Here is a 243,793-nt window from a genome sequence, read left to right on the forward strand (position 1 = left end):
ATGCAGGAGAGTTTGGCCTCACACAGTGTAACCGGCTAGAGGTAAATTGAAAAGGACAAGTAATAAAGCAGAAGTGCATTAAAGGGCTTCCTTCAAGTGTATGAGCCAGGGAAAGATCCTGCACTGGCAAAAAAGTGCACGTTAAAGGACTGTATAAGCTGTTTGGATACAGCAGGGCTGCACGGCAGAGCATTTCCCAAGATTGGGGGCGGCAGCACTGGAGCGACCCAGAGCATGGCACTGACTGCCCAGGAGCCCCGTGTGCCGCTGCGAGGGCCGGAGGCACCATGGCTGCACTCCAGCTACTGCTAACTCCGGAGTAGTAATGCCAGGGTAAGCCACAGGCTTCAATTACATCTATCAGGCAATTAGAGTTGCAGCAGCCCTGTTAGCACCAAACGAGCACTGGGGACCCATGTGCTGGAGAACAGAGAGCTCAGCTTGGCGTGTGTAACGAGGGGCATGGCTGGTGATGGTGAGGGGGAAAGGATGCGTATATGGTTTAAAAGAAGAAAAAAAAAACGAAAGACAGTTGAGTCTGACTGTATGGACCTTGTGCTAACCCGCGCAGAACAGGGCAGCAGGGATGTGATGCCCCAAGATGCGCCTCTACCCTCAGAATACAGGCTGCTCAGCCGAGTGCTGCAGCTCCTGGTTATGTTACAGCAGCCAACAGCTCCTCTGTGAGGCGTAAACTGGCCCTTCTCTGCCTTAACCCATGGGATAATTTGCAAGGTGCAGCTTGCTCAGTGCCTTGGAGCACTGCCAGCATCCCTCGCTGCTTGTATTCCACGTTGTTGATAACCACAGAAAGACAGGTTGCACCGCAGCAGGAGTGGCGAGCCACCTTCCCAGCCCCGTGCCCAGCCTGAGCCTTCTTCTCAGCCTCACACACACTCCTCCTCCTCGGCTGTCTCAGGTTCATGGCTGGGCCTCCAGAAGCAGCTCCTGGTTGTGGGCAGCCCTTGCCTGCTTTCCCTCTGCTCCAAGCAATTTGGGAGGGCAGGGCTCCTTGCCCCATTTCCTCCTGCTTCTATGTGGGTGTCAGGCTCCTGTGGGTCCTGCAATCCCCTTGTTAATATTCCGGGTGTGAGAGGGTTCAACGTCACTCCAACAGGAGCCAGAGGTTAAAAAGTACAAATATAATTCTGGTGATAATGCTCCTGTGCAGCCAGCTGGAATGGCAGGGGAGGTGGAGGCTGGAGAGGGCTTTGCCATCAGCATCCACTCTGCCCCAGCTTCCTCTGACCAGGTATTTTTCTTCTCTGCTTGGGGTAATGTATCCTTGGTACCAAGATCGTAGGCCACACAGTGGCTGAGGGCTTCAACTCAATAATTTTTGGAGACGTAGCTCATGAGCACATTTGTTCCCCCACACTCCATGCCAACTCCTGTCCCCCCTCCATCGTTCACAGGTCCTTCAGGAGCAATGGAGCTGAGTGTTGGCTTTAAAGCATCCAGTTTTGTGTTTGCAATGTGGTCCTCATGCTAACCATATTCATTTAATAGTAGCCAAGGCCCCGTGTATTCCCTGGCAAGCTTGACCTAAATTCGGCAGCAAGGTTTACTCTGCAGCTTGCAGTGCAGCGTGTGGGAGAATCCGCAGCAGCTGGGGGGAAAAAACAGACCTTGAAAGAGAGAAGCTTGGGTTGAATTAAATCTGAATCAAATCACAGACATCTCCTCTATGTTTCTTTAATTGGAAGTTCAAACTCAGCTTATTGTTCCCAGCTCCATCATTTTTAGTTTCCAATATACTGCAGGATTTGTGATCTCAAACGGCTGTGATTGTTGCACAGGGAAACTTTGACTGTTGTGGTTGCTAGAAATTGGGCAAGGGCTGTGGTGTAGTTTGGATGATGGTTTAATGAGGTTTCAGAGTTAGCCCTGAGCAGAAGGTTCCCACCTCTGTGGGGCATTACTGGATTATTCTTTCATCACTTGTGGAAGGTATTCACTGGCCTGATTTATTTTGTGTTATTACAGTGACACTCCGGCATAAAGGGCATAAAGAGGTGGCCTCAGCAAACTCCGTTCTTGGGTAACAAGAAAATAGCCAGGGCTTGATAATGAAAGCTAAACAGGTCTCACGTGTGCCTTTAACCACCACAACCTTAGGAGGGTTAGAGCAATGATACGCTTAATCCTGGCTGTTTGGCCAACTCTTAACTTTGTTAGTCAGCTCCCTGGAGGAGGAACAAAGCTGCTCAGGTATGTACAGCTCTAAGGCGTTGGCTACGCTCCAGAAAACGGTCCGTTCTGCTGCTGGAGAAGGATCCTTACCAAAGCTTTGCTTGCGCTCATTCAGGCACATCCCCTGAAGGAATTCATGCTCAGCTGATGCCACCTGAAACATGCAGAGAAAGGGAAATGCCACTTTTCCCTGGAGAATGACAATGGGTACATTGTTGGCTTCAGGTGTGGGCAGGAGCCAATGCTGGGAGCCCTCTGGTACTGCCTTGTGCTCCTGGGCAAGCCCAGGCTCTGGTGTCCTCCTCAGCAAGGTCTAAGACCCACCTCCACTGTCTGCCTGAGCAGGCACCTCAGCAATGCTGTAAGGGACCAGGAACAGAGCTGAATGGAGGAGGATGAGGAGGATGGCTGGTCTCATATTGCCTGATCAGACCTTTGCCCCAGCCTCGGCGTAGGTGTCTCATCAGTATCTTGTCACAACCCTCCTGCTCAGCCTTTGGGAAATGCCTCTTCCCTGCCAGAGAGACTACCCCTGCTTCACCATCCCTGCCTCCCCACGCTGCCCTGGCCCCTGGCAGCAGCACTTGCACACTGTTGGCTTAAGAAACCCAAACATCGACCTCCTTAGGCAGCTCCCAGCTCTGCCACCCAGCACCTCACACCAGCCAAATTCTGAAGAGTTGAGCCCCACCACACAACAAGCGCCCAGGACCTGTCACCTCGGGCTGCTGGGACACCCCACTTTGGCATGCGTGGGGCTGGCCTGTGCCCCCAGCTGCCCCAAGGATGGCTCCAAACATCCTCCCCTCTTCCTGGGCATCTCTTGGGGTGCTTTGGAAGAAGGGGTTTTTTTTGTTTGGTATTGATTTTGCTCGCATTGCTGAGGGAGGAGGAGAGGGGAGGAAATGCAGCTCTTCTGCTCTTCTCTGAGCCCAGATGAGTTAGCCTCCTTGCCTCCCGTTATCTCCCCAAGGGGCAGGGGATAACGCCCTGCCTCTCAGAGGGACCAAGGTGGGTTCTACAGAGGCTTTGAACACTTCATCTTCATCAGGAGGGAGGCGAGACAGCACTGGGGCCTTTGCACCCCACCAGTGCAGCCCAGATGTGCCCTGGGCCTTTCCAGGCTATAGGAAATGGCTCTTCTGGCAGGGAAAATCAGATGCTGCTCCAGAAGTAACCTGCGTTTCATCTGGAGAGGCAGAAAGGGCAGAACAGCCTGGCATGATGCTGTGAGGGGGGCAGTGGGTCCTGGATGGAGGGGTCCTGCTGTGGTGGCAAACCTGTCCCAGGGGAGGTGGCTGTTCCTGCGCTCGTAGGCCAGAGCAGGGAGGGAGGGTGCTGACAGGGTGTTCCACTGAGATGCCCTGGTTGGCCCTCCCAAAAACTCATCAGAGCAAACCAAGCACCTGGGGGTTCAGAGCCCTGTTTGGGGTGGACACTCTGCCCACGTGGCCAGTAAGGCAGGGGGAAATCCCTGCCACACCATACCCATCTCTTGCCTGAAAAGCCAACTACAGCCCAACTGCAGAGAATGACAACAGAACAAAGCAAAAGCAGAGTCACCCTTTGGTTTCTCCACCTGACCCAGCCTTAAAAACCCAATTTGAAGGCAGCATTAGGGAAGTAAGATATCATTTATCAGGAGTGACAGATCCAATCTATAAATTAACATGCTCAGCCTGGGAGTCAGGAGGCAGATATATCTATCAATTCCTCCCCAGCAGGCTGACACAGGCACACAAATTTGGCCAGTTCCCCAGACCAGCATCCAGTTTCCAAAAGGTCTGAGGACCCAGAAGTGCTGGAGGGGCAGAGACAGTGATGGGGAAATTATACGGGAGAGCCCCGGAGAAGAACCGAGCTCCCACCTCAACTCCATCTTGTCCTCTGTGACACGGGGACAAGAGAGCCCCCAACAAAACGGGGTTCATGTCTCAGTCCAAAGGCATAGCATATTTTTAAACACACCGTCAAGGCATTCAAAATAGGATGAGTTGTAAAACGGATGCAGCCTTTTAGGGAAAAGCTGGCAGTTTTAAGGTACCTCTACAGTTTGCTTCCACCCTCCAAAAAGAAAGGAGAAACCATGGAAATAATATTTGCTTTTTACATAGGACCTACACAAAGATAACTTTACATATATAGAAACTCTGTGCTCAGTAAATCTGGGGTTTTAAAACCCAGCCTTGGGAGGTGCTGGGTGATTTTTGGTGATGCCTGGCATGACTCTGCTGTAAAGGACAAGCAAACGAGGACATTCGCAACCCTGTCACGAGGCGCTTGTCTCACTGAATCCCTTTTCTACATAAAACCAGAGAGGCTGGGCCAAATGATGGAAATGGGTTCCATCAGGACCCCTGGCACGGCTTCGCTCCCACCCCAGGCAGCCAGGTCTCTGCATCAGCTCCCTGTGGGGAGAAACGGCCGGTGAGGCGGCCGAGGGGGATGGCTCCCACCAAGGGACACAGAAACAAAATGATCAGGGGGCTCAGATGGTGCAGCCAGGAAGCCTGTTAAAGGCCTCGTAAATAAGGGCTCATGTAGACAGCAGGTACTGCGGGGCTTTATAGGCCTATAAAACACCCTGAGCTGCCACCAAGGCTGGAAGGGATGGGTAGGGAATCTAATTTCACAGGATTTAAAGCAAGTGAGAGAGATATAAATGTGTGTTTTTAATAGTAATTAATGCTGCCATTCAGAAGCACTTAGGCGCTGGGTTTGGAGAATTTCCAAGGGCTTGCCTCATAAATCACAGCCCACTACCTGCCCACCCTGCTCCTGGGGAGCTGGGCTGCTGCTCCCTCGCCTGACCCGGCCACAGCAGCGGGGCCATTTCCAGCCCCAAGCAGAGAGCTCAGCATTGCTGCAGCCAGGCTGCTCCTGAGCCGTGGCAAGTGGAGCCATTCCTAGCCATCCCCCTGAACTGGGGGCCACCCAGGAACACCTTCCCCCAAGGTTATCCCCTTTTCCACAGAGCCAGAGGGACAAAGCAGCAGATTCCTCACACCTAGATCACTGCTCACCTCTCTGCCGCGGCTGCCAGTTTTCACCCTGCCTCGCTGAGCCATTTCTGTGCAGGTGGTCAGGTTCCAGCCACCTCCCTCTGCCTGGGGTGTGTGGGGAGCAGAGGCTACTGCAGCCCACAGGGATGAGATGGAGAATCAGGAGCTGCACGGAAAACATGCGGGAAGCAGGCAGCGTATACAACCCGTGCTGTTTTGTGTGGTGCTGTGATTTCTAAGTTGATGCCAGAGACCCTTGGGGTCTGATTTCACACCGGTCCTGGATGGGGACAGAGGCCAAGTGCTTAGCAGAGAAGCCCAGCGTGGGCAGCTGGAAGTGCACCCCTGCCTTAACATCCCCACGCACCCCAGAAAGCAGTTGCAGAGCCCACAGCCTTGGCTGCGTGGTGCGCACCCGCTCCTGCCTCCCACGGCTGCAAGCGGCCAGGCGAAGCGGGACAGCAAGGCCAGGGCTCCCCTCCACCCCAGCCCCAGTCCTGCCTCAGCTTCGCCCCAGTCCTGTCCAGCTGCGCCCCAGTCCCTCCCAGTCCAGCCCCAGGCTTGTCCCAGCCGCGCCTGGGAAGGCTCCAAGCGTGTGCCAGCCCTGCCCTCTAGTGTCCCCTCTGCCACAAGCACACGTTGTAACGCAGACCGTTCCCCCAGCACCTCTGGTGCCGATGTGCAGTCCGAGGTGTGATGTTTCAGGCAGAGCTTGGCTTTCACACCGGGGGAGCAAGGGCAGGGGAAGGATCCAGGCTCAGAGATTTGCCAGCCAGTGATGCTGTAATTTGGGAGTGGAAGGAACTTGCTGCGGCCTTCACCACCGCTCTCTGGCCATGGACAAAGCAGGTCCCTGCCACTTCCCCAGTCAAGGCAGGAGCCCTGAGGAAACCAGGAAAGAAGAAGACAGCTAGGAGAAACCTTCATTAGCTATTTCTTATGCACTATTCTTCCACTTAGTGCAGTCAGATTATCCAGGTTGGGGATTAAGCATGCCCCAGACGCAGAGACAGTCTAAGATGCAGCCAAGTTTATTAGCTGATGGGGCACCTTGCACTGCTTCCAGAAACAGCTTGGGTCTGCAAAGCCCAGGGCTGCTTTGCTGTGGCACAGGGCCCTCGCAGACGTCCTGTTAGACCCCACTGCCTTTATGCAGAGCTGAGTCAGCATGACTGCTCCAGGCCCTGGCACCAGACGTGCAGAAGCTGAAGAGCCCAGGCAGTGCTGGTTTTGATCCAGTTACAGAGCTGATTTGGATCCAGCTGAGAGTTAGCACCTTCTAGGCTGAGCTCCAGCAGACTCTGCATGAGCCCCCCATGTCCTGGGGTCCAGGAAGGTGCCTGAGGTGGATGTAGCTGGATCCAAGCACTCTCCAGCTGGTGCCACCAAGCTGCTGGAGGATGGCATGTGAGGCAGGCACGGAAGCATCTTTGCAGCAGCTGCCTTGGCCAACAAGGCTGGCACAGAACCACAGCCAATAAATCCACCTGGACCAAATCTGTTCCCATTTTGTAGCGACACCAGGGCACCTCTGCACTGGACTCCCCAGGTGCTCCATGTTTTTCTGCAATGCAACTGCAGAGACATCTATTATCTTGCACAACAGAGAGCTACAGCAGCACCATCCTGCCAGGGCCATTTCTCTGACGAACCAGGGAGAGTCTGGAAAGACGCTGTATCACAATGGGAAATGGTGGTGCTAGAAAAGAGTGTTGTTCAGGGACAATACTAAGAGATTTTCTATTCTCTAGCCCTGATTCATGTTTACTACCTAGCAGAGAGAGATCTGATACAGCTGTTCTGACCTCATCAGTCAGGCTTGGATTTTGCATTGGCCTCCTTCTGTATTAATTATCAGCAAATATGAAATAACAGTGTGACAGCTGAGACCTGTTGTTACCAGGCAATGTCTGCAGTTCAAACTTGAAACCTGGAAGGCTCAAGCTAATTTTCCTGAGGTACAGAGGAAACCACAGGAATCACCAGTAGGTCTAGTAAAGTGATACTGCTGCCACAGGTGAACCCTCCTGGGTCCTTGGTCCCGGCTTGGATGCCACTGGGGGATCACACAGACCATATACAGGCTGAGCATACACACATATATGCATATATACAGATATACATATACTTACATATATGTTTGTATATACATGTGTACATGTGTTAATACATATAACAAGCAAGACTGATGCCTTGACTGGCTAGCCCCACACTTTATAAACATCTGTATCAGCACTGGAAAACAGATGCCCTTACACACAAGGAACAAGACCTCCTTAAATACACTGGAATGACCTCACTGCTGAGCTGGTTTCTTCCCATTTTCCATTCCAGGTAGTGGAATGAGCCCTATTTCTGAACCCAAAGGGGTCTTTCTGAAGACCCAGAAGTACTGAAAGCTGGTGGTGTTCTCTGCTGCTTTGTTTGCTATTCTACATGACTTACAAAGGGCCTATTCCCACACTAACACACTGGTCAGTACATCCAGGTCTCCTGTATGGCCAGGAAATGCAATCTGCTGTTTCACCACTGGGTTTTACCTACACCCCAAAGCCTATTGCTATTTTATCAGCCAGGCTGATTTGTTTGCTTTCAAGTAGGTCGCATAATTTAAGGGGGAAGAGGAGCTCTCTCCCCTCAGAGGAGCACCACCTGTTGTATTTTAAAAGGTTTTCTGTTCACATACAAAATAATTAAGTAAGATGCGGGAGCGCACACGTGTGTGTGCACGCCAGCAGGCAGGCAGGCGTGCCAGCTGCCGGCAGCACCGCAGGCACCTTCCAGGACATGGGAACAAGGGCACTACTGAGGCAGCTAGATATCCCAACACAAGGAAACCGTCAAAGCTGCTTATTTTCCAGCCTCAGACCTCCACTAGCGATAATTGTTTATTCTGAAAGCACTCAGGGAACATGAAGCAGCACACTCCTAAGCCAGAAATAATCCTGCGCTGGCCTTTCATGGTATGTGTGCTATCGCGTTAATACACAACCAGGCAGCAGGGCAGGAAAATATCTAGGTCTCGTCCGCATCAGGAAGTGAATTGCTGCTGCTATAGTATAATAAACATGTTCTATAAGGACATTAAATATATTTATCTTCTCAAAAACTAGGTTAAAAGGTAACTTAATCTGCCTGTAAGCGCTTGCTTGTAAAAAAAAAATCAGCAAAGCTGTAACAAGATCCAGAGTCTGAAATCTTGAACCAGGCAACTCCGCACATGAAGAAGAATGTACATTATTTAGTGGGAACTAACCAGCTGTTGGAATAATATTGCTAGTGTCCTACTGAATTCAGTATCCCTGGAAGTATTTTTAATCAAGATTGATTTTTTTTTTTCCAAAAAGATCAGCTTTAATTCAAGTATGAATTAATCCAGGGAAGCCCAGGGCTGGTGCTATGCAGGAGGCCAGGCTACACTGTCACAATGGCTGCAATTAGCATTAAAACCTGTTCATTACCACCTTTACTCTAAAAATTCTAAATCACCTACAACTTTAAATCACCTTCGCCCAAAGCAGAGCATTCCCGTGAGGCAGGCAGGCAAGCACGGCTATGGCAGGGTAACTCTGTCGGTCAGTTTTTGCAACTAGAGAAGGCTTTATTCAAAGCACTTGTCAAAACTATTGCCATGCTGTGGACAAGCTCTGCCTAGGGAGATTGACCAGCACAACTATCACAGAACTACCTGATTACTTGAGAATAAATCACTTTGATTTTGGAATACACTGTCAACACCGGGGAGTTACATTGGCAGAGCTGAGAGTGCTATTCTGGTCAATTCTCCCATGCAAACGTGCCACACATGTGTGATAAGGCTGGAGAATGATCCCTCAGGAGAAGCAATGAACATTTTATTGATTGGGATATTTCAAACTTGTGCTTTGACAAAGCAATCTTCTATCTGCTGAATGAGTGGACAAGGTGGAATTGAGGGTTGTTTTTTTTTCCATCTCTAATTTCTGTGTTTAGTTTAGAGAAGACATTTTGAACAACACTAGCAAGTGGCGGGGCGGGGAAAAGAAAAAGATCTATATCTGGCTCTGATTCTGCCAGAGGCACTGTCATACTTGCAACATCAGTGGTAAGAGAGGTCATTTCCTTGAAACTCAAGACAAACGTGTGAAGCTGAAGCTACAGGTACATGTAACAGGCCACAGCCACAGGGACCTCTAGAACCAATCCAGCGCTGCACACCCAGGCTGTTCGCTTTCTTTTTCTTACCGAACCAATGCTGTTTGCCGAAGCGCTGGGCCAGGAGCTGGAAGGAGGTGGATGGGAAAGGATGCAGGACAGGAAGCTTGCCATGAGTAAGTGCTAGCTGCCCCTCTAGCAGCAGGATCAAAGCATGGCTGAGCTAGAGTCATTTCCAGCACCCTGACAGCAGCTTTCCCTGTCTTGATGCCACCTCTTCTGCAGAGTCATCATCTCTGCTGTTTCCACGGCAGGACCTGCAAGCCTGCATCCGCCTGCTTTCATGCCCTGTCTGCGCTCAGGCAAACACCACACACTGCTGTGGCTCTCCTGGCTGCCTGCACAGGCAGGCAAAGCAGAGAAGTCAGTGAGGAGAGGGGGCAAAACTCAGTTGGGACTTCAAGGGCTCTGCCAAGCTGGAAAGGTACCTGATAAGAGGATCACAAGCCACGTGGATGAGACCTTGCACTCAGCACATATCTAGAGCTCTCCATCACTCTGTGGGGCGCTTGGGCAGTCCAGAGCAAACAGCCAGGCACCAACTTACTCTGTCCAGAGAGAACATGATTCCCACCAGCATCCAGGTGCTATTTACAAGGGAAGGACTATGAGGAAAGATGACATCTTTTACTAAACCAACTGATGCAGCCAGGGGAAAAAAATCAAGTGCTATTTCAGAGATTTGAGAAAAGCACATTATGCCTGAAACATTTTCCAGCCATATCAACTGGTCTAATGAAATGCATCGTTTCTCTCCCCACAGCCCCTGCCACGCTTCTGTCCTTCACAACTACAAGAGCATAGCCGCTATGAGGGCAATTAACACCACTGACCTTGCCACCAAAATTCCCTTAATTGTGCTCTCTGCGAATTGTTGGGCCCCAGGACATTGCAGACCAGACATTTTGCTGCAGTCTCAGCTAAAATAAGGAGTGGAGGATCATAGTGACCAATGTTTGACACCGAGCTCACTGCTGCCTCCCTCGCCTCATGGAATCTGGTATTAATTTTAATTTATTTCATCCTGTCCAGCAGTTTGAATTCACAACATGCTAGAGTTCGGTATTGAACAGGCTCCTTTGTAATAAAGCACCATTTAGAGAAGGTGGGACCTTCTGGCATGTGAGTATGGGCAGATGGGTCTTTTATACCTGGAGCGATGATTTGGGACTGCGGGATAACCGCTTGAGCAGGAGATAGCGTGTGCGCAGCTTAGCCCAATACCCAGGCTACCCTGAAAGCAGTTCATTCCTCTGTCACTGGCAACGTAGCAGGGTGGTGCGGAGTTCAGCACATCTGTACCGGGGTAGTTAATGGCATTGGCAGGGACATTCTGCTGATTAGATTTCAAAGTTAACAGGAAGGGGAATGAGGCAGCCCGTGCTTCCCTGTACTGTCCTTACGAGCTGTTTGCAGATCTCACCCTGTCTAGCTCACTCAGGTTGTTATCGGGAAGGTTTTATTTACCTCCACAAAAATGAGAGCTTTATTTCTGTAAACAAGGCTTAGCCAGCAGACCACAGACCTGTACTTTCTGGCAGGTTGTGGGCAAAATCTGCATCACAAAACCACTGACTGTGCGAGACCCATATCCCACTTGCTCCAAGCAGGGCAGAAAGGACACCGATCCGAGCTAGCGGAGCAGGTGCTTCCCCACACAGGGGCTGCTACCGGTCACCTCCTTCACACCCCGGCCCTGCCGCCCGCTGCCCCAGCGCCCCTGGACAAACACGGCGCCCATCACCTCGTCCGGCCGCTATTAACTGCCAGCACCGCCTGCCATGTCGCAGCGCTTCCCCAGGGGCCCCTGCCCCAGCCCCTTCACGTCCGGCTGCACGGCCAAGCGTGCTGGTTAAAATCGCCCATGGCAGCTGTTCGGACCCCGCTCCCTCTCCCGCCGCAGCCTGGCCCGGGGCGGGGCGGCCGGGCCGAGCCCTCCCCCGACATGGCGGCGCGGGCGGCAGGGGAGGAGGCGAGCGGCGCCCGCAGGGCGTGAATAAAGGGCGGCGGGCGGGGCCGCGGCCCTCCGGGAAGCGCGGGGCCGGCGGCGGCGGCAGCGGCGGGTGAGCGGGGCCGGCGGCGGGAGGAGGGGAGGCCGGGGCGGAGCGGGGCCGGGCGGGGACCGTCGGCTGACGGCCCGCGCCCGCCATGAGCAGGGCGCAGCTGACGCGGACGGGGATCCTGCGGATGGCGCTGGGCGGCGGCGCCGCCGACCCGCTGCTGCCGGCGGAGGGCGGCGGGGGCCGGCGAGCGCCCTTCCTGCTGCGGGCCCTGCGCATCGCCGTGGTGGTCTGCCTCTACTGGTTCACCTCCATCGCCATGGTCTTCCTCAACAAGTACCTGCTGGACAGCCCCTCGCTGCGCCTCGACGCCCCTCTCTTCGTCACCTTCTTCCAGTGCGCCCTTACGGCCGCCCTCTGCCTGGGCCTCAGCCTGGGGGCGGCCTGCGGGCCACCCTGTTCCGGCCTGCCCACCCTCCGCCTCGACCCCAAGGTGTCCCGCAGCGTCCTGCCCCTCTCCATCGTCTTCATTGGCATGGTCACCTCCAACAACCTCTGCCTCAAGCACGTCGGTGTGGCCTTCTACAATGTGGGGCGCTCCCTCACCACTGTCTTCAACGTGCTGCTCTCCTACCTGCTCCTCAAGCAGACCACCTCCATCTACGCCCTCCTGGCCTGCGGAGTCATCATAGGTGAGGGGGAACAGGAAGGGGCTGCGCTCACCCCATTGGCCGGACCCGTGACCTCAGAGAGCTGGAGGTGGGGTGTCTTCCCCTTGGAGGGGGATCCCTGGTGTGGTGGGGTAGCTCAGGGCTCATGGCTTTGGCAACCCGCTTTGCATGTCTGGAGCCTGTAAGGAGCTCATTGAGAAAGGAAATTATTCTTACTTGACCATGGCTTCCTTTTTCCTTTGGCCGCTAAAACTCTCTACTCTGTAATGAAGTTTAACTTGCCTTACCTTTTTTTTTTCCACACAAAGGTCGTAGAACAGCAGGTGGCTTTCTCCATGTTCTGAAGTGCTTGTTGATTATTAACATTGTTAACAATAACAGCATTTATGCCAGAACTATTGGGACCATACAATGAGGCCAGCCAATTCAGACAGACCGAATGCATGTGACGAAGAGTTAGCTGGTCAACCCAAGTGTAAACCACTAGAAGATCTGGTTCTGTGGTTAGGATGTCGGGCAGGGCATTGACTGGCCTTATGGGAATTGCTTAGAAGTCTTTCATTCCAAAGGCATCGATATTGACATAAGCTACCTTCCGCTCGAGGGCCATTTAGATGCCAAGGGTGGTCAGATGTTGACTTCAGTCTGGTTCCAGGTGGACATATGTTCACTTTGGTGCTTAGACAAGTAGATAGACTTGAGTGAAAACAAGACAAGAGAATCTCCTCTCCATAGAAGACGTGGACAGGAACAGAATTACTGGTTTTTCCATCCAAGCAATGCAAGCAATTGCCTTCAGCTAGTCTTGTGTTGGGATGTTGCTCAGGACTATGGCATCTACCAGCCTTGCAGGATTTCTCTAATAAGACCCTGTCCCCCTGGCGCCATCCCCTTTTGCTGTGGGAGCATTGCCTGTGTGCCTATAGCAGCGTAGCCGAGCATCCTCTGTGGCCTAATGCAAAGCCCTCCCTTGTCTGAACATTGAACCTTTTTGTATTTGGGATCAGTTTAAAAGCAGGTTAGGCACTTTGCATGTAACTTCCCAAACGGCCTCCAGCATGAAGCAGCTAATGGAGAGGATGCAGGGCTCCTTCAGTAGCTCTTCTCCCCTTTTATGTTTTGCTAATGAGCTGGATGGGGAGAGGTCTCCCTCTCTGCCCTGGAGACACAAAGCCTGTAGCTCCTGTTCTGAAGGCCGTTGAAGAGTGCATTACCCATCAAAGAAGTTTAATGTGGTGAAGACACTGCACTCAGTTTTGCTTTGTGATCCTTTTTTGATCAAGCTTCTTAATATTACATCCATATGTTTACTATCTTTCCACCTTCTTTTCTGACCTGTCTTTCCCTTCCTGTTAGCAGCGCAGCAAAGCCTGTGAAGCTTTTTTGTTTGTTTTTGTTAATCCTTGAGGAATATTTCTTGCTACCTGTGTGTCAGTTTGCTGCCTTTTCAATTAAAAAAATCATATGATCTCCTTCTGAAAATAACCTATCAACAATGAGTAGCTTTAGCTTTAGTTCATGACTCTTTGGAATAAAAGTTTCTAAACTCAAGCTGCCTGCTCAGTGTGGGAATCAGTCCTCTGAGATTGAATGATAGCACAGTAAATTACCCACGTTCCCAAAATAAGTCCTCCCAGGGCACTAGTCATGACACTTTGTGGGTTCGCTTAATAGAAAGGGGAAGCCCTTAAGCCTGTCTCTGCTTGCGGTTGTGGTTGTTCGGTGTAAGGTAGATGATGAATTGCTGACTGTATGTTTTGAGTCCTTCAGCAGTTGTTCAGATTATGCTTATTTGTTTGGTTGCAGGTGGCTTCTGGCTGGGTGTTGACCAGGAAGGAGCAGAGGGTACTCTGTCGTGGACGGGTATCTTCTTTGGGATCTTAGCAAGCCTGTGTGTCTCACTCAATGCCATCTACACCAAGAAGGTGCTGCCTGTGGTGGATGGTAGCATCTGGCGCCTGACCTTCTACAACAATGTCAATGCCTGTGTCCTGTTCTTCCCCCTCATGATGCTGCTGGGCGAGTTCCGCACCCTCTACCACTTTGACAAGTTGGGGAGCCCCAGTTTTTGGGGCATGATGACCCTGGGGGGAGTGTTTGGCTTTGCCATTGGGTATGTGACCGGACTTCAGATTAAGTTCACTAGCCCACTTACCCACAACGTGTCTGGGACAGCCAAGGCCTGTGCCCAAACAGTGCTGGCTGTTATCTACTTTGAGGAAACAAAGAGCTTCTTGTGGTGGACGAGTAACTTGATGGTTTTGGGGGGCTCCTTTGCCTACACGTGGGTGAAAGGGCTGGAGATGAGACAGGTACAAGAGGATCCTAATGTGAAAAGCGGCGAAAGAAGTGAGACTGGTGTGTAGGCAGAGCCTGCACCTCCATTTCTGTGCCCAGGGGATTAACCTTTGGTGCTCCTTTCCTCCTGAGAAGAAAAGGAAGGAGCAGGAAAAAAAATCACCTGCAAAGTGTATGGGGAACTGTGTCAGGAACCAGAAACAAAGACCTGACTGGATCATGTTTTGTTGATGGGACCTCACCTCTATCGGAGTTGGGAACAGCATGTGTTGTAGAGAGCAATCAGTTTTTTGTGATCGTTTTTTAGAATGGATGTTGCTGTTGACCTAATCTAGACAATTTGCATCTCTAGGGGGGTGGGCTCATAGTGGACAAAGACTGGGATGGGAGCTTTGTGTGGTTGGGGATCTGGAATTAACTGAATTAACACAGTTTGAAGTTACAAAATCCTGAACCTCTGTGTAAGGATGAGGCAGGAAGCCAGACTGTTGGGGATAGACTCCAGTAAACTGTTCTGTGGTAGAAGGTTTGGCAAAAGCTGTTCTTCGTGTTGCCCCAATCAGTGCAAAGGATGGGAAATTCCCTCCCTTCTCCTTCTGTACAAGCCCAAGCAGCAGCAGAGCCTCCAAATCTCCTTTCCAAAGAGTCAGTATCGCATCCTGCTGAGGTGTCTTCTGTGTTTCTCTCCACCTGGTTTCTTAGTTCAGGAAATCATCCTAAGAATCAGGAATGAAACTTATCATTCTCTCTGCACCATGTCCCGCGAGGAAGAGCATGGTCTCTCAAGTGTCCTTTCTCTGGGAGAAGCGAGCTTGACCTCTGCCTCTCTGTGATAGGCAGGAGGGAAAAAGTTACACTGAAACAATTGCTTCTGTAGGGTGGAGATCCCCATTCATGGAGTTTGCAGCATTTGTCCTCTTTATCCTCTGTGTAGGGAGTGGGTTTGTGCTTGAAAACAGTGTTGTTACTAATTAGGCTTGTTTGGGGGGGCTTACTCCATACCTACTTTGAATCTCCTCCGGTGTTTGCAGTTTGCCTTTTGGCTTATGCCTTTTAACCCCCCCCCCCCCCCCCCCAATGGCCAGCTCAGTGAATCCTTCAACCCAGAAAATTAATGGGAACGGACCATTTTTAATGTTGCACGTACTGACTTTGTAACGGCCAAACCTGCTGAATAAAGTCGGGGGTCGCTCTCTGGGTCTGATGAGGAGGGGGGAGCGGCGTTCTCAGCCTGTATTGCCATGGCGGGGGCGGGGGGGAAGGGGGGGCGGGGAACTCCGGGTGCGGCCGCTAGGGGGCGGTAAAGCGCCTGTAGAGGCTCGCCGCCCGCTCCCGCCCCACCCCGCCGCGCTGATTGGCTGCCGCCGCGTACGCGGCGGCAGCCAATCAGCGCGGCGGGGTGGGGCGGGAGCGGGCGGCGCGCGGGGGCCACAGCGGCAGTCGGTGGCGGCGATGGCGGCGGCCGCACCGGGCCCGGCCCCGGTCCTTTGCCGCTCGGTGCATTGGTTTCGCCGTGGGCTGCGTCTCCACGATAACCCGGCGCTGCAGGAAGCGCTGCGGGACGCCGCGTCCCTCCGTTGCATCTATATCCTGGACCCTTGGTTCGCCGCTTCCTCCGCCGTGGGCATCAACCGTTGGCGGTGAGTAGGCTGAGGAGGGGCCGGGCCCACAGGCCGCGGGTGTGCCCGGGGTGGGAGCGGGGACCGGGCAGACTTCGGGAGGCGACGGGTTTGGGCGAGAGTGGCGGTGGGAAGGGCTTCCGCGGCAGCCGGAGAGCGATTTTAGGCAGCAGACGCTGCCTTGTCCTGTCCTGTCCGGCCCACGCATTGCTCCCCGTGGTTCTTTCTCTGCAGGAGAGAGGTTTCCGTCCCCGGTTGGCCTCGCCACGGTTTCCACAGCAGTGTAGCCTGGCTGTGTGGGAGGGTGCCTTCAACTTTATGTAATGTCATTAGACTTTCTCTTTACAAGCTGGGCGAATGTATGAGAGCAGCAACCGATGGACGTTTTGCTTTGGATAACACTTTTCCGTGAATTCAGAGATAAGCGCAAAGAACCCTCGGAGCTGCGTGACCGTACCATACCTTCCCTCTGCCCTTCGGCTGCCAGGTGTGCGTAGGCATGTGCGCATGCCTGCCTCCCTCCCATCCCCCAGATTTTCACAGAAATACACTTTGGCTGCTGCTAGGAAGGTAGAAATGAAGCTGTTTGGGCTTTTGCCCTCTGTATAAATGGGAAAATATGTAGAGTGAGTCATTACTGTGCAGAAAGCAGGACCTTATGGACTGGTAGCCAGTAATGTTACATAATGCTATTGTATTAGGTCTCAGCTGCCTAAACATTTGGAAACTAAATCCAGGTAGGGATTCTCCTGTGCAAGGCTCCCATGCGTACAAGTGAAGCACATCTCCCCCTGCATTACCCCATCAAGGGGGTTCTGGACAGGACAGCCACCTGGCTAAGAATCCTTTAAATGCTCTCTGAAATGTCACGTGGCTGTGCGCTAGGGAAAACAATTGTAGCTAATTGCCTCTGCTGTGCACCTTAGCTTCATCTTAGAGGAATGGAATAGAGTAGATGATATCTAAGCATTTCTAGAACCCACATCAGAGAATGGCTTAAACATTTTAAATGTGCAGAAATGACCACAATGTAGATGTTCAAATAACAGAAAATGGTGAATTCTGCTACTCCTTAATATCCTAGTAGCCTGAAGTGATCTTTCCATAGACCAGACTTCCTACAGGCAGCAGCAGACAGAAATGCCTTTCACGTGCTGCTGTTGTTGCTAACTGTCCTCATTTGGAAGAACCAAAGCAGTGCCCCCAGAAGATTAATTCCTGATCCATTTAATCCTTGTTTGTTTCCACCAACATTACTGAGGGAGGGAAGCAGGTAGTGGTTTTATTTCTCTTGTAGTCATGGAATAGGTGAGCAGGTAAAGTTTTTTAAAATCATATTTTCTTGGAGGTACGCACCTACTGCAGATGTCAAAATTTAGCACTGCTGGCTGTTAGACAAAAATGTATTAGCAAGTTACTTACATTTACTGGAGTTCTGTTGGTTCCCATTTGGAACCTTGGCTTTGTTTTGCTATTTTTTTTATGCAGTTACTGGTATTTAGAGTTCCGTTCTCCAAAAGAAAATGGTTGTATTTTACCTAGCTCCCAGAAATTTATCATATTGAAATTCCCGTATTATTTAACTGCACAACATGTGTGAGGCATATAGGACCAACCCTTGTTTAATTTTTAGAACACGTTGGAAAGTCAATGTTCCTATTTAATAGACAGAAAGTGGGCTGGGGATAGGGGAGTGGTTTCTTTTGGTTGCCCAGACCTGGTTCTCAGTCTTTTGTACTGTGATACTGGGCCCTTCTTTCCATGAACCCCATGTCCCTTTCTCCCTGAGGAAGCGCAGAGGGAGCTTGTTCTGTCTCAAAGCTTGCAGTTCACGTTGTGGGCGGTGCAGTTGAGGAGACAGGAAGTACCCAGTGTGCAGAGCAATTGTAGCTCAGCTTTCCTATTAGTTGTGTGTGGTCTGAAGCGAGCTGATGCAGATACTCATGTCCTGCAGGTCACGCTGCAGGGTAGGCATGTAGGAATGAGGTAGAGGTTGGCAGGCTCACTTGCAAAGGGTTGCGGGTTTGCCAGCAGTGCCACGTGTTGTCGCAGAGATTAAAGTTTTAAATCTGGTGTCTTTTGCAGAGTTAGACAAAATGAAGTGAAGTTACAATGTAGACAGGGTGACGTGTGGCTGTGAAAGCCATGATGATACATTTGATATTTCATAGCATAGTGCAGGATCAGTAAGACACACCATTAAATGCAAAAAGCACTTAAATGCTTTTTTACAGTTTTGAGGTGGGAGGGAATAGATGAACATCTTGGCACGCTCTCATCTCTCTGTCTTCGTGGAGGAAGACAAATTGCAGCTCTGTTTGCAGCTGTTCCAATGACAGATAATTCTTGCCTTGGGAGATCTTGCTGCTCAGTCTTTTGCTACTGATGAGCTAGGAGTGTACATTTCTCTGCTGTGACATTGCCTGTTTGTAGACAGAACTGTAAAACTTGCACAGTTCTTGTAATAATTCATTACTTTCCTTGGAGTAGTGTGTCGACATCTTTCTACTTGATACGCAAAATCCTCCTGCCACAGAATTCTCTCTATAAGAGAATATACTGTAGGGAATTATATGGTTTATGATTTTCTCCATGTCGTAATGTGGCGAGAGCAGCTGGCAGGGGGGTGCTGCCAGCTCTGAAAGAGAACATGGGGCGGGGGTTGCAGGAAGAAGAAAATCCTGGAAACCTCTTGCATCTGGACAAGCAGAATGTGGATGTGAATGGCTGGGAGCTAGCTGGTGCTGTAGTCTCATAGCAGTTGGTAGACAGACCAGAGATGAATATGAATTATTGTTTTCTGTTTCTTGTCCTAACTTTCAGTTTGATTTGGTGATGCAAGTTTGCTGGAGTTCCATGCAAATTCTCTTTGTTTGTCTTTTAGTGTAACTGGACTGACTGACACTAACTGCTGTTGTTTCTTCTCTGCAGATTCCTGCTTCAGTCCCTGGAGGATCTGGACAACAGTTTAAGGAAACTGAACTCTCGCTTGTTTGTTGTACGAGGACAGCCAACAGATGTCTTCCCAAGACTCTTCAAAGTAAGAGAATAAAATAGTTTTCTGGAGCATAGTGAAGAAAAACTGATGTCCTGGCGCTATCCTTGTTTTCACTCACTAATGATTTGCTAGTTATTGGAGATCCCCTTGGTTTCTCTTTAACTAATTCTTCACTATAACAAACTCTTCTTTTTAGTTAATTTTAACTACTATCCATAAGGGCCAGCTTGGGAGCCAGGTACAATCTTGAACTCAGACTTGCAAAGAAATTTAGTAATAGGGTGTAAACTAGCACCAGGGTGCCTGAGCTTCTCTTTTGGGATGATGGTCTTTGCCTTTGTTTCTGTAATTCAGGTCTCACAGGGTTGCACTGTAACGTGCTGTTCCTTTTGTGTTGAGAGCGTCTGGCTATTTTCTTCCTGTAGCTTTTACCTGCGAAGACTGGTATGTCCATACACTCTTACAGACAACTGAAAAAGCACGTTGATCTGTATGTGAATTGCAAAGAGGGCTTTGTTTTAAAACTGCAGATCCAGAAGCTTTTTTATTAGCTGATCTTCCTTTTCTTCTGTTCAAGACTGCAGTTCAGTCACCTCAGTAGCAGAATACACCTTGGCTCCAAGCTTCCTGCTGATGTACCATTTAGGTGGAATATGCAGTGGCCTCAGTGGTCAATGATGGATTAGTGGATACAGTTCTAAAGTGATATGTCAGTGCTGCAGATTGTGAGAGAGAGAGGGCTGGGAAGAGCATCTCCTTGAATATCAGGGTTCCTCAAGCAGTATCATTCTTCTCTGTCCTGCTCTAAGATTGTATTTCCCGTTGCCTTTGAAGCTTTTTGATAGTGTCTTTGCTAGAGTGGCAAAGCTAAAGGAAAAAACCATAGTTCGCAATAGTCTTACGAGTTGGGTTTGTCATGTGGACTCCACATTACATATGAGTGACAGAACTAGTGTCCGCTAAGCCTTCTGTAAATCAGCTGCTGAGAAGGAGAGGTAAACTTGAATCTATACCCTCCTGCTGTAAATGGTGAATATTTTCTGGAGGAGGTCAGTAGTGGAATCAGACTATGCATGTCAGAAGGGGCACTGATGTTTATTTTGGCTTCTGCACCTTAACACATGACACAAACTATGTGCCGCTTTTAGCCTTTTCAAAGTCTAGGTTATTTTTATCTTTTGATCTGCAAATAAGTTCTGGCTAGTAGTAGTCCATGCCCTCCTTATTTTAGTTCAAGATATTCACAGAATAATTAAAACTTTGTTGGAGAAAAATGCCCACTTTGGTCAAAGAACAAAAAATAGTTGGCAGAGTCTGAGGTTTGGAGAGATGGTTGTGAAATCAGCCAGACGTGCTTTTTGCTGCAATCTGTTTTGCCTGGGCAGGTGAGTTTATGAATATCTTAGATGTACTGTAACAGAGCTGGAAAGAAGGGGAGGGGGATTATGCTATTATGTGGTAAATATATGGCTTTCATGGGAAATATTCAGGCCTCTCCAGAGCTGCTGCACTGAACAGTGAATTAGCAGCAACTCATGCCTTCTTGTCAGCTGTTGTGCAGAGGAGAGTTATGTCACATATGGTATGCAACACTCAAACCTAATATAATTTCTATTCTTGCTGCCAGTAGCTGAGCTATGTTGTGAATAACAGTCGCTGGAAAGGCACTACTATGCGTTGATATTGTGAGGAGAAGGGTACTTGTTAGCTCTGTGTTAACCTTTGTGAAGTTTTTTTTTTGTCTCACCTCCTCTGAACAAACATCTGTAATTTTACCTCTTCTGTCAAAGAAAAGCATGCTATTTGTTCACTGGAGTTTGCTCACAATCCCTTTGGTGTGATTGTTTTCCCCTACAGTTTTTCATTGCTGTAGGCTAGATACTAAAATCCAAGTCAGTCATTACTTTTCTTTCTATATCTGCAGCAATTTATTGTCATACAATTTACTGTTTTCTGGTTGGTTGTACTCTGCTTCCTATGTACCACTGTAGCACATAGACGGTGTGCTTCTGAAAACTGTAGGAAGTACCTGAATTTGAAGTTTTATATTCTTACTTAAAATCTCTGTTTAAATGTTGTGGGTTGTTTGGGGGTTTTTTTGTTCCTTTCAAGGCAGTAATGTATGTTTCTTCAAGACCAAGGCCATCTTTTCCAACCCTTCCTGATACTGTCTTTCTTAAAAAAGAAATATAGGTTTAAGAGGAAGCTATTGAATCCCATAGGAGCAGAGCAGGTCCTGCAGCATATCTGTTTGACTCTTGGTCTGAGTTATGGATGCTGTCATGTTTTTATTTTGAAAAAGGAGTGGAGGACCTCTCTGAGATGTGTATTCAGTGGTACATAACTCTTTCAGTTCTCTGCCCTTCTAATATTAATTTTAGAATTTAATCTGAAAGTTTAGAAAATAATGGAGCTTGTACACTTGATTTCTGCTTCTAAATTCTCTTCCCCGTCTTAACGTTATTTTTTAATGGTCTTTAGTGAACTGATCACATCTGTTCTCTATGCTTTGGTTCTGGTTCTGTGATTGAAAAGATTGTCCTGTGTATACAGAGATGACTTAGACTGTCTCACTGGGAGATCACATCTTAGTAGTGTGAGGAGTTTTTTTAAGCATATCTCTGGATTTCTGACTGTGTTTGACTAAAGTGTCTGCTAAACAAACCTGTGTGCTGCTCCTCTGCTTGATGGATGTCTTGGGAGGGTCGCTGTGGAAACCACTAAACCTCTTCTCATAGGAGTCTTTTTCTGAAGAAAACTAGGCCATAGTCTTTGAGAGCAAACTGTGCTCTAGAAAAGCCCAGAAGCGGCTGAATGCTATTTCATAAGGCCTATTCCATGTAATCTGCGAGGGATCTGTTAAAGATATGAAGATACAGAATAGGTGCATGGCTCAACTAAGGTGAAATAACTGCCCAAAGACAGGACTTCAATTTAAATCTGAACTCTGCAGTAACATAGTCTAGTGTGCTGACCAGAAAGGTTCACTCAGTTGCCATCCTTAGTCCTGCATTACCAACTACCCTGGTTTTTGCTATTTGGGTTGGGCATTGGTCCTCTATTATGTGATGGCTTTAAAGAGACATTGGAAAAAAATTAGAGTGTATTGTTTTTACTTAATTATAGTGTCCACGTAAAAATACGGGTTTCGAAGTGGAACTTGTATTGAAGGGGTTCTCTGAAATGCTTTCTCTGCAAATGCTGGAACAGGATGGTAGGGTTACTTTTGGACAGCACGTACAACGAAACAAGGTGGTGTTAGGCTTGGGGACTGAGCTGTAACCTAAGAACATTAATAGAGAATAACTCAAACCTCCTCTTATGTGTTTTAAACTCAACATTTAGGATTTTGCGTAGCAGATGTGATATTTGCTGGAGTTGATAAAATTGGTGATTTTTTGGTTATCGTGACTCCAGACTGCTGTTTCTCACAGGAACCCTCTCTGAGTTTCCAGGACTTAACACTGGCCAGGAATTCTGACATCCTCATTAGTGATTTTGCTGGTTAGAAAGAGTCTTCTGTTTGACAGCTGTGTGTATTGTGTTTCTTGCAGGAATGGGGAGTCACTCGCCTCACCTTCGAATACGACTCAGAGCCGTTTGGTAAGGAGAGAGATGCAGCTATCGTCAAACTGGCCAAGGAGGCTGGTGTGGAAGTGGTGATAGAAAACTCCCACACTCTCTATGACCTGGACAGGTACGGGGAAAGCAGGAGCAGAGGTGCTGCCTGGGCTAGGCTGGGATTGTCGCGTCTGGGAAGGCTTCAGTCTCCTCTATTATGCTGATTGCTGTACCTTGGTCGCTGTCATCCTGTGTGAGCCTAGAAGGTGTCAATAGGATTATTCTGCGCACTCGCACTTTTGATTAGAGCACGTCAAAGTGCTGACAGTGACGTGAATGTACAGAAAGGTGTTGCCTCAAGCTCATTAAACTCTGTACTTGACAGTCATTTAAGTTGCTCAGCTGTGTCCGATTGATTGCTCTCCTTGAGCATGTCCGCACTGTGTGAACTGCTTTTTTTGCTTCATTGCAATAAGGATACTTGAGCTGTTGTCTCAAAAAGGTTATGAAGGCAGGGCTTTTAACTGATGGATGTGCCAGGACAGCTGGAAGGAGTAGAACAAGGTAGACTGGGACAAACTTACCTTATTCTAAAACCTGAATGCCTTATCTGTGTTATGTATGTGCTATGGGGTAGCCTTGCCTTTATGTTGAGATTTATATACCTACTTCGTATATGTAATCTCCGTATATATATTATCTCCTTAGACAGTGGAGACAGTCTTTCAGGTAGGACTCTAAGGTATGCTTTGACTTCAGCCAATGTTTCAGTCCTATATGTACAGGTTGCTTGCTTTTTTGCCTTTTTTTTTTTTTTTTTTTTTTCATTTGGATGACGTGCGGCGGTAATGCTGAATGTAGATTTCCTCCTGTGAGTCTTTAGCATCCATGATTTCCTATGGGAATGAGCTTTACGGTTTATCATATGCTGTGTGGAAATGTTTGTATTTGGAGTGAGGAGGATTCTTCTTGTACTTGTCTCATGAGCAGACACTGCTTTCTAATTTTTGCATTAGGAGAGACCGTGAACGGTTATTACATCCTCACCCCTTCAAAGTTATTGCCCCTCACGTCCTTCCTCATGTCATCTTTGTCTTTTCCAAGGTGGAGAGTCCTAGTTTACTTAAATTTTCAGATGGAATCTGTTCCATGTCTCTTCTAAGTTTTGTCACCTTTCTTTATACTTCTGGGTATTTCTAGAGATGGAGAGCAGTGATGAAAACCATAGCTAGTGTTCAAAATGTATGAGCGACATTTGAATAGTGCTGTAGTGCTTCCTGTCTTCTCCTGATAGTTGCTAGCATTCTTTTTGCTTTTTCTGAGTACTGCTAAACACTAAACTGATGTCTTGGGGCTTCCTTCCAGAATGATCATAGCTATTTGAGAGGCTGCTACTATATAAGTAAGCTTAAGATTGCATAGCCATGCATACGGAGAAGCAACGTGACCAATACTGCATTTCATCTGACATTTTTGTCAGCTGTTGATGTGGTGTATCAGGAAATTTTTAAGTTGCCTTTCATTTTTAGCTATCCCAGATACCTTCTTACGTCAGTAAACTTTATCATCATGCTCTTTTTTACGCCTTCCATGCTAATTTATGAATAATGTTGAGCAGCACAAGCCCTAGCTCAGCTCTGTGTAGGATTTCTCCTGCTGTTGGAAAAATTTATTCCTACTGTATCCTGTATCGCAAAGAATTTTCTGTCTGCAGGGACCTTTTCCTTTATCCCAGTTTATCTTGGTTTCTTTAAAAAAATTCAGTGAGGAATCTAGTCAGATGGCTTCTGAAAGTCCAGGTAGAGTATACAAACTCAATCTCCCTTGCCCTGGGCTCAAATGTCACTAGTAGATTTTGAGGCACAACTTCCCTTTACCAAGGCCAAATTAACCCTCCAGCATATTGCATATTACCCACGCATTCACTGATTCCATCTGCCTAATGCATGTAACAGACTTTCTATTCTGTAGTCCCTGTGATGCCCTTGAAATGCTTTTTAAATCTAGAGTTGTATTTGCTTATAGAATTCATACCGTTTTAAGGCAAGTTTTAAGGCATGCAGTGGCTATTAGTTTGGGTATTGATGTCCTTCCTGACTCCTGGGTGAATGCTTGCTGGTCCTGGGAAGCTGTGGCTGTTCAAGCATAGCTTTGTTTTGTGTTATTTCTTCCTGACCTCCCAGTCTGCAATAAATTTCCTTAAAGACATTCAGAGTAGCAACCTTCCTGAATACCTCCGTAGTGAACACACATGCAAAAATAAATGCAGGTGTTTTTGCTAAGATGTCTCTGCTTTTTTTTATTATTTGATCACCTCTTGACCCTATAAATATACTGGAGTGTCTGTAAAAGGTTTGTTGGTTTGGTTTTGTGTTGTTTTTTTTTTTTTTACTACTTATGCTTTTTTTAAAAGGTTTCTCAAACTTTCATTTGGGTTGGGAAGGGCAAGGAGGTTTCTTTTGTGGCTTTTTATTTAACCTACCAAAGTTTGAAGGTTTTCTATTTTTAGATGGCCTTCTGGATTTTACCTTCTGTTATCTTTGATGATGCTCTTTTTTAATTGTTTTGACTCTTGTGATCTTTCTGAAATCTTTTTTGATGGTTTGTGTGCAATTGTTGATATATTTTTTTTTTTCCCCAATGTCATCTTCAAGTCATCTCTGTCTTGCCTGTCAGTGTTTTGCATCTCAGCTTGTTCTTTTTCCTTAGCACACTTACTTATTTTTATGCAGTTCTCTTCTTGAAAGAAAAGCCGTTATGGTATTGTTGCTCCTGGAAGAATGTTAAATTGATGCATGTTAAAGTCACAGTTAGAGCAGACAAGTGATAACTAACATTTTCAGTTATACCTTGGCGCTGCCGAAGACCAAATAATGAATTGCCTTTCCGTGTGGGTTCTTGAGAAATTATTTCATGGAGCAGTCATTTATGGCAACTAGAAAATTGGTTTTTGGCAGGTGGCGGGGTGTAACAGCTACTCAGTCTGTGTGGAGGCAGTAGAAGTCTCCAGTTACTCTGACATTTCCTGGTTCCTGGCATCTCTGAGACTTCTCAGCAGGTGGTAATAGAGTTCTAATATTGTATTTCTTCTGGAAGCCTGTCTCAGAGTATATTGCCCTCCAGTTGTGGTACCTCGTCTTTTAACTCATGGTATGTGTTGTCCCTCTGCTCAGCCGACTGTTTTTCCTGCATATTTAGTGACTTGGTGGTAGTGTCCTATTTCTCATTTTCTTTAATCGAGTTTCTGACAAAATTGTCAGACTTGGTTTTAAACAATTTAGACTAATCTTTCCCTTGTACATAAATGATTCCAGCAGTCTTTCTCTTGTCCCCTGCAGTGTATGCCCAGTGCCACCACCACTGGTTCCTTTTAAACATTTACAAAGAGCCTGTTCAGTTAACTTGTAAATTTGATCAGTTCTACCCAGTAGGAAGCTTACAGTATGCTCCTGGTTGGCACTGCCAGCATAGCTGTGTGATTATCAGAGTGTCGTTCCCCTCCCCCAAAACAAGGAGAGGGCTATAGAAAATCAGCATCAGTGTTGGAAAGTACTCCTAAGAAAATCTATGAATTCCCGGTCAAGATTAGTGATGTTCAGATTGTAGAAGTCAGACAGAAAAGATAATCTCTCAGGTATCAGCTTAGCCTGCTCAAAGCCTTTACTTGACAATTATTCTGTCTGACAACTTTGAGCTGACAGGTTGTTTTGTCCTTTCTCTGGATTTGCCTGTTTTCTTCTCCTTAAAATCTAAAACCTCTGTAGTCTGCTTGCTGCCAGTCAGCATTGTGGTTTCTGTAATCCTGGGGAGCCCTGGGTTATTCAGAGGGAGTTGTTTAGGCCAGAAAGGAGCATTGTGAGCTTGTATGTTTGTAGCATGCATCAGGAGCAGCTTTTCCTCAAATATTCTAGCCTACAGCTGAAATGATAGTTAAATATCTTTTAACAGGAGCGTGTACTAACTTAAAGGAACCAAGCACTGGGGAAGCGTGCATACCTTGGTGCCTCTGCAATTCATGTTTGCCCTATGCTAAAAAAGTGATTTATTTCCATCTAAGAAGGTTAAGTCAAACTTCTCCCTGACAGATCTTGTTATCCTTGTCTGTCTTGCATGGTGCTCTGGTGTCGGGTGTTTTGCCCCTGTGCTGATACTTAGCCTGTCATCAGGTCACTTCTTCATCTTTCATCTGCTCGTGTGCGTAACTCTGCAGAAGTTGAATTGTCGTCCTTTGCCCAGCATCTGTTGTATGGAAAATCTGTTGGTTCTCTATCTCCTCTTTGAATTCTTAGAAATGCTCCTTGTCTTAAGCATGCGTAGCCCTACACGAGCTCTCTGGAGTGAGGATTTAGATCAGAGCAATTGCATAAGCTGGTGAGCCTAAACTAAATAGTCTGCATGAATCAGTAGTGGGGCGTGTTGCTGTGCGGCCTGCTTGCCGAGTGCTGGCAGCCAGTTCTTCCTCACACGAGGAAGCACGGGGGAGCATGTTCAGTCCTTTGCCAGAATGGGGCCCTGTCATTTACAAGCAAGCCGAGGTGTCAGGTTTTTGGGGAGAGCAGCTTTCCCTAGCCTGGTTGCCATCCCGCTGGGGCACTGCGAGGAAGATGTGAGTCAGAAGCTGACACTTGCGGGGGTGTGCGTTCAAAATCTGCAGACACTCTGCTGTCACAGATGACTGACTGTAGGATACCTTATAATCCTCGCAGCACTAGAACTATGTTTGGTCAGGTTTTGGTTGTGTGCTTTCTTGAGGTAAAATGTGACTGTGTGACAGTCAAAAATACATAACTTCTGGCATTTCGGTGCTACTGTCAGGTAGCACTGGGCAGTATCTTGCTAGTGCAGTAGCACAGCCATTTTTCTATGTGCTCACTAATACCAGAAAGACTAGGTTTTGTGTGACATATACAGGAATTCTGCTCTTCTGTGTTCCACTCCAAGAAAAGTAGAAGACAAACCGCCACATGTGTAGTCTGTGAGTTGCACTGGGGGAGATAGATGAAGTGGGAGTATTAAATCTTGGGGAGGGTCCTCCCTTCTTCTGTCATCAGGGCAGGTCCTGTGAGATTGTATTGCCTGGGTTAGGACAGTAGGAGGAAGGAAAGGACTCCTTCTTGGGGAGCTTCCTGTACAAATCTTTGTAGGGAAGGCTGAACAGCACTACGATACCCGGTATGTATCATAAAATATCCAATATTGCACAATACCAAATATTTGATACTTTTTTCATGGCAGTATTGTGAAAGGTTCGCATTTTGTTGCGTAACGCCAGTGTCAGGTGCTGTGAAATTCGCAAATTGTCCTAGTCCTGTATTTTAAAATTTTTGTCTCAGATTCAATAACCACCTGTTTAGGAATTTAGGAACTGTACTAGGTAGCTTCGCTCATATTCATGTTCTTGAGGATGTCAAATACAGACATAAGCATCCACCTGCAAGTCACAGCAATTTGCTCCCAGTAGCTGTCTGCTCACAGAAGTTTTAGCTGTGGATCTGGGAGGTGGTATAATAGTGTGGGTCTCAGATGGAGCTGCAGCCTCAGCTGATCTGTGGAAGAGGACTGAGAAAAGAGGCAGTGTTAAAGACCTGGCTTCCCCGCCCCCGTCCCAGGCACCTCAGGGCAAACACGGTGCAGCTTTGTCACGTTTTCGCTTCCAAGTGCTGAACTCCTCTGGAAACAGCTCTCTCTAGAGTGCTGAACTAGAAAGGCCTCGCTTCTCTTCCAGCTACAGTGCTGGTTTTCTGGGATCTGTCTATGAACTGATGGGCTTTTTTGTGGGCCTCAGTGCTCAGAGAAAGCTGCAGAGAAGATTGTGGTAGTATTCATGAGAGAGTGTGATCTCATACTGTCTCTGGGGTGGTACACAGACAGCCAGCCAAGAGCATGTCCATGAAAGCAGGGGAGATGCTCTCTGGGATGAAGGTGCAGGACGGAATATGTTGCCTGTCAGACTCCCTTGAATGCACTTGCTTGGAGGGGTGGCAGAGTGTGCTGTGCCCACACTGTGATCGTGTTTATAGTCTCACACTAAAAATGTACAGCATTTTGCACTCAGTGCACATCCCAATTGCCCTCCCTCCCCTGTCCTGAAGACACTAATGTGTCTTTTTCTTCCAGTGTTTACAACTTAGAAGCAGAAAAACGGCAGGAAACTGCAGGAGGCTTCATTTTTAATTTTTGCAGCTGTGCTGCCTGTTTTAGATGCTGGCAGTGTGTAGGAGGCCGGGGCTCCTGGTCGGTGCCTGGCCTAGATGGAGGCGGCCGCATCGGGAGGTGCGGCGCGAGGCCGGCTGCCCACGTTGCAGCCTGGGGAAGCTGGGTCACAGCGGAGCACACGTGAGGAAGGGCTCAGGGCTGGGGAAGGCCCTGGGCTGACACGTTGCTCCTCCTCACTACACGTGCGGCTTCTTGGGGAAGGGAAGGCACATGGCATCCGCTGAAACACTCGGCTTTAAGCCCAGCCCCTTGCATAAGCTGTTGACTGTAATGGGTGGGGAAGGCTGCTCTGCTGCAGCTCCTGTGTGAGCTGTGGGTTTGGCTGTCTCAACTTTATGTAATGCTGTCGATCCTTGTGCTGTCTGCTTTGCTGTTAACTCCTTCCTCTCCCTGCAGGAGAGGGGGTTGAAAATGGCATCTTTCACCCCGGGGAAGCTTACCTTGCCTGGGAGGTTTTTCAGAGCTCTGCCCCAGGAAAAATTAGCAGGCTGTGGATGTTTAGTGAAGTAGAGGAATGGGGAACTGTGGCCATCTTTTTGCGTAGCATGATCTGACACAAGTGAATAGCATGAGACACGTCTGCTCGTGACCTTATGGCATGGGGGAGGACGGTGATTTCTCTAATCATGAGTAGAGAGGAATGACGCAAGCTGGGATTTGTCTCATCTGAGATAGATGGAGGAGGGGTCACTAATAGGCTGGGACTTTTTGTGTCAGACAGGGAGGAAGTAAGGTCAGAATCAGGTTAGGATATCGCAACGTGTCAGGGGAATAGATGCAGGTCTGGGATTTGCCATCTTGGGGAGACAGAAAGGCAGTAATCAGACTGAGATTTCATACAGGGAGAAGCTCTGGGAAAGAGAAGTGATGCGAAGCCTGGTGCAGCTGGAGCTGGTTTGGTTTTTTCCAATGGAGATAAATTGGGGGGGGGGGGGGGTGTTTGTTTGTTTTCAATATCCCTTTGATGGATGAATCAAGTGGAAGGTAGGTCTATAAGGGTTTCTGTATCCAAGGTGAAAGGTGAGCAGAGATAGCAGGATGCAACTTGGCTGTAATTTCCTCCTATTTTCTGTGGTAGCGAGGCTGTGTTGTTTCACCTTGCTTATTTTGTCTCCAGAATAATTGAGCTGAATGGCCACAAGCCACCCCTCACCTACAAGCGCTTCCAGGCCATCATTAGCCGTATGGAGCTCCCAAAGAAGCCGGTGAGCACCGTAACGAGCCAGCAGATGGAGACGTGTAAAGTGGACATCCAGGAGAACCATGATGATGTGTATGGGGTCCCATCCCTGGAAGAGCTGGGTATGTGTTGAGGGTGGAGGCAAGGGTTAACTGCCAGCTGAAACGGCATCTAGTGAAGCTGTTTCTGATGGCTGGCAGGTGCCCAGGACAACTTCAGTGTTCTAATCTGACCTGGGCTGCCTCTGGCCCTAGGAGCAGCCTAATGTTTTCAGCCAGTGCTGGACCTCGTGAAAATAGACTGCTGTCGATGCACAACGTCCCCTTTAGCATTGCTCTGAAATGCCTTGCATCTGTCCTTCTGTTCTCTGCTATACTGAGCATGTAACCACTGTATCAGCATCTCATGTCCTCGCCAGCTGCCTTCCTCCCGCTGCCATCTCTGACACGTTGTGTAACAGACCTGAAGAGGTAAACTAACTGTGTACCAGATCATTTCATTCAGTTATTGCCAAGCAGCACCAGTTCGGGAGCTTAGGAAGACACAAGATATTACAGAAATTTCTTTCACTCATCTTGCTATGCCTTACGGTCCTGTATTTTCTTGGAGAATGAGGATGAATAGAGAGCTGAGCCACAAGGATTGCAAGGCATACATCAGGGAAGCGAATCTAAATGCAGAGCAAGAAAGGCTTATTGTCTGCATGTGTGTGACTGGAGGCTCCATACCAGCTTTATAGGAGTATCACCTTGTGCCTTAAGGCACAGTTTCAGCAGTCATGTAAAAGTAGGGGGCTTCACAACAGGAGTGTCCTAAGGGTTGTAGTCCTGGTTAGATCTGCTTCCTTCATTGTCTGGCCTAAAGTGAGACTGCCTGCAACCTTACACTGCTCTGCTTCCTGCCAGGGGAGGCTCATCTGTCAGCCCAGAGCCCTGCAGGGCAACTGCATTATTGCTTCCCCTTTTCCATCGGTTCTTCGCTAATCCAGTGCCTTCCACAGCACCAGCTTTCAGCAGAATAGGAGCCTCACCAGGACCAGCCAGGCTGTCTGCTGGGCTGCTGGTGTCCATGGCAAAGTATTTTGTAAGGCAGAGCTCTGGAGCAGATGTTCCTTTGCCTCCTGCTTTGGTCTTTGGAGCAGAGTCCTGTGGGTAGTGCTGACACACGAAAGAGAGTGCTGGCATGTAAGCAATCCAGAAAATCTCCAGAAGGCTCCCCAAAGCATTGCAGGGAAAGACTCTTGTGCAGTGTTATGAGCAGGCTCTCCCCGTGTTCCACATGATTTGCCTCTCTAGAAGGACTAGAGCAGCAAGCAAGCCTTGCTAGGCAACTGCAATATGTAGTGTCTTGCTGTTATTAATTCTTAATCCTATCTATACCCTTTGTCTAGGTGTGACTTGAAATCTTACAAAGTTATTTCCCTCTAGGCTTTCCTACAGATGGTCTTGCCCCTGCAGTTTGGCAAGGAGGGGAGACAGAAGCCTTAGCACGATTGGATAAGCACTTGGAAAGAAAGGTAACCCCTTTTGTTTAAGTAGCAATTCTTGCAGCCTGTGCCTCCAAACAAAAAATGTTGAGCATTGGCCATTGCCCTGTTTCCTTGCTCTTCCTAGCAGTGCTTGCAGTGTTCAACTCTGGCAGGCGTGTCTGGTATTGTACTGCTGTGGTTGTGTGTGGAGCAGGGACCTCCTGGGCTTCCTCGAACCCAAAGTAGTACAGCTGTGTATTAATTATGCTGCTGTTTGAAGCACATAGGATTCTTTTCCGTGTTTTTACCCCTCAGTTTCCTTTAGAGTGCAAACTTGGAAACTTTCCTGTAAGTTGCTCAGTCCCTTGTCCACACTGCACACCATCTCTTTTGTCTTTACCTGAGGTATTAGTGCGAGTACATGCTTGTAAAAGAATGCCTTCCCCTTGTACATCAGCCTGTTAATGTGTGATCTCACCAGCTGGCTCAGTTATCTCACTTTAGCCCCTTGCTGAAACACCTATATTTCTTCTATGAGGCACATGTTCTTTATTACAGTGCATGAAGCAAATAACTTCAAAGTAGTGAAAGGTGACCCAGCTGCAGAGATGTGACTCTATTTTAAACAGTTTGTCTCTTTTCAATGCTGGAGAGTTTGGTGGCAATTGTAGGGATCAAAGAATAAATTCTTGTGCTGAAGAGGGAATAAACTGTCAACATAATACTCCACAAAAAGGTCTGAATTTCCCCAGATTTTCTTATTCAGTGTGTGAAATGAGGTAGATATATCTGGACATAAACAGTGATGTTAGTCTATGTTCCTAGGAGCTCTCGGGATTATTAGCTCCTGCATGCAAAGCAAATTTAGTCCTTTTCTTGGCCAAAATGACTAAGTGAATCCTGGAGCAAAGGTTTTGCATTTACTGGATGGAGTGTGAGCGTTGGGATTGCTCACTTGAGGCACTGGTGGCTGGGAGTGAATAGAAGAGACTCTACTGTCAGACCTGAGTGGCCTCACCACCTGCACAGAGGCCTGTCCTTAGCAGCATCCCACAAATTTGGAGGTTTTTTGGCTCATTTCTCTTGAATATGTCTAGGCATGGGTTGCAAATTACGAAAGACCAAGAATGAACGCCAATTCATTGCTGGCCAGCCCTACAGGACTCAGTCCCTACCTGCGTTTTGGCTGCTTGTCCTGCCGCTTGTTTTACTATCGTCTCTGGGAGCTGTATAAGAAGGTAAGATGAAAGGTTCATCTGGTTTTGAGCACAGATAGCGTGGTGCTGGTTCCCAGACAGCGTGCCAGAAGAGCTGCAAAAGTTACTGTTGCCTCCCTTGTGTATGGCTGTTGGGCTAAGCTTGTTGTTACTACAGAAGGGGCTCTTGGGTGAGGAAAAGTGATCCTCCTGTTTATAGTTGAGCAGACCTTAAATCTGCTGGTACCTTGTTCTTCAGTCTGGACTTACGTGTCATGAGCCACGTAGAGCTTTTTACTGTTCGTTTTGCGTTGTTCAAGTCACTTGTCGGTGTACTGAGTGAGCTAAAAGCAGTGCTCTGACTTTACCACTTGGGGTTTCTGGTAAAGGATGATCTGGACTTGAACTCCTTTATGGCAATTGTCAGTAACTGACTTGGGAATTATGTATAAATGCATGGGTAGCCTACAGCTTAGCTTAATGAAGCCAGTCCTCCTCTGCTTGTGAATACCCTTGCTCCCTCCTCCACAGGTGAAGCGGAACAGCACACCCCCCCTCTCTCTGTACGGACAGCTTCTGTGGCGGGAGTTTTTCTACACAGCAGCCACGAACAACCCGAAGTTTGATCGCATGGAGGGGAACCCTATCTGCATCCAAATCCCCTGGGACAGGAACCCTGAGGCCTTGGCAAAGTGGGCAGAGGGCAAGACGGGCTTCCCTTGGATTGATGCAATCATGACCCAACTGAGACAGGAAGGGTGGATCCACCATCTGGCCAGGCACGCCGTGGCCTGCTTCCTGACCAGGGGCGACCTCTGGATCAGCTGGGAGTCAGGAGTCAGGGTGAGTCTGGCATTTCCAGAGACTTGCAGGAGGCCATAAGGAAAACAAAGTCTCCCTGGCACTCACTGCAAGGATGGGCACACAGGTATGGCTTTTGCTTCGCATGTAAGAGTTACATGGAAGAGAGGATTTGCTAGCAGGCTTTTGGCCTGCCAACACCCTAACTTCTTGCTGCCTTCTATCGTGAGGCTCTGGCAGTATCAAGAGACTCCAGTAACCATAACTAAATGTTAGTGGGGTTTTGGGGACTTTAATTTTTTTTGTAAAAGTTATTTCAGTCCATCTGTTTTCTTTGCAAGTTCCATGTCATTTTATAACTGGACCTTTTTCCTCATTGTGTAACCCATCACTGTGCCGGTCAGGGAACGCTCCATGACTGTGAAATCTGAGTCTAGAGTCTCTCAAGGAAAGAGGTAAAAGACCCTTCTCTTGGGCCATCTGAAGGGAAAGACAGCTTGAATCTCTTTGGTGTACATACCGCTCTATACAAAAAGTGGAGGCAGGGGCATCTTGTCGCAAAGCTGACAGAGCAGAGCATAGCTGAAAGTGCGTCATAGGGTCAGATGCTAAAAGCGTAGTGTCTGTGCATGGATGTGAGCAAGATACCGCTGAAATCTGTCTGCCTCTCACTGGCAGTGTGCTGTGGGACCTTCACGGGGGTTCTTCCGTCTTGCTTTGGTGCTTGTTCTTCTGTGCAGCATCTGCCTGCTTCCTACGGTTGGTGCTTTGCATTTTTTTATGCCTCCCAGGTTGGGATCAATACCCAAGGCTTGCTGCAACACTAGGTAGTGATTTAGTCCGTTGCTGCATGAGAGATAAGCCCATACTTTATCAGTGTGAGCAGACAGTGCCTCCCTATGTGAAAGCATCAGGAAGTGAGATCTATTGACCAGCCAACTGGCTACAGCCAGCAGATAGCTCCTTTGCTGCTGCTCTGGTTCCTAGGAGCTGTTCTCACAGCTCAGTGCCTGCCATTTGAAGTAGCATCTTCGGTCCTCCTGCCTCAAAGTCCTGCCTGGGGAGACTCTCACTGCCTTTTCCTCCAATTGCTGCAGGTATTTGATGAACTGTTGCTGGATGCCGATTTCAGCGTAAATGCAGGCAGCTGGATGTGGCTTTCGTGCAGTGCATTCTTCCAGCAGTTCTTCCACTGTTACTGCCCTGTGGGCTTTGGACGTCGCACAGACCCCAGTGGTGACTACGTTAAGTAAGTGTTGTGACTTCACCTTCAGGACATGGTTTAGTGAACATGGTGGTATTAGGTTGATGGTTGCACTTGATGATCTTAAATATACTATGATTCTATGACTGGAGCTTCTTTGTTGCTTAATCTGTGACCCTAAGTCATTCACTGGCTGACAGGTGCATGCCATTTTCTGTGCATTGTGAATGCTGCATTGCTGCACTTTAAGTGGTGCTTGTGCATCTTTTTACTTGTGTTGCAGGAGGTATCTGCCCAAACTAAAAGGTTTCCCTTCACGCTACATCTACGAACCATGGAATGCTCCAGAGTCTGTGCAGAAGGCAGCCAAGTGCATCATTGGGGTGGATTACCCCAAACCCATGGTGAACCACGCGGAGACCAGCCGACTGAACATCGAACGCATGAAGCAGATCTACCAGCAACTGTCACGCTACAGGGGGCTCTGTAAGTACCAACCATTGCAAAAGATGTTGTCTTTAATAGGAGATAAAATGCTCAGAGGATAGGTCATGGTTTAAAATAGATAGCACTTGTCTCTCTGGCTAGTCCCTGCAAGAGGAAGCAGTCCCTGCCAGATCTGCTCATTTGGTTTCCAGGGAGAGTTCCATTGAGCTCTTGAACAGGTGAGAGTGGAGTTCAGTTAGTTTTGAGAGCTGGTGATGGCACGGCACCATCCGTATGCCACCAATGGTCCATTATTCACTTTGGAAAAAAAACTAGGCAGAGCATCCTAAATAAATACACTGCTGGATCACAATGTTTGTCTGTGGGCAGTGCTGGGTGAGCGCAGCTCTGAACTCATCCTGCTTTGGGATATGGGTTGGTGATCACTAAGGTGTTTCCATGTGAAAGGCTTCTCCCACCCAAGTGTGTTTTGTTTCTTGACTATGATCCTCTTGCCTTGCTCTAGGTTTACTGGCGTCAGTCCCTTCATGTGTGGAAGATCTCAGTGGCCCAGTCACAGACTCAGCTTCAGGGCAGGGCTGCAGCACCAGTACAGGTGAGTTGGAGCTATTTGTGTGCTTCTGAGATCGTTTCATGTCAACTTAAAGGCTGTGGGCAAGAGAGAGATCCTTTTCTAATAAGAGGATGTGTAGCTAGCAAAACACAGATCACATTCACCTTCCTTGAGGCTTTCTTCAGAAGTCTCCAGTGAGCCTTCATTCCTAAAGGGCTGAAGAATAGGAGTTCATTAAAGTGTATCTTTTATTGCTTGTATTGGGATCATATGCAGCCACCTAAGGGAGAAGTGCAAATCACTGTAGGGCTGATCAGGTGTAACTAAGTTGTGGTCCATCAAAGGAGGATCCTTTTATGTTTGTTCTGGGGGACTTAATTATTCTGCTTTTAACAAAGTTTTTTCAGAATTTTTCAAGGAGGCTGCAGCAACATGTCTCTGTGCTTGTGCACTGCATGTTCTTTCTCCCAGCTCTGTGGCAGATCAGGCTAGGGTGTACTTGTGAGGAGATTTGAAGGCAGGGAAACCATTGCAATAACTCTTCTTCCTCTACAGCAGTGAGGCTGTCACAAGCAGACCAGGCTTCTCCAAAGCGCAAACATGAGGGAGCAGAAGAGCTGTGCGCTGAAGAACTGTACAAACGAGCCAAAGTGACAGGTCTCCCCGTTCCAGAGATGCCTGGCAAGAGTTTATGATTGTGAGTAGTCCCTGGTGTGATCTGGCTTAAACTGCTTTGTCCTGGCAACTAGTGAGGCTCAATCTTATTTTCTCCCTGCATTTCAATGAACAAAATGGACTTGCTTGTGGAGGGTGGTGGCTCCTAATTGCAATTCCATAGCCCTGTAATTTGGCAGTGGTCTGCTCTCTGGTTTTGCCTTTGCTTGACAACCTGTTAACCCAGTTGACCAGCAGAGAGCAGTACCCTGTTGCTAGAACAGGCACAGAGCGTAGTTGTTCGTGGGTTTGTTCTGGTGAGGCTGCTTCTCCTTTCACAGAGGGAGTTTGCAGGCAGGTTTGCCCATGTGGTGAGGGCACTAGAGGAGGGAAGCAAGCAGGTCCCGTCGTCTGCCCGAAGTGTTCCAGATCCCAGAAGGGAAGGAGCTGGTTGCATGTTCTGCCAGCATTTCAGTATGAGAGGGGAGGTCGAGGCAAATTCTCTCTTTTGCTTTCTCCTACAGCCAGTGACAAGCACCTTGCAAGTGAAGAGTGAGAGTGCTGAAGAGGTGACCAGATGAGTAGGGACTGCTGCCACGAAGGACTGGAACTTGTGATCCGCAACAGAAAATCTGGGGTCTCATATAAATGTGTAATTCCAATAGCTGCCACAAAGGGGTACTGCGCTACTCATGCTTGGGAATACTTGGCTTTCTGATCTCTAAAGAGCCAAATATGTCTCTTTTTAGCCATGCCCAAAATCTACCCACATTTAAGGGGACAAGAGCCTTCTATCAACTTGTTCACTCCCAGGTGTATCTTTCTTTTCCAACAGTGGCTCAGTGTGTGTGACTTGATGCACTGATGTAGGGAGCAGCATCTGTGCATCTCAGAAACAGTGAATGTCCTTTCTCATCACTAGTACTAGGTAATGAATTGTAGTAGGAGTTGAGAAGGAAGCTGCTCCAGTGTCAAAAATAGAGTATCCATCCTACAGGAGAACAGGAAGAACTCAGTAATTCTTTCATTAGGCTAGACTGATAGGGTTGTAAATACTTTTTTGAGTAAATCAAGGTGGTACTCATGTGGGATGGAAACAAAATGAAGGACAACTGTAGCACAAAATAAAGAGATACAAACTATCTGTGCACTTGAAAGGCACTTAAAACTTCCCCTGCAGAAGAACCTCACTGCTGCAAGGTGAAGCGTGGCGCTGTTGCCTGGAACAGGCAGCTTCAGAGCAGCTCAACATCTGTGAGGGAGGGATTCTTCAGAGAATAACATCTGGCTCGATGTGAGTAAGTCTCCCAGAGCTTGCTGGTCCAAAAAGTAAGGGAACTACACCGGGGCTCTACACTGTACAGCATTTCCTTCCCTGAGTGAGAGCTCTCTCAAATTGAGTGACCGCTGTTTGGTGTGTAGCCTGTGGAGTGCCTCATACTGATAGGGGATGCATTACACATCAGCTCCTTGAAGTGAGTCTTCCTCAGGCTCAGTCTTGTCCATTCTGTGTGGATGTTTGCTCTTTCCTGTATTGGCATCTGTGTTTCTACACAGTATACTCTTGTTGCTCGTACCCTGCACACTGCTCCTCCTTGCCCACTTGCATTCACGCTGGTGCTTTGTAGTCTAGCAGGACGATTGTGTAGCTTTCCTGGCTCTTAACCGTACACTCCTTGGCCTGGTCCTGTTACATGTCATTTCAACGCGGTGCTGGCAGAGCAACTCTGCTTGCCTTCACACCTAAGAGGGCAGGAGAGGGTAGTGCTGCAGAAGAACCTCTCTTTTGGCAGTTTTCAAGAGGGATTAGATCGAGTAGCTAATGGGCTACTGTTGGCACTGTTTTCATTTGCTGTCCAAAACCTTTCATCCGTGCCTGGCACAGATAGTGTGAGGCTGTATGTGAGCTTATGCAACTAACAGCTTGGGGAGCAGAGGAGTTGTGTCCCACTCTGACTGGGATATTCAGATTCCGTTTTGGAGCCCGTATTTGAATGCAGAGCAATGGGGCTGCGAATAGAAACTGACTGAAATATATCTGGGAAACCTGGAATGATTGAATTGAGTCTGTGAGTTAATTTATTGAATAGCTGAATAACCTTTCGTTCCCACTCGTCTCCCTGGGGCATTTGACGATAGATCCCTTTTCCCAAGGGAATCCATTGGGCAGACCAACCAAGTAAATGAGTCACTTTTCCTGCCCTTACTTTCTTCTAAATTGCTATTCATAGATCCTGCCTGGTGGATAACCCAGTAATCGACAGGTTTTGTCTCCTTCAGTCTGACCCAAACTTTACTCCCACTGTCGTGAGGAGTCTTCTGCTGCAGAGAAAAGAAAGGGGAAAGACATGCACTTTGTACACATAGGTTACAGAAATTGTGACTTATGTCATTTGGAGAGTTTCATGCTTAGGTAATGGTCTGTAAATATTACTTTTTTTTTTTTTATAAATGTCTTTAACCCTCTCTTTGCTGTCATGCAAATTATTTCATTTGGTAAGTGGCGTTTTTGGGGCTGGATCCAGGGGGATAAGGAGCCAAAGGGAGGGGAGGCAAAATCTAAGTGATTTTTTAAAAAGTTTTGTGGGTGAGGTGGAAATCACGTTTGCAAGGTTTCTCTCAGCACCTGTGATGTCGATGGTGGCACCTGGAGGAGCTGCAGTTCAGGTAGTAGAACTGGGAGGGACGGACACAGAAATACAAGGCCAGCCAAAGACAAGGGAGGAACTTCCTGCGAGGAACCTCTTAAGTCAGCTGGGATTCATCCACTCTGGTACCTTTTCCCAGTGGAAATTATAAAGGTGTGTGAAACTGTGCGACAGAGGTGTGTGGGATGATTGTTTGCTGTTTTCGGTGCCATTTAGGATTGGGCGTGCTGGATTAAACTACAAGATGGCAGATTGGAAAAGGCTGCGCCTTCCTTGCATAGATGTTTCTGTGGCAAGCTTTTCCTAATTTGTGGGTGCTAACAGTTTGAGTTCAAAAGGGCTTGTCCAGTTCTTGGGGAAGGAAAAAGCCATCAATAACCTTTAGAGAAGATACCATCTTCAGGAAGGAGCAGAGGGTTGCGGGAGGCTAAGATAATGAAGCACCATGACATGGGTGCCAGTTTAGGGATTTCCATTTCCTAGGATAACAGCTTTTCTGGGGCTGAGTGGCCATACCTGACAAGATACAGGCACCCCCAAAGCAGGCACGGGGTGAGCGCTGCCTGGAAGAGAGAGCAATTGGGGTTTGATGCTGTGAGAGCAGTGGCTTTCAGGATGGTCCCCAGGACCTGAAGAGGCTCCTCTTGGCTGAGAAGGTGCAAAGAAGTGCTGCAGAGTTCTGAACAGTGGTGAACACTGTTCAACATGGCTCTCCTGTCAGCGATAGAGCCTTTTCTCTTGCGGTTCTTCAGCTAAGTCATGAACTGATACTAAAAACACCGCGACTTAGCAGTCTAGTAACTAGCTAGGATGCAGTTGGAGTAAAGTTCTGCTGTGCACTGTGCCATCCTCCTCAGTGCTCCTGTGTAGACCCAGTTACTGGAACCCCTTTTTTTTTTTTTTTATCTTTGGAGAATTACGAGAGGTACATTATTTTCTTAGTAACCAGCAGGACTTTAGGAACCGCATGTAGCCGTGACATTTCTCATCCAGGTTTCGTGATGGGGCTCATCTAGAACAGAAGTTAGAGCCTTAGCCTCAGCTGGGTATGTTGAGATAACACCAGTTAAGCAATTATTACAAACAACCCAACAAAGCTAAGACACAATTTTAAAACATTTTGCTTATGTAAGCATTTAAAATTTGGAGCCTAATTTGTTTGGTAAGTTTGAGGCACAAAAGGCAGTTTTTGAAGATGCAGAGTAGAGTGTTTCAAAGAGGTGCTGGAGATAAAAGGGCATGTCTGGTCTATAGAGAGCAAATGTGTACGGAGCGTTGGTTAACTGAGTGAGGTGCAGTCAAGGTTCACACTGTTGCTCAGTTGATCTCTTGTCTCCAGCAAGGACCTCGTGGGCTTGAGGAAGTCATACTTCGGTGCTTGAAGTGGCTTGTACATGACAAAACCTTTTTGAAGTATCAGCCTGTGCCCTAGAAGATGAAGAGCTGGGATGACAGCAAATTCAGTCCAGCTTTCTCTACGCAGAGCATTGTAATGTAAATTGAACCTGGAGAGGTCGGGTTTGAGGCTCCTTCTCTGTGCTGGCCAGAACATCTGTTCTCCCTGTCAAAGGAGTGACGGTGGTGTGGCTAAGGATGGAAACTGGCTAGCCTTGGATTTCTAGCAGAGAATGATTGCCTGCTCCCTGTGCTGGTGGTTGGGGAAATTCCCTTCCCCTGTATCTCTTCTGTCTGCACAAAGCAGGAGCTGGAAGCAGCTTCAGGAGGGGCTGGCTGAAAGGTTTGAACGCAGAAAGCGCACCTGGATGTGAAGAGATGGGAGCCAGAGCCGTGGCCATTGAGGCAGAGGGGAAGCGGGAGCAGTGAGAAGGATGGCTGATGGAGAGCAGAGTGCTAGTCTGGCATCACAACTGCATCTAGGGGGAGATCAGGTGGTTCACCCCAGGGGAGAGAAGCAAGAAAACCTCTCAGCACAACCTTTCCTCAGGTTTAACTTAAGGCTGAGAACAGCTGCTCTGAAGTGAACCTGATGATCAACTGGACAATTTGAAAGACAAAAAAAAGACAGCAGATGCCTTGTGAGCAGAGACACAGGCTAGGACAGAAGCTTAGCCTCTATTTTGAATGAGAAGTACATGCACTCTCCCAGAGGCCATGGGCTGTACCCTACAAATAAGGCGATAGATGTGACCAGCAGTAGCACAGCCGGAAAGGCCAAAGTGGGTCTCCTGCCAGGCTGGAGGAGAGGCAGCAACCTTACCTTCTGCCCCAGGTCAGATGCCAAACACAGCCATGCTGCAGAGGAATTGTGTTTTGGTAGCTGGGGTTTATGCTTTGAGATGGAATTGTGTCAAAGGTCTCCCAGTGCCTGAATGGACGCTGGTGAGTCTTGTGGGTCCTGCATGTAAGACACTTCAGACCGTGCATCCAAACTGTCAAAGGGATAGCTACCTCACCTCAGGAGGCTGCCGCAGGGGTACCTGTGTGTGGTGACCCTGTGGGTGTGTGCTTGTTTCCACGCTGGCCCGGGAGTAACATCTCTTTTGAGTTTATCTGGCAGGAGACCGAGATTCCCAAGAGAGAGCAGGGCTGTGTGCCTTGGAGGGCTCTGCTTGCTCTTCTCTGGAGGAGCAGCTGACGCCCTGGCCCTCGGCCAAGAGCTAATACCGTTGCCTCAATGACTGTCAGCTCTGCGATTTGAGAGATGCTGAAGGGACCTGATGTATCTTCAAAGTTTGGACAGCTAAAGCAGTGCCACCCACCCCATCCAGAACTGTCACAGGCAGAAATTGGGAGCACGGTGTGCGTGCAGGGGATATGAAAAGTTCTTCTCTTCAGGTACAGAAGCCGCCTTGGGATGTAACAATACTGATGTTGTCCACTTCTGTGCACAGCACAACCTGCACGGTTTTCAGAGAGAAAAGCACGGGGAGGAGAGGTGGGGGGAGAGAAACCTGCCGCTCGGGCTGGTGGGGAAGGGCAGCAGCAAAGAGCGATCACCCAAGAGAAGATGCTCCCTGGGATGCAGCTGGATGCAAGAGGGGGTCTGCCTGTTCTGCAACCTCAAGATGTGGGCTTTTTCCCCCTTTGCACCTGTGGACCGTGTGTACAAGCTGCTTTTTGAGTTCCCCTTGCTGTGCTCGCAACCCTGTCCCCCTTCAGCCGGGCCGGGGTCTGTGCTGGGGCTGCCAGACCTGTTGCCAGGCAGGCGCTGCGAACCCGCCGCGGGTGGGGAAGCGCGGCCTGGCTGCAGCTGACGCTCCCGCTGCCTGCAGGCTCGTCCCCGCTGCGGGGGAGATCCCGGCAAGGGGCCCCTGCGTCCCCAGCCCCCTGCCCAGGGGCTCTGCCTGCCCCCTCTGCCAGCCGGTAACGCCTGGGCCTGGGGGGCACCCCGGTCATGTCGCCACCCGCGGCACATCTGCCCGGGGGCGGGGCGCTGCCTCCAGCTGCGGACACAGCTGTGAGGAAGGGGGTCGGTCCGGCTGTGGGCACATCTGCCCCACTGGGGCCGGCGTTTCCCCCAGGACCCCTGCGCTGCGACTGGGGATGGGGTGCGGGGTTGGGGGGGCGCCTCCAGCTGCGGCTGCATCTGTCCTGCAGCTGCCGCCGAGGGGCCGCGGGAAGGAGCCCCCGGGCTGCCCCCCCCCACCCCCCACACCTCCTCCCCGCCCCGGCGGCAGGTATGTCCCTCCCCGCCAGCACCGCCAGCATCCCCCTCCCTCCATCCTTCCTTCCCTGCCTCCCTCCCCCTCGCCCGCCCTCCGCCTGCATGGAGAGAGCCACGGAATGGCGGAGCGAGAGAAAGGAGCCGCATCCCCGCCCGCCTCCTCCCCCTTCCTGGGCCTGCACCTCGCCTCGCCCCCCAATTTCAGGTACTGGCCGCCCCCCACCCCTCGGGAGCCCCGCGGGGCTGCCCCTGCCCCCCGCCCCGGGAAACGCTCCCCGTCTGCTGCAACCCCCCCGCCCCCTCCCCCTCCCCTCCAGCGCTTCTGCCTCCTCCCCGAGCACCCCTTCGGCCCCCCACCCCAGCCCCCCCACCTATCCCTTCAGCCCCCCCACCCCTGGCACCACTGAACCCCCACCGCGTACGTCAGTCCAGCCCCCACATCACTGCTCAGCCCGCCCACCCCGTATGTTGCTTCAGGCTTCCCCCCAGTGTTGACCCGCACCCCACATACCATTGCAGCTTCCACCAGCCCCCTGCTTGGCCCCATGTTCCCCTCCAACCCCCCCACCTCCTTACCTTTTTCCTCTTCAAACACCTCTCTCTCATGGAAAAAAAACAGCTTCATCTCCTTCCCCATCCCCAGGAAAGCCTTTTTCTAGCCCTTTCCTAGAAATCCCAGGTGCTCCCACTCCCTTCCCAACCCTGTGAAACAGGAATCCCAGGTGAGACGGTGGGAGGGTGCCAGAATTGATCCTCTCGGCAACCACCAAGTGCTCCCATCGATTTGGGACGCGGGGGGCTGTCTCTCCTCGGAAACCCAACAAAGCTGCTCACGATGGCACGGGCCAGGCCAGGGATGGCTGAAGGTGCTGACCTGTGGGAGCTGGGGGGGTTCGGAGCCTCCGGTGCCTACTATGAGCAGCTCTGGGGTGGGGATGCGCTGGGTGGGCAAGGGAGCTGTGCCGCTGCCGAGGGGTGCAGCGCCCAGTGTTGTTCCCCTGCCGTCCGAGGAAGGCTCCTGCTTCTGGCGGCCGTGCCATTGTCAGCCATTGCTCTCTGATCACCGCTGGCACCCGGGGGTGCTGCAGGGAGCCGTCTGAGGAAGGGGGATCAGGACCAATTGCTTTGTGTGGCAAAATTTTGAGGAGGGAGAGGAAGGGCTGGTCCACGCTTTGGGCTGCGGCTGAGCTCACACCTGCCTCTGGCAGGCCCCAGCCCCTGATGCTCGGGGGCCAGAGGGTCCCTGTGAGGAAGCAGGCAGGTGCAGCGGAGCCGTGGCAGAGTTCAGGCGATGTACCCCCTCGAAGGGCTCTGCTCCCAAAGCCCCTTTGCCAGTCAGCTCCGAGGGCTTCAGCAGCTCCTCTTATTGCAGCACTGCCTGCGAGAGCTGCTGGGAGCTGTTGCAACATGGCTGGGTAAACCCTGCAAATTGAGTGATTAAATGCTGCCTCTGGAAACGTCCACCACGGAGAAGGGGCTTTGCCACCGAGCTGGGGGCCAGAGGTTGAGCTGCCGAGCACCTCTGGGCCCGTGAGATGATCAGGCTCGCCAGCCAGCGCTGTCCTGGATGCAGCAAGTGTCCCCCAGGCATCCTGCTGGTCCCCAGCAAACAGCGAGGCTCCCGGAGGGAGAATGAGGTGCTGCTTCTTGCTGTGCCTCAGACCTTCGGAAAGGGAGCCCAGCATGCTGGCAGCGTGTCCCGGGGCTGAACCGACCTCCGTGGGGGAGGCCCTGCAGCCGGGCAGAAAGCTGGGGAGTTGAGGCAGGGGTGCAAGATCTTGCCCAGGCACTGAGCTTGGGGTGTGAGCCTTGAAGTGGAAGGAGATGCCAGTGATGCCCCTGAGCCTGGGTCAGGGTCTGGCAGACCAGAGGTGATGTGGTGGCAGGGAGCATTGTGTGAGGAGGGAGCCCTGCTTGTGAAACATCTACGAGCTGCGCTACGTGGCATAGCTTGGGTTGTGCCTGTCCCAGGTCTTGCGTTCCTGCCATGGGGCACTCAGTGAGGCCCTCGCGACCGAATTGGAGCTGGCAATGGTGAGCATGGCTCAGTGTGAGGGCTCAGCCCGCAGCTGGTGGTGATCTCCTGGGTGAGCCCTGCCCTCTGCCCAGGCTTGCTGCTTGCAGGACGAGGTATTCCAGCTTTTCTGCTGTCTGGTACGTGCCCCCACTCTTCCAGCTCCCTGAGGAGCAATGGGCCAGCCCAAGCTTTAGGTGATCAAATGGTTTGAATTGAGGCAGACTTGGTCCTGGCCAGCAAGTGGCCTGCTGGGCTGGGATCTGAAGCTGCGGTGGCCAGAGATGGTAGTCCAGCAGGTCCTCATTGCTGGTGATGGATTGGTATTGTCTGAGCGGAGGCGGGAGGAGAAGGATGGTGAGGTGAGCCCTCCTTTAGCCAGGAGGACCTCCAGAGGTAGCTGCTCACTGTGAGAAGAACAACAGCATTTTAAAAGACAGCTGCCCCCAGGAGCATGGCTCTGATGTAACTGGGACCTGGGGGTCAGTGACCGATCTCCCCAGTCTCCTTCTGGTTTCCCTGATAAAAGCAAAGAGCATCAACCTAGCTGCTGGGGCAGGAAAGCTCCTGGAGGAGGAAAAGCTTAGGGAGTTATTTGCATGCGTCAGGAGAGAGGGGGAAAGTACCCCGCTCCTCGGGGAGCCCTGTGGGAAGCCACAGCCATCCTGTGCTGTTGCTGGGGCCTTGGGAGGGGGTGAGATCTCTGGGAGGAGGACACTCCTCCGTCTCCTTGGGAAGTTCAAGGAAGCACCTTCAGGCTGAGGCAAAAATCAATCCCAGCGCTATGGGTTGTTTTCTGTGTCTGCCACGGCCATCTGGAGCCATCAGAAGAGCCTGTTTGGAGGCAACGAGCTGGGTGTCAGAGTGGGGCTACCTATCTTCTTGTGAGGGGAGGTGAAAGGTCTGTCTTATCCTGATGGAGAGAGAGAGGCACCTTCTCCTTGGTTTGTACAAAAGAGTCTCTGTGGCTCTTATGATGGAAATAAAAACCCTGGCCCAGCCAAATGTGGGATAGTACTGTTTTTCCCACTGATGCTGGTTACAGGACTTCCAGAGAGCACTGCCTGGGAGTGGAGCATCAGGGTACGGCCTGGGCAGCCGGGCTTGTTGGAGCCCCTGGCTCCGTCGTGGTGTGGTGCCCTGGCCAAGGCCTCACGTGGGAAATCCTGCGCAGAGGCAGTGGGGAGGCGATGCTGGAAACCCCCTTTTCCCTGGCAGGGGATGGAGTCGAGGCAGGTGCAGCAGCCAAGGCCGTTATTAGGATGGCAATCAAGCTGCCCCTGCTAAGGGCAGGTAACGTCTGCCTCCACTCACGCACCCGCCTGTGCTCCCTCACTTGCAGTTCCCGGGTGTCCTGAGTTTATCAGTTCTCATGCATTCAGCAGGGCTGCCAGCCCTCTCAGCACGTACTTCAGGAAAGCACCCGTAACCTCTGCAGACCCTCATGGCCGGGGGCAACCTCCCACGTACCTGCGAGCCGTGATGCCCACCTGCAGCTACATGCAGGTGGCACCCACGCCTCCGCTGCTGCCACCAGAGAGGGAAATTGGCCAAAATACATGTGTAGGTCCTGCTTGGACTTCTGCTGCCAATGATGGAGCTGAGGGGAGTCAGAACTCTTCCATTTTGTTGGCATTTTAAGCCTCTTTGAGAAGCAAGACAGAAAGGCAGGGGTGTTTCCGGCACAGGGAGCGGGGGCGATAACGGAGAGCCTTCCGTCTCCTAGGAAGTCCTGGAGCACCCAGGTGCGAGGAGAAAAGGACGGGAGTAATACAGAGACAGAGATTTCTTTATTCATGGCATTAAGCGAGGAGGTTTCAAGCAGACAAGGTGCCTCCAGGCAGAGCTAGTGATAGGGAAGATGGAGCCCTGGATACCATGATCGGGGATCTGAGAGACAATGAACGCAGTACCACGAGTGTCATTCGCCGGTGGCACAGCACTGATGGGACAAGAGCCAGCAACAGGTTAACTCAGCGGAGCGATCCGGGCCACACAGGGAGCTGGATTCCTGTGAACATCACCCGCTACAATCTGGCTGGGGGCGAAGCTGGGTCCTGAGCAGCTGGCAGTGCTGGTTGGGCTCGTGGGAGATGCACCTGTCACCTGGGCTGGGGGGGACAAGGAGAGCTCTTGGGGTGGGTGCCAGCACGGGGCAGGAGGGCAGTGCTGCGACGGGCAGCAGTGGTGTGCAGCTCCAATGGGTGCCAGAGCAGTGCCTGTGGGCATGGGGATACCCTGTCCACATCTCAAAATCATGGTGGGTGCCTCGGAGAGGCTCACGGTCTGCAGCCTGCCAGCCGCTGGTGAGTGGGTCCCCACTCAACCTGGTGAGATGCCAGATGGATGCTCTCGTCTCCTGCAGTGAGGCAGAGAGCCCCTCATCCTTGGCTCGGCTGACGATGCTGCAAGGGCAAGAGGAGGAGGAGGCTGGGTAGCGTGGGCGTCCGTGCCGGGGTAACCAGATGCCCGTGCCCGCTGCGGGTGCTGGGGAGCGGGCACTGGAGCAGGACCAGAAGCTGGGCTGGCTGGCTGGCAGGCAGAGGCAGTCAGCATCCCCGGCAGAGTGCAGGGACTTGGCACTGGCTCAGCTGGGGAGGTTTGGTTGGGTTGTTTTTTTTTTTTTTTCCCCCCTCTAGGACAGCTGATTCCATCTATTTTTAATGAGCTTCCCTAGGTTGCGCAGTGAGGAGACAGAGCAGCACTGGCAGTCACAGACTGCGCCGGGGCAGGCGAAGGGGCAGCAGGCGCCCGGGGCTTGGCTGTCATCTTCCTCACTCCGGGGCCTGGGGGTCTTCCTTGGGGTGGGAGCGTGTCCCCCAGCGAAAGGGGGTCCTCCTCAATGCAGCTGCCCTTGAAAATGGAGTCAAGCACCGAGGAGGAGAGCTGGCTGGAAGATCAGTGGGAGAAATGGTAGGGGACCGGCTGGGCCTTGGGGAGGGGGGGTTGCTGTCCCCATGGGCGTGCAGGGGGGCAAGGGGCAGCCCCTCACCCCTGGGCACATCGCCCTTCTCTGCGAGCAATGGCTGCAGGACAGGAGCAAACTTGGCACCCAATCGAGCCCAAAGTTTTCCTGGCTGCACAGGGAGCTGCGCGGCAGCCGGGCGCCAGAGCGGCAAAGGCAGCCGGACGCATCCTGCCACACACCTGCATCTGCAGGCAGGGCTGGTGCTGGAGAGCTGCACCTCGTCTCCCCGGCCCTGAGAGCGTGAGCAGGGCTGCCCGAACCCATCTCGGAGCAGGGAGCACTGCCGCCCACCCCAGCTGCTCCTGCAGAGCCCAGGAGCCCCCACCAGCCCCTCGACGACGTGGTGCCCCTCACCGTGACCCCGCAGCTCCCACTGCGCTGCTGCGCCATGGCGGCTGGAGGCCCTGAGCATTAGCGGCTGATGGCATCCCACCACCCTGGCGACCAGCGTAACCGGAGAAGAAATCAATTTGTGCCTTGAAGGCTCATCACGAGCCTCCTGCTCAGCAGCAGGAGATGGGGGAGCAGTCCGTGCCCCCTCCCTGATTCATCTTGCAGGGGCTGCCCCCATGGGCGCAGCTGTTCCCAGCCTTCTTCACCCCAGAGAGCCCAGTGCTGGTGGGGTCCTCAGAAATATGGAGGGGAGATGCTGCTTCTCCTGCTCCATCCCCCCGCTGGGGTCTGGGACAAGGGAGATGTTGCCCCTCCATAGCACTGGCTTGGTGTCGTTGCGGGTGGGGGAGCCCCAAGGTGTGTGAGCGATGCTTAAAGCAAGGGTGGGAGCTCTGCAGGTCACAAAATACCCTCCTCCTTCCTTCCCCACTGGTGAGGGCCAAGCCGGATAGGGGTGCCGAGCTCGGCATCGCGCTTCCACCTGAGCACCTCCCAGTCCAAGGAGCTGGGAGCAAATGGAAACAGCAGCACGCAAAGCAGTACCTGTGGGCATTTTAGACAAAACTCGAGGGGCTGAGCTGGTTGGCAGAGGACTTTCGAGCTAGGCTCTTTTATTTACCCCCGTGGTAATGAATAAGCGAGAGGAGCGTTGCGGTACCGGCACGGATAAATGCTTTAATGCGTAGAGGCTGGGAGCGCCTCGCTGTCTCCCTGGGGACGCAAGCAAGCAGGCGAGGAGCCCACTCATCAGCACGTTTCCAGCCGCTGAAAGGGGATCTCTGTAAACTTTTTAAAGGGGTGTAATGAGCCTGTGGGGCTGACAGCCAAAAAGGACCTGTGAGGCCACGCAGGTGCACTTGGCAGGGCGGGTTCAGCAGCACCGATGGCCGCAGGGATGTCCGCAGTCACCCTGGGGACTGATTTTGGTGCAAAGGGAAATCACTGCCCTCTCTTACTGCAGGCACCTGGGCCGGGACATCCCTCCCAGCTGCGGCTCAGGGGCTGGGTGTGGAATGGCCAGTGGGTTTGCAGTGTCTGCATGTCTGTGGGTCTTGGTGTGGCCACTGGTCCCAGCAGGTCCATCCTCCAACTGTGCGTGCCAGGACTTCCAGCCCTTCCCCTCCCTTTTAATCCTGGACTTTGCCCCTCTGAGTGTCTGTGCCCAGCTGTGACAACCCCAGAGCCTCCCTGGGATGGCAGGACCCGAACCTCCTGGGACAGGGCTGGCTGTGCTGTCTGTCCCATGCTCTCCCAACTTGCACCTCCCTGCTGCCTTCAGTCAGGCAGGGGCTGGTTTGGGGCACACTCCTCCTCCCTCCCCACAGCCACAGACCATGCCAAGCCTGGCGATTTGGTGGAGACAGATCCATCCCCTCTGGAAGGAGCCCCTTTCCCAGTCTTTCTTCCCAGTAAAGACCAGGAGAGCCTCTCCCGGGGGGGGCAGTGCTGCTCCCTGACCACAGGCAGCACATTGCCCTGCACCCTCCTGCCAGCCGCCTGCGCAGCGGGTGACCACCCCGTCTCCACTCCCTCCAGGCTCACCCATGACATCAGCCTCGAGGAGTTTGAGGATGAAGACCTCTCCGAGATCACCGACGAGTGTGGAATCAGCCTGCACTGCAAGGAGAGCCTGGCCACCCGGGTGAGTGCAATGGGGATGGGGATGGGGACAGGTAGAGCATGCTGGTGGGGTAGGCAGGGCTATCAGGTCTTATGCTGGACCACCAGATCCCCAAGCCAGCAATGATTCCTCAAGGTGCCCCATTGCCACGACCCCAATCCCCTCCACCCCAGAGTGCCCTCTCCTCACCGCAGCACAGACCCTTTCTGAGACAGGCAAAGCCAGGGGACAAAAAAAATCATCTCAAAGCCAGTGCCTTTTGGTTCCCACTGTGTTGGAGAGGTTTCAGTTTGTTCCTCAGGGATGAGCCTAAGCATTCGGGTGCAACCAGCAGCATACCCCCCATTTGAGCAGGATGGCCAGTGAGCCTCTGGCACCCACTGAGCATCCTTGGGAAGCGAGGACGCATGTGACGTGGCGCCAAAGGGCTGGTGTGGGCTGTGCCTCCTGTTCCCTAGGCCTGGAGGTGCGGCTGGGCTGGCACGACGATAGCTCTCCTCTGCTCGCCCGAGGTATTCCTTCTGGCTTGCTAGCTGCCTTTAGCAAGAGCTGTCCTCGGGCGTTTAGGAGGTGGGAGACTTGGAGGCTGGTGACACATGGATGGAGGAGGTGGCTCCGACCTCAGCAGGTGAAATAAAAATGGGAGCTCTGAAGCCTGGGCAGATGCTGCAGGTGAGTCTCCCATCCATGTTCAGCACCCTGGGGCACACTGTGGACACCCTGACAGGATTCACCCCGCTATTTGAACTGCCCGAGAAGGCCATGGGAGATAAACTGAGGCTATGGAGATAAACTGAGGATTTGGAAATGTGCAGGGATTCTGCATTTTGCCAGCTTGTTTCATGCCAAAGGGATGCAAATGCTGGAGTAGCAAGCAAATGGCTTGAGAATCATTTTGTTCCTCAGGAGAAATATTTCCTCTGCAAAACTGATGAAGACCCAGCGAGGAGGGGAAAGGCAGGAGAATTTGTCGCAGATTTAAAATTAGAAAGTTTAAAATTAAAATTTGTGGTGTTAGGAATCCCTTGTTGCAGGCAGGAGGGTACAGGCAGACCTCATCCGTGGGAGGTGAAGGTGTCCTGCTGTGCTCCCTGGTCTAATTTGGGACCTTCCCGGCAGAAGCTTGGCTGCTCCCAGTGACGGAGCTGCTGCTCCACATCTCTGCTCCAGCCACAGCCTCCCCCTGCTCCTGTCCCTGCGCTGCGATGCTGTGACCTGACCCTCAGTAGAGCGTTTGCTCCGGCTCCGGCAGCAAGCCCCGTGCCTTCCCTGGGGACAGCTCGGAGCTGCTGTGCACAAATGCCCGGCTGCACTGAGAGTCTGCTGGGGTGGCAGGGGGATGCGAGGCTGCCCCCGGGGAAGCAGTGAGCTGTTCATAAACACAGCAAAGGAAGAAGCCTACCAGGCTCAGAAAAAAATGCCTGCTAGAAATATGTCCAAATGGTTTGTATGAGACACAGAGGATTGCCCGAGGAGCAGAACCAAAAGTGGTGACAGCAAAGGTGGCGAGAGGGGCTTTTCAACCTTAGCTGTTGAAGGCGTGAGCCAGGGAGCCTTCCAACCCCGTCACCGTCCAGAGCAAGCTCGGGGCTGCAGGATCTGCCTGATGGAAGCAGCCAGGCCCAGAGGGAGCGGCTTGGCCAGGTCTGCGTGCGGCATGGGGGCCAGCAAATCAGTAATGACCCGCAGCCAGCATCAGCCAGCTAATTGCATCACGTGGAAACGGCTGGCTTGGCCAGTCAGCCCAACGCCGAGGGCAGGGGGGCCCCGCGCTGATGCCCTGCCTGCATCGAGCTCCTGGTGCCGCAGAGTGGCCGAGGTGTGCGGGATGGAAGGTTGGCTCCAGTCACCTCTGCCACAGCGGGTGGTTGGAAGAAGCCCGGTGCCAGCTCACCAGATCACACTGGAGCCGAGAGCAACGGGGAAGGGGGACACAGAGGCTCTGGGGAGTGCAGTGAGCCGTGGGGCTGGGGGCACCCAGCCACTTTCAGCTTCCTGACCTGGCGGCGAGTCTCCAGAGCCCCTCAGCAGCAAAACCCCATGGCAGGAACAGGCGGCTGGTGTGGAGTCCAACACCCAAACAGAGGTGAGGTTTGGGTTGTTTTTTTTTTTTCAGTCCTGGAAAAACAGAGATGACTTCATTGTTGGCTGTTTTAGCAGCTTGCCAGAAATAGTGGCTGAGACACACAGGAACTGCAAGGAGGCGTAGACTGATGTTTGTGCAAGAGGGAACTCTGTATGACCACGAGGACTGCACCTCATGGGTGGGAGGCCACATCCTAAGGATGAGGAATATTCCCAAATGTGGGTGAAAGACCCCTTAACTTCAACAAGAAGTCCCGGGTGAAGGAAAACAGAAGGCGAAGCACGGGGCGGGCTGGGGAGAGCGCTCAGCAGGGAAGCAGAGCGGGAGGTCAGCTGGGGAGGAGCGGGAGCTGCTGGAACGAGGGACGTCACTCCTGCCTCCCAAATGGCAGCTGGCTCCAGTGGGGCCCTCGGGCGCGTTGAGAGGGACAGTTGCAACAGAAGCACCAGGGCTTGGTCTTGGTTTGGTGGCTTGGAAATCTGAGGTGACTGTCGCTGACTTCAGCAAGATGGATCCCAGCAAACAACCATACTGTGGTTAATAAAAGCTTGGCACCTCATCCTTATTCCAGGAGCTGCGGAAAATGGTTAATACAGGAATGAAAAAAAAAAAAAGAAGAAATACCCTTCTTGGAAATACCTGTGAGCACGAGAACAAGTGCCCAAAGGAAAAGAGCCGATACAGGGCTGTGCTGATCCTTCGTGGCCTGCATGAAAATGCCTGAACCAGCCATGAAGATACAGATACGTGGAGAAAGAAAACAAAACACTTTGGTTTTCCAGCATGATGACACTGCTAGAAACGCCACGCTTCCTCCTTGATGTTCACCGTCACTGATCCTGCTGGCAGTCGGAAGGCCAGCGGGACCCACTGCAAAGGGGGAAACAGCCGCCACGAGCCAGCCAACCTGCTGATCCAGGGACAGCAGGGAGCCGGCTGTACCGGCCAGGAGCAACCGATACACAGGAAGGCGACTGCTCGCTCCGGGCAGCTTTTCGGAGGCTGAACCAGGCTGTGGGCAAAGAGTCTTCTCCTGGGGCTTTGAAGCCGGGAGCAAAGCAGTGACAGCTGGGTGGCAAGGAGAGGGGACTCAGTTGTCCCCTCTGCTTGGCAGGTCCCCCTTGCTTCCCCACCCTCATAAATGCTTTTCCCAGCTGAAGGTTTTGTCACTCCTCCTCTGACAGGGAAGGCTGCAGGGGTGGGGGAGCAGGGAAGAGCCTTTCGCCTGCTTGACCATAGCGGGTAGGGACCAAGGTCACCAAAGCAACATCTTGCGTATCACCCCTTCCTCTTGCAAGAGCCTTTCATTCCTAGGGAAGCGAGCAGCATCCATCCCTTCCTGGGGTCAGCAGCAGCCCTCAGGCAGGCAGGTCCCTTGGCTAGACCAGTGCTCCCAGGGGTGCTCCCAGTACCTCCCAACTGCAGCAGGCCTCGAGCTGCTCCAGCTCTCCTGGGGCCCGTGGACTACAGCATCAGGATCATCAGAGACCACCAGTTGCTGGATGCTGGGACTTCTTGACATTGGGATGGTACTGTGTGGGTGGGAGGTAGCCGCAGGAGGAGCGCGCCAGCATCGTGGCCATTCACGGGCAGGCTGAAGGGACTTTGGGAAGTCACCTTGCCATCATGTCTGCACTGAGGCATGAGCATCCCCAGGCTGGCCTTAGGTTACACGAACTTGTTGCCAGATGGCTCCCGAGGCAGCTTGTGCTGGTGGGGCAGTGTCCTTCCAGTTAGAAAGGCTTCCCAACATCTAGTCCCTACCCTTGCTTTGCAGATGACCGCAGGTCCCGCTCAGACGGCACAGTGATGTATTGCTATTTGGTTTCAAATCCACTTTGTTGTGGCACAGTCCGTTAATAAGTACCTGCGGTGGCTGTAGCTTCCTCCTCGCTATTGAACCTTGAATCCTGCCTAGGGCTTCCTTTTCTTCAAAGCGGGTACTGTTTTGCTTTTCTGCATCCTTTTGGGACTTTCCATCCTCTGTGAGTTTTCTGAGTGATCGCTACAGCTACAGGATTGCTCAAGCAGCATCATTAGCAGCCTAGGTTGAGCGTCACTAGCTGACTAGAGCACGCTGACCTTAGCTAGGTACGATCTATTTAGCCGGCATTTCCTCCTCATTCTTTTCCTTCGCTTCTGCTTCCTTGTTAAAATCCATGTGATTTGCCACAAGCAACTGGTGGGATCTGCCACGGAAACACAAAACTTGTTGCACGAAGGCTAACGTTAAAAACAAGGGAGTTAAATGTTTAAAGCCTTGAGAGGATGGGTTTTGGTGGCAGCGCTCACCCGGTGCCTGCCAGGAGTGCAGCCAGGACTCTGGGGTGCAATGGTCCCCATGAGAGAGGTCGTACTGTGCCTGCAGCAGGCAGAGCCTAAAGGCAGCCTGTGCTGGAGATGTGTCAGCCTGTGCTGACTTTAGTCCAACAGTTTAGGAGCTGGTAGCAGTGAGAGCGCTTGGAGGGGCTGCCAGAGCTGCTGGGGCTTTCTTCTCCCACGGCTCAAAGGGCATCCTTCGTGCAGCCAGAGACACAGATGGCATCAGCTGCAAAAAATGCCCTTCACCACCCCTGCCTGCTGACGAGCTTTCCAGTCACCACAAACAGCTGATGACACGGGGAATTCAGCTCGCTAGTGCCAAGTTGCAGCCTTTCTTGCTGGCTGCAGCAACCTGTGCATGTACAAGCTCCATTTACTGCAAGGAAGATGGCTTGGGAGGGAAAGCGCTGACCTTTAAACACCTGCACACGTGGGGGGACATTGGTGCTTCTTTGCCCAGCAACGCAGTCACAAGGGCATCTGCTCCTCGCAGTGGGTGATTGCAGGCCATGGTGGCCACCTTGCTCCAAGGGTGCAAGGGAAAGGAGTGGGGCTGCTCCTGGCCACAGCACAGCCACTGCCAGCAGGTGACTGGAAAGCCAGTGCCAGGCTGCCAGCTTGTCACACTCTGCCCCACTCTGGCGAGACCTCACCTGGAGTACTGTGTCCAGCTCTGGAGTCCCCGACATAAGGAGGACGTGGGCCTGTTGGAGAGAATCCAGAGGAGGCCACAAAGATGATCAGAGGGCTGGAGCAGCTCTCCTATGGGGACAGGCTGAGAGAGTTGGGGCTGTTCAGCCTGGAGAAGAGAAGGCTCTGGGGAGACCTTATTGTGGTCTTCCAGTATCTAAAGGGTACCTACAGGAAAGAAGGAGAGGGAAACTTTTTAGCAGGGCCTGTTGTGATAGGACAAGGGGTAATGGTTTTGAAATAGAAGGATGTAGATTCAGACTGGATTAGGAATAATTTTTTTATTAGGAAGAGTTTTTTTTACACTGAGGGTGGTGGAACAGGTTGCCCAGAGAGGTGGTGGATGCCCCATCCCTGGAAACATCCAAGGCCAGGTTGAATGGGGCTCTGAGCAACATGATCTGGTTGGAGATGTCCCCTTCCTTGCAGGGGGGTTGGGCTAGATGACCTTTAAAGGTCCCTTCCAACCCAAACTATTCTATGATTCTCTCTACCCTTTCTGCATGGCTGCACATCCCAATATGGGCAAATGCAGGATCTATGAGAAGAGACTTGTTGGAGATGAGGAGGCCAAGGGGGGTGTAACTGCTGTGCTCGGCTGCCTAATGGGAGTTACAGGGAAGAAGGAGCCTGACTCCTCTCAGAGGTGCATGGTGAAATTGTCAACCCCGTGGTGAGAAAAAGCAGTAGTAGTGCAGCACTGGCACCAGTGCCCAACGCGCTGCTGGGTTCTCTGTCCGTGATGTGATTCCTGTGTGATGGGCAAGGCCCTGAGGGACCTGCCGCAGGCAGGGGTTGGACCAAACCTCCAACCAAAAGGATTGTGTGCTTGTAGGAGTCCCAGTTGCCAGGCCAGGAACCAAGACAGGGTTCTGCCTTGGGGGGAAGAATTGTAGGGCAGCCCAGGCTGAAAGGGACTTTGGAAGATCACCGAATCCAACCTTTGATGGGAAAGGCAGCCTGGATGAGACTGTCTGGCGCTTCATCCACTCTTGTCTCGGACTCCACCACCTCCTCCCTGGGGAGGTTGTTTCAGTGGGTGATTGCTCTCACTGTTAAAAAACGCCCCTGTTGTCTCGAGACAAAACATGGGTGCGCGCATTCGTGCCCGTTGTGCCGCAGGTGATAACGGGGGCATCCCCTCCCCGGGGGGCAGCGAGCAAGGACGGGGCCTGGGGAGGCGGGGAGGGGGCGCGGGGCCTCGGGAATAACACGGGAATAACATCCCTGCCCCTTTAAAAGGAAGAGGCCGCCGGGTGCTGATGCGGCTGCACCGGCCCCCGCCTTCCCCCGTTTTCCCCGGCCCCGGCGGGAGGCGCGGCGGCTGCCGCCCCCCCCCCCCACCCCCCTCCCCGTTCCCTCCCTCCCCCCGTTCCCTCCCCCGCTGCCGGTGGCCTGATCGCGGTCGCTAATCCCGGCAGAGCCATGTGAGCCGGGCGGGCGGCGGGGCCCGGGCGGCGGGCGGCGGCGGGGAGGCCGGGCGGCTGCAGGCGGAGATGCTCCAGCTCGACCTCATCGACGCGGCGGGGGACGGGCCGGCCGAGGAGCAGACGGCGCCCGAGCCGCTGCAGAAGGAGCCCCCGGCCGGGACCACCGATGTCTACCGGCCGAAGAGACCCACAACTCTCAACCTCTTCCCGCAGGTGCCTCGCAGCCAGGTGAGGCCGGGCCGGGGGGTGGGGAGCGGTCCGGGGATGAGGAGGAAGGGGCCGGATGCTCCTGCCGGCGGGGACTTTTGTCTAGGAGGGATGGAGGGAGGGATGGCGGCCTCGGGGGTCTCCGCCCTCGGTGGGGGGGACGGACCCCGCGCCCACCCCGGGAGTCTCCACCCGCCGCCAACCGCATCCCCGGGCCGGTCGCGGCGTGGGCTGGGTCCCTGCTGCAAAGCCAGGGGGAGCGGCCTGCAGGCCCGGGGGGCACGGTCCGGGGGGGGCTTAGGGGCCGGGTGGGTCCTTCTTGCATCCCCGAGGTGGGGAGGGAAGGGGCATCGCTGTGGCGGGACAGAGCCGTGTCCCCCGCAGTGGCCGTGGGGCCTGGCGGAGCGCCGTGGGGCAGGGGCAAAGTGGGAGCGGGGAAAGGACCCCGTGGGGATGGAGCAAGCGCGGCATGGTGTGGTGTGGGGTCCCACCCGAGCGCGTGAATGATCCGCCGTGGCGGGGCCGGGCAGCGCGCACCGCTGGCCAACGGCTGGCGGGGCTGCGGCCCCGGGGCGGGATGGTGACACCGGGCACCCCGGTGCCCGGCGGTGGGAACGCGGTGAAAGGCGTTCATGTCAGCACCCCGTGCAAAATTTGAGAGGCAGAACGGCAACGCCCAAAATGGTGGCCAGGAGGACGGGGGGGGTTCTGTTGTGTGGCTCGTGCTCAGATTTTGGATGAGGTTTTGGATGGTTTACCCCGGGACGGCCCACTCCACACAGCTGTGGGGCTGCTGGCATCCCTGGGGCAGGCAGCGTTTGGGTGCCCCGCACACTGACCCTCTGCGCAGCAGCTGGCATCCCTTTGCCCCATCTCTCCTGCAAACTTCAGGAACCCATGCGTGATGTGCGGGGCTGTTTTTTGCCACCCCCCTGCGTGGGGCCATGCCTGCTGCCAAGTAGGAGGATTTTCATCGCAGTGACGTTTGGCTGAGGGGCGTGAAGCGAGAGGCAGGTGTCCCTGTGGGTGACAGATGGGGAGTAGTCAGAGCTGGGTGTCACCAGCCCGGCAACCGCAGCTGGTGCCAGCTCTCTGCCTGAGGCCACGGGTGGGAGGTGGAGGAGGAGGAGGAGGAAGGCACAGAGCCAGGATGGGCGCCCGCGGGGGCAGCTGGCACCGCGGACAAAGGCGGCAGGGATGGGAGGCAAGGGGGGGAGCCCCAGTGAGCATAATGGACAAGGGGACAGTGGCAGCCTTGTCCCATGCTGCATGGGGAGCAAGTAGCACATGGCAGCCACATCCAGCTGGGATGATGGGGGACAGTAGGGCTCCCTTCCTGGGCAGCCAGCCCCAACCAGTGTCCAGGGGTGGCAGCAGGTCTGCGGAGAGGGATTTGGGGTGGAGAGGTGATAGTCCCCTCACAGGGGGATGCTGGAGGCTGTGGGGCCACAGGTGTGGCCGGAGCTGAGGACGTGGGGAACGGGAGGTGGGGGCTTTGCTGCAGCTGGCAGCAAGAGCATGGAGCCAGTGGGGATGGGGGCACGGGGCTGGGGCATGGCTTGCAGGTATTGGGAAGAGGGACAGTAGCCACACATCCTGTCTTGAATGCCCAGCCGGGGCACTGGGCTGCCCTCCCGTGCCTCCAGCCTCCTTGTGCCGGGCAGGGTGCGCGCAGGCAAGGCACCGTTTCACCCTCTGCTCCAGCTTCTCCTCATGGGGCCACAGGTTGGCTTGGTGATGTCTCGGTTGCTGCTGGGCTCTCTGTGATCATCATCCCAGGCAGGTGGCCTGGAGACAGTGAGGGGAACATCCCTCAGCTTCCCAGAGGGGAAGAAATAGCTGCTGGGACCAGTAGGTTCATCCTTATTAAGACCTTGTGAATGCCTCTCCCCCTTGGCTGGACATTACAGACTCAGAGTGCCCTAGCTCTCTAGGATGGGTGGGCTCAGTGGGCTCTGCCTCCTGTCCTGGTCTGGGCAGCCGGGCTGGCTCGTGTGCTGGCCCCGTGGTACTCTGCACGCAGAGGCCATCGCTGCGGCAGCTCGCCTGGCCCATGTCCCGGCCCGTCGTGTCCCTGGGAAAGGCAAGCGAGGACGTGCTGTTATTTGCCTTGGCACAGAAGGGGCTTGCGGAGACCGTGCTGGGAGGTCGCCGAAGCCCCATGGCAGGGGTCTCTCCCCTCCCTGTGCAGAGGCAGGGATCTGGCAGCCATGGTTCAGCAGCGTGTGACTTGGTGGACTTTCAGGGGAAAGGCTTGTTTCACGTGGGTGGGGAAGCACAGTAAGGACGCGGCAGCCCCTGCGCTGCTGGTAGTAGCTGCAGGCTGGTGATAAGGCCGTGAGAAAATCTAGGGAGCCCCAGCGGGGCTTCGTACTTGAGCAAAAACTAACGATGTGGAAAATGCTGCTACTGCAACTGGGAGAAGAACACCCTTGTGGAGGTGGGCAGGGAGGACTTGTCCCCCATCTGCAGATGGGGGACCTTGTTAGAGGCGGACCAGTGGCCTTCGGGACCCAGGAGGGCTCCTCTCCCAGCCCTGCAAGAAGACCGCTGCTATTCCCTGTCCCCGGCTCTTGCAGTCAGCCTGAGCACGTGTGCCCCTGCGCGTGCACACGCATGGCTGGCCACCCAGGGCAAAGCACCCACAGAAGCTCGCACGAGCATGGGCAGCACGGGAGGCCCGATCCTGCCTCACCTCCCTGGCTGATGAGGATTGACGTCTGCTAGTGGACTATATGTATATGTGTGTGTGTGCACATATAGATACGTAGCCATACATGTGTGTGTGTGTATGCATATGTGTACCCCTGTATGCACACAGTATGGATGACTCTAGTCGCAGGTGTCAGTCTGTCCAGTAGCTGGGCAGCAGAACAACCCCTGGGACTTCCCCCATTTAATAACGTTGGGTGGTCTGAAGGTAGGCAGGACCTGAAGGATGGGAGCAAAGAATGCGTGCCCAGCCCAGGCAGGCTCCAGGTCTTGAATTTTTGGCTTGGGACCATCCAGCTCCTGCATCTGAATCTCCCTGGGGGGAAGGACGAGTACATCCATCCAGGCCATCTGCCTGCCAACTGGCTCCTTGTCCACCCTGCTTCAGCTGCCACACAGGCTCTCACAGCAGCAGCGTGGTGAGATGTGGGGCTGGCAGGGGGTTCCCCCTAAACACCGCATGCCCAGGCTGGGGGGGAGCCGAGCGGGGTGCTATGGACCTGGGGAGGGATGGGTGTCGCCGCTGCGCCACGCGCTGTTTACTGTTTGGGCTACAAGGCGGCTTTGTCTTCTCCTCAGGACACTCTGAATAACAACTCTCTGGGGAAAAAGCACAGTTGGCAGGAGCGGGTGTCCCGGTCATCGTCCCCTCTGAAAACGGGTGAGTTCTTGGGCTGTTGGCCAGGGGCAGCTCCTTGCAGCCTTTTGTGGCTCTGAGGAGCTTGGGGCAAGTGGTGCCAGAGTGGGAGACTGAGGAAAACATCCCACATGAGTGCAGGGTGATGTCCGTCTTGTGTCTAGATGGCATCTGTGGCTACCTTCCCTGGCAGGGAGCATCACTCTCTGCAGGGCTGTCAATGCTGCTGTCCTCCCTCTCCAGGTGAGCAGACCCCTCCCCATGACCATGTTTGCCTGAGTGATGAGGTCAATCACCAAAACAGCACAACCTCCACCAAAGACCGAGGCACGTCCACGGAGAGCCCATGCCGGCGCACGGCAGCTACTCAGATGGCACCTGCCTGCGTCGCCTCGTCCCGGCCACCCGAGAAACACCAGGCCACCAGCCGGCCCCCACCGCATGGCGCCAGCGTGGTGGTGGTGACGACGAGGGGCCCTGAGGCCCACCGGGACCGCATCCGCTACCAGACGGACGTGAGGCTGGAGGCCACAGAGGAGATCTACCTGACTCCTGTGCAGAAGAACTCGGACCCCCTGGAGACCGACAAGCCATTCCTGTCTCAGTCCAGCGAGAACCGCATGTCCATCAGCTCTGATGTTGACACCTCTGGGTATTCGGCCCTGGCAGGGAAAACCAACCCGTCCATCAGCGAGGAGGACGAGGTGCTGGACTACATGTCCTCCCCTGACAAGACGAACCTGTCCAGGGCCTCCTGCGGTGGCGGGAGCAGTGGCTCCCGGCCAAGGCACAACCTTCAGAGGGCCTCGGTGAGTTCAGACACCAGCGCCCTCTCCTACGACTCAGTCAAGTACACACTGGTGGTGGATGAGAATGTGCAGCTGGAGCTGGTCAGCCTCAAGCAGTGCTACTCGGGCTACAGCGACGAGAGCGACTCAGCCACCGTCTACGACAACTGTGTCTCCTCGCCCTACGAGTCAGCCATCGGCGAGGAGTATGAGGAAGATGCACTGAAGCGCGACTCGGTCTGCCTCTCCGAGGACTCCACCCCCGAGGCAGACATCCACTTCTCTAAGAAGTTCCTCAATGTTTTCATGAGCGGCCGGGCACGCTCCTCCAGTGAGTGCTGGGCCTTGGGGGGGAAAGCGGGCTGGTGGCTGCCTGACTGGGCAGCCCCGCCTGTCCCTGGTACAGGGTTGAGGGCACGCTGCAGAGATGGAAAGCCACCAGCAGACGCGAGCCCCAGCTTTGCTTGCTGCAGCCTGTGGCTTTGTCTCTGGTGGCCGGGGAGGCTTGGGGGGGAACTTGGAAAAGCCTTGCGAGTTGCAGGCAGGGTAGGCCAGAGGTGTTCCAGGCTGCTTTTTTGGCTAGCCTGAGGTATGGCCATGTTGAGGGGGAGGCTGGGCGGTCTCACAGGGGGACAGCATCCCTCCTGGAGTGCCGCTCTCTTCCCCAAGCCCAGAGGAGCACCGGAGCTGGTGGCATGCCCCAGCAGGCAGGGCTTCCCATGGTGCCACTGTTCCCACAGTGCTGGTGACACCAGCTGTGTGGGTTGGTGCGGGGAGGTCGTGGTCCCAGCAGGGACTGCTGGGCACCAGTGTGGTGGCTCCAGCCAGGCCTTCCTTTCCTGTGGCACCTCATGGCACTGACCCCTCAACCCCTGCCTTCGTCCCCAGGTGCTGAGTCCTTCGGGTTGTTCTCCTGCATGATCAACGGGGAGGAGCAGGAGCAGACCCACCGCGCCGTCTTTAGGTGAGCTTGCAGGCGCGAGTGGTGCCCTAAGCCTCTTGCAAGGGAAAGCTGATGCTGCCCTCCCACCATGGTGGGGCTAGCCCAAACCCCAGTGTTTCCAGCTTTTGCGAATCCCTGGGGACCAAACCGCTCCCTGTAGCTCATCCCCTGCCCATGACCAAATCTTCCCAGGCTGCTGCAGGGGCGAGACCTCTGAGAGCAGCCGGGACCTCTGGGGAGCAGCATGGGTGGTGCAATAGGGATACCCTTGCCGTGGGTGCCAGGGCACTGCCGCCTTTTGAGCCTGAACCTGCTCGGATGCTCTATTTGACATCTCAGGTCCCATGGCTAGTTACACCCGCCAGGGTGCCGCCTGCCTGGGCCGGCAGCAGGTTTTGTGTTGTCCCCTGCCCCAGCAGTGTGCTGGTGAGAAGGCCATCAGCGTTGCTGGTTGGCCAGGTGCTAGTGCCTCCCTGCCCAGGTTTGTGCCTCGCCATGCGGATGAGCTGGAACTGGAGGTGGACGATCCTTTGCTGGTGGAGGTGCAGGCAGAAGATTATTGGTACGAAGCATACAACATGCGGACGGGCGACCGGGGCATTTTTCCTGCCTACTACGCTATCGAAGTCACCAAGGACCCAGACCATCTAACAGGTACCAAGCCTCTGTGCGCAGCCTGCTGATGTCCCCCATCTTGTGTCCACATCCTCTCTGCAGTGCAGAGCCTGGTGCTGAGCAGGGAGATGGAGGGAGGACTAAGCTGGGCTCCTGGCAGGGAGTGATGGGCAGCTTCTGGTGGGATGCTGGGAGCTGGTACCTAGTGCTGCTGGAAGCCTTCTCTGGGCATGGAAACATGCAGGGGTGGGAGTATGGAGAGGGGAGGTGGATCTCAGCCCATGTTCCTGCTCATCAAAGATGATCCCCACCACATGCTCTCTCTTCCAGCTCTGGCTAAGAGCAGCGACTGGGTGGACCAGTTTCGGGTGAAATTCCTTGGGTCGGTGCAGGTTCCCTATCACAAGGGCAACGACGTGCTGTGCGCGGCCATGCAGAAGGTAGTGTCCCACCCCATCCCTGGGAGCAGGAGTGCCTGCTTCTCCTGGCAGCAGAGCAGAACATCAGTGGGGAAGGGAAGGGAAAGGGTGAGCCACCATCACTGCTCATGAGTACAGGGCTTTGTTTCTCTGTCTTCACCCCCCCAGATTGCCACCACACGCCGCCTCACTGTGCACTTTAACCCACCCTCCAGCTGCGTCCTGGAGATCAGCGTGCGTGGGGTCAAGATTGCCGTGAAAGCTGATGACTCCAAGGAGCACAGCAAGGTAACACCCCGCTCTCTGCTTGTCTCATCCCTTCCCCAGCTGCTGGCTTTTGCCCCCTGTACCACAGGTCATGTTTGCATGTGAAAGTGGAGGATCTCCACCCACCTAAGGGTGTGAGAAACACCATCAGTGGAGTTGTAGGCCCACCATCAGGGTCCCTCATGCCTCACAGGATCCCAGCTTTGGGTCGTACTGCTGGCTGATGCCCTCACAGCTGCCAAGTGCATTGCTGCATGGGGATGCTGCGAGTTGAGCCACCCTGGTAATCTGTCGGCTGCTCCTAAACCCTTCTGCTGCTATTTTGAGTGGTGTCCTCCAGATCTGCCCTGTAATCTCTTTAGCTGGCTCGGGCAGGCTGCTGATTAGCCTTCTGCTTAAGTAGCCTAGCAAAGCACAGTGTGATGCTGGGCAGAGGCAAATGAGGGCTTTGCAGCAAAGCTGTTGGGGAACCTCCCCTACAGCTGGGGCACAGGAGTGGCTCTGAGTGCCATGGCAGAGAGCGGGGCTGGGGTTTCTCCAAGTCTTGCCTGTATCTAAAGAATGCCATCAACTTAGTTGCTCTTTAAACTCATGTAAGTTCTTATTTCTGGCTGGGACCCTTTGAACACCCAGGCTTGAATGATTTATTTAGTTCTAAGTTAGCCATTCACCTTCTATCTGCTGCTATTTCTGAGAGCCTTTTTAGTGAGGGAGAAGGGCTGGGTGAACAGTAGCACTGACTGTAGCCTGAGTACAGCCTAACCCAGGGCCTCCAGGCAAATCCCACTGGACGTAAAGGCAGGCAGGGTGGGAGGCAGCAGGGCTGGCTGGAAGAGCACCCTGTGTGCAGGTGCTTGGGGCCATCCTGAAGCTGCTGAGGGTAGCAGCCCAGGATCAGGCTCCCATTCCTTTCACCGCTCAGTCCAAGTGCATATTTCCAGGGGCCGGAGACTGGCTGCCCCGCAGGATGTGGGGAGGAAAGCTTTGACAGTTTGTGTCTCTCTCTCTCTCCCTCCCCCAGGTAAACAAGTGTAGCCATTTTTTCCAGCTGAAGAACATTTCCTTTTGTGGGTACCATCCAAAGAACAACAAGTGAGTAGTAAGGAGGTGCAGGGTGGCTCCCAACGCCAGCAGCTCGCCACGGAGGCTTTGCTGCCTTCCTGCTCCCTGTGGGCAGCACGACTGGGGCTGGGAAGGGAAGGGGAGGCTTCCCAGCACCCCGGTCCTGAGGGCTCCCCTTCCTCTGTGATCCCAGCACTGCAGCTTCATGCAAAAGCAGCCTTTGGATGGTAATTACATCCTAGCTCTGGGCATGGGCCATGGCAGCTGCTGGCCACCAGGGTTTGGAGGGGTTGTAGGTCCCAAACCCCTATATTCAATGGTGGGTACGCCTTGGGGATGCTGAGGTACCAGTGCCTGCTTGTCTACTGGTCCAGTCACACCCATTCTCTCTGCCCTCAGATATTTTGGGTTCATCACCAAGCACCCTGCTGACCACAGATTTGCCTGTCATGTCTTTGTCTCGGAGGAGTCCACGAAGCCACTGGCAGAGTCCGTAGGGTGAGTCCTGGCTGGGCAGGGAAGGCTTGCTCCTGAAAGGCAGGAGGAACAAGGCAGCCAGGCTGAATCCTGCTGTCTCCCCGTACATGTGGGTACATGGGCCCCAGGCTGGCACCTCTTCCCTCAAGTGAGAGGCTTGGGGCAGGAGCCAGGGCTGACAGGGCTACAGGCAGTGTATTCCTGGCAGCACTGGAACGAGTCCCAGTGCAAGGCTTTGCGGGCAGATGGCTGGAAGTCATGTGCTGCGCAGGGGATCAGAGCAAAGATGGAGACCCTGCCCCTCTGATGGCAGCCCTGCGTGCTAACGCAGGAGGGGCCAGGGGCTGGAGGATCAAACTGGCCACAGCGTAGGGAGCGAGAGTGAGAAAGGAAGCAGGGCTCTGTAAATGCCTCATGGGGAGAACAGTGCTCAGCTTTGCCCGGTGCTGTGTTGCAGGAGGGCTTTTCAGCAATTCTACAAGGAGTATGTGGAGTACACGTGCCCCACGGAGGACATCTACCTGGAGTAGGGGCTGGCACAGGTACCTCCTGCACAGCCAGGGCTGCGGTCTCGCCCCTTCCCCGTGTCGTGCATGGACAAGAGCTGCTTTGAGCCTGGAGGAGGAGCGGGCCCGGGGCAGGGCTCCCCAGGGCACGGAGTGCCGCCTCTTTTTGTGACTCCCCTTCCTCGGGCTATGGGGGGACGGGAGGGGGGAGGGCTGGACAAAGTCTGTTTATTGTACAAAATACTCTTAGTTTATTCTATTGGAGAAGCACTGGCTGGGTGCCCTGCCTGTGAGCGGTGGAGGGGTGGGCAGCAGCAGCATGCTCAGGCCCTTTCCTGCTGCAGGCTGGGGTGACAGCATCTCCTCCTTATGACCATGGCCCAGCTTCCTGTCACATCCCTCTGGGGTGACTTTTAATGCAGTGGCAGAATCGGAATCTCTCAGTATGAAGACACAGCAGCTACAACAAATAAGACCCAGGTGCTGGCTCCTGCCTGGGAGATGGGCTTGCCTTGGGCAGGCATCGCTGCCCTGCCAGGCCTTGGGGACAAGGCTCGGGGGCAGGGATGACAGAGGGAGCCCCAGTACCTCCTCTGACAGAGCCAGCACCAGGATGAGCTGAGACAGCTCACCCCTGCCTCTGCCCCCGTTCCCATCCCTTCCCTCTTGTGTCTGTGCCCTGGGGAGAGAGAAAAATCCCCCCGCCCCGCCCCGCCATACCTCCCTGCAGTAACTATACCCTCGGGAGGGGAACCTTTCTCTGCCCCTTTCCCCCTCTTCCCTCAGCTGCAGGTGGCAGAGGCAGTGGCAGGGCTAGGCCACCCCAGGGCGGTGGGGCTCAGCCCCTGTGCAGAGCTGGGTGCCCGCCAGAAGCGGGGCAGGGAAGGGCTAAAGCAGGGAGCCGCGCGAAGTGCCGGGGAGGTAGAAGAGCTCTCCCGGTCCCTGCAGCCAGCGGTCTCTGTGCTTCAGCTGGATCTGCTGTGATGGCAACAACTATTAAATATGATGGTTCATGGAGCAGGGCTGCTGTGCTGTTTGTGTCCCACTGCTGTGGGTTTGGGCCCTGGCTCCTTCCTTCCCTTGAGACCCCAAGAGGAGCTAGAGCCTCTCAGATTTGGTCCAGGAGTCCCGGTTGCAATCCCTGGAGGCGAGAGATCATCATCATATGATGATCAGAGGGGACTTCTAGAGGTCATCCGCTCCACTCAAAGCAGGGCTTACCTTTGCCCTCCCTCCTCCATTCCTGCAGCCCACACCTACCCTGTCCTGCAGCAGTGGAGGGCAGGCAGGAGAGTCCCAGAGGCTGGGCAGGGGTGAACAGAGGGGCACACTGGCTCACAGGCGGGCGTCATCGTAGTACTCCAGCAACTCAAGCTCATCGCGCTTGCTTTTGCCAGCTCTGTGCAGCCCCTCCAGCTGCTGCTGGGCTGGCTGGGTCCTGAAGCGAGGCTGCTTGGGTTTGATGCCGTAATCTGCGGGTAGAGCAGAGAGGCTCAGCCCTGGGGCTGGTGACAACTGCCTGCCTGGAAGGGTGAGTGCATAGAAAGGGGGTTTAGAGGGGCCAGGAGAGCACTGTACCGTCCACTAGGCCAAAGTGCTGCTGTGGAAGCTCCAGGGGAGCAGAGAAGTCCTCAGGGACGGAGTAACTGACCCTGTCGGGGAAAATCACAGGCAGGAGTGAGCCAAGACCCTACTGCACTCACCCATGGTGGCACAAGAGATCCCACACCCCACTTGTCTTCACCTAGCCCGGCCAGCTCTCGACGGCTTGGTGCCACGAGTGCCAGCCTACATCCAGGCCAGGAGCCATGGGGTACCTCTGCAGGTACCAGGGTAGGAATGAGGAGGAGGAGGAGAGGGAAAGTGCCATCACCTCTGGGATAGGGGCCGTGTGAAGGCAGCCCCCAGCAGCAGGGTGATGAGCAGCAGCCAGCACCCCATGGCATGTGCTGACACCAGCTCTGGAGTGAGGTCACAGAGGAGACACCAGGGCCACTGACTTGGTGGGGCAGGAGGCAGGGCCCCACCCAGTCGCTGCTGCCTGTTCTGTCCCTGTACGGAAGCTTCTCGTCCTGGGCTGCCCAGGCCACATCAGCTGCTCGCAGCGCTCCCACTGCTAGTGCACATCCCTCCATGCAGGCACAGCTGCAGGGCTGTTTCCCTGTCCCTCACCACCACCCTTTGCCTCCATCTCAACCCTTCCAAAAGCAAACCCCTTCATCTCAGTACCTCACTGTCCCCAGGAGTGAATGCTGCCAACACCTTCCAGATTATGCAGTCTTAAATCATAGAATGGTTTGGGTTGGAAGGGACCTTTAAAGGTCATCTAGTCCAACCCCCCCGCAAGAAGCAGGGACATCTTTGACCAGATCAGGTTGCTCAGAGCCTCATCCAACCTGGCCTTGAATGTTTCCAGGGATGGGGCATCCACCACCTCTCTGGGCAACCACTTCCAGTGTTCCACCACCTTCAGTGTAAAAAATTTCTTATATCCAGTCTGAATCCACTTCTTTCTATTTTAAAACCATTATCCCTTGTCCTATCACAACAGGATCTGCTGAAGAGTTTCTCTTTATGTTTCTTATAAGCCCCCTTAGGCAGGGCTGCTATAAGGTCTCCCTGGAGCCTTCTCTTCTCTAGGCTGAACAGCCCCAACTCTCTAAGCCTGTCCTCATAGGAGAGGTGCTCCAGCCCTCTGATCATCTTCGTGGCCCTCCTCTGGACCCTATCCAACAGGTCCATGTCCTTCTTATGTACTGGGGGGCTCCAGAGCTGGACACAGTACTGCAGGTGGGATCTCACCTCTCAGCCTGCTGGTCACACTTCTTCTGATGCAGCCCTGGATGCAGTTGGCTGTCTGGGCTGTAAGCGCGCATTGTTGGCTCATGTTGAGCTTCTCGTCCACCAGCACTCCCAAGTCCTTCTCCTCACGGCTGCTCATAATCCATTCTCTGCCCAGTCTGTATTTGTGCTTGGGATTGCCCCAACCCACGTGCAGGACCTTGCACTTGGCCTTGTTAAACTTCATGAGGTTTGCATGGGCCCATCTCTCCAGCCTGTCAAGGTCCCTCTGGATGGCATCCCTTCCCTCCAGCGTGTTGACTGCACCACACAGCTTGGTGTCAACAGTGAACTTGCTGAGGGTGCACTCTATTCCACCGTCCATGTCACTGACAAAGATGTTAAATAGGGCTGGTCCCAGTACCGACCTCTGAGGAATGCCACTCATCACCAATCTCCACCTGGACATTGAGCCATTGACCACCACTCTGAGTGCGGCCATCCAGTTAATTCCTTATCCACCAAGTGGTCCCCTCCATCAAATCCATCTCCAGTTTAGAGACAAGAATGTTGTGCGGGACAATGACAAATGCTTTGCACAAGTCCAGGCAGATGATATCCGTTGCTCATCCCTTGTCCACCAATGCTGTAACCCTGTCATAGAAGGCCACCAAATTGGTCAGGCATGATTTGCCCTTAGTGAAGCCATGTTGGCTGTCATCAATGACATCCTTATTTTCCATGTGCCTTAGCATGGTTTCCAGAATCTGCTCCATAACCTTGCCAGGCACAGAGGTGAGACTGACTGGCCTGTAGTTCCCTGGGTCTTGTTTCCCTGTTTAAAAATGGAGGTTATGTTTCCCATTTTCCACTTGATGGGAACCTCACTATATTGCCACAGTTTCTCAAATACGATGGACAGCAGCTTGGCAACTTCATCCACCAGTTCCCTCAGGACCCACAAATGCATCTCATCAGGTCCTATGGACTTGTGCACCTTCAGGTTCCTTCGATGGTCCTGAACCCACTCTTCTGCTACAGTGGGCAGTTCTTCATTCTTCCAGTCCCTGCTTTTGCCTTCAGAAAGTTGCCTTCTTCAGCATCTTCCTCTGCTAAAAGCCCAAATGCAGCAAACAGTCCCTCGCTCATGGCTTTTCCATGCTGTTGCCGCATTACAGGGAATCGCTACCGGCTGAGGTGGCAACGCAGACCCCATGCACTGCCAAAGCACTGGGGCCCCCTCACTTCAGTGGCCCAGTAGGGGTCTGGGGAGGTACATTCTCTATTTCAGGTGCTGAGGCAAGGTGGCTGTGACCCCTGCAGCCCCAGAGTCCCCCAAGGATGGTTCAGGTAGGAACGCTCCTGTCACCCACTTGAGGCCAACGCATCTGGCAGTTTCCAGCTCCGCTCTGCACAGGGCTGGCAGATGCCTGTGGAGCAATCCAGTGCCACCAGCTGGCCACCCCTTGGTCCTGGCCAAGGGAGCCTCCACAGCAGCTCACGGAGCAGACTGCTGCCTCAACTGCCCACCAGTTAGCAGAGCAGATACAAGATGGCTGTCCAGGCCTCTCCTGGGCCCTTCATTAAGCGTGGCACAGCAGTATTTGCTGAATTAGTCTCTTCATTTCTCCTTTTCTCTGCCCTTGGCCAAGCCCCCGAGCACTGGCTGGCAGCCATTCTGCAAACCCTTTTAGCACACATTAGGTGCTAGAAAAGCAGCCTGCAAACCGCAGCTCTTTGTACCCCCAGGGGAACCCAAGGAAACTGGGGAGTGAACCAGGCACCTAGAGTTACAGAGTCATCAGCTGAGCAAAGCGTGGGGCTCTGCCTCACACAGGCCAGAGCAAAAGGCTTCTAAAGGACAGGGTATCCCAGGGCAGACAACTGCAAAAACAGGGGAAGAGAGGTCCTTCAGCACAGTTCTTTCCCTTCAGTCAGTTTATTTGACAGACAAGCCCGCTCCAAGCAGATCGGCCAAGCACGGCCAACACAAGCAGGCTGCAGGTCAATGTCAGCGCCAAGAGGTGGGAGACAATGCTCTCCAAAAAAACACTGTGCTGCCTGGCTTTATTATAGTGCAGCCATACAAAAGGGGAAGAGTCAAGTGCTTAAAAAAAACTAGAGGTTGTCCCATCACCATCGCTGCAGCCACAGAAGGTCCAGAGAAAGAGGTGGCCAGGGTCTCTCTACCCATGTAGTGTCCATCATTCACAGCGACATCTGTTAAAAAAATTACATTCACCCCCCTCCCCACCCTGCAGAACGGGAGCTTCTCACTGGTCGTTTAACTGAAAATTAGACAGTATCAACATCCCTCCCCCAGCCTGCTTGCCCTCCTTAGAAATGTCCAGTCATGATCTTAGCGGAGAATAATCATCATCTTCTCATCATCTTCTCATCAGCCCCAGTTATAGAAATAGATTTTCTGCCAAGCAGGCAAGTAATCCATCAGTGGCCCTGAAATAAGAGAACAGAAGGATCACACACATAGCAAGGCAAGAACTTGAAGCTGTATGTATATGGGGCAGATTCCCCACTTCTCGTTAGGATACCCAGCAATCCCAAATCTCCAGTTACGCAACTCAGATGAACCCAAGAATACCACGGTTACTTTTGCCAAGATGGGAAGCAACTTTGCGATCTGGTGCCAGAGACAGAGCGGGACCAAGTGGGGTGCGACACGTGGTCAGCACAGCCACGGCGTGGGACACTACTCCCTCAGAGCTGACATGTCCACGCTCCAGTGGGAAGCGGGGTCTACAATTTCCAAGGGGAAATCCTGCATGCAGCAAGTCAGGAGGACACACCGCGGCACAGAGAAGAGGGAGATAACTCAGCAATAACAAGCAGGTGCAGAGAAGCAACTGCTGTAGAGTGAGAATGCTTATGCAGCACATGGCTTAATGCAGGCTCCAAAGCCTCTCCAAAATCACTAACTGGAGGAAGTGGTTCCTGAGCTGGCCAGCTTTGTGACCTCCCAAAGGACAGTCCCATGATGCCAGGCTTATCTAAGACCATATCACTGCCATGAACCAATCCAGGAAAGGCTTCACAAAAGCAGGGAAGAGGAGAAAGTGAAGTTCTGGCCCATAATAAAGAGATTCTCCAGTGAAGTACTAGAAGACAGACCTGGTTCAGCCCTCTGATTTACAATTGGTTCCTGGCTGGATCAATACCTCTAGGCAACTGTTTACCCCTCATGTCTGCATCACAGGCGAGAGGACGAGATCAAGGATCCCTGTTCAGAAACAGGGGCTGCAAAGCAGGGCTCTGCTGCATCAGCTGAGGTGCAGAAGGGGAGCCCAGGAGAACAGGCCAAGGTGGCAGAGACAGAGCTCTGCAGCCTGGGAGGGCACAGGGAGGTTTACCACAGGTCCCTAACAGCCAGGAAGCAATTCATCCTCTCCTGTTCCAGTTTAAAACAACACAAGCATCAATGCAGGCTGCACCAGTGCTAACCATTCTAGGGACTTCCCAATCCCTTCCTCAGGTTGGAAACCAATTGGCAAACATTCTGCCCGACTCCCCCGATTTTTCTCCACCCAACAGAAATGGGGATATAGCAGCGGGGCCCACTTACGTGTGACAAAGCCGACTCCAGGCACGTAATCAGCCAACAAGCGCAGGAGGAGAAGGATCCTGCCCCTAGGAAGGGAGAGAGTATGAATGAGTCCAGTAGGACATCTCCTGCCCCAGCTGTTGAACGCAGGAACAGCAATGGCAGCTGTGACAAAAGGGCTCAGATCAGCCTGGTCACAGGCACCCAGACCTCTTCAGATCTACTCACCCAGTCCCCTGAGGCTATTTCTGTTAAAAGGGCAATATTCAGCAAAAGCCCAGCAGGGGCCCCTTACTCTGAATATCGGTCATAGAAAGGAGATCTCAGCAGGTAGTACAGCAGCAGGATGGTTCGTCGCCTCAGCTCCGCTCGCTCTCGCCTGTTCAGGTCTTTCAGATCACTCAGCAAGCTCAGACTGGAAGGAGAAGGGCAGAGAGCTAACTTACAGCAACAGCAGCCAGCAGGGAAAAGAAAGTGGGTTTCTAAATGCCCTCTGCTCTCAGCTCCACGCAGAGCAGCCTGCACTAGCTCAGAACAGAGAGCACTTTAAGTGTTGCAGAAGACACCTAAATGTGCCAAATCTCCCAGCTAAAGACCAGGCCTAGCCCCTCTGCGTATTTCTCTCAGTAGGGCCTGCCCTGGACTGGGGACCAAGGGGAAGCGTGATGCTCAACCACCATCAACCTCAAGCACCCACAAAGACTTCCTCAGACTGACCTTGAGATGTCCAGGACTGCTGAGAGGAGCCAGGGCTTCCACGATCTCTGGCCCCACACTCCTAAACTCAGTACTGGGAACACACACAGTCAAGGAATGGAAAGGACCAGAGATGCCTGACTAGAGGCACGCAGACAAGCGATCCACTGGGTACCAGCAAAGCTCTGCTGAGCCCAGAAGAATACACTCTAAGGCAGCATTGCAGGGATTCTGGGGAAGGGGCTGGAGGACTTACACCCGTAACTCCAGCAGCTGAGGCCTGCTGTTAAGGCATAAGAGAAAGGAGGAGTGCCGAGGCCCCTGCCCAAGCAGAGCAGTGTCAGGGAGAGAGAAGCCTGGTGTGGCACTGCCCTGCACAGGGCTGAGCCCACAGCACCCTCTGCCAACACCTACGGCGTGTGGTGGGGCACGTGCCGGCATGGAGCCAGGGCAGGATACAGTGGAGCAGAGGGCGGGTAATGTAAATGGATTCTGCAACGGTTTCTTGGAGACCCAGAGGGGTGGGAAGCTGGTTCATCTCCTCCGCTCTTCGGCTCTGCGACTCTTCCCTCTGCTGGGGGGACCCCCAGTGCCGGGACTGCAGGGACGGGGCTGCAACAAGCAGATCAGGTCACTAACACAACTAAAACCTTCCTACCACGCTTCCCCACACCACCACCGCACTGCTTTCTGCACTGTGAAGGTGTGAAACAGGAAAGCTTGAAGAGCTGCACACACAGCAACTGCTGTGGCTGACCAGCACCCTTAGAGCTTGCCTCCAGATGGGACAGAGCAGGGAGAGAGGTACTCTTAAGGGTCGTGCTCCTCAAAGCAGAACCACACTGAGGGGTTGTCTCTGTCGCATAGCTCACTTGGGAAAATACAATTAAAGTGCTAGCCTTGCAGCACATGCCTCAATCCCCGTTGCTTTGATATCCCCCCACCCACGGGGCCCAGTGAGTGGCAGGATATGCCCCAATACAAGGTTCTGCTCTGTACTGCCCACAGCCATGTCATAGATAAAGGGCACAGAGCAGAAACACTTCAGGCGAGGACAGAAAATGGGCTCAGCTACTTACTGCTCTGGAGAGAGCGCATAACACGGCTGGAACGCTTGCCAACATAGGTCTGATCCTTCCCTGAGGAGTTGTCTTCGTCTGCAGGAGAAAACAGCCACAGGGGTCAGGCTCTGAAAGACTATGCCTCGCCTCAGAGCTGGCAGGACCCTTCCCTACATTGCCATCAGGAAGACCAGACTGAAAGTTTGTTCTAGCTTAAACCAGACCATCCTGAAGGGGCTAACACTGCGCAGAGCTGTCAGAGGATGAAAAGGTAAATCTGTCTGACATTGCCCAGGCCTAGGATATCTTTCCTCACCATCAGACCAGGGCACATGCAGCTCGACTCACAGTTCAGCCAGCGAGTTCAGGCTTAGACTCCTCCATCCCCTTCCTTACAGACTGTAGGGCAACTCTGCCACTAAGCTAACCCACGTTCTGCAGAGGGTAGAATGTGCAACAGTTGGCTTTGTGTACTGAAGGCTTACAGTTCCCTGTGCCACCCCAGCCGCTGCCCTGATGAATAATTCCTAGCAGAACAAGACATGTGGCCCAGCAAGGCACCAAGCCAATGATGACAGCACTGTGGGCTCACCTTGGGGGTGGAGAGGCTGCTGCTGCTCCCTGTTCAGTGGCACGATGGGAGGAGACGTCTGGATGCCAGCTTTGTACCACAGCAGGAGCAGGAGACGAAGGATGGCTCTGTGGGAAGACACATGGAAGCCTTCAATACTAGGCTACAGAGCTGGGTCCCTGTTGTGTTGGACAGGTGGCTTCCACAGAACAGGGAAACACTCAGGTCTGCTCAGGGCAACTGGCAAAGCGAGAGGGGCAAGTGTCCCCTCCTGTGGCACAGCACCCAGCACACCGTGGGCCTCCTAATTCCCCCAGCCTCAGAGATCGGCAGCTCAGTCCTGCTTCGGCTTTTTCTTGGGGTACTGCCAAGCCCCCTCCAGATCCCCTTTTCCAAGCACAGGCAGCCCCTTCCCCTCCACCCGCAGCACTTACTTAGCCAGCTGGATGAGGACAATGATGGTCCACCGGCCCATCTCCCCCCACACCCTGGCTGTCCCCATCTCTGCAAAGACCTCCACGCATTCTAGCACGCTCAGCCAGGTCAGCAGCTTCTGCTGGGGCAGCGACTGCAAAATACAGAGGGGAGGAGGGGAACAGGATGCAGGTTCTGCTTGGGAGTTAAATGGGGCAGAAGTACAGCACAGCCCACCCCAGTCTGGCAGGACTCCCAAAAATAAGCACCGGACGGCCCTTGAAGTCACAGCCTCAGAAACAAAAAGTGGTGCCCCCACTGCAGCCAGGGTCTACACACAAACCCACTTCTCTGCCTCCAAACAGGGGCAGATCGAGACATCAGAGTATCACACAGAGCTGCTACCCTAGAAACAGTGAGGATATCACAGCTGGATCCTGGATTGCCTTCTACCCTAACGGACACAGCAGGAGTCTCCTGCGTTGTGGCACTGCGCCTGAACTCCAAGGCAAAACTCTCTCCTCCTCCCTGTCCTAGAGCTGAGCTACACAAGAAATCTCCTCCCTCGTTAGAGCTGACGAGGGGGTATGTTTGGAGCAGAGGGAAGGGGATCCAGAGTTCACAATTACACAATTGAACAGCTCGCAGCAAGAGCAAGCGCTTGCTGAATACAGCATCAGTCTAGATCCCCAGCATGAACCCCAAGACAGCAGGTGCTCTTCCAGCCTGGGTCCCTGCTCCCCACGCAGGAGCTTGCTGGTGCTGTCAACCACAGGATTTAACCCACTGAAAAGCATCAATGGAAACAATACAGCTGAAATTCACTTTAGCCTTTAACAACCAGGGAAGCAAGTCTTCTGCATTTCTGTCTGCTACACACCTGACACTCCAGACAGAGAGCTGCCAACACCCAAACCCACACAGCGGGCAGGCTTGCAACAGAAGAGACCTGTCTGGAAAAAAACACCCTCCTTCTCATTCCCCAAAGGGTCTAACAAGTGCTAGGAATTAGCACGGGGCTCTTGCAAGAGAGACATAGAAGCAAGGAACTTATGTTTGTTTTGCTCAATAGCATATGCAAAGGAAGAGTCTAAGGGACAGAACTGGAACTTCAGTGCTCCAGAGCCACTGCTCTGGAAACAGCGATGGTTATTCAGCAACACCTTTGCCTACCTCAAGTTCTGAGCTTCTCAAAAAACCACTGGGGCTCCAGGTGCAAGTCAGGGCCTGACTTCTGTGGTTCAGGGAGTGCTCTGGCCACTCCTCCAAGCCAGGAGCTATGGGGCAGGGCCGCCATTTACCTGCATTCAGACGTTGCCTCTGGCCTCTACATACCCAATAGCAAAGAAAGGCCACAGCAAAGACCTGTTTGCTTCTAGACATTCCCTGAAAGCTTCTGCAAGGAAGAGAGCACATGTCCCAGATCCTCTTCCCGCGCACTCCGGCCTTACCACAGGCAGACTCCGCTGTAGCTCCTTTCGGAGAATCCAGTCGTTTAATAGCACTAGGAGATTGGAGGCAGAGTATACTAGAAAAGGAAGAGAATAAGAACACAATAGTTACAGGATGCATGGAAAGCAAATCGGGACTACTACCTCTTCCCCCGGGAGGGGATGAGGGCAGAAGGGCAGCAAGACGTGCAGATTCCTCCCACAGGATGCCGGACGATGCAGCCAGGCGTCACGTAAACAAGGGGTCCGGGGAACGGCCCCGCATGCACCCGCGCAAAGGCACAGGGCCAGCCCCGCGGCCGGCGGGTGCCGAGTGCCCCGGCCCCGGCTCCCCGTGCCCACCTACCCAGCTCCGACAGCGCGTGGGAGTCCGAGAAGCGACCTGCGAAGGGAGGAGAGCGGCTACCAGCCAGCGCCCAGCGCGGGGGCAGGCCCCCGCTCTCCGCTGGGCCCCAGCCCCCCGCAACCCCCCGGGCAGGCGCCGGAGCGGGGCCCGGCCCAGGCCCAAGCCCCAGTGGGAGGGACGAGGGCCCGGCCACCCCGCTCCCGCACCTGGCAGCAGGTAGGAGAGGCCGCGCACAGTGCCCTCCAGCTGGGCCGTGGCGGCCGGGTGCCGCCTCACGTACTCCTGGTAGCGCTGGCACAGCAGGCGCAGCCGCGCCACCGGACCTCCGCCGCGGGCAAGCACCGGGGCCGCCGCCGCCGCCATGGCTCCCGCGGCCTCGCGCTTCCGGGCGCCGCCACTGCGCCTGCGCGCCCCGCCCCGCCCAGCCCAACCCAGCTGAGCGGAGCGGGGAAGGCAGGCGCGGCGGCACGAGCGCCGAGCGGCCGATGGGCGGTGGGGCAGGGGTTGAAAGGACCGGCAGCGGCGGCCGCGGCGGACAGGCAGGTACGGGGCGAGCGGGGGGGGGGGCGGCGGCGGCGGCGGCTCACCCTCAGCGGCTGCTGTGAGGGCTGAGGGGACCTTGCGTGGGGTCGGGGTTACCTGCGTGGGGCCGGAGTTCCGGCCTGTGAGGGGCTGGGGATGCCTCGAGTGGGGACGTGGTTGCCGCAGGGTGAGCAGCTGCGGTACGGGTCGGTTTTGGGGGGGCCCCGGGAGGAAGGCGTTCCTCGGGCGGGACCGGCCCACGCGTGGATCTGTCGCTCCGTGGGCAGGGGAGCCGGGCAGCGCTGTGCCCCGGGGGGAGGCTGCGGCCGCGGGCAGCGGTGTGGCGAGCGCTGGCCGCCCGCCGGCGAGCTGGCGTGGGGGGGTTGCTCGGGGGAGCTACCGGCTCTGGTGGAAAAAGTTCCCGGGGAACGAGCGTGGGCGTCCAGAGCGGCGTGTCCCATGGCTGCAGCTGGCGGGGACCGGCGTGCGGAGCCCCTGTCCCAGCCGGGGCCTGTACCCCCCGCGGGGGGGGGGGGGGGGGGAGCGGGCAGAGGCGTGGGACCCTCCTGGCCGCAGCCCGTTGCAGAACGGGGCCCAAACCCGCGTTCCGCCCCGCAGACCCCGGCCGGGCCGCACAGACCGTGCCCCAGCTCGGCTGCCCGCTCAGCCGGACGGGGCCGCCCCAGGCGGGGGCCGTCGCCTCCCCGCTCCCCCCGACCCGATCTGGGGCTGGGGCTGGGCCCGGGCCTGGGCCCGGGCCTGGGCTGCACCTTGCGGTGCAAAGGTCACAAACAGCTGCGCGGCCTCCCTGCTGAGCCTCTCGGGGCGCACGGGGGCGGGAGGGGGGTGAGCAGGGCGTTTCGTGGCCTCTGGCAGGTCTCCTGAGGGCAAACAAAGCTGCCCCTCCTGCCTCCTGTCCGGTTACCTCCGCACAATGGGTGCAGTGTGCGCCTGCCGCTTTCTCTGCAGGAATTACAGTTGCATGGGCAGGCACTTTATCCTTTCTGATCTCTCCTCTTCTGCCCTCTTCCCCTGAGGGTTTGTTTTCGAGCAGGCTGAGCTCAAAAAGAGCACGAGATACTGCTGGCAAACAGTCTGGCGCTAAGCAAACTGTTTTAGTCAGGATCGCGTGGATTAGACCCAACTTTCCATCCACATGCTGTGCTACCTGTGAGCTCCTCTGAATTTCATGGTGGCCGAGCTGCTAGCATACGTACCGAGGCGGGTGAGCTAGCACCTGAAGCCGGTGACGGAGGTCTGGAGAACAGCTTGCTGGAGGTGGGTGTGCACTGCGGGTGACTCTAGGGGCATATCCAGTGCAGACTGACGGAGCTGCTCTCCTTCAAGGAGAAACTCTGGCTCTGCCAGACGGCAATCTGAGAGCCGGCTGCCTAGGAGACTGCTAAAGACACCTTGTCTTCAGGCAGAGGTGAAGCTTGACGCACAAAGTCCTTGGGCTACTCCGAACAGCATAGCTACATAGTGCAGTTCTGTCCCTGAGCGAGAAGCTTTTGGCAGACACTTCCTCTTCATCTCTTGCCCCTGGCCTCCCTCCCACCCGCTGTCTGTCCCGTCTCCCTCTCTGTTCATCTCCCTCCTGCAGTGAGTGAGTTTGGAGGACAGTTTGAGTAGTATCATGCTGCCTTTTTATGGTAAATACGCTACAAGGGAGCATTGCAGGAGGGATGGCTTCTCAGAGCAGCAGCAAAGCCATGGGCTTAGGCAAGACATAAATTGCCTTGGCTTATGTTGCCCACAGCAGCAGCAGCAGGGGTGGGTAGGAGGTGAAAGGCTGGGTTGGAGGGCTCGTTTCTATCTCAGCTGTACCCGAAAAGATCTCTGAGCAGCTCCTTTCTTAGCACTTACTGTCAGTCTGGGTGTTGAGGGCTTGTGCTTACTGGAAATCCACTGGCTGTAACTGAGGCCAAATAATTCCTATGCTCTGATGATGAGGGGTGCAGGCTCAGCACTAATGGCAGGAAAAGAAGCAAACCAAAAAAAGCAAACACTCTGCCAGCCCATCAGTGGGTACAGTGCTGAAGTCCAGCTTGCTTGACTGCCAGCATCTCACTCTTTGGTCAGATGCACGAGAGCGTGCCATTTCTGGAGAGCCTGACCCCAGGCAGAGCACTGCCATGGGTCTGAGGCAGCTCATCCGAAGTAAGCCTTCCTGAAAACATATCTTGCAGGGTGCTGGGGTGGGTGAGGACATGTTCTTAGTGCGCTTGCCAGTGTTAGAGCTGAGGAGCAGGATGTGGGAGAATAGACACAATTTATCGAAGCGTGGCTGTGTCTTGGGTGGTTGGTAGTTGTAGGGGAAGTGGATGTTCTCCCCAGCCATATTTTTCTACTGTCCATTAACCGCCAGGAGGGAAGGAGCTTGTCAGTTTGAGGTCTGGGATGTGAATCTTTCCATCTGTGGTTGGAATGGAGCAGTCCTGGTGTGGGATGAGATGGACTTTCTGGCCCTGTCTCCTTGGGGCATCCCTTCCTGCCCGCACTGTGGTGTGACTGCCTACTTTTTTCACTTCTGGATGAGCTCAGCCAGTCCTTTGGGATAGCTAGGGATAAATTGTGACTTGCTCCAAATAACCTGTAGACAGAAGCATGTCCAGGGAGTATTTTAGTCCCTGACACATGAGCCCTGCCTAGAATGGAAGGCCTGATTCACTCACGGTATCTTACTGGAGGCCAACACCTTTCAGGAGAGCTCCAAGTCCCAGTCCAAATGAGGACACAAGCATGCTGAGCTCCAAGCATGGCATTGCTGGTGGTGATAGCTCACACCTCCGATCTCGGACTGCTCTCCTTGGATCTGGAAAGGCAGCAGCTGGCAGGGGATGTTGGTGGTGTAGTCCTTGAGTTCCTGAAGTGTTGCTGACAGGTCTATTGCTTGAAGCGGTAGTCTGAGGGGAAGGGAAATCCAGGTCAAACAAGCTGAAGGGGCCTTTTAATGAGTGTTTTGACTTGAAGGCATTTTGTTGCTGTTCTCTGTCAGGGTGCCCCTGCCCTTCCCAGCTTTGCTGAGACTTGGCATCTCAGGAAGGAGACTCTTTTTTGGCTTCCCACGAGGAACAACACATCTGGCAATGTGTGCAGAGCCCTGCTGTGAGATACTGACTGCCTCCTGCCTCCAGATTCCCTTTCCAGAAAGCCATTTAGAGACCCGGGCTGTTACTTGGATAACTCCCTTCTCTGATTCATTAGCAACCTATCCCAAATCTGCTTGTGCTAAAGGCTGAGAGGGAGAGGCAATATCTTTTAATAACCATGTGATGCAGCTGGAAAAAACTTCTGGACATGCAGTTCTTTGGTGGCCTGGGTTAATGGAAACACTCCAAGGGAGAGATGCAGCTGAGTCCTGCGGGAGAGAGTGCTGCAACTCCTTTGTGGGTGAGCAGGGCAACTGTTTGTAGTTTCTTTCTCCCAGCCTCACCCAAGCTCCCCTGACCCCACCTGGAGAAGGCAGCAGACCTGGAGCTCGGTCCCGCCAATGCTGCAGGTCTTGCCAGCCCCGTGTGCGGTGCTGTGTAAGTAACTGCTGGTGGCTGGGTTGTAGCCGTTGGATGAGGGCTCCACCCTGGAGATTAAGCTCTTGCCATGTATGCACGGGAAGTTTACTTTCCCAGTGACGCTGGTGGCTGTGCTGTGGCGAATCCCACTGGGCAGCGCTGCCGTGTGTGGCAGGCATGTTCCTGGCTCTCCCCACTCAAGATTATCTCTGCTCAAGGTGCCTTTAGTTTTCCAGCTCTTTGCTATTGAAGCTACTTGATCTTCTGCTTCCTGTTCCAGGTGGGTATCAGGGACTTGCCTCTTACCTGTAAATGCAGGACTCTGGTAGCATCAGAGGGAGGATTGTGACTGCAAAGGTGATGTGCACCAGGTGGATTTGGCATCGTGGTCTGTATCCTGTTCCCCCTGCTCGAGAAGTATCTGTCTTCAAGGTTCCCGTCTTAGACTCCTGCACTCTGAGGAGGGAGCTGACAGATCAAGATGAGCAGAGTGGGGATGATGGAGGGGATAGAGGTCTGTTTACTGATGTGTGCCGTAGTGTTCCCTCCTGTCCATACGTGTCCTGTCTCAAAGCAGCCAGATACTTTGTAAGAGTTGCAAAGCAGAAGTAGTGTCAGGCTTTGTTGCTGGAGGAGGGTTTTGCTGAGCAGTTGTGTGCTGTACTTCTTCGCTGGAGTTGGTGGGTTTCACTGTTCAGGTGAACAGCTGTTGTAAAGTATTCCTTATCTCCAGCCCTTGCTGGGATTGGTGTTGCCTCCCTTGTTCCGTATTGTGCTGTGCCAGGCTGACCTGGGGTTTGCTGTGGGTAGAGGGGTGCAACGGGTGCTGTGACAGGGCTGGTGCCCACGCTTACTTCTCAGTTTGGGGTTTTAAAACAGGTGAGACAGACCAGAAAGATGGTTTTGGTAGGTTTTACCTGCTTTGAAGGGCCTCTTGTATCTCAGAGCAATGATGTGCAGCTAGAGAGGCTTTGAACCAAAACTCCCGATTCCTATCTGATTCCTTTGCTCCAACTTACTTGCACACCTCCATGCTTCTGGTTTGGACTTGCTGCTGACAAGGATGTGATAATCCCTGTAGCCTCCTGGGAGAAGGGCTCATCCATTCCAGCCTGCAGTTGTGGGTGTGGGTGCCCAGCTCCATAGGAGCTGAAGGAAGGGGGTGCTCTGGCAAGACCCCAGCAAAGCAGGAGAATCTCCTCTTCCTCTGAGGGGGAGTGACATGTGCAGGCTGCTCCGCTCTCTGCAGCGCAAGTTGTGTGGTGGTTTTTGCCTGCCTTCTCTCTCCTCTGCCTTTATCCCTTCTCTCTCCCTCTTGTGCATCTATTTGGATAGACTCTGGACTCCCCTCCTGGGACTGCCCAGAGTATGTCGCAGGGGCTCAGGTTACTGGACATGATAGTTAATCCCTTCATTGCCTCACAAGCTAAACACTTGCTGCTGCTGTCATGTTTGGGAGGGGGCCAGGGAACTTGCATCCCTCCCCCAGCTCCTCATCCTGCTGAAGAGTCGGTGTGAGGACTCACGTGTGTTGCGATGGAGCACGGTGGCTGTGCACTTCTGGGGACACGTGTACAGTCCTCCTTGCGTGGGTGGGGAACGTGCTACAGGACAGTGCAGCCGTCTGAGACTGGGACCATGCAGTACGTAGATACTCTCTCCTGGGCTGTCTGGGTAGCCCTGGGTGACACTGAGCTGTGCTTTGTAACAGGCTGGAGGGAAATGACAGGACCAAGGTGTTGGGTGCTGCTGATCTATGACACTCTTGGCTGTGCAGGGGCCTGTCTCCAGAGCTCTCTTATGCAGTAGTTCTTCATGTGACTGTTTGTCTTTTGGGTTTCAGGTGACAGCAAGCTCCAAAACCCTCATGTACAGCTGAGATGTGTTATCTGCCCTTCCAGTTGAGAATCCACGGTTAAAGGGTGGTTCTCACAGTCACCACCAGGCCCTGTCAGCTTCTTCGTCTGTTCCCAGGTACCCCTGCAACATTGGCAGCCTCCAAAGGTCAGTTATCTCACTTGTTAAGTATATGGTTTACATGTGCTCACTCCCTTCCTGTTTAGTGCTTCTGTACCTGAATTGGTAAACTGCAGATAGTTGCATGGCAGAAGATCTTGGCTCTGTGGGTTTCCTCTCTACTGGGTATGTGGGTATTTGAGACACATGGGCAGGTTCTGAAGACAACACTGGCACTTGTAAGCCCCCGTGGCCCAGTTCTCTGGAGGGAAAGACCAGATTCCCTGCTTGAATCCTTGGAGCAAAGTGTGGTCCCATGATTGTTTCAGTTGACCTTCTCTTGAATGTGTGTGTCTGGATCCTTCTCCCCAAACACTGCTATGGTCTATTGCTTGTTTCTAGTGTAGTGGGCAGTAGGTGACTGGAACCTGAGCTGAGAAGCTGGAACAAGCTCCCTGGGCCAGGGGAAGTGGGAAGACCCCCTTCTGAAGGCTGGGAGCTTGTGCTGACGTTGTTGTGCCTTAGCAGCTTCTTTTCCTTCTGTCCCTTACACCAAGTGTTTCTGTGGGCCCACTGTTCTCAGCGGCTGCCTCTCTCTCCTCTACCCCTCATTAGTGCAGGGCTTGGCATGCCAGCAGGAGGGAGCCTCAGCGTGTCTGCGCCTTGATCGGATTTGTCAAGGCTCCTTCCCTTTTCTTCCTGTTCATTGAGGACTGGAACAAAGCATACAGAAGAGAGGAATTCCAAAGAATAGGAGTGAGGGAAGAGAGGGACGCTGGAGTGACAGGCGGCCCCTGCATACACGCACCCCCCCGCCTCAGCCTGGTGAGGCAGAACATTTTGGGAGGTGAGGCCCTTCCCCAGCACTCCTGTTCCCAGCTATGCCACCAGCTGCCTTGCTCCCTGTGCTGTGGGGCCGTGGCATGCTGCAGCCCAGAGGGCTCCTGTCCCCACTGCCTAGGTAGCTTCCCCGGTGAGGCTGTCCCTGCTGCATGCTGAAGTGCCAGCAGCAAAGAATGGAGGTGCAGGCTTGCTGCCTCCTCTCGGCACAAGCGCGTGGGCCTGAACACAGCTTGAGGGAAACGAGCCATTATTTGAACTGCTTTGTTTGTCATGGGCTGCTGTAAAAGGTTTCCCTCTTTACCTGTGCCAGGAAAGTTTCCCCTGCCAGGCAGCCCTGAACGAGCCTGGCACAGAGCTAAACGTCCTGCCTGGGTGCCAGGGCAGTGAGGCACCAGCCCCTCCCCAGCCGGGAGCCAGATAAGCGCTTGAACAGGGCCCTTCTATGCAGACAGGTCTGGGAAGTGGAGACAAGCGCAGCCTGGCTCTGGTATGGTTTCCCAGGAGGCCAGGGACGCGGGAGGGGAGCCGTGGCCAGGCAGGTGAGGCTGCCACAGGTAAAGCTTTGTCCTGTCTGATGGAGCTCCCTGCTCCCTCCTCTGCTGTCCCCAGGCCATCGCACAGGTTCCTCTTCATCCTGCCCTCAGCCCTGCTATGGATTGGATCAGGGGAGGCAACAGGATGCTCAAGAGCCCTGGCATAAAGCACTCGAGCTGAAATGTGTCCCTGCTGATGGCACCCTTGCATTTAAGCCACGATGAACAGCCTTTAAGCCGCAGCCTCTGTTTCCTTTCCTTCTTCCTCCTTGTTCTCCCCCTTCTGGCAATCTCTGCACTCTGTGGTTTAATTAGAGAGCGGAGTAAAGTGCTTAGACTCCAAAATGTGCAGATTAGGGGGTTACTAATCCTCTTCCTCAACGGGTGCTCACATCCTGCCTGGTCTGTTATCGAGCTTCTGTCCCTGGAGTGGAAACTCAGCCAAACTGGAGACCTCTACCTCTCCTCTCACTTGCTGCGCAGAGGAGGAAGGGCGAGGCGGGGACAGGAGAGCCATGGGGGAGGAGGGAAGGGAGCTGTGGGCTTCCAAAATTCTCAAGGTGAGTTTGTAGTCAGCAATGGCACTCTTTGCTTCTTTTGTCCTGGCTGGTTTTGGTGCTCCAGGAGCAATAAAGCGAGGTTTTTGTGTTTTGGTTTTGGATTTTTTTGAGTGCTATCATCCTGTTCTAACAAAAAAATACTTTCTGTCAGAGGAAGAAACTGCTTCCTGGTATGTGTGTGTGCGTGTGTGTTTATATGCTGGGTGATTCAGTTCAGGTCCTGTGCCTTCCCTGTGCGTGCGCACCTCTCCCCATGTTCCCAACTGTCCATCCTGTGCTCTGGTTCCCAGCGTACGCCCAAGTGAGCCATGCTGCAGCGTTGCTGAAAGCGCAGGGCTCCCCACTGAGAGCGAGAGGCTGGTGCCTGGCAGTGTTGCGGGAAGCCGGTCGTATCCTCATCTGTGGAGGCTGAGATCCCTTTATAGGACATATGCTGCCAGTGTGAAGGGGAAGGCGGAGTATTTGCTGTTCCAGATGGAAGCACCAGCAGGGAAGATGGAGTAGGGAGGACGGGTGTGGTGGGAAGGATAAGACTCTTCCTGGATGTAAGAGGGGAACTTGACCCTGATGGTCACAGGATGGGCTGAGCTCTTATACCTCTGTCCTACTGCTGGTGCAGGCTGGGTGCCGCACAAAGGTTGCTGTGGGTTGTAGAAGACAGGAGCTTTTGTCTTGAGCCACTCATCTGCTGCTTGGTTGAGTCGAGGTATGCTGTTTCTTCCCTGCCTTTGTCCTTTGGTGTGTGAGTTCAGAGTTTAGCTCAGCAGTGTGAGAAGCCCCAGGGATGGAAACACAAGGAGCAGCAGGAGGGAGGGAGTGAGTGCTGGGAACGGTCAGTAAGGAGTCTGGGTGTTGGGAGCATTCTCCTTTTGACTGCCTGGTTTTGGGGACCACCTCTCCTCTGGGATCCACTTCCCCTCCTTTTTTGCCCCCATCAGTCGCTACCTCATTTCCAGTTTGCAAAATGCCCCATATGCTTTTTTTTTCAGATAAGTTTGTGGTCTTTTAGCTCAGCCAGCAGCTCTTCCTCCACAGGAAGGAGCCTCTGTGCAATGTGTAAGCCTCTCTGTAGCCCAGGTATCACTTCAGGTCTTACAAAATGCCCAGGGCACCCTGAGTGGACGGCGCTATTGCTGCTTGTGTGTTTTAGGGCCTGCCCTGAGCCATCCTGGTTTGCTATTTATAGTGCAGTTGTTCCATTCCTCTGTGGATGAGCTCTGCTTTCAGCCTTGCTTGGGCACTGAGGGCACCAGTGCCAGGAATAGCTCTGGGCAAGGAAGACACGGGAATGGCTGCTTGAGCACAGCTCCCACTTTGAGTCAGTCGCTGGTGGGAGAGGCACCAGGCTGCATCTGTGAGCTCTGGCTCTCAGTGAGTGTCAGCCTCCTGCGGTACAGCTGCTTTTCACGCAGGGGAGGTGAAGGGATTACCTTTCCTTGTCAGGTGCTCTGTGTGCCTGTCTGGCTCCCCTGTGCTGCCAAGGACGCTGGAGCAGGGTTCGGTACTGTGAGAGATGGCGTCTGGAAGAGCTGCTCCAGTGCCAGGTACTAGCGGGACTAGTGAGGGACCGTGGTGTGATGTGCTTGCACTGTGGAGGGCAATTTGCACAGGAGGCCCTGCACCTACCATGTCCTTCAAGCAGCGGCTGTGACCTCTTGGTTGTGCATCCTGAGCCGCTGCCCACTCAGGTGGGTGGATGCCTTTTCAGTGGGCACCTGCCATCCCTCGCACAGGGCCCTGCTCTCCTTCCCCCAGGAGAGTGCCTGCTGGCCTTGAGGGAGCTGGAGCCGAGGTCTGAAAGGAGCCTGCAGCACAGAAAACACCAGCACCCTCCTCAGCACTGCTGCTCGGGCAGAGCTGTTCCGACCCTTTGGCTCGTGATGCTCGCAGCTTGTCTGGAGAGCGGAGCTGAACAAATAATTAATTGCTTGATTTAGTGCCCAAAGTGAAAAGCTGGGGGAAAAAAAAACCCAACACAGCTGAGTTTGAGAGACCCTTTATCTTTTCTTTTAAATGTAACACAGCTCAATTTCAAACAAAACAATGCAAAATGAGTCTTTTTTTTTTTCTTGGAAAACAAAGTATTTTATTCTTGTCCGAAACTTGTTGTGAAGTAGCAAATAGCTTTGAGCTGTCTGGAAACTGCGGTTTTCAATCAATAACTATTCAGCCGAAAGCGCTTACCCAGCTCTGCCGGTGACAATGCACGGCGGGCACCTGGGGGCCTGGCTCACAGCCATGCCCCTGGAACCTTCCCAGAGGTGGCGGAGAGGATGGTGTCATGCCTTTTGTGGACTTTTCCAGGCAGAGTGCCGATTTGGGGTTGCTGGAGTCCCTTTGCCTCCTTTTTTTTTTTTTTTTTTCTGTAATTAACCTAATTAATTGTGCATGAGATGGTGCAGACTCCGCAAGCATGTGTAGGGGTTAGGTCTGGTCAGATGGGCTGGGATATGGTCTCCCTTGTCCCACTGGGGACCAACTCCTGGTGCAGGTTGTTCAAGAGCATTTTAGGGGAGCACAGAGATTTTGGTGGGAGGGAGTCTCATGTCCGTCCCTACCTGTGAGCACTGCTGGCTGGAAACTTAAGGCATCGCTAGTTCACAGGGTGGAATTCCTGTCGCTTTGCTGTTTGGGATGTGACTCCAGCTGCACTGGTGGCAGCGCTGGAGCTGGCAGAGGGCTTGCTGCAAACTGGCTTGGACAGAGGTGGGAGCTCACGGCTGCTGACCCTGCTGTTGCCTCTCAGCTCTGACTCCAGGAACTGCCGCCTGCCGCAAGCCCGCGGCAGTGGAAGCGTCAGGAAATGGCAGGGGTGAAGAGGTATTGATGCCCGGAGCACATCCGGAGAGCAGGATGCAGTGAACCTAATGGATTCAGAGCTGGCCATTAGCTGCAGCACAGACGTCAGCAAAAATGCAGATATTAGAAACCTAATCCCGGCAGAGGGAAGGGAGCTGGAGATCAGCCCAAATGCTGCTCCTCTTCTGTTTCAAGAGGCAGACAGGGTCCTCTTGCACGTTGTAGTGATCCTGCACAGTGCCCAGGCTTGCTCCCCCCCTGTGCCTAGCTGTGCTGGTATGGGGGGCACATGAAAGACTTGATCCAGGACTCTGTAGCTTCTGTGTTGGTGTCAGAGCAGTTGTCCTGAGTCAGGCTTACATTCCGTCAGTCCCAGAAGAGGGCCAGTCAGTGGCAATACTTCACCTGCCAAGTATCTTCCAGGCTTCAACTTGTGGTCCGGGGAGGTAAAGCTGGACAAAAGTGTATCTCCTCTGTCAGGTTGTTGGGGGTCTTAGCAGCACGTGGCAGGGTTTCATGGGGGGCAGGAGGCACTGGAGACACCTCCAGGTGCCAGGTTGGAGCAGAGCTGGTGTACCCCATCAGGCTATGCAAGAAACAGGAGCTCGGTGGGAAAACCATGACTGGCATGGACATGTGGGGTGCTCTGTTGCTCTGATCCTGGCGCTGTGGGCACAGGGCTGGCTGAGCACTGGGGGAAGGTGGTCTGCTCCAGAGCCATACTGGGGGGTTGTACAGCCCTTGGGTGAGAGGCTTCCTGCTGGCAGGGAGAGACTTGGTCCTGGAGAGGTGATTCTTACTTCTAGCCTGGAGTGAGACCCAGCCAGTGGTGGTGGCGCATCTGAGTGGGTGTCCTGGGCAGCGTGCTCACCATGCTGCAGCTCTGCTCATACACACAAGCTTTCAGGGTCTACCTTGCTGGTCCTTTGCTGCAGTGAGGGGCAAATCCAGCACGCACAGAGGAGTGCAAGCCAGCACCCTGCTTTCTGCTGCCCTGGTGTCCCCACAGATATGGCTGAAGGCTACAGCCAGCTGGATCCTTCCAGCTTCTTCTCGGGCCTCACAGGAGTGAGAGCACTTAGGGACCGTGTGGCTAGCTGGGTGGCCCCCTTTTGCCTTGCCTGAGAGTTGTGGAAAAATGCAGCTGCCCAACTTTAAGCGTTGCAGGATGTCTGGTAGACTTAAGCCTCCTACACCACACTTGCGTGCTCTGCTGTGGCACTGGACTCCCCACGCGTGCCCTGCACAGCCTTCTCTCCAGCTGGGGCTCTGCTGGGCAGCTGAATCCAGTGCCCAACTGGGGACAGGGAGACTGGCTGCAGCGCCGCTCCACAGACGCAGACTGTGTCTAGCAGGGCCTCGTGATCAGAGTCCCGGCCAAGAGGAGTTGCTCCCTGACGCATTCCTGGGGTTTCAGACATGGATAGGTAAGCAGTGAGGCATGTTCCCCTGTCAGATCCAGTCTGAACTTGCTTGTTTCCTCTGGAAACGAGGAAACAGTCTGGTGATGAAAGTCCCTGCTTCAGCCAAGCTCGATGCTTCAACTAACACCCTTCAGAGACTGTTAGCTCCTCTTCCCCAAGTGCTATGCTTCTGTCAGAGAAGAGAAGGTGGCTTTTCAGCATGACCTTTGCTGAATAAAAAGCTGAACTCTTACAGCAGCAGAATTGTGTCTGGTGATAATCTTACAGGTGTGAGGAGAGTTTTGATGCACAGGAGTGAGTCATAACTGAGGCACAGGTGACTGCTGTTCCAGGAAGGTCTTCACTTTTCTGGGACTTTCTCTGCAGCTTGGTGGTGTTGTGGGCACTGGGGAGATGAGGACACTTCCTTCTTTTACAGCTCGTGTGCTGGTATCTAACTCTGTGGCTGCTGCTCGATCCTCTCTCTAGAATATGGTGGCTGTTTCGCCACAGGTTGTTCTTTCCAGGGAAATACGAATCTGAATTTTTTGCTTAAGTTTTGCTTGTCATAAGACTAGGGAGGGAGGAATGGCATGGTAATCTGGAGCATGGGGTTTTAATCCTGCTCTCCTGGCCAAATTCCATTCTGCCTCTGTAAATTCCTGCAGCTGCCCTGCTCTGCACTGCCTGTGTGGTATCCACCAGCTGGTGCAGCCCCCTTCAAATTGCAGCGTTTCAGCCATGGGGAGGGGGACAGGGAGGTGACCCCAAATCATAAGGCACTTTGTCAGATAGGTGCTGCAGTACATGCTTTAAAGGTGACCTGCTGAATGAGGAACCAGACTGTCCCCTCCCATCTCTTTGTAAGAGAAAAAAAGATCATCCCCAATCGCCTCTCTTCAAAGCGTGGAGCCTTTTCTCAGTTGCCAGTCTTGCTGCGCAGCTCTCGCCACGGCTGTTGGGCCCTTTCTCGCCTCCTGTGAGCCCAGGAATCTGCTGTGCTCTGCTCCTGCTGAGGCAGTCTTAGCAGGTCAGCTAAACTGTTGCTGCTCTCCCAGCTCCAGAAGTGAGACCTAGGAGAAGGATTTGCAGTTTCTGTTGCCTACAGCTAGGAAAGGCAACAGGCAGGGCAGCTTTACAAAATCACACCTCCCCTGGCTGCCCTGCGGCTCTTTTCTAGGAGCAGCCAGGCCACCGCTCCACTTGTAATGCTGGGGGGGATGTGGTAGGGTGGCAGCAAGCCTGGGGCTGTCCCTGTGGCCCTCAGGGCTGCTGTCCTGTGACCTGCAGACAGGCTTGCTGTGCCCCAGCAGGTGCACGTTAGCCTCGATAGCAACAACAGGCTAAGATGCCCACTCTGCTGTGGGCTTTGCTGCCAGCTGCGGTGCTGTGGTAAGACAGAGCTGCTCCCCCTGTGCTTGCAGGGCTGGGGGAAGGGGAGCATGCTGGTGCAATGGGAAAGCTTCCTGTCCTGGTTTCGGCAGGGGTGGAGTTAATTTTCCTCTCAGTAGCTGGTGTGTGTTGGATTTCAGATGTGAAGAATGTTGATAAACACCCCAATGATACCAGTTGTTGCTAATGAGACCACGGACACTGCCTGGCTTTCCAGGTCTCGCTAATGTGCAGATGCAGGAAGCTGGGAGAGAGACAAACAGAATAATTGACCCAAACGGGCCAAAGAGAGTATTCCATGCCATAAACATCATGCTCAGTATGTAAGTGGGGGTTGGCTGGGGGGGCCATCTCACTCACTGGTATTGCTCTCTCTCCCTTGCTGGCTCCCTCTCACTCTTTTGCTTGCTGCTCGGTTCTATTTCCGTGATCGCTGCTTGGTTCAGGCTGTATCAGTCATTGGGACATCGGGTGGTGAAAAACTGTGCATTGTTCATTTTGTATATTTTAGTATCCCTATATTTTGTTATTAGTAATTTTCCTTTGCTATTCTAGTAAACTGTCTTCATCTCAACCTCTGAGTTTTCATTTCTTCCCAATTCTCTCCCCCATCCTGCTGAGGAGGAGGAGGAGGGTGAGTGAGAAACTGGTGACCAGGGCTAAACCACACCACTTCCACTGCCAGCTCTCCCTAAACATTAACTGCTCACATGATACTCACCGAACCAGGGAGAGCGAAGGCCAGTCAGGCTGAACACAGGTTCCTACAAAAAGAGGGGATTTTGGAGGAGCAGGGCGCCAGCAGGCGCGCAGCTCTAGAGGGGGCCTGGGGCAAGCAAGGTGGGTGCACCGTCCTGGGAGCGACGGCTGCTCATGTATGGAGGGGCGGCCGGCAGCCAGCCAGCCTTGGGCTGCCGCCCGCGCCTCAGAGGTTGGTGTGAGCGTGCACCCGTTGTTTGTGCAGCTGCCCAGCTCTGCTGGCTTGACGCTCCCTGTGCCCTGGCTGTGGCCCTGCCCTCGCTGGAGGAGAGACTGGGGTCCTGCCTGCCCCTTCCCTGGGGTCAGCTATCAGCCTCTCCCAACGAGAGGGGGGACCTGGGGGCCTCTTTCTGTCCTGTTTGCCACGTCCCCAATCCCTGCCAAAGCACGAGCCGCCCTGCTCCTGGGGAGAGCATGGGGGAGGGAGGACAACCTGCTGCGAACAGCACTTCTGCCCCGCACCCGTGCGCTGGGGCTGGAACTGGCAGTATTGGGAAACCTCTCAGCTTACTGCTGGCTGCGCTTGTCTGGCGCGAGCAAGGAGACTGAGGAGCAAGGGCGGAGGGGCCGAGTGCCAGGGCTGCGGGGACGTGCAGAGCCAGGACGCTTTGCAAGCTGTGCCCTGGCCACTGGTACCCGCTGTGCCCCTTGTCTGGGAGCCGCTTTCAGCCTTGCCCTCTGCTTGTTGTGCCTTTTGCCATTCACGGGGGAGGAGAGGCTGCGTAGCCGCCTTCCTGCTTGCCATCTCCTCCCCACCGCCATAAACATCCTAAAACGCCTCCGCCTCGCCTGTGCTTCCCCTGCAGCCTACCTGCTCCTGCCCTGGCTGGTGAGAGCCTGGCTGGGTCTCACTGCACTGGGCCTGGTGCTGTGCACTTCATCGTGGGAGCAGGCAAGATGGGAAAAGTGTGGAGAGGTGGTGGTGGTGGTCACCCAGAGTGGGAGGTGGGTTTCCTCCCCTAGAGCAGTGGTGTTGGCGGGAGGCTGTGGGAGGTCTGGGCTACTCCCAGGAGCGTGGGTAAGTGGTGTGCAGCTGCTGCCTGCCGTGCCGCAGCTGTAGGACTTGTTAGGTGATGGATACCATGGGGCAGGCACTGGACAGTCCCGAGCCCCATATGCCCCTGGGCCAGGCAGGGGAGCAGGGCAAGGGAGCCACAGCGGGGCAGCCCGGGGGCTTCCTCTCCCGGGCAGGGCTGGGCTGGGCTGGGCGGAAAGGTGCTGTTGGGGAGCCAGCTGCCTGTTTTAGCGGGGCTCTGCAGGGGCAAGCATGAGCTGCCTGAGCCGGAGGTAAACGCATCTCCCCAGGCTGTGATTTCAGCGCTGGCTGGGTGGAGGCCCAGCCTGCCCCTGCCCTGGGCCTCAGGGGCTGCCTTTGCAGGGCCCACTCCCTCTTTGGGATGCAGGCTGGGGCTTGCTGCCGAGCTCGCCCCTGGGCTACGGGGTGGGGGGCAATTTATGTTTCATCTACATTGCTATGCAGTTTGCATCCTAATCCCTCTGCCTGCTGCCGGTGGTGGCCTCGTCCCACCACACCTTGCAGGCTCCCTCTGAGGTGGAGGAGGGCAAGGGTCTCCTTCTTCGCCCCTGGCCCCAGGCAGGAGCCTGCTGCCTTTCCCCAGCCCTGGGGCCAGGTGCGGGAGGAGCTCCAGGTAGAGCCCCTCTCCACATTGTTAGCATTCCCGGCCTCCCACTCTTCCTGCTGCCATCCTGCTCTCTCCTGGTGTGCCGGGCAGGTCTGGGGTGATGTTGTGCTCTTCAGGGAGCCCTGCTCTCCTGGGCTGGTGGGGCTGGAGCAAGCCTGGGCAACCGTGGGGGGCAGCTTTTCCCTCTTCACGCCTATGAGTGGCATTTGTGTCCTGTCCTGGTGAGGGGCCATTGCTTGGACCCCGGCTGATAGCTCCTCTCTCAGGGTAGCAAGGACTGCACCCCACCTTTGCCATACTTCCAAAATTCCCCGAGTATCCGTATGGACAAAGGCTCCTGCACCTGACCCGGGAAAGTAGAAGGCAGGTGCTGGGTAGGGAGGCAAATAATCCCGATGCTTCCCTTGCCTCAGGAAAGGATATTTGAGGCCCGGGAGCGAGAAAGGGGCCGGAGGGAGGGCAGATTCCTCCCAACTTACTTTGGGCAACTCTGCGTCCCTGGCGCTGGGGGCTCTTGAGTAGAAAGCGAATTTAATCTCGTTTTGTTTGTTCTTTCTTCTTCCGAAAGGGGGGCCAGCACGGGGCACGCGGGGGGAGCTTGGGTTTGGGAGCGGGGAGGAGAGGAGGGGGAAGTGTCAGATCTGAAAGGGAGGAGTAAAGGGAGGATGGGAACGGCAGACCCGGGAGGGAGCAGCGGCAGTGGGCTGCCAGCCGGCTGGGGAGGTGGCCGGGCCAGAGGAGAAGGGGGAAGGCAGGTAAGGAAATCACCTCCTGGGGTTCGGAGGGGGAGAAGGGACGGCGGGAGGGGTGGGAGTGCTGCGGCGTGGATGGATGGAGTCCTCGGGTGCCTCCGCGAGGGTCTTTGCCAGCTGGCCTGCTGCTGGTCCCATGCTGTCCCCCAGAATTGCCGTCCCGGCAGCGTGCTCGCGTGCAGGCTGGGGACGGAGTGCTGTTCCCCGCAGTGAGCTCCCCTTCCCCAGAGGGGCCACGGGGGTGAGTGGGAGCAGGAGGGGTGCAGTTGTGAGCCCCCACCTTCTCTCTCCTTCCTTCGTGCTGAAGTCCCTTACTGTCCCTTGGCTTCTCAGACTGCTTGGTGCTGGCTGACCTCCCTCATCTTGCCTTGCCCCCGCCTCTCCTGCTGCAAGCTCAACACAAAGTTTGGGGGATGCCCAGGCCGGGCAGGAGGGGTGGAGATGGGCTTGTGGAAAGGGAGATGGGCTGGCAGCAGTGTGCAGAGAGCTGGCCGGGTCCAGCATGGCTCATGGCTGTCTGTGGCAGAGAGGAGGGGTGCCCGGCCACGGTGCGCTCCATGCATTGGCTCCCTCTTTGCTGCCATGCCTGTGCTTGGCCCGCTCTATGGAGCGGAAAAGTGGGGTGATGCCAGGCCCCCCTTGCAGGGAGCTGTGGTGCGGGCAGGACGCTACTTTTGCCAGGAAAAGGGGTGCAGTCCTCAGGTGCCGTGCCTGCTGCTGTAGGGGCTTGGCTGCATCCCCCAGTGGGTTAGGCTGGACGTGCCCCCTCGGGCTGGCCTTGCCCTGGCCCTTGCAGAGCCTGAGCCTGTTGCTGTGGATCCCTTGCTCTTGGCGAGCTTGCCACCCACCTTCACCGGGCAATTCCTGTGGCGGGAGGGCGTTTGCACCCTGGCCCCATGGGCTGCTGGGGTGGTGTGTCCTCCTAGGCTGCCTGATTCAGCCCCCAAGCGCTGGTGGCCCCATGGGCATCTGCACATCAATGGGCTCCAGCGGGGTGTGTGCAGGGGGGAGCAGACCCTAATCCGGCTCATTCATCCCTACGGCAGCTTTTGTTGAGCCTCCAGATGTTGTGCCGAGGGCAGGGGCTCAGTCTCAGGCCGGAGCGCAGAGCAAGGCTGGCTTGCTGGGGAGAGGTTGGTGTTCCCTTGCGTTGTGGGGTCTTTGTCTGCCCTGGGCACCTGGTTCTTTGGGATCTCGGGCAGGGCCCTCTGCAGACGGGCTTTCTGTCCCCGCGTTGGGGCTGGGTGCAAGAGCAAAGCGGGGAGTGTGGTAATGTAGAGGAGTGGAAGCAGTGTAGTACGCATGGCTGGAGCAGGGGGGTGAGGGGGATCCCTCCATGTGCCCCCATTGAGCCAGCAGTGCTGGGAAGTGAGTTCCACTGAAGCGTTTGGGATTTTTCCACCAAACTTTGTCGGAGCAGGTAGCAGTGAGCGGAGGGGGAGGCGTTTGGCCCACGGCAGAGCTGAGTATGGGAGCTCCCCCGGAGCCAGCCGGCGGGAGGGCTGGGAAGGAGCCAGCGTGGCTCCTCGCCTGGCTCCGCGTGGGCTGCGCTCCCACCCAGCCCGCCGTCCTTGAGGCCTTGTCTCAAGAGCAGTCCCGGCCCCTTCGGCCTGCGGTGGGGGAGGGACCCGCGCTCCCTCTCAAGGGCAGGCTCCATTAACCACCCCGTGACCGGCCACCCAGCTCGGCGAGACCTCTCCAGCACAGCCTCTCTCCTCCCCTGCCAGCCCTTCGTTCTTTCCCCTTGGCCTGTGGGCTGCCAAGGAGCAAGGAACAAAAGTCTGTGGCTGTGGCAGGGAGGCCACACGGTGGTCCAGATGCCCCAGCACGGGCAGGAGGGTGCCAACTGGGAAAGGCTGTCGCTGGAGAGGTAAAGGGTGTCTGTCTCGCCGCTGTGCTCACCCAGGCGGGGTCCTGGACGGAACAGGAGACGGAGGATGTCCTCTTGGGGGATGTGGAGGCACCGGGTGTGGGCTATGGGGCTGCTGGTGACACCACTCTCTCTGCTCCCCACCCCTCGCAGGCTCTAGGATGCCGGGGCCAGCCGGGCTTGGGCTGCCCACCTGATCCTCACCGCCCTCATCCCGCCAGCACAACATGTTGTGCTCCTGGCGCGTGAAGCTGAAGTTGCTGCTCGCCACGGTGACTCTGGCCGTCCTCCTTTCCTGGCTCTACCTCTTCGTGGGCAGCCTCGAATGTGAGTATATTCTCCTCAAATCGAGGGACAGCTGGGCAAGGGAGGCCAAGGCCTTGGGGTGGTTGCTCTGTGGCCGTGCAAGTAGCTGCAGGTGTATCTGAGCTCTGGGTTTCCCAGGGCATCCCTGGGAATCAGAGGAGCAGAGCTGTGACATCGGCTGGGCGCGTGTGGGGTGTAGCAGGACCTCTCAGTTGGGGCTCTGCCCCACCATCTACACCCGGTCCCTCCCAGCTGAGCTCTGCCTTGCCCTGCCCATTGCATGCTCTCCACGTGTCTCCTCCGCAGATGGCCGCTTCCTCCTGCTGCCGCCTTGCCTGGGCGAGCAGCCGAGCCGGGATGTGGAGCGGGAGGCGCTGGCCTCGCGGGTGCGCAGGGTGGAGGAGGAGAACCAGCAGCTCCGCCTGCAGCTTGGCCAGGCCCAGGCAGAGGGCAGCGACGGCAGCCCGCAGTGGGGGGCCTCTGCCGAGGATGGGGACGCCCCCGGGGGCGAGAGGAGCAACCGAACGGCCTGTCCCAAGCAGCGGATGGTGCACAAGTGTGAGGTGGGTGATGGCAGCGGCACAGTGGCGTGTGGATAGGGGATGTGCAATGGGGAGGCTGGGACCCTGGCTGAGCATGGACGCAACTCACCTGGCACTGCTCACTCTGTGCTCTGGCCGTGCTGGGGCCTCATCCTGGCTCTCCGTGGCGCTCAGTGGGCCACAGCCAGTGGGTGAGGGTGTCTTACTTCTCCAGAGAAGGAGGCCAGACAGGAGAAGTGGCAGGCAGATTCCTGGTCCCCACTTCTGAGCCAGGGGACTCCCACCTGTCTCTGGGCTTCCTTCCCCAGGGGAGGGGCTGGGTTATGGAGTCTCTCCCCATAGCACGGCCCCAGGGAGGAGCTGACAGGGCCCTGCAGGGAGGGTCCAGTCTCAAAAAGGTGCCGTTTGTCTCTGGGCAGCTCCTGCACGTTGCGATTGTGTGCGCCGGGCACAACGCGAGCCGGGATGTGGTCACCCTGGTGAAATCCATCCTCTTCCACAGGTAATGGGGAGGTGCTGTGCCAGAGGTCCACTCATTTGGGGTTCCCAGATGAGCTGCTGCAGAGGGGGCAATGCTGCAGGAGAGGGGCTCTGGGGCCTTCCTCTACCCCCTGTGCCACTGCTGAGGCTTAGAGGGCCAGAGGGGGGATTTGTTTCCCCCAGGCAGCTGGTTTGTCTCCATCTGCCCCCTCAGCTGGTGTCTGTCTCCTGGCAGGGGTGGGAGGGATGGGGACTGTGTTCTCTTCCTCCTACTGTGGTGCTGAGTGCTGCTGCACTTGCCCTTGGCAGGAAAAACCCCCTCCATTTTCACTTCATCACGGACTCAGTGGCCCACCAGATTCTCCAGACGCTCTTCCAGTCTTGGATGGTGCCCTCCGTCCACGTCAGCTTCTACAACGCCGATGACTTGAAGGCAGGCACTTGCTCCCCCCTTGCCCTGTCCCATCCCAGTGCTTGGAGGGCTGAGGGGAGCAGCAGAGAGGGGCGAGTGGGAAGGGGTTTATTAACTTTTCCTGTTGATCCCTTGCTCACATGCTCCCCTTTCTGGACGGGTTGCTGGTCCAGCTGAGAAGGGGGGCACAGGGCTGGTCCTGGAGGGGTGGGGAGGCCCCTTGGGGTAGCCCTGTCTCTGCAGTGGAGCTGGGTGCCCCACTGAGCACTGAAACTCTGGGGTTCAGGCAGGGGTTCTGGTGACTGGAGGAAGAGCCAGGCCAGGGTGAAAGCAATGGAGAAGAAAACGCAGCCAGCGCGCTCCTGACAGGCCAGGGTGGAGAGGTGTGGGCTGCCGGTGGTACAGCTGGAGGAGATGCTCTGGGTTCGGCTGCCTCCACAGCTCTGTTGTGCCCCTCTGCTGGCCTCTGCGCAGGGTGCTGGGCACACACGGCCGTCCTGCCCGGGCAGGGGAAGGGCACAGCCATGCCCAGCCCTGAGGCCGTGTCGTCTTGCAGCCAGAGGTGTCGTGGATCCCCAACAAGCACTACTCCGGCATCTACGGGCTGATGAAGCTTACGCTTACCAAGGCACTGCCCTCCAACCTCTCCAAGGTCATCGTCTTGGACACTGACATCACCTTCGCCACCGACATCGCTGAGCTCTGGGCTGTCTTTGGGAAGTTTTCTGGTGAGGACAGGGTGCCTCTGGGACCCGCTGGGGCCCTGGCAGGGCCCTGAGTGCTGGGCTCAGGGTGGCAGTCCCCGTCTGCCACAGCACCAGTGCAGTGAGTTTGCTTGGGCTCTCTGAACGTACAGCAAGATGGGCTGCATCCACATCCCTCTGTTTCCTCAGACAAGCAGGTGATTGGGCTCGTGGAGAACCAAAGCGACTGGTATTTGGGCAACCTCTGGAAAAACCACAAACCATGGCCGGCCCTGGGACGTGGCTTCAATACGGGTGAGCGCGGGCTGCTGGAGCGGACCCTGCAGCCTGGTGGTGCATCCAGCTGAGGCTGCACTTGGTATGGGGAGACTGGAGAAGGCTGAGGTGAGGCAGGAGAGTCTGGTGGGCACGAGGGGGCTGCTACAGCATCCTGAGGTCCTCTGGGTGGGTGCAGAGAAATGGCGTGTCCCAGGGCCCAAAGGCATGCAGGCTGCTGTGCTTCAGCTCTGTAACGGCTGTGCGTCCCCTCGGTGACCCGGTGCCCTCCTCCCTGGCATCCAGGGGTGATCCTGCTCCTGCTGGACCGCCTGCGTCGCCTGGGCTGGGAGCAGATGTGGCGGCTGACGGCAGAGCGAGAGCTCATGAGCATGCTCTCCACCTCACTGGCCGATCAGGTAATGGTCCCTCCTCCGGGGTGGTCGGCTCTGCTGCGTTTCCGTAGCACTTGCTGGCCCAGGGGGCCCATGCTGTCTTCCTCATCCAGCTGCGCACTCACCTTTCTCCTAGGACATCTTTAACGCGGTGATCAAGCAGGACCCAGCCCTGGTGTACCGGCTCCCCTGCTTCTGGAACGTGCAGCTCTCTGATCACACTCGCTCGGAGCAGTGCTACACCGAGGTCTCAGATCTCAAGGTGGGTGGGTTTGCTGCCTTGGAGACTGGGGAGGGCCCGAAGGACCGTGCATGCACTGGAGGTCCAGGGGAGTCAGCATGGTGTCTAGGGGCTTGGGGAATGCTGGGTGCTGCTGACTTCCCCTCCACGAGGTGACACACCACTGCCCTCAGGTGATCCACTGGAACTCGCCCAAGAAGCTGCGGGTGAAGAACAAGCACGTGGAGTTCTTCCGCAACCTCTATCTGACCTTCCTGGAGTACGACGGGAACCTGCTGCGCAGGGAGCTCTTTGGCTGTGCCAGTCTCCCCAGCCCGCCCAGCGACAAGGTGAGGGCGATTGCGACTCGAGCCCCCCACCCCAGAGCATGGGGCAGGAAGAGTCCCCAAGCAGCCACCCCAGCTCATCCTGGGGCTTCTGCTCTCCCTGACCTTTGCGGCGTTGCAGCTGCAGCAGGCACTGGAAGAGTTGGATGAGGATGATCCCTGCTATGATTTCCGCCGGCAGCACCTCACTCAGCACCGCGTCCACCTGTTCTTCCTGCAGTACGAGTTCGTGGCCCTTCCCAACCCCACTGATGTCACCCTTGTGGCCCAGCTCTCCATGGACAGGTACTTGCTGGTGGGAGGTTGGATCCCACCGCCACTGCTCTGGCGAGGTTCCACAGTTGGGGAGCTACCAGAGACCTCGAAACATGGGTTACTCACCCTCACACCAGCACTTTGCGGTGAGGAGCAACACCCCAAGCTGGGAGCAGCAATCCCTCCCGCTCCCCCCTGAACTGGGCTCAGCTGGCATGTGGCTCTCTGGCAGGCACCCAGTTCTGGGTTTGGCCGAGCCACCGCAGGGCAGGTCTCCTGCTCATGCAGTGCCCTCTGCTTCACAGGTTGCAGATGTTGGAGGCCATCTGCAAACACTGGGCGGGCCCCATCAGCCTGGCGCTGTACATGTCGGATGCAGAGGCTCAGCAGTTCCTGCGCTATGCCCAGGCCTCGGAGGTGCTGAGTGCCCGCCGCAACGTCGCCTACCACATCGTCTACAAGGAGGGGCAGTTCTATCCCATCAACCTCCTGCGCAACGTGGCCTTGGCCAACACACAGACGCCATACGTCTTTCTGACAGACATTGATTTCCTTCCTATGTATGGCCTCTACGATTACCTCAGGTGAGGCTCTCTCCAGCCGCCTCTTGCTCAGCCTGCCAGGCTTCCCAGGCACCAGGGTTTGCAGGAAGTGCCCTAGGCAGTGGTTCTCAACACGCAGAAACTTTCCTTTGTGTTCAACCTTGGGATCCCACCCTTGCTTTTGTCAGACACCAGCAGATGAGGAAGGAGTTGTGGCTGTGAGGGGTGCCCCGTTCCTCCTGCTGCTGCCTGGCACCACTACAAAGTGTCCAAACACGTTAATACCCTTCCGGAGCGGTGGGCAGCATGGAGGGGCTGAGGAAAGGGGCTGTGGCCATGGCTCAGCCAGGGAGACCTCACACCCTTCCTACCACCATAGGAACTCCATCCAGCAGCTGGAGCTGCCCCAGAGGAAGGCAGCTCTCATCGTGCCGGCATTTGAGACCCTGCACTACCGCCTGACCTTCCCCAAATCCAAAGCAGAGCTGCTCTCCATGCTGGACATGGGCTCTCTCTACACCTTCAGGTAGGAGCTTGAGCTGCCCTGCCATCCCACAGGGCTGTCACACCCAGCAGAAGCCAGTTCCGTACCCTTGTGCCTTGGGGCTGTTGGGGCAGCCGGCTCAGAGGACACCCTGCGTCCTCTGCCTATCTCGGGGAGCTGCCGGCTTTTGCTGGTCTCTCACTTCCATCTCTCCCCCCAGGTACCACGTGTGGCCAAAAGGCCATGCCCCAACTGACTATGCCAAGTGGCGGACGGCCACCGTGCCATACCGCGTGGCGTGGCAGCCAGACTTCGAGCCTTACGTTGTAGTGAGGCGAGACTGCCCCAAGTACGACCAGAGGTTTGTGGGCTTCGGCTGGAACAAGGTGTCCCACATCATGGAGCTGGATGCGCAGGTGGGTGAGGGGCTGCTCCTGGCACCGTGGAGGTGCTGGGTATTGGGGGGTCTTGGTCGGGCGGCAATGTCTTGGTAACCACCAAGCTGATGCTGACAGTAAGGGCTGCTGCTCTGCCCTCAGGAGTATGAGCTGCTGGTCCTGCCCAACGCCTTCATGATCCACATGCCCCATGCCCCGAGCTTCGACATCTCCAAGTTTCGCCTGAGCGCAGGGTACCGGGGCTGCCTCCAGACGCTGCGGGAGGAGTTCCACCAGGACCTGTCGCGGCGATACGGGGCTGCCGCCCTCAAATACCTCACCGCCGAGAGGAGCCTTTGATGCCCAGGGACAGTGGGTGCGGGGTGCTAGCAGCACGCTGGAGAAGGGAGGGTGCAGGCCCTCCCTCCTGCCCCGGCCCACCGCTGCAGCCTGGCCTGAGGGAACTAAGCTGGCAGCACAGCCTCTCCAGCCCAGCAAAGGGATGCCTGTAGAGAAGATGGAATATACCAGCTGTGAAAACAGGCAGTGCCTACACATCAAGCTGCTGCAAGTGTGGCCCACGTTTTTTTTCGGAGCAACAGCTTTCCTGTGTTACAGGGGCACTTCCTTGTGCCAGGGGCTAGAGGGATGGGTCTCCTCACTCCCCTGCTTTAGCAGATGTGGATTCTCAGCCTTTGTTAGCTCACCTCACCTTGAGGCTTGGCTTCTCGAGAGGCCTGGGAGCAGTACCTTACCCTGCTCTGCCTGTGCTCTGTGGTCCCAGGTCCCAATCCTCTGCACAAGCCTTCGGGGCTTTGGTGACTGGGAGACAAGGAGGCAGAGCAGCCTTTTGCATCCTTTGTGGAGCAGGCGCAGAGAAAGCTTCCCAGCACCCTGGGAGGTGGGGGCCAGGGAGTACCAGGAGTTGTGGAGACCTGGTTCAAGCCTGGATGGAGGTTGGCTTGTTAACAAGGTGAAATACTGCTACTCTCCCATCCGTAGGGATGCCAGGTCTCCAGTGGGGTTGGCCCAGTATGGGTGTTGTGGGAATCACCCAGAGTAGGATGAGCTCCCAGGGCTGGATGGGCTGCCTGCTGTCCCCAGCGGTGAGCTCCAGGAACAGGCCTGCGCTTCCCGGCTGGAAGCAGCCACACTGGTGACAGGTGCTGTTCTGGGGCTGGCAGTGCCCCGCAGGGCATGGCTGCAAACCATCGCCATGGACGAAACAGCAGCTTCACGGCCCAGCACACGCTTGGAGGGATTCCTGGCAGGGGACCACCCTGCTCCTCCCCAGCTCTTGGCAGCGCAGACGTTGCCGTCGACAATCAGGGATGTGGCTGACACTGGACAAGAGCGTAGCTGAGCACTGTGGCGGGATCCCTGTGCCAGGAGCAGCTTGAGTGGGCACTGTTCCACCGCTATCACACACTGGAGCACAGAGGATGCGTTGCTTTCCTCACGCTATTTAAATTATTTAATACTTTTCTCATAAGAATCAAATGATTAGGGTGCCTGGGTTTTGTGGTTTTTTTTGGGGGGGGTTTGGTTTTTTTTTGTTTTTGTTTTTTTTTGTTTTTTTTTTTTTAAATCCTTTCTTCCTCCAGGATGATTTTGCTGGTGGCCCTGGAGGCTCTCCAGGCCAGTTGCTGCTGCAGTCTCTGCTGTTCTCTCCTTAGCGTTACTCTGGGCTGCAAGAGCCAGCTGTGCAGGTGTGAGGATTTCCGTCCATGGTGGCTAGGAGGAGCCATAAAAAGTGCGGGATATGGAAAGGGCACAAGCGCCTCTTGCTTATTCTCTCTTTTAAATTTAATTTTTAAATTAAAGCTTTTTTTATTCTTTTTCATATCCTTGTTAGAACTGCCTCGTTATTAATTTTCTTCTGCTGTGAGCCCATCCGTGTCTTGTGGAGGGGAGGCAGCGGGAGGAGAGCAGTGCAGGTGTCGCCTGAGCCTCAGCTGGGGAAAAGCATCCCTGGGCTCGCTCTGCCTGGTGCATTTGAAGCCCTTTCCCTTTTTTGCTGGCACGGTGGGAGGCTTGGGGAGCAGAGAGCAACGGCAGGCAAAAGAAATGCCCGTGTCACCCAGTGGCTGGCACGCCAATCCTCTGCCAGCTCTGAAACAGCTGGTGGTCGCTGATGGCAGTGGGATCAAGTCTCCTGGCTCCCAGTGGTGCAGCGGGGCTGGCAGCCTGGCTGGTGGCACAGCCAGCACCCCTTAAATGGAGTCTGGGGCTTCATGGTTTAGGCACGTAGTCAGTTCACACCCACGTAGAAGAGATGTGGTTCCTTCTTCTGGCAGTGCTGCGGCTCGTTCCGGACACCAGCATGCAGAGCTGGCCGCAGCACAGTCACCTGCAGGACCTCCCCCTCGCCCGCCAAGGGGGACAGGCACCCTGGCCACACGCAGGCAGTGGGACCCCCCTGGGGCTCCCCTTGGCTTTACAAGACTGTTGGGAATAAAAACTGGCTCTTAGGCCATAGGAGCTGCCAGTGTCACATCTCCAGGTTGGGGAGGATGAGGGTGGTACACCAGGAGCAAGTTGTTGAGGCTTTATTTGGGAAAGGGCTGGGAAGGCATTGCTAAGCACCGTGAAGCCAGGCACAGCTGCACCCACCCAGCCCCTGGCAGACAGCTTGTGTTTTATACAGCCAAAGCTCGCCGATACTGCTCTGCTGCTGCGCTAAGCAACAAGACGGGTTTAGATCAGCTCTAGGCAGTGGTTGGCCTGCTCTCTGCTACAGACACAGTGGTGCAGCAGTGCCGGGATGGAGCAGGCCTCTTCTGGGTGTTTCTTTGATGGCAAGGTAGCTACAGAAATGCTGGCTCTGCAGTTTTTGGAAGGTGTACTGCTATGGCCGTAGCAGGTGGACCGTGTGCCATCATTTTCAGATAATCCTTCTCAGCCTAGACAGTCCTTAGCCTAAAATGTGCCGACAAGGGTTCAGGTACCTGGAGTAAACCCAGCTCAGTTTTGTTCTCCATGTGCCCTCTGCCGGGCTGGAGGAAACCACTGCGTCAGAGCCCATGGAGATTTTTCTGAAGCAAGTACAGCCCCTTTTAGAGCTAAAGTTCATTTCTATGAACACAGCACCCTTCTCTCTGCCAAGAAAGCAAGCCTTGAGCCAGAGCACACGGCAGCTGTCACACAGAGCCACGCTCAGAAACCCCTTCCAGGGCTGGGGACTTTCTAAGGGCACCACGCCATCCCCTGTGCCTGTGGGACCCTCTGTCCCCACCTGGTACATACAGCTAGGGAGACAAGAGATTTCATTGTGTTTTATTTAGTAAAATGTTAAAATAAATAAATACAAATTGATCAGATGCTCTGTACCTTCCCTCCCACCCCAACTTTAATTTGCTAAAATCTAAACACAGTTGTACCAAAACTGAAACCACAAGGGACTTGAAGGCAGCAAAGAGACTGCAGATCATTATGAGCATCAGGCTAAAAAAAATAGAGATATTTAAAAAAAAAAACAAACCAGCTTAAGAGTTGGTGTTCTCGTGATGTGATTCTGTGACAACAGAGAGGTACTGGTCAGAAAGGGCGTTTTACACCAGGGCCTGCATGGATAGGAGACTGGTGGGGAGGGGGCGACACCGCTGGCATTGGCTTATGGAGGGCAGAACCGTGGCTTCACCGTGTGGAAACCCAGCTGGGAGAGAAGGACCTGCGCTGCCAGAACTGGGGGCTGTTCACCAAAAGCATCTGGAGAAGTTGGGCAGGCTGGGGAGGGACCAGGGCTCAGACACGGTGCCCTTGAATGTCAGCTCCTGGTCTGACCCCAAGCCCGGACTCCTGCTTTACAGCTTGAGCTCGGGTGAAACGCTGGGTCGTGGCGCGACGGGATGAAGCACAGCACAGGGTGGCGGGATCAACAAGTCTACAGAGATGGTGTCAGTGCGATTGGAGGAAAGTGAAGCCGTGATCAAGGCCTGAGTATTTTCTCTACACAAGCAGCGCTGCTTTCACAACCTGCCTGCCCTTGGCTGCAGATGACACGGTGGGCGTTTGCAGATCAGAGCCAGTCAGCCCAAAAGACAAAACACTGCATGGGAAGCCACCCCCCTGCTGCACCAGCCCTCCCACGCGAGCAGCAGCTCACCACTGTTTCTCTGCCCCACAGGCTGTACTGCTGTTGATGCAGCAAAGCTGCTTCCTTCCGCTGCAGGAGCCTGAGCAGGTTGGTGCTAGCATTCTCCTCCGCCGCGGTTACCTTGGTTAATCTGCTTAATGGAGTTTGCAACCCGTGCTTTCCTTCTGTGGGACTACAAGAAGCGGCCAAGACACTTCTGCCAGTGCAAGAGGGTGTTTGGGGAGGCCCTGCAGCTGCAACTGGAGTGGAGCAACTCACGGGACCGGGCTGCCTGTTGGCTCTGGTTGCTGGGGCTGCCAGGAAGCCGCCCGAGCCTCAGGGGCTTGTGTGGTCGCAAAACCCCTCCTTAAGGAGGGTCCTGGCTGCCTGTCACATGTGGCAGCAGGGCCGACTCAGCAACAACGTACCTTCTGGGAGGGAGAGCTGACGCGTAAGACGGTACTCCTGGCTCTAGAGTCAAGCACTGTTCTGATGCCGGTGATAATTAAGGAAACATTTGAGACTATGATTAGAAATTACACGTTAGCCCAGAACAAGCGGAAACACGCAGCCTCCTGCCGCACCCAGCCCGGAGTGCAACTGTACCTCTTCTTTCAACAGCACCAGATCCCAGTGCCCGTAGCCCATGAAAAACAGCTCTCGCAGTGTCGGAACAGCCAGTACCTGCTTTTTGGAGGGGAATGCGAGGCACAGAGGGCTTTCTTTCTTTCTTTCTCTCTTTTTTAAATAAGTGCCCTCCCCCTCTCAGTTTTGGCATGCCCCACCTAAGAGGCCAAGATCTGGATAACACGCAAGGGGAGCCCCTGCCCTTGCTTGCACACGCACAGCGACTTCCCAGTGCTGCTGCAGTGCCAGCCCTCAGTGTTGCCGATCCAAAACCAAGTGTGGCCACTGAACACAGCCCTGGGAGCCGGCTGTGCCAGCGCTGGACCTGCATAAGCCACTGCCTCCCTTCCCCGCCTGAGCTAAACCCCCAAGGCCATGCTGGTTGCTCACTAAGCAAAGGGCTTTCTTGAAGCTCAGAGGCAACAATGCTTCACTTCTTTTCCAACACACAGATAAAAGGAGGCAGGCGACAAAGGGGAAGGAATTGCTTGAGGTCTACATTTGCCAGTGTAAATTTACGAAAAAGACACAAGATGCAAATTCCCCCAGTGGTGAAAATGCTGCTAAGCGTCAACAGACCAACATTGCTCACTGCTCGTTGCTGCTGCCTTTCCGTGCCACCTCTCCACAGGAGAGAGCCAAGCTTACAAGGCTTTTGAGTTCCCCAGGCACTCCTGATAGTAAACACGCCCTTACACACTGCTTCCTTCCTAGATGGGCACTGGGCTGAGTTTCTCTGAAGCATTTCACACCTGCTTGGATACTACAGAGTGAAGAACAGACACAGAGCTTACTCCCTGCTAACACATCAGAGCTGGGACAGCCGTTCTCCCAGGAAGGTGCCGCATGGGCTGCTGCTTCATGTAGCCTTGATGCGGGTCCGCTGTTCCTGTTAGGCTTAGCACGTGTCCCTGTCTTGCTGCACGGGCGAAGTGCCCCTTTGCACATGTCCCCAAAGAAACCAGATCCTAAGAAAACAGGAAGGCATTGATGCACAGAGGGGTTTTGGCACAGAACTGCCAGATGTGACAGCCTAGAGGGCAGGAATCTTGCACAGATACTTCAAGAGACAGCTGAGAAGTACCCGAGTCACAGGTCCTGCCTGGTATCATGTCCTCCGCTTACTCAGGACCCAGGAGGTCTGGAGGCTGGCACTGCTTTCAACTAGGCTGATCGTGACACTCCAGCTAGGAAGGTGCACCCACACTGACAGAGCTGAACCTTTAGCTAGTCTCAGGAATATTTCTGGCCAAGAAAATTTTTAATTAATGGGGTCCAGATTAGAGCAGGCTCTGGCTGCCCCAAGGTCTGCTTGATCTGCCTTCTCCCACATTGTAGCATAGAAATCAAATAAGGCTCGCACCAGGATGGGATCACTCTGCAGCAGAAGCAGAGCTAGGGATGACTTTGTGCCCGTTTCTTTCCCCATCTGCAGCTGAGCAGCCCTTTTCTCCCACCACACTTGGTCCGTCTGGACTACAGATGAACCTAAGTCAGAAATCGAGGTAGGATAAAGAGCCTTTTTGTTCTAGTCTTTCCACTGAACTTTCAAACCCTGTAACTGCAGGAATACCTGTCTCCTCACAATGGAGCCCTATTTCACTCCTGGATTTTTCCTACCCTCACTTTCCCTCCTTCTCATCTAATTTTCTTCTTTTTGCTCTGCTTTACCCCACGTAACTTTCATTCCCTTTGCTCCTCCTGCTTCCTCTCTTCCTTTCCCGTCTCCAATCCTGTCCCCCTTCTCACTGCCCTTGCTTCTCAAAAGAGGCTTCTGTCCTTTCCTTTGTCCCTGCAGCACCCACCTCTGGCTCGGGGAGACGAGAAGCCCCAGCCTGGCTGTTCTCCTGTGACAGACTCCAGGGACTTGCACAGCACAGCACTTTGCACAGCACCGATGCTCTCGGCAAGCCTGTTTTCCGTTCGCTACTCAGGCAGTTTAGTAATACTGATGGGGGACAGAGACAGACCCTCACACAGGTAAGGTCTTGGTTTTCTGAAACAAGCCCACATCTTAAATTAACCTCTAGGAGAGGTGTTTGTCTTTTCATGGGTCTGTAATTACCAAGCTTACCAGTGCATGGTATAAATAATTTTCTTTATTGGCAAGTTTCAACTATGTGCTCAGCCTATACAAGACACAACGATGCAGAAAGTTCTTGTCCCAGATAAAAGATAAACATGGGGGGAATGGGAGCTAAAGGTAACGGATAAAGAGAGTCATATTTTTCAAGTATTACATTCCATTCTGTAGGTGTTACAAACAGGACTGAGGTTTAAAGAGGATCTGAGTAAGATGGCAATAACCTGGAGACAAGAGGTCTGCAGCTCTTGTGTTCTCCTGGTCCAGGTCTGACCACTGCAAACAGGGATCCAACAGTGTGTCACTGCGAGGCTTGCTCGCATGCCCTCAGAGACCACTACCTAGCTGGCTGTTGGAAGGGTTCTCCGGAGACCTTTTGCCTTCTGAATGCCAGAAACTACAGAATCCACATAGTGTCTGGGAATAGCCTTTGCTGAGGTAGTTTGTTGGCCAGGCAAGCCTAAGCGCCAGATGAATTTGTTGCACAACAAAACATCTTCCTCTTTCTCCAGGTTCCTGACTCTTCTTCTACATACTTGTCAGAAACTCTCTGCAGTAACCCAGCAAGGTTGAACTTGCCCTGGATCTTCAGAATCCCAAGGGAGGACAAATGGAGGTGAAGATGGGTCAAAACAGTTCTGAAAAGACACAATAAATTCTGCCCAAAGGGGCACGGTCCAGATGGAAGTGTAATATCAGTATGTCAGTGGTTATCTGAGCAGCTCACTGAGAGAGGCCCTCAGTAAAAGAGTGAATTTTGGTTTGACATCTGAATATGATATTTTAAAAACATGTTTCATGAAAAAACATGTATTCATCATTAGTGCTTCAGAAGCAAAGAGGGCAGGGGTGCAACCCAGCTGGGGAAAAAAAAGAAAGAGAAACATGTGCACTGCAAATTCACAAATATTTTCCACTGTATCTACACAGAAAGGAAATTTCACAGTTTACTCCCTGTATTGTGAGCTGCCACGGTTTGGGGGGGCTAAGAGGGAGATTTCACTCTGGGTCCTCCTGAATGCTGATCATGCTGCTTTTCAGTGCTGTCTCTGTAACAGTACAGGGAAGAAGACGATTTGAAGCCAAGGAGATCAGAATTAGGGTTCACATTTCTAGACAGCTGGAATACAGATTTACTTTCTTAAGCCTTGTCAGCTAGGAAGTGTAAAATACAATACTGTTTTGCCTACCAACAACAAAACCAACAGACCTGCCCACAAAATTATCATCTCTTTAATTTCTAGGTTAGCAGCTTTTAATTCATATCCCCAACGACAGAAACTTGCTTGCAACGAAGAACAAAGTCCTTGTTTCGCTCATGCGAACCATTAGTTCATCCTACCAACACGGTAACTCCTGGCTAATGATGTCCTCCAAGAATCATCCACGCTACTCACCCAACCTGGTGAAGTATTGCCTTCACCATGTTTGGCAGAGCACTAAAACTACTGCTGGCTCTAAACAAAGATAATAAGAATAGTAATGATAATATTAATTCTTCTAGCCAGCTCACACACTCACTTTCCCACTCTGAACACAACTTTTCCAGTTGTTTAAAGAACAGATTGCAAGGAGAAGGGAAAAAACTACTTCTGCAATGCTTACTCTATTTCTGAGCAAAGAAGCAGGGTGACTTCTTAAAGCCCTCAGCACTGGGCTGAGAGCCAGCACCATCTCTGATATGAGCTTCCTCTGTGGTCTCATCTCCTCCTTTATAACAGAGATTTAAATGCCACTTATTTCCCACCAATGACAAGCAATGACATAAGAATTAGTTAATGTCTTGATGGTGGTTTGGAAATACAAAATGCCAGTCATTATGACAGCTTCCCAAAGAGCAGAAGTTTTAGTACAAACTCACTCGCTATCTCAAATATTACACGAGAAAAAAAACCCGAACCAATCCAAATCCAGAATACAAGCTTGAGCTTTAAGCAGTCAAAAAGTTTAAATTTCTCCCTTGATTGGAACCTCTTAGAGCACCTAGGGAAAAACCACTGACCTCATATTTAGCCAATGCCAATTCCCCTTCCACCCTATTGTTGCTAACAGGGCAAAGATAACCCCAGTTTACTTGTGTCTATGTAGCAGCATCATTGGAGTGTCAGGGCAGCCCTGGGAATGTTCCTTGCCTATTGACTGATACGGCTGCAGAACCAGGAGGGAAAGCATCTCTCTCAGCCGGAGAGAGAGAAAACTACCTAGCAGCATCAAAAAGTCTAGGTTAAGATCATTTCTCTGTCAGGCAATGAAAGGCATCCTTTTACAGTCTGGAACACAAATGCTGTAACAAAAGGGACATAAAAGTCTGTACTTATCTGCTCAGATTCTGGAGACAAGCAGATGCCTCAGAAAAGCAGTAATGGCTGTTTTAACATCTCCTGGCTGGTAAACTGCACTCAAATTTAAATATGGCTACCAGTAAATTTCACTTCCATCCCCTCCTGAACCGGCAAAGAAAACAGAAGGACTGTCATGTCTTTGGGCACAGCTTGCTGCCCCCAAATAGTGCAGTGCTTCCAAGAGAGCTCAGAAGATAACACCAGAAATAAGAACATGAGAACCATGAAGACTCAGCGCACCTATCCCTAGAGACTGTCTCTTACCAGTAACATACTCGATGCTTCAGAAGATGATGCTGAGAATTACCCCAGTGCCCAATTAGAGAATCACCTGGCCAAAAGGGCAGTTTCTCCCACGTATCTGACACTTAGATGCTGGCTCATATTCTAAAGAAAGAAGGGTCACGTTCAGTTTGTTTTTTCTCTTCTTCCCTTGAAATGCAAAGTCCTTTGTTTAAATGCTATGGGTTGCTGGCCTAGTGCTGCCTGTGGTAACGGCCCCCACTGGTAACTGGGTTGATGCAAGGACATTTTGAGTTTGATCAGTTTTGACGTCATCTGCACAGCTGCCTCCCTGCCACTTGTGCTAACTTATCCTTCCAGCTCTGCTAGTTCCAGAACAGAACTCGAACATCAAAAGGCAGAGTCGAGGTTATCATGGGTTCAGCTGAGAAGTGCACGTAAGAGTCTCTTTCCCAACTACAGGCAAATGCGAGAACTCAGGATATCAGTTCTGAGCTCAGAGCTGAAAATAGTACAGACTCCTACAGAAGGAATAAGTCCTTAAAGGGTAGAAGGGCAACCTAAAGGAGACAGAGGAAAACAGCTCCAAGAATCCCACAGAAGCATACTTGGCTGTGGCAGCAAAGAGACTCTCTCAGTCCAAAAGCTTTTCCATCTCCCACTAGAAACAGCTGAGCAGGTCTGCCATGCCACCCAAGGCACGCTCTCAAGGGCATCACACCAGGGACTGCCTCACATTTTTGTGTGTAGTGGCTCAACTCTGCTCCCGCTGGAAGCAAAGGGAGTTTTTCCAGTACTTCCAGTGGAAACGGGGTTTGCTTAAATGTTTATTTGCAGTAGTAAATTTGGGACACAACCCTAAGTGACCAGAATCAGCACTCTAAACTGAGACAGACCCCACAGTCATAGGAAGCACAAGGCAAGCTTTGCTATCTAGAGTGAAAAGATGACACATAAGAGATGAACTTCTCAAACAAGAGGATGTAACAGAAGGCAATTTCTGTCCAACCAACTCACTGTCTTTCATTCTCAAGCTCTAATCAGTCCGTAGCACAACGCTAGAAAAGCCTTAAACGAGCACACGGCCAGTTGCTTTTCTTAGGGTTACAAACACATGAAAGAATGGGGGAGATACAGTAACAGCAGAGACAAGGCTGGCAGATTCTCCAGGTGGGGTGAGATCCAGCACTGTAGGATTTGATTCTCCTTAAGAGTTTAGCTAGTAGCATGTATGGTATAATCTATGGAAACTGTCCCATTGGATTTTAAAGCACAAACACAGCAGAATATCATCATAAGTAAGCAAAGTCTGTGTTAAAAAATTCTAAGTACACAGCATTTTCTCCAGTTCTGACACCTTTTTAATAGAAATCACTTGTTTAGGAAACAAATAGCACTTTTGTAATTTTTTTTTTACAACGTTTCTTACCTTCATCTTATTTTAAGTAACACTAGGAAGACCTCAATATCTTTTATTTTCCTTTTTAATTTAAAAAAGTTGGTTTTTTTTTTTCCCCCAGATACAAAGATTTTGCCCTTGCATAAAAAAACAGTGCCCAAAACGATGACACAAGGACTCACAAAGACTCACTGTATCTCACTGACACTATTACTTCTAATCTATACCATGCAAGGTCCCATCTACCTCTTTAATTAGACTGTCAGCCTGAAAAACAGCTTTTCTATTCCTTATTTAGTTCTTGTTACCAAAAGAAGAGAAAGGAAGTGAAAGAAAAGGACATTTCTCTGTTCAGTTCACACATCTGGGTCATGTGCTACTTTGTTCAGGATACCTTTGTTGTTTATAAATATAGAAAAGGGTTGGAATCTCATTTTCAAGTAATTGATGCACATTTTCTCTCAGGACACCTCTGTCCAATGCTCCAAGCTGACCCTGGATTCTGGCCCGCTATTTCCCCATTCCCAACGTAAGCTTTCTGGATGACTGTGAGGACCCAAGCCAATTCTGCAAAGTATGTCTGTTGTTGAATGTGAAGAAACAGGATTAACCCAAAGCTGTTGGGACAGTAGATCCTCAGCCTGTACATGTGCTGGTTACTCAGTGAAAAGTCCATCTCCTTTCTTTTTGTAAATCTCCTGTCTAAACAATAGTAAATACTGCTTATTTGATAGACTTGTCCCTTCTGGGCACTGGGATTTGATAATTTATATTTCTGTTTTTTTTTGGTTTAATAGTACTGAGAGTTTAGAAACAGGAAAAGCCCACAGGCTCTTTGGACTTGTTTTTGTTTTCCCCTAGCTAAACAAACTGTTCTGCAAATAAGGATTTGAAACCTGCTCTCCTCCCTCATCCCCGCTCCTCACCCCAAACAAAAATAAAACAAACCTATAGTGGCTGTGGAGGCTGCTGCAGGCACACACTGGTGTAAAATATAGAGAGAGTAAATATATTATTTCACTTGGCATGGTGCTGGCAAAGAACCCCCAGCTGGCACTATTCATGTAACATGATCCAAACTTTGCATGTACACACAGAATAAGAAGGATCAATTGGCAAACTCCGGTGCCGCCTGGCACAAGCATCTTCACGCTCTCTCTGGAACCAAAGAACTAAAGAATTCTGCACTTTCCAGAAGAAATCCGGTTTTGCTTTTCTAGAGTTTCATTATTTTGCTCTTCCTCCTCGCCGCCACCTCCCTTGGCCCCTTCTTAACTTCACTGTGTTATTTAGTCTCATCGCCCTTGTTACAGTTCACCATGCAGCTCTGGGAAGGGGAGGGGGCTAAGGTGGAGGTGGCAGCATTAGTATTGTTAGTGGAGTCCATGCCGTTGGAGATGGCTACTGAATTGACGTCAGAGTTTATGGGTTTTGAAAGGTCGATGCCTTGGATGAGGCGGATCAGCTGTTTTACCTTCTCCAAGGAGCTGTGCATCTCCTTCTGTTTTGCAAGGATGGTATTCTTCATTTCCATGCATTTCTGCAGCGAAACAGAAAAACAGTAATAAGTTCAAGCTTATGAATGAAAGAAGGTAAGAGAAGGAATATGATGTTCACAGATCCAAATGTAAGTATGCAGAAAAGACTGCAGCTACAATTTCACTTTCCCAGCCTAGAAGAAAAAGAATCTCAGGACTGTGTTCACAGGAGAATTCCTATTTGCAGGCTGAGGAATTAAATTGCCAGTAGGTAGCTGTCACCCAGTACGGCCTCCTTTCATCCCAAGGTGTTTTGCAAATGAACGCAGACAATTCCATCCTTTTGTGTTCCTTTTGAAAGGAAGCTTCCAAGTATATGTTCTTATTACTTTTTCTATTAGTATTGCATTGCTGAAATTTCTTTAGCTCAGATCTGCAAACTCAGGCATCCTACTGCAGCTGACTGCTGACAGTGTATGTGCACGCCACTAATGGGATACAGCCTTTGCTTTCACGTACATTTTAGCAGGAACATCACTTCCTCCTCTCAATAAATAAAGGAGCACTTGAAAAGAAAAACAAACCCTTCTTCACTTGAAAATCTTGTTTTGTGGCCACTTCTTTCACTTAGAAGTGGCAGTAACCTAGCTAGCTCATCAGTTAAGAGTCTGGGTAAGAGAACTTTAAAAAAAGTCTATAAATGATGTTTCAAGGGTGAAATATCTATATTTGAAACTCTCAAAAAGGAGGAGATGGTAGCTATGCCTGTAACATCAGGTTCTTACATGAGGATGGCAGCCTTCCTACATTTTTAGGTGCTGATCTCCAGACACTGTTGCTTTCAGCTTTACTATTTTCACACGCAGCTTGTGGCATCATACAAACACCACAAAATTTAGACCTAATGTGTCTTTTTTGGACAGTTCCAGTGAAAGTATAAACAATGACTTGACCATAGAAAATAAACCATTCTCCTTACCTACTGTCAATCCCTCATGTTAAGGGTTAGCATCTGCCTGGGTACCTCACTGAGAAACAGTGCTAGTGCTCTAGTGCTGCTCAGGTTATGCTCAGCTACTGCTAACCACAAGACGACAGTCTCCAGAACTGCTAACCAGCACCTCTCAGCACTTTTTTGTTCACAATAGTTTTATTTGTATCATCAGCATTTAGGGGTCTATAAACATGCAACACTTAATTTTATTCTAATAGGTAAAGACAGGCAGACTGGAAAGTGCATCTGTATTTAAAAATAAATGTTTGTACTTATGTATCCAGCCTTACAGTTGCTACCACATAAGAGAGTTCAGCATTTTTCATTCTATGATACTGATTAGGGCTACACTAAATGAGGGGCTCAAACCTTACACTGGCAACTCAAGAGCCTGATTTGCATGCTAAGGTGAGGAGAGAGAGCAAATTAACATGTATGGTCCAACTACTGTGATAAACTAAGGTGGAAACTACAGCTTCTGGTTCAAAGTATGACATTGTCTAATTAATATTATGCAAAGGCAGGCACAGTGTCCAGCTGCTGACTGCCAAGGCAACATCTCAAGAGCCTGAGAGTCAACCATGAGGAAACAAGTCACTTTTGTATTAGGAAGGTATGGAAAGTGCACCAGGACCGTAACTCTTATTACACACAGAGGCCCAACCATTCTTATTTAAGTGAGCCACTGGAGAATTTGACTTAATCTACTGCCCAGAGACAATAAAGCTGTGGGTCATATTTGTCACTTGCTGATATAATAGGTCACTGTATGTCTACAACATATGGTCAGCATGGATTGTGTATTAGCGACTCAATGTAAATATATGTTGCCCGTAGTTCATTCCTGCTCCCCAAAGTCCTAAAAAGCAAAGGAAAGTGCTCACTCAATTCTCAGTAAATCCAGTGTAAGACAGGTCTAGTACATGGACTCACTATAGTTTTCTCTCTGCATTCTGGCACCAGAACAGAGGTACAGAGTTATTTGGCAGGGCAATACTCACCGTTATAGAATTGCTGAGCTGTTTGACCTTCTGCTCTAGTTGTTCTCTTTCTTGTTTTAAATCTGAACTCCATTTAAGTAGTTTCTGTTTCTCCTCTTCTTTTGCTGCAAAACAGAATATTAATCAGAATATTTAAAATGTTCCTGTTACAACAGTGGATAGAGGGTCTAAACTGCTTCATGTAAAGAGGGTAATTGTGTTTAAGGTCAATCCAACAACTTTTGCACTAAATCACCCCCAAAATTTCATCTACGTACACAAGCATCACGAAAGACTTAACAAATATTTAGACTGCTTTTTTCGCTTCGCTAGTGATTAGGGTTCTTCCCCTTTAATTTCCTTTTGTAAAGGAAGTACCACTCTATCCCATTCCTGAAATAACTTCTTCCATTATTAAAAGTGAAACAAAAGTGTTGTTCTCTATTTTCCTACCTGCTTTATATGCAATATATGAATGAACAATTGCTAAAGTTCCTGGCCATGGGATTGCTTCTTCCTTCTTTAGCATCTGAAAAACAAGTGTTTAGATAATTAGCTGGTACACATTCTACCTCTAAGAAAGCAAAAAGGAGAGAGAGAAAGAGGGAAAGGCTGAGGACTTTATTTTATGGCTATCATTAGCCTCAGCTCTGTTAACATGAAGCTTCAGAGACCTGTTTGGAGATTTAACAGAGGGAATTATTCACAACTGCATTGTGGCTCCCACAAAGCAAGCCTGTTTCTTACAAATGTCAGCATTTTCTCAAATTCCCTCCGTAGCGACAGATAAAGTCTACTAATGAAACCGAACAACTTAAAAGAGGAATGAAAGGATAATATATCTGAACTCAAAGCCAGGAAACATAAACATTATTTCATGGTTCAGACAAATTGCTGATCTTAAGTTGTTCTGGGAGAAAAGTTTTCATGGCACAGAACAGTATCCACACCATGCATTCAAACATCACACTTCCTGGCTAGTGAAACATGAAACTGTCCTACCTCCACTTCTTAGCAGAATCATCTTAATAGTTGTCAAACCCTCTTTATAAGGGTAAGCATCATCTACGTCTTTCAGATCCTTCCTATGTATTCCTTCCCAACAAACTTTATTTTGAGAGGAAAGACACGTATTTTTAATAAGTGAACCGGAGGTGTGTCTCAGAAGACAGAGGACTCGGTCACTTTACAGCTAAATTACTCAGATTCCACCCCGCCAAATTTTGTGGGAATCTATCACAGAAATATGATAAGGAGGGATAAGGTGAGAGTAGGCAAGAGCAGGAAAAGGGAAGTGGTAACACTCCCTCCTCTCTTGTGACTACTGACCAAGTCACTTGAGTTTTGGATTTTCATTCTTCTGAACAGCATATTGTACGTCAGGCTGATTTCTTATGTTACCATCTGGCTAACCGAAGGTCAGGTGGGCGACCAAGCAATATGCTACGTTAGACAGAACGCTAACAGCTCCAGGTTGCTGATTATCAGCAATCCTTTGCAACTTCTGGAGTTCCATGTAAGGGTTATGAACACAATAGTTTACTTCTTTGTCTTGTAATCTCAATGCAATTATAAACAAAATATTAAAATATAATCTGTTCACTTCAATTGTGTACTTTCAAAGAGGGATCCGGAAGGAAGAACCACCAAACTGTTCACCTACCCTCATTATACTGATGCTGGATGGTATTATTAAACAGACCACTGAAGACAACCTCTCCCGATATTTGATTTATATGAGCAAATAGGGGCTTACATTTGCTCTATCAAGGTAGGCTTGTGAAAATGTTTTATGTATTTGTCCAGAAGAATGTACTAATATCTTTTGAAGAAACGATTAGCTTAAGATGAACAGCAAAACTTCTATGGGTCATAGAGAACCTTTCCCGAAAGTTTGCGTGCTTTGGCCCAGAAAAAGAGTAAAAACACAAGGGTAACAAATAAAGACCCCAAATCTGGGAGCAAGACCTAACAGTTTTAAATTTGCACACATTCCAACAGAGGTAATTTGATCAAATTCGCACAAGCCTTATTACAGATCAAATAGATTTGTTCAGTGTGAGGCTGTCTTGATCTAAGTAAGCCAAGTGTTCTGGTTATTTTAAGAGTGAAAAATCTTTATAGTGCACTGTATGTAACTCTCCCTGTCTGTCAAACAATACCTGGTCTTGACATTTGGGACAGATCCACATGCCCTTGGGAATGGTTTTCAGAGGCGGGTCCAGACAGTCCAGGTGATAAACACGTGAACATGTGTCACACATCAGCAACTGCCCACTTTTTCTGCAAACACTGCAAAAATCCTCATGGATATCACCCTATAAAATTGAGGGGAAGGGGTGTGGGTGAGAGAAAGAGAGAGAGAGAGAGAGAAGGCAAAAAGTGAACTTTGACTTTTGACATCTCCATACTAGTTGAATGCAAAGTTTACAGCACAAACTATTTCTAAGGGGATTCTAAATGGTCAAGCCCTTTTTAGGGTATGAAACAGGAAAACCAGGTAGGATGTCAGAAACACTGATACCTGTCTTCCCAAACACTCCCTCTGACTTCCCAAGGCAAAATGTTACAGCAAACACTTATTACCATAGCTTCTCTTAACAACTGTTACCCCATAGCCTTTCTTCTTTAAGATTTCCCCTTTACTCTGCTTTTTTTTTTGCTTAAAGTGATGAGCTACCCACTTTCTTAACTGTTCTCATTTCTGGATGTAAGCACAACTCCACTTCAGGAATGCTGATGAGGCTGTCTCTTGCCAGTAATAGAATGTAAGAAACCCCAATTGAGTGACTTAAAAGAACACTTGTCAAATATTTAGGTCACCTTTAAAAATGAAACTAGAAGGAAAATGTGTTGTGCTTGTGAATGAAAAAGAACAGAATGAATTATGTTCTGAGACAAATCTTTTTACTTCACTTAGGTTACCTCCAGTTGCACCAAAAAAGCTGTGACTCAAAATTTTCTCATTCTCTACAGAGAGTGGTTTATGTTTCATCATTAACACAGGCCGAGAGCCAGGATGAAGGAATACTAAGAGAGATTTTCTAGCTAAGGATTTTTTTTAAAAGAAAGAATTTAAAACATTACTGGCAGTGTCTCTTAAAAAAAACCTAGGTTTAGTTACTATTGCATCATCGTCAGAGAGAATTTTTTTTCTACAGCCATCAATTTCCCAGAAAGGTAGGTCTGATTTTTGCCACTTTTTCTTCTCTCTCTCTCTCTCCTCCTGTTACTCTCATCTCATGCTTGGAGTGGTGGTGGTGTTTGTTTTTCAGGTATTTGAACAGAGAGGCATGAAAGAAAGATGGCTCAGCATCCACAGAGGAAGAGAGGGGCACCCCAGCCCCACTGCCTGTGGGCTGTCCTGGCAACATGACATCTTCAAGGCCCCACTTGGAGTCTGAAATATGCACTGCTTACCAACTTGAGTTAAAAGTTTCACATACATGCAACAGATCTGCAAGATCACAATCTTAAGATGTCCGTGTTGAGTCAAACTGCACGTATACACTCTCCTTGTATGAAACACCAACATGTGCAAGGTTTCATTTTGACCCATACTGTCTTTTCGTTGCGGGAGTAAGTTCTATCAGTTTGGAGGCAGAGTAGATCTGGCCATGCGCTTACACATTAAGTTGCCAGGCAAGAAAAATGACACTGATCTCTACTATGGATAAAATATTAAATATATTAGAAGAATGACACACAAGCAATCTGCTCAGCTTCCCAGCTCTGTTGCTGATGAGGCCTTTCTTTGAAGAGAAGGCTGTTCTTCTCTTAATTGCCAATGTTAGCACTGATGTCATGTTTTGTAAAGGATCAATCTTTAGTGAATTTTCAGTGCCATGTTTTGGTTCCTTAACTTGCAGGGATCACTGAGAGCTGGGTTATGGTATTACTTCATCCTTTAACACCAAAGAGTTCCTCAGTATTAAATGAAGAATGAAATGACTGACATTTCATGCCTCTTGCGAAGTGATCTGCGTAACCAGGCTGGGAAGAACTTATTTTCTTCTATCATGCATTCCATGAGTATGAAGAAAAGAGGGCAGGCAGTGGATGTCACAAAAGCTAAAAGAAAATCCTGTGCAACCTAAGGAAAATTTTAAGAGGAAAATTCTCACATTTTAGAAAAAAAATTCTCATTCTAGAGAATTACATTGTTAAGATGCTTTGGTTGCCACAGACTACAAATTGCACTTGGTAACTGGCTCAGGTGCAAAATTATTGGTGTATTGAAAACCAGACTTGTTTTACCTAATACTCTGCAGAAAGAGACCTACACAAGAGACACATGCAGTTGTTTCTTGAGGGGGAGACATTTAGAAATTCAGACCCAGAACCTTCTAAATTCAACTGGATGCTGCAAAACACAGTGTGCAGTGTGGCTGAACGTGCTAAAACAACACCACACATGCACAAAATCCACAGTCCTGTTTTTGGTAACGCAAAATTCAGGGTGTTTCCTCAGAATTAATAACCAGCCTTATCAAAATCCCAGCCACTGTTTGATTCCAAAGAAATGCCTCAGGTTTTATGGGCAGTTTATAAATACATGCATAAAAGGGGGCTGGATGTGAGGTTGTGACATGCACTCCATTAATCTCAGCTTCTGGATCAGCTCTGTGAAGGCTACAGGCAGCCAACATAGGCTAGAGCAGAGCTCACAGACTGCTCTAACACATGGTAAAGGCTGAAGAGACTGAAGAATAATTTCAGAACAGAGACCATAAAAGGTGATTTAACATCACTTTTTGCTCTACTTCCTCTGCACCAAGAGACCAGGAAAATAAATGAAAGCTTTTTGGACAGTTAACAGTTTTCTTCATTTTTATAAAGTGTCTAGAGCAACAGGACTTGGCTTTAGGCAACAGAACTGAATAATACAGTATCAAATCAGAAGTATATGTAGCTTGTGTGTTTGAATATATAAAATCTATACTTATATGCACATTTCACTGGAACAACATGGGAAAACTAAATATTTTGCAATATTTGGAATTATTCATGACCATATAAAAATAATCATAACATATGATGTAAGTGAATTAAATTATGAGAAGCAATAATAATTTTAGTATTTCCTAACTTTTATGGGCTTGACTTGGCAATCGGAATGTTCTCTAATTTAAACTTTTTTTGATATAAAAAGTTTACTAATGAAAAAGTATTTTGTGACCACAGACTTGAACCATCACTAGCATTGAGATTTTTGCAGTATTCTTACTGCTGAGTAAATGACCTTCAAAGGCAATATGCCAGGTGAATATGCCACTATCACTTGTGGGAGAATCACACATAACCACGTGGTTCACAGCCAATAGCCAAATAGAAGAAATTTTTTTTATTTTTAAATTTTTTTTTTTTTAAAAAAAAGAGACGTTTTGATCAATCCTGCCTACTGCATTACTTCCTTCCTTTTCCCGGTTCTATTCCTACTTTCTACCCCTCCATCCTTATCACCAAATCCCATCCAAAGTTCCTGCTTCATCCTCCCTTCAAAATCTACCCCTGTCATTCATAGAATGACAATTCAGGAGAAAGGCAAGAAGGCTGTTCTGGGACATAGTACCTGGTGCCAAGTGCCCGATTTGATTTGTAATTTTCATAGGCTGGCTAAAGACAAAGATTACTCAAGTGCTAAATATCAATTTTCCATTCTAAAGCTTGTTGGACTTAGACCTTCTAAACAAATTAATGCAAAAATATTTTAAAGATAGGCAAAACTACAGTTTTGTTCTATAATTGTCTGAGGAACTGCTCAATCCTTTTAACTAAGACTCCTGAAACAGCCTTTTATTTAGGCATGCACTTGTGTTTTCATTTTTAAATCCCCAAAAGCTGAAGGCTGTAACTACAGACAACATTTTCTGTTGTATCTAGAATAAAGAGACCTTTCTGTATTCACATCATCGCCTAACAGTGTAGACCTTCTTCAATATGACATGGACCGGCCTCACTGCCAAAAGAAGTGATCCTGCCTCCTCTATATGCCCAGACACTAATTTCTGAACCTGCATGGAGCTGGCACAAGAACCTGTGCGTCTATAAAAATTAACTGGATTAGGGCATGATCTTGGCTAAGACTAACAATTTTTAGCCATGTCAGTTCCCTTATGCAGATCACAATGTGGCCTCAGATATATCTGTGCCAGAACAACATTTAAGGGATGACAAAAGACTGGTGGGGACAGGCAGGATGGTTCTTCTCAGTGGTAGCACCGATCATCAACTGTGGCATGAGTACTTCAGTGTACACTGCATGCTACATGTAATTAAGCTGCAAGCTCCTTAAATGCCAAACCCCTAATTCTCCTCTTTGTCTTCACCTCCAGCACCACTCATACTATTGGTGTTTAAATGTACAGCACTTTTCCACCATCATATAGCACTTTTCCAGCCAAGGATGCTAAAGTTTTTACAAGTATTGCTAAGTCCTTGAAACTCAGATGGGAAAACGAAGCATCATGCCAAATGTATAAATGGGGAAAACCGAATCACAAAAAAGGGATGTGAGTGCACAAGCTTATACAGCAATTTTATGGGAATGTATTAACAGAAGACTACCTTCCAGCTCAAAAAGGCAATGGGAAACCATTCCTCTCTTCAGGATTAGCCAATAATAACACATAATGACAGAAGAACAGATCTCATATTTACTTCCTTTCTAATACTTTGCTGTCTCTGAAGGTTCAAATTTTGTTTAATAGTCTATTTGGAAATAAAATATATCTTTATGAGCACTTTGAAATCTATTTACTACTTTTACACGTATTTTGCTTTATATGGAATTCAATACAAAATATTTCTGAAAAGTCTAGCAAAGTAGCCCAATTGATAGTGAATATGCATTGAATAGGACTTTGGGATAAAATTATTTAAAAAAATTAAATCCTCAAAAATGTTGGAGCTGTTGCATATGTATAAACCAAATGACTTGTCCGGAAACACGTTAAAGGATGATTATATATGATGCTAAAGGGGAAAGAGTGCTACTGTGCTATATTATAATACACTGAGGTGCTGTGCAATATTCCACTGTCTCCTTTAAAATACTTCTATTTTCATTAATGAATGAACATTAAAAGAATCCAGAACCTAGGCCTAAACACTACCCAAATTCAGAAAATTCAGGGCATTCAGAACTAGATTTGAATGCTATAGAAATTCACTATTCTTGACTTCACTTGCTGGCACCAGGCACTGCAGAAAACAGGGCAATAAATCATTACACTGTTTTGAAAGCTCTTACATAGTGGGAAAAGACTTAGCAGTATACACATACAAGTCAGAGATGGAAAAGACCTCCGCCACATTATCCAGTCCTCTTCTGGGGGCCAACGTAAAAACTCTGCTCTCCAGTACGTTTGCTAGCTGTTTGTACCGCTTACTTTTAAAAGTCCCCCAGAGATGGAGCCGCCCCACCTTCTCCCTGAGGGGCTGTTCCACAGTCCATTCATTTGACTATCAGGAAAGGGTTTTTACAGTCAAGTGCTATTCTGATCTCAAAAATTACTGTATAAAAAAGAGTCTTTTCATTTTGCATACATATTCCCTGGGTATCAGAGTTGCATCTATTTATTTCAGTGACTCAGACACACTTGCACTATTTCTATTCCTCTTATCTCTGCAGAACAAATACCGTTCAGAGGAAAGAAGCTGCTTTCTATTCCCTGTTCTATGTGGCCCATAGAGTTGGTCTCTCAGTCTATGTTCTTACAGATGTGCAACTGCACAGATGAAAAGAAAGTGGCCCAACACTTCCTTAAAGCCCATTTCAAATGGCTGGGCCTTAATCATATGTGATAATATATTTAAAAAAAAAAAGAGGGGGAAAAAAAAAAGACACTACTCTGACTCAGACTGCAGAAGGAGTTTGCTGCACTGGTATGAAGAAACAAGTGAGTACCTTTTTATTTTTAAACTGTGCCCCGTAAGTACTACTCATTAAAATGCAAGGACTTTACTGGAAGTACACTACAACTCCTGAGAATATTTGTGCAATGAATTGTTTCACCCATACTGAACAGTCACCGTACACTTTCAGACAAACCAGTGTACAGTGTCTTCATTATGTCATTTTGGACCTACACAACAACTCAGTCCAATACTTCCCACACTCTGTTATCTTATAAAGTTTATGCATGACCTTTAATTTTTCTCATCATGTTTTTGCAAGAAATAGGAACAATTAAATAACTGGATAGTTCTCAACAACTTAAAAAAAGGTTGTGCTTTGAGTAGCAAATCCTATCTTTGAATTAACTTAAAATAAGGCCACTCACTTCTTTACAAATTATGACAATATGACCTGATTTCACTCAATATAGATTTTGCAATCTGACCACAGAGGCGATGTACACCAGTACACCACAACTGCCAAACCAGTGCTGCAAACACTGCTCCTGGCTGTTCTGCGTGACCCAAGCAGTTTCCCTCCTCTCATTACAGAAACAGCACAACTTCTTGTTATCATTGTCTGTAAGTAATACTTTTCATTCTCCCCTTCCCCTTTTTCATGGGTGACAGATTCAATTCAGTCAGACAAGATCTCAGACACTGCACAAAGGAAATGAGCTCATCTGGCATGCCTGGTGCCTCCCAATGTTTCAATCCACTGGAGGAGTTACAAATAAAATCTCTACGGGACAAGAACATAGGTGCAGGAGGAAAAAGGCAGGGTGTTAAAAGAAGACTGGGCTGTTTCACTACACTGAATCAAGACAAATGATGAGTGTGACTGAAGAAACAAAATCTGTGCCTGTTTCTGCTTATCTTTCTAAAAGTAATCCCCTCCCCAAGAGTTACTTACGTCTGCGGAGCTGGGGCTAGGCAGGGACACAGGCTGAACAGCTGCGGGAAAAGTAAATGTGGTCTCTGTCTTTTCATTTTCGGGGGAGTCAGGATAACTGGACAGAGGGGACGTGGGGGTCAAAGCCCCAAACCCCAGCACCGTGTTGTATTTAGGTGGACGACCTACATATTAACAACAGGGAACACAAAAAAAAAAAAAAAGAAAGGAAAAATGATCTTACATACCTTTGGCCAGTGGTCCTCATTGGCTAGCGTGAAAAAGGAAATGATGTAGCACAGAGAGGAAGTTAATATAAAAGTTACAAGTGGAAGGACAGAAGCAAAGATTTAAACATTTTTTAGAAATCTTTAAGTAGAATTTTGCAAGGAAAGAACATTTAAAAGATGTATTTCAGAAAGAAATAGAAGCAAGCTCTGTAGAGAGTCAAAGGATCACTCCCACAAAAGCAGCGTGGGGACACTTGCCACTCCTAGAAATGAGGCTATTTGATTTTCAGGGAAAACATGCTGGCATCAAAGCTAGAGAAGAGCTACAGTAACTACTATTAAATCCTTTCTACTGTTATCCTTCATCTCCCTATCTTTCTAGTGCCAGCATAAACCTATACAAAGTTTAAGTCCTTTATCAGAGGCCAACGCTCACCAACCCCCTCCTTCTTTTAAACCCACTCACCCACACATCAGCACTTTCTACCCTACTGGTACATTTTTTAATGTACCTCAAGATCAGGTCCTATTGTCTGACCCATAACACCAGCACTACCAGTTGCAACCTACCACTGGTCTTCCACTGTAACCGTCCCCAAATTCTCTATTCTTAAACTTTCTGAGACAAGTATGTTTGATTATGCACAACTCCTATACGCTCCTTTAGACTAGCAGAAGTGCAAAATGTGTTTGTAACAATTTTCATAAAATTATGTATGCAAAGTAAGACAGCAAAAAACCAGTATGTAACCATCATTTCTACCTCCCTCCTCCAGGGTAATTTATGGATATGTAAACATAAAGGAGTTAAGATCTAGGAATAATTCCCCAGATCTTATGTTTACAGATTGTCAGTCTATATCTATTAACATGCTAAACCTTGCATTTAAGGCCTGGATATGTTCCAGAACTAAGTATGTCCTTGGAAAAGGATTCTGATAGTGATGTCCACGGCTGAAATTTCTCACATGCTCAGCACCATCTAGAATTAAACTAAAGCTCTCAAGGGCACATGCTTGCATAAGCTTTTCACCTAATATATTGCTATAGTAAATCACAAAACAAATGTATACATCCAAATCTTCTGTCAATTGAAAATGCGTGCTACTAATTTGGTGCTGATGCAAGGTACAGTCTTATAACAGGGTGTAAGAAAAAAAAAAGAAAGTATAATAGCAGTCAGTGTGTAAAAACAGGATAAGAGAGTATCAAATACAAAAGCATGTAATCATTTTCATTGATACAGTAATTGTTCACAATGAGTTTTAAAACAGAATTAATAAATAATTACTAGAAGAAGGAACATTTACTGATCTACAGAGTAAATGTAAAACTCTCTCTCTATAAAATCTACATAATATTTTTTTTTCAAATGCATTTAATGTTATTAGAGGATAACAGTAGAGACTGATGTCTTTTATTTAGAAACAGCATAGCTGCAGAAGTGTCAGCTTTGCCTGCTGGACTGAAGAGGTATATCAAGGAGAGCACACGTCAAATGAATTTTTGACCTTTGCAGCCAAAAATCAAACATAATGGAACTGGTCAGTGCTGGGTAGGACTGCAGTTTTTTTAATCTGATTGATTAATTTTTTTTCAGACAGCAAACTCAGGAGTAGAGAAGCGAATTCTGAGTCTTTAAGGACTGCAGAAAATTATCAAAACAAAGGGAAAGATTGTCATATATGTGTGGTTGATGCCACACACAAAAAATGGCATCACATTCTCTCCTATGCTGTTCTTACTTGTCTTTACTTCTGAATACTCCTCCATACCTGTAAGAAAGATCATCTCTCATTTTAGGATAGGTGGTACTCTGGTTGCAGAGAAGTGCTCAGTACGAGCAGGACAGCCTTTCTCGCTCAAGATAAATTCTTTTGAAGGACCCATCTCTACTCCCACTGGGGAACAAGGCTTTTGTCACACTAAGTTTCTTCCCTATTCACAGCACAGGCACTTTTTCCATAACCACCTTATTCTTGACAGTAACAATACAATTTAGTTATTAACAAGAGGATCTTGACAGCAGCTTTATAGCACTAAATGGTGTTCAAACATATCACCTTTCATTTTGCTCTATCTACTGTATTTTTTTTTTTTTTGGAGAGTGAAACTGAAATGAAACATCGAGCTGCTTAATAAAACCTGCTATGCTAATCCCTAGAAGTCATGATCTTTGTCTACCATGGAAGTTTACTGGACAAATAAAGTCCTGTAGAGTCCTCCTGTTTTTCTCTTTAAATCAACAATAGGGCTGCAAGTACAAGATGGAGGAAGAGGCATACAGCAGGGAGACAGGTCTAAGTATACCTTACCTCTTTTACGTGTCCCGGGATGCATTGTGCTGTTCAGGTACGTGACTGCACTCTTCTTGCGCTGCAGGAAAGAACATAACAATTTTTGTTGGCTAACATTTTTGGCAACAACTATATGCAGCAGCTGAGGAACAGCACAGTAGTACTAAGTGAGATTACTGGCTGTTCTGTTCTCTGAAGAACAGCTTCAGAGAAATTGGCTTTTTTACACTACTTCTGACATCTGGACTGCTTACGCAAGCTGACCTAATGGTAAGACTAACACACACTGCCATTTAACGGCAGCTTTACATAGGAGAAGGCAGAAAAACATGTAAGTATTAGAATATCCCAATGTACCATTTTACTATTTAAAAATCTGAGGGTCATATCATTGCAATGGCCCTTTGAATTATAAATGATAGCTTGCCCATCTAGTTAGGACTGACATGCTTAGGAGGTAGCAAGATGGCAGAAAGACACACAAGCTCAGAATGAAAACATCAGCTTCCCCAAGCAAAAAATTAATACCTCAGGCTCAAAAACGGCTCCACTGTATACTGGATTTGCTGTTGTTCTTCTTTTCCTCTCTTGTCGCTTACTTTGGATTTCTTGTAAAACAAAGCATTTGGGTTAGAAAACAATGGGTCTCAGAAATTATAGAAAGTCCTCAAAATTCAGTTTGCATGTGAGGAGAGCTGTGAAGTTTTCTACAGAACACCAAACATGCTGAACATAGGCAAATTTGTTATACTTCTAATTTCTGAAGGTTTGAAAACTAAGAGCTGACAAGAAATACAAACACAGTGCTCAACTAACTAATGAAATGATTGCCATCTTCTCACCAAGTACTTCATGACTAAGACATTTTAAACTCATGGTCAGTATAATCGGGATCTAGAATGAAAAGCCTCTAGTAACATTGTTCACACTTAAATACCGTACAGAAACGTGCAAGCCATTGAAATGTTAGGCTATATTCCACCGTACAGGACTCAGGAGTTTAAATTATAAAACCAACTATAATCTATTAACTCATTCACTGCAGATTACAGTACCATGAAAACATTAAATAAAAGAAAAATCCAGATGTGGGTTACAGTAATTATCTATAGTGTAAATTTGCAGACACAAGGGTTGTCCCGAAAGCAATGGGATTGTCACAAATTTCTTTCCTACCATCAGAGCATAAACATTCTTCCCAACCACTGATCTCCGCTGCATAAGCAACTGCTTTGTTTCAGTGTAGTAAGAGGAATAAAAAAAAGTATGCACAACAAACTAAGTTAGATCAAGAGTACAGACATCCTAAATTTAGTTTTGTGCAAGAAAATACTGCATTTAATACAGAAATATTTTGGACCCATACTTCCAAATCACAATGGCCATGAAACAGAGTGCTCAAGAAGCAACTTAAGGCTTTTTTCCTACCTTCCAGATGGTCATGAGTAACTAGTCCCAGAGACACCATGAAGGCCAGTTTCTGTGAGGGGTGAGAAAAAACAATCATGACAAGTTCAACCATTAGGATGAGCTATGTCACTTAGGTCCTTTAAAGTCAGTTGACAGGTAACTAAGCAATAAAAATGTTATTAGTAATACTTTGGCTCTATAAATCACTCTTCATTCATAGATGTCAAACTGCTTTATGGAGGATAGACAATAGTGCTATTTTCTAGATGGGAACCTAGGCTGAGATACAGGGAAATGCCAATTGCTCATGATCACAGAGTTGGCAGCGCTGGGAACAAGAAAGCAGTTTCTTTACTCCCAGTCCAGCACTGAACCAACTACGTGATTAGCTCTTAGTAAATATCAACACAGTTCAATTGCCAGCAAAATACTGCTAGTGGAAGATCATGCTCTGAATACTCCATGCTCCATGACGAGCAACTCTGGTTCACATTTGCTGTTTGGTAAGGGCCATGAGCTTTTAAAGGATTCTAATTTTAATGCAGGAAGTACACAGACATGTAAAAATCAGAATCTGTACTGACAATAGTTAATGCTCACACAGTAGTCAGTTTGAATGCATCTACAAAAACAAATGTAGTAGAGCATTTAGCTGTAATCAGTTCCAAAGTCCTGCATGGCAGAAAGGCTTTAAGAAACAGCCATTCTGGCCACTCTTTCCCTCCAAAACCAACTGGACCTAAATTGGAATAAAACCCAGGCAGAATGTGAACACACATGACTCTTTCCATCCTGCTCACAGGAGCAGAAATATTTTATAAAGCAAAATAAAGATGTATCTCCAGCTTTAAAAATAACTCCAGAAGTCTAAAACCTCAAGGAATGAAAATCAACACTGTAATCTAAGCCCCCTCGTTAAAGAAAGTTTCAGAGGGAAATCATGATCTTCTAACTTACAAAAGACTCAAAAGTCAAATGCATTTCAGGACGGAAAAATGCAATGCAGGATATTTATTTAGATTTCTTACTCTGTAACCTTATCAGCTGTGCAACCGGAATGTATGGAATGTTAAAGTTAAGGAGTCTTGAGGGAACAGAGGAGGAAAAATGTTTTCTGAAGGACAGAGTGTGTCCTTTCTTTCTTAAAAGAAATCTCTGAGTGTGTTCTGATACCTGTGGATTTTCTTCTCGTTTTGGCTTCGGTGCAGCAGGTGGAGTAACTGTACGGCTTTCTGTTTGCTTCTCTTCTGCTTCCACGTGTGGTTTAATAGTCTGAAAAGAAACAGTGTTTCTCTCATTCAGTGATAAGAATTACTTTTTTTACTTTGACTAATAAAGCAAAACAAATACTTTCTAAGACACCTGAGAAAAACAGTTTAAAGCTGGCAGTGTACTAACAAAGACTTAATTGAGGAATCTGACATGAGAGGAATGTTAAATAAAGTGTTTTCCTTTAACAAAGGATGAAACAGCCTTACCACCATTCCATTAACCCACGCAGCCATGTGAGCAATAAAAGTCATCTTAAGAGTTAACTCCATTACAGAAATCACTATACAGTATAGGAAAACTAACAGACACTTTAAGAAAAAGCATCCCCACGGAAGACGTCCAGGTAGAAACCATTCTGCATGGCACAAGCATTTTGTACTTCTCACTCCTCAGTCTTCATATTTCATAGAATTATGAATGGTGCAAAACTGTCTCTCCAACTCCTACGATCTCAGATATTTCTGGAGCTTTTTTCTTTTCAGAAGTCATAACCTTCTGCAACAGTATCACAAACCTGCATGACAACCCCCAGCCCATGGCATAACTGTTGAGGCTACAAACTGAATGATGTAAGCTACAGAGAGACAAATTTTTCCCCTTTATGATATGAAGAAAATATACAGAAAAAATTAATGTATTATTAAAGCACCACCATTCTCCTGTATGTTTTTCAACAGTTGAATTGCCAGTAATTTTTTGAAGAGCAAATGAATATTGCTGGTATCAAAAGGAATAGGCATCAAAAGTACAGTATTATAGAAGTACAACTTCAAGTCACACAAAAAGGGCACACATTGCTGAGTAGCTTGTGGAACTGCCTTGAAGTATGCAAGAACCTACTCATGAGAATTCATAAGCAGAACTGAGCAATAGCATATCTTTCACACACATGATTTTCACAGTCTCTATAGGTGACTTCAAAAGCAGAAGGTAAGTTCAAGGCACATTAGTCTATGACAGAGTTAGAATTGAAATGTATACTACTATTATTTATATAAATTACATAAATATTATATGTTACAGATAATGTATTATATAGTATAGAATACTATATTATTACTAACAGATACAGCCACTAAAAATTTCTCCATGGTTGTCATCCTCTCCAAATCGGCACAGTAAAGCAATAAACCCAGTACCTTGCGTTAGTAGACACTTTCTTATCTGTACCTGTTTTTCAATGTTTGGTTTGCTGATCTGTACAGTCTGAGGTCCAGCGAGCCTGGTACCCGGTGCTGCTATCACGATGCTGGTGAGCTGTGCCATAGGGAAAGTTTTGGCTATGGTTGCTGTCTGCCCGTTAACTACACGAACTGGATGTATGGAGTTCTGAGAATTGGGTAAAGAGGTGGGTGTGAATTTTGTTGTCAACATCACAGGCCTCTGAATAAGCTGAGGAGCTGCAAGCATTGGAGGAGGTGCTGGGGCAATCGGAATGTTATTTTGGGCAACTGGTTTAGGTCGAACCTACAAAAAAAAAAAAAAGACAAAAGAGAGAGAGATTTGTATATCAGTATTTCAGATGAACTTTTTTACTAAGTCTTTCAATTCAGCCTGTATAATCTGCAGAAGTTTGCTTGATTTTTCATAGAATGTAATTTTTAGCGTAGTGTCCTAAGTATGCTATTCCTAAGAAGAAAAAGCACAATTTCAAAGCTACTTGCATAAAACCCATCCATAACATTTGCATATGCAGTCATTGCCCCTGAAATGGTGTTTGGATGCACAAACACTTATATTGCACGTTTATTGCCAAGTGCCTTATCTGTATCTAAATCAATAGATAGGTTTTGCAAGCCAAAAAATTCATGTAGCATTTGCAGGCACAACCCAGGCTATGTTTAAAGTGTGTCTCAGGGCTTTATACTGAGCTTCTAAGAAATCATGAACAGTTGATTGTGCCCTGAAATAAATAATTAAATTTTTCAGCAAATAACTGTTACCTTTGTCAACTCTATATATTATTTAGACATCTCCACAACCAATATTGCTAAGCAAAAAAATTGCCAATATTATACTAATCCTTCACTGAAAGTGCAAAAGGGTCAGGTCAATGCAGTCATTACTCTTTTCTTATTTCACAAGAAAGAAAAGAGCCACAAGAATCTTTCATACTATGCTTATTCACACTTGATTATTTCTTGACCATCGTTAGGTTTGTACTTATCATATTATTACACAGCACAGAAGTAGAATTCCAATTTATGATCATTGTCTATAATTCTCCTGTCAAGCACCTGTGTCTCCATCTTCTTATTAATTTTCTTGTGGATACTGGAAATAAGGCTTCTGTTAGGGTACCCCCCAAACCTCTTCTCCAGAATGAACAGCCCAGATCCTTCAGCCTCCCCTTGCAGGTCATATATTCCTGCTCCCCAGCTATTTTAGTGGCCTTCCTCCCCTGGATTCATTCAAATTTATCATCCAGGGGATCCAAAACTGCATGCTGTCTATCAGATACAGTTTTATGATTGCTGAGGAAAGTAGATAATCTGTTCCCTTAATCTACTGGCTGTGGTCCTGTTGGTACAGCTCAATATGCTGCTGGGCTTCTTTGCTGCCAGGGCACATTGCTAGTTTAGCTACTGTCAACCAAAACCTTTTAAGCAGCGTGGCTCCCCAGGCAGACAGTTCCCAGCCCGTACCTATGCAGCGGGTTAGTTCATTCCAGGTGCAAGACTTTGCCTTCTTCTGTGCCTTCTTCTTTGCCTTCTTCTGTGCCTTCTTCTGAGCTTAAGAGATTTCTGGGGCCCATCCCTCTGTCCTGTCTAGGGCCCTCTGAATGTCAGCACTGCCATCAAGAATATTGACTGCACCCTCAAATTTGGCATCACCCACAAACCTGTTGAGGATGAATTGTCTCCTTCACCAAGCCACCAATAAAGACTGACAAAAATTATGTTCATAGAAAGTATCTCCCATCTATGTTATAATTAAGTTCCTTCTTCTAGTGCTTGCTCTCTGTTCACTCACCTGTGGAAGAAAATTTGGACGAGGAGTAAGTCTAGGAGGAGGGATGAACTGCGGCACTTTTATGGGCTGAGGCGTAGCCTGAACCTGCTATAAGAATATAAGACAGTTCAGGAAGAGGAAAATAGCTTTGAAATTGTTCACCAAAATCAACATCCTGAATGTATTTTCAGACCTGATGTCCCCGGTTTTCCACTCTATAAATAATTTTTCACAGTAACAAGTTCCTTGTTAGAAATGTATTAAAGACAGAGCTAATCTTACTTTCCAGTTCCTACACAACTTGCTCCATAAAGTGAAGGTATCTTTCCTTTTAGTTCAACTGTACTAACTACTGTGCTCTGCAATCTAAAACCATTTCATTTGAAGATAATGAAAACTTCTACTTGTTTTAAAAGTTAAAAATTGGCTTTACAACAGATAGAAAATAATAACAGACTTTGATGTCCAGCTACGTGAATCATTGTCCTTTCATACTGTATGGCATACAGAGGAACAAAAGAGCATTTCACGCAAACAGAAAAGATATGAAAGTTACAACTCTTTTAGCAATATTAATGACATTCTGAGGGGCTCTAAATGTACAACTTGAAACTTTCAGAAGCAGGGCCATTCATTTGAAACAATTAAGATCTGATTTCAAGGCATCCTAACTACTTCCCTGTCTAACTGAAATGAGTTGCATGGAGCTACCACATGATTAACCTCTGAACAGCACTACTAGCTACCCCAAGTTGAGTACTTGGTGAGATTCTCTGAAATCAATGTCCATGTTAGTTTTCACTCTTCTGTACTTCCGTCCACTCACGTAAGATTGCAATTTACTTCAAAAAGGTCTTGTACTGATTAATTAATGCTTGGAAAAATAATTTGAGATTTTTGATGAAATTTGCTACAGAAACACAAATCATGGACTACTATTAAAACAGAACGACCTCCCCAAACCTAAGTAAGTAATTCAGCAAAGAAATGAAGCACAGACACAAAGGACAGATGAGAGTGATGCAAGGGATGACATGGCAAAAGAGAAGATGACATGGCAGTAGAAAAAACTCCACTCAAATAGTCTTCTCTATTCTGATTGCAAACATGTGCCTCATTAGGAAGCAAAATATCTTCAGTTTCCATTATTAAACTGTATTTTTTAATAAAGATAAACTGGATTTATGTTTAGTGAAGCCTCAGCCTTTACTCCAGGAGTAAAATTTTCCTGTCATGATGCTATACAATGCCTGATTTCCAGACCAAGAAGCCTATATAGAAGAATTATAAACCATTGCTTCATTTATTTCTAGGTGGCTAACTATTCTGAAAAAGCGTGTGTGATGTAATCAAAGCACTTTCCAAAACATATGTCTAAAGAAACAGGATACGCACAGGTATACGAAAAAGTGGTGAGTGAAGACATAGTAGTGGGCAGAGTTAAGTTATGTGTCTATCTCCAGAGACTTTATCAGACAAAGGGAACGAGAGAGATTGACTTAAAAAAATCTAAGATGAAAATCCAAACTGATCAAACAAAGTTTGACATCTCCTTTACCAAAGAAAAGAGCAGAAATTCTGCAGAACACAGTCACATAGGTAGGGGCAAAACAATCATTACTTCCCCGTGACTAACAGTTACTAACAGGGGAAACTGTACACAGAGGTGATGATAGCACTGATTTAATTCTATAAAGGAAAACAGTAAAAACAACCCATGTAGACAGTAAATGCTGTTCTCTTAGACGATCATTTTAACAACGTCAACTAGTGAAGATTCTTTACATGTCCCTACTCTTCATCTTTCTGTGTAAAGATCTAACTTTTTACTTATTTTTTTCTCCAATAGCCCTCTTGTAAACCAAATTCACACATATCTCCAGGGCAAACACATGAAACGCTTACCAAAGTTACTGTGTTTTTTGCCACTATTTGGACTGCCTCAGCTCCTGGACCAGTGACCTTATTTGTTGTCTGGAGGTTGACTGGTGCATTCTGCGCATCAGTGCTGAGGACTGCTTTCTGATTGTTGTTGATAGCAGTAACCATCGCAATGGTAGGTCTCTGACCCACAACAGAGGCAGGCATGGTCGCAGTTGCTGCTTTCAAGACGAGAGGTAGTGTCTTAGTGGTGATCATAGAAGCTGTAGTTACAGTTTTCTAAGGGAAACAGAAAATACACTGTAAGAGACAGAGACACTTCGTATCAGACAGGACGTGGGCTGGTTAGTCAGAAACAATAGACAGTAAGAGAAAGAAAAGGCAGCAGTGAGTCTATCTACCTACTGTGCAGACAAGCACATTATCTTAAGGCTCTGAAAACTGGATAGCTAGAAAGGATTCTCATTTGAGGCACATGCTGGGTCTACTTTCGTAATCCGCAGCATTACAGATTGCTTCAAAACAAATTCCCGAGCAAATTACAATCAAGTGTTAGTAGTGGCATATGCATTTTTGGATCTTTTAGTTTCATATTACTTCCAAGCATACAGTGAATATCAAACCTGTAAGGTGGAGGTTTATGAAACATACCAGCAAACTAGCTTCTCGCCAATTAAAATTTTCACATGGAAACTTTATTTACAGATCCTCACAATCAGAGGAAGGGGGGAAAAACATTAATAAATTGGTTTCTTTAGGAACAAAAACGTATTTTGATTTTGGGTATTCCAAATTTCAGTTTTAGGCATACATACAGTTATTTAGCCCTTAACTTTCTTTCATAAGAGTATCAGTTAGGGATATCCTGAAGTTGCAAGAGCTGCCTGTTAGTCTGTTCAGCTGCAGGCAATTAAGTTTAACTTCTGTGGAATGGTTGGTTCTGGAAAATATATGTGATGTCATGATTGCGCCTGGCCCATTTTAACGAGAGTGGTTTTGAATCACTTAATGCCAGCACTTATCTGAAATGCCTGAATACACTATGCCCACAAATTTTGAAGTCAAAGCAACTATGATTTCATAGTTTTGTTTTAAAATGTCCTGTCTTCTAAGATGTTAAGAGAAATGGACAATTAGGAGCCTCATTCAAAAAGCAACAAGGCAATAGAGTCTCCATATAAAAACAGAACACAATGTGCACAGAAAACTCACGGCAAGTGACACTCAACAGAATGGCAAGTGAGCTTATTTCTTTCCTGTTTGATGTAAAAAATCCATTGTGCCAATGGCACTGCATCTTTAAAACAGTTACTGGCATGATCAAATGCTCTTAGTATAAAACAACCACCATTCCCTCCTGACGTCAGTGCTAGGCTCTACAACAGGAAAAAATGGAGAACCAGGGATCAGGCAGTCTTTCTCATGTTCTGAACATGCCTGATTTAGACAGCTTGATTTTAATCACACAAGGCCTTTCTCTTCTTTCTCATAAAATAATATAAATTTATTTCCAGTTGGATTCTTTAATATTTTCACCAATATTACTTCCTTAAACAAAACCGCAATTTACCTTCACACCTCTGATTTCATAATGCTTAATGTATATCCCCTAAATGTTAATTACGCACAAGTGCAAAAAAATCAAACACTGTATAATGCCAAATCAAAGGCTAATTCATGCTTCAATTTTATACAGTTATAAATAATCCAGACATAACTAACTCTTCCTTGTTGCAACAGAAACAATTCCCTTAACTTTTTATCTGAGATTCAAGAGCTTATTGACCTCTGCTGCCCCTTCTCCAAAGCAAAAGGCTCCATTCCCCTAACGCAGTAACATTGCTCAAGCTTTTCCAGTGAGCTGTAACATGGAATCATTTTCACAAGCATTACATTCATCCATACACATTTTAAAGAAAAGTGTAATCAATCATGTAACACAAGACTGTGACTCTTTCAAGGGGTTCTACTAAGCCTGTAAGTACTAAGAGTATAGTTTCAGTCAGCAGATGACAGAGCTTGAATATCCTGTTACTTTGCTGAGTATTAATTACTTTGGTTATTCTAAAAAGTTTTCAATGCATGAATTCATGCTGAAGTGACATTCATAGTAAGTCTGCACTATTTCACAGAGTAACATTGCAATAATATGCCCTTTTAGCAGGCTTGGTGTTTTACGAAAATTTAAAAAGCCGTTATTACTGGACTATACCAAGTATATTAAAATGTCACTCTTAAGGCAGCATATGTACCTTGATTCCTAAATTGAATTACTCTGAAAATAACCATTGAAAACATTCTCTTTACTGAGATACAGAAAGATGTATTATTTACAAAAGTAGGCACAAAAACTCTTCCTAGAGAAATAAAATATTTGATTTTTCTTTGCTGAAAGAGACTGAGGGGCAACAGGACAGAGGCACAACCTTAGATGCAAAATGTGTATAGAAGCAAGTGAGGTTACTTCAGAATTATACCACCATAAATAAAAATAGACAAGTGTTAAGGATAAAAGCTGGCTTATTTATTCAAATGAGAGGATGACCTGCCTTTCCGTTTGTAATGACTTTCCAAGTACACCTGTATCAATGATGGTCAGAAGAGTGTAGCAGTTTTTTGACTGTTTCACTAGAGGGCTCTTTAACTTTGAACAAACCCTCAATTTTTACAACCCAGGAGATGACCTGGAAGTTAATGCATGAATGCAAAGTGTGGAATACAGAGAAACACATAAAACTGCTTTTGCAGTTGTGTCTCCTAACTGGAAAACAAGAGATCAGTGAGACAGCAAAGAGTGATCCATTGTTTGCCTATAAACATTTTAGGACACAGTAATATTTACATATTTCTTCTGTTTTAGCTTTGATATTGATGTTGCTGCTCAGAAATAACTTTTCCTTGCTTCATTTCTTTGTTCTTTTCTCAAAAATTCAATTACCTAAGCCTCACAAATACATTTTTAGAGTGCACCCAAAACAACTCACTGAGTTGATGACAGAGCTAACAGCCCAACCATTTCTGCCTCCTCTGCTTCGAGGAAAAGGGAAGATAAGAATCACCATCAGTCAAAGCCATGTTTGTGATTCACTGCAATATGCATAAAGTAAACTTCGCGGGTGAATTCTGCCATCTGACTGTCCAGGTGAACAAGAGTTGCTGAGATTGCATCAACAGGAAAAAAGACCTCATACACACTTCTTTTTACAAAACGCCTTGCGTTTTCTAGCTGTTTTATTAGCACACTATTGGGATTTGAAGTATTTGAACAGGAGAAACTAGGAATTCCTCTCTCAATAGAAGCAGACCACTTTCCCTGGTGAGTTCTGGGCTTATGTCTCTAATCCTATACCGTACCAAAATTCAGTGCACCTTCCCAATAAAGGTACTACTTTCTAAAACTTGAACTTTGCAATTAACATTGTACATTTTTAGACAAATCCTTGCAAAGTCAGGTAAGTACTATTTTATACGAGTTACATCTGTTTAAAAAGAACCAAGCAGAAACAAGAGGGAACTGTTTTCTTACAATTTTTTTCACTGATACGGTGGGCACTCTGTTACTCTTAAAAAAAAAAAAAGTATTTAAATCATACACCTGATACAGTGTGTATAAGTCTTTACTATTTCTTGAGACCTTCTGGGTATGGACAGAGAATCATTCATGCACCTATGGAAAAGATAGGTTCATTTGCTAACCTTCCATTTATTTTTAAGAAAAATGGTTATGATTTGACTTATAAAAACTACAATTTTTTTTTGACTCACATAGGAAGTTATTGCCAAAAACTCCACAAGACTCCACAAGACCCATATGTGCATATGCATAGAAGGAGAAGTTAATATTGGTACGCAAATGGGCATAAGTGAAAGCTTGCGATTTTATCTCTGCACTTATCTTTTTTTTTTTTGTAAACTTCATCTTTGGCAAGCAAAAGAATTATTTTAAAGATTTCTACCTGTGATCCAATCACGTTTGGAGAGGGTGCAGTAGACTGCTGCTGCTGTTGATGGTGATGCTGCTGTAGCTGCTGTAGTGGTTGCGGCTGTGGTGTCTGTAGCTTGTTTTCTGACTGTGCCAACGGCTGTATTTGAAACTTACTGTCTGGCTGTTCCTGCTTGACTATCAAATTCTTTCGAAGCTGTTCCACCACTCTTTTCTACCAGATAAACAAAAACATAAACAGAAATGACAGTTATTTATCTGCACATATTAGAGAAGATAACAAGACCTAAAGTTACATTTATTTAATGTAAATAAAGAACTGCTCAGAAGCTTAGTGGGATTTCTCTTTTTGGAATTTTAAATATCAGTGTTATCTAATAGGCACAGTGTCAAAACCGGCCACAGAGGAGTACTGCTGCCCAAGCAGGGTGACCTTGTTGTCCTTGCAGGAACCCACCCATCAAAAGTCTGCCTATTCACAAACTACTGCAAGGCCTCATTAACCTATACTCACTTGAGACATGTTAGCATTCAGATTCCAAAGTTTCTGACTCCTTCAAACAAGCACCATTCCTAAACAGCTACAAAAAAGGACTTCAGGTTGAAGCCTCAGGGTTGACTTCAAGGCAATGGGGATGCCATTTTGTACCAGATATCAAAACTGAATGGAGAGACAGCCAGTTTGAGTGCAAAGTAGGAAATAGGAAGGCCACGAATGTGTGGTCATTCTGTGCAATATTATTGTCATCCAAAAGAAAATCAGCTACGGCTACCTATATGGGAAGGAAATGGCATAGATTTCTTTCTCCCAGCTTGAAGTTTTCCTATTACATTATAGCTTCCATGAAAGTTTGAAAGTACTTAAAAAAAGAAGCTTCTTCTCCTGGTAGCCATTGTGTATCTTTAGACAGTAACTCAATCGATTTAAGAGCAGAGCAGGATAAGATACCATGCCACCACATGGGTAATAAGGGCTCACAGTTTATGTTCATACTTTAGTGTGGACAAGGGTGAAAACACTATGAGACTTTTTTTACCTTCTGCAGGCATGATAGAAAACAGACATTTTTTCCTACACGCCAACCACCTCTAAATCAGGACAGCTTTAAAGAGGTTCAGATATATACTTAAGCTCCCTCAATCAAGAGCAAACGCACATTCCAAAACAGTTATGTGACAAGGTTGCCTTCCAAAGAGTGCAATGAAGTCAACAAATGTGGTAGGGGCTCAACTGAGAAAGCTCCAGTGGAAACAGAAATGGTCAGGACACCTCTACCATAGCCAGGTGCTGACAGTAGGCTACCCCAAGCAGTTCCACCCACACAGAAAGGAAAAGAAAAAAAAACCCCACTTTGACAACATAAAATGTTTTGATTTTTGTTTTGAAGTGTTAGTACTAAGACACAGTACAAAACAGAGAGCTGGAAGGGGAAAAAAAATCCAGCTATTTACAACCAATTGAAACAATTTTTACCTCAGATTTCTTTCACACAGGATTATGAAATTCTGAACTAACAAAATATCTGTTGTCTGTATAGTTCTTGTGGACATACTGTAGACTTTTGATTCCAAGTATCTTGCTCATGAGGAGTTAAAACTGCACAGTGCCTCACACACTAAATGCGTACCTCTAGCCCAGAAGAAGACAACAAAAGGTGCAAGGTGCCAAACTGGCAGATTTGAGAACTAGAACTTTCAAAAGCCAAATAAAACACATCAGTAACAAAAACCCCACCCCAATTTCATAAACTTCAAATGTGTGAGCTCACATGACTGACTGTTTTGCAAAAGACTGCATTCAGCGACTCAAGAGGTGTACAGAAGGAGGATTGTGTGACTTCTACAAAACCCACGGCCCTGGCTGGGGGATGTGTGCTCAGCTCTGACAAGAGAAACACAGGCCCACCCTCACTGAAAACTCAAGGAGCTGGTAATGGACAGCAGTGTGAAGGAACTATTTTACACGGCATCCAGAAAAACGCTAAAAGCTGTCAAATCCTAAAAGCTGTAAATTGTTCCCTTCTACAACAAGGAGAAAATAATAGGAGTGTAGAAAGCATTTTTCTAATTCTGATATTTTACATAGCTTTAAATGGCCTATGTCTACCTGTTCACTCCTATACATAATAACTGAACAATCATTTAAAATTGCTTTCTGAAAAGATCAGCTGCGTTAACATGCAAACCAAAGTGCTGTGTCAGCAAGCAGATACAAGAGCTGAAAAAACATTTCCAGAGAGTAACCCAAGAGGAAGGAGAGGAGAACAGAGTAAAGTAAGAGAGGAAATAATGCAACATCCCTATGGAATATACCTGCCAAAAAATGGACTGCACACACACTGCACAGGAAGTTAAAGAATTACTGCACCCAGCACAAACAGGAAGGGAGTTTCTCTCTTCCAGAGCTGCCTGTATGAAATTCAGTGATAAAGGTGCTCTTCTACTGGTTCTCAAACTGGAGGAAATCAGCAGCAATGGCCCAAGAACTCATTTCCATCTTGTTCTTTAAAATGGGAGGAATATTAGTAAAATGACTTTTAAAAAAATTTTCAAAGAGAGAGAGAGGAGAGGGGGAGGCAGGCTGGAGGACTCCTCTGCCACACTGCTATGGCAGGGCGAAGGCCAGCGGAGGCGGGAGTGAGGTGAGGCACATTGTGTTCACACGCTGCCCGTTCCACCTCTGGGCCCGAACGACAGCGTGCAGGGTTGGGGAAAAACGGGATCGAAGCACAACTTTTATTAGTGCCTTGTGCAAAAAATGAGGCTCAGCATATTTGGCACAAGATGGATAACGTGAGTGGAAAACCGCCGTTGCTTTGGAAGTCTACGCAAGCCTGTTAGACGCTGCTGAGAGCTGCCTGGCAGCAGCATATCCTGCCATCTATATCCATTATGCAGATATTAAATTGGAAGAAACATCTAATGCTTTTAAGATTCAGAGAGTAAAACTGAAGTTTGCAGTGCATGCCAATTGCTTACGCAGTTTATTAAGCTGCTTCTACCAACTGTCAGTAAAAATACCATACTGAAACTATGGAAGTCATTTTACTATTTGCAGGGCTGTTGGGATTATCTGTTTGTTAGTAGTTATCAAGAGGGAGACTCTGAACAACATATTCAAAAGTTCCCCAGCTTAATTAGACAAACCAGATGAGACTCTTAGGGTTGCACCTACACAGGAATTAAGAGCAGATCCCTACCCATTTTCAGCACCATCCTCCACTGTGTCCTCCTCTGCATGGCTCAACACACACCCTGGCCCGACACCATAGGGCTCCTGCACGGCGTCCTGCTGGAACCGCTGCTCCGCAGCTGCACAGGAGCCCGGCACGTGCCTGTCTGCAGCGGCATCAGCAGAGCCTCTTTTGTACGGGATGAAACACAACGGCAGCATGAAAGGTACTCTTGCCCTCTGTCAGACTTGATACTTCATTAAAACTGTGTTTTAAAATTGTTCTTAAGTTGACTGTTCTTAATCAATTTTGAAGGCGGTTTGTGCTGCAGAAATTAGAATGCGTATGACTGAAATTTGCCAAGGCAAAAAGTCCCAGCTACGTGCCTTAGAGATTGAGTGCCAGTGAGACTGAGGTTATCTAAAAGTACAGAAAAAAGTACAGAACTCTTAAGAAATATTTCTTTAAATGTAATCACTGCCATTTTCCCTGCACACTCTTATTTAAGAATATTTAATTAAATACTTAGACAACTTCAAAATTTTAAATAGAGATTAACTCAGTCATAAACTCATCATCATAAACAAAACATAACAGTTTTCTGCATGTCAGAAAGCTCTAAATCTCCCCATATTCCTAAAATTGTTTCTTTTCCTGTAACACTACAAATGTATGGAAAGCATGTGTCTTTCATGTTCACTGAATTTTCCTCAAATGCCAATCCTCTCTTTACATCCAGAATGTGAAAGAAATTAATAATCACATCCTTTCTTCTAAACTGTATTCTACCCAAAAGGTACCTGCTAGCCCTCTGCAATGGTTACCATCAGACTACTTCAAAACCCATTTGTGGAACAGTGCCCTGTAAGCATACTACAGAATAGTACAGCTCTTGCTGTCTTGACATCTTTATCACTGATCTCATCAAGAACTGTTCACACCACTGAGTTCACAGAGCCCTCGACATCTTATATTACCCTTTCTTAAAGGTAATAATTGTAATCAATATTGTGACATTTAGCGATACCACTTTTTCATTCATGCCACAGGCCAGATCCTAACGCAGCATTAGAGGATGATTTTGGTTTGATTAAGCAGAAAAACTGCCTCTACGTCTTGTTGGCCATATATCTGTGCCAAAAGGTGTCTTCTCTGTGCTCATATAAAAAACTATCACGAATATGTTGCTATAAGATAAGGAAAGTCCTTGGAGCAAATTTAAAGCTTAGTAAGGTTTAAGTATAACATTATTAGCTAAGCATTATTTCAATTTTAATCAATCAATTCATAACAAAGTAGTTCTCTGACTACAGCAATTTTAAAAATACTAGATCCCTTGTTACATTTGGTGACACATTTTCTTCTTCATCGAGGAAACAGTCAGAAAAGCATACATATCTAAAGGAGGGCCTGTTTTTAAACTTCAAAAATCTATTTAAAAAAGCCAAAATCTTCCAAAAAGATGAGTAAAGTACTGAACAGCCTTGCAATGCCTATGCTTTACATCACAAAACCAAAGCTGATGTGGTTTGAATTGCTCATCTGCCTGCTAGCGTCCCGCCTTCCTGCTCCACCAGTTCCATGAAGTCACGCGTTACAGATCCTCTGTTACCTGTTCCCTCTAATGACCAAAACTTGGTCTCTCTGATATAAAAGTTGCCAACTGCTGCAAATGAAATGGTAAGAGAAAGTACTGATTTGAAATAAGCTCCAAGTTGGGAGTGGGGAGGATGGAGGGAACTTCACAGCTCTGCAACCTTCCTTCCTTTCCAGCCTCTCTCCCCTCTCCTTGCCGGTCCCGTTCCCTGCTGCTACCTAAAAAGAACTGAAATCCCTCTGCTTTTTGACAAAACAGAAAGACACTAAAACCTATGTGGCAGAAAGAAGCGAAAAGATTTGGGAGCCCTGACATGGTTAGTCTTTAACCTGCAAAGAGGGTGCATTTTGGGAGTGGAATCTGGGAGTGGAAAGATCACAAGCAAGGAGAATAACTGTACACTCATCTACTGCTTTAAGATAGTATCTAACATTTAAAATACTGAAATGCAATTATAGAAATTGATGATGCAAAATCTACACCAGTGAGGAGAAAAAACTGTTGTACAAAACAACACGAATTAAATTCCATGGAAAGAATGATCAAAGGACTATAGAAATATTTTCAGCTATTTCTGCAGTTATCCTGTAGTTTTACAGAATTTTGCGCTTCTGGTTGTGCTTCACTCATGCCCAGATCTTTTCATCAACAAAAGAATCTAAACCAACTAAATTAAACAGGATCTTGTTCCAAGGAAAAAAGTGTGGTACAATTTCCTGCTTCTTAAAGGTGATCAGACTGGCACCTGTATCCTTCAGCCAGAAACGACTCTCTCGGTGCTTGTGTGCTGAATGGGAACGTAGCAGTGGGACTGGGAGACCACCTCCACCTCACGCTTGACTGTCTTATTGGGTGTAACTACTGAAACGTGCGCTGTTTCTTTTTATGTTTAAAAATCTAATTTTTTAAAGCTTTTGTTAAATACACAGGTATCTTAACCATACCCAGTCAATGGGTGCACTGCCAACAACCCAGTAACTGTCCCAAAGAGCACGTGCCACATTCAGCCCACAGAAGACATCGCTAACAGCCGCACAAAAACACACCCACTTCTTCGGCATGTCCAAAAGGAGTTGCGGAGCATGTTAGGGGGGAACCGAATGCTTCTCCTCCCTCTGCCCGAGGGTCCTATGGGATAAACTGAGCAATACATTCATGATACCAGTGAGCACTAGAGGTGGACTAAGACAGTACAGTTAAATTTGGTACGCCCTAAATTCAGAAGCTTGCTTTGCAGTCTTAATATCTTTAATATAATTACTGAATATGGCATAGGGTACATTGTGTAAAATGAAATGTAAATAAATCTTCATTCTGTAAAAATCTACTTTGACATTTTGTCAGACATATATTGTTATATAGCATTGATTTGATGTGAAAAGTATTTTTTGTCATTAAAAATGTGAGTAAACCTATTACACTTCATTATATTTTAGACTATTTAAAATAATTACTACAGGTGTGATTCTGAAACAAATACACAGTTCACAAATGAGCATACGTACTTCAAAAAAGAACGTGGGATTTTTTTCTTTATGATAGAGAAACACTACTTGAAATTGCTAGAAATCATTCAGAAGTGAATTACTTAAGTTCTGAAAATAATGTTCATTCCTTCATTCTTAACAGGAGTGAATGCTTATAATTTTTTATTTTATTTTAAAACATAGCTAGAATTATAAATGAAAATAACAAAAAATATAGCTGCTGTGCCATTCTGCTTTATCTGACTTCTTGATTGCTTTATCTTCAGTATTGTGTCTTTTACCATTTGCAGCACCACAAGACCAATTAATTTTTGGAAGGGAACGCTGTACCATGAAATGCCTTATGCATCACTGTCTTCTCATTTTAGAATTTTTACTGTTGCACAAAGCAGGGAATAGAGACTGAACTAGTAGGAGCAGCACATGTACAACTTTTTCCGACAGCTTATATATTAAATAAATGTAATATCCAACTTCTTACTCCACTACTTATGTTAACGTAAAGAAACTTGCAAGAACAGCTACAATAATTAAACAATAAAGCAATTAATGAATGGAGAATTAAGTGTATGACAAGAGGCAAAACAGAACAGGAAAAATAGTTAAGTGCAGTACTTTGAATGTAATTAAAGAAGAATGGAATGAAAGGCACAATTTTTTTTTTTTTAATTTGACAAGGTTTCCCAAGGTTTGTTTTCCTGTAGGTTTTTCTGCTTCCCTGAAATACTTCCAAGTACAAATACAAACTGGTAAAAGGATGTGGGGATCACCTGGACATGAAAAGGCTGAATCAATTAAAACATTAAACTGCTGACTACCATGGAAAAGGTGCTCGTTTTGATTTTTATCTTGCCCATCTCTGTATTGTTCCACCCTTATTTGTCTGTTTCAGGGGGAAAAAAAATCTCCTTAGGTAAAAAAAAAAGCCACCTAGATTGTGCAGAAACGAAACAAGGGCTCTTTTGTACTTCAATATAAAGTATGTTTCTATGATCTCTGACTAAACTTAGTTTTCCAGAAGTGTATAATGTGATCTTGTAAAATGTGTCATGGACTGAAGCTTAGGATATAAAATCTCAGCACAAAAAGTACTGTGGATTATTATTCCTATGTAGGAGAACACACAGGAACAACCACCCCCATGGAAAGTCATTCGCATCTACAGACGGTAGCCAGTTCCCTCCGCCTGGGAAGTCCTGCTGCTTCTCTTCTCCTGCCTCTGGTTTGCCTCCTGAGGCGATATCATTTAAACTGAATTTGTCCAAATTAAGCAAGCACAGTAGAGCAATTTAAATTAGTAAACTTATTCCATGTTTTAGAACGATCAACCTAAGTAGAAGTCTAGTTTCTAATCCAGAAACTCCTCATTTTTTTTAATAACCCAAGTGGAAAGGATAGTCATCAAGTAATTTTACAGCGCACTACTGCACAGTAACACAGTCCCTTGACTAAAAATGAATTAGCTTCATCAGGATTCTTGTGCATCCTGCTGCTATTCTCATGACTGAATCACACCTCCTCTCCTCCTCACGAAAGGAAACACACACAGTTCATGCTCATGAGCTTCACGCATGATCAGAAGTATCAAGTAAGATGACTAGTTTCATTTCACCACAGAATGCAAACTTGTTCTTCTATTAACAGAAAAATCCGTACGGTCAAACTATATTGTATGACCACCTGTTGATTACTCTGATGTTGTTAACAGCATCTAATACTTAATTTCCACAGAACTAACAGCAGCAGACAGGCTTTTTCCCTGTGTCTTCAACCAAATACTGCTTAGCGCAAATTCAGTTAAAAGCCATCACTAACAACGTCACGTCACAATTCACTGTTGATCTCCACTTCATAGGCAGAATGAGTTATCAGAGCAAAAAGTCACAGTTTCACCTCACTCAAATGAGCCTTTTCCTCTTCTTCCTGGTCACTTGAACAGTGTATCAAATACAGATACACTGTCCAGCTAAATATACCTGCTGTACTAGTCTCTTTAGTGAGCCAAGTATGATCCAAACAACGAAAAATGCTTGCTTCACAGAGAAGACATCGAATTATATTGCTGCAGAAGACACAAATTGCTGGTCTTCAGTTGTAAAAAGCAATGGTTCTTCCTTAGCTTCCCGATTTAAATGGCATGGGGAGGGGGACTTTGTCCCTCTGTTTATTTATCTCAACGCAAAAAGCGCCTCACTAAGTAAAGCTAAAACTACTCAACAACTGAAGATTTGGTAAAACAAAAAACAGCCAAGAACAGGCATTCTGACAAGAGAATGGAAAGCTACCTTATTCAGGAGGGATGCAGATCTACTGGACACAGTTCAAAGGAAAACCACTAACATAACCAAGGACCAAGCAAACAACGCTCTGTAATGTGAGGCTTACTGGGGCTCAGCATATCCAGTTTATTGAGAGGTGACTTCTCACTGAGTATAGATATTTATACATGGAAAAGAAATCTGATGATGAGAGGGTTTTTAGTTTCTCTGAGAAATGTAAAATGATTCTGTGGCTGCAAGCTGAAGGTAGACAAATTCAACCTTGAAACAGGATGCAGAGATGTTTAAATGCTGGAAATATGAGCGGTAAGGGCCTACTATGGTTTGAAGTCTTTAGGACAAGGTTATACAGCTTTCTAAAGGAAATGCTTAATCTAAGTTGTTTTTTCCCTTCCACTGCAATGCAGGATGTGGATTGCCTGCTAGGAATAGCTGGGCAAATTTCCCCCGATCAACCTGCTGACATTGCAAGGGCCTTCAGAATAACTGGCAGCCCAATCCACCACCTGTTTTCTGGAACACAAAGACGCAGAAGACAAAAACTTAGTACCCTGATAACCAAACTGTCCTAGTCTCCTTGAAGTCAGAATATGTCACACAGGAGTACCGGAGTACTGGGGTGGAATATAATGGCCTCTAATAGGCAGGCAGTTAAACTGGTTAATCATAGAATCATAGAGTCATAGAATGGTTTGTTGTTGGAAGGGACCTTCAAAGGTCATCTAGTCCAACCCCCCTGCAAGGAGCAGGGACATCTCCAACCAGATCAGGTTGCTCAGAGCCTCATCCAACCTGGCCTTGAATGTTTCCAGGGATAGGGTATCTACCACCTTTCTGGGCAACCTGTGCCAGTGTTCCACCACCCTCATTGTAAATAATTTCTTCCTTACATCTAATTTAAATCTACCCTGTTTCAGTTTAAAACCACTACCCTTTGTCCTATCACAACAGGCCCTGCTAAAGAGTTTCTCCCCATCTTTCCTGTAGGCCCTCTTTAGGTACTGGAAGGCCCCTATAAAGTCTCCCCAGAGCCTTTTCTTCTCCAGGCTGAACAGCCCCAACTCTCTCAGCCTGTCCTCATACAAGTGGTACTCCAGCCCTCTGCTCACTTTTCTGGCCCTCCTCTGTACTCGCTCCAACAGGTCCACGTCCTTATGTTGGGGGCTCGGGAGCTGGATGCAGTACTGCAGTACTGCAGGTGGGGTCTCCCCAGAGCAGAGTAGAGGGGCAGAATCACCTCCCTCAACCTGCTGGCCACGCTTCTTTTGATGCAGCCCAGGCTACAATTTGCCTTCTGGGCTGTGAGCACACATTGACAGCTCACGTCCAGCTTTTCATCCACGAGTACACTCAAGTCTTTCTGGGCAGGGCTGCACTCAATCCCTTCATCCCCCAGCCTGTATTGATACCAGGGTTGCCCTGACCCAGGTGCAGGACCTTGCACTTGGCCTTGTTGAACCTCATGTGGTTCACGTGGGCCCACTTCTCGAACTTGTCCAGGTCCCTCTGGATGGGACCTGTCCTTGTCCTTTTTGGATTTGACCTGTGGTGTCTTCCCTCTACTTCCTAGATACAGTTTCACAACTAAAGTTCGTCAGTATTCTTTTAAAAGAAAAAAAAGCAATCTGCATGCTAGATGAAAGAATAAAAACCAAACATTTTATGAACATGATAGTGTTCAACAGATTTACATAGTACCTAAGTTAATTAATAGGATCAGGCATTAATATCTAATCTCAAATTACGTATGTAATCTCAAATTCTGGTTAGTTCCTGGAACGTAAACCCCACTACCTATTCTTGCTCCTGCCAGAACTCTTCTCTGTGAAAGCTTAATTTCTTGGTATTAAAATGCCTTAAGATGGTGCCATCACTTAATCCTGAAAAGTAACAGTTACACGAGGTGCAGACATGAAGAAGCCATGCTTGGAACACAAAGATCTTTCTGGCTTTGACGGACACCTCACAGGAAAATGCATTTGGGACCTATTCTACCAATATAGACAATATCCAGCATGAAAAAAGGACTAACAGAGACCACATAAGGGAATGTAAACATTCCTACCCATAAGTTCATACTACTTCTTCACAGTGTACTTGCTTGTTTGACAGTTATACTGTCATAATTTTAGGCCGTTAAACCTCTGCTCTAGGGTTTATAAAAGATCAGAGCACTTGTCACTCTCGGTGCAGGTAGAGTGAGATAGAGTGGTTGAGCAGTTAATTTTTCTTTCTAATTACACTCCATTAACCTTCCACATGAGAGCTCCCCCGTGCTTTCATACCAGCAGCACCAACTGGCTGTGTTTGATAAGGCTCAGCAGAGACTGCAAGACCAGCACGTGTAACTGAAGGAACACTTCAGCACTGCAAGCTTAGCAGAAGCTGGGCTGAGGCTCTGTTACTGAGCCACAGTCACATTCAGCTAAATTATACACAGATGGACACCAGCCTCACCTTACCCACTTCCCTCACAGCTCTACTCCTTGAACTTCATAGATACATGATCTGGCACTTGAAAGCCAAATGCAGAACTAGGGAATTATTCACTACAGGGAACTGAATAGTTACCATGCTTTCACCTCACTGCAGAGACCTGCCAAGAAAAATGCATTTAGAGCATTAAGGCATGCAGGGCAATAGAAAAGAAGTTGTCGTTACATTATAATTAGATCATGTTAGTGTATGCAACCAGAGTACAGAGAAGAAAAATTACTTTTGAAATTTAAATCTTTTTTAAACGCACTTTCAGTATCTGGGGTTGTTTGTTGTACGTTCTGAAGACCACACTGTTAACAAACAGCATTATATTTATCTATAAGCTTCTCAACAGTGACCACATAAATGATTGGCTTTTCTAAAAAGAGAGACTTCTTCGATTAATAATGTATTCTATGGGAGTTTTAAACTCAGTGCCAGGAAAGCTATTTTCCATGTGCATGAAGGTAGATTAGCATTTGTGTATATTGAGTAACAGTGTCAGCACATGCTTACACAGATAAAAGGGAAACAAATTTGGAAGGAGGGATTGTAAACAATCTGGAACAGAATCCAAATTATTTAAAAAATAAATGAAACAGTATAAAATCTGCACTTTCAAATGACTTTTTATACTATCCGTTGGAATTTTTAACTGTTTCAAATGATTCACAACATAAAGTTGTACACAGAACTGGCCTATTTGAGTGAGTGATGCTGATATTCTTTTTGCTATTATCTCCATTTTCTTTTCCCATCTCTTTCCTGTTGTTTAATGTATTGTGATACTCACATGTGCCTGCATCTCCACAAATAAATATAACTTCTCTTCTACCATAAGTTTCCCAACCTTCAGCTAATATTTTGAAATTATTTGTTGTTCTAAGTCTTGGTATCTTTGAAGTGTCTGAAACAAAATCTTTTTGTGCTACAAGACAAGCTATCCAGCACTGTCCTTGTTCAGAATGGTACAGGAATTTTATTTCAGAGCTCGGGTGAATGTTGTCAAAGATCCCCTCCAGTACAAAGGAAATGGAGGCGGCCCTTCTTGTGTAACAGAAAGCTAGACACTGCTACTGAAACCACCTGAAGAGAATTGGTTTTCGGAGTAATCATTAAAGACCCTTACCATAAGACCCACTTTCTACATCTAAGTAATTTTCTAATAGATTTTGGACCTCCTTTCCCAATTTTTCTTAAATTTAATCTAAATATGCCAATACAGTCTTTAATGCAATTTAACTTGTGCCATCTAAGCCTATAATATATGACATAAATTGAGAATTATGGATGTGACCGAATGCAGTGATTCCAAACCTGTCAAGCTCCTGAGGTTGTCTTAGGAAAGCTGAATAGTCAGAGGACAGTTAGTTCTTTCCTCCAAGCCAGGCTTGCTCAAAGTGCAAACACAAATACCTTTGTAACAATAATTTCTTGGATGAACAATGAATGCTGTGGTTTGGATGCATTTGATATCAACTAAGATGCAAGATGAATTTTGTCAGATATAATTTCTCTACTAAAGATTATGTTCACTCTCAAACCTAATAAATTTGAAACAAACATGATTAAGACATTGAATAAAATTACCGAAAGCATCCATATCTCTTGTTTTGTAAAAATGTATCTATAGTGCTTCAATGCCATAATACAATGAAATCTTGTTTGAGCAGGGATTAAAATTTGTCAGGACAGTCAGGATAGCACTGTGAAGGAAGGCAGAACCATATTTTTGTGCCGCACTTAGCTCTTACTTCTGTAACAAAGAATTTTGAATTTATGTACACATGAATTGTACCTAATGTCTCTACAACTTGCTCTCTCATCTTTTTTGGAGTATGTACTAGAACCATGACTCAAAGCTCAAAAATTCCTGGCTGTAAGCATTGAGTATTGAAACTGCTTTCAGAATAAAGCACTGCAGAGGTGCCTCCACTTCCCTGAGCAGTCAGCCACCGCTGCTAACACCATTTGGCATACTGTTTTCTGACAAGTGGGCCAAGCTCACCTCTGAAGAATGCAACATTGCAATTGAAGAGACCTTTTTTGTAACTAATCACCTGAGAAATGTGCCTCTTCAGAACTTTTTGGTAATGTTTGTTCATTTCCCAACACCTCTGAGAAAATATTTCAGAAGGAAATATTTTGCTCTACACTGGCTCATCATTCTCTTTTTACAGAAGACCTGTCAAAAATAATGCAAGTACCTTCCCTTTTTATTATGTCAGTAAAGATCTCTTGAGGGTTTTGGGGGGCCATGAGGTGGGTGAACAGATCTTTTAACCTAGCACATACAGAAATATGCAGTCTGGTGAAGGACTCCTGGAACAGAATTGTTGATATCATAAATACAAAAATGAGAATCCCATTTTAAATGGTGGCGGAAAAGTTCTAGTGTTAACTGGCTAAAATTCCCTGTATTTTGGTTTTTTTTGTTAACACTTTTAAAGGTAGGCTGTAAATGCTTCAGATGTAAAATGAACTCTGAAGAAGCCTTTGATGAATTTCTATAACTCTCCAAGGAGTTCTCTGTCAAAGAGAGGTAAGAAATAGAAAGTAAGCTCTCCTGTAATTTCTCGTTATGCAATACTACACAACATAAATATGTTTTCAGGGGAGACCAAGAATTCTTTGCCTCTGTAGGCCCATATTAGACTTAAAAGGAAAATTAGCTTTTTTTTTTTTAAACAAAAAGGATTAGACAAAAACTACTGTATATTTTCATTACATAATGAAGTGTAAGTTCTAGACCATATGCTTCACTTGCTATTTATTGCAAAGAACACACAATATATTGTCAGATGAATACATTTCATGCCACAAACCGGTCTGACCAGCTAAACTTGCATACAGAGGTATCAGTCAGTCTTAGTGGAACTCAGAAGTATTATTTCATTGACCCTGTTGTGTGACAATTCAGCTGCGAATATGTTTGGAAGCATTAGCTCAGAACGCACGGACTTCTAAAAACAGCATCGGCGGCTCTCTCTCTGGTATCTCTGAGTACATCTCTCACACCTGCCTCTATGAGCTGGAAATCACAAAACAGTAGTTTTCCTCCCCGTGGTTTTGCACTTGATGGATTTTTTTTTTTTTTAAGGAAACACATGTTGCGCTGTTGAGAAAGGCTGAAAGATTACAGAAACCTAGCAACTGAAACACAGGCAGTTACAGTAAGCCATCTTGCTTTGCGTCCTCAGGTCTGGTAACTTCACTCATACTGGGATCTCAAGCTCTATTACTAACCTAGAGAGCTACCTTAAAGCTGCCCTGTCTTTGCAACCAGAGTCTAATTAAAGTTTCATACACATAGTGCATACCCTTTTGAATTCCAGTCCATACAAAGAAGCCCTCGCATAACTGTCTTTCTCAGATAACCTCCACAAAATGAGAAGCAGAAGAGGAGCTTCACCATAAGGAAGCCGGTTCTGGGGCTCTGAGGCTGGGGGGACATTGGAGGAAAAAAGCAGCTGAGGTAACATTTTCCTTCATATTACCTCTGAATAAACCAAACTGATGCTGAAATGCAGGTGCACTTTGGAGAAAAAAGCTTCAGGGTTTATTTCTGTTTTCTAACAAATATGCCAGGGCACATATTCAAGAAAATAAGGCATATTTGTTTGTTTGTTTTGATAAAACTATCATTTATTGTATTTCATCTGGAATTGGGGCAGGATGCAAAGAGAGGAAAGAGGCTTTTAAAAGATCTATACAACACACACACACTTATATCAGTAAATACATGAAATGTCATGTAAGCAACTAGTAATCTAACTTTACTTTAAAAAAAGAAACACTATGACCAAAGGCAGAGAAAATATGAACCAATTGTAATAAAAATGTCAACGTGTGATAGGTGTTGCAGAAATAAAAAAAAAACAAACAACAGTGTAAAGATTTTAATGTGCAAACAGGAAGACTTGACTACACACTGTACAGGCAGCACTTATTATGAGCAGAGCAGGATTTTTATGGTAATTGTTTGGAGGAGCATATAAATATGTTCGTATCAAAACCACACTTAATCCAAAACACACTTGTCAGTTTGCATAGGAAGACAGTCAAGCTGTCATTGATTGCAAGGAAGCTCAGAAGAAAATAAAAAACAAGCTCAAAAAAAAAAAACCAAACCAGGAAACATAGAAAGGAGGGAGAATATACAGGTTTGCACAGACTACGTAAAGCTGAACTGAAAAGTAGTGAGTCTGACAAGGAAATATTAGTCATTTCTGACTGGCAAGCAGGACTGCAGGAGAAAGCTTTACATTTTATCAGATCGGCTTGGAAAAAAGGGCACACTTCTGGTCACACAAGCCCCTTTTAAAGTCCCTTCTCACTGACACATCAGGCCTATGCCCACAGGGACATCCAGGGTGACACAAGTAGTGCAGGGCATACTTTGAGATTTTTTTTCCAACGTACTAGAAATAACGAGGTCATTGAAAAAAGTAAGTAAGTCCATACCTCATTTACACATATGCAAAAACTGACCAGTAAGCCCTGCTCAATTTAACCCCACGGACCCACATTCTTAATTGCTTTTCTTCCTTCACTTCCCTGCAGGTAGGTTGCACAATTAAGCTCTGCAGGCCAAAAACCTAGTTTGCCAAAATTTTCTGAAATATTTAACACATACTAGTACTATGTAAACAGTAATAATAATTCAGTGGCCTTCTCCTGATCTGCGTTTCGAATGTATTCATTACGAGCTAGACAAATAATGCAGGATTGTAGCATTCTGCCTCCATGTTCCTCATCTTCCTCTTCCAGTTTACCAGAGCAATGACAAAAGATGAGTTTTTGCTCCAAGCCTTTAACACTTTCAGCAGATTCTCACAACGCGTAGCTCTCTGAACTGGAGGATCCCTCTACACATGGGCAGGAACTGATTTCCCAAATCAATCTGAAGAAGATCAGAAGCCTTCCCAGTGACCCACATTGCTCGAGGAACTGCACCGGCAGTGGGGGCTATAGAGGCAGCTGCTTTTAGGCCAGCAACAGCATGCTCAGCATGAACAGACTGTACTAAGATTTTTCTCCCACACACAAAACCAAACTGTTCCTCTGCCTGCTTTGTGCTGACGGAGCCTGTCTCTCGGTTGATGAGCAAGTCGCTATTTAGAAAATAATTTCTCAAACTATTTTGAAAAGCCACAGTCATGTACAACTGGCTGTGTTGGTTAGCATTCAGCGGTGATTTCAAAGGTTCTTTGTCCTGGGGAGGAGATGCGACCATTTACCAGCACGCCGGCAGAACTGCTGAGTACACAGCTGGAGCGTACGTGGGGGAAGGGAAACGGTGTATGATTTTGCAATTATATCTCTTAAATCCATACAGTTTTGAAGAATGATCACTGGGCATTTCTGCTATTTTGCAAGTCAAAACTTTTAACATGTTTGCCAGAATTATGCGGCTGTTTTTTCTTTTAAGAGGAGAGAGGATCAGTGCAGAGAAACATCAAGCCACATGTACGTGCTGCATAATTGGTTCTTTCAGCCACTTGCAGTGCAAATGATTTGCAGTGGTGTGCTCAGCACCTCCTTACTAGTTAGCAGCCCAATCCAAGACAAATACATCAAGAAAAGATAGAGAGGAAAAAGCTGTGGACAAGATTAACCACGCAAGCCTGGCTTTTTCATGATGCTCACATTTTTTTCTATTACCCAGCTGCCAGATATTCCAAGAGAAAACAGGGCATACTATAACAACTGCTACAATAGGCCACAAGAGCATAAAACCAATAAGAAACCTTTCTGTTTGGCTCTTCACGGGGTTCTCACTTGTACTAGAAAAACGTCACTTTGATGCCCTGTTTGCATTCCATTTCCAACAACAAGGAGGAGGATGGAGGTCTCCGGTTTCTATGGCAACCCAGATGGGCCACAATACAAGATACTTACAAATGTTCAACTGCAAGGATGCCAGATCAAATTAAGCTAGAGTTTACACTACTTCATAGAAACTAAAATGAAAGAAAAAACCCAAACAAAACACAAATGTCAAAGGAAGGATGACATTTCCTCAGCACATTCGAAAAGATTTCTGAAAGTAGATGATAAAGAAAGGAGGGATTTTTCTCTACAAAAATAAATAATAATGTCAACACAAACAAATGGAAACCCTAATTTACATGAGTAAATGTTTTCATTAAAACTAGACTACTGGAAAATTACCATCAGACATTAAAAGCAAAGAACAGGTCTCAAAAATAACATGATTTTATTAATTTACTTAACTCATTATAAGCTGGCAAATTTGTCATCCCACTGCTTTGTATGGCTTGTTTAACGCCGTGAGTTACATTTTGCAATATGGTTTGATTTTCTATTGTTTATCCCTGACCTGGCCTTCTATGACATTTTGCAAGACAGTCGCATGTAGAAAATACTCCACATTCTACTTGAAGAAGTGAAATTAGTAATAGAGAGGTATTTTAGTAACACTAGAAAAACTGCAAAAACATTTAATGTGTATTCTTAGTAACTTAACCAGTCAGTTGTTAAAAAAGTGAGGAGAGCTTACTTCTCCAAGGCACTGACTCAGCGTGCTGGGAAGGCAGGTAACTACCACGCAAGCCAGTTTAGGCAACATGAGTAAAATGCCTTCTGAAGAAACACTGGTAAAAGCTTTTTGTAAGCTTTTCAGGTGTGACATACGTAGATGTGGTTCCCAAAACATATCAAGTTAAATAATTTCTTAATAAATGTGTATTTTAAGGCACATTATTTTGAAAATGTGCTTTTAAAATCTTCTGATATATGCTAGGTATTGTCTTTCTTTTTAGTCACTGTTCTATTTCAAGTTACTCTCCTTTCTTTCCTTCAACTTAATCCAAGGTAGTTAAACAGCCTTCATTAAACATGTGACAGCCGGCAAGGCTCACAGTAAGACAGATAACCGCGGACTTCCAGAGGCTTATGTTCTTTGGGGAGAGGAGAGGCAGAAGAGGAGAGAAAGGCTTAACAGCTGTGCCTAGTCAAAATAATCCAAAATTAGAGGGACTGTAACATTTAAAATTGGAACAGAGAGCTTTAAAATCTGTGTCTGCGCAGATATCTTTAAACATTTTATTAAAAACTGCAGTCAGTCACTCTTCATAAATCATTCCCCTTTGCAGCACCGCTAACCAGTACTATTTACAGCCTGGCCTGGAAGTGCCACCTCATCACCCAGGAGCACTCAGCGCTGCCAGCTGAGAAACAACCACCCGCTGCACTGGTCGGCTGTGTCTCCTGCTGGTGCCTGGGCCTCTCCTCCTGTGTAACGTAGGAGCTAGGACCTGGGGATGATGGATTTGGAGAATGTGCCCAGGGTGCGCGGACAGCGACACTGGGACACCCAGATTAGCACCTGCCTGCCACCCACTTCCCAGAACTCCCTTTCCTTCCTCTTTCACCCCTGGCCCTCTCGTTCAAAGCCGTCTCCCCTGTGAACCTCACAGCCTGATGCTGTGAGGGCTCTCGCCATTGCTGACAGGAGCACAGCTGGCATGCGGCATGGCAGGCCCAGGCTGGACAAGAGCAGCCTGCTCTGCCAAGTTCCCTTGCCCCATGCCAATGGTGAGCAATGGTGAGCAGAGCCGAGCAGACATGCTGCAGTGATGGTATCAGCACCTCAGGCAGAGCACTCCGAAGATTTGCAAGGAGCTCCTGGAGAATAGCCAGAGTGCCTCAGTACTGAGGGGTGCAGAGCTGAGGGCTGAAATTACGCATCTGTAATTCAACTTCACTCAGCTATTGGGAATTAACTGAAAGTGATGAATTAGGATGGAGAACTGTGACTATGGACACAGTGGGGCACGATTAGCTTTAACGTTGGACTACACCGCTTGAACTTCAGCTGTGGCTGCGCGGTCACATCATGTAACTGCTACCTGTGTTTCACATACAAAGCAGAAGACAAGGAATGGTGTCATGAATAAGAGAACTTGCAAAGTGCTAATGCTTACTAGAATTTTAACAGTTTAATGGAAAGAACAGAATGAACTGGAAATAACAGCAGGAAGGAGCTGTAAGTTGCAAGGGATGGTAGTGTGACAATGAAGAAGCTGCTTGATGTCACACTGCTGAAGTTACTCTAATAATAATTTTGTGCAAGTATCAAGAGACTGGGACAAAAACCCAGGCCAGTGGATTCCTCTCACAGACCCTACTGCCAATCACATACCCTAGACATTTTACAGCATGAACTTCCACTCTGCAGTGATACGGCACAGAGCAAAGCTGTACTTGCAAATTGTACATCATCTGCTATTCCACTGGGATGTTCAACTACCAGTTTCATGCAACCACAACAGGGTAACTACTAACTGACTCCTATAAGGAATTCCTTCTTAATCAAAAAAAAAACCAAAAAAACCCCAGGAAAACAAAAACAAAAACATGGACAAACACCAAAGTTTTAAGGAAATTCAGCAATAAAAATCTTAATTAACAAGGCATTATAGCTGCCTGGTGCTCTTGCCAACTCTCAAACTCAGTGAAACCCAAGTATCTGAAACTACAAAAGTGTTCAGGGTACACATCCATACATACTTATTTTGTCATCTTAGGATCCTCCTGCTCTGGATATCATCAACGCTAAATACATGGCACATTTCTTTTTTTTTAGAAGTAGCAGGGAATGTACTCCAGTACCTTAGCTGACCACAGCACAGATATTTTCAGAAAAGCCATCTACACTGCACACCTATGATGGTATTCAACTCTTCTAATACTGTCATTAAAAAATAAATCATTCTTTGCCTCCATGTACAGTCAACAGAAACAGACAGATGGATGGCTGAATAAGTAATGCTCAGCATGTGCCTTGTCTTCACAAATTCCAGATAGTTTAGACTACTTTTCACACAGCTGGAATTAGAAACTCTGAACTGACTCCCTAGATAGAACATCTCTTCCTCAACTCCCAGACCCCTCTTTTACTGCCCCGTTACTTATATGCATATACTGCTATTTGATATTATTACTTAATCTGTCCATCATTAAAAACAGCAACCACACTCATCCTCCACTTTGTTGTTGACAGTGGCAATCACTTAGAGATGCATATCCTGATGCTAACACAGGCAACACAATGCAGCACCTCTGCCCTTGCTGACATTCACTCTGCTTCACAAATACCACCCGGTGCTGGTTTCAGCTGAGGCAGAGTTAATTTTCTTCATGGTAGCTAGTATGGGGCCATATTTTGGATTTGTGCTGAAACAGTGTCGATAATAAGGGATGTTTTAGTTCCTGCTGAGCAGTGCTCACACAGAGTCAAAGCTTTTTCTGCTCCTCATAGAACCCCAGCAGCAAGTAGGTTGGGGATGCACAAAAGGTTGGGAGGGGATAGCTGACCCCAACTGACCAAAGGGGTATCCCATACCTTACAACATAATGCTCAGCAATAAGACTACGGGGAAGGTTGGCCAGGGGAGTTGCTGCTTAGGGACTAGCTGGGCATTGGTTGGTTGGTGGTGAGCAATCTAGGAAATCCTCTTAAAACAACTCTGCCATATGATCCAGCTAAATATTTTTGACTGACTTCAGGTTAATACTAAAGTATTTGCAAATAATTCCTACAGATTAGCTCCAGCATCAAAGGAGCCCTAACCCTGAGTTTTGCTGCTTAACTTTCTGCAAGGGCCTGAGATACGACTGGGAAACCTGCACTAAAATTTCTAACACTGTGTATATTTTCAATATATGTATCATAACATATTGAGTCAGCCAGAATTTACACACTTGGTCGGGAGGATGGAGGGAGACAGACACAAAAAAGTAGATCATCTCTCCTGGATTATTAAAGCCCATGAGACTAGAGGACTACCAAGGATCGCTAGACTTACAGCTGTTCCATCGTCTTGGCTTTATGACTATACTGAAATACAGTAAATCACCTGCACAAGAAACTAAAGCAGCATGGTTTTTAGCAGCTGGTAAATGATAATTTTAGAACTGAACTAGTATTATCAGTCTTGATGATGCACGAACAACAAAGTAAATAGGAATATCTCTGTTAAATTCACATTCAACAAAAATGCATGAAATATATCAAAGTTTGCTGAACAGAATAGGATGAAGCAAATAAAAAGCAGATAACTTACCCACTTCTAACAGGCTTTTTACAAACAGATTAAAACCAAAACATATTAACACTTATAAACCCAAAATTAGGTAAAAGTAAGCTTTTACACGCCCAAACATTTAAGTGGTCACATCTGTAAAACGCATCCTTCTTTTGGACTTGACATCTTTCAGAGGTATCAAATTGAAGTTCATGTTTTCAGTTACGTGAATCATTGATACCAAATAGGTGTTCTTGTTTTCAGTTATGCAAAGCCTTGACAACATTAAGCGAGTAAGTACTGTGGTAAGACAGCTAAATAAGTTTCCCTGCTGTACTTTGTTTTAAACTCAATCACAGTAACAAACACTTCTGCCTGTTGGTTTCTGCTTTTGTACTTTTTTTCCAAATCTACTCAATTATACCATGTATGTGCCCACGGGAAAAACATATGTTCTCAAAAACTTTCCTTCGCCAATGTTTCTGTATTAATTTTCAATTAATTATGGTCAGAATGGTCTTTAAAAGTGAGAAAGCTGAACGCTAACAATCTGTCAGTGTAAAACAAGCACTAAGGATCAGCAGCTCACGCTGTTCGAAGCACGGGCTGTTCCGCGCATCCTGAGGAGTTTGCACTCATCCAGCGTGATAGCACCATCAGACTAAAAATGACTTTAACAGAACATGGAAGTTGTTTTGGTAGCCGGAACCCTGACATCCTCAAGAACTGGTCTTCCACAAAATGACCTCACTAATGCACATAAACAGGTATTTCACTTTAACCTCCACCCTCTCAAAAAAGTGTGTGAAGTTTTGCATTCTTTAAAATGAGCTGAAATTGCTACAAAATACCACTAGACAAAATCCCACAAATTTCTCTCTCTTACATGGATTTAAAAATAATGGACAGTGACAAAAAAAAAAAGTAAGAAGCATCTCTTCCACTTCCCTTTTCCCGAGCAGCGCGGGGCCCGGAGCAGGGAGCGCGGGCGGCCCGGCCGCGGCGGGAGGGAAGGGCCGGGCCGCCACCTAGCGGGGCTGGCGGGGCGGCCCGGCGGCAGGGACCGCGGCTCCTCCCGCCCCGGGCTCTCGTTAGGCAGCAGCGGGGATGGGAATTTGCCGCGATATAAAAAATACCTCCACACCGCTGTTCAACGTAAATTCCTGAGAGATCGCTCAGATCCCAAATCTGTTTGTACTGAAACCAAAGCATTACAATTGTGCTGTAAAGTTTTTATTCACATTAATGTCCTAAAATAGTTGTGCTAGGCTCAACTCCACAGTCAGCACCAAACCTTTCTTCCGTGACGTTATTTACTCCTAACGCACACTGCAGTATTTGCAAAGGCTCTAGCTGGAGAGCAAACAAGACTTCAGAGACTCCCACCCCCTGTGTGCTGGTCCAGCGGCTCAGGGTGGCTGGAAAAGCAGCGGGAACAGCAGCCCAGGCACTCCACCAAGGCAGGGGTCCCTCCCCAGATATGGCACAGCTGGCACGCGAGCTCAGGCACGACTCGCTGCCAGGCACAATTGAACCAGAACTTTACAGCCACTCTCAGACTTCACTGTTTTGGTGGCCCATGGAGCTACAGCCTGGCAGATGCCTGGCAAAAGGCTTTTGGGCTTCTCTAGCTCACAGCAAAGACAAGTCTAGTTTCACTTGTCCTCAGACAAGTGACGATCAAGACACACAAACACATACGTATCTCTAAGGAATGTGAGTAAGCTAATATTATAAGAAATCAGGTTCTGCATTTCTGTGAGTTACGGCAGAGTAAGATTTAAATGTGCTCTGCATTACATACAAAGACCAAGATGCCTGAAAACAAACAGCGACTTCCGTGTGCCCGTAACAGCAACCTGTCTGGCCACGGCCACATCCATGAAAAGGTTATCGTGTTCAAGGCCAGCAGACACCTCTGGCCTCTAACAAGCACTGTCTGGAGACATGTACCAGTATCAGTTGTCCGACAGGCGCTCCAGATCTCTCAAGCATCGCAGATTTCAATGTTTCAGAGCTTGAGTCAATCTCCTCGCCACGCACTTCTGCTAAGCAGAAGTTGAGAAAAAGGGTGTTCTACAAAATATATGGCGCTAAGGCAGATGCAGTGAACTGTAAGGTAAAGAACAGTCATCGCTATTCATGTTTTTGTTCACTTCTAACATTTTATTATTGAACCTGGCCACAAACCATTCAACCTGTAAGCGCGACAAATTATTTCTTTTGCCTTATAAATGAATTAACGTAGACTACACAAGGATATTTCTGCAATATCAGACATGAAACACAGTCCTAATACAAAAGAAAAAGACTCACCCAGTCCAGCCTTTCAGACGTTTCAGTTCCATACATTTGACTATCCTGCATAAACCCACCGGTCTAATCAGGTGCCTCTTCTCAAAATAGGAAGAGATTCCACGAAATCCAATGCACATTCAAACGCTACTTTAAAAAAAAGCTGCAGTTTTGGCAAAAACACCAACAAATTGCTTTTGTTGTTTCTCCCACTATCCCATTAACTCAGTCAAGAGAGAGCCATGCTGAGAGCTAAAAAAAAATTCTTGTTTCAAACTTTCTTATAACCCACTTGCATGGAGACAAAGTAGCATATTTATTATGGTAGCCAATAGCAAACTTTGGGGTTTTTTTCCCTAGTTTTCTTTCATAAATAACTGTCTGATTTAATTCACATGAATATTTTCTTCAAAAAGTCATCACTGACAAAAATACCACAACTGAAATTACAAGGACATACAACAGAAGACAGGTGTTGGAAATTTCAGTTGCTTTTCATGTATTTTGATGATGTCCCACACACCGTATGTCACAGCGTGCGGAGGCTGAGCCACGCCGCCCTCCACTGTCCCAGCAGTTCTCTGGGAGCAGAAGCCCAAGCGGCTGGTGGGTCAGCAGAAACGCCAGTGTTGTAGAGAATGAGAACTGATTTTTCTGAACTTCCTAGTTCTGAGATTAATCTGCTGCTCCCAAACTTTATAAAAAAAAACAGTTACGTGTATCCACATACTTTGAAAAAACTCCTCCTTTTCTCAATCCTGACATTTTTGCACTGTTTTCAGGGGGAAAAGAAAAAAACCAAGGGTCAGTAGAATTGTTTAAAATACTAAGACTTTATTCTTGACTAGGTCTTCTGGCTGTTTACATTAATAAGCAAAAGTAAGTCTTTAACAGTTGGAAGAGCTGAGCTAAACTGATATTGGTGAATGCAAGAAGATTGAAAACATTAAACTTTTTTCCTTCAATTTGGGTCCAAACACTTAAGGAGGAATATGCTACAAAAATTCTCGATATAATTAGAATCACATGAAAAGGAAGTTTAAATAAGGAAAGTGCAAGGATGAACTTGGCTAAAAATAACATCTTAGTAATTAAAAAAGTGTATCAGAACGTGGAATCAAACAGAAATGTAATAATTTTTATGTCTCATCTCCAGTCAAGAACATCTCTCTGCCTAAAACAGAAGGACTTTTTTAAGAAAGCACAGAAACAGAAAGAACAGAAGTTTTTAAAATGAGAACGCCAGATGTTGGACATAACACTCTGCTAAATTGTTTTTCTGGATACTGCTGGAAATCACTGATTGAAGAACCTTACTCCAGAACCTTACTCGTTTCAGGAAGCTACCGTTTTTGTTCCAGTGCATTACTGACTTTCTGAGGTGTTATTAATAATTAAACTTTTCTTTTAAAATTATTCATTAATATTAACTTTGTCTGAAATCTTCCTGGAAGCTAATACTTTTAAAGGAAATAAAACAGTAAAAAGACACTAACCACAACAGTTAAATAAAAGAAAGCATTTAATTTGAGAAAGGAAGTTACTTCTTGTAAATTCACTTTCCACAATTCATACTCGGTAATACAGGAATAGTGCGGTACAAAAGACATTTTCAGCCTTCACTTTTTACACCTATGAGAAACTGAAAAGCGATGGCAAGTTACCAATCCAATCTCCTTCTTTGCTTTTGATTCCTTTAAACTAATAGAAGGTAAAGTAAGACAAGAAAGTAAAATAACGTAAGTAAAACCATTGTATGCAAGCCTTGGAAGCCTGGTGGGCTAGCGAAGTCTGTTTGACACCACTTGCATTGTGAAATGTGAGGAATAACTGTTAGTACTGAATTAGATCCAAAAAAAGTTGTCTTAAAAGAAAAGCCACTTCTCTAGCTCCCAGAGCTAGTAACTTCCAAGTTATTTCATTCTAACTTTTTTAACCCGGCCAGTGCAGCACAGATCCTCATTGTGGATAAAATACATCATCCTGGCTACATACAGGCAGACTCAGCTGACCATTCTGGGCCACCTCGGTACCTTACGCAGTGCTTAGGGAGAGTTAACACAAAAGAAAGATTTGCAACACCTAGAGCCTAGTCCAATTCTGCCTGAAGGAAACCCTGAAGAGAAAGAATACCTGAAATCCCATCTCTTCTGCCCAGTTAGGCATCTACCCATATTACTCCGGCAGTGCTTGGCTGCACATGTCCTTGTGGTTGGAGTACTTGCCCAAAAAGTGACAGATGACATTCATTTTCCCTTTCAGCTTGAGATAATACAAAAGTACCTCTCTTCTTCCCAAGAGCTTTCTAAGCACCTGGCAGCATGTGAAGTTGGGCCAGGGACACTTCTTATCTCCCCTTCTTTGCCACAATGTAGAAAAGAACCCAGGATTCCCAGGGATGAAGTGAGAAGGGAGGAGGGAGAATAAAGAGGAAGGATTTCCCCTGAGAGAGAACGCTGGTCCCTGCACCAGCATCTGTTTACTTTAATTTTGCATTTGAAACCACCAGATACCATACATATGAAGTACTCCCATACAGTCTGCCTTATCGGGATCCCCCTCTCTTCTGCTCCACTGCACATGAACTATAAAATTCCATCTTCTGTAATCATTCAATCACTGCCACATCTCTTCCCCTAGAGCGAACAAAGCTCTGCAAGACATCCCCGGGGCATGCTGCTACCCAGATTCCACCGAGAATCACACGCAAGGGCTTCTGCAGGTTTCGATTTAGTGGGAGGATTGCATCTTGAGCCTCTACCTGGAAAAGCGACGTTATGTACAGGTTCTATCTGCTCCATTAGAAGAATCAATTAAGTCAATATTATTGCTAGGTCTTGTTTGGATTAATTTATCAACTTCTGTACCAAATATTTCTGGCGTGTTTATTTTACTTTCCTCTTGAAACACTGTATACAAAGTAATGAAAAAAAAAAATGCGTACAGAGCATACTGAGGAGATCTGGGTTCTCCTCTAAGTTGACAACTCAGAAATTCTGGTTTGCAAAACCCACTCTCTACAGACTACAAGCAGAAGACGACTGTGTTGCAATATGCACAGCACTAAATTGTTTAAAGCTGTTCAAGTAAGTCTCACAGCCTTTTTCCTTAAAAACATTTTCTACTCTCAGTTGCATCAGAAAAAACAAAAATGAGGTTGTTATTTGGGTGTAGCTGTACCCTAATTCTACAAATAGTTTCCTCCTGTTTCTTAAGGAGAGGAAAAAAAATGCTACAAAAGATGACAGCTTCCAGCAAATAAGTGCTGTCAGGTGAGTCCAACAGGCTTTGTTATTTGCATTTTGCCTGTAACAGAGTCACTGAGCTCTGTCACCTAACACACGCCGCTAACTGCTTCCCCCCCCCCCCGCCCTCTCCCCCTCCGAAACCTTCTTTCCAAACGTAAAAACCCTTAAAGCAGTAGCTTTAAGGAGAAGCTACTGATGAAATTATGAGGCCAGTCTGTAGAGGGTGGCTGACTAGCAGGTCACAATTATTCTCTCTGCTGTTCAAGCTGAGGAGCAGCAGCTGCTGTCCCTTCTCAATCCATACAAAACTTCTGAAATGTCTATCATATGTTGATTAATATTTTTAAACCTCTTCTAAAAGTAGCTTGTCGAGATTATTTTCACATCAAAGTGATCTCCAGTATCAGGTCCATACAGCACACCATACAGAATCCATTTAAATCAGATACAAAACTCCCAAAGACTGACATGGACTAAGAAAAATCCAAATGCTGCCTTTTGTTAGTTTACAATACATTTATTGCACATTTTGGATTCTGAAACACACTGTAATGCCACACAAAACTGTAACATCAAGGATTCAACTCTACGGTCAACTAGGCCAATGTTGTCACCAAAGTGAACAGCTTTACCTGAGTTTAACTGCTGCCAGCTGATGCTAGAAAGAGCAAAAACTGTATCATTAGCTGCAGTTACAGCAGAAATTACTACAGTTCCCCAAATAATGATAATGAATGTTTGCATACCTACATAGATGCTCTGTGTAACTTCAGGTAAACAATGTGAAAGCAACAGGAACAGTAACCAAATACGTGATGGCAGGATAACGTAACACTTTCCTTTTCTTCATCTCTAATACCCTGCAGGTGTCCAAGCCTGCTTCTAGCAGAGATAACAAATGACAGTAACACAGCTCAGTGCAGGGCACTGGCAAAAGTCACAAGACTTGTCGTGATAACTGCAAAACTAACGTATATTACATGTGTCTGTAGCAAAAGTACATCTTCACTATGATAGGATCTCAGTTAAATCTACAAAAAAAAAAAACCAGGGAGACTAAGCAGTAATTCAAAACTGGACTTTTAGAAATATACAGAGGCCAGTATTACCTATTTGAAAGCCAGCTCCTAGAGGGAAATAATGATGTTTTGAAAGTCTAGGCCTGTCAGTGGGTATTAAGACATTTTCTGAAGCTTGACCTGGGATACATTAACACAATATTATTTTTTTAAATACCTGTTTTCAAAGTTCTTCTCACAGTATCAGCTATGTCTTTGATGATTAAAAATTAATTTAGTTTCTTCATGTGCACACTATGAGATACACATTATATTGTCTGAGGGCCTGCAGTTTCTCATTTTAAATAGTTGGCTTTTGCTTTAACTTCTTGAATATACAGAGAAAAGCTACTTCTCATGTTTTTTAAAGCCTTCTAAAGCATTTCTGGAGTGTCAGCATTCTCATTTGCCACTAGAAGCTCTTTCTGATGAGCTCAGGATTTCAGCTTCAAATCAAGTTACATCAAAATGACATCAGCTGAATATTAATCAGGGTAGCATGCACAAACAGGTGTGACAAAATCATGCTGTGACTAAAATGTAAAATTCTAATTCACATCAAGCACTGAAAAGAGTCTTCATTTAAGTCCATCCATTAAAAAAGGCACAAAAACCTATCAAACATATCAAAATGACAGAATCATTCACTAAAAAAGTTGTGCCCTGTAGAATCATCCTCTTGAAAAATCAAGCAGCAAAATGTAAACTATGAGGTTAGTGTAATTCAAATACAGAGAGTTACACATTCACTTCTGGATGCTGATGGCAAGGCTGTGGTTACCTGCTACCATTATACATACTGCATTCCTGATAAATTCAGCCTTTCTGGAGGCTACTCATTTCTTCAGCCCTGCTGGTTCAGCTGTGGCTGGAATAAAACACACATGTGGTGCAGGGAAGGAAAGGAACTAATCTAACAACCAACAGAATAGTAACAAGAAACTGCTACCTACAACGTTGCAGCAAAAGCACGATGCTGTTGACCTTTGCTTCTAACATACCTCTCTCGCCAGGTATTCGGATAAAGAAGCGGGCATCCACTAGTGACATTATAAACAAAACAGATCATACGGATACAAAGAGAAAGACCCAGACAATGCTGTCGCCCTCCGTGACTTCTAGACACAAAGATCTCACCTACATTATCAGGTGAGTAAAATCAATTAAAATCTAAGGGTACATTTTAGCCAGTAGGGCACATAGGGAAGTTAGTGAGCTTTGATTTTGATTTCTCCTTTGAACAGGAAAATATTCATTTAAGCAGCTAGGTTTTCATCTTTTCTGAATTTCTATTTAACTTCTTAGAAAAAAGCTGGTTCTCACCAGCAGTGAATCTGTAAAACAATGTTACAAAAACAGTCTCTAAAAGTTTCACCTATTTTTGCTAACCAGAAAGTAGCTCAGATCAATATAAAGTCTAAACAAAGCCAAACATACATTCATTCAAATTATTCACATACAGATTACTATGTTCAAAAATGATTATGTCATGTTACTAGATTTTTATTCTTTTAATGTCTTTACTATAATTTGTGGCAAAAAGAATATCAATATTCTACCAGAACACTATACATTTTAAATAAGATCAGTACAAATATATTGGATGTGTTGTGTATCTGAGGGGAATGGAAGTTTATGAAGGCATGATTTGCATTTAAAACAGATGTATTAAACAGAGAAGGGCCATCCGACAAGGCAAAACTGAACTGTTTTTAGTGAACATGTCCTTCAAGATTTTAAAATTAGTAGATCTTGCCCTTCTTCAGGGCTTTTTACTTACGGATAAAGATAGAAAAAGTTTCTCCATCATCATTTTTCAGCTCTTTATGAAGTAATTATAAAACTAAATTAACTGAATATGCATAAAGTAGGAAATACCCTCTTTACCTGCAGATGGGACTACTACTGTCATAATTCAATTTAACAGATACACACCAATTTCAGCAGCGTACCAAGTGATTTCCATGAGGTGGTTCATTTGAGTTCTTTAAGACGTCAGAAACAACCTTGTATTGTTTAATATTATCTTTATTAAAATCAGATTTATTCGAATTGAAACAGGGCATGACATTGATTTGCAATAATTTTAAGTAGGCATATTTTAAAATAAAAGGAAGGATTTAAATTAACAATCTTTTTTTTTCCTTCTTTTTAAAACTATTAACTGCTAACTACTTACCATTGAACATTACATGTTTAGCTACAGGATGAACCTTGGAAATACCTAATAAAGCACAGTAATACTGCTGGCAACATTCAGGCCTTTATATAATGTTTACAAGCATAATTAATCTTCACAATAACCTTGTAATGTTGGTACGGAATAAAGTATTCATTATTCCTTAACTTCACATATGGGAAAACTGAAACAGAGATGTTAATTTAAAAACAAAAATGCAAGTGTAGGTCCCCCAAATGTAAAGTCAAGGCCTAAGCAAAAAAAAAAGACTAATTTTAAAGGCACTAAATCAATAAAAGCAGATGGGACTCTGAGCTTGTGCAAACAAGTTTTCTCCAGGAGTATAACATCAGACATTTGACAGTTTCGGCTAACATTTTTATTATAGTTTATTTTTAAAATTTTGTTACATTATTTACCATAATTAATGAAATGGGTGTTCAGTTCTGAAGCAAGATTAGCCAGGTCCTGTTAGAGCTTCTAGCCCATGATCTTACCTACCTTTTTATAATAAATAATTTAAACTAAAAATGCCTTTTAGTTCTTCTATATACAAACACAGAGAGGCTTTTATTTAGTACTGTGAAGAATGAAGAATCATACATTGAGTCAATGCCACCTTCATCAGAATTAGAGCACCTACGCAGCAGCCTGGGCCCACTTTTGCTTCGGTTTTGACATGAAGCAGGAAAAAGGCGGCTCCAAACTTACACAGAGAGGACACCTTTCTGCGTGGATTGCTCTTGTACAGAAGTAGAACGACTGTGATTGTTTCCTTTGGCTATTCTGATTATTCACACCAGGAAAATGGATTGTATATACTGAGCCGTATCAGTCCAAGGTAAATAACTTCCTAGCAGGACATTGTTGCTCTTAATTTGGCTTCCCCTGATAGCATGGCAGTAATTCTTAACCAGTGAACAAACTTTCTCTCACTTGACATCTTATGCACGCATTTTGATTTTTCAGAACAAAACCTGATACTGCTTTGGATCAGCACTTTCACCAAGACTTTTGCTTATTCCCCCCCCACAGCAAAAAAAAAAGTTTGTGAAAATAATTACAACAGAATCACTTCTCCATGGCTGCTGACTGGAGAGCAGCGAAAGGAAATATATTCCAACATGCAGCTGACACGGGTGAGCACAGACAAATGAAAAATACGTGTACTTGCCCAGAGCTGTTCTGGTCCTTTGTTCCTGGGCTGGAACAGATTCCTGACAGGGACATAAAATCCAACAGGAAAAGACGGTGCAGTAGCAGAAAGACGACACAAGGTGGTGGTCACTGAAGCAGGGAGGAATAACAAGGAGTGGGAAGCCTGACTGGGGAAGGCCATGAAATGGGGGTGTTGGCTCCAACCCTGGTACCTGAGTGTTGGGCAGGCGATGCTCTAATGGAAAGCACTCCCTTTGAATCGAAGCCAAAAACTTAAAAGCCTCGCCACAGCTGCCTGCATTGTGTTGCTTTAGGTTTTAAAAGGGGAGGAAAAAACCCCCACAACTACCCCCTGGCTCAGTTCACAAGCTCCACCAGTTTCTCTGACTACGCTTGGAAGCTCCTATAGACACACAACAGAGCTGACTGGACACACACCCACCAACGTGTGACAATACTGCCTAGAGAGCATCCCTTTGGGAAAAGGGAAGCTGTCATACACCTGGAATTCCAAATACTAACAACCAACTTAAAACTTCAGAAAAACATGGGTCAAAAGGCTTTACAAATAAAAGCAGGGAAACTAAACCCCCTATACTTACCAGAAAGCCTTTTACCAAGTGAAAAAGACTCATAGAAAGCATAAAGCAAGCAAAGAAAAACCCATACAGAAGAGGAAGAAAAAAAGTGAGAAAAAACCCAATTTCATCAATGATGTGATTGAGGAGGTTATTAGAGGCAAACATGTATCCTTCAAAAGAGGAAAATTCACCCCCAGCAAACCAATAGCAGGAAGTATCAGTTGTGACAGGTGAAATAAAAGATGGAAATAAGGAGACAGGAGAGGAAACGTGAACAGCAAATAACACAGCTGTAACAGCAACACCAAGGCGTTCCCAAAATGCCGTAAGATAGCATGGTGAAGATCTTACACTCACATTTATTTAGGCAACGACATCATTATGTAAAGAAAAGACTCCTCCTATGCCTTTATTTCTCATTTTCTCCCCTCCCCAAAAAAACAGAAAATCTAATTTTTCTCAAGGTTTAAGGTACTGGATTAATTATAATCTCATAGCACATTTTGATAGATTATCTCAATATGTAAAAATATTTTACCTATCTCCTTGTCAGGAATATTCCAAACAGCAGATCAGGTCAAGATGTAATGCAACACTCTACATTACTTAGTTGTGCATCAGCCTGGTTACAATAATCTTACCATAAAACAATTCCCAATGTAAAAAATTAAGATTTTTTTAAAAGATTTCTGAAGCTTGACAGAGTTACAAAGTAAAGGAGCTGGGAGTACTGGGGAAGGTGAGAGGCCAGAGGAAACTGATCTTTACATGAAATCAAATCAATTGGTAAAACTCCTGCATCTGAGTCATGAAACAAGTCACTACGGCTCCCGCGTGTTATGCAGACATCTAGCCAGAAATCACCTTCAAGTGGAATGAATGTCTGTCTTTGTAGTTCCCCCATGTGACTTACGAATGGAATTGCCCTAATATTTAAAAAGGTAATTTTAAGATAATAACACTGCATGTGTTTAAAATGTCAATTAAAAAAAAGAAGGGAAAAAAAAGCAAAATGTGAAATAAGCTACTAATTGTTACAGACAAGTAAAGATTTGTGTGACATTCAATCTCACCTGACATAATTTCAGATGGCATTCAGGACATGTAAACAAGCCCTACTAGCTTAGCATGTTTGATTCATGCAAAAATATCAGTAACAAACTGTTAAATAGTTTTCCAATACAAAAGTACTACAGCATTCAAAACTATTTAAAATACTGAAAATTCAGTTTGGTCCATTTATTTAATTTCTTTAGAATGTGAAAAATAAGCATTGCTTTAAAAAAAAAAATGTTCAGCGCATATATACAAACAATCATCACTGGTATCTGATGTGTTACAGCCAAGCACAGTAATCTCGCTGCCAGCCTGCCCAATTATAAATAGGCTGCCAATCCGGGCAGCAGTGGCAGCAGCAGCTGTCTCTCCTCATTCTGCCTTCTCCCTCCGTTTCTATCAGATTTCTATCATGATATAGTGATTTCTGCATATTTTCTCCACGCTCTGTAATAGGTGTGACAGGCACAAGCACAAATACATTTGTTTTTAACATTATTCACAATGAACACAGTTCTATCGTAACCTGTACTGTTTACCCAATTTATATGTGTACAGACTAACTGGCCTGCACACTTGAATTGTCTGTTATATTTTAAACATTTAGTACTATAATTTAGCTGTCTTTAGAAAAACAAATAAACTGCTGTCCTACTAGACACTAGGAAACAATACATGCACCTGAACACTGAAGCCTGCAGCAATGACCCCAAGACACAGTCCATTCTGTGCCTCTATCACAGAAGCAACACAAACTATCCAACTCATTGTGGTACTTAATCAAATACTAACATAATGAAGAGGATGCTCAGAAGTCTGCCAGCTCATTTTTTCACCTACATAAAAAACTAAAATTCAAAATTATGATTAAAACCAACTTACTTGTCATGTTATGCATAGAAATACCATAAAATAGTTTATCATAATTCATATTCTGGAATGATTATATAAAGGATGACTCTCAGAGTACAATTCTTATTACAAAAGTTATAATAAGTGATCTCTGGTTTTGTATTTGCAACACATTGCTCCCACCTGAACACTTTTACTTTCTGTTATTAAGTATTTTTTTCTTCACTATTGGAAAATTACTTTGTTAGATAAATAGTAGTTTTATCTCATCCTGTTGGCAGAACTGTATGTTCAGATACCACTGTATCAGACTATATCCTTACAAGCAGCAGTGGTATTTTTAATACAAAGTACACAAGTGAAAATGTTCTTGAAGGGCTGTTAATGGTTGTTATGCTCCAAGTAATTAAGAATGCATTCACAATTCTTCTCCACACTCCTTGGCTGAAAAGTTCCAAGCCCAGTTAGTTTAGTGGCTATTTCCAGCAAAGGCGGATCATTTCATTTCAATACACATATAACTTATTACACAGCTTGTGTGTGAGAATTTTCAGTGGGATCAATTAAAGTCTACCTTTCCTACCGCATACTTCCTCTAAAGTACTGAAATCAACACGTACAATACACCTACTGGTGCTCCAGCTGAAGTTCAAGAAAGCTGGAAGCGAATGCTCTCAGCAAAAGACATCAAGTGACAGAACACTGACATTGATCAGGGTTAATCTTATGTCTTCCTTCTTTTAGAGCAACACAAGAAAGATCTGTTTGCTTCAGATTTTTTTTCAGACAGGATCCTACACCTAGAGCCAAAACAGTGTTGTACCGATAAAAAAACAAAACAAAACAAAACAAACTTCCCACGCCCAAACCCAAGACCAAACTACCTGCACTCTTACTACAGTGCTAGCAAGATCACACTGAGCCATAGTTTTCAGTAGACACCTACATTTTACCATGACTGCAGTATCAATAAAGGAGACACAGACACATAAAAAAATAAAATGCAGAGCTTTTCACTTGCCCTTCAAATTTCATCCATATTAGCATGTACAGATTCCTGCTCCTCCCCAGGTACTTACTGATACCACGCATCATACAGAAATTCATTAGTAATCCTTGCAAACATAATGCAAGTTCTGAAGTTATACCTGTTTAAACCCATTGTACGATACTGATACAAACAACATACTAGTTGCACTCCAGGCAGCTTGGGCTCCAGATATAATCATAGAATCATAGAATCATAGAATGGTTAGGGTTGGAAGGGACCTTCAAAGGTCATCTAGTCCAACCCCCTGCAAGGAGCAGGGACATCCCTGACTAGGTCAGGTTGCTCAGAGCCTCATCCAGCCTGGCCTTGAATGTTTCCAGAGATGGGGCATCCACCACCTTTCTGGGCAACCTGTTCCAGTGTTCTATAACTCGCATCGTAAAAAATTTTTTCCTAATTTCCAATCTAAATCTACCCCCCTCTATTTTAAAACCATTACCTCTCGTCCTATCGCAACAGGCCCTACTAAACAGCCTTTCCCCATCTTTCTTGTAGGCCCCCTTGAGGTACTGGAAGACCGCTATCAGGTCTCCCCGGAGCCTCCTCTTCTGCAGGCTGAACAGCCCCAACTCTCTCAGCCTGTCCTCATAAGAGAGGTGCTCCAGCCCTTTTATCATCTTCGTGGCCCTCCTCTGGACCTTCTCCAACTGGTCCATGTCCTTCTTGTGTTGGGGGCTCCAGAACTGGACACAGTACTCCAGGTGAGGTCTCACCAGGGCAGAGCAGAGGGGGAGAATCACCTCCCTCGACCTGCTGGCCACGCTTCTCTTGATGCAGCCCAGGATGCGGTTGGCCTTCTGGGCCGCAAGGGCGCATTGCCTGCTCACGTTAAGCTTCTCGTCCACCAGCACTCCCAAGTCCTTCTCCTCAGGGCTGCTCTCAATCCATTCCCCGCCCAGCCTGTATTTGTGCCTGGGATTGCCATGACCCAGGTGCAGGACCTTGCACTTGGCCTGGCTGAACTTCATGAGGTTGGCACGGGCCCACCTCTCCAGCCTGTCAAGGTCCCTCTGGATGGCATCCCTCCCTTCCAGCGTGTCGACGGCACCACACAACTTGGTGTCGTTGGCGAACTTGCTGAGGGTGCACTCTATCCCACTGTCCATGTCGCCGACAAAGATGTTGAACAGGGCCGGGCCCAGCACGGACCCCTAAGGGACGCCACTCGTGACCGGTCTCCACATGGACATTGAGCCGTTGACCACCACTCTCTGAGTGCGGCCATCCAGCCAACTCCTTATCCACCGAGTGGTCCATCCATCAAACCCATGTCTCTCTAGTTTAGAGAGAAGGATGTCGTGCGGGACAGTGTCAAAAGCTTTGCACAAGTCCAGGTAGATGATGTCAGTTGCTCGTCCCTTGTCCACCGATGCCGTCACCCCGTCATAGAAGGCCACCAAATTGGTCAGGCACGATCTGCCCTTGGTGAAGCCATGTTGGCTGTCACTAACCACCTCCTTGCTCTCCATGTGCCTTAGCATGGTTTCCAGGAGAATCTGCTCCATAATCTTGAAAGTCTGGCTACAACTTTTAGAAGTCACTCTTACCCACTCCTACTTCTATGTTCTACTCCTCTGCAGAGGAAAACTTGAGGCCACTATGCCCCAGGTTTGGTCACTATCAGCTTGTAAAATGTCTGAAGTGTTTGATTAGCAGCGGGGCAGGACACTTTGCTGCTGATGATTGTGTCTTAAATTATTCCAGACATTTTGGTATCTATCTAGGCACTTAAAGGGAGTTGGTAATATGAGCAGCGTACAGTTTATAGATACAGCAACAGAAGTTACAGAAAGAGGAATAATAAATAGGGAAGATTATGTTTTAAAAATAAAATCTAACTCACTTCCATAAAAGCAGCAGAGAAGTGGTGTGCCTTCAAGTGGGACTTAAAATGTGGACAAGCTAAGCACTTCTACAGATGAGTCCTGGGAGGTCATAGGATGCATAGATGGTAACATGGAAGATGACATGGAAGCAACTGCTCAAGAAATGACAGATGGATGTGTGGGAACATTAAAGAAGTAGAGCGGGTGGGGGAGAGACAGGAAGCTCAATGAGGAAGCATAAGTAAGGAAGGCCAGAATTATACAGAACTTCGAAAGTACTGAAAGGAGCTCAAATCTGAAGCAAATATGGGTGGTGAACAGTAGGGGGAATACAAAAATAAGAGTGACAAATAAATCGGCAAGCAGGAAGGATTATTTTAACAGCTACATGTTAGGAAGTGAAAGAAGTCTCTATTCCTTCTGTCATAATAGACATGTCTAGAACAGAGCTGAAGACAGTGCTGTGGTTAAGATATAGCATGAAATGAGACTTGCCCATAGGGATACAGCTGACCTAGATGACTATAACCAATGGAATAAACATACTTAAAAAAAAAAAAATCTAAAAATTGCACACCTGAATAATGTAGAAATTGAAGACTGTATTGTGGGTAGCAGAAGAAGACAGAAAACTAAGAATCTGGGACAGAAAGAGGACAAGAGACAAAATTTTGGCCCCACTGAAGTAAACAGCAAAATATATACTAGCTTCATTGGTATCTGGATTTTACAAAAGGAGATTATTTTTCAGCTGATGACAGGGTATCTGAGAAAAATCATAAGAATGACTGCTTAATACTGAAAAATTGATTTAGAGATACTATGGAGAAGCAGAATAAAATGTAGTTTCTGAACACATTAGAATCATAGAATTATAGAATCATAGAATGGTTAGAGTTGGAAGGGACCTTCAAAGATCATCTAGTCCATTCATATTAGTAAGATCTCATTAAATAACTGGAGGAGATTTGAGAGAGGTTGTAAAAGGAGAGAATTTTTTTCTACTTTCTGGCAGCTGAATACCAAACCTCAGACAATTTTCACTATTCACATCCTAATTTAAAGGAGGGTTACTCAGTTTTAATTAACCCATTTTACCAATGTTTAGAAACAAACAGGACTTCATTTGCGTAAGTCCAATAAAAGAATAGAATACGAACACTGAAGAATTTTGCCAAAGGTCTGCTCTATATTCTATTCCAAGGAACTCTAGAGATTGGCTATAGTTTTACACTCCATTACACCTGCTGCAATCTTTAAAAAATAATTTGAAAGTTAAATAAAGACAGATTTTCCTCAATGGTCCAAATGACTATGAAGTCTGTTTTCCATTTGCAGAAGGTGAGTAGGTACTTCAAAGTCACTTTCATGAAAGTCCTAATTTTAGAAATTAGTCTTAATTTTAGAAATTTATTCCAACTGCTCCTCTCAAATATTAAATGGACAAAGCCAAAACGACTACAAATAAAATAAATTTGAGAGAGAACTAAGACCTACAAAGAGCAAGATTAACAACTTGTTCCACAATTTTAAAAAAAAACCCCACTATTAAAAGCAGTTTTGTTTGGACAGCAATTCCTGTGTTTGCAACACATATAATATATTAGAATCAATAAAGCTGATCAGAAACATAAATTATCTTTACACAACTAGGCTGTAATACTAAAGCTGGCAAAAAATATAACAAATAATGTTATTTTATAAAGTTGTCTCATTTAACTACTCTTAGGGCTGTTAATGGTGTGTTTCAAGGATTTTTCTTTTACTTTCTCTTTTACAAGAGGACTAAATCCCCGAGGTACTCACTTGTTTCACAGTCCCAGTATTCTAAGATAATTTCTCACTAATTCAGTGGGTATTCACTCCAAAAAGCACTCCAAGAATTGGCTCTATTTCCTAACTGACACCTTTCCAAATGTGGTTAAGAGTTTCATTTTTGAATAGGTGAAAACTGAGAGCAGGACCAATAAAACAGCTTAAGAACACACCCACCTCCACCAAGAGCCTGCATTCTCACATTAATAAAAGAAATACACAGTTAATCTATGCCGTACCTGCGTATCTTAAATCAGGTCATTAATGATAATAATTTTTAAATATTCATAAAGTTCTATGGTTGCTGTAGTGATTACAAATGTTATGAATGCTGTCACCATTTTATTATTTGGTATCTTTAAGAGTAAGCTGTCAATACTGTTCAGGGTGACTGCTGGGAATGCTGCTCTGAAGGCTGCTTTGCACAGGTGTCCATAGCTGCAGCATGTTCCTGGGTTCTCCTCTGGCCTGTTCCCATTTCAAGATCTATTGTTTCATTTTCTCTGACAATTGAAGTAAATTTACTATTTAACTATGAAGGGAGACTTTGAGTTCAATTATTTTCTTTTTTAGTGATATTATGTATTAATATTCAGAAAATTCAAGAGTTTTCCATGGGAGGCTTGATTCTGTACCAATTCAAGTGAACAGAAAAATTATTTCTCTTAAGTGATGAGAATTGAACCTGGGGAGGGTCTGGAATATGCTACATATTGTACTAAATAATTAGAAATACCCACAGATAAACTCTTTGATATATTATTTCTGTAATGTGATGTAAATATTCTGGTCCATTTAACAGATTTGACTTTTTGTAAGTTATAATAGTTACATACAAGTTTTGTAAACTGTTAAATTTCACTTCAATTCATAGTCAAATACTGTTAAATACTGTTTTGTAAATTGCTAAATACTGCTGAATCAATCCATGCAGAATTTATTTGATAAAAAATTTGTATTTCTGCTTCATATCAAGACAAATTCAAACAAACTTTGAAAGATACTGTTCAATAATTTTGATCAAATTTTTTATCTCCTGTCATTTTACTCAACCTGCTTTAAAAAGCAAGAAAATATCTGTGAAGACTTTTTTTTTTTGTCTAGGATTTCTCCTCCTAAACTGAAATTAAGACATCTGTTTTTAACAAAAAAAAAAAAATAGGCTATCCTTTTGTAAAATTAGCTCAGCTTACTTTCTGCAGCAGCAGTACAGACAGACAACCTTACAACTGATCGGTAGTAAATGCTCAGTAGTTACCAATGACACAAGGCCAGCGGAGAGAGTGTGTAAGACAATTTCACTTGTGGCAACTAACTACTCCCCTGGCCCGTACTGTGAGACACATGTACAGTGTACTTAGCTCTCCCATCTATACACCAACAGCCCCCAACAGGGCTTTTTATTAAAAAATTTCTTCTGTGTCATTTTCATTCTGATGTTCATGAGTGGTCCGGAGTGCACTGAAACTTTCTGAATGCATAGTGTAAACTGATGTGCAAGTTAGCCATTCTATGCACTGCACCTACTGACCTGTTATTTTTCCAATTTAGTTTAGGAAAAATAAATCAGTCAATAGAACAGAAGATAACTCTGTTCCTCATCCACACCTGTTCACGGTTTGACATCTTGCTGTAAAAAACCATAGAATAAAATCAACAAATATTTTGGGTCGGAAGGGACCCTTAAAGGCCATCTAGTCCAACCCCCCCGCAAAGGAGCAGGGACATCTCCAACCAGATCAGGTTGCTCAGAGCCCCGTCCAACCCGGCCTTAAATGTTTCCAGGGATGGGGCATCCACCACCTCTCTGGGCAACCTGTGCCAGTGTTCCACCACCCTCATTGTAAAAAACTTCTTTCTTAGATCCAGTTTGAATCTACCTCCCTCTACTTTAAAACCATCACCCCTCATCCCACCACTACAGGCTCTGCTAAAGAGTTTCTCCCCATCTTTCCTGTAGGCCCTCTTTAGGTACTGGAAGGCCCCTATAAGGTCTCCCTGGAGCCTTCTCTTCTGCAGGCTGAACAGCCCCAACTCTCTCAGCCTGTCCTCATAAGAGAGGTGCTCCAGCCCTTTTATCATCTTCGTGGCCTTCCTCTGGACCCTCTCCAACAGGTCCATGTCCTTCTTCTGTTGGGGGCTCCAGAGCTGGATGCAGTACTCCAGGTGGGGTCTCACCAGAGCAGAGTAGAGGGGTAGAATCACCTCCCTCAACCTGCTGGCCACGCTTCTTTTGATGCAGCCTGGGATGTGGCTGGCTTTTCGGCCTGCAAGCGTGCATTGACGGCTCACATTGAGCTTCTCGTCCACCAGCATTCCCAAGTCCTTCTCCTCAGGGCTGGTCTCAATCAGTTCTCTGCCCAGTCTGCATCTGTGCTTGGGATTGCCCCAACCCACGTGCAGGACCTTGCACTCGGCCTAGTCGAACTTCATGAGGTTTGCATGGGCCCATCTCTCCAGCCTGTCAAGGTCCCTCTGGATGGCATCCCTTCCGTCCAGCGTGTCGACCACATCACACAGCTTGGTGTTGCCAGTGAACTTGCTGAGGGTGCACTCTATCCATGTTGCCAACAAAGATGTTAAACAGGACCAGTCCCAGTACTGATCTCTGAGGAATGCCACTCGTTACTGGTCTCCACTTGGATATTGAGCCATTGATCAACACTCTGAGTGCGGCCATCCAGCTAATTCCTTATCCACCAAGTGGTCCCTCCATCAAATCCATATCTCAGTTGCTCATCCCTTGTCCACTGATGCTGTAATCCCATCACAGAAGGCGGGCAAATTGGTCAGGCACGATTTGCTCTTAATGAAAATGCGTCAGTTGTCACCAATCACATCCTTATTTTCCACGTGCCTTAGCATGGTTTCAGGAGAACCTGCTCCATAATCTTGCCAGGTGCAGAGGTGAGACTGACTGGCCTGTAGTTCCCTGGGTCTTCCTTGTCTCCCCTTTTAATAATAACTTATTAGTAGGAGTTTGAGGTGAGATACAGGACTAAACTGGTGTAGTCTAACATAGTATGTTCCTTCCTTCTACTGACAGGGCAGTAAGCTGCAACAGAGAAATGTACTATCTTAAAGCAGAGCCCTACCCGTAGAGCTGCCACTCTCTTTTTCTGTCCTTTCAACACAAAATGATGAGAGAATCCTCTCACTAGCAAATAACTAAAATCTGTTACTAAATTTCCATTGTCTTCTAAGAGTTTCTCTCAAAGCAAAGGATAACCATCATTAATGAGAAACAGACGTATCAAAAATAAAGAACCACTGGAGGATACAAAAGTCTGGAATTTTTCCTGAAGATCAAAACTTTCAAAATAAGATTAGGTAAGTATGTCAGAGTGAAGATTACCAGGAGATCTGACTCTAATTTTCTTCCCTTCCACACTTCAATAAATGAAGCATGAAAGCATGTTTCAGATTCACACGTGAAATTACTGAACACTAAGACCTTGTCCTAAATAGGTGTTTATATCTGTAGGCTCATTTACAGAGATATTTCTCTTACCTATACACATCTAGTGGTGGCCAGACACTACTGCGTTATATCAAACCAATGGTATTATAACAGAATTTTCCCTTCCTCATGTATGAGCAACCAAAGTAGGTTATAACACTATTTTGTCCCTATTTCCTATGAGGCAATTTAATACTTGAAAGCACTTCCAGCATAATTACTTCTGAATGAATTAGTTAAAGCGAGTAAGAAAACAGCAGAACAAGGCAAACGATGTTCATACCACAATACATTGCTTTTTCCCATCTGCAGCCTTCTTCACACGGCTGTGAACGAGTCCTCTTCTCTCCGTGTGGGGGGCTGTCAAGGTATCTAAGTTTCAGCTGAATACATCTAGACAAACACTGCCACGTAATTCCCCAGTGTTGATGTAGCACTAGATACACATAATGAAAACTGCGAAAGATTCATTTTTAAAGAAAATGACCCACTTTCAAAAATCAACAGGTTTTTTGTTCCAGGTGAAAAATGAATATTTATATACAAAAGTGATGATGCCAGAAGCAAACATTCCAGACAGGATTACTGATGTGAGTGTTTCACTTCGGCATTCTGAAGGACAATCCTCTAATAATTTTCCTAGCCCTTAGAACTATAAATTGTAGATAGAGTGGCTACATGTGAGGAAAATAATGAAAAATTAATATTTTTCAGAACCTCAAAATGTACATTTAATGATTTCTATCAGGCCATTTAATTATTGAATTTGCAGTAAATCAAGAGAACTGGGCAAGTTTGGGTTTGTGGTTAGTTAACAGCTTTAAACCTGTTTCTATCTTTGCCATACATTAACAGCTTTCTCATCGGGCACTATGGTTCAGACCAGCATAAACTTACGATGACACGGAAAACCAGCTCAAACCTGAGATCAGTTGCTCCAGGACAGATTGATTTTGACAACTCTTAATACAGCATACTTTAAAAGAATGAGCCTAGAAACATTACATCCTACGCAAATCTGCACAAAAAAAAACCCTTACATCAAGACATTCTTTCTGTCTAGATTATGCCTTCTTTAAATTCAACAGAAAGTAAACCTGTTTGCTAGTCTTTGATCGGTCTTCTTTGAACTGATCATCATGCTGCAAGGAGCTTCAACTAAGCTTAAAAACCCCTCAGTTTAATACTAAGGCACGTTTGTTTGCAAAGTATATATTGTTAAAATGTTGCATCTTACAATGTTTAAATTTACAATGAGCTTAGAGTTGTTTTTGACTGCTTTTGTGGGGAGATGAGCAGGGGTCCTGCAAGAAGCTCTCTCTCTTCCCTTCCTTAAGCATGCCATTTAAGCAATGCCACTCCACAGCACTTGCACAAACATTACTGCCTAATGAAAAAGCTTTTATTGCCTTGTACATGTTTTCCCTTGGAAGACTAGAATATATCTGAAAGTGTTTCCACATACAGGAAGGATTTTAAAAGCACAATCCTAAAAAAGAAAGCTTTTGAAAAAAGTAGAAGACATACTGGGGTAATGTTTATACATAGCTACAGTCTATATGGACAGCAGGGTGCTTCTGTCTGCATGCCCCTGTGTGTAGTATCAGATTGCTCTTATTTAATAGTAATGTAGCTCTTTGCATAATCTAGGTAGTTTGTAAACAGAAATTAATGTATCTGCAGTTACTTAGTTACTCAATGACATACTCTGAGCGATGCTTAATTGATCAGGGATCTGGCACAGACAAGCAAAAGGCTTTTGTAAGCACATCCAGTGAAAGACAGGAAAGTAGGAATTAGAATTCAGAGCAGTTCCTAACTTCTAGAAACTGATTTTTTTACCTACTCACTGAACAGAACGTGCTGCAAAACTGTTCTGTGAAGAGAGAATATTGTGAAATAGTAAGGGGAAAATACAGACAGTAAACATCTTTTTTTCCTTCTTTTGATAAACTTTCCAATGATGATGACCAACTGCAGTCCTCCCTTCCCCCCCTGCTTTCACGAGTACCCTCTCAGTTCCTTCCTCCTCCCAAGCAACTGAAAATCATCCTGCAAGCAGCTGGGATGCTTTAGAGTCAACAACAGGCACCAGTGTATTGTAAGCATAACTAAATTTTACACCAGCCTTTTGGGGACTCCAGTTAAATAGAAAGCCCACTATTTCCCTTTGTATTTTTATGATTTCAACAGCACTAGAAATCAAACTTTCAAATGCGAGTATCCCTGTTCTGAAGGCTGTCCACATCACAGAGCATCCACGTGCCCTCTCTACACAGCTACAACTGTGCTGATATGCCCTCTTTCACAACATCTGGGGAAATACCTCCTGGCTATTTCTGCTGAAACTCTTTTGACTCCTTCTCAATTAACTGTGCAAAATCTGGAAGCATTTGCAGATGGGATAAAGAAGTGCATACATTACAGGAAAACACTGGAGATCTAACACTATTTAGTGTGCATCCTCAACTACAGACTGGCATCTGCCAGCTCACAGTTAAGCTAAATTCACACTTGAATCCACATCTCCAGTGAGCAACCTATTCAAGAATGAAATCATGTCACGTAAGATGTATATGCAGACTGTAACAGGACTCGGAATAAACTTTTAAGTTCAAGGGCCAACACATAGCTAGGTCACCAGTCCTGTTGCAGCAGGACAGTCCCTATAGTCAAAGGTACACAAAAGAACTGATAAAATTGTCAGACATTGCTGCCCAGCATAGATGATCCGGTAGTTCCACTACCATAGAGCAGAGACCAAAGGGAAAGTTTTTGGCGAGAGTTTGAAGCAAGGCTAAAACTCACACCTCAAGTTGGACATCAGAAGAGCTTTAATTTCTACACCACCGCATCCCTGAAGGTGAGATAAACACGTTGCCTGTTATCACTGCAGCTTGCTACAACGTCTGGCATCCAGATTCAAGCTCATGTGCAAGTAGGGACACTGTACTGCCATATCCCAGTTACTATCTTCTCACAGGTAACAAACTACCTACAATTTGCTGATAGCATTTCAGGCCCTAGCAGAAGTTGCTTTTGTGCTATCTGCATTAAGTGGTGTGTCTTTCCCAGTTTTAGAACTCGCCTACTCTTCCAGATACACGATGGAAAGAAACTACAAAAAGCCATTAGAAAACTGTCACAATGCAATGACTACAACATTATTTAAAAGAGGCTGACTAAAAGGATAAGTGTAAAAAGATACTGTCCATGCTTAATACAGACTCCTAGCTGCAGCAGCAAAGGTGCTGCCAAATTCATCATGCCAAATTCAGTGAAAGTTTGGTGTGTGCATTTGGATAGAAGTTTGTATAGAAATAGGAGCATGAAAAATCCTGAGAATGAGCTGAGTTAGTTCTGCAATAAAAATACACACCGAAGGAACAATTTTATTCCTCTTTCATTAAACTTTACAGGCAACTTCACAGGCAACTTTCCTTTTGTGAAGTTTTACTGATTTCCCAGAGTTTGCTTCTTGTCTTGTTTTAGGATTGTATGTATCTGTGTTTTAAGAGCACAGTCAGTCCTTTAACAGTTAATTGTATGAGGTTATGTAGTTACTCAAGAATTTTCAAATGCTTCAAATACTGAAGAACATTTCTAAGCTATCGACGCTTATCATCTGTTATGCTTTGCTCCTAAAGTAACACCTTAAAAACTGACTAGTTGTTACCATACAATGGTAAGCCGTTTCTGTAGTTATCTGTCGTAACTGAAATTCCCAATTTCTGCAAGCTTTAGCTAGCATTCATCATGACAGATTATGAAGCCATGTGCTACCCATCATCTTGCTCTGTGTTTCTTGGAGGCTTTCTCTCTCTCTGCATATGCCTGCACAGGAGTGTGTGTTCTTCAGTCAATTCACACACATCATTGAACGGCAAGAGCACATATCCAGGCCCACAGCAGGGGGGTTAATTAACTGTACAAGGGACAGAGCTAGCTCTAGAGCTATCTTTTACATGTATACAGAGAACAAACAGAGCTGACACTCAAGGGGAAAATGCAGTAAGTTTTGCACTCCTCACTTCCTCATAAAAAGACACTAATTTAAGTTCAGTAGCAGCTCTAAACTAGACTTGACTAAGAAAGAACTCATCTCAAACACTGACACTGGAACACTGAGTTTAAGACTCTTTTCAGACTGGAATAAGACCTTGCAGATAGACAAATGAAAACATTTATCTCCTTGTCATAGCGCCTGCCCAGATCTACCACAGTTAATAATGGTTGGATGTACAAAAGCACTGGTTGCTTACTTTCACATTAAGAGCTAGCAGACAGCATAGTAACAAAACACGTTTGCATACAGCACCACTCCTCTTGGTATTATTGTAGCAGAGCTGCGGCACTGTTAATGCCCTAGAAGAGTTTGAGAAAAACAACACTGTTTTCAAAACATCTTCCTAAATGCTGCAATGGAGAGAGTTTTCCAGCCCAGGAAAATAAATTGTCAAATATATGAGTGAACACATTAAGACTGATGGCACATGCATTGAGTTCAGACAGGGATAGTAAGTAATACAAATGGGAAAACAACTGTTATACTTGCATTCAAATAATACAAGTCTAGGCTATCAATCCCTTTTGGGAGACTCGTATCACTCTGTATTCATGAAGTACATATGTGTGTCGAGCAGGAGGTTGGACTAGATGACCTCTGGAGCTCCCTTTGTACCTAAAGCTTTCCATTTACCATACCCCATCAGAACACCAATTATGCTATCAGCTCTGAATGCACATTACAAAAATAAAACTTGCATTACATGCTCTTAAGTGTAACCCACACCTGAACTTCTCCATATTTTTCACTTTCCTGTGTCATAACAATCTTATTTCTTATCATTGACGCATAACTCACTTTTCAGAAGCATCCTGTAGGAATCTGTCTGTGTCTCTAGAGTTGAGCTATGTGCTCTACGAAGACTGCACTTTGGGGGCGGGAGGGTTTGGGTGGGGTGGAATATAACAAACGTAAGCTAGGGTCAAAGGATGTTTCCTACTTCCTTCTCATAAAGGAGACTACCTCTGCCTACTGTCAGTGAGCATCTCACAGTTTCTAACTCTCTAGGCTATGAGGATCTAGGTTGATGCTAGGATGAGACACTTGGTGTTTCTTTTTTCACTGTGTTGGTTGTGGTAGCCTGGCAGGGAAGGAGGGAGGGTTTGGTTTGTTTTTAAGCTCCGTTATGTCAGTCTCTGTAATTTACAATTCCTCCAGGCTGCTGATTTGTTGAGAAACAACCTGACTGCATCAGCACACCAGTGAAAAATTGCTGAACAGCATGTTAAAGTTTCACAGATGTCTTTCCTCTCAGACATCCTTACCCATCACTCTACTCCATATAAAGCAGTTAAGATGGGGGATTTGCAAAGGGCAGAGGAGCAGAAAAAGCAGAGACTGCCCTGCTTGGAAAAAGCAGAAAACGTCTTACAAGTACCTGCCCCTAATAGTAAGTTTGTTTCTTTTTTTTTTTTTTTTTAAAATCCGCACCTGTGACCAACTAAATCAGAATGTCTGTCTTCTTATGCTTTAGCATTTTTTCAGTTTCTTTAGCATTTTTAAATGATGAAGTGATAAATGTCTTAATCATTAATAACTGCTATGTACTGATCCAAACTATAAAGATGCCCTACAGCATTACATTGAAGTTACGCTCTAGAATTCTTTATTCCGAAAGTGATTTTGTTTAAGTCATACTGCTAACTGTTACAGACTCAGCTACACTTCGAAACATTAGTGCAGAAAAGTTGTCATCCTTAGTAGCTCCATCCCTACATACATTTAAAGTCTAAAAAGAAATAAATAAAAAACCACCAAACAAAGAATTTCAAACAATTGTGCTATTTTTAATTTATGTTCAATCAACTTTGCAGAACTTAGAAGGAAAAAACTCTTGTTTCTATTGCAATTCATGCATAAAAAAACCTCAACACTTCTTAACCAGGCTCCAAGTACAGGACAAATTCTCACTGTAGCTGTGCCTGTGTCAGACCACTGAAAACAAAAGCAGCTGTGCAAAATACACATCCTTTTCGGTATAATTTAGGGGTTTCCTCCTTTTTCATAATTGGATAGTTAGAATGAGGATATCCACAGTGAACTATAATTTGAGTCTGATTTTCTGTTGTCCGTGAACAGTTTTACTCAAAGCCAGAGATTAACACTTAAACCAATGCTTTGACTGTATGAGATCTCAGAGACACCTCGCTGCTTTCTGCTTGGCCCCATGTATATGATCTATATTGAAACACTCAGGCCTTGCAAGAGAACTTCTCAGGCAATTCAGTTTGAAATTTGCTGAAGAAAAATCATAATGCTTTAGAATTCAGGTTGCTCTCTGCTGTCAAACAGCTTCCAAAAAACCTTCTCAGTTCTTCCTATGTACAACTCAATTAGACAAATTCAGTTCTTCAAAGAACACTCAAGAACCATTTTAGATTTCTTCTTGTGCTTCATCTTTGTACTTCTTGTGTTAGATTATACTGAAAATAGTATCAATGGTGACAAATAAAACACAAAGCTTTAACCAAAATTCTCGATGCGCAACTGTAACAATCTCCATCCTCTACACTTAAGTCCCAGTCATTGAGGTCTACTGTCACACGCGTTATGTCTGCTTCGTGGATAGGGCTACTGTGTGGATTAGCTATTCCAGTGGGAGATGCAAGACAGACGCAGCCTGCCTTTCCTTGCTTCCATTCAGGAGTTGCAGGTACATTTACCATAACTGCACCCCTGATAAAGGAGACTACCAAGCCACAGACTGGGTTCAAAGCTGTGGTTACACAGATGTTTAATCCGGGATAAATTCAGGCAGCTGTCAAATGAAAGCTGTTTCACTCTTCCTTTGTTTCAGCCCTTCCTTTCTGTCACTTCCTCTATGCCAAAAGCAACGTTCATCCAACTGCATGCGAGCCAGTGAGCAAACTGGATCATGCTCAAGAATTAGCACATCTCAGAGCTAGTCTTGAGCCAGACAGATTTTTGACTCCAGCTTGACTTGAACAGCAACATAAGCACTAACTCTGGCACAAGAAGGGGCAGAAGGAAGCAGTTAGACCAGGCAGGAAGGCAGGTCACTACTTTCACAGCATCAGTCTAATCTGAAGCTTAATCAAACTGGCCATATAATCATAACCTACAAAACCACAAGGTGTGGGACCCTAACTCAGTTTTGCCTCTGAAACATAGTGAATTTGGTGCCTTGGTAGCACAGCACTGGAACCACTGGAAGACAAAGTGAAGACATGCCATCTGACTTTACTCACTCCTGCATGGTGCTTTAGTAACTCCACATAGGAATGCTACAAAATGTTCTCACCAGCCCAACCACAGGATGTTCTTAAATAGATATTTATTCAGCAACCTGCTTAAGGTCTTTCAAATACCATTAGGAAAAGACAAAGAAAATAGCAGTCTTTAAACAGCAGGTTTAGGGGGTATTTTTAGTACCAGGTGAACATTTATTTAAAAAGCACATACTTTTCTAGTCTGAGTTACCAAAGGCCTGTTGCAAAAAGAAAAGTACAAAAGCTTCTTAAAGAAATGTTTATCTTTTACAACGGGTAACATAGTGTCGTGGATTTGTTTAGTGAGGGGGGGCCTAAGGTGGTAGCTTCTGTAGGAAACTGCTAGAAGTGGCTCCCCTTTGTTCAGTGGACTTGGCCGGGCCTAGGGCGGACCCGCTGCTGGCCAAGGCCGAGCTGATTGGTAGCAGAATGTTCCCTGATAATGCCACTGCGATAACGTATTTAAGAAGGGGAAAACAGGAAAAAAAAAAAAAAGAGAGAAGAGAAGATGTGAAGAAGCTGAGTGGGGGCAGAGGCGCAGAGGGGGAGGCACAGGCCTCATGGGCCTTGCAGGCCTCACCCTCTGGCCTCTCGCCAGGCGGCTGACTAGGCCCGACTCAGTCCAGCCCAGCTGCAAGAAGTGGAGAGGAGATGAGATGTGAATGAGATGTAAAAAAGATCCTGAGAGACATCTGCCAGCCTGTTGTGAGGAACAGCTGCAGACACCAAGGTCAGTTCAGAAGGAGGGGGAGGAGTAATGTGGCTCCTGGCCAAGATTCCCCTGCAGCCTGTGGTGACGACCATGGTGGAGCAGGTTGTCCCCCTGCAGCCCATGGAGGCCCACAGAGGAGCAGAGATCCACTTGGAGCCTGTGAAGGACCCCACACCGGGGGAGGTGGATGCCTGAAGACAGCTGTGGCCCGTGGAGGGCCCGCTGGGACAGGTGTTCTGGAGAGACTGCACCCGTGGAAGAGATGACCCACGCCGGAGCAGTTCCACGAAGGACTGTGGCGTAGGGGTGGGACCCCACGCTGGAGCAGAGGAGGAATGTGAGGAGTTCTTCCCCCGACCACGAAGCAGCGGCGTGAAACAACGTATGATAAACTGACTGCAACCACCATTCCCTCTTTCCCCCTGTGCTGCTCAGGGAAGGAGATAGAGATAATGTTAAGTTTGGGAAGAGGGAGGGGTGGGGGGAGGTTATCTTGCTCTGTCTCATTATCCTGCTGTTTGTAGTAATAAATGAGTAGTTTTCCCCAAGTCAAGTCTTTTTTGCCCGTGATGGTAACTTCAAGGATTTCTGCCTGTCCTTATCTCAAACCTCGAGCCGTTTTTCCTTATATTATCTCTCCCTATTCTCTCGGAGGGTGGGGGGAGTGAGAGAGAGACTGCGTAGTCTGGTCCTGATCAGGGCTGAACTACGACACATAGAAATTAACTCTTTCTATAAATTATATGCCACACATTCAATTGATTAAATGGTTTGAGATGTGCTCAGCTCCACAACAAAGATTTTGTAACAACTTGTATTGTTAAGACAGGCAAGGTAACAGAATGTACGGAGGGGTGGGGGGGGGGGGGGGAAGGGTGAAGAAGATATTACTTTCAAAGATACTTTCTTATTACCTTGTTTCCTATAGAACTTAATTTGACTTGTTACCAAAGCAGTTTAAATACAAACATTAAATTACCTAAGAGCTGATAATAAGCAATTTTTATTTCTTATGACACTACATTTGAAGCCTACTGTCTTCGCAGCTTTCCCAGCGCACTGAAAGCACCGGCCCGCTCTGGGGGCATTACACAGTTTCAAGCCACTGCAGCGTAGGTCAGCGCAAACAGGACACGCGCAAGGTGCGCCATCCTTTCAGGTGATGCATCCCATGCCCCTCTCTGCAGTTTCTCCTCTTTGCTGACCTCCAGAAACAGCAAGTGAGCTGCAAAAAGGGCATCTTCTCCAGGGAATAAGGAATAGTCTGAGTAGGGATGAGATGTAGGTAAACACATGGCACAGTTAGACAGCTTCCCTTAAGAGGGGCTATCAAAGCAGGACTGGACACTGGGAAACACTGAACAAATTGAGATTAGCCAGGCAAACAGGACTGCAACTGTTCCAAAAAGTTTAAAGTGCTCTCTAGTGCAACTGCTCTTATAATATGAATACATGCACCAGAGGGAAACTTTTCTGTTGGCATCAATAAACATCTTATGACTTCTTCAATATGGGAGAGTAAGCTACAGTCAGAGACACAAGCACTGCTTCTTCCCAGCAAAGACGACAAAAGACCACCTGAGAACGGGCCAAGGTCCTACCAAGTCTTCCACAGAAGTACACATACCCCATACCCAAACCCACTGATAACAAAAAATACCCCAGTAATGCAACATCAACCTTAGTGCAAAGCTTCTTCCTCAGAACCAGTTGCTAACAGGGCTTCCCCCCAGGGCCTCTGCAGTCCTGCCTTCCTTTTACGTTTGGTTCAGGGACACACTCCAAGTTAACTGCATTCGTCTTTCAGCCTGATGTGGCAGTAACGATACCAAGTCTTAGTGTAGAGTTTTGCCAAGTGAGCCCAAGATTATTATAGGGCCCAGCATTTCTGCTTGGCCTTAGAATGTGATGCTGTTACTAGATACTGTCAGAGGAAAATTTAACTTCATAGAGGGCAAGCCTGTTTTTTCACACATTTACTGGCTATTCCAGCCAGTCCAAGAGAGCACAGACACTCTATCCTTTGGGTTGTAGGTACAGTAAAAAAAAAAAAAAAAAAAAAACAACAACAAAAAAACAAACCACACCACCACACAAAAAAAACCCCAAGAAAATACCATCCATTCTCATGCATACCTCAGATGGGTCAAGTTTAAGTCTACAACCCATTTCTCCTTTCACAGAAGTTTATGAGAGATTATGTGATCAATTAGTCAAACTTTGCCTTTTCAAGGAACAGACTTCAACTTAGAAGGTCTTAGAATATTTAACATGGTTTGGAGACATGTAACTAAACACAGAGAAACCCTGAGTACCAGAAGTGGTAAAATGAACTTTTTGTCTCAGCATTTTCTACTCTTAATCAGCATATTGAACTAGCAGATCATTAATATTTTGAAGACAAATAAAGGATGTAAACCCAGGTAGCACAGCTGTTTCTAAAAATGTTTGGCTATTTATTTCCTCTCTTTTAACTGCTTCAGTTTTACGACTAACATTAGATCTATCTTTTCTGAGGTGACCAAAAATTGCTGTTCTGCTTAAGGATCCATCCAGCTTGCAGGCTAGCTTGCCCAGTAGATCATTTTGCTTGCCTGAAATCGGTGTGTCTGCTTGATACCTTGCAGTACCCAGACATATCTGCATTTTAAGTGTTGATTTCCATGGGTCCTTGAAGAGTTTTCTCTTTATAGTTCTCCATGTAAGTGCAATTTAAAGGCCTTCAAATTACTAAATGAAGAATAATAGACACAAGGCTAAAAATTAAAATAGCTTCATATTTCACGTTACCTGGACTTTAGCCATAGGTTTCCTTGGATTTTAAAATCTGAATTGATAACTCACTGAGGGTCTGACAAAACGCTCTTGTTAACAGGAAATGCACATCGCTCTAAACTCCAAGGTGTAGAAAATATTCAAGTATCCAAAGTTATCTACAAATTCATAATAACTTCTAAAGACAGAATGTCATATCATAACTAAAAAACCTCTCAAAAAGATCTTTCCCTTAACAGATCAAAACCAAATTTGTAGTATTTGCATTTCTCATCTAACTGTACTGTATTTTGCTCAAAACTAAGACCTTTGCAGAAATTTCATTCTTGACTGTTGAAACTGTCAGACAAAAGCTACTTAACTATTTGAATGCATTTAAAAGTAATTTGGGATAAATTATCAAGTCTCTTGCCAGTTCTCCATAAAGAAAATTGTTATAAACCCCAAATTTATTTTGTGATAGTCACGTCTAAGTGGATATTTAAAGGAAATTAACATACACTAAGTTACATTTAAAGACAAAATCTTTCAAATCACTTCTGTCTGTATCTATAAACATAAATTAGTCACATTTGCTTTTGAAAAAGCCACCTACTATCTGATTAAAATAAATCTTCTCCACTTCAGCACTGCATTGTGCACCAAAGTCCTTTACAGAGTAAGTTCTGAAGTTCCTAAACCCACGTTAAAAGCAGATGCACAAAGAATTTTTGTCCCAGATGACAGTACCTTGATAGGTAACCAAACAATAGGGTAGAAGTTCAAAAGAAGGGAATAATATTCAGTTCTCTAACCAACAGCAGAATTATTTGACACTTATATGATACCTAGTTTCCCTACAGAGGGCTACTTTCTCTCCATAAGAGCTTAAAGCACCAGTCCTGGTCTGGTAGCAGAAGAAATCCTAACATTTAGTCAGAGAAAGATTTTGCTCCTTTTCTTCCTTTTGAAATAGACAATTTCAACACACGAAAATATCCTAAAAACTAATTTCTGAAGAGTCTCACTGTAGGGAAGAAACACCTATCAAAACCAGCCTTAAAGTGCAGGATTCCTGCATATTACAGAAGGCAAGATGATGAGAAAGTAGTTCTTGCATGGCAGGTAGAACTGAATCCTGGACAGCCAGTAAGTCATTCTCATTTGAAAAAAACTTAGAAATTGGAAAGCTGCTTCTGTTTCCAAGTTCCAAACAGAGAACATGGTACCTTCAGGCCACACAATTTTAATTGCCCAGCAGACAAGTGTTAGGAGTTTAGTGTTCTGGGCTGCTGTAAAACTGCTTTTCCCAAATGATTTACTTGGAGAATGGGATAGATCTGTTTCTTGAGATATATGACAAAATTTAGAACTAGGTGGAGAATTCAAGAATGCAATTTTGTCCAAGCTGATCACTGATGCATTTGTAACCAGTGCAAAGGTGTGTGTTGAGCTTTTGAAGCTACAAAGCTGCTGACAATCAGGAATTTCCACACCACTAAAGGACAAAGTGCTGCTCTGAAAAGTTGACTTACTAGAACAAAAGTGAAGCAATTTATAGAGAGAGCACATAGATATGGATCAAGACTCCACAGGCTTAAACACTGCCAAATATTTAAATTTTCAGAAACCTAAATTAAAAGGAGAGTCACTAATTGTTCTGCAGGACATTAAGCAGCTCTAAACACTGTCTCAAAAACTCACATCACATATTAAGAGTTCCTATGTAATTCTTCTCTATTTTAAAAGGAAAAACAAGGTAAACAAGTTCTGCCTTCTATAAACAGCCCAAACACCATCACTGAGGTTTTATTTATTGGGTAAGGACAAAGCAGCCTCATTTCTCCTTGCTACATAGGGTAGCCCGTGTCCAACTCTTACACACTAGTGTCCATTTACTATGATACACCGTCAACATCTTACTGGAGGAAATCTTAAGAAAGAAGAGGAAAAAAAAAATCAACTACCTAACTGTTTCTAACTCACCTCACCTAACCTTGAAGGGAATTTACAGGACAAAAGAAATGCTCATCACAACTCAAGGGCTTTCTCCCTGCTAGCTTTCAAAAGTCTACTGTAAGAGTCTCCTTCAAATTTCTCGCTATTAAAAAAAGAAAGAATAGAACCTGAATTCTTTTCCATAGAATATATCAGACAGATGCTGCCAGGAAAACAGGTAATGAACTCACAGGAGTTTACTGAAGCCTTCTCTTCCTACAGGTTTTCTATACTTGGTAGAGTGATGGGTGGGCCCTCACAAAAGCAACACAGGACGGTAAGAATTAGGTTCCTCTGTCTGAATTACCTCCCAGGAAGTACTCTCTCTCCACCTCTCTGTTGATCCCCATCGTAATTCAAACTTCATGCCAGCAAAATTTCTGTCAGAATTTTGTACTTGCCACTGTCTAAATCTGTTACATTACAATAAGGGGGGCAAAGTTGAGAAAGATGCCTTTGCACATCAATACCAGTTTTGACAGACTTAGCATGGAGGAAGAAATAAGAAAAGCTCAGAGAATAAGGGACTTTAATTAAAACAAAACGTACACCCAGAAAACCTACATGCTATCTGGCCTGCACCACCACCTATCTTCCCTGACTTCCCATCAGATGTGTCTGCTAACAACTAGTTAGCAATAACTAATTGCAACACAACCACAGAGGGAAAGTTGCTCTAAAGAGATTATACACTTTTTGGAGTTTCTAAAAGTCAAAAGAAGTACTTCAAGAGTTAACTCAGAAATTAATACAATACTAAAAGAATATATACATATAATGCCCACAAACAGTAGAATTCATATTGACTTGACCCATATTTGAAGAAAACAAAACACTCTTATTTCATTGGACAGAAAATGTATATACTAGGTTACAATTTCAGTGAACAGCAATGTTTCCTAAGGATGAAGACAGCATTCTCTCCCTACAACAGTGTCAATACAGAAAAGAAAGTACAGAGATTTAGTGAAACTCCAAAGGCACTCTTACCCTTTAATCCTCAAGGTCTGTTCTCATTTTAGTCCTTCAAGGTCCAAGTCTACCACAGTCTCCACAATAAAATGAGAAAAAAAAAAAAAAAAACTCATAGCAACTAGAGTAATAAGGGCAGATAACATTTATTTTAAAAAAAGTCAAAACCTAAAATAAACTTGTATAAAAACTGTACATTTATTTGTCCCTCTCATGCTTCCTTAGTACGTCATCTTCTCTCTAACTTCCAGAAAGGCACGTTTCCTCTTTATTAGTCCAGTGCCCATGACAAAGGACCCCCAGTCCACTTAACAGAAACCAATTCCAAACTGACAGTATGGAAGTAATGTAATATAGAATCCTAGACCCATAGAATGGTTAGGGTTGGAAGGGACCTTCAAAGGCCATCCAGTTCAACCCCCCTGCAAGGAGCAGGGACATCTCCAACCAGATCAGGTTGCACAGAGCCTCATCCAGCCTGGCCTTGAGTGTTTCCAGGGTAGGGTATTCACCACCTCTCTGGGCAACCTATGCCAGTCTTTCACCACCCTAATTGTTAAAAGCGTCTTCCTAATATCTAATCTAAATCTACCTTCCTCCCTTTTGAAACCATTGCCCCTAGTCCTGTCACAACAACTACACATTCACCTCAGTCCCTTTCAAAAATAAGCATAAGGAGTCGAACCAAGTGGTTCCACAACACACTATGAGGGTGTAACACACAACACATGTTGGAAACCACCACCTAACACTGACTACCCTCGTCAGTCTTGTTCCTGGCATAGTACTATTTAATAAGGTAATATTTACTAACAACAATAGTTTAACCCATAAGCTGTACTACATTCAGTAACTCATAGCGCAAAAAAAGCACAATCTCAGAAAGTGGCTTATTTTCAAATCAAGTACTAGGCAGAAAAGAACAAACAGCAAAGACAAGTTTTTGCCTGTTATTCTAAGCATTAGATACACTGTATTTCTCTCCTCTCCCTTCCAAAACTCACAGTTTTCAGAAGAGCTGGGGACCAAACAACTCCAATATGAACTGAACATTCATAAGGTTCTGAAAAGCAGATCTCTGGATTTGATTCCTCTTCTAACACTGATACACTTGGAGTAAATCAAAATACTCTTTCTGTGACTGTGAGGTTGTTCCACTGAGGCATATGGAACAAAGCAGAATGGGCTATTTTAATCTGTTTTCACTTATAAAAATTCATTAGTAGACTTAATCCCTTTTCCCAGCCTCCAACTAAGACGCCTTTAAGGGTGCTATACAAAACATCCTAAATCTCAGCCATCACAATTTGATATTTTGCCAGTCTTTCCTCCAAGCATAAAAAAGGAAAAGGGAACAGTAGGCCTTGATATAACTACTGATGTGCGAGGTTATCTAGCAAGTCAAAACATGCAGGAGCACTTAATAACTAACTCTCACCATCAGTAAGGGATTTTCAAGGAAATATTGTAGTTTAACTGCCCACTTTCTACCTACAATGTTGATTTTCAAGCAGAGCAGGCTATTTTGTAGTTATGCCCTGGCTTATACGAAGATGAAAGATGTATCCAACCAGATTAAATTTAAAGAGTTCTCCAGCTGCAGCAAAATCTGGCTTAAATACAGCATGAACTCAAAAATTAAAAGCTGAGCCAGAAAAATCAGTGCTAAAGGAAGGGTAGCAGGGGAAAGGTGTGGAGGGCTTTTCATCTTTTTAATGATATCATGAAATGGTCACTTGCATTTTCTAAATTAAGTTACTCCAGTGCTAATGTGTACTAGATATGCAAAAATTAAATTCACAAACCAACTGTGAGAAGTCTAGGTGGAGTTACATTAAGAGATGAACGGGAAATCCAAGTTTAGATGCCAGTATGGGTTTAACAATTATTTAAGAGTTAGAAAAGATCTGAGAAAGCGTAGCAATATTTCAGTCATATGCAAGTGATTACAACATCAGTTTTGCAAAAGAGTTTGGGGCAAAAGAGGCAGCAGGGAGAGATGAATGTACTCTACCTATCTACAATCATCTGTGTAACATTTGAAATTTGCTTCAGCTAGTATATCTTGAGAATACGGAAGATGGTAACTTAATGAGAAGTCATTATATTCACATTTTCAAACAATATTTGGATGCAAATTAAATAAATACCAAAGATTAAAATAGTAAGCTCATGCAGATTTCTCAAACAAACATTCACCTTCTAAATAGGTGCTCTTCGCACTGATCAGAGGGTTCAAAAGAATCTGATGACCCACAGAGGCAGTTAAGTTACTCCTCCTAACATCCAGATAGACCAGTGCCTTTTTGAGAGGAAAAATGAGTGACTACGTCAAACCATCGAAGAAAGGAATCTATAAATAGTCAGTTATGGGAGGAGGCAGAGCTAAGTATATCACTACAGGGTTTCATTATTAAAACCAAACTCTGCGAAAGTGCAAAATTGTTTTTAATATATTTTAAGACTGCTTTATAAAGCAGTTGGCATAAATGGATGCTTGCAGTTACATGGAAATTAGCATATCTTTATCATTCATGCCATTTAGTTAAAAAAAGAAAGGTGTTTAGTAATACATACAGTTCCAGATAAACAACTGGAACCGAAATAAAACATCACCTGCCCCAAGTTATTAGTTACTACACGTTCATATGGCATATTTGCACACTTCCTCCCTTACTGACAGAATAACTGGCATTTTAATAGGCCCTTGATGGATCTCGGGGAAAGGAGGGATTAGAAACACTCCAGACAAAACTGGCAAGAGTGAGAAGTGAGTGACTTCACTGTTTATTTCCAGATGTTGAGCCCTAAAGTTCTCATGGTATTCATTAGGTGTATCTGCAACATTCAGGCATATCTTGCCTGCCTTCTAATGCAGAAGCATTTCAGTGATCCTTCCTACCTGTTAACTGTGCTCAGTTTCCCTCCTGCTCTCTAGCCTTCTTGCGCTTACTTTCCTCTCACCAAAACACAGCCTTCCATCTTTACAGAATGTGATGGAACACTTTTTGGGTACATTTTGCTGTTAATATGTTCAAAAAGCCTCCATAAATTCACCTTTACTATGGATGACAAGCACTCAAGAAGAATAGTCTCACAGGATGAATTTATGCACATTACCAATCTTTTCATTACTCAGTTATGGTACCTGTAATAAATATAGCAACATTAATGCTTAAAACTATTCCTGACAGGTTTTGAAGACTTAAATAACAAGTTTCCTTTGTCAGTTTAAACCATATGTTTACATTTCTCTGAAAATACAAAACCATGGTTAAATTACACTACCATTCTTAAAATCACCCCCAAATCCCCTTTCCCATTACTTGCTATTTTGCGGCAAGGTTAAAAGAGTGAACATACAGGATTTAGAATAACCTCAACTACCTCAATTTGCTGTAAACTCTAAACACAAGCAACAGTCACTAGATTTGCCTATTCATAATAACAGAGATGAGCTCACTTTTATAGTGTGCATTTTTTCTGATGACATTCTAGAGTTACAACTATGCTTTACAGTAAAGCATGTTAAACTTTTTCCTCCATGAAAAATAAAACCACAAGTATCCCTGTGCCAACAACTATTTTTGAGTATTTCTTCCTGCAAGTGTACACAGCTCTTCAGAAATTAAGGTAACAAAGGGATCCACTTTACTCCTACCACGTCTAAAGTAAATGTATTAGAATACAAGTCCAGTTTTCACAAGATTGTTTTCTTGAAGAGTCAGTGAATTTCACTGCAACTACAGTAAGAGATATTTTAATTTTATTTTCAAATATAGGGGAAGAGCCATGCAATTTCTTTAGTATATGCTTGTCACCATCAACTTTTTACCATAAGGTCAAAAGACTATTCCTGTAAGCTTTCTTCCATCTTTAAGACAGAATGCTGCTCCAACTTATCCAAGAAATTGTGATACTGACAGACAGAAATTTCTCTGTATTTGACATGATATTGCTAAAAAGCCTTTGTTCACTGCCCACTTCTTTCTTTACATTTCTTAGTCAAATAAACATGACCTCTTCCTTGTCTTGACTAGAAAAAAAAGTACTGTTATGATACATACTCAATGATGATACATCTGTAAGATCATTTTTTTTTTATTAACTATGGAGGGGAAGAACCAGAAAAGGTGCTACTTCAAGATTACATCCCTCCTGAACCTTTATGTTAGCCCTGCTCTACTTCAGTCTTTCACTAGTGTCACTGATAACAACCTCCACCCCACCTCCCCAGAGTAAAAAAAAAGTACACACTGGTAAACTTCCTCATGGAAAAATTCAAGAATACATTCTTCAGGTCTTTTATTGCAAGGAGTATATTTAAGCCAGACAAAAGCTGAGTCATGATAGGTAATTGTGGTAAGAGTCTACAAAACAGTATGCCAAAGCAAGACACTATCATAGAATACAAAGTGAAGGAAAGAGTGCTAAGACTCAGACTTTCTTACAAAGATGTGAAAACGTAATGAAAATAAACAGTGCTACACAGCAACAGAATTAATTCATATTTACAATCCAAGCTTAGATTTGGCCATTAAAACCGTTTGCAAAAAGTTACTCTTGACTTCTCTGTACTGAGGAGAGGGGTGGGGGAAGAAAGAGGAAACCAGTTTCAAAAACAACGCATTCAGGGTTTCCAAACTGCAGCACTCACATTTAATAGCGGAGAAACAAGACAACTGAATTCACCTTGTTGCCCCCAGACTAAAAAAAAATAAGATTACTTCAGAACTCCATGGTAATAACATGAAAAGACCAGTAGAGGAAAATAATCATCTGAAGGATTCGCGTTTACTGTCCTTTAAATGCAAGTTATCTTCAAATAAGTTTCTTTCATATGATAACGCAATCAACACACGCTGCTCCATCATCTCTCAGGGGAAACAAATTAAAGCATTTATTTTCACCTCTTTCACATATTCAAAACACATATGACATATCTTATGCTGTAACAGTTTAAACTTGCATCAGCTAACAAATTTCTTTAGGTTTAAAGCCTACATGCTGCATAGCCTACTTGCTTTCTTTTTGTACTTTGCCAGATCTCTTCAATTTCACAAACTTCTGAACAGAGCTGTTGTTATTAATTCTCAGCAAGAAACCTAAGCCACTATGAATCACTGCAGCAACTGGCAGCAAGTGTCAGCACTACTCTCACAATGCTCCAGAAACAGACAGAAGTCCTAAAGCAACTAAAAGCTTTTGGCTAACCTACCACTGGCGTGGTTCTTGCACAAGTCTTCATGCAACTCCATGAAAGAAGAGAGCAAATAAAAAAGGGTACATTAGGCTGGCATAGTATTTCAGAAGCCAGAAATATTTCAGTATTCTGCCTCTCTAACACCAGGGTCTCCGGTCCACGTCACTATCTCTGAGTAGGGACATCACACAGGCTGGAATTTTAGTTTTCCAGACTTCATTAAAAGCTTAACTAATAGCAACAATCATGCCTGTCGTAACAGTCCACAGTGCCGTTAGGCCCTCGGAGTTTTATTCATCGGACATGAGACATCAGGACTCCTTACTTGGCTCTTAAACAAGAGTAAAGATAACACGTTGCAATTCTCCTTAAGAAATGCACTGCACGATGTAAAGCATTTATTTACTATGCAAAACTTCACATTTTCCCCATGCTGTGTGAAAATTAAGTTGTTGGATAATTTTCTCCCCATAAAACAATTGATAACAATTATTTTTCCTAAAGAGAAATTAAAGTGCAAACAGAAAAAGAGGGCTTTGTTGTATTCTCTAAAACGCTGCTCAACTCTGCATTGCTAAGCCACAGATGTCCATACAACACATTCCTCCAAATAAGAGGCAGTATGTATTTCTCTGTATTGGGAGGCTGCGGGTTTTTTCATGAAGTCACATTTGCCATGACCGCTGCATTTTAGCAGCCATACTGCTTTAACACCACTATCATGTGGGACACTGGCAGCTCTGTGGTCCAGCAGTAAACATTAAATATATCTAAACTTCAACAATCACAGAGAAGCCCACTGTTCTACTGATAATCAAAGCCATAAAAAAGGAAACTGGACTGTGACTTCAAATTGACTGCATTCACTGTGCGGTGGAAGTGAAGTCAGAAATTTATTTTTCAAAGTCTTTTGGAAACTTAGCCCACGTTCATCCTATGAACAAGTGCGCTTTAGTACTTTGAGCTGTACTTTTCAGCAGAAAAGATATAGCTGCATTTCTGGTGATGGGTAATTTAAGAAGCATGTTAGTATAGACCACTCTGTAACATAATTTTAAAGAGTTATGAATCCAAGTTTAAAAGTTACAGTAACATACACTTACGTGTTTCTTATCTTCCACTTGCTATCTCACTGCCTGTCTCTACTGATCATGTGAGCTGGTAGTCTGTACAACTTGCTTCATGGCATCAACGCAAGTTAATTTTGAAATTACCATGGGACTCCAGAGCCTACCAGAGCATTGTGAGGCTGCTTGCTGTGAAACATAGCCACATGCAGAGGCTCATGCTGGTTTTAGAGAATAAATCATCTTCAAGAGAGGCATGCCATCACATCAGCAAAACCTCAGTTTTTGTTGAATTAGTATTCTCATTAAAAAATAATTTTCTTTATTATCCTTACATGTTCCTTCCTAGACTCACTGTTCCACTACTACAATACACTATAATTTTTTTTAGTAAACAAAATTTCTAGGTAAACATTAATCATTGCCTGCCCACTTCCTCAGGAAATGTAAAGCTCAAAACAGTAATGCTCAAAAAGAAGCATAACTATATTCCTACCTATGCACACATTCCAAAATGTTTCTCCTCTTCAAAGGTATTATCTGTTGACCTAATTTCGTTCCATTATTGACACAAAAGCAATACAATTAAGGGACTGCTTAAGTCAGTTTAATTGGGGGGGGGGGGGGGGGGGGGGGCGTGTATGAGGTTTTCTGTGTATGTTGCTCTTTGTTTTATTTGAAAACACAAGTGAGAACAAGCTTTGTAGATCTCTCAATGTTACTGATTTTTCTTCTAGTTACCCACAAGATGCCTCTTCAAGTTCCACAATCTTTCTATTAAGCATTCAGTTGAAATTATTACTCATACTTTAGGCCTATCAAAGAGAATTCCTACCAAATGGCAAATGTAAGATAATTGTGGTGAAATTTATCATGGTAAAAACACACAACTGATTTCCAAATGGTCTACAAGGTACCCACAACTGACATGAATTTAGTTGGTCTAGACACACAGAAAAATTCCAGGATGCTCATCCAGATGCACAGTGTGGATCAACTAAAATGAAATCTAAGGACTTGCCTAAACCAGAATGGTCTGGTTTAGAACAAGTTTCAAGATAATAATAATAATAAAGGAAGTGACAAAATTAATTCATTTTCCCAGCTCCCTTAATATAAAACAGTAGCTTCAACACAAGAAAAATTGCTATAGCTTCCACTGATTGTTTGATAGACTCACAATAACTCATCCTATCTTTTGTTGAGAAATCAAATAAAAATCCAAAATGTCTGGCTGCCGACACTTATTTCTGCACTTAAAAATTTAACAGCTCTCTTGAAGCTGGGAAAAGAGACATCTTTAGAACAGAGTGTTAAAAATACATCTCTGTTTCCCTACCTGTTTCTCACTCAGAGCTGTGATTTTGGCTTGAAGTTCATGAAGCTGTTTCTTCAAATCAGCATTCTGATTAGAAAGAAAAAATATCTGTGAGAAAGATATTCCATTTGTTAACATAGAGTAGTAGCAGGAAGGTAGTTTTTTTGTTTTGTTTTGTTTTCAGTGTGTACTACAAATACAGCACCTCTGGATGTACAGCCAACAAAATTCAAGAGGCTCAACAAAGCCTTACTTAGGTCACTGAGTGCAACAATAATCAGAGGACATTTCTAGCACTCAGAGAGACAACTCAGTTTGGAACAAAGATTTCATTAAAACATCCATTAGTGCTTACCACATTATAAAGCACATTTGTACATTTCATCAAGCTTACAAATTAAACAAGAAATGTTTGTTAACATGTAATACAAAAGTATCATATTGTACACAATAGTACACTATGGTATGTTACCTAAAGCATTCTCACCTATGCTACTTATGCAAAGACATTATCATACATTTCATTGTGTAGAACACCAGCAAATATATCTATTACATCTTAACTGACACACATGATGAATGAAGGCAAACACTTAAGTCTTAATTTCCATCCACTTTTATGCCTTAGACTGTAATTCTCTTAAACACATTTGCCTGAGCACATCATTCATATCAACACTTTGCTTACAATAGCACTTTAAGATTTGAAAGCCATAAGCATCACTACAAAAATAGTCAGAAAATATTTTTTTTACCAGAACTACTTCTTTCCTACTAAAAATAAAATAAAATTTTTAAAAATCTGTCCTCAGTTTAAAGTCTGTGAAGCTCTGTAGAAACGCAATAGGGAAGCAAGCTTTCCCATAGTTTTCTCTATTTCCTCTTTTTTTTGTTCTCATTTATGTTGTAAACATTGACATTACACAGGTTTGCTGTGCTACACAGGAATATTAAAACATTGGACTAATGTTGTCACAGGAACTTCATACTCAGGACAACTTTCCTATTTTTATATTCTTTTCTATTCTTCCATACAATTGTAGATAGTCTTCTCCAATATACACACAATTCTAGCAAAATCAGCTACTGACCAGTCATCTTCCCTTCTTTTAGATTCCAGTTAATAATGTGGGATAAAAATGCAATAAATTAAGAACATGGGAAACAGGGACCAGATTTACTCCTCCTGGCTTCGGCAAACTGCTCTGCAGGCTAATTGTTAGCAACTTGCCAGGCCAGTAAGAGTAGCATCCTAAATCCCATTAGAGTAAGGAAGTTCTAGAAAACAGACTTTCTAATACCACCCTACTCCTTGCTCATCCCTCCCCATCAGGGGCCTAATTACTTGATTGTTACTAAAAGCTGTCTTCCCACTCCACTGAGCTCAGAAAAATTTACGCTCAGAAAATTACAGGGCATTTAGTACTGTATGGGGATGGAAGCACTTAATAGCAAGCCTCAAGTGAGCTGCCTTTATCCCTCTACTGAACATTTCAGACCGGTTAGAGAACTCCACAGAACTCCCCATTCAGCACACTGGAGTGCTTAGCTGCTGTACAAGATAACCCAGTCTCCTTACACAGTCATTGGTAAAGGGATTGGCTTCTGCTGTCTATGCAAGGGGTCTAGTTATCCACCTTCAGTAGCTCTGAAATATCCCAAGGCCAAGTGCCCACTCTTTGGACACTACAGCACTGAAGTTGGATACCTAAAATAGACACAATACAGCCTTAAGCTACATTCTTTATTTGGATAAAATACCTTGGGCAGAATATCCTATTTCTTCTTGTGAAAAAAAAAAAAAAAAAAAAAAAAAAAAAAAAAAAAGACCAACAAAACAAAACAAACCAGCAAATTCTAGTAATGGCAGATTTCATAAAGAGCAGCTTCCAATAGAATCAGAAACTTACTGTGTGTTTGAACTGCACTGTAGCCCGTAAGAGTCACTCAATTTAAACTATTTTGAGACAAAAGGCTCCATAAAGGCAAAAGTTTTGGTTTTGTTTTAGAATATCCAACAGTTATTGTTTAAAGACTTGTTCACAATAGTTTTCTTCTAAACATTGTGTTAGCAAGGAAGAACATGATCAAGAAATACCTAAAATTCTTCATGCACTGTTATTTCCTGTATTTTTAAGGATAAATAATGCAATATAAAATAAATAGTTACCTGTGGATCTTGCTTCATTTGGGCAACCAATTTCTAGAAAGAAAAAAGATGCAAGAATACAATGAAGATTTTAGTTACGGATTTTGTTTAACAGTTTAAAATTCAGCATTTTTTAAGAACCTTTGTAAAAGCAGAACTTTCAGTTACAGTATTTCAACAGCAAGGCCTGGAATCCAATATTACATAATCTCCAAAGCCATTCTTATTAATATAGTAAAATTACTCCACTAAGCCACCACTTTTGTTCCTTCTCCTAAACAGCTCTTGAACTGAAGTGATGCTTTTAAGGACAATTTAAGTCAGCTGGGTAAGATAATCCAATAGCTGTGTCTCCACTAGAACTGCTGCCTCCTTTGCTTGCAGTCACAAGAAACACAGATAACCGCTGCAGGCACAAAAGCAGTTTGTATATTCAAGAGCAGAACATTTCAAGTACTAAGAGTCCTCCTGTATGTTGGCTCGCACCACATGGAAGACCCATGTTCAGAAGTATCTTTGTCACTTTTCTCCCTCAGAGAGAGATTGAGATCATTATGGAAGAGATGCCCTCCACATCCAAGGGAAAGCAGACAGATGGTTGCCATTCACTATTCTTCCTCCTTCACTTCCTTCAGGCAGCTGCAAGAGAATGCTGTCTATTGCTAAGCAAGGAAAAAGTCACCAGGCTGTCACCAAAGAAAACCAGAGCCCAGACTGAAGAAACAGTAAACCAAAAATTCCCCAATTTCTTTTCTGCCACGTTTATTCATCACATTGACACATCCCTTCCACACATGCAAAGAACAATGTAAACTCTGTAGTTTTTTCCCCCATTTGCTATTTGGAATCAGGAAAATGAGTGAGAAACAGAAGGAAAAAGCAAGCAAGAAAAATATGGTTTATTATACTCATATTGATACTGCTCAGAGAATTCAGACTTTGTCAACTAATTCTCCTCACAAGTTTATTTAATTTCACATCCTAAAAATGGTACTAATCAAAAAAAGCGTAACATAAAAGATAATTCTGCATCAGACCACAAGTTTACCTGCTACATTTTCTTTCTAGTACCAGCCAATAGTAACAGAGGATCAGCATGATGTCTATGCTGTACAAGTATAGAGTGTTATCTCTCTTTTTTCAGAAATTTACATCTCAAAACTTGTATCTTAGGTTTAATAGGTAGTAACACATTTTTCTTCCACTAATCTGCCTTACTTTTTGAACTCAGGAAAACACTCAAGATTCGGTGACAATAAATTCCAAAGTTAAACTACAGGACATACACATAAGAGGATCTCATTTTTCTTCTGAATCTGCCTCCTGATTCTAATCTCCTAATGCAAGCATGAGGAGCAAATAAGATTATGGAAAACCAATCTTGACTTGAGTCAAGAGGAGTTGGAAGTCGGATTCAATGATCCTTATGGGTCCCTTCCAACTCTAGATACTCCATGATTCTATGACTGTTTCTCTATTCATTGTCTTCCTACACTTTTTCCACACAACATATTCCCCATCAGTCATCACTTCTCCAGATTGAAAGTCTCCTCATGTGTGAATCATTCCATTGCTTTGTTCACTCTTAGCACTCTTCCCTGTGCTTCTCTAGTTAATCTCTATCATCTGGTGACAAAGTTTAAAACTGCATGTAACATTCAAGTACTCTGGACTGCAAGAACTCCTTCCACAGTGCTAACAGCTAATTCACATCCTGCTATTGCAGATGTAAAACAGAGACTGTTTTTCCAAAGTACATCACTTGGCATTTATCTACACTGAATATTATTGTTTTGTCATGTTGCCTTTCAGTGTCACGGGGGGCTAAGGTGCTGTGTTACCCTTTTGCTTACAGGCTTAGCTTATTTTTCTTCAGTACTTTCTGCCACATCAGAGCTTGACAAGCAACAAATCTGTTAGTTTTTATACAAAGTGGTTGTACAGACTCAGTTGTAAGACAGTGATTGTAAACTGTTCATAAAGTATTGCTAAATTTATGGATCACACAATACTGCGTCATCCAATCATAAGAAAAAAGTGTTCTTTTGTAGTGACCCCAAATGCAAGTTAAATTTAAGATAGTTTAAAACCTACTGATTTTTTTTTTACTACAAAGTAAGAGAAGGAAAAGGATGTTTTAGGTTTTTTCCACACATCAGCTCGAGGAGTCATTCACAAAGTCCAACCCTTCTGTCTGAATAGCTAAATATAACTCCTTTAACATCTCCTGTGATCAAAACTATGAAGACTGGACTGTTTCAAAATAACCTTAATTAAGCCAACACAGTAGCAGAATAACTACTTAAGTTTGAGGCATCTCTTCTCAGGACAAGCAACAGAGCTTTGACATGGAAGATATTTGAATATTCAAGTTGTACTCTGACATAACAAGTGACCTGGTCAGACTTCATTTATGAAAGATTCTTCGATATGAAACAAAAACCTTTTTCTAAACAACTAAACACCTCCTTTGAGTCCTTACTGGTAGTTTAAGATACACTTTGCCACAGCAGCAGCAGCAAAGCTTCAGAGTTCTGGAGGTGAGCTGGAATAGGCAGGAAAGAAGGGGTTGTTCTACAAACAAAAATAGTCATACTGAGCATCACTTTCTACAGCTACGTAAGCAGTCACAGGTAACACGTTGCACTGGGAAGCTGGTGGCTTTGCTTACGGTGCAGAGCTGAATTCTGTCCACTCATCATAGGCACCTGTCCACCGCTTACAAGGGGATGATAAACAATGACTGTATGAGTGTTGGAAAGCTTTTTTTAGTCTTCAGAAAAAGAAATATTAAATGAGTACAAGATGACAAGTGAGACAATGCTCCACAAATCCAGAGCACTGCCAAAAGAAGGGATATATTGTCTCTCTAAATTACAAAATTCAAAGATATACAATATAGTTCAAGCATCTCATTTTAAGATTTTTTTCTTTTTTTCCAAAACCAGTTTCATTTCTATCAGTGGCCATTTGACAAGTACAACAGTAACCTTTCGCGCACAGTTCAAGGAAAGTTTACTGAAGCACCCAACATGTTACTGCAAGTGTTATTTTCTGTTGTAAACATTTAGACTTGTTCTTAGACTTAATTATGGGAATACACAGTATCTTGAATAAAAAAAAAAAGACAACCTTCTGATATAATGGCTTGTCTAGTTTCACCAACTAAAACAAAATTTAATTAAAGTTTATTTCAGTGAAGAGCTCACTTTTAATGAGTATTGGGCAAAGCTAAGGCAAACGGGGTCAAAAACCCTAGAAATTGTTAAATAAAAAAGGTCTTTCTGGACATTTTCCAGTCTTCATCCCTGTTCATCATCATCATTATGAACAGAAGCTAAAGATTATTCAAAATTATCCCTCTTAAAAGTTTTTGGTTAGCTTAGGCCTAAAGGGGAATGAAGATATACACAAGAGGCAAACGCTGTTATACAAACACAAGTATGACTAGTATACTGATCACCATACAGCAGGCAATACTTGAAAAAATACTTCTGGCCTTAAACATTTTAATGCCTGCAGGAAAATGCCATGGGTAATTTTGGAATTTCCTTACCCCCATAACAAAACGTCATTGAAGTTTTCAACACACGGTCCTTGGGTTTCTAAGGAGAGCAAAATACTTGTCTGTAGTTCTAGAAATTCATCTTTAGCTTTTTCAAGTTTTTCTCCTGAGCTGAAATTTGTATTTTGTTAAAGCAGGCATAGCTTCATTTCACTAATCCACCCATTCAAGTGCTTGCACTATGATCATCATTGCAGCAACTACTGAACAAGTCTGTGTTCTTCAGAACATAGTCTTCTGTTCCTCAGAACACTTGTTTAGACAAGTCAACAGGTAATTTGGAAACAGTTTTCAATTTTTATATGATGGGCTAATCTGATCAGTGCAACCTGTCATATTTCTTACCTACTGTGTAGCAGTTGTGAGTTTCAGATATCCAACAGAAATACTTCGAGAACTATCTTTAGAAAAGGTCTCATTGATAAATTTAACATTTCAACTTGGCAGCTATTCTGTGTTTATGGCTGTAATAACTTTGTTCCAAGAATTAATATGCATATGTCCACTTACATTTCCTAAATCAGGTTTGATTATTATTACTTTTAATATTTTTTATTTGCATTATAACAGAATGACAAATTGCAACTCTACTGCCATATAATATCAGACAGGCTACCAGTAAGAAGACCCAACACGTAAGAACTTCTGAGCCCAAGCACTACAATGTTTTGGCTAGCAAAACTATACAACTACAAGTTGACAAGGTGCTTACTCCAGAAGAGAAGCACCAGATGAGAATATGCAGCACTACACACATTTCACTTGAGAGTTCCTCCACCGTATTCTTCCATTGCCAACTGAATACTGAAGTTGGCTTCAGAACATTAGAAAAACGTTCCAGATAGAAATTGCTGAACAGAGTTTTCAGAATGTTTTTATCACCGCTACGAGATATTAAAAAAAAAAAAAAAAAAAAAAAAAAACAAAAAAACCAAAAAACACACCACTTCGCCACCCACAGCCTGATATGTAGATTTTTCACATTTGCTAAAAAACAACAGGTGGCAGGGTCAAAACACAGAGTATAAAATTCTGAAGTAGTTTCAAGCTTATAAAACAATTATTAATATAGTTGTAGTGCTATTACTTAATGCTACCATTACTAGTAATACTATCAGCAATACCAATCCTGCTATTACTTGAAACTATAAAGAAAGAATACAAATTACCTGGTGAACCTGAATTTCCACTTTCAGAGCCTCCTGTAGAGTCTGCAGCTCCATTCTCTACCTTCTCCACTTTCTCTAAAAGTATCTTTGATGATTCCAGTGCCTTTAGTTTCTGGTTTCCTCTTTAACACCAGTGCTATGGAAAAATAAAGGTTTTGTTTTGGTTAGTGAAGGAGAGAAGTCAATTTAAAGAAAGGACATTATAACCGAGCAGGAACTCGGTAAGTGAACTATATTCAACTGCAGCTTTCTAGCCTAAGCACAGTCTTTCAAACACAAGAAGTGTACAGGCTGTACAAAATGCCTGCCTTGGAGTCATTTAGCCAAATTTGTTACTTCCCAGAGTTGACACACTTGTCCCTTATCTTAGTTTGCAGGCAGCTATTTCCTACCAATATACTATTGCTGTTGCATATTAAATTAGAAAATTTAACTACCAAGAATGTTTTAAAAATCCTTGTAGATGAGAAAATATTCCGGAGACTAAAATTCTGCAACCAGAATGAATAAATTGTAAAACAGCATGCACAGCATTAACATACTTCCATGATACTGTAGAGCTCTTCTTAGATAGGGTGGTCTGCATGCAATTTGTCAGAATAACATTAATATATTAATAACACACTGCCTAAAGTTTGTGCTGAGCTAGTCATTTCAGTTGAAACCTATTTTGAAGGAACACAAGTCTGATATAAAGCAGCACAAGACATTTTCAAAACCATTCATTTTAAAAGCCTTTTAATCCTGAAATACTACCTGTAGAACACAATTACGAGTTTATTATCTTCACCTATACGACAAACAAATTAATTCCCCCAACCTCTGACACGGAAAACCATTATCAGCGATACTTCTGAAAGTCTTGAAAGTTGGACAAGAGATTTTTGTTCAGAAAAGATTCCTGTCTCTATCCCATATGCTCAAATCACAATGGAATCTGTATAAAAACATCTATAAATACATACATATAAGAGTCAACAGAAAACATTATATAGCAATTTTTTCAGTCACTTTTCCATCCAGACACCACATATTAAAGAACTGCTGGAGTGTTAAAACAGTTCCTATTTTCTTATATTTTTCTGAAAATCGTTCACAATTATTGCACAGGTATTGTAGCCAAATCAGAGGCCTTCATAATAGGATTTCATTGTTTCCAAAAGGACATTGACAGTTTAGACTAGACATGTAGGCTGTAAAGAGAGTAATTACCATACACTAGAGAATTTTATCTTAACGTTGTCTCACTACAATAAACAGAAGTGCTGGACAAGTTTGTGAAGTCCTGAAAACAAAAAGAGGAGGGGAGGCGTGCATTGTTTTGATTTGTTTATTTAAATAACTTGTTTCCCTTTCCAAACAGAAATACGGAGAGTTTTTAAAAAGCATTATATTTAAACTCATCCTTCATCAGTGCTGTCTGCTGTTAGCCTACAGTTACTTATTTAAATAACAGAGGCCTGATCAGACTTCCTAGTCAACACATGAAATGACCCTCTGCAAGCGCCTGTCCCACATGTGACAGACCAGAGAGAACAGTTGCCTTTGCAGCACTACTCTCTATAAAATTACAATTTTATATCAAGGGATACATGGAAATTACATATAGCTCCCTGCTCTATTACCACAAACAGTAATGAGAAAACAGAATCCCGGATTATTATTTCCAGTCACTGACAAGAACTATGGCCTGCATAAAGTCCATACCATCGCAATTTCAAAAGAAACCATGCTTCAGAAAACCATGTGGGAGACTGGCTAATGAAAACTGGAACCCACTGCAGAGGCAAAAAGTCTCTCTTAAGCCCTGGAAATTTGATTTTGGGGTCAAGATACAGGCAGATATGGCGACAGTTTCCTTCTCAAGTGTGTCTTCAATGAATGAGAAGGCACTCATGATGAACAGCTAAGTATCACTCTATAGCAACATATTAACTTTAAAGTTAAGGGCAAAACAGCAGAAGAGACAGTTGCCTCAACTGAGAGTGTAAACGATATCCATCACTTTTATACACGTGACTGTAAAGCCCAGTACTACTTCACGGGAAAAGTGACATATTAAAAAAAAAAAAAAAAAAGGTTGAGCAACTACTATTAACACGCAACTTAATTTGACATAAATAAATTGTAGTATTGATGGTTCATAAAATCTAATCCAGCCTAATTTCCTAGATGCCTTGAACAGCTAGAAAGTGATACTGCTTCACAGAAGCAAATGGTTGCTCAGCCTAGCCATGTTTACAGGGGTGCAGACACGAACAAATGTAATTCACTGTCGTATTGACAAACATCTATTGTGACAAGTCAAAAAACTGAAACAATCCTAGTAACATACCAATCACCCTGTTCCATCCCAAAATATGTTACAATTTCAGATTTTTCTTTCGTTGTAATTAATCCGTTAGCAGATTTTAAGATTCCTTAAAATTTATTCTTTCAATATAGATAAATTTGAAACAGGTGCCACACTATAACATCCTGAAGAATTAATTTCAATTCGTAAGATTGAAGCTTCCAAGAAAAGGCAAGAGAGATTAACAACCTTTTGACCTTTCTTCCTTTTTATTTTTTTGTAGGTTTTCTAACTTTTTACTCCCTTCCTACTTCCCCTCCTCCAGCATTCCCATTATAGCTTCATAGGAACTCACTTTGCAGTATCATTTACTTCCAGTTACTTTCTGCTGGCAAAGTTACACTGAAGTAAATTTTAAAAATAAGAAATAACCTCCTCTTCAAAAATTAAGTGTCTGATATGTAAGGAAAATGAAACTTAACACTGCTTCAAAGGCCACACAGTAAAGAATGATCTTTTGCAACCACCTCTGCCAGTTGCTGTATTTGTCAACTAGCAGCACCAGTGGCCTCCTTAATTAAAAAAAAAAAAGCAGCAGCATGAGCAATTATGAGAACTTTGTTAAATTACAAGGAAGATATATACCTGGCATGGCATCCCAGCCGAAGCATGTATCACCATCACTTTAAAGACAGGGAAGCAAGCAAAGGACTGAAGAATTTATTATGAGGTTCTGAAGCGTTCTAAGCATCTAAATCGTTGGTGGCATGGAAGAATTTATTACATAAGATGCTCATTTTAAAATTTTGGTCAAGTTACTGATTTCTGAATATGTAATACATACAGTTGTTGTTAGCTTGTACCCATCTAGAATAGAAACACTCTAGAAGACGTACTTGTAGCTTCCCTTCCCAAGCAGGGGTAACTATCCAAAGTTCAAGTGTTCAAAATTCCCCCAAAGTACCTTAAACACTTACCCAATATTAATTTTTTTAAAGTGATTAATTCCTTACATCCAATTCTAGACTGTATTTTTCTGTTTTATGTAAAATAATGTCTAGAAATATCTATGAGGGCAGCTGGTTAAACATTGCTAGTATTTCCCTTGAAAGCGGGTACAGAATTGTGTAAGCAAGTGGTCATACACATTTTGTGAGTGCAAAAGTCTTCAATATTTTTGAACTTTAATTCTTTTAGACTGAACTTCAAGGGAAGATTTAAAAACTTAAGTCCAGCAGCATTATAAACTACCTAGAATACCACATCTGAAGATGTATAAAACCATTCCTGGATTAATCATAAAACATGCTGCATTTTCCACTTTACTCTTATGACAGTGGCATTATTTTAATTAAAAAGCTTGTACATGATTGAAATTGCATGGATGAGTTGATCTGCAAACATCCTTCATCCCATTAGTTTTTAAAGGAAAACATGCAAAGGCCTTGTTCAGTGCTAGAATCAGTGATTTCCAAAAGGAAAGCAGAGAATTGTGGAGTACCTGCATCTCTTACACATCCAGACACTTCCAAGCCTCAGCTATAAAGAACACTGAGAGCAAGAGGTAAATTTGCCATTCCTTGGATTGCTTTCAACTATTGGAGGCAGCAGTACTCCATTCAATTTCTTGCTGGCATGCATTTGTTATAAATCATCCCTTATTTCTTACGTGGTTGCTTGAAGACTTAAAATTTCATACTCAAATAAGTACCCCAATGCACTGCAGTTAAGGTAGCAGATGTTTATATACTACATAAATATTCAGAGAATGGATGAAACCTTAAACTCTACAATAATCACCTAAGTGCATTAGCACTTCTCTATTATTACCTCTATTAAATACAATCCACATCAGAACCTCTAAAATATTACAAAGCTATTTAAACTACAGCTATTTTGGAAACTACACTAGAAACACAGCTGACAAGGTGTATATATATAAACTTAAAGGCAGGACCCACACAAAAGCCATGAATGCCTTCTGTGTATATGGAAGCTGAAGAACTCTGAATTTTAGAAAGAAGTCTTTCTGTGCCAAAAAATCCCTTCAAATAAATCTGTTTTTCACATTATACAGGGGGGAAAAAAAAAGTTTAATATTATCATTTTTGAGTAGACTAATTTAAATGCCCACTGTATTTACAGACCTTTGGGCCCAAATCTCACCCTATAGTGATTTTACTTACAGGACTGGGGCTTCCATCAGTAACATTTACTTTTTAAGATTTAATTTCTGAATATAAGAATAGATAGGATTTCAGTTTCAGTAAACATCAAACTTTCCTAGGAATGGATACCAGCTCTTTGTATTATCTATTCTTAGGTAAAGCATCAGAGTCTTGGGAAGAAGTACTTACCGGTTTTTAGAAAGTTATTCCCTTCAGCTGTCCACCCCCTCCTACAAAAGAAAAACAACAACAACAAAAAAAGGTAATTACAAACAGCTTAACTACAGCTTGAAACAGAAAAAGAAAATTCAAAGATTTAGAAAGTTAGGGAGGGAGTAGTTGTTTGGATTTTGGGGCGGGGTTTTCTGTTTGGTTTTTGGTTGTGTTTTTTGTTTGTTTGTTTTGGGGCATTTGGTTTTGGGCATTTTTTTTTTAATGCTGAAGCTAACAATACCACTCAGAAAGAAAATGTGACATGGCAGGGAAAACCAAGGAGACCTACAATTCTAGTCTGGATCAAAATACAAACTATTACTGTCACTAGGGGAAGATGAGATTACAAGTACAAGTTTTCTAGTTCTGTGCAACATCTGTGTCCCCCTCCCCTGGGGGAAACACCTCCTCTCCATCACATTTGTTAATATCTAAATCACAAGCCCAATCAGTTGCCACAGATAAATATGACAAGGTTACCCACCTCAGACATTTGCCCACCATCTCTGCTAGAGGTTATACCAACACAACAACGATGGTAGAGCAGGTGGTGTGTCAGTACAGTGACTAGAGCTCAAATCCCAAAGTACTAATGTAAACTGAAATCAATGGCAGTTTAAGCTAATATGGTAGGTCATGAACTGTGGAGGCCGAGAAGATACACTGCCCATTACACTGCCTGTGTCACGGCAAGAACAGCATTTAGCAGCAGAGCAAGGTAGTACCTCTTAAATCATCCTCATATGAATCATAAAAAACTCATGAGTCAGAGCCCTAAAAAGCTAAAATATAAATGATAACTCATTTGCTCAATTACTTTTCCTGACGCTAAAAAAAAGCCTCCAAAATACTTCAATTTTCTAGTAAAATACTGGAATATTAACTTATTTTAAGCTTCAACTCCACAGTTAACAAGATCTTTGCAGATATGTTTCAATCCACACACAAGTCACCACAGAGCTGAAGCTTAAGCCCCAGACTTACAAATAGATACAGCAGCAGAAAGCCACACAATCATCTCTTGCTCAGTGGAGACCAGCACAAGTGGAGGAGTTTACATTTACTAACCAGCAGAACCAGGGTGCTGATGAACACCAAGAACAGAAAAGAAAACAGGAAGCCTACTGTTGGTAGTGACTAAGTATTGTTGCTCTCCTAGTCTCAAATTTTATTGTGCATTTGTTAAATTAATTTTAGAGCAATTTCAAGTTAATTTAAATAACATCCACCTGCTAACACAGTAGGTTATGAACTGGGGAGTACAGACTGTTTTGAGTCTGTATTCAAAATTAAGTGCGTTTGCTCTGGATGCTACAGAACTTGAAATACCCTCAGTGTTGAGGGTGCTAGAGAGATAGGTGTTACTCTCAAACTCTAGTTGTTCCTTCTTCAATATTAAAATCTTAGTTGTCACCTCCAACTCCCACTATCAGTTATTTAATTGGTCCAAAGATCTAGAGGAAGCTCTTACATCATGCAAACACTAACTGTCCCTCTTCAACAAGCAACTACATCTCCATGTTATTAATAAAAAAAATTATAATAATTAAAAATCTCACTGGTGTAGATGACTGACTCTGGAGACCTAAACAAAATGGTCAGTAGTACACATGTGCAAATACAGTCATAGAAAGAAAGAGCAGGATTTTTATTTTAAAAAGAAAAATATCAAGTTATTTGTAGCATAAGTACACACAAACTGAAGAGAAAACCATCACCTAAAAATAACAGCATAATAAACTTTTCCTTTTTTTCCCCTCCTTCCTCCATGTAGAGACTTGCCTCCATAACAGGACCCTAGCTTCATCAAGACTGAACTGCGCAGAAAAAAAAAGCAATCCAAAGATTTGTAACTGTGCAGCATTTAACCACTCCTAAGGGCTGCAACACCAGGGGCTACGAAGGAGATACACTGAAACTTTAATTTTGAATTAAGTTTTGAAACTTTAATCATGACTATCTGAATGATCTGCTGTGTTGCCTTGGAGAAGTCACTTAGAGAGGACCTAGGCAGGAAATGGAAATATATTTGCATCCTCTTCTGTACATAATTTACTACAAGCTTTTTCTTAAATGTTTAGAACAGGTTAATGTTTGAAAGTCAAGCCTCTGGAAATACAAAATACTTCAATTCTGCCCTTATGCAACTATAGTATTTTTACTGGCATCTCTGCCTCATTTAGCAGAGAGGACAAGCTTAAAGAATTAATTATCAGTTGAATAATTTCTTCTCATTCTGAGTTTTCTGTTCGCATGGTTTTTTTTAATTCAACATCATAAAGTTAAGATTAGACAGCTCACAATCACTCGTATCAGAGAAGTCTGAAGAGTTTAGCATTTTGCAGGGTTTCTTAACAAGAACTTCAGCAAGTAGAAATCTATCATGAAATCTCAGCTACTCATTTTACTGAGGTCACCTTTTGAAGGCTCTAGAAACACGTGCTGTAATGTGCCTAAAGTATGAGTCTGCATGGCTAACTCTCATTATTACAGTATATTCTGCAAGATTTAGGTTTGATTTAGTTTTTGGGGTTTTGGGGATTTTTTGTTTGTTTTTTTTTTTTTTTAAACCCCAGCTCTGGGAGTCATATTTCTATATTCATCTCTGTTTTCTATTAAGAACACTGCCTTCTTCCCCAAACATACATATGATCACAAGAAAAACTTGAGCAAGGCCTACCTATGTTTACTACAAGCTAAAAAAAAAAAAAAAAAAAAAGCAATTAAAATTAGCATTAACCAAATAATACATCAAAGTTTTAGAAGTATGTTTTTCTTAGCGAGATTGACTGTTGAGAATCTGATGTCAGTGCTACTAACAGGAAGGGTAGTTTGATATATACATACGCTTGACAATACCCACCCCCTCAAAAAAAAAAAAAAAAACCACCAACCAAACAAACAAAAAACCACAAAAAAACCCAAACAAACAAACAAACAAAGGCTCTTAACCTTTTCAACTATTCCATACAACACATGTAAGGAAAAATACCTTACTATTACCATATTCTGCAGATCAACTTTAAGCTTTTTGTTGAAGTTTGTAAAAAGGAAAAAAGTTACTCATTTCATAGAACTTATGAAAACAAAGACCTCAAACACAAACCTCTTATATTTAAGGCTTGGCAGCCCCTGAGGACATCAGAAGAAATACACATGGTGGTTGGTTAAACATTTTAGCATACAGCACCTGAAGGTTTAACACTCTAAGTGTTAAGTATCTGTATAGTAAGATATTTGGTTACTTCAACCAGATACTTATAACCTTTAAGTCATACAATAAAGCTTATGCTACCGTAACCAGACACTCATTTGGAAAAAAGGGGAGAAATGGAAAGTCATGTTTAGCCATTTTTTGTTAGCATTTTTCCTAACTTTCAAAGCTAGCACATGTTTACTGTTAGACCATGTAACTTTAATCGGGAACTTCATATGTACATATCACATTACAATATTTAAATATGTGATTTTTACTTTTTGCAGTCTTGTTCAGCACACAGAATGGACTCAGATGAAAAAGGACTAACTGTTGTGCACAGGCAGTTGTGAGCCTGACATTCTTTCACATTTCAGAGCATTGTTTGACAATACTAAGGATAAAGCATTAATTAAAAAACTAAAAATTAATATTTTCTTGGTGCAAAATACACTGCACACAGAAGGGATTAACAGCTTTCTCTGGACCTCTCTCTCTTCTTCACATGTGAACTCCTCAAAAGAACAGCTCTCCTTCCTGTATCTGAAAGGCGTCCTGTATACAGGGAGCACTATCTGTATCTTCTAGGAGAATAAGTCAGAATAGTTCCTTTACTACGATTTTCAAGTAAAAAATGAAACAACTCATACTCCTTAACAGGACAGGATTTCTGCAGTCTCAAGAAAAAGACAGACCAAACACAGCCCAGGCAGGGGGTATACAAGCTATTTCAAACTACATTATTATAAGGCTCACATTTCAACAACCACATTAGCAACGCCGGTGCTGCTGCATCCATGATTAAAAATAAGCCTCTTGAGTGCCAGTGCAGGGAATCTGATCTTGCCATTATGCTGCAGCTGGGAGAACTCCCAGTCAGCCCCAGTAACACGTGCCAGGCAGATGATACAGGGACCAACAGGACTGCCCATTGTAACTGAGACTGCACTGAAGTGTACTAGCCATGCCTTCAAGTTTGTCTATCCACACAACTCCTAACTTCTCTTTCTCCTCCCTATACCCACCCAATACTGGTAGATAACTCCCACTAAATGGTCAAAGAGCTTGGATATTCTATTGATGCACACAGACAACCTGCAGGATTCAAACTACAAGCTCCAATTCTGCCTCCAAATTCCTTCTGCCATGATAATTAGCCATTAAACAGATAAAACTTCGGGTTTAAGACACCAGAAGCTGATTTTGTTTGGGGATAAATAGCTTCACCTTCTCTAAAACAGTTTAGAAAACAATCAAACTAAGTTTAAATGGAAGCATGTGATGCCATCACATACTGCAAAAGCAGTAGTTATATTTAACATAGTGAAAATGAGCTAAAAGACTCATTACAGCTAAGACGACCATCCCCATTGTAACAACAAAACCGTTTCACAACCAAAACTTACCATGGCAGTCAACACACATAAGCAGATTACCCTCTTAGCTCTGCTTGTCCTATGACTACAGTTCTGATAGGCATTAGTAACTCTTCTGAAGGCAGCCTCCCCTGGCATGTAGGGGATGAGATCGTGCTCTCTAGTGGAAAGTTTGTACAAGTATGTTTTAAAATCTCATTATCGCCTCTCTCACGTGAGCAGATTTAAGGGATGTGGCTTTGCACTTTTTACACATGCACAAGCTCCTATTCTTTGAACAGTCTTAGTTTATTTATTGAATTAGAGAAGCACATCCTAAAGCCACATGCACTAGAAAGGAAAAAAAAAGTTTGCGTAATTTAACTTGACAAGGATTAACCATTTAAGCCATCTTTAATTTTAAACACTCATGCTCCCACTTCTCACACACATATACACCTTCCCTCCTTTTAAAGGAAAAAGAGTAAGATGCTGCCATTTATAGCCAAACCAAACTAACCCAAGCCACAACAAATTCAACTCTCTGCTTTTCTGTTTCCTTCCACATGATAAATAAGGCATTCAGGGAAACAGCTTTTTTTTTTTAAATAATAAAAAATAAACCCAAAAATTACAGGAAGTCTACTCCTCTAACCTATGACCTGGCAGAAGTTCTTCCTGGCTTGATACCAAGGGTTCAAGGTATTTATTCCCCACCTAACCCCTTCTAACATTCATAAAGTTACCATGGGTACAATTCTGCTTTTTGTACCCAGAAACCAGCATATGGGGATGTTTTGCAGCATTGTTGTGTTCAAAAGTTATGGTATGCAGACAGAAAAATACAAACAAGAACACTAAGGCTCACTTTGCTCAGTAAGTTACCATTCACCAGTTTTAGATAAACACAAAACCACCTTCTGTGCAGCGTGGCTAAATTCCTGCTCACTTAAAAAGCTGGATGGCCTGAACTTTTATTTTAGTGAATTACTTTGTTATTTATAAGGACTGTTTATTTATATAAACACTAATAGGAAACCCCAGCCCTAATTAAGTCTTTACGTTTATGCTTTACTAACAGTGCAACAGGAGAGTTTTATATTTGAAGCAGGGAGCCAGGGATTTTTTTTTTTTTTTTTTCAAAAATTAGAACATTTACATGATGTAAAGAGATAAATCAGTGCGAGGCAGAGTTTGGTGTTTGTTTCTAAAAAAAAATTTGCTGCATTTTGCCACATTCCATAAAGTTGCTAGAAACATGGGTTTTCTAAAAAACAAAGTTTATCAATTAAGCTTTAAAAAAAATGTCAAGTAATCTGTTAAATCTTAGAACTGGAATTTTATTTTTTTTAACAATTATTTTCAACTTATTTACAAAATATACATGCAGCTGTGAGGGGAAAAAAATATGGAAGGTAAATAGAAAACAGCGTGAGTTGTCCCTTCCAGGCTGTACTAGCCCACCGTTTTGCCTCTAAAATTTATAAGAAATTCAAAGGGAAGTTATTTGGAGGTTAGCAGTGCGGGTTTTTTTTTGTTTGGTTTGGTTTTTGGGGTTTTGGGTTTTTTTGTTTGTTTGTTTGTTTTTTTAGTAACATGCCCAGAAAAATCAGTTCATTAACCTCTACTTTTCTTGGGGTGTGTTGCAAATGCCTCATTCCAGTCATTGAGAAGTTTCTGCCTTCCTTTCTTACTTCAAAGACAGAGGACTATTCAGGGAAAAGAAGACAGAGGAGGAATTGTGAGGAGAGAAGACCACTTTCTAGAAAGAACACACAAAGGAAATCCTAGTAATTGATTTAACAACTGAAGATCCAAGGAACAAAATAAATAAATAAATAAATAAATAAAACTATTCCAGTACTGATTAAAATATTTTTCCCCCTCAAATTCCACTAAGACAGGAGGGACCTGACCTCTGTTTTCTTGTTTTATTCTTTTAAACACTATGAGAAATTTCATAGAGTGCCAAACAGTTTTTCCTCTTCTAGCAATCCACTTTATCTTGGAAAGAACTGGCTTGCGGGGATGATGCATCAGTGAGGCAGAAGTACCTTAAAAGTTTGGGAAGAGGTCCAGAGTACAAAAGGAGAGGATCTGAGTAGTGCTCAAGACTGCAGGCATGAAAGGCAAAACTAGAGGTCCCTCTGACTATCATTCCAAGTGCTACTGCGCTTCTGATGGGGAGAACTTCAGGTATGTGCACATCCTCTGCTTGTACAAACTATTATTTGAATTTTATCTAGCTACCAGAGACGTTCAGAGGACAAAAACAACAAAAAAAAATAATAATCAGACAAGCAACTAACGCCTTAACCACAAAACAGTGACATTCAAGGACAACTACAGCCTTCCATTTCCACAGCAGAAACAAGTGCTATTAACACAATCTGCCAGCAGGGGGAAACGCCAAACAAGTGAAAAAAAAAGTTAAAGAGAGCAAAACGCTAAAGGATCAGGGATAAAATTAAAAAAAAAAAAAAAAAAAAAACACACAAACAAACCAATCCCCTTCCACACATACATATGCTCAGCAGTTAAGGAAGTGAAAGATACTGCTCCTGGAGAGGGGTGGCAGGACAAAGGAAGTATATACGACTCAAAGTAGCCTAACATATTGCTCATTCTTCCAGGCTTTAGAGAGGAAATAGTGAAAGTGCCAGCCTGCAATATAAGCATTTAAGAACAGCACCAGCAAGCAAAAACAAACTTTCCATTTCAGTGTTAGCGCTGAACAGAGCGACTGCAAATCAATTAGTTTTCTTAAATTTAGCATTTCAATGAAAAGCAAAGTTTTGTGATTACACAACTGAAAGAACTGAGTTGAAAGAATATGAATTCTTAAAGGACTTTGCAACATGAATGTATGAACTAATTTATTTAAAGCGAATACATATATTCTAGGAAATCATTCTGCATTACAGAAGACTTCCTATTACATTTATACAGAATCCCAAGAGTCTGGACTTTTTTTTTTTTTTTTGCTGAAGAGATTTCAAAACAGCAGGGGTTGCGCTAGACACTCTTGTTTTTCCTTCTACCTAATAAATATTAACTGTATACCATTTCCATGGTTACAAAGTATAGTGAAAACTACTTAAAGAGAGTATCAGTTAAGGGAATAAATCCATGTTAAACATATTTTGATGAAGGGCAACTTGCATGCAATAGACAGGAAAGACAATTACACAACGCATTTTAAAATTAAGAAATCAAAACCAAAATATGTTAAGTTTCTTTGTTAAACAAATTTTCACGCATATAAAATGAAAGAAAGGCAAGCCCGGCAATCACAAGGATTTCCAGTTTAAAGCATCACAGGCTAAATCACAAGGAGCTACAGGGAGATTTGCAGCAACAGATTTATGGAGATTAGCTACACAAGCTTCTACTGATGTTACCTTCCCACAGATATCATACAGAACCTAGGAACCTATGTAATAACAAGCAAACATTAAAAAATGTAGATGAATTGTGATTAGTGATCATATGACACATATGACAACAACAGGTAATCTTTTATACTTCCATATTTATAAAGCTCTTTCAAAATCAGATGCTGTACTTTCAGTAAAGCTCTTTCTCTCAGTGTGCCCATGAAGCCTGCTAACTGAGTGATAGTTCTTCAAGCACGCACCAGGAAAGATTAGACTAACAGTACATCAAGAGGTTTAAGTAAATCCCAGTTCTACTCAGTTTATAGTTCTACCTCCAGTTTCTCCACTTTAATTTATCCTGCAGCTGGAACACTTCCACAGGCAGCTAATCTATCTGACCAGAGCTCTCTTGTCTATGTTCTCTTCCAGCTGTGAAGTCCTACCACCAGCAGGCCTTACTCTTTTTCTGGGGGCAGTTGGAGGTGAGGTGTGTCACACTCTGCAAAAAGTTGAAGGGATTCACAGATTAGTCTGGGCAGCACCAAGCACAAGCTTAAGCAACAGGAGCACTGGGCCAGCAGCAGAAGGGAGACCTCTTCCTTCAGCAGTCACTGAGTTCCAGTGCTACAATGGGTAAGAGACTGAGTGAGCACTTTGCTGCTTTTCTTCTTAACTAAAGCAATCATCAAGGAGTCATCTTTCACTTTCCCCACCTGGTCAAAAGTTTGGATTGAGAATTATGTTTTCAGTGATCCAGTCACGTAGACATGTTCTTTTCATTTTGAGACTGGAAGACCTACAGGACAACTGGGGGAAAAAAAAGAGGCATCTGAGTTTGCCAGGCATCTGAATTCTGTATGTTCTTCTTGTTACTCAGGTAGAATAGAAATCACTATTATTTTCTGCTTATCCTCATTATGGCACAGGGGATAACAGTTCTTCACTTGTTTACTGTATCGTGCAGGAAAAGACTGTGTAAAAAAGTCAAGGAGAAAAATAATCATTTAAGATTTAATTTAAACACTAGAATTAAACCAACCTGTGCTGGCTTTCCTATGGGTCAGCTTTCATGTCAGTATACTGGAACAATTACTGGTCCACACTTCCTGTCTGGCACAGTTCTTATAATAAACTGGCCTCTTCAATTTAATTATTTTAGCACATGCATTAAAATAAAAAAATAAGCCATTTCATGTAGATAAATTATAGCAGCATAAACTTGAAAATTAGCTGCTCATGTACATTCTTGTCTTCTGTATTTTATCATATGGAAAAATACTTAAAAGAACATAGAAGCTCATTTGATCTTTTGTACAACTTTTGTTTTAACAGGAAGCAAGATGGCTCAAAATGAGAAACTATACATAAATTCTTGCCTTTACAACACTACAGATCACTAGCTCTAAATACGTCACAGGCCTCTGAATAATTGTCAGAGGACAATATGAAAATGATTTGGTAGTGAACAGATGTTCGTGTGACAAAAGTATCAAAGAACAATTGTTTGTTTCTTAATCTGTCTTCAGACATTAAGAACATGATGAAAAAAGTAATGTTTCTCACCTGTTAGAAGTGATTTTTTTTTTCTAGAAAGAATGCTGGCAATTTAATTTCACACAGTTCTATGCAAAAATGTCTGACTTCTGTTGAGTGCTCTGAATCCTGTGAAAGGCGGCTGGGACCCTCTGCTGCTACCAGAAAGGTATCACATTTTCCTTTCCTCTTGAATAAATACTATACCTGTTCTAAGTACAGCCTGCTAACATTTACTAAAATACATTTTAATTCTACATTTGAATTTGATTTGCGTTTTAGTAAAACTTATTTTATTTCACCAGCTATTATTTCATTATACTATGCTGTCATTCTGGCATTTCTGATCTCTTGAGCACAGACCCACTTAAAAAAAAAAAAAAAAAGAAAGCAACAACAAGAAAACCAAACAGCTGAAGACCCTCCAACAATAAGTACAGTATGATCTGCACATAGATTAAGTAAAGAAAATAAACAGCATTACAGTTTTCATGAGTTTCTAGTTTTGTGTACTGATAAACTATGAAAGAGGACTTAAAGGCATCAACATGTTTGACAAGTACTCTAAATAAAAAGGCAGTAAACAGAATTAGGTAAAACATGCTTGTTTCAAACTCCGAACTAAAGAGAGAACTAAAAGCTCCTTTCTCTCCCCCTCCATCCCAAAATAAAAGCATGAGTGAGAAGGGATTTCATTACGTTCTTTGAACTGTTATAAGCAAAGTCAAATCCAGCCACTCGCGTTTAGCATGCAGGCTGTACATGCTCCCAAGTACGTCACTCTGAGAAAACACGCTTGCTGAGCTATCTGCCTTCCCAAGGCCTCCAACGCAACTGTCGCTAGGCCTAAATCAGGTAGGCTCTGCGTGCAGGGCTGCTGCAGATGAGCAGGAGTCCCCTGCTTCTCCTCATTTCCCTTCAGATTTAAACTACCAGATCATTCCAGCATTTGCTCTTTTTTCCACTTCCTTTAGCTGTAGCATCTGCATTTAAAAAGATGAGGGAATCACAATTTACTGTGCAAGACTTAGCCCTAATTTTTTTCTTCTTTACTACATCAGCTATCCTGCAGCTTCTGAGCCATTGTCTGCTGTTGGTTTTTGTTCCTTGAATGCAACAGGACTTAGTTCGCCAGGCTGCATCACTGTTTTCTCAGGGGAAAAAATTCCCTTTTCTCGCTTGCTTCCTGCCAGGCGCTGCGAACATTCGGATTTCCCCATTCTCTCAACAGATACACAAGTCCAACACTGTTTCAATATTCACACGTTTATCTCTTTCAACACCAACTCCTACTCCCTTGTTTATTTTCATAAAAAGCTATTAAATAAAAGTAAAATTATGTGGTGGCTCAAGTACCTCAAGTGTTCTCTTATAGAGAACTTGATTCTTCTGCCAGGTTAATCCCATTCTGACAGCTACTTTAAGCCTTTCTACTTTATCTAATTCAGCATTTTTCTGCTCTTAGGATTCCTAGACTACCTTGTAGCTTTGCAACACCCAAGTTCAGGACAAAAAAAAAAAAGTTTTGTCTCCATAGAGCATGAACTTTCTCATCCAGGCAAGATGGAACAACACTGAGATAAAAACCACATTTTCTAATAGCTTTACCCTCAATGACATTTTGGGTAAAGTACTGATGCAACATAGTCTCATCAGACAGACACAAAATTACTGGGGAAACACAGCAGCATGAACTAAAGTATAGATGAAGTCTCAAAATGCATCTTCACCAGGCCCAACAAAAAGGGGTAACATTCTGGAGGTCAAACATATATCAGAATACTGTACTTAAAAAACAAACAAACAAAAAAAAACCAAAACAAAAAAAAAAAAAACAACCCAACCCAAACTTTAAAGAACACCAAGACTTAGAGGTAAGCACAGAAATATACACTTTACCTGAATACTGGAGGCAAAAATGGTTTCATTGTATTTAAATAAATAAATAAATAAATAAAATCCTATACACACAAAAAAAAAAATCAAAATCAATCCCCCCAAACAGATCACCACAGTTTGGTCCTTCCAAGGAACGGTTCACAGCAATTCAAAAATCAAAAAGATTTCCCAAACACATGCAACTTTTTTTTTTCTTAAATATAGCATTATTTAAACTGATTTAACTAGCTCATTGCAATGGAAACCCTGACACACTTGATATATAAAACATTTATGTCAGAGTTCTAAAAAACTTGCCAGTAGACAACAACCAACACAAAAAAATGACAGACAAGTGAGTACAAGCTTATATATGCACCTTAGAAAGACCTGTTTTCTCTTCCCCATTACAGATTTATTTTCTGATATCAAAGTTTGAGCAGCTGTTTCCCCATCTCTACTCTACAGAATATACCTGGATTAAATTACAAGGTTTATTTCAGTCCCTTGTCTTACAAGGAACACCTACCCCAGAAGGACGGAAAAGCAGAAGGACGCGACTCTCCGCACCCTTTCCAGCCCCCTCTGCTGCAAGAAAACATGTATCTCCTTGTACCAGGCAGGAGGTATTTAAGTTCCCAAAACAAACACAAGCATTTTAAAGGATTCTAAAACAAGATACATTTAATGTCCCATAAGTCACTCCTAGTGAATAATAGACCCTATTGTCATTTTAACCTGTGCTAACTGGTGTATTTTCAAATCATCTACTGGAGAAACATTAAGAATTTCAATTATTTCAGCCCTTTCTATTTTCTCAAGTTGCATTAACAAGTACGTATCTGGCACAGGTTCTGCAGGGGAAGTGGCTCATATATCATCCTTTCATACACACTACAGGATTCGGTCCTGGAAGAAGGCAGAATCCTAAGTAGTACTTTTTTTCTGAAGAGGACAGCATGGTTGTTTAGCAAACAGACTGAAGGACTCTGGGATCAGCAGTAGCATGTATTGCCAATTTCAGAACTAGTTCATTCAAACAGCCTCTGAAAAGTCACTTAAAATGTTTCATCTTCCAAATACAAACACACTATTTATAATAATAGCCAGTTTTTAGAAGTGTCTCAATAAATTTTAATACACAAAACAATGGTTTGTCCAGGTAGAGACAGAGAACTGAAGCAAGCTTCAGCTGCTTAGGTTACATGTGCTGCAAAACCAAAACGCATTATTCAGACTTCTCATTCACAGACATCTAAAACTGTCACTTCTACTTTTTCAAAATCTGCATAAGAGTTCTTATTCAAGCAAGATAACACTAATTTTTATGAATTAAACTTTTTGGAGTTATTTGCTGCAGACATACACTAGAGACTGTTCAAATTCCACAAGAGTAATACTAACCTAACAAAAATTAAAAAAAAATTTTTCCACAACTTGCCAAGCATCACAAGTATGCACCCACACAAGAGCACAAGCTGCTAAGAGCTTCTGAATATAATACTGTGAAATTATAATTCAAATTACCAAATTGCACAAATAGCAAGGAAGTTGAAAGGGAGTTGATTCACCAAACGACCTAGATATCTGGAAAACTGTACAATCCATACACACTGAGCAAAGCTAAGTAAAGGATGCAATTGCTACAGTCTGGATGTCACTCTGCATGTTCATACATGAAGCATCACCTGTCTTGTCCTCCAAGCTAGAAGTCTTCTGGACAGAAGTCTCTGTCACAGCCCTTCTTCCTACCCCTCAGGTATGATAAGAAAACACACATATACTACTCTGTCCATCTAATTATTTAATCCCCATTCAATACTTAGAGCAGCAAGGGAAAGGTAAATTCACATGTAGAAACATAATAATGAAAAGAAGCATTACTTCCTAGCAATATTCCTTCTCTGAGAAGTGTCTGTTCTGGCCTCCAAAAAAAATTCAACTAGTTAACACTAACTCTCCCCAAAAATCAAACTGAGATGTTCTAGTTAAACAAGGATTAAACCTATGAGAGTTAGTACCTGCCCTTTGCCTGACAGTCAAACTGCCTTAAAACTGATCACAATACCCCTCATTGAGATTAATGTTGGGTGACTGTGAAGTTTTGGCGTTCAAACAAGAGTTTGAAATAAAAACTATGAAAATCCTACTAAGCTGACAAGAAGATATAAGCAGTGGATTTTTCATATTTCTTTAGAAATAAACTTAGAGCTAGTCATTACAAAAACATGACAGACTTGGTTAAAAAATGCAAGATGGGGACTTTCACAAACTGGAAGAAGAAATAACTGAATTAAAAGGAAAAAAAAAAAAAAAAAAAAAAAAAAAAAAGGGAGGCAGGAGGCAATGCCACTACCTACCGGAGGAGACAGAATTCCTGGTACTAAGCTTACAAAGCACTGGTCATTTAAACTGGGGTTTTCTGGCAGGGGGAAAGGCGGAGGGGGAGTTGGAGGGGAATAAATAAATCTGATCTCCAAGGAACACTCTCTTCTAAGCATTCATATAAAAGATTGCAATCTTAATGAAATGAACTATTTGGACATCTAACTTCAAAGCAAAAGAAAAGGGACACTGGACTATACACATCTTGAACAGCAATCTGTTCATACACCACGTTGCATCAAAAACAAAAGGAAAGTGAACCCATTTGTATGCCTCACACCACGTTAGGGCAAAGTCCATGAGAGGACCTTCCCCTTCCTAAGAATATATCAAAAGATTGAAAATGAAAGAAAACACTAAACTGTCAAAAAACATCAAAGCTAACATAATAAGGACCAGGACTGAGTCTGCAAACATACTTTTAACTGATCTGGCAAAAAAGGGAGGTTGCAGAGATTATGATGCTTTCCATTTTTCCAGATAGTTAAAATTAAAGCAAACTTCAAAGAGTTACAGGGGATCTGATAATACCAGATGATTGATTTTCATTTGTCATTTTATTGTCTTGTGTCAACAAGTGCAAAGTAACATACTCAGAGGTAAAAAAATAACCCTAGCTACAAACACACAACAATGAGTCTAAACAAGGCATTACTAGAGTAAAGATTTTGAGATTACTGCAAGCAAACAGTTCAACTCCCAGCAGCAAGAAGTCAGAGAAAATCTCAGAAGGTATTACAAGCAGAACAGCGAACAAACAGGGAACATTCTGCTGTGATGCACAGTGCATGTAATTCTAGCTGCTCCACCTCAAAAAGGTGAGAGCTAGAAATGGTACGGAGAGGAATGACAATTAGGGAGCATGTTTTAAAAAAATGAAACTATTTTTCTTCCATCAACTCACCACATCCACAGAAAAGGCAGGTAAACAGTGTGGAACTTACTGCTGTGGAACACTATGGAAGCCATAGACATAAATGAGTTCAAAAAGGCAGCAAATTCACCTATAAATAGCTTGATGTTGCTATTCACAGTGCAATAGCCCAAATGTAGCTTCCATCTCAGGCAGCGGCTAAACAAGTGTCTGTCAGAAGTTTGCTGTTAATACTTCAGCAGCTGACAGAATTCACCCATTTCCTAAACTGTTCAGTCAGCTGCTGCTGCTGGCCACTGATAAAGGCAAGATGCTGGATTAGATGGACATTTGGACCAGCACAGTATGTTAGTTCTTACATTTAATCACACTGAGCAACCATGCCGGTATGTCTTGGGTTGTTTTGGAGGTTGGTTCTTCTGGTAAATAAATCAGGCTATAATTCAAGCATGTAATGTTAAAAGTAGAAATTGTAACTTCTGAAGCAGAAATCAAATTGGTTTATGCTTATTGTGTAATATAATGCAACACTGAAATAAAGACATGATCAAATACTCAAGGGTGTGGGGGGCTTTTGCTTTTACATAACCCATCAGACTACTGAAAAATTCTCCTATAAGCCCCTCACTCATCAGCATGTCAACCCAAGGAGATTCAGACAGTTATTCTCTCCTAACGGAGAAAGACCCAGAAAATTGGAAAGCAGCACTAAACATAAGCCACAGATGTTTGCTGGAAAAACTGCCAAGATCCATTTAAGATTGGCAACAATTTGGCTTCCTCCCAGCTGACCAGAGGAAGGATCTCCTGAACCAATGGATTCAAAGGCAACATGTAGATGAATGTCTGACTCCTCTCCAAGAAAACTGAACTTGCCAAAGTCATCAGGTCCTGTCTGACCCCAGAGTGGTACTGGATGCTCTCCTTTTTAATAAGGAAGTCTAGCTGAAGAAGTACTACTGTCGCAGAAAACGCATAACCTCAAGCTGAGGCCCAGGACAAACATCAAACAGAATTCTGCTAGGAAGTACTGCTAATCCTGCTAGAAAGCACTGCCTAAACAATTTGGTGAATGTCTGCTTTCTCATCACTGTCAGCTTCCTTCGCTTTGACAGATGAGCTTTTGAAGATAGCCAAGCTGAAAGCCATGTAGGATAAACAAGCAGGTCTCAATCTGTGAGAAACACAGAAGTTTCATTTTCTAGAGTCCAAATTACAACAGGTCTGAAAAACAAAGCAAGTGTCCAGTATACACCACCTTTCAGTATTGCTGGAGGCAGTAAGATGAAGATGGATGTACTCAATAAGCTTATCATCCTTATAGGGAACAAGAAAGTAGCAAGGATAAAAATGTGTAAGAAAGAGCAGAAGCTTTGTGATGAGTTTCATGAAGATGCAGACATTGCCTCAATAAAATCATTGCTCAGCTACACTGGTGAGAAAGTTGACCATGATCCAGCTTACATGAGAAACCACTTAAGTCACGCAGAAAGACAACAAAATAAGAACTTCAGGCTGCACTATATTTTGTTTTCATTTCACATAGTGGGTAGTATCATTTTGTTATTTAAACAACATTCGGCTTACAGAATCAAACAGGTTGGTTCAGGGTTGTTCTGTTCTGTTTTGGGAGGGGGGGGCTGTTATCCAGGCCAGTAATAGCATTGAAATTGGTCCTGCTGAAAGAAAACAGCAACATAATGCCCTTGTCATGCTAAAGATCATTTCTGCAAACTACACAGGCAACAAAGAGCACTACAAACTAACAATTCAAAGAAACTGGCACTCTTATTTGTAGTTGGGAACTTCCAATTTACTAAATGTCTTTTCACTTGATGCTGTCATAGGTTGAATGTTTCAGGTTGAATCTGTTGGTACCTCAGAGAGAACCACAATAAGATTTAATCATAACATGTGTGTACCAAGATTCATGCTTCAGTGTTTCTGCTAATAATCCATGGAATAACATTTCTCTCTTCTCCATCCCACCAGTAAAGCCTATCACAAATGCATCATTTGTCTGCCAGATACATAACTTGAAAAGTTTTCTTCTGAAGTGCCCCATCTCTCACCGAGATTAAATTCTAGTACCAAGCAAGGTACAAAAAAGAGTTCCAAGTAGTGCCAAGAAGCCTCTCAAATCTCATTCAAATTTTTTGCTTACAATAAAAACCAAATGCTTATCCTCTTGATCTCCTCCTAAGTTCAGGTGAAGTGTCTGCTGTCCTCCATGTGCTGAAACTTTTTCAACTATTATACAGGAAAACTCAGTTGATTCCAATATATTCCAAAATACAGGCAATGATTTTGATGCATCTTCTCTTCTCACACATTAGGCTGCATGGAGATGGAGGAAGAATGGGAAAACTGTACGGATGTCTCCAGATTTGCCTGCAATTCCAAGCCATTGGTCTTAGTGACGATGCAGGCTGACCTTTCCAGTGCAATACAGTTCTCGTGTTGGTTTACTTCACATTTTCATGACACTGGCATACAAGGCAGAAGTACTTCCTTTGGCACCATAGAGAACATGAATGGAAAGTCTTCTCTCCAAAAAATGTAGTGCCGCTCAACATTCCCTCTATGGATCTTAGGCCTTTAACGTCAAGCCAATATACCTGAGAACTATTTTAGAAACATCATTTCACTAAGCAATAGTGATGTAAGTGAGACCAACTGCACATGAACAGGAGAAACATGCCAACCACTAAATTGTTAACACAAGATGATACTCCAGGAATTTTCATTACACCCATCTATAAATCAAGAGGTCACCAAAAACTGAATTCTACTTCAGAGAAGTCACATCTAAGAGTATGAGATGCAGTAGTTATGCAAGTAGCATTGTATTTGGCCTTGATGTTGTCTCCACAGTTTTGTAGTTGAGATGTCACAACACAGAAACACTTCAGTAAAGAGATTGTACTAAACCAGCTTACTGCCGAAATTCAACATCAGGCTTATGCAGAATCAGAGTTTCAAAACATGAACAACTCTAGTGAAATACACCAAAGTTCCTGAGCTCCACAAATATTCTAAGACACCAGGCAACACCACAAGCAGTGTCATTAAGGGTTGTAACTGCAGATACTCCAGAACAGAAGACATGCATTTAAAAGATCATGATTCAATATCGCACCAGAGCTCAATGCTCTGGTAGTCACAGAATCAATCACATGGAGTTCTAAGCATCAGACTCAACACCTTTAAGTGAGCTGTTTACAGTAACAGCAAGGCATATTAAAAAAAAAAAAAAAAAAAAAGAAAAAAAAAAGGAGCCATACCTTTCATGTTTGCATTGGAATACAGTGTTCTTATTGAGCAGCACTGAAAGAGTTACTGGAAGCAACACTGGGACAGATGCAGAAATTTGGGTATTGCTCGTTTTTCACTTGGAAAAGGGGTTTGTCTAAATTAACAGAACAAGGTATCTGTCCCTGAACAGTACTCACTTGGGAAGACTGGAGAATTCTGCTCGCATAAACTGTACACAGAATAGTTTTAACAAGTGGTTAAGACTTAGGCTCTGACGACACTAGTTACTTAGTGTTACTTTTGCTGTGCATTGAACCGTTCCACGCAACTAGCTATGTTAAGTCCCTTGTATCAGACTCAAAGTATGATTCAGAAACAGTGATACTATGCGGTAAAGTTACTAGAATCTCATTCACACACTGATCACAGACAAAGTACATTCTGGAAATGTTTAAATTTGGTAAATGTAAGCAGTAATCTTAACTCTGACCCTCTGGACACATTTAGGATGTGTGTCCATGCAACAGTATCAGTAAAAACATAATCATGTCTACATGGTAATATGCAACTTTTAATATTAATTGTAGTATAATGCAAGCAAACTAGAAAGGTGGACAAAAAAAAAGTTTCAACAGCAACACCACCACTGTCCATCTTCTATGTTTTCAGGTTCTGCAGAACTTAACTCCGGACTGTTTCTTGGCACCAATGCTTACCTATGCAACTCAGATTTCACATTCACATTTATTAATCATTTCTTCCCCTATGCAACTGAAGGTCTCCCATCCCCACAAAAACCTCTACTTTTCCTTCAACTCAACATAACCTAATAAAAAAATATATAGAAAATTTCAAAAACAAAGTAGCCTGTTTATTTTCTACAACCAGTTTTACGAGAACCTCACATCCTTTAGGGCAAGCACTACTTATTTGTACACCATCCGTACTTAATCAGTAAGTCATTTTTAGGCTCATTTTTGTCTACAATGTAGAAACATTCAGGACCTGAAGGAGGCAGGCAGTTTACTAGGTTAAGCACACAAGTGATGGTCTCCATTCCTAGCTTAAGGTCTTCAATAAATTTACTGTAATGCAGAATAAATAAATTTCTCTCTGCCTCAGTTTCTAATTCCAAACATGGGAATAATACTGCTTACCAGACTGACCTGTTATCTTTCAAGTAGAGCAGATTCTCAAACAAGAACAGGCACACCTATACTCAAGTGAATAAACTATGCTGATTCACAACAGCAGATTGCCTGGGACAAATTCCATGCAGTATTAACAAGTCAACAGGAAGCACTCCAAAATTATTACACTGATGTGCTCAGATCTTCCTTCCCCTACATTCCAGTCAGCTGGGACTCTCACTGCTCCCTGTAAATATATAGGCACAGGTATCAACCCCAAAATCTGTCTTCCGTTCCCCTTTTATTATATTCTCCCTCCTTACCCCTTAAAAGCCTTTTTTTTCCCCCCCCACTTCCTTCTCCTCAAAAGCACACAAATGGGAACTGCAGCATCTGGAGAATGGTATTTGTAGCTGGGGTAGTCACACTCAGTGTGGGAGTACTGAGGGTAGTCACTAATCTGAAATGAAGAATTCAAGTAACCATACACTTAATAGAAGTTTCTTTCTTCTCAAAACCATGATTGTTCAATATAAGTAAAAAGATTTACAAACTATATCGCATAAACATAACATTGAATTACTGTGCCAATCTAACATGGAATCACATACATACACAGTTAGTGTTTACTGGAAAAAAAAAAAGCTAAGTGCAGAAGTGCTGTACAATGAAAGTAAAAATAAAGTGTCCAAAACATTTTCACTCGCACTCATTGCCCTGGATTTTTAAACTGACTCTTTACTTAAAATAGGAAGATTAAACTGTATATTTATCCATTTTTAGTGTCTACTATAACCAAATGAAAGCCAATACCATTTTCAACTTCCACAATGGTGATAAAGAGTGAAAGGGTATCATGGAGCATGGTATGATTACGCTTTCTAAACAAAAGGATTGGCAGTCTGAAGGAGGCTGCTGATGGCAGTTAGTTTTCCCTCTCCCTCAATTTATTTTTATTCCCAAGAAGCCAGGACCTATCCCCAGGGTGCTTCACCCAGAGAAGGCAGCAACATGCTCCTGAGAGGCACTCCTTTCACATTCCCTCACACCAACACCACATCCTTCACCTGCTCTCCTGGTACCTACTGATTCCACACACACAAGAGCCCCACTCCAACACTGTCCTAGGGGATGGAGAGCAGCTTACCGTAACAGCAAAGACTAAGAGAGACAAAACAGTGTGGAGCACTACAGTAGTACCGCATATGCCACAGTAGTATCAAGACCAACACTCAAAATATGTTTACAATCACAGCACTACTGTGGTATCAGTGTAGTGCTCATCATTAGAGTAACTTCTTTGCAGAGTTACTCTTTAAACAAATTCTATTATCTAAAAATCAATGCCCAGATTTTTAATGGTCCTATTGCTGTGCTACAAAAAATGTTTAAACACGTCTCCCTCCACACACACACACAGAGAAGTTCTCACACGCTCCTCTCATTACACCGTCCTTACATATTCCTCTCCTTGTTGTTTCAAAGATTGTGCTTTTTTTCCCCCTCCCTTTCTAAAATGCCTTTGAGAAAAATCCCACCTCCTCTCAATTTAGGCTCTTGTTATTACACAGTAGATGGAAAAAAAAAAAAAAGCCATATGGGAGCCAGAAACGTACATGAAAGTTTACTGTGTGATTTCAAGTCCATTTGAGTACAAGTTCTAAACCCCAAGAAGCCCATATGAGTCTTACTGTCTACTGGACTACCAAAGACCACCACATGGAAAGCAATATAGAGAAAACAAAATCTAATCACCACACAATGGAGGTTTCAGAGCTGAAGGCTTAAAATGTACCCTGCATATGTGGGAAAACGGCAAAAATTACAGGAAAAAATAGATAGTATTTACCACCTTTCCAGTATTATGCAAGAATTTCTGAAGAAGTTGCAGGAGTTTCTGATAGAGCCAAGAGAAAAATACAGGCATGTCTCATATATAGTACTTTCTACACACAACAAACAGGGATTTCACAGATAGTTGTCCCCTTCCTTAGTTTAAGTTTTCAAAAGTAAGACTGCTTATATACATGATGATTAAATAATCCATTATATTAACAATATATTTGGATAAGGAAAAAAAAAATCAGCATTTTTGGATACAAACAATCACGGGTAAAGCAGCGTAATTTAATTTAGGAAAGGGAAATCAGAAAGAAGGTCAAAGTTTTGAGGAATTGTACACGTTTATCTTGCATCAGGAAGAAGCAAACCTAAGATCAGTATTTTTGCTCATGCAATTTTGTAGTAATGGCAACGTCAGTGCAAAACAACGACTTGAGGTACTAATATACAGAGTCACAGACCTATGCTGAACTAACCAGCGCTGCAGCTGAGAAGATACAGTGAGGAACTAACCTGGAGCATACACTTAACAGGCCAATAACATCAGGTATGACTGACTGCAAAAATTGCAGCTCATCATGACAGGAAAAACAGTTTTATTAAATTAAACACTGCACAATCTATTGGAGTTCTGCATCAACTGCCAGGCATTCAAATGTAATTCAAGCAAGAAGTAAGGTGGGAGAAAACACTGAGTTTTAAGCCAAGAAGAAAGTGTCACACAGGGATGAGAATTACGTGAAGAGGGAGATTTCCATGTTTACTTTAGAGCACGAAATTCAAAGGAAAAGTAGAGCTGGTGAAATATGCCATAATGCAAGTGGGAAATGAAAACTAAGTCTCTGATTCCGAAACAAGTTTCATGGTGACAAATCCACCGATTTCAGCAGAGTTCTCCGAGAATGCAGTATAAGGGGTATGGTGGGATTCCCCCCTCGGAGAAGAACAGCAATTGACTCAAGGACAGCTACCTGCTGTTCAGAAACAGCACAAACCTCACTAGTGCTTCCCAATTTATCCCTGACCAGAATGTACTCTCTGAAAGGGTAATAAGGGAAGCTCAGGTAGCCACATCCTTCCTGTTTGGGGTCACTAACAAGAGCATCCTTAATACAGCAAATTCATAGTACACACAACAACAGATTTGTATGAGAAAGATGCTTATCAGAGATAATTACTGCAAGCTAAGCAGCAGTGGAACACCAAGGTACCTGAAGCTCCAGCTAGATGCAAATTAGTAAAAAGCTTCATTATTAGTAATATAGGCCATTGGAGTCCTCCTACAAAGTTATGAAAAAGGTTTGTTAGTTGGGGGGTAGGTTACTCAAATTTCAGACTAAACATCTCAGTTTGGGCAGTTTTGTCACACTGGCAAGAAGGAAAAGACAGAAAAAAAGTATTCCTTGGATACATCAAGGACTAATTTCTCGCTTTCATGTAAAATTTTGTTGTGTTAGCAAATTAAGCAAAAGCCCTGAATAAATAGATTCCAAGTTCTTACAAAGCATTAGAGGAGCTCAGTATTATCCACTTTTTAAAGGAACAGCAAAGACACTAGAAGATAAAGGAACTGGTGTGAGATCCTCCAAGGGCCAGTAGCAGCATCTTAAACAGAAGCCAGATTCTTCAAATTTTGTTAAGTGCTTCAGCCCTGCAAAAGCCACTTAAAACTACCTTTTTTTTTTCTTTTTTTTTTTGGGGGGGGGGGGGCGGGGGGTGGGAAATGAAATCTAGTACTTCTGAAGCTTTCCATCCACTTCAGCAGGGCCAGGATTTCTTCCCAGATCAGGACACATTTGGTCTCACAAGATAAGAAGTACTTATAGAAGAGTTCTTCTTTACAACTATGCATCAAACCCTTTTGTACATCCCTATTACCCACGTTTCTTATCTAGAATACCCTGATACAGTAGTGTTACAAAGGGCACTGCTACAGAGGGTAAAACGTCCTTGAAGGGCAAGATACACCATCATTCTACCACATATAGATTTATCCTGGTTTCTTCTCCTGCCTGTTGTGTAGGCCCAATCGGTCAATGAAAGGGAATTTCACCCTTGCACTGCAACAATGACAGCCTTTCTAATCATATCAATATACTAACAGTAACTATTTCAGCTAACCATGTGTCCTGTCAGCAATTTGCTCCACATAGGCTGTGAAGGGGCTGGGAACACTTGAAGAAAACTGTATTACTGTTTACAAGCTCCATTCCAGTTACAGCATATGTAAGGTTTTAGATGAATATCTATATAGATTTACCTTTTTGTATCAGTTTTAAGCAGAAGTGTCAGCAATGTACAGTGCATACAATTCATCAGTGCTGACAAAATACATTCTCTGCCTCAAAGAAGCTATTACCACCTAAATATCTGTCATATTTATATTAAGTATTTACTCACTTAAAAATTAAGACTGCGGTATCCAAAATGTGGCACATGAGACTACAGCAAATACTAAACTTGCTACTGGCAAATCAACGTCCACATTAACTTTAGCACATCCTGCTGAACACTATTTGTTAACATCTTGTGTGAAAATACAGAATTTTTACGAAACTTACTATTCCCCTACTCCAGGAACACTTCAACTTCTTTGATGTGAGTTCAAGCGCTGTGGTCGGGGCTCAAACACACTGGACAGAAACTGCCAGATGCGCTCTGCTCCTGGTCACACCTGCCAGTACCTGAGTTTGAGACCCTGCGTCTCCGCGGTAACCAGCAATGATGTCACTAACCCCCACAGCAGGAACACAGACCCGCTCCCCGGCTCTGCTGCGTAAGGCAGCTACGCCATCACCCAACCTCAAAAAACAGAGCACAGAAGCGAGACCTCAGCAGGTAAAAAGTTGTTCGAATCCCCTTTTCGCTTTGATAGAAACCCACTGTGACAGCTGTACAGCAGTTTGAAAGGAGAACACAGCAGCCATATTGCCAGTAATGGAAGCCTCCTTCTGCCAAATGTTTCCATCCCTAATGTTGCCTTGAAAGATGAAAAATTTCCAGAATATCAAGCAGGATGCACGCAATCACAGATGAAGCAAGGTATTAGTGCAATTATTAATATATTCTTTGTACCAAAACACATAAGCAGTTGGAAGACTCTTTCATCGATGCATTTCTACCCAACTATAAACCACCTTCGACTTGTAAATAAAAATACATGCTGCTGCACAGTAATAGCAGCACAGGTGTAAGCTGACCAACTAAGCACTGCCTAAGGTATTGTATTGGGTTTTGGTGGTAGGGGGACTACAGGGGTGGCTTCTGCAATAAGCTGCTAGAAGCTTCTTGCTCTATGTCCAGTGGAGCCAGCCAGCTCCAAGGTGCACCCACTGCTGGCCAGGTCCGAGCCAGTCTGCAACACTGATAACGCCTCTGTGACAACACATTTAGGAAGGGGGGAGGGAAGCAGCAGTGAGGGGAGAGTGGGGGGAGGCGTGGGCCCCACTCCCAGCCTCCCCGCTGGGTGTCTGCGTCAGGCCTGGCCCAACTCAACCCTGGCAGAGGTGACAGAGCAGTGAGAGGATGCGAGAACACCACCTGTGCAGATGCCACGCTCAGCGAAGATAGAGGGGGAGGAGTAATGCTGTTCCTGGCCAAGATTCCCCTGCAGCCCGTGGTGAGGCAGGCTGTCCCCCTGCAGCCCACAGAGGCCCACGGAGGAGCAAAGATCCACCTGCAGCCCATGGAGGACCCCACGCTGGGGCAGGCAGATCCCTGAAGGAGGCTGTGGCCCATGGAGGGCCTGCGCTGGGGCAGCCTGATCCTGAGGGACTGCACCCCATGGAAAAAGACCCACGCTGGAGCAGCTCATGGAGGACTGTCTCCTGTGGGAGGGACCCTGCACTGGAGCAGGGGAAGAGTGTGAGGAGTCCTCCGCTGAGGAGGAAGGAGCAGCAGAAACAATGTGTGATGCACTGACCACAACTCTGATTCCCCGTCCCCCTGCACTGCTGGTGGGAAGGAGGTAGGTAATTTGGGAGTGAAGTTGAGTCTGGGAAGAAGGGAGGAGTGGGGGGCCGGTGTTCTTAAGATACGGTTTTTTCTCTCAGTATTCTACCCTGGTTTGACTGTTAACAAATTAAGTCAGTCAGTTTTCCCCTAGTTGAGTGTGGTTTGCCCAGGACAATAACTGCTAAATGATCTCTCCCTGTCCCTACCTCAAGTCGTGAGCTTTTCATTGTATTTTCCCCATTCCCTTGGGGAGTGGGGAGGATGAGCAAGCAGCTGGGTGGTGATTAGCTGCTGGCTGGGGCTAAACCTCAACAGGTATCGACGACCCAGTTTATAGAACATTATAGCATCTTTCACCTGTCACCTCAAGTCTCCAACTTTTGCTCATGAAAACTACAGATCCCAGGATGCACTAGGATACCGCAATCCAGGCAGCCTATTCAGACAAAAACACAGCACTGCATACTGGGGCCTGTAGTTTCCACGAGCCACATTCTTACTGAGGATGAGGCCAGATATAGGCCGTACTGCACACTTCCACGGGCCAGCAAACAACATGCACATACCGTACAAGGAGACCGCTGCTAGCAATCATCAGGTAAGCTGGATCGATACCCAGTTCTCATACGCTGAAGTTAAGAGGGCAAAGATTTCACTAAAAATACTCATCAGCTAACCACTAATTCCCAAAGAACAATCAGCAGTTTAGCCACTTTCAAATATGCAGAATGGGCTTTTTAACATCTTTATACTAAAGTGCAGTAAGATTTTTTTTTCCCTTAAGACTGCTACATTTATTAAAGAGTGCTCTTCTGAATATCAATAGGAAATGTATGTTTAGTGAGGGGCATATTCTCCTTGTCCAGAATTTAGTAATCTGGAAACAAATTACTCTCTTCCTCCATTTCTACAACATAGTGAAGCAGAGGCTTAGCTGAAAATCAAATAGCTGTATCTCGGCGTAGGCCTCAGAGAAGAATACGCTGTACTTCAGTTCAGTAAAGGGAAGGGCAGCTCCCCCTACCAGTCTGTTCTAAAAAGGTTTTAATAGAGGAAGGAGAGAAACAGGGATCAAAATGACTAAGTCCTCCTTTCTTTTCCCTCCCTTTTCCTCAAGCTCTGGACTATTATTATTAAAAAAAAATAATAATATGCATATATAATTCCATCTAAGTACTTATATGTTTCATGAGTCCTTGTAGAACAAGACAGTCTTTGCAGTATTTCCAGGCTAGCAGGCAGCACCCACAAAAACATGCAAAAGGACCAAGACTCTGACCCAAGAGAAAGACTGCGTCCCGCTGCAACAGAAAGACAAACGGTGACGCTTCAGTCACGTGAAAGACATCCTGATGCACTTCCCTATAGAGGCAAGAGGCCCCAGTAGCATCTAAAGGTTTTGTCAATACAGCAATACTGACCATAGGCCAAAGACAGCTGTTGCCATAGATACTATCAGCCAGCTTATCAGAAAATAATTATTGCAATTACTCAGAAGTTTTGTTAAAACAATTTAAAGCTTCAATAGGATACCACTTGATCTCTTCAATTAACTGTTTTAACTATGCTGCCTTCGGGATTCACATAGTTAACAACACTTGGATCTGCAGGGTTGGAGGGCAAGAAGGGAAGGAATCAATGTTCCTTCTCCCTTTCATACTGACAGCTTGTATTTCACAGGCAGAAACAACAAAACTGAACCAACCGTAAACTCGGCTGCTCTGCTAGAGCTCTCCTCATGCAGGCCTGGAGACTGAGTGCAAGCATAGGCCATCTTAGAGTCACAGGCTCAAATCTGGCCTCACTTGTTTTAACCATTCACGTATCCATACTCCCATTCAAGAAACACTGGGCCACATTTCCAAAACATATTTCTAATTACACATGCAATGGTAGAATCCCTCACTTAAGAGGCATGTAACACAATTTCTGTAGCAAGTGAACTTGGTAACATTCCGTTTTGTCCTACGAGTGCAATAGGACAGAGAGTCAGGTGGAAGGGCAGAATCTGGAAAATACACATTTTAATAAACTCAACATTAAAAAATCATAGCAGCTGCGTGAACATGGCCTACAACAGAGCTCGCATAAGCGGAGCCTCACTCCTTAAGTACTACCTATAAATGCACTTCCACCAGTAACAACAAACATTAGGCTAGGGCTGGGGGGGGGGCAGTAGCATTGGGGGGTATTGTTTTCTGGTGTGGATTTTTTTAAAGCATGCTTTCAGCATACAATCTCTAATCAAAGAGTAAGTGTTTGCAATGACAGTGAACATGAAATCTTAGGTAAGAGGGAACAAATAATAGATCAAACTATCTAGGCAAAGAGCTTTTAAGGCACAGAGTACTTGATAATTTCAACAGAGATATTAAAATGATGTAAACAGTAAAACAGAAAATAAATGCTGCAGAGAAGCCTATATCAAGTAGCACATTCTTTCCTCAAAACCCTGGGACAATCGAAGTACTAAAACAAAAGATTCTGTGGTAAAGTTGGGGCTTTGTTAGGGCAGTAGGCATGGCAATCATCTCAGACTGAAGGAACAGACCTTTCAGAACTCTCTACAACTTTCAAAATTATTTTAAGGACTGGTGGTTCTAATTGTAAAGTTTGATTGTCACACGAGCGCTCTTTTCCTCAGTATTATGTACATTTTTTTTAAACTCTTGATTTTTGTACATTTTACAGCTATTCTATATTGACACTAACCACTTTGCTTTTGAGAGGTTTTGACATAACAAAAACAGAGTCAAGCAAAGTTAAAATCATACGTTACCAATTTTAATCCAGTAAGGAACCTGGTAAGATGCAGGAGCCATAAATTATTTAAAACTTATAAAAGAAACACAGGGTTGGTTTTGGTGGGTTGGTTTTTTTTTGGTTTTTTTTTTTTTGGGTTTTTTTTTGTTTTTTTTTTTTTTTACATAAGACTGTATTTACAGCAAGAAAAAAAGAAAGGAAGAAAATGCAAAATCCCCCCCCCAAATGTAAATAAACTTATTTTTTGCCTGCATAATGCATATCTCTACCACCAGCACAAGACAGACACTAGCTTTGTGCTATACTGAACATGAAATATTAATGTAAAATACCTATAAAAACTATCCTTCAGTTCACCCTCTATTTACAGGGTACAGAAGTATCTTGCGCCTTGCATTCGGCAAACATCTCAAAACCCTTCTGCTCACTGCCCCACCTTTCTAGCGTATGGTTTGTTCCTAAATAACCTTTGTGCAGTTAAAATACATCAGAAACAGGATGTGAGCTGCTTTCTGGCACAGAGTAATTGAACAAGGGCAATTCACGAACATACAGAAGCCAGGCCTTTTGTGGAGTCTTACACTTCTAGTATATAGCGATGCATGCGACTGCACAGTTGTGAGCATAAAGGGTGAATGGAACAGTGAAGAAATACTATTAGAAGCTTAATAATAGGTTTTTAGCGCTGCCCCTTCTACACAAGGAGACTCTCCCGAAGGCTGGTCTGATTTACAGCTCTCATCACTGTGCAACGGCCCTCCGAAATGCACAACTCTATCACACTATGAAGTTCTTTCTGGAAGATTTTAAACAAGCAAAACCAACAAACAACAAACCTGAAACAATAGTAAAAAGGTTAAGTCACTAACATGTGTTTCTCACGTGATGTTCATCTTGAGTTTCTGGTACCCGTGCAAAATGCCCGTAACATATGAAATAAGATAGTCCATCAAGGTTCCTACAGACTGGCATTGAAGTGAAAGCGAAATCTCCATTGTAAATGAATTCCAGTAATATCAATTCACTTGACTGAATGAAGTTCTCCATAGCTCTGAGAATAAGTATAAAGGAACCAAACAGCTACAATGTGTTCATGTGCAATTATCACTATTATAAACAAACTGCATGAACAACCCAAGAGACAGCCAGGCTCACTATGAGGGCTTTCTAACTGCACACAGAATTTCACAACTTTCTAAAGACCCATTAAAACTTAGTTGATTTTCCTCTAAAAAAAATTAAAATTGTCTCCTTTCTATGGATCCAGTCCAAAGATTTTTTATTTTAAATTATAATTTCTACAATGAAGTTTAACAGACACATGCAAAACCTCATCTCTAAAAAAGAGAAGTAAAGTTGGAGTAAGAACTATTTAGGCCCAATACCTGAAACACAGTTGAAGCTGAATAGCCTAGAGTGAAGAGAGATCTTTACAAAAGCTGAACTGAAAGCAGTGATCTTACTGTTGAAGCTGGAAAACACAACAGCATTTTTCTCTGAGCAGCGTAAGTTTCAGTTTCCTACTTTCACTTTATTTAAGTTCTTTGAAAGAAAGTTTTGTATTTCCATTCCCTAAAGGAAGAAAACTACTTTCAAAGTTCTTCCGCCTCACAGAAATCCAGTTCAGGATGCACATAGAGAGGAGCAAAGATTAAAAGCTTTCAGGTAAAAATCTTATGATGACTAACAGTAAAATAATTGTAACAACAAAATACTCCTTAGCATGACATTTTGAATTATACACCATGTTAGCTTTGTCAGTTAAATGAAAAAAATCACTAAAACCCAAAGTGACATCCACTCCAAGTTCCTTGTCAGTCAGGTCAGCATGGCTAAAAACTGGACATAGTTGACATCCAGCTGGTGGTAAGCACTCGGTGAGCCAGCACCTGCCTTCTGCTGGACAACGGGTCTCTCAAGACCGTGAAGTGATACTCTACACATGCTACTGCACAACATGAAATCAACGGGTAAGGAGGTTGCTTCATACTCCTTCCTTACCAGCTCAAACTTCTAGCTAACGTAACAATCAAAATAATCTGGTTTCTCTACCACAGTAAGGCTGAAAGGTTTAAAAACATGCGAGAAGCACTTCATCTATGTTTTTTTAAATATAGCTCTGAAGTTTCATTTACAGAGCTACAGAATTTCTTTCTAGAAAATAGTAATGAAAAATGCCCCCAAAGAAACAGTTTCATTCACCTCTCATGAAACATGCCTAGATATAAATAAAATTCCCAAAGCCTGTGATCTTTCTACTAAAGTGTAGTAATTAACTTCTCCAATTAATATGGGTAGTTATGGACTTTTTTTTGTCTCTTTCTTTCTTTCAAGATCCAGTTCTTACTAGTAATTTAATGTCACTATTTAAATATAAAGTTATATTATACACAATCACAAACAAGCTTAATATAAACGTTTTAACATTACACATTAACTGGGTAGAAGTCATGAATTTTAGACTTCTAGGGTGGTTGCCCCCCACCTTCCCAAGGCTTTGAAAAGCATATTATTTTCTTCACAAATTAAGCCCCAAAATAAGCCTCTTTTCATAAAAGTTAAACATTCCCCCGCTATATAGCATACCCAGCCTCACCAGCTAGCTCCGGGCAAGCCCAGGAAATCCAGAGGAAGCTGACTTACAAAATTGAAACTAAAGCAGGTGTCTTCATTGTTAGAAGTGAGCACAATGAAGAGGGGGGAAAAGAGGGAAAAAAAAAAAAAAGTAAACAGACAGACAAAATCCTTTTTATTTCTGATACCTGACAATTTACAGCAAAACAAAAAAAGATGTATCTATCTGTCCGGGTGTACAGGAGTATCTGTCCTTTAACCTGGTAACAAGCAACAGTGTAATCTAGTTAAGAAAACTTCACTGGCCCAAAGAAGCCTACCCCTTACTAGAGCCCTGCCATTACGGAGCACACATCCCCATCCGATTTTTCCACAATCGGATCTACCGTACACCACGGTACAGAACTTTCTCGCGACACGCAAGTTATTATCCCCAGTGGGACCTTTTTACATGCAGTCTCCACAGCGAACAAAAGTTCATTGTCAAGCTCAGCGCTTGGGCCCAAACAAACATCCAGGGGGTAGGAGGGGGAGAGAGAGGGGAAGTGCTCCTATCCACAATTGCAAGATTTACAGGCAATCACCGTTACTTACAATTAAGAAGTGGGAACAGGTGTAGCAGATACCATACTTTGATAGCTGAACAAAGAATATTACAGCACGTGACTGAAATGTGATGACATTTGTTCACCAATCGAAAACAAAAGCCACTCTCCAATGGCACTCTTTCCTCCACCCCCAAGAATTAGGAACTTGGAAATCTCTCCATATTGAAACACATCTGTTCATAGTCTCATTTTTTGACACTGGAGAAGAAGTTGAATGAAGAGCTCCATGCATTAATCCAGTAGGAATTCACCCAAAAACCTCAGTACACAATCCCGCCAGCTCCCACAAAACTGCAGAGGTAGCTCGGGAAAAAGCTCTACCGACAGCAAAGCTCAGAATAATAAAGAAAAAAAAAAAAAAAAAAACCACACAACACCATTAAAAAAAAAAAAAATCCCGCAGAAAGGCAAGTGAGAAAAGGAGCATGCAGAAGAGGACTATACCAAATGGCAGAGTCCCACATAGAGCCCTACTCCACCTACATAGACGCAGGAGGGAGGGAAAAAATAAAAATAAAGAAGTAGCCGTCTCCAATGCCGGCAGCCGTGCCGGAGCAGGAGCTGGAAACCCCGGCGGTGCCCCGGCCCCGAGCTCCGTACCTGTGCGGGAAGGGCAGCCCCAGGGCGAGGGGGGCAGGCCCGGCTCCAGAATAACAAGTTGCAGAAGAAACGGAATTTTCCCGGCGCTGCTCGGGCCACAAAGACGAATGAAAGGAAGGAGAGGAGGGGGGGGAAAAAAAAAAAAAAAAAAAACCAAGAGAAAAAAAAAACGACCGCAGTAGCGGCTTTACTACGAATTATCCATCACCGAAAGCGGCATCATTTCCCAGATAATAATAAAACTTCCCCGACAGCATCGCGGCGAAGGACCCGACGGAGAGAAAAGGGCCTGGAAATAATCATCCTGAAGGAAACCGGAGGGGAGGGGATAAGCCTCCCTCCCCCACCCCATCCCCAGTGCAATGTGTCATCTCCTTCCCCTGCTCCTCCCCCCAACCCCAATGTGTCACCTCCTCCTTTTACCCCAAGTGTCACCCTCCTCCACCTCTCCCGCTCCCGCTCGCAAACTTCTGCCGGCGCCCGCCGGGGAGACCGGGGGGGGGGGGGGTGCCGCGGCGGCGCCCCGGGACGCTCCGCTCTTCCTCCTCCCCCCCCACCACCCCCCCACTCCCCCCCGAGGGAGGGGCCGGGGGGCCGCGGCGAAGTTGCTGCTCCTCATCGCCAAGTTGGCCGGAGAGTGCGGGGCGAGCCGCCGCCATCCTCGGCGCCCCCAGCCCCGCGGCGGCGGGGGGCGCGGGGGAGGGGGAGAAGGGGGAAGGAGGGGGGGGGGAGGACAGGGAGGAGGAGGCGAATCCGAAAGGTGGGATACTACACCCTGCTGGCGGCGGCGGTGCTGCTGCGGGCCGGCCGGGGTCCCCCTGGCAGGACCTCTCTGTGAGGGGGAGGACTCTTCTTCATAGGGGGAGGGTGCCGGCGCCGCCGCTCCTCTGGGCCTCCCTGTCCCCCTCTTCTGGGCGCCTCTCTCTCTCTCCTCCTCTCACTTTCTTTAAGCTAAGCGGGGAGTGGAAGATGGTAGGTTGCTCCCTTCTCCTCCTCCTCTTCGCTCGCTCTCGCCTCTGTGGGGTCCTTTTCCTTCCCCCTCTCCGCGGGGGGCTCCTCCTGCGGCGGGGAGGAGGGGGCAGGCGGGGAGGGAGGCACGAAGCCGGAGAGGCGCAGGAGGAGAGAAACTGTGACACAAAAACAAGCCGAGAAGCTGAACTCTTCTTCAATCCCATTCACCCGGCCCGGCCGTAGCACCGCTCGCCGGGATCCCTCCGCCGCCGGCCTCCCTGCCTGCCTGCGGCGCGCTCCCGACACGCCGCCGCGCGCGCCCCCGCCCGCCCCGGCCCGGCCCGGCCCGCCGCCGGAGACCCGCGAGGAAAGGCGGCGGGGGGTGGAGGAGAGGGGGGGGAACCGGACCGACAGACCCACGCACTCTTCCCTCTCGCCCCCACCCCGCCACGGCGCCGGGGCACCGCCGGCCGGGCCGGGCCCGGCCCGGGGAGAGGGGTGGGGGGGGAGCCGAGAGGGCGGGAGGGCGGGCTCGGCGGCTCCTCCTGAGGGGGACTACTTGACGTGTCGGT

General features: G+C 45.9%; 7 protein-coding genes across 19 annotated transcripts; 4 read left to right on the plus strand and 3 right to left on the minus strand.

Annotated features, from left to right (window-relative positions):
* The first annotated feature begins 11,505 nt into the window (after nucleotides 1-11,505).
* Nucleotides 11,506-15,551, plus strand: SLC35C1 (solute carrier family 35 member C1). Its single transcript, XM_010127148.2, has 2 exons — nucleotides 11,506-12,081; nucleotides 13,867-15,551. The coding sequence occupies exons 1-2, from the start codon at nucleotides 11,538-11,540 to the stop codon at nucleotides 14,424-14,426; spliced, it is 1,104 nt and encodes a 367-aa protein (XP_010125450.2). The 5' UTR covers nucleotides 11,506-11,537; the 3' UTR covers nucleotides 14,427-15,551.
* On the plus strand, nucleotides 14,908-38,562 carry CRY2 (cryptochrome circadian regulator 2). 3 transcript variants are annotated; one of them, XM_086748222.1, is made up of 12 exons: nucleotides 14,908-15,003; nucleotides 18,909-19,017; nucleotides 22,530-22,672; nucleotides 29,870-30,054; nucleotides 31,360-31,448; nucleotides 32,498-32,638; nucleotides 33,128-33,439; nucleotides 34,495-34,646; nucleotides 34,885-35,087; nucleotides 35,554-35,643; nucleotides 36,157-36,298; nucleotides 36,780-38,562. In XM_086748222.1, exons 1-11 carry the CDS (start codon nucleotides 14,930-14,932, stop codon nucleotides 36,294-36,296), a joined length of 1,638 nt encoding a protein of 545 aa, XP_086604348.1. In that variant the 5' UTR covers nucleotides 14,908-14,929; the 3' UTR covers nucleotides 36,297-36,298; nucleotides 36,780-38,562. The 3 variants fall into 3 exon arrangements, with proteins under 3 accessions (XP_086604348.1, XP_010113633.2, XP_086604347.1); XM_010115331.2 differs by lacking the exon at nucleotides 14,908-15,003 and adding an exon at nucleotides 15,786-15,998; XM_086748221.1 differs by lacking the exon at nucleotides 14,908-15,003 and adding an exon at nucleotides 15,786-15,998 and having other exon boundaries at nucleotides 36,160-36,298.
* A 4,057-nt stretch (nucleotides 38,563-42,619) lies between these two features.
* Nucleotides 42,620-65,702, plus strand: MAPK8IP1 (mitogen-activated protein kinase 8 interacting protein 1). 2 transcript variants are annotated; one of them, XM_086749587.1, is made up of 12 exons: nucleotides 42,620-42,733; nucleotides 49,440-49,545; nucleotides 56,044-56,280; nucleotides 59,551-59,632; nucleotides 59,852-60,727; nucleotides 61,285-61,360; nucleotides 61,821-61,993; nucleotides 62,285-62,394; nucleotides 62,542-62,661; nucleotides 63,662-63,732; nucleotides 64,102-64,200; nucleotides 64,637-65,702. In XM_086749587.1, the coding sequence occupies exons 1-12, from the start codon at nucleotides 42,648-42,650 to the stop codon at nucleotides 64,707-64,709; spliced, it is 2,109 nt and encodes a 702-aa protein (XP_086605713.1). In that variant the 5' UTR covers nucleotides 42,620-42,647; the 3' UTR covers nucleotides 64,710-65,702. The 2 variants fall into 2 exon arrangements, with proteins under 2 accessions (XP_086605713.1, XP_086605712.1); XM_086749586.1 differs by lacking the exons at nucleotides 42,620-42,733; nucleotides 49,440-49,545 and having other exon boundaries at nucleotides 56,009-56,280; nucleotides 64,637-64,721; nucleotides 65,030-65,702.
* A 255-nt stretch (nucleotides 65,703-65,957) lies between these two features.
* Nucleotides 65,958-66,626, minus strand: FREY1 (Frey regulator of sperm-oocyte fusion 1). Its single transcript, XM_086750168.1, has 3 exons — nucleotides 66,559-66,626; nucleotides 66,264-66,337; nucleotides 65,958-66,157 (listed from the first exon to the last, which is right to left on the minus strand). The coding sequence occupies exons 1-3, from the start codon at nucleotides 66,624-66,626 to the stop codon at nucleotides 66,021-66,023; spliced, it is 279 nt and encodes a 92-aa protein (XP_086606294.1). The 3' UTR covers nucleotides 65,958-66,020.
* Nucleotides 66,627-69,383: 2,757 nt separating this feature from the next.
* On the minus strand, nucleotides 69,384-75,934 carry PEX16 (peroxisomal biogenesis factor 16). The gene is made up of 11 exons (XM_086749604.1): nucleotides 75,771-75,934; nucleotides 75,565-75,600; nucleotides 75,219-75,295; nucleotides 73,788-73,921; nucleotides 73,375-73,481; nucleotides 72,801-72,878; nucleotides 72,181-72,333; nucleotides 71,743-71,815; nucleotides 71,321-71,440; nucleotides 71,047-71,111; nucleotides 69,384-69,923 (listed from the first exon to the last, which is right to left on the minus strand). Exons 1-11 carry the CDS (start codon nucleotides 75,925-75,927, stop codon nucleotides 69,865-69,867), a joined length of 1,059 nt encoding a protein of 352 aa, XP_086605730.1. The 5' UTR covers nucleotides 75,928-75,934; the 3' UTR covers nucleotides 69,384-69,864.
* A 1,353-nt stretch (nucleotides 75,935-77,287) lies between these two features.
* Nucleotides 77,288-101,270, plus strand: LARGE2 (LARGE xylosyl- and glucuronyltransferase 2). Of its 4 annotated transcripts, none has more exons than XM_086749472.1 (16): nucleotides 77,288-77,364; nucleotides 81,442-81,602; nucleotides 94,262-94,435; nucleotides 94,721-94,977; nucleotides 95,376-95,458; nucleotides 95,746-95,869; nucleotides 96,405-96,576; nucleotides 96,742-96,846; nucleotides 97,114-97,226; nucleotides 97,339-97,464; nucleotides 97,617-97,772; nucleotides 97,891-98,054; nucleotides 98,330-98,608; nucleotides 98,946-99,092; nucleotides 99,271-99,466; nucleotides 99,590-101,270. In XM_086749472.1, exons 3-16 carry the CDS (start codon nucleotides 94,336-94,338, stop codon nucleotides 99,785-99,787), a joined length of 2,220 nt encoding a protein of 739 aa, XP_086605598.1. In that variant the 5' UTR covers nucleotides 77,288-77,364; nucleotides 81,442-81,602; nucleotides 94,262-94,335; the 3' UTR covers nucleotides 99,788-101,270. The 4 variants fall into 4 exon arrangements, with proteins under 4 accessions (XP_086605598.1, XP_086605599.1, XP_086605600.1 ...); XM_086749473.1 differs by lacking the exon at nucleotides 77,288-77,364 and adding an exon at nucleotides 79,847-79,878; XM_086749474.1 differs by lacking the exon at nucleotides 77,288-77,364 and adding an exon at nucleotides 81,174-81,241.
* Nucleotides 101,271-106,210: 4,940 nt separating this feature from the next.
* Nucleotides 106,211-243,528, minus strand: PHF21A (PHD finger protein 21A). Of its 7 annotated transcripts, none has more exons than XM_086748826.1 (18): nucleotides 243,045-243,528; nucleotides 210,923-210,963; nucleotides 206,273-206,408; nucleotides 201,560-201,592; nucleotides 199,411-199,497; nucleotides 136,438-136,638; nucleotides 132,506-132,760; nucleotides 130,622-130,708; nucleotides 128,819-129,115; nucleotides 127,550-127,648; nucleotides 126,395-126,446; nucleotides 125,495-125,574; nucleotides 124,985-125,045; nucleotides 122,688-122,710; nucleotides 115,811-115,966; nucleotides 114,102-114,177; nucleotides 113,670-113,773; nucleotides 106,211-111,736 (listed from the first exon to the last, which is right to left on the minus strand). In XM_086748826.1, the coding sequence occupies exons 3-18, from the start codon at nucleotides 206,324-206,326 to the stop codon at nucleotides 111,482-111,484; spliced, it is 1,920 nt and encodes a 639-aa protein (XP_086604952.1). In that variant the 5' UTR covers nucleotides 206,327-206,408; nucleotides 210,923-210,963; nucleotides 243,045-243,528; the 3' UTR covers nucleotides 106,211-111,481. The 7 variants fall into 7 exon arrangements, with proteins under 7 accessions (XP_086604952.1, XP_086604953.1, XP_086604949.1 ...); XM_086748827.1 differs by having other exon boundaries at nucleotides 199,411-199,476; nucleotides 243,045-243,527; XM_086748823.1 differs by lacking the exon at nucleotides 122,688-122,710 and adding an exon at nucleotides 122,461-122,624 and having other exon boundaries at nucleotides 243,045-243,525.
* Between the last annotated feature and the right edge of the window lie 265 nt (nucleotides 243,529-243,793).

The sequence above is a fragment of the Chlamydotis macqueenii genome, chromosome 5 (assembly GCF_036417535.1).
Source record: "Chlamydotis macqueenii isolate bChlMac1 chromosome 5, bChlMac1.mat, whole genome shotgun sequence".
Lineage (NCBI taxonomy): Eukaryota > Metazoa > Chordata > Aves > Otidiformes > Otididae > Chlamydotis > Chlamydotis macqueenii.

Excerpts from the sequence above, each read along its gene's own strand:
- SLC35C1 (XM_010127148.2), top strand. The coding sequence starts at position 11,538 with ATGAGCAGGGCGCAGCTGACGCGGACGGGGATCCTGCGGATGGCGCTG. Across the intron at positions 12,082-13,866 it reads GGCCTGCGGAGTCATCATAG|GTGGCTTCTGGCTGGGTGTT; the intron begins GTGAGGGGGAAC and ends GTTTGGTTGCAG.
- CRY2 (XM_010115331.2), top strand. The coding sequence starts at position 15,811 with ATGGCGGCGGCCGCACCGGGCCCGGCCCCGGTCCTTTGCCGCTCGGTG. Across the intron at positions 22,673-29,869 it reads ACTCTCTATGACCTGGACAG|AATAATTGAGCTGAATGGCC; the intron begins GTACGGGGAAAG and ends TTTTGTCTCCAG. Across the intron at positions 35,088-35,553 it reads GTCACGCTACAGGGGGCTCT|GTTTACTGGCGTCAGTCCCT; the intron begins GTAAGTACCAAC and ends GCCTTGCTCTAG.
- MAPK8IP1 (XM_086749587.1), top strand. The coding sequence starts at position 42,648 with ATGGCGGAGCGAGAGAAAGGAGCCGCATCCCCGCCCGCCTCCTCCCCC. Across the intron at positions 49,546-56,043 it reads AGGAGAGCCTGGCCACCCGG|AGCCATGTGAGCCGGGCGGG; the intron begins GTGAGTGCAATG and ends TAATCCCGGCAG. Across the intron at positions 61,994-62,284 it reads GGACCCAGACCATCTAACAG|CTCTGGCTAAGAGCAGCGAC; the intron begins GTACCAAGCCTC and ends TCTCTCTTCCAG.
- FREY1 (XM_086750168.1), bottom strand. The coding sequence starts at position 66,626 with ATGGGGTGCTGGCTGCTGCTCATCACCCTGCTGCTGGGGGCTGCCTTC. Across the intron at positions 66,338-66,558 it reads ACACGGCCCCTATCCCAGAG|GGTCAGTTACTCCGTCCCTG; the intron begins GTGATGGCACTT and ends TTTCCCCGACAG. Across the intron at positions 66,158-66,263 it reads GCACTTTGGCCTAGTGGACG|ATTACGGCATCAAACCCAAG; the intron begins GTACAGTGCTCT and ends CTCTACCCGCAG.
- PEX16 (XM_086749604.1), bottom strand. The coding sequence starts at position 75,927 with ATGGCGGCGGCGGCGGCCCCGGTGCTTGCCCGCGGCGGAGGTCCGGTG. Across the intron at positions 75,296-75,564 it reads CCACGCGCTGTCGGAGCTGG|TATACTCTGCCTCCAATCTC; the intron begins GTAGGTGGGCAC and ends TTCCTTTTCTAG. Across the intron at positions 71,112-71,320 it reads TTCTATGACCGATATTCAGA|GGGCAGGATCCTTCTCCTCC; the intron begins GTAAGGGGCCCC and ends CTCCCTTCCTAG.
- LARGE2 (XM_086749472.1), top strand. The coding sequence starts at position 94,336 with ATGTTGTGCTCCTGGCGCGTGAAGCTGAAGTTGCTGCTCGCCACGGTG. Across the intron at positions 95,459-95,745 it reads AAATCCATCCTCTTCCACAG|GAAAAACCCCCTCCATTTTC; the intron begins GTAATGGGGAGG and ends TGCCCTTGGCAG. Across the intron at positions 97,465-97,616 it reads CCGAGGTCTCAGATCTCAAG|GTGATCCACTGGAACTCGCC; the intron begins GTGGGTGGGTTT and ends CACTGCCCTCAG.
- PHF21A (XM_086748823.1), bottom strand. The coding sequence starts at position 206,326 with ATGGAGCTGCAGACTCTACAGGAGGCTCTGAAAGTGGAAATTCAGGTT. Across the intron at positions 125,046-125,494 it reads GAGCCGTTTTTGAGCCTGAG|CGCAAGAAGAGTGCAGTCAC; the intron begins GTATTAATTTTT and ends TCTTTCCTGCAG. Across the intron at positions 122,625-124,984 it reads TCCCGGGACACGTAAAAGAG|GTCGTCCACCTAAATACAAC; the intron begins GTAAGGTATACT and ends GTTAATATGTAG.